The sequence below is a fragment of the Macrosteles quadrilineatus genome, unplaced genomic scaffold, assembly GCF_028750875.1.
Source record: "Macrosteles quadrilineatus isolate MER2022 unplaced genomic scaffold, UCM_ALF_1.0 Scaffold_8__2_contigs__length_117827958, whole genome shotgun sequence".
NCBI lineage: Eukaryota > Metazoa > Arthropoda > Insecta > Hemiptera > Cicadellidae > Macrosteles > Macrosteles quadrilineatus.
Window position 1 is genome coordinate 39,704,405 of NW_026542601.1, and position 238,567 is coordinate 39,942,971.

General features: G+C 35.1%; 8 protein-coding genes across 12 annotated transcripts; 4 read left to right on the plus strand and 4 right to left on the minus strand.

The window, feature by feature from the left end:
• The first annotated feature begins 3,098 nt into the window (after nt 1-3,098).
• LOC128999373 (FAD-dependent oxidoreductase domain-containing protein 1-like) lies at nt 3,099-44,589 on the plus strand. 2 transcript variants are annotated; one of them, XM_054425842.1, is made up of 9 exons: nt 3,099-3,822; nt 5,194-5,423; nt 14,641-14,754; nt 15,813-15,975; nt 20,383-20,528; nt 21,408-21,494; nt 23,016-23,169; nt 24,320-24,434; nt 43,880-44,589. In XM_054425842.1, the coding sequence occupies exons 1-9, from the start codon at nt 3,394-3,396 to the stop codon at nt 44,017-44,019; spliced, it is 1,578 nt and encodes a 525-aa protein (XP_054281817.1). In that variant the 5' UTR covers nt 3,099-3,393; the 3' UTR covers nt 44,020-44,589. The 2 variants fall into 2 exon arrangements, with proteins under 2 accessions (XP_054281817.1, XP_054281818.1); XM_054425843.1 differs by having other exon boundaries at nt 3,099-3,792.
• A 427-nt stretch (nt 44,590-45,016) lies between these two features.
• On the minus strand, nt 45,017-51,798 carry LOC129000756 (protein CWC15 homolog). Its single transcript, XM_054427741.1, has 4 exons — nt 51,493-51,798; nt 48,939-49,055; nt 47,292-47,562; nt 45,017-45,286 (listed from the first exon to the last, which is right to left on the minus strand). Exons 1-4 carry the CDS (start codon nt 51,621-51,623, stop codon nt 45,149-45,151), a joined length of 657 nt encoding a protein of 218 aa, XP_054283716.1. The 5' UTR covers nt 51,624-51,798; the 3' UTR covers nt 45,017-45,148.
• A 4,293-nt stretch (nt 51,799-56,091) lies between these two features.
• Nucleotides 56,092-62,000, plus strand: LOC129000334 (uncharacterized). The gene is made up of 7 exons (XM_054427297.1): nt 56,092-56,163; nt 57,195-57,278; nt 58,457-58,569; nt 59,239-59,377; nt 59,604-59,696; nt 60,010-60,134; nt 61,700-62,000. The coding sequence occupies exons 1-7, from the start codon at nt 56,092-56,094 to the stop codon at nt 61,881-61,883; spliced, it is 810 nt and encodes a 269-aa protein (XP_054283272.1). The 3' UTR covers nt 61,884-62,000.
• Nucleotides 62,001-62,821: 821 nt separating this feature from the next.
• Nucleotides 62,822-85,270, minus strand: LOC129000920 (importin subunit alpha-3-like). The gene is made up of 12 exons (XM_054428004.1): nt 85,010-85,270; nt 82,744-82,846; nt 81,652-81,856; nt 81,209-81,369; nt 79,627-79,853; nt 78,406-78,531; nt 69,793-69,927; nt 66,222-66,326; nt 65,590-65,730; nt 64,428-64,521; nt 63,683-63,771; nt 62,822-63,224 (listed from the first exon to the last, which is right to left on the minus strand). The coding sequence occupies exons 1-12, from the start codon at nt 85,073-85,075 to the stop codon at nt 63,129-63,131; spliced, it is 1,548 nt and encodes a 515-aa protein (XP_054283979.1). The 5' UTR covers nt 85,076-85,270; the 3' UTR covers nt 62,822-63,128.
• Nucleotides 85,271-88,778: 3,508 nt separating this feature from the next.
• Nucleotides 88,779-112,574, plus strand: LOC129001459 (2',5'-phosphodiesterase 12-like). Its single transcript, XM_054428750.1, has 8 exons — nt 88,779-90,038; nt 90,918-91,057; nt 95,739-95,898; nt 106,953-107,085; nt 109,737-109,892; nt 110,354-110,474; nt 110,971-111,122; nt 112,462-112,574. The coding sequence occupies exons 1-8, from the start codon at nt 89,170-89,172 to the stop codon at nt 112,570-112,572; spliced, it is 1,842 nt and encodes a 613-aa protein (XP_054284725.1). The 5' UTR covers nt 88,779-89,169; the 3' UTR covers nt 112,573-112,574.
• A 643-nt stretch (nt 112,575-113,217) lies between these two features.
• On the minus strand, nt 113,218-176,259 carry LOC128999518 (centrosomin-like). Of its 4 annotated transcripts, none has more exons than XM_054426083.1 (21): nt 176,104-176,259; nt 156,435-156,484; nt 149,584-149,789; nt 147,526-147,666; nt 142,450-142,572; nt 139,942-140,199; nt 135,771-135,926; nt 133,593-133,841; nt 128,104-128,181; nt 126,790-127,256; nt 126,115-126,378; nt 124,870-125,462; nt 124,128-124,276; nt 123,210-123,356; nt 122,202-122,669; nt 121,335-121,424; nt 120,705-120,848; nt 119,624-119,776; nt 117,070-117,348; nt 114,432-114,564; nt 113,218-114,232 (listed from the first exon to the last, which is right to left on the minus strand). In XM_054426083.1, exons 1-21 carry the CDS (start codon nt 176,142-176,144, stop codon nt 113,958-113,960), a joined length of 4,464 nt encoding a protein of 1,487 aa, XP_054282058.1. In that variant the 5' UTR covers nt 176,145-176,259; the 3' UTR covers nt 113,218-113,957. The 4 variants fall into 4 exon arrangements, with proteins under 4 accessions (XP_054282058.1, XP_054282057.1, XP_054282059.1 ...); XM_054426082.1 differs by lacking the exon at nt 176,104-176,259 and adding an exon at nt 171,645-171,952; XM_054426084.1 differs by lacking the exons at nt 123,210-123,356; nt 176,104-176,259 and adding an exon at nt 171,645-171,952.
• Nucleotides 176,260-177,465: 1,206 nt separating this feature from the next.
• Nucleotides 177,466-220,113, plus strand: LOC128999630 (golgin subfamily A member 1-like). The gene is made up of 12 exons (XM_054426226.1): nt 177,466-177,674; nt 184,143-184,358; nt 191,962-192,190; nt 193,140-193,228; nt 193,462-193,590; nt 200,114-200,294; nt 204,317-204,426; nt 205,634-205,825; nt 208,652-209,047; nt 209,368-209,511; nt 210,950-211,162; nt 219,787-220,113. The coding sequence occupies exons 2-12, from the start codon at nt 184,158-184,160 to the stop codon at nt 219,925-219,927; spliced, it is 2,025 nt and encodes a 674-aa protein (XP_054282201.1). The 5' UTR covers nt 177,466-177,674; nt 184,143-184,157; the 3' UTR covers nt 219,928-220,113.
• Nucleotides 220,114-220,791: 678 nt separating this feature from the next.
• Nucleotides 220,792-233,841, minus strand: LOC128999631 (long-chain fatty acid transport protein 1-like). The gene is made up of 12 exons (XM_054426227.1): nt 233,638-233,841; nt 229,942-230,092; nt 228,778-229,015; nt 227,826-228,048; nt 227,035-227,236; nt 226,424-226,616; nt 224,884-225,030; nt 223,651-223,788; nt 223,143-223,209; nt 222,494-222,584; nt 221,485-221,658; nt 220,792-221,172 (listed from the first exon to the last, which is right to left on the minus strand). Exons 1-12 carry the CDS (start codon nt 233,784-233,786, stop codon nt 221,041-221,043), a joined length of 1,905 nt encoding a protein of 634 aa, XP_054282202.1. The 5' UTR covers nt 233,787-233,841; the 3' UTR covers nt 220,792-221,040.
• Nucleotides 233,842-238,567: the final 4,726 nt, after the last annotated feature.

Consider the following 238,567-nt stretch of genomic DNA (forward strand, 5'->3'; position numbering starts at 1 on the left):
GTGGAATGGAATGGGCACACGGGAGGGACTAAGGCTAAAGGTGTAGTGACGTCATATCTCTAGTGGCTAATGTCTTCTCTTGAGGCGACACGATTACCATAAGGAAACGTTATGATTTCAGCAGCGTTTGTGGCATAGTTAGTAGCGATGCGGATTTGGTGTTCTGGAGGTCCCGGGTTCGAATCCCGCTGGCAGCATTAACTTTTTGTCAACAATTTTTTCATGTCAGCAAGTTTGGTTGGTTAGGTTAGGTTATGACAGTTTAATTTTATAATACTAAATTTTAAAATTAATTTTACAATTAATTTAAAATTATAAGTAATCATTAATTAGATTTTTATCTTATATAGTTTTTATATTATTAGCAAGTCTGGTTGGTTAGGTTATGTTATGACAGTTTAACTTTAAAAAATAAAAATTAATTTTATAATTTTAAAACAGTATTTTATGATTAAAAAGTTAATTTTATAACTAAAAATAAAAAAAAATAATTTTTTTCAACTTAGCAGTTCTAGCGGCGAACGCTGACACTACAAGATATGTTAGCCTTAGTCCCTCCCGTGTGTCCCACCGAGTGTGAGTGTGACTAGACTGACTGACTAGCGGAGCGGAAAGCCCCCTGCAGACGGGGACAGTAGTGGCGTCCAGTAGACCTAGCCATTAATGGCTGCCAGTAATTGTCCGCCTACTGTCTACGTGTGATGAGGTACTGGACGCTTCAACGGCCAGTAGCTACTGGCCGCCAGTAAAGACAAAATAGTTTGAGTTTACTGGCCGCTCAGAGGACAGTAGTGTGGTCACGTGACCTACTGACAGCCATTTTTCCTAACCTTAAATGTTCTAGTCGCAATTAGAGCACTGAGGAAACTGTTGTCGGTCCGTGATTTCCGTAACGAAATGTACAATCTAGGCCTATTATTTTAACCTATAACTTATAGACGCTGGACACATTCATTTAACTAAAGCCCCCCACACACTACCAGACCAGACCTCCAGACCAGACCGTCTGGCTGCAACCAGACCGTCTTGGACGGCTCTACACACTCCCAGACCAGACGGTCTAACATTCGTAATTGAGAGACCGTGGTGAGAACTCCAACAAATGGATGAAGACTGTCAAGATGGTCGGCCGTCTGACAGACAGCGCTACACACTCACAGACCAGACAAAAATAGTGGTGGGGGAACCTCAGACCGTCTGTGGTCTGAGGGTTCAACCACAGCCCCACACACGATAAGACAAGTGCCAGACGCCAGACCAGACGGTCTGGTCTGGAGGTCTGGTCTGGTAGTGTGTGGGGGGCTTTACTATCAGACATGAAACATGAAATTGTGTTTGCTGGTACTCGAAAAAATATTGCGAGTGATTGATAGGAATCACCATTGGCTAAAAATCGGACTATGGGAACGGGGGTTTATGGGGGGTGTTTTATGGGGTAAAAATAGGGGTTTCCCATTTTTGACCCTAAAAACAAAAATTTCACAATTTCTTTTCTCACCATTTTGTATAGCTTAAAAAACAAATAATTAAGCATATTGAAGCGTTATTGTGTGCCTAATGGTTACGGAGAAAATTCCAAAAAAATGTAAATTTAAATTTCCCATGTTATTTTTATGGAGAATAATTCAACTGTTGTAGTTTGCTTGTTTATGAACATATTTTGATTGAATTTGGAAAATACATTCATTTCTTACTAAACTATTAACATTTTACAACAAAAACACTTTTTTACCCTCCCTGTTGCAGCAAACCTAAGTACTCGTTAAACTAATTCTATTTAAATAGGGAATAAATGTGATATTTTTAAGGAGGCATTTTAGTGTAAATCAAATCAGGATAATAGAAAATTTGCTTAGTCTGCAGTTTTGCAGTGGCGGGTGTATTTACTATATCTTCCAATTCTTCACTCAAAACATTAATTACTTCATCGACAACTTCTTCAACAACTTCATCTACTGCATTTTCGTATTCCAAGTCAAATTCATCCATTTTGATACTGTGGTGTCACACTGGCCGCCACTAAAACAGTTTCTGTGGCAGCCAGTACTGTCCCCGTGTGTAGGGCTACTGTCTTGACAGTACAGTGGCCGCCACTTGTGGACGCCAGTACTGGACGCCACTACTGTCCCCGTCTGCAGGGGGCTGAAGATTGATGGAGATGGATTGGATGGAGTTGGAGTGGAGACGAAAGACAAACAAGAAAATAGAAAGTTTTACATGTAAACAAGGGCACACTCAGGTGTTTTATCTATGCAGCTTCATAGTAAATAATAAAATGTTACATTGTACCATGATTGTACATACTTCAAATTAGACCAGAAAAAGTGTGAGTCCAAATAAAATTATTGACGTGAAGAGAACAAAATTTAAAGCTTTTTGATTGATGATAATATCAATAAAATATTATCAATCAATCATTGAGATGGGGACGCCACCCATGGGGGTTTTCTTCCACCGAGGGTGACCATGGATCTAACAAGGTCGCCACCTAGGTGCGAATTTTAACCCAAATGTTAGTGAAGGAAGGACGAGTGTAGAATGGTGTTAGATGATCTGTGTAGCTTTGCTACTACTGTAACTAATATCAGCATTTGTACATAGCCTTATTGAAAATTATTATCCATGATACATTAAGAGGTTATATTGCAAACATCAAAATTAATCAGTCTTAAAGCAGCTGTTATGAGCTGTTATAATCCTTAAATATTTTAAGTGTATATTTTTTCTGTGTCATTGGCAACCTTTTTTTTAAGGCAGACGTGTCTATTTTTATAAATAAATATTGCATGGTATTTACTTATTGTTTCACATATTCTAGAACAGATTGTAAGTAAACAAACAAAATTAATAATAAAAGCCAGGGTAATTAATTTATTTATAGCTAGAACAGCTGGGTCCAGTTTTTAACCATTCACAGGACATAAACATATCTCAAGATCGGTAATATGTTCAGACATGATTAAATAATAGGTTTGCATGTATTACACAATCAATACATACATTTGCAATATATTTTGGTGTTGGTTGTGTGGCCAATCTGACTAGCAGACGATGCGTGATGCCTGCGTCTTGCCTTGCGTCGTCTGTCTTGATGTCCATTGTCCATGTTGATGTTATCTTACACTACGTGCTTTGTGGACTATCTCTCTCACAAAATTCATTCCAATTAATTATTGTACAAGTATCCTAAGATCGGCGTCAGACCATTAAGTGCTAATATTATCTTATCAAAATGTGATGACCTTCTCCCCTTAAATTTTGTAAAGCAGTGGCTATTATTTTCAGAGTCCTAACCTCACTGTTAATACATCAGTGTAATTTATTATAAATGTTTAAAAACTAATAAGTTTTGATTCCTTAAGTTGTGACTTTATATTTTAGTTTCATTTAAGAATGTCGCATCTTGCGATAGAGCTTTCCAAAATTGGTAGATGTTATAGTTTACTTCTCAGAAATAGGGCTATCTCAAAATATAAACTTAAAAATAGAACAACTATTAATTCACATCTTGAAAATAGACTTGTAGTGAATTTCTATAGTTCTAAACCACCTGATGATGAAGACAACCCAATAAAGAGGGCTTTTAGGGTGTTGAAAGGTGACTTAAAGTATACATTAGATTTGGTTGACGGTAATCTCAGAGAAGAAGATTTAGGAAGAAGAAATTTGATTCCAAATCACTGTGATGTTTTAATTGTTGGGGGAGGTGTTATAGGCTCTTCAATTGCTTATTGGCTGAAAAAGCGAGCACTTAATGGTCTGAGCGTCATCGTGTTAGAGAAAGATCCATCGGTAATAAATTTTAATGCTAGTGATAATGAGGTATGATTAAATTAATATAAGTTACATATGTAGCCTACATTTACTTTGTTTTAATGTGTCACGGGTACCTGTGACGATTTTATTTTGTAATGTTAATGTTGAATTCATAATTTACCAAGCTGAGAATTTGGTCTGTATACTTCAAATTTAGCAGAAGCTTTGACTACTGTATTGATAACACCAGACATTCCATCCTCATGTTAAAGTTGTCACCAGTTTCCTAACCAAAATCGTAGTAGTTTAATATGAGCTGCTGACAGATTGACCTGAATCAAAATTACTAGATTTAGTTTGACTAGGCCTACATGAACTATTTTACCAAGTAAAACTAATAGAATGACTTTTAGGGCCTACTAACTTATATTGTGAGCTACAGCAACTTTTATGACCTATAAACTTGTCAGAAAAAAGATAAAAAAATAAATAAGGAAGAAAACATAATTTTAGACAATAGGTAGTACATTTTGTAACTGATGTATTGCGTAAACATTGGGAGAAAGGGAGGCAAAAAGCACACAAAATTGGGTTTTTGAACGTTGGAATTTTATTTCCAAAGTAGTGAAGCCATACTTTATTAATGTCTAAAGACACTCACGCCAATCCAGTGAACACAATAAAACATTTTTAATCTTGATTGGTACTCTAGTTTTCTTGGAGTAGGTCGCATAAATTGGAACTTTGGCGTCACAGACACAATGACAAACAAACGAACAGACGGTGCAGAAATTGAGATAAGACTCGTTTTGGCTTTCTTAGGGTATAAAACGTAAAACTAACCAAAAACTTCATGATTCTACGCAACGTAGGTAAAGACAAAACTATAATTTTATTTAAATAGATTTTTAGCATTACAGCGTACAATAGCTGCAGTTGACTTCAAATTATTCTTCCTTCAGTTACCTAACAATGTACATGTTATCTCACTGATTTGAGAAAGCAAAGTGGCCAATTCATCAGTGACAATGTCAACATTGTCTCACTCTAATTACTTTGTCTCACTCCGGATTTGCAACGTGAAGGCACGAAATAGTGAGCGAGTAACATGCAGACAAGGTCGTATGCACACAAAATACGTTGGCAGTACTGGCTGTAAATCCGCTGGTCAGCTGTTGTACTGTTGTATTTATTTGTCACTTCACATTAAATGTCACATTAAAAGTTCACTTCTGTGTAAAAATATGTTACGTTTCTTTACCAATTTATTTGTTTTATGGTAACTGTAGGAAAAATATAATGTGCAACTCGAGTGCAAAGTGCAATTGCTCACTAGTTGCACAAATAACTATAAACCACCATATAACAGCTGTTTAAAATGTCTTAATCTTAGAAGTTTCATATAAAATCTTTGTTTATCTAAATAATTTTTTACAGTATGCACACTGTTCGACTGTATTGTCATGTGGGGGTGTGCGGCAGCAGTTTTCATTGCCTGAGAACATCGAAATGTCTATGTTTGGAGCAGACTTTCTTCGCAACATCAAAGAATATCTTGGAATTGAAGGCCAGGACGCACCTGATGTACAGTTTACACCGCAAGGCTATTTATTTCTTGCAACGCAAAAAGGTGCCCACATACTTGAAGAAAATTCAAAAATTCAAAAGTAAGTACCCTCAGGGCTTAATTTCTAATTTGAGAAGTACCGGAGCCATGACTTACCGGGGGGTCTGGGGGGTATGGAATCCCCCCAGGGAAAGAGGGGGGTCCGGGGGATTTTTGTAAAAATTGCTCTTGAATTGGTGCATTTTAAACACATTTGAGCATGGTTAAGAATGCACATATACAGCATTATATTATATACAAAATAGTAATATAACAGGTGTAAAAATTAAAGAAGTTTGCCAGCAACTAAGCAGAAGCACTTAAGTATGCGCAGTGTATCCACACGACCAAAACGATAATCCCGCTAACTGGGTTGAAAAATGCCATTCCATGCAGTTTTTATAATGAAAACTGTCGTTGTATTTCGCATGCAGTTTTTGTTATTTTGTTTGTTTCTTCTGAGAGTTAAATTTTACATAGGCCTATATTACACATCCACTCCACTGTTCCAATCCAATCCAATCCAATCACGCAGCACGCAGTCAGTGGACTGAGATCATCGATCTGAACAAACAGAGACTCAGTCAGTGGCAGTCGGCTCGGCACCTGGTCGGCACTCGGCGGACGGCACTGTCGGCAGACTGGCTTACAAGTAGGAACACCGTTCCCTGTTGTATAATAAACTTTGAATACATTGCCCTGCCCTGAAGTAAAGATTCGGTATTTGACACGATTTTTACAAAGAATTGAAAACATAAGTCAAAAATTGAAAAATAAAAATGCTATTTACAGCTAATTAAGACCGAGTCCAAAATAAATTATCGATCCAGATAACAGGAGCTTCGCTCCAGTGTCCTGAGAAGTTGCTCCGGCTGAAATTTAGCCCTGAGTACCCTATAACGTTCAAGTAATTTAATTATAAGATTATTTTTTTAGTTTCAACAAATAAATCGTTCAGTACAATGTTGTGTCATTGAAATTTAAAATTAATTAAGAAGGAACATTAGCCTCCAAGCCTGTCAAACATAAATGTGTACAAGCGTAGCCTCCAAGGCACCTTGCATTGGTGTTTGGTACCGTCTCAGTGGCCAGCCTATTGCCATGGTAATAACAAACATGTAAACATAAACATTGCACAGCATTATAAACTAGTGCAACAGCTGCTTTGGTTTGTCAGGACAGTGGGGTTGCGACTCATGTCTCGTCGCAGCATTGCATTAGAGTGATGTTATGGTACAGTTTATTTTTGTTTCGGCTACCCTCTTGCTTTACATGATAAATGCATGCACAAGCCAGTAATTAATGGGAATGTTGCTGGAAGTCAACAGTCCCGGAAGATCAAATAATTTATACCTGTGCCGCTAGGTCAAAAACTACAATGTTTGCAGTGTCTGTAGATCAAAAGTCCCAGTAAGTCAAATAATACAGTCCGAGCTAAAAACGTGGTCTATGTTAAAGCAATTGACTTATTGGGAATTTGACCTAATGCAACAGCAGTTTTAATATAACGAAATACGGTAAAATACAAGTTCAGTTTCGCTGAGTCAACAGTGCCGGAAGATCAAAAGCAATAAAAGTGAACGTCGATTCAGTGTAAACTAGACCTCCTGCAACGCTTACTACACCAACAAAACTCGCTTTTAGTTACTTCGTGTTTTGTCATAATTAGAATAGAGCTAAAATTATCCTATTTGGTACATAGCTTATCTATTAATGCTTCTTGCCAACTGTTTGGTCAACACTGTAAATAGGTATAGCCTTTCGTCAAAATTTGTGGCATGAAATACACGCAAGGACGATCTGAAAATTTCTGGTTATTATATACGTTTGTAAAAGGAGATCCATTTAATTTTAGAACTATTTTATGAGTTATAATGTAGTCTAAACATAAACTGTGTAAATGTATTACACCTCAAAGGGTTGAAACCTGTCCAAACTATCATATATATTATTAAAACGTAAATGGGGTTTTTTCACATTCTGAATCAACCAGTCGACGGATTTTCATTATTTTAGTGTTAAAAAAAAGATAATTTTGAGAACTGGGGAATGTCATAGTCATAATTATAATTAAGGGTCCCAGTTTTTTTAGAAATTAAGTTAGCAGCCGATGCTAACCTTCTAAGCCAGCTTTTAGTACAATATAATTTGCTTAACATAACAGCTGTAAACATTCAGCATTTGTGACACAAATTCAGCATTTGGAAACCAATTTTAAGACATAGTTGACTTATTTATACTATGTGTAATGCTGACCATTGATACATTCAATTCTTAGGTATGAGGATGGCAGATTAATTAAATATGCATAGTAAAATAGTAGGATGTTCAAATTATTTTTTAAAGGAATCTTTGTAATCATCGATTTGTTTTAGTCCCATATAATTTGTTTTAACTAACAGCTGGTTGAATGTAATATTGTTCTATATAACTACTAGCTGAACCCGGCAGTCGTTGTCTTGCCTTTGACTATTTATAATTTAAGTACCGTTACGTTTAATTTTCAAGATGATCTCGTTCGCATGGCTCAATCACGTCCTGGTTGACGTTCGTTCGCTACGCTCACTCACCTTTAGGTTGGAGCTCGTTCGCTACGCTCACTCACCTTTTGGTTGCAAATTAGCAGCTGTTGTCATAAATGTAAAAGAAATAATAGTGCTGCACCCTGTTGGTAATCCATGTAACTTTAATGCTATTGAACATCGTAGAACAGAACCAACTTGTTTAATTGAAACAGCTGTTAAGATTCATTAATTCCATTTCTCATAAGGTTAACATGGGAAACTCCAGAGCCACTGGGGCGGAGCCCTTTTGACGGATCAGCACCAAACTTCACACAAACCTTCCTTGAATAATGCTTAATAATGCCTGAAAGTTTCATTACAATCTGTCGAGCGGTGTCCGAGTTTATCCCTGCCAAACAAATGTATATACAAACATCCTCTTTTATACTTATAGAAGATTAGGTTTTTGGCGAATTTCCCATATAGGGAATAAGCTATTACCGTTGTACTTATGGTAACACCTGGACCTGGAACCGATTTAATTTTTCGTGTTGAGGTCCCTAGAGGCCAAAAACACCATCCGTTCAAATACATATATACAGGGTGATCAACTCAAGGAGGCCACCATTGGGAAATCGGAAACTGTAAGAATTAGAGAAAACATTAAATGGGGGACATTCCTTTATTTTTTGTGGAAGTTAAAAATAAGATTTTAGTTTTTATCATGTTTTCGGATAGAATATGCAATTTAAAAACTTTTTTAACCTTGACACTTTTTCGATAAACCCACTCGTTTAGGAGTACAGCCTATGGAAAAATTACTTCCGGTGTACATTTTACATCATGTAGCTCCTAAACGAGTAAGTTTAGAGCAAATTGCAAGAAGTAAATTAGTCTTAGAATTGCATCTACATTCCTTTAAAGACTATAAAATAAAAAGTTTTCCACTTTTCAAGTTTGCCGCCATTTTAAAAATATAATTCATATTTTAATGAATTTTATGGTCTTTTTGGAATGTGGATGCAATTGTAAGACTTTTTACTCTTCGCATTTTTGCTATAAACTTACTTTTTTAGGAGCTACATGATGAAATATGTACACCGGAAGTCATTTTTCCATAGGCTGTAACTCCTAAACGAGTGGGTTTATCGAAAAATTTCAAGGATAAAAAAGTTTTTAAATTGCATATTCTATCCGAAAACATGATAAAATATAGGGTGTTCGATAAGAAATTTCAAATTTGGCCGCCATTTTGGAAAATGGTGGCTGAATTTCAAAAAACTAAAATCATATTTTTAACTGCCACAAAAAATAAAGGTATGTTTCCATTCTTTAAGTTTTCTTTAATTCTTACCGTTTCTGATATCCCAATGGTGGCCTCCTCAAGTTGATCACCCTGTATAGCCTATATTTATTTATTTATATATTTTTCCCGGGGGGAACCCCAGGACCCCCTCCTTATAAGGGGGTATTCCATACCCCCCAGGCCCCCGGTGATCCCCCCAAAATATATGTCTAGGACCGCCCTTGTTTTCTTTACCTATAAAACACATGGGATACAGCCTTTCTTCACTGACTGATCACGTAATGCGTGATTTTCTATAAAGTCTTGGAAAAATAAAAGGTAAAATAGATAGAATACAGGTGTACTGTATGTGGTTTACACACAAATATTCATCAAACTGTGTGATATTTTGTTATTGCAATGAACAATTTGGGAGTATCGTATTGTTTAAGTCGATGGAAAATCTCTGTTGATCCTGTTTTACAAGCAAACCAAAAAGATACAGTAGTCACCACTCTATGCGACATATTCTAACCAGAAAATTGTAATCGTATGATTCCATAAGCATTGGTAGGATTGCAAAGTACTACACAAACATTATTTCAAGGGTAATAACAGTCACAATTTCCGCCGACTTCAATAGAGTCAACTAAAATATTATACTAATGGACACACAAGTAATGGAACAACTAATGGAACTCACGATGTACATATAACAGTTCGATATAAGCATTGAGTATACACGTCAGTGGATACGTGTATACCCAATGATATAAGCAACGGTTCTTGCAATTTATTGCTTATTGTTTTTTAGAGTTGTTTTCGGACTAACTCTGTTTTCGGACTAACTCACACTCGTATAAGGATGTCCACGTTTGTCATTGATAATGTAGCCATGTTACATGGTTACACCCGTTGTCACGAATATGTTTACAAGTTTTCCGTCTGTTTTTGAATAGCGATACATTTTTTCACATACCTTAGAACCACCTGATTTCGTGCATTACATGTTCGTCTCAATTTTATTTGCTTTAGTAGGCATTGTTTTGGTTGATGAGGACTTCAATCGGTCCTTTCAATGATTGCTCATGAAATATAGTACTTTGTCCATTAATTTTTATTGTTTGGTAAAATGGATTAAATTATCCAGCAAACCCAAATTGAAATAGTAAATATAGTATTTCAAACAAATCAGTAACATGTTAATTATGTACCATACATTATTTCCTTGAATTGCATAACAGCAATTAGTTGGGCTGATCCTAATATAAATAAATCAATATGTTCTTCATAGGCATAACATGGGTTCATAACATGAGCCGCTGGGGCTGAGCCCAAGGGATTTAAAAAGGTAAGGTTAGTTTGCAAATGTACGTGACACGCTCTTTCTAATGAGACATGAATGGTCAAAATCGCCTAAGAAATGCGGAGGAGTTCAACGGATAAAATTTCGTGTTGGCGTTATACAGTATGGTTGAAAAGTCCTGGATTGGCTATATTTTTTTAACAATATAGATAAAGTAGCAGTGAGACTTGGTATATCAATAATAGCCATAAATATCTACTGTCTTAAGCTATTATCACTTTTTTATCCCATAAGGGGGATGGACCACAAAGACTAAGACAAAATTCTTATATAATTTTAATACTATTTTACCTGTTTTTGAAATGGCAACCATACAAATGTATGCATTTTAAGCCAAGTATGAATGGAGATGAGTGTGTGATGAGTGTTGCCCTGTTAGTGACTAAGGCCGACGCAATCCTTAGATACAGCTGTTAATTAATAGTCCATACAGTCAATTAATAGCAGCAGAGGTCAAGTTTGGTAGGTATCAAATTAAAGGTTTTATTCTAAAAATACATTGCCGCAAACCCAAACTCAAACGATGATGATGATAATAATGTTAATGATGTAGCTAAAACGTATCGTTAGAAATTTAACAGCTGAAAATAAGTGAAATAGAAAAGGTTTTGGTTAAATCCATCAAATTGTAATTGGACACTAGTAAGTACTAGTGCACTTGTTGCTACCTTTCCCCTTCGGTTTCATGTATTCCTCTCAATTAGTTCAAACCTAGGAGGATTAATCATTAATGTTAATTAATGTTAAATCCTCCTAGGTTCAAACCTGAAACACCCAGATCGAAACTCGCCTGTCGTTATTTTAACATCGCCTTATTTTTTTTTACTATATTTTTCAAAAAAGAAAGATTATATTGATTTACTTTGGATTTTAAAAAGTGAACGTTTTATTTTATTAAAGATTTATGGCGATACGTAAATATTGTGGTGTAGTAAAGTATATTATATTGTAGTTAAGTGTTAAATTTTGAAATTTTAGGGTGAATCGAGATGAATCTTTTTTTATAACATGGGTCTCTCCTACCTTAACATACATACCAAGTTTCATAAACATCGGTTGGAAAAGTGCAAAGATAAATATTTTTATGTAAAAAATACAAAATGGTGGAGATCTGGTTAACGAAACGATTTCGGAAAAAATGTTAACCTTGATTTTCTGTTTATTTTGACCCAAGGAATTACTAGGTAAAATATCTCCCCGCTTATTTTTAACACCCTGTTTATGATGTATTCTTATAAGTGAAAAATGTAAGCTGGTAATACAGAAAGATGTTTTATAAATAACTAGCTGTACCCGGGGGCTTTGCCCCGTTTAACTTTATAAGTGAGCTTGTTCGCATGGCTCAATCACGTCCTGGTTGAAGTTCGTTCGCTACGCTCACTCACTTTTAGGTTGGAGCTCGTTCGCTGCGCTCACTTGCCTTCAGGTTAGCTCGTTCGCTACGCTAACTTGCCTCCAGGTTGAAGTTCGTTCGCTACGCTCACTCACCTTTTGGTTGCAAATTAGCTGTTGTCATAAATGTAAAAGAAATAATAGTGCTACATCCTGTTGGTAATCCTTGTAACTTAAATGCTATTGAACATCATAGAACAGAACCAACTTGTTTAATTGGAACATCTGTTAAGATTCATTAATTCCATTTAAATATGAGTACTCATAAGGTTAACATGGGAAACTCCACAGCCACTGGGGCGGAGCCCGAGAGTCCGATCAGAATAAAAACAGCTTAGTTTTCCTATTTAATGCCTAAAGAATCAGTGTACCAAATTTCAGCCCCCTAGGTAAATGGGAAGTAAGAGAATTAGTGATGAGTGAGTGAGTCAGTCAGTGAGTCAGTGAGGGCTTTGCCTTTTATATTTATAGATATGAATGTACTGGTGATCTGTATATTCATCTTTTTCTTGTTCTTAAAACTGTAAATTATAAGTCCACTCAGCAGTCGCATCGTACGATGTAGTTCTTTCCATGCGTTGCGAAATGCTAAATTTGCCGTCCTCTTCAACCCAAGTTATCTATTGAACCACTGATTGTAAAAAATTCCAAAAAATATATTTTACGCATCACACTTTTGGCTACAACTTTGCCACAGACAAAACCTCTCTAACCTAAAAACAAAAAAAAAATCTCTCATGCTAACTTTTTCATGTTAGAAATCACGATTTAAAACTATTTCACCATACATATCAATTTTTATTAATTAGATCGGTAAATAGTTTAAAAATCCAACAAAATAGTCATCGAGTAGGACTAACCAAGAAGCTCTGTGCCAATTTTCAAAATTTTAGCACAACTTTAAGTACACCAAAACGCGAAATTATTGAAGTCATGCGTCGAGAGGACTATCGTTGTTTTTAACAGATTATACTTTTGACCTTCCGGCACTGTTGACTCAGCGAAACTGAACTTATATTTTATCTTATTTCGTTATATTAAAACTGCTGTTGCATTAGGTCAAATTCCCAATAAGTCAATTGCTTTAACACAGACCACGTTTTTAGCTCGGACTGTACTATTTGACTTACTGGGATTTTTGATCTACAGACACTGCAAACATTGTAGTTTTTGACCTAGCGGCACAGGTATAAATTATTTGACCTTCCGGGACTGTTGACTTTCTGCAACGCGTCCGTAATTAATAGCTATTTACCTTACAAGAGTAGTAAGAGCTTTTTTACATCACGCAGGTGAATGTTGTGCAACGAGCGGAAGCGAGTTGCATAATTTACCGAAGTGATGTAAACACGCTCTTGCATAACGTGTAAGGTACAAGATTTTACCTGACCCGACAATATACAGGAAGTTACGAACAATATTTTTCATTATCCATTTCATTAATCTTCTAACAGTAACGTTCATTTACAAACAAAAGCTAGGTTAGGAAAATTCTTCAAAACATAACAATAAAATTCAAGCGCACAGCTGATTTCTAGCGTTGAACGTCGTTGGCTCCATAGAGGTATATTTTTTAAGTTAAGCACTCAATGTTATTTAAATGGGTTTCATTACATCACCGAGTGAGTTTTTTTTCAACTTTACATCACTCGAGAAGTAACAAAGTTATATACATCACGCTTGGGATAGGGAAGTTTAACATGGCGGGTTAGGTAAATTAAATAACATGTGTTGAACTCACCCTATGAGTTGAACTTTTTGACTGTTTCGTTCACCTTAGTAAAAAAAAAAATGTTTATCAAAATATATATATAGGCCTAATCTTTTAAAAGACCACGTTTTTAAAAAGATTTTTTACACACTATTTTTTTTCTACTTTTAGCGACATTACGAACATTAGGGACATTACGGTATATTTTAGGATATCCTCTGGATTTTGTACTCGTCCCGGGATTTTGCGGGATATCCTGAGGCTAGCATACATATCCCGAGACATTCTCAGGACATATGGGACTACTATGGGATGTCTCTAGGATAAAGTGTGCTGTCTGGGGTACCTCTTAACCTCTGCTATTTGAACAAACTGTCAAATTTAAGTATTTACAGCTGACTCCAATTGATATATTATTTATTCTTCCAAAATGTAAACATTTAAATTTTAGAAGCCTATAGGGCACAAGGGAAATATAAAAATTAAACGATTTAATATTGTATTGTCAGTGACGTAGCCAGGATTACAAAATAGGGGGGGTCGACCGACCAGGGGGTCAGGTAAAAGGGAGGTGGGGGAGAATTTGTTTAAAATATAGGCCCAAAAATGGTCTTTTTTTTAGCTCTCTTGGCGTTGAAAATAATCAACCCCAATGTCAATAGACCTACAATATAATTATATAATTTTACATTTAATTTAACAAAAAAATATTATATTTAAGACCGGAGGGGGGGGGGTCCCCGGCCCCCAGGACCCCCCCCCCCTGGCTACGCCACTGGTATTGTCATCCATTTGTGAGCTATGTTTCAAGTTTCTCTAGCTCATCGTGAAGTTAGTTTAAAATTTGTACAGACAAGAAAGCGAGCTAAAACGTGTTAATAAGTTTGCATGATAAATGCTATTAAAGGTAGGCCTATCTAAGGTTACTTTCCCTTCTTGAGATAAACTGTTACATGTTTCAATGCTTGCTACAGTTTGTATTACTACAGTGACAGAATTTGACACTATTTGATTGTACAGATCTTTGGGTGCCAAGGTGGAGCTTTTGAGTCAAAAAGTGCTGCAAAAAAGATTTCCTTGGATGAACACTGAAGACGTGGCTTTAGGCTGCCATGGTTTGGAAAATGAAGGATGGTAAGTACGATCAGCTTTGCTTGGTTGTGTACTTAAAGACAATTTGGTATTTGAGTTTAGATGTTGTGTAATTAATTTATTCAGACGTGCATTATTTTCTGTAACTATTTTGCATTGTCTCATTTGGTATCGATATCTTTGCTCAGTGGATAATCAGTATCTGTAACATTTCACTAACTCTCGTCACAGTAGACCTGCTGACTACGCAAATTCACTTAAATGAACTTGTACTAAATATTTTTAATATTTAACTATAGCTACTTTTAGCGAATTTCCCTATAGGCAAAGCTATTACCGTAGGTGGCACGGTGAGACCTAGGCCCGGGACCGATTTACTTTTTCATTTTGATATATGTGTGTGTCCATGAACATTTTTCACCGATTTTGATGAAATTTGGTTTAAAGGTGTCGCGAACTAGCATGATCAGACCATGGGAACAGGGGGGGGGGGGGGGGTTTATGTGGTAGAAATAGGTTTTTCTCGTTTTTGACCCTCAAAACCCAAATTTCCCAATTTCTCTCTAGACCTTTTTAAAGAGCTTAAGAAACAAATAATTTAGTGTACCTATTAATATGTTTTTTTACAGTTATTGGTAAAGGAGAAAATTCAAAAATTTGTATATTTAAAATACCCATGTTATTATTATAGAGAATATTGTAAAACGTATGCTTGTTTACGGATATATATGTTGATCAAACTCGGCAAATAAATAATTTTTTTTATATATCAATTTTTTACTAAGCTATCAGTATTTTACTAAAAAACACACTTTATTAGTTTCCTTGTAGCAGCAAACCTAGGTACTCGTTATACCTAATGTTATTAAAATACATTTATTTGAAAATCTATTCAGACAAATGGAAATTCGCTTAGTCGGCAGGTTTGGTGCGGCGGGGGTATTTATTTTATTAACTACAATCCAGTCACAATAGATTCAGAAAGCCTTCCGAATTGTTAATAAATTCCACTTCCACAATTTTTATGTCAAAACAAATTTCAGGCCCTGGGGTGTACCTACTACCACAGTCATGTGTTTAACGCCAATGTTATTTTTCAGGTTCGATCCTTGGAGTTTACTCATGGCATTTAAGAAGAAAGCCTTGTTTTTGGGAGCTGATTATTTAAACGCTGAATTGGAGAGTTTTGATTTCAAACAAGAGCCTTTTGTCTTTGTTGACACGGCCCCTGTTGGTGAATATGTTGGACTCAACAAGGCAACTGTGAGTTTTATTTGTATATTGTGTAAATATCTCTACAACACATAATTATAAGTACTTTCTTGATAATTAACCAGTTTGTAAATTACAAGGCAAAACTGTGTTTCGTATTCCACAATAAACTTTAGGTCCCTTAGTTGCCATTGGCTGTATGGGCTATTAATTAACAGTCCTATCTAAGGAACATGTCGACAAACTACAAACTACATCAGTTTTATTCTCCATAAGAATAACATGAGAAGTTTAACATTTTTTGAATTATCTCGGTAACCTTTAGGCATACAACTACGCTTCAATATACAAAATATATTTTTTTAAGCTCTAAAAAATGGTTTGGAAAGAAATTGTTAGATTTTGTGTTTTTAGGGTAAAAAATGGGAAAACCCCTTTTTTCATAGTCTGATGATGCTGGTTTACAAACTCGTTCAAATAAATGTAGGTTTAAACGTTTGTACAAAATTTAATCAAAATTGGATCATATTTGCTTGAGTTATCGCGCTAACAGATATATATATATGAACTGTAACGGAGGGTGTTTTTAGCCTCAGGGGACCTCATAACAAAAAGTAAATCGGTCCCAGGTCTAGGTCTAGGTCCCCCCATCGATGTATAATAACTCCCTGGATTGCACGCTGAGGTTGAAGTAGGGCTCGAAAAACGGTCCGCCGCTTCCTCGCTCTGTCCGCGAGGAGTGGGGATAAAAGGCATGAGTCACCCTAGTGCCGAGCGTCGCGCCCGCTCTCGCCGTGTATTGCTATGTTAGTTTTGTGGACATATTACAGTAAAATTTATTATAACGAACTTAAGGAGGTTTGTAAAGAGATATAATTAATCTAATTACTTGCTCACACTTTATACAGACTATGCATCACAAGTAAATCTCAGAAGAAATTTAGTGATGTTATGAAAGAGTTAGATTTATTTATTTGAACATTGGTCAGAACAAAATATCACAATAATTATTCTATCACATTCAAGCATGTCATCATTTGCTGTTATGAGCCCCAATTATTATTCAGAGACTTAGCAACATGTAAGAATATACATTTTGGTTATACAGTAGAGTCCCGTTAGTCCGAAATGGTTGGGACCGGGCCCATTTCGGATTACCGAATATTTCGGATTAAAAGTTTTTTTTTTTGAACATTTTGAAAAAAATTAATTTTTTTTTTTTTTGAAATTTTTTTTGTCTTAGGACGCAGGCACGAGCCCGGGATTTTTTTTCACATCACTTAAGGCTAGACCTAGTGGGTGCAGCATTATCACTTAATAAAATCCATTTGTGATTTGGCGGACGAAAATGAAAAATGTTAATAACAAAAATGGTGAAATATTTACTAAAATACTCTACAAAAAAGTCTATCTCGCCCGGCCGCTACAGAATTCTTTGACGAGGTACAGCTAACTGTGTTAAAAGTTAAATAAAATACCCCCGCCGCAGCAAACCTGCCGACTAAGCGAATTTCCATTTGTCTGAATTGATTTTCAGTTAAATATATTTTATAACATTAGGTTTAACGAGTACCTAGGTTTGCTGCTACAAGGAAACTAATAAAGTGTGTTTTTGAGTAAAATATTGATAGCTTAGTACAAAATAAATAAATTTGCCAAGTTTGATCAAAATATATCCATAAACAAGCAAACTACAACATTTGACAATATTCTCCATAAGAATAACATGGGAATTTTAAATTTACAATTTTTTTAATTTTCTCCGTTACTAATAATCGAACAAAAATACTTTTATATACTAAATTATTTGTTTTTTTAAGCTCTTTAAAAAGGTCTAAAGAGAAATCGGGAAATTTTGTGTTTTGAGGGTCAAAAGTGAGAAAAACCAATTTTTACCCCATAAAACCCCCCGTAAAGCCCCGTTCACATGGTCCGATCGTGCTGGTTCGCAAACTCATTCAAGTTTATCCCGCTTTACACCTTTAAACCAAATTTCATCAAAATCGGACAAAAATTACTCAAGTTATCGCGTTCACGGTCGTATATATATATATATATAAGTCTATATATATACATATATAAAAATTTGAACGAATGGTGTTTTTGGCCTCTGGGGACATCAAAAAAATAAATCGGTCCCGGGTCTAGGTCTTACCGTGCCACCTACGGTAATAGCTACTTCCCTATAGGGAAATTCGCTAAAAAATTCAAAATAAATTTAAAAAAAAATTCAAAATAAATTTCAAAAAAAATTCAAAATAAATTTCAAAAAAAATTCAAAATAAATTTCAAAAAAAATTCAAAATAAATTTCAAAAAAATTTCAAAAAAAATTTAAAATTAAAAAAAAATTTTTATAAAAAATATATTTTTTTGTTTCGGATTAAGCGGACTTTTGGATTACCGATGTTCGGATTATCGGGACTCCACTGTATTACAGTATGTTTCTTTTTCATACGTGTTTGTAAAATATATTATATGTAAATAAAAGGAGTGTATAATATTTTATGCTAATATCTCCAATTCATTGATTATTCTCAATAAAGTAAAATAATTACAAAATATTTTCTCACATTAATAATAAATACTACTATACTGTGAATCAAAAATGTATTCTTTGATTCAAAGATTTTTTTAAAAACTATAGACTACGGTAAGCAATAAAATTCATAAATATACGCTTGTAAATTTAGTTACCCATCCTTCATAATGTAATGACATATTTAATGAGTATAATGATAATTAAATGAATGATAATTAAATGCCAGAAACTCAGTATCTAAATCCCGTAAACTGATGCCTAGCCGGCCAAACTCCTAGCGCCAATGTCGCGCCAAGCGATTTCATGCCAACTTTTAATCGCTTAAAAATGATAGAAGCAAACTCCGTATCGAAAAAAGCTTCAAATAAAAAATAAAATGCATACTTTAATCTAAAACTTTGCCGCAGGAATTTTTTTCCTGACCAAAAAATAAAAAAGTTCCTCGCTTACTACATTTTTCGTGTTTTTAGTTGTGTTAAAAAACGATCATCAGTTTTTATTTGCCTAAATAAATTATAAAAAATATGTTTAGGTTAACACAAACTATACAGTAAAAAGCACTGTCTTTTCCAGAAAATAAAAATAAAAATTTGAAATTTTTACGTTGGCAAATAAGTGAAGCAGGGCAGGTTGAGTGAAAGTAAGTTTGTGTAAAAGACAGAGGTACATAGTACGTCCACCTCGGTATCCCACCAATTTGACTGGTGGGCACGGACCGTTTTTCCACCACACAGCGCGCTATCCAGTAGAGTTATTATACATCGATGGGTCCCCCTAGACCCCCTAGCTCCCTCTAGCTTAGGTGTAATAGCTTATTCCCTATAGGCCTATGGGAAATTCGCTAAAAACTCACATTTACACTTTTCTTTGTCTACTATTTTTATAAATACAATTTTTAGGCAGGGTGAAAAGGGGCTATGGATGGTTATGAACTGTGAGTTTGGATAGTAATCCAGTACACTCGGCTTAAAATGTTTTCCAGTGGAGTGTGGGAGATAAATTTATATGGTGAACTTTATATGGCAAATATTTTTTCCTTGGCATGGTTCCGCTATTTTCTTAGTAAGGTTAATTTTCAATACAGTACTTCAGACAGGATTTGTTTATTTACAAACGTTTTCCAATAATGTTAAGGTTTCTAAGAATGAATACCATCTAGCCAAGAGCGGTCCATTGTTAACATCCTTGAATTCGCTCTTCAATTATATTTATCCATCCCTTTTTGGATACGTAGCTTAGAGTAGCCAATCTGCACCATCTACTGGTGTTAAAAGAGAACACTGTACTTAGGTTAAAGTTAAAAACAAAGCTATGGGTTCTGAAATACAAACCCGGGTGTCCAACTAACAAAGAAACCGAAAATCGTATTGTGAAATTTTATCCTGGGAAAAAGTCTATGAACTGTCCCTCAGATTACAAAACCGGAAAATATAGAATAATCTTCAACAGCCTGTAGTTGAGCTTCCATTAATTGCGCTACGTTGATTCTCTTTTAAGGTAGGCCTAGTAAGAACACGATTCCGGGAGATAAGAGGTTTTGCCACTATCACAATAGATAAAATGATAACTACAACACAATATGCTGACTTAAAGTTTCTAACCGTCATTTTATTGATGTATTTACTTGTACTCTTGTAAACAGCAATCATTTAAGACTGTGGGTATTCAAACACTGTACTGTGGGTATTCAAATCGTAAAGAGACAGGAATAGACTTGTACGATGCTACACCTGTGTGCATATGGTAATGTAAAATAGAGTGAAGGATACGGTAATTTTCCAAAGTATTTTACCCTTTTTACAGTGTGTAACGTGTTTTATGCTAAGGACATCTATAGTATGATTGTAGATACCAAATTTATACACAAAATATAGAACTTACAACTCAACCTAAAACATTTTTACTGCATTTTTAAAGGTTAAGCTGCCCAGTGGGGAGAAGAAGCAGATTGAATTTTCCCAGCTGATTATTGCTTCGGGATATCATTCAGGACAAGTCGGCAAACTGGCTAGGATGGGGGAAGGTTCAGGGTACTTAGAACTGCCTATCCCCGTTGAACCGAGGTTTGTGTCGCTGTTAAGTTACTCAATTCTCTTATTCTTTTAACGCTATCTCTATTTTGCTGTTGACTTATTTTCTTTTAATATATGAGATGATTTAATACCTAACAAGATAACCTGTAGATTCCAGGTTCCATAGTGTTAAATAAGTTTGATCAGCTATCAGATTAGTTAAATTTTTTGAACAATGTCTCTAGGCCACAGCTTTTAATTGTAAAATAAAGAAGATTTGAACTAGCTTACCTTAGAAGTACAGGTAGGCCATACAACAAACAGAAGCATATAAAACACACAATATTCTTCCTCCAGGAGAGAAAATATTGTGTTTTATGCTTCTGTGTGTTATTGCCTACCTGTACTGTACTTCTTGTAAGGTAATTTTGAATTGTAGAATAAGGAGGGTAGCAGCTAGCTTACCTTAAAGAATTTTAGGTAGGCCATAGAGATACACTGAACAGACGCTAGTTTTACAGACATACTATATAACCATAATATTGATGAATAGAATTCAGCTTAAAATTATATGCAATTAGCACATACTACATAATCTATACACTCTCACTAAGTGATAATGTGAATTGTAATTTTAAGGTTTATCTAAGTTAAACTTTTTTATTAAGTTTTTTAGTTTTGCTAGTTTGGTTATTTGGTTTCTACTTTATTTGTACAGTTTTCTTGCTGTAATCTGCAATTTTCTTAGTGGGTAGATTAATAAGGGTTAGGAAACAAAATCTAATTTAGTATTAGTATGTATATTGATTTTATCGACAAAGTGATCAAAATCACTTCCATAATATTACATACCTACTTAACTACTATGAACTATGTATGACATAGTTAGGTTTTTGTTTTTGATGTTTTCTAACATTCAAAACTTTTCAGAAAGCGATATGTATATTGCTTCCACTGTCCCGACGGTCCTGGGCTGCAAGCTCCTTTTTTGATCGATCCAAGTGGAATGTATTTCAGGTAAAACTCGTAACATCACAAATAAATTACTTAATAAGTATTTTTAATTTCAAATTCTCAACTCTATTTCCATTTTGAACGTGAATATAATCACCATTTTTTTGTAGGTACCTAATTCTTCCATTGTGTAGTTCATTCATATTTGTTAACTACTGGTTGGTTTGTAGTTTTACTGATTGGAGAGGTTACATAACTGAGTAATGAGACGCCCATTTGGCTTTGACTCGATAGATAAAAGTTGAAGACTAGTCAACTGGCCTTGACAGCATTTGTTTGTTGTGATTAATTAATCGTTTTCATTGTAACAAATTGGATTTACTCATTTATATTTTTCAGTGGGCTAGATCTTTATTTTTTAGTGGGAACAGTGTTCCACTTTTAGCTCACAGAAAGTTACAAATAAATTTTATTTAAAAATTTTGATAATGTTATGTTAGTTGATCGTCAAAACTGTTGGGGAAGGGAGAAAAGAGGAACGGGATGATGGTTAAAACCCCCTCATTAATGGTGTAGAGTATACGAGTAAATTTTAGAAATCAATCTCTCATTGAGGAAAGAATAAATCTAATCCGCGTGACCTTTGTTTGTTTATTGTTTTTACTGAATTTGTAAAAAGCTATGAAGTTTTTTGTGCAAACAAAACTATTATAGATAGGCCATAATAGATAGTTTTTTTTAAAGAGGTTGGTGATCTCTTTTAACCTTGCATTTGCCCGTCCACATAGACCACAGATCTGTGCGTGGAACGTATCCAGCAAAGAACGGGGTGAGCCAGTACAGTACAAAGGTGAACTGTACTGATAAATTTTAGTAGCATTGACCAGGATCCGAACCCACGACATCACTGCCTTGGGCCCGAAGTCCATGACGCTACCAACTGAGCCACCGACTCACCACTTTACCATTATGTCAGATATAATATTTCCTATTATATGTTGGTTTTGGTTTTCAAACAAGTCCGTTAGCACAATAACTTGAGTAAAAATAAAAATCACTTAATTTTGATAAAATTGGTACAAAAATGTTAAGCTACATTTCTTTGAAAGAGTTTGCAAAACAGCAAGACCGGACAATGGGAACAGGGTTTTATGGGGTAATAATGTCGTTTTCCCATTCTTGACCTTCAAAACATAAAACGTTTCAATTTCTTACCAATCTATTTTGAGTTTAAGGAAACAATAATTTAGTGTACTGAAGCGTTGCTGTACGCTAAAGGGTTACAGAAAAAAATTTTAACACTTCAAATTTAAAATTCCTATCATAAGTAAACGGTTGTAGTTTGCTTGTTTGTGGATATACTTTGATAATATTTGGCAATTTTTACATTTTTTAATAAATTATTTATTACCGTACCTATAGAAGCAAACCGAAGCACTAATTAAACATAAATGTATTTAAAAAAGGAATAAATCTGACACTTTTAAGGAAATATTCGAGTGAAAATTGAATAGGGCAAATAGAAATTTGCTTAGCCATCAGGTTTTCTGGGGCGTAGGTACTTAATTTGATTCCACTTTGCAGGAGGGAAGGTTTAGGTAACAACTACATCTGTGGCCGATCCCCCGACGCTGGCAAAGAACCCAGCTGTGATAATCTTGACGTTGACTACAACTTTTTTGAAGAAGAAGTCTGGCCTTATCTCGCCCAAAGAGTTCCTGCTTTCGAAAATATTAAGGTAATTACTTTGTTAAATTCAATATTTAAATTTAAATTTTGTTCATCGGCAAGGCCGTATTTATAATCAATGAGGCCCCCAACATCACTCACCAGAGAGGCCTCTCTATATTCTGATTCTTCAAAGGTTGGAACTTGAGGGTTTGGTAATACACATGGTATGGCTTTAACTCGATCGATGATTTGACCTTGTGTTTCCAAAAATCCAATCAGCAAAACGACCTAGCTAATAAATAAGTATATCAATTTTTTTAAATAATAATTTTGGGGTCTTAGGTCAGGGCCAGACATTTTTAATTTCTTCCGGGTTGTGTCAAAAATGTTTACCTTTAGTCAAATGATCAAAATTGGGTAGTTTTGGAAATAATTATTTAAAATATATTAATTGATATACTATAATCGGTTTATAAAATATCTGTAATCGCAGGAAAACTGTAAACGTCTTCTTTGCACACAGTAAAATCGTCTGCCGCAATAGTGAAGACATCATCTTTGTCTTCTGCGATCGCATAGAAATCATTAATGTCTCCTATGGCCGTGGATAAATAGTTAATAAAGCGAGCGCAGGGACGTCATATTCGTCTCCTCTGTTCATGGTGAAATCATGAACGATTCATGGGGCCGCGGAGAATTAGTTAACATCTTGCGCAAACGTGGAGACATTGTCTTTGTCTCCTTCTATCATGACGAAATCATGAAGATCTTCCGAGTTTGCGGGGTCATGAACTTTCAACTCCCGCAGTTGCGATAAAATCCTGGACATCTTCCGCAATTGCGGATAATTAGTGACAACTTTAACGTTAACGGCGAAATAGTTCAACCCGTGATCACGGCGTAACAGATTATCGGTGAAATAAATTTATTTATAAAATGCGAGGCCCCCTCCTAGGCCGAGGGGTTGCCGGGGTGCAACCTTAATTGTTAATTTCAAGAAAGTAGTAAAAAGAAGGTGAAAGAAGGTAGGTGGCTGGGAAAAAAGTTTAACAATAGCAAGAGTGGTAAACAACAATGCCAGAATGCGTCAAGAATGAATTATGTGATGGTGTCATGGTAACTTTCAGTTTAGGTAATGTATAACCACTGTCAACTGAGTTTTCAATTTGAAATTATGAGTTAAGTTAATAAGTGTCATAAATATATTTTACTTCCAGGTGAAGTCAGCATGGGCTGGATTTTATGACTTCAACACATTTGATGAAAATGCCTTTGTTGGACCCCATCCGTCCTACAACAACGTGTTCATAGCTACAGGATTCAGTGGTCATGGTTGGTTAATAGTTTAGTCACTATTTCATGATGGGTTAGCCTTTGGATCAAGATATTGCAAGATTTAGATTACCTGTTGTGTCAATTAAACCTTTTAATAACTACAGCTGTTTCGTGCTGCTAAGAGCACATCTTCAGGTTAAGAACGTAAAAATCCGTTTTCTCATCCATGAATTACTAAGTCTTCTGGGAGACATAACAGAAAACACATACGAAAACGATGTTTATATAATACAAAAAAAACTTGGTCACGTCGTCCGAACACAAGGTGCATAACCGGTTGATGATGAGTCATGACTGATCTGTGTCTGAAGTTGCAACCCCCTCCCCTTCTCTCTCCTTATCTTGGAGAGACACAGGTAACCTAAACCTTTTTAATCTTTGTCACTATGTTAGTCAGTCAGATAAGGTGAGGTGTCGGACTAGCCAAGGACGGAGAGTGGAGTTGTACATGATGGTAATATTGTCTCCAGATAACCAATAAATACTGAAGATGGTGTATATCACCTGATTATTGTCATCCACAAATTGAAAATCCTAGTTTTGGTACCAAAAGTAGCTACTGAGTGCAATTTGTAAATTGCCACAAGCAGATTATGCCAAGTTTTAGCAGTGTTTTGACTTTTAAGTGTAATTTATGGCTTCAGTAACGATGAAAACCACTTGTACTTTACTGAAACTTTGGTTGAATTAAATAGGAAATGAAAGTCTTTAGTTTAGATTAGGTTCTCGTTCTCCATAATTAATATCCAGTTAGCTTTTGTCTGGGTTTAAACCCTTAAAAACTAATTATATGTTAGCCTACCAAAAAAATGTCCATACAACTGTTTAAAAAGTTAAGACTAAAAATATTGACTGGTTGCCAAAGTAGTTGAAAATCCTTCTATTGAAAACTATAATCAGTGGCGGTTCCAGGGGGGGGGGGGCTACAGGGGCTAAAGCCCCCCCCCTTGGACCCTGGAAAAATAAATTGATTGATTGATGAGTCGGTGGCTCAGTTGGTAGCGTCACGGACTTTGGGCCCAAGGCAGAAGTGTCGTGGGTTCGGATCCTGGTCACTGCCACAAACTTTTATCAGTACTGTAATAAATAATCTATGTCTAATCTATGCCTGCCTTATTTCATATACAGTTTAACTAACATATGTTTATTGATTATATGATTTGTAAACAGTCAAAATAAATACACATCTATGGTCAAGTCTATCATTTTTGTCTTGTCTGTCTATAATATTTTAACATTGGTGCCAAAACCCGACTTATAAATCATGTCAAAAAATATGTCAATCCGAAAGTCAGGGAGAGAGAAACACCCTCCAAATAGATATTCCCCAGAAAATGCAAATGACAAGAATGATGAACCCATAGAAGGAGATAGTCAATCTCTAAAACCACCTTCTAAGTCAAAAACCAAATCTTCAACTTCCAGCAAGCGCCGGTTAGTTCAACTGCAACTAGAAGAAATAGAAGAAATAAACAGGCTTGAGAAAATACACGAAGAAAGAGAGTTGCAACGGCTGAAAGAATTTGAAGAAAAGGAGATGGAGCGACAGAGACAAGAGATGGAGCGACAGAGACAAGAGATGGAGCGCCAAATGCAGGAACAACAAAGGCAAAGAGAGGAGAGGGCAATGGAACGACAACGTCAAGCTGAAGCAAGAGAACTAGAACGACAGAAGCGTCTGCTGAGAGTAAGGACCGAACTTGAGTCTGCTTCGGTCTTGGGAAGTAGTCAGTCCGCCTCAGTCTTGGGCAGTCGTCATTTGGAATTGGAAGATAATGAAGACCCTGACAAGGTAAGCTTCAATATTGCTACTGTTGAGGAGGACTCTAATGTCAAAGTCAATAGGTGGCTGAATGAGGAACCGTCAGTTCCTTTGACATCATCAGCCATCGTGTCCACGGCTATTGATAAACTAGCAGACTCCTTTTCAAAAGCTATCAATTTATCTAACCCCAACCAACCTGTCTCTTGCCGACAGCGTCTTCCATCCTTCAGCGGGAAACCAGACGAGTGGCCCATGTTCTATTCCTGTTACAATAAGACTAAACACCTTTTTAATGACGATGAAAACCTTGACAGAATAAGAAATTGTCTGGAGGGAGATGCCTTTAAAATGGTAAAACCTCTATTTATATCAGGTAAAAATTTGAGTACAGTAATGAAAACTTTACAAATGCGTTTTGGACGTTCAGAGTTTATAGTCGAGTCAATGTTGAAGAAGGCGTGCATGCTCCAACCAGTCAAGGAGGATGACGCTGTCAGCCTTATTGAGTTTTCAACAACTCTTTTAAACCTGACCTCTACCGCAGAGTCGTTGGATTTGGAAATGTACTTAATAAATTCTCTCTTGTTGAATGAACTTTTAAGTAAGCTCCCCTATACTCTGAAGTACAGGTGGGCTGAACATGTAAATAGCATGCATTTAGAAAAACCTACTGACCTGAAAGTATTCTGTAACTGGCTTGAAAACCAGTGTTCCATTATGAGTATTTATTTTCGTCCACCCGAGGAGACAACGCGGAAGAGAAATGACCCTAAACCAGTTTTTACTAATTCGCCCAATGAAAAGGTTTGCATGTTTTGTTCGGAGAGTCATGAAACCGATAAATGTAAGCTTTTCAGAAAAGCAGAAGTCTCGCAGCGGTGGAAGATGATAATTGAGAAAAAACTGTGTTTCTTTTGCTTCCGTCGTCACCACATCAAATTTTGTAAGTTAAAGAAACCTTGTGGAATCAATGGGTGCAAACTATACCACCATCGCCTTCTGCATACTGACAGTGCATCTAAAAATGCCCAAGAAATCAGCTGGGATCGAGTACAGAACACTTTCAGGCAGGAAGGTAAATCGAAAGAAGAAATTATAAGCAATCACTCGGTAAATAACCGTGTTTTACTAAGAACGTGTCCAGTAACGTTTTATGGTCCAAGCTGTCAGATCGACACATATGCACTTTTAGATGATGGTTCAACCATATCTCTGCTAGATTCGACTACTGCCGATAAATTAGGCATCAGTGGTAGCATTGAACCCCTTACCACTTGTTGGTCAAATGCAACTAAACATTTTGACCCAACGTCCAGACGTGTTGAACTTAAAATAAAAGGGCTCTATGAAGATGAAGTTTTCACATTAAATAATGTAAGAACTCAATCATCTCTAGATTTACCCCAACAGTCGATTGACTCAGTAAAGCTTCGTGAGAGATGGCCTCATTTAAAGTCAATCGATCAACCTTTACCAACATCTCATGCCAAACCTACCATTTTGATAGGTCAAGATAACTGTGACTTGTTATTGACCAGAAAAGTTATCGAAGGTCCACCAAATGCTCCCGTACTTTCATGGAGCTACCTAGGGTGGTCAATGCATGGCAAGTGTCCAGAATTTGCTGGACGTGTTGACGATTTCACCTTATTGTCCTTTGATCACGACAGATTACATGATTTGGTGAAAAGTTCCTTTGAAATTGACAACTACGGTGCATCTCCAGTAGAAAACAAATCAATAAAATCGGTAGAAGACGAACGTGCAATGTCAATCTTGGAAAAAACAACGAGGAAAATCGGAGAACGTTATGAATCTGGCTTGTTGTGGAAATCAGATGATTTTAAATATCCCTCGAGTTACGATAAAGCTCTGAAAAGACTAAAACACATTGAAGGGAAGATGGCAAAGGATCCTTCCTTTAAAGACGAATACACAAGGAAGATTGCCGACTACAAGGAAAAAGGGTATATTCGAAAACTAAGTGAAGATGAGGCAAGTATTTTAAATGATCATACTTATTATCTACCTCATTTCGGAGTTGTAAACCCCAATAAGCCCAACAAATTAAGATTGGTCTTTGACGCAGCTGCAAAGTCGAACGGTGTATCATTTAATGACGCTCTTCTTAGTGGACCTGACCTTTTGAATCCATTACCAGCTGTTCTTGTAAAATTTCGTCTGGGAAAATTTGCTGTCGCTGGTGATATTAAGGAAATGTTCCATCAGGTACGCATAAGGAAAGAAGATGTAGATTCACAGAGATTTTTGTGGAGGAAAAACACGAACGATCCTCCAGATTCGTATGTAATGGAGGTGATGACATTTGGGTCGACCTGTTCTCCAAGCACTGCTTTATATGTAGTGAACGAAAATGCCAAAAGTTTCTCATCCATCTATCCTGAAGCTTCTAAATCAATTCTCACTAAGGAATACATGGATGATTTATTAGACTCTGTCAATTCTGAGGAGGAAGCAAAGACTCGAGTGAAAGAAATAATGGAAATTCACAAATCAGGTGGATTTCAAATTTGCAATTGGCTATCAAATTCCAAAGATGTTTTGTCTGGAATTCCTGAAGAACTTAAATCACATTCAACTAAGCAATTGAAGCATGATAGCAATCTTCCCACTGAACGAGTTCTCGGAATGTGGTGGGATTCAGAAAGCGACAATTTTGTATTTCATCGCAATGTAGAAAAGTTTCAAAAAATGGAATCAAGTTATCCAACTAAACGTGAGGTTTTGAAGGCTGCGATGTCTATCTTTGATCCTTTGGGACTAGTCACCCCTACTACAATCAAAGGTCGAATATTAGTGCAAGAGATTTGGAGAACAAAAACAACATGGGATGAAGTACTAACAACAGGACTTACTAAGAAATGGCAAGAATGGTTGGAAGAAGTTAAACAACTACAATATTTTACCATTCCGAGATGCTATTTCAAAACCCTTATGATAAATGAGGTTGAGCTTCATGTCTTTGTCGATGCAAGTGAAGAAGCGTACTCCGCTGTTGGATATCTAAGACATAAGAATACTAACGAGAATACTGGATACAACACTATGTTGGTTATGTCGAGAGCAAAGGTGGCTCCTCTAAAACCAACGACCATACCAAGACTGGAACTACAAGCTGCTGTCCTTGGATGTAGGCTTGTTAAAACAATTATACACGACCTAGACATCAACTTCGTCCGAAAAATATTTTGGTCAGATTCTGTTACGGTGTTACATTGGATAAAATCTGATCCGAGAAGCTTTAAACAATTTGTTTCTAACCGACTTGTGGAAATACTTGAAGTTTCACAAGCTGATGAATGGAAGTGGGTACCATCAAAAAATAACCCTGCTGATGTCGCTACGAGAAGCAACCAGAAATTCACTACAAGTAATCATGAATTTTGGACTTATGGCCCCGAGTTTCTAAAATACGACTCAAGTCATTGGCCACAGCAACCAACAACCTTGCAAACAAAAAACAGCGAAGAGGTGAAACAAAAGTTCGTTGGGTTACTCAACGAAGACAAAGAATATGTTATCAATATTGAGAGATTTTCTTCCTGGAATAAGGTAACACGAGTAACTGCATGGGTTCTGAGATACATTGGTATATTGCAATCCAGGATCAAACGAAATGACAAAGCCAGACTGAAGAAGAACTCTAACCCCAGATTGATACTGGAACTTCAACCAGATGAAATTCTTAAGGCTGAACACATCTTAGTGTTGAATTCCCAAGACAAAACTTTTAAAGAAGAAAAGACCTTATTAAGAAATAGCAAGTCACTACCGAAGTCAAGTAAAATATTCACATTGGATCCTTTCGTTGACGAGAAAGACCTCATCAGGATGTCTACAAGAATACGAAATTCTCCTGAGATCAGTACTGAACGAAGATATCCAATTATTTTAGATGGAAAATGTCAAGTAGCAAGACTAATTGTGAAGAACTTCCATGAAAAATGCTTCCACCAAGGAATAGAAACCGTAATGAACATGACAAGAGAACGGTTTTGGATACTTAATCTTCGCACAACAGTGAAGAAAGTGCAAAGAAGCTGTATGCGTTGTAGGATTGACAACGCCAAACCAAGTCCACCTCAAATGGCACCCCTGCCAATGTCACGAGTAGTCAAGGCACAGTATCCTTTCTTTTACACTGGTGTTGACTATTTTGGCCCAATTGAAGTAACTGTTGGCCGAAGACATGAAAAGTGATACGGTGTAATATTTACATGCCTTTCTACACGAGCAATTCATCTCGAAGTGGCTCATTCGTTAAGTACGGAGAGTTGCGTTATGGCAATTCAAAGGTTTATAAGTCGGAAACCTTGCCCTTCTGAGATGTTTTCTGACAATGGTACGAATTTTACAAGAACAGACAATGAACTTCGAAATGCTGTTAAGTCTTTAAACAATGCCCAGATTCAACGGACAGTCGTAAAGAGTGGGATTAAATGGAATTTCATTCCTCCCCGTGCGCCACACATGGGGGGATGTTGGGAGAGACTGATAAGGTCAGTAAAAACAGCATTGAAAAGTGTCATGCGATCCCAGTACCCGAAAGATGAAGAACTGCAGACGTTTTTGACTCACGTGGAGTTTATTATTAACTCACGTCCACTCACACACTTATCAATTGACCCGTTGGACCCTGAGCCGATCACACCAAACCACTTTCTACGCGAAGCCTACAAAATAAATATTGATGAAGATAAACTATGTAAGAAACAACTAGCCCGCGTAAGAACACTTTTGGATAGTTTTTGGAAGCGTTGGGTCCACGAATACTTGCCCTGTTTATCAAGACGTTGTAAGTGGCACAAACGAATAGAACCGCCTCAAGTAGGGGACTTGGCTATAATAGTAGAAGAAGACAATCAAAGGAATTCATGGCCTCTTGGAAAAATATCAGCCATTTACCCCGGTAAAGATGGCGTTATACGAGTTGTGGACATCAAAACAACCAAAGGTACATTCCGGCGCCCTCTTACCAAGGTCGCAGTTCTTGGGGGGGGGGAGAGAATGTAATAAATAATCTATGTCTAATCTATGCCTGCCTTATTTCATATACAGTTTAACTAACATATGTTTATTGATTATATGATTTGTAAACAGTCAAAATAAATACACATCTTTGGTCAAGTCTATCATTTTTGTCTTGTCTGTCTATAATATTTTAACATTCTCCATAATGTTAAAATATTATAGACAGACAAGACAAAAATGATAGACTTGACCAAAGATGTGTATTTATTTTGACTGTTTACAAATCATATAATCAATAAACATATGTTAGTTAAACTGTATATGAAATAAGGCAGGCATAGATTAGACATAGATTATTTATTACAAGTACAGTTCACCTTTGTACTGTACCGGCTCACCCCTTGCTTTGCTGGATACGTTCCACGCACAGATCTGTAGTCTATGTGGACGGGCAAATGCAAGGTTAAAAGAGGCCGCCAACCTCTTTAAAAAAAAAATAAATAAATAAATAAATTTAAACGTACGTTTCGTCCTTAAAACACGCAATGTCATAAAACAGACATCAATGTAGTTTTTATTAAACTTAATAAGCGATGGCAGGAGTAGTATTAAGTTGCACATAGATAAACTTTGTGGACACTAGCACAAAAATAAAACAATATTACGCTATGGAAGGTTTTAGCCTACGCATCATCCAATTTTTACAGCAGCCAGCTGTTGACATGCTAGGGCAAAGGCGAGCGCCGAGCGAGGACGGTGAAACAGCTGATTTCCTGATGTTCCATAGTTAGTTGTCAAATTGTCTGCTAGCCACTAACTTTACACAGGCATCAATCAGCAATCAGCGGTAGCACCAGTAGCCTATTGCCATTGACTATATAAACATTAGTGTTAAGTTTATATAGTCAATACTATTACTGAATTCGATACTATACATATTGTGACAGATCTATGAAATGGAGAAAAACGTAAGGTTGAAAAAACGTGACCTACTTGCTTGCTTGACATATAACAGGTGAAATTGAAGGTTTTATGACAATTGGGCACAGTTCTAGACGTTAGAAATGGCTTTGTAAAGTCACCAAACGGCTTTTAGGAGATATGGCTTTGTATTCTACAGTAGGCCTATGTTTTGAAATTCATGAATGCAAGTTCAACATAGTTTGATTTTTTAAATGCCTACTTACTCATGACAAAGACAAATAACAGGTGAAATGGGAGGTTTTTGGACAGTTGGACCAGGGCCGATTTACCGAATAGGCACGGTAGGCACATGCCTAGGGCGCGAGGCAATTGGCTTTTTTGGGGGGCGCCAAAAATTTGGAAATTAAACAAAAATTCGTGGTAGTATTTGCATGATATCGCGGTAAACTTCTGATAACCACTCGCGGCCGTGTAGGCATCGTAATCGTCTCCCGCGTTTGCAGCAAGATTCTTACTATTTTCTGCAGTCAGGTCGTTTGGACATAAAATTATCGTCTTCCATGATCAAAGCAATATAAGAACGTATCCCGCAGTCGTGAGGAGATTATTATCATCTACCGCAAATGAGGCAAAATTCTGATATTTTCCCGCGGTCGTGAGGACATTATCATCGTCTTCCGTGATCGCGGCAATATTCTGATCATCCCTCGTGGCCGTGTAGAAATAGTTATTATATCTCCCGCGGTCCTGTAGATATCGTACGTATCCCGCAGTCATGAATCCATGGTAATCGTCTCCAGCGATTGCGGCAAAATTAACAATTAACATAAAGAAAATAGAAATCGGACCATTAATAACAAAATGGCAGCTAAAAATGATTGAGACAATGGTTATTCAAAGTAATTTTGCGCTGCCATTTTGTTATTAATGGTCCGATTTCTATTTTCTTTATGTTAATTGTTATGTTTCATCAAGACCTGCAAAATGATACCAAACTCGACTATACTTGCTATTTGAAAATTTTGAGCTACCCCTACCCCCGCTACCCCTAAGGGCAAAATTTTCAAAACTGACCGTGATTATTGTAGCCCTTCATTTCCAAACAAGTTGCCGCGAACCGATTTCAAATATCTCAAATAGTTAAAAAGTTAGGGAGGGTGCAAGATAATTTGTTTGCCACCCTCATGGTTATTTGGATTTGAAACGTTTTAGGGCGCCATTTTGTTATTAGTGAGCCGATTTTGGTTTTCTTTATGTTGATGTTCATGTTTCGTCAAGACCTGTAAAATGATACCAAACTTGACTATACTTGTCATTTGAAAATTTTGAGCTGCCTCTTACCCCCGCTAAAATTAAAAAAGCTAAGGGCTAAGGGCAAAATTTTCAAAATTGACCATAATTATTGTAGCCCCTCATATCTAAGAAAGTTGCCGCAAACCGATTTCAAATATCTCAAATGGTTGAAAAGTTAAGTGGGGGTGCAAGTTACTTTTCAGCCACCCTGTATATATTGCAAAGGGGCGCTACTATTAGACGTGCCTAGGGCGCTGACAGGGTCAAAAACGGGCCTGAGTTGGACACAGATATAGACATTAATAATGGCTTTAGAAAGTCAGTAAACAGCTTTTAGGAGGATATGGCCGTTGCCTACAATATGTTTTGAGATTTATGAATGCAATCGTCATAGTTGGTTTTAAAAATGTCTGATTTTTCATGACAAATAAATGGGTAAATTTGAGGTTTTGCACACAGTTCTAGACGTTAAAAATTGCTTTAGAAAGTCACCCAATGGCTTTTAGGAGGATATGGCCGTAGTCTACAGTGTGTTTTGAAATTCATAAATGCAATCGTCATAGTTTAATTTTTTAAATGTATATTTGCTCATGACAAACAACAGGTGAAATGGGAGTTTATGGACAATTGGGCACGGTTTCAGGTGTTAAAAATTGCTTTAGAAAGTCACCAACTGTACCGATTTTGTTGTAAAAGGCAACAAATCAATACAGGTTAATGCGAAGAACAGTCAGCTGGTTTCAACAATAGATCAGTATAGACCAGAATGCACCACGCACTAAAGACGGAGAGGGGATAAGGTTTAGCCGGGCGGCCATCTGTTTAAATCAGTACTCAGTCCTTACCCAAGTCTCATCGTAGCTAGTTCGGTAAAATTGTTTATCGTTCGTGGAAATTAAATTCATTTCGCGGCGTTTGGTCGGCCAATCTTAAATTTCCTTAAAGTCGTTCAGCCTATATCCCTAAGGGATATAATTGCCTCGCGATCGGAAATTAGAACCAGTGTTTTTGTCAAAAAGTGCAAAAGTTCGTTACCGGCCAAACGCAGTCCGCCATTTGAAAATTTCTCAAACGATTCACGAGTTCAATTGATCGCGTGTTGTAGTATACCGGCTAGTTACGTTTTCCCATCCTTTCCCCTTTGTGTTATATTTGTGGACGTCCAAACTGTAAGTAATTTTGTGTATTTATTTGTTAAATTGAGATTTTCAGTGAGTCGCACTTTGGTAAATTTTCCTGTCTTGTTTTGTCAATTCATGTAGAATAAGCACATGTTCATAGGTTCGATCACAATTTGTTGATTTTTAAATCCATTCATATTGTTGCAATCCGCTTTATTTATTAGACTGTGATATTTCTATAGTATTAAGAATAAATATATGAAAATGTTTTTGCTTTGTAATATTTTTATATAGTATTTGAATTTTGCACAGAGTCATTATTAAAAGTACAATTCGTTACAGAGTGTCACAATCAGCATTTTAATTTGGGGGAATCATTTAATATCAAAGGAGGGATTAGGTTGCTGGTTCGGCTGAATCGGGAAGTGTTATCGGAGGCTGTGCCAGTTTGCATATAGACGAACCGCCAAAGTGCCAAATTAGCTATAAAACAATAAGCAAAGTTCCAGTAAATATTATTACGATTAAACGCAATACTGTTTAATCAGTTGACCTTCGAGAATCGACCTTCATATTTACATCGTTGGCCAACGAACAGGACTTGTTTGGCACTGGTCGTCTCAAATTAAATTAAATACCACTCCTCCGTTGACACCTTCGAGATCGGTGTGAAACCGCGCCAAATATTCCCCTTTGAATAAATCCGTTCAACATTCTCAGACAGATCAATTCCGTCTGATTGTGTCACTCAAGGTCATATTTTTATATTGCACCACACAATCAGAAACTGTCAAACTGGAATCATTGTAAATCTTAAATAATGCTTAATAAATCAAATTGTACTCACTTTTAGTTCTCAATAACCTGGTAGTTCTTTATTATATGCTATAGTATCAAATTGGTAAACAAAAGGTAATTCAGTAAATAATAGGCCACTACAAAAGATTCACCTTTTTAAGTGCAACACTAAACACTAGTGTAGTAGTGAGCAAGTAAATTCGGTGTAGAATTAAGACTGGTAAATTGCTCTCATTAAAGGTATTACTTTTTTGGAAGAACTACAAACAGTGCCAAGGGCGTCCCCTAAGGACCTTTTGGGAATATTTATATTTTGCAGGGCCCACTCATATTTTTTCAATAACATCAAGCTTCCACTGCCAAAAAGCTCTGTCTGATATTTTTATTTTCTGGAGTTCTTCCAACCCAGGGGCAACCAACATTTGTAAAGATTCATTTGAGAGCATTGCAAGGAGCAAATATATTTAAATACAATATTTAAATATATAAAAGTAGTAGGAGGGAGTTGTTTTTATTTTTCTTTACAAATAAATGATATCATCGCGTGATCTCTTGGTACTGTTTGTGTCTGTGCGATTCACTGAAATTGTTTAGATTATAAGAGATTCTATTATTATTGTTATTGTCGTTGTGTATTGTGCTGTAATAAATTGTCAATTGGTTTTTGTCATCGTGGAAAATTCGTTTTGTTAAAGTGAGATATATTATCGTAAATTGAATTATTTTCCTAGCGGGAAAAATGCACCAACAATTTGGGCCTGGGTATAATACAACTGCGAATGACCGACGCGATCGTATGTCAAGGAGAAATTTAGAGGAATTAATCGATTTAAATGCGCCGATACACCAAAACAATGAGCATATTCCACCAAATAATAATGGAGTTAGTTTAGGTAGACAAAATCCCGATTGTCGTTTACCGATCGTAAACGATGACGAACCATCGTCAAATAGACAAAATTCCGCTTGTCGTTTACCGATCGTGAACGATGACGAACCATCGCCAATTAGACAAAATTCTAATAGTTGTTTAATGGACCTAAACAACCACGAATTGACTGAAATGCTATCAAGTACGTCGAATGCAACTCAAGATAACAGTCATGCCAACAGCTCGTCGTACGTGGATATTCAAACTTCAAACGGCGAACGTGCGAGAGAGATGGAGATAGTCACTGCACAACAACGCGCGTCATTTCCTGTAGCGACTGGTTCACTGTCCACTGTTGCCCCGGTCAGTGCCACTGTACACCACCCACACCCACACACTCGACCTCTCACATACACTCACCATGACACACACGTACACGCTCACGCATACAATGTTAGTCAATCACTTACTAAAACCGATCAAATTGTGGTAATTGAACTGATTAATAAATTGAATACAGTCGACGGCACAGATGAACTTGAATTAATTTCATTTCTCAAAAACATCAAACCAATATTTGATATTTCTCCGAATTGTCATACAGAGATCATTAAACTTATTATCCCTAAGGTCAAAGGTCAAATGTTCCAATTGTTTTTAGAAGCAGTATCGAGTAACGCACGCTGGAATGTCTTACATGACGAGATATTACACAGATTTATCCCGTCAATTAGGCGACGAGAGATTGCATCGTTTGAGTTAGATCGACCACAACAACCGAATGAAACTTTTTCAGAATACGTCGATCACATCATATCTATCGCATTCGCTTTAAAATCGTCAATGTCAGAAGGCGAGGTGATTGAGATTGCTTTGACAAAATGTAATCCAACTGTTCGAAGTCATTTTTCGTTCGGTCAAATGCCACAAAGCTTATTTGAGCTAAAATCATTCGCAAATAGAATCACTAGTTCAATGCGTGCCGAAGAGAGATATTTTGGTAATGCAAATCGACGCCCATTGATTAATTCATCGCCTAGGGTTGTGAATCAAACTCGTCACAATCCAATTACGTCGCAAAACGATCTACGTAACAGACCCAGGGAAAGAATTGTAAAATGTTATCGTTGTCAAGGTGAAGGTCATATCGCTAGGAACTGTAGGGTTTCTTTAAACTAGATTCCGACGTTGTCAAGGGCACACAACGTCGAACTGTAAAGTTATCGCCCAACAAAAGTATGCAAGCAACAGATGTATCCGCGAAACTGCCGCTAATTAAGGTATTGTTTGGCAACAATATAGACTGCCTATCGCTGATAGACACTGGCAGTAGTAGGTCATTGATGAGTAAAACGCTTTTTAATAAGTTGCGAAGTGCTAATTTGATCAAACAGTCAAGTAAAATTAATCAATCAGTAGAAGTCGCGAACCGCCAGAAGATAACTGTGCGGACAGAGGTCAAAGTTCATTTTAAGATAGATAATCTGTCATGGGACTACAACTTCTGGGTAGTCAATCAACTTCCGTTACAGTTAATATTGGGGTACGATTTTATGAAGTTTGCGCGAATGTCCGTGAATTTAGGTGATTCAACAGCGGAGTTTAAGTTTAGGGAGAGTGTTAAATCATATTGTTTGATAGGAGAAGGAGAGATCCCAACTTGTGATAAACCCGATTTAGGTGATTCACCGCTCACAGACGACGAACGAAATAAATTCGAAAACCTACTTCGACAGTTTAGCGACGTTGTCACAGACAAAATCGGCTTAGCCAAGACTGAGCCTTACAAAATTCGTTTTAGTAAGGATATTGTGCCATTCCGACAAAGACCTTACCACGTCCAGCCAGATAAGATGGTAATAATGAGAAATACTGTGCAACAATTATTAGATGAAGGGGTAATAGAAAAAAGTGTTTCAGAGTTTAGTTCTAGCGCCTTCCTAAGACCAAAAAAGGAACCCGGAAAATTTAGATTGGTAGTCAATTATAAAGAACTAAATAAGTTTATTGAAATGGACAGTTTCCCACAACCAGAAGTAGATAAAGTTTTTCCTTATTTTAAAGATGCTCGTTATTTCACTACACTTGATTTGAACAATAGCTATTACCAATGCCTATTACACCCTGATAGTAGGAAATACGCCGCTTTCAATGTAGGATATGCCTTATATCAGCCTCGTACTTGTCCCCAAGGAATAAAAATCGGTAGCCAGGTGTTAGGACGCATAGTCGACGAAATGCTAGGAGACTTAAAATTTAAATGTGTAATAAACTTTGTCGACGATCTCTGCATTTATAGCGCAAACCCACAGGATCATTACAATGACTTGAAAATGGTTTTGGAACGTCTAAGGGCCGCCGGACTTACAATCAAACCCAGCAAGGTCACCTTGGCAAAGAGGGGCATGCGTTTCCTGTCACACATAGTAAAGGATGGCAAACTGTATGTGGACGATACTAAAGCTGAAGTTATTAGTAATTTTCCTCGACCACGCAATTTAAAGGGTGTGCAACGATTTATCGGCATGGCTGCTTTTTATGCCAAGTTCATACCTAATTTCTCCGAAATCAGTAGACCATTGAACTACTTGAAAAAGAAAGGCGTAAGATTCAGGTGGGGTCCCGATCAACAATCTAGTTTCGACAAAATAAAGCAAACATTGTCCTCACCCGTCGTACTTCATCTTCCAGATTGGTCCAGGAGATTTATAATGTCGTGTGACGCAAGTGAAAACGCCGTAGGAATTGTCCTGGAACAGGAAATTAATGGCAATAATGTTCCAATCGCTTTTGCCAGCAAAACATTCTCAGGTGCTCAATTAAAATACAGCATGTATTTGAAGGAATTTGCCGCTGTATTGTACGGCCTGGAAAAGTTCAAGGATTATCTCACTGATAACCCATTCATCCTTAAAACCGATTGTATGGCTGTAACATATGTTATGGGCTCCGACAAGACTACTGGTATGTTAGCGCGTTGGAAACTACGATTTTCACAATTTCCATGCGAGAAAATCGAGCATTGTAGGGGCACACAAAACATAGTAAGCGACGCTCTAAGCCGGATGTTTGAAGTCAATGAACCACAACAGACTAAAACCCCAGCGCCACAAAGCAACGTTGGCCCCGACCGAGTCAAAGTCAACAAACAACAGCCGACTAAAACTCTCACACCACAAAATGATGTTGTCCCCGAACAAGTTTTCTTTCTACAACACTTCCCTGAAACCTTTGAGTCACTGAGTTCGAAACAACGCGAAGACCCACAGCTCCTCAATATTATAAATAACATCGAAGATGGAATCGACGTACCGAATTATTTTATAAAAAAGGGTATACTACGTTATCAAAAAAACCCCAGAAATCCGTCTAAAATCGTCGTTCCGACTCAAATGAGGAAAATGTTAATGAAATATTTTCACGACATTTCAATATCAGCTCACCTAGGAATAAAAAAGACTATCGGGCGAATCACACGCGAATTCACATGGGAGAAAATTTTCGACGAGGTTAAGCAATTTGTCAGATCTTGTAGCCTTTGTCAGCTGTCTAAACCAGCTCAAGCGCTAAATATTGGCCTGATGAATTCTAAACCTCCCGAAAGATGCTTTGAACGACTACACATCGATACCTTTGGACCATTAATACGAACCGCAAATGGAAATATGTACGCATTAGTTTGTGTCGATGCATTTTCAAAGTTTAGTTGGATTATTCCATTAAAGAAGGCAAACACCAAAACAATCATTGCAGCGCTAAGGGAAAAAATTTTCACTCAACATGGTTTCCCAGAAATAATTGTATCTGACAACGCATCCATTTTTAAGTCAGAAATGTTTAAAAGTTTTTTGTTCAGCTTAGGGATCAAACACATCAATACTTCTGTAGCTAGGCCAAACTCAAATCAGTCAGAAAGAGTCAATCGCAATCTGAAAATAGCGTTAAAGATATTCCATTCGCAAACACAAAAACGCTGGGATGAAAATATCGCATATTTAAACATGGGTTTAAATTCAGCCGTCCACGAAACAACCAAAGCGACGCCTGCGCGAATTTTCTTAGGACGAGAAATTAATCATCCATTGCAATTACAGTGGGACATCGATCACGAAAACGATACTGACGTTACAGAGGATTGTATCGCAAAAATCATGGATAATATTAAATCAGCCCATCGCAAAAGTAGCGCCAGATATAATAAAAATAGGAATCCATCGCCGTTCCAAGAAAACGATTTGGTATTATATAAAAGGTACATACCAAGTAATAAAGCCAACGAAGTATCGCACAAATTGACTCAAACATGGAAAGGTCCATACGTCGTAACCAATGTGTTAAGTTCAGTAAATGTCAGAATTGAATTAGTCGAGGATCCCAGTATAAATCGAGTAGTTCATGTATGCCAATTGAAAAAATATTATCAGCGGTAGGTGGATCGAATCGTATCGTATTGTTTTGTATGTGTTTAAATGTTTAAATGTGGTAACGTAAGAATCTTTATATTGTATTATATAAATATTGTTGTGAAAAATTGGAGTAACAGTGAGTGATTTCCCTGACAGTGAATAAAAATCAATGATGTGCAACGGTGTAAGTGTGCTGGGCGACTCGCAGGCCAGAAGGATGTGTGAAACATGGACTATAGACGACCCCAGTGTTGATCTCAATGCCAGTGGGACCCGAGGCGGTTGGACAACCACAGACTTAAAATCAGCATTAAGACCCATATTGCCTCATCTCCACAAAACCTGTTTTATTATCTGCTCCATAAATGATATATTCAAGAAAGTACCCCCGAATCAAACCAAATCAAATCTTAAAATCATTACAACCCTCATTAAAGCCAGCAATAGAGACATTATAATTTCGACCATTCCCCCCACCCTCAACAGAAACCCACAACATCAAAACCAAATCAAACAAATCAATGTGTTTATACAATCGTTACATAATCCGCCCAGAGTACGAGTGTTACAATTTCATAAACAATTCCAACCGTTAACTACAATAAAGAAGAATGAATACTTCAAACACACTTATAAAAACGGCAGAAGAGATATTGTCCATCTGTCGAGAGAGGGTTATCGCCTGCTTATCGCATCACTGACAACAATGTTATCGCCGCTCTCTGTCTAACCATTGTTGAGCGCCCGCCCCACCCTCCCCAGCTGACAGCACTACTATCGGACCATTGTTGGGTCACTGTGCTACTGATCCACTAGAGCCAATACACCTGTGCCACTACGCTGCCGACCAACAACAATGTACGAGCCCAGCTGTTCACCACCTCGGACAACACGCTCTGCTGATTACCACATGTGGTAAATCATAGTGTCTATTCTGTGCGCGGGATGCCTTTGTGTGTTTAATGAGGAAATGATCAGTTGGTGTCCTTGTCATAAAATAGATCATTGTAATAGTTTAGTATTGTTGTTACCATTATTTAAATTGTTGTTGCCTGATTGTTGTCGTTATTGTTGATTGTAAATTGTAATTGTGTTCATGTGTATCGTCGTGGTCCACCGGCTAGGCCAAAAATGCTCCGAGGTAGTACGATAGGTTTGACTGTCCTGGGCCGATCACGGATCATTTTTTTCTGCTAGGGGGCATTTTGTACCGATTTTGTTGTAAAAGGCAACAAATCAATACAGGTTAATGCGAAGAACAGTCAGCTGGTTTCAACAATAGATCAGTATAGACCAGAATGCACCACGCACTAAAGACGGAGAGGGGATAAGGTTTAGCCGGGCGGCCATCTGTTTAAATCAGTACTCAGTCCTTACCCAAGTCTCATCGTAGCTAGTTCGGTAAAATTGTTTATCGTTCGTGGAAATTAAATTCATTTCGCGGCGTTTGGTCGGCCAATCTTAAATTTCCTTAAAGTCGTTCAGCCTATATCCCTAAGGGATATAATTGCCTCGCGATCGGAAATTAGAACCAGTGTTTTTGTCAAAAAGTGCAAAAGTTCGTTACCGGCCAAACGCAGTCCGCCATTTGAAAATTTCTCAAACGATTCACGAGTTCAATTGATCGCGTGTTGTAGTATACCGGCTAGTTACGTTTTCCCATCCTTTCCCCTTTGTGTTATATTTGTGGACGTCCAAACTGTAAGTAATTTTGTGTATTTATTTGTTAAATTGAGATTTTCAGTGAGTCGCACTTTGGTAAATTTTCCTGTCTTGTTTTGTCAATTCATGTAGAATAAGCACATGTTCATAGGTTCGATCACAATTTGTTGATTTTTAAATCCATTCATATTGTTGCAATCCGCTTTATTTATTAGACTGTGATATTTCTATAGTATTAAGAATAAATATATGAAAATGTTTTTATAGGGTAATTCAGAGTTGCTTTGTAATATTTTTATATAGTATTTGAATTTTGCACAGAGTCATTATTAAAAGTACAATTCGTTACAGAGTGTCACAATCAGCATTTTAATTTGGGGGAATCATTTAATATCAAAGGAGGGATTAGGTTGCTGGTTCGGCTGAATCGGGAAGTGTTATCGGAGGCTGTGCCAGTTTGCATATAGACGAACCGCCAAAGTGCCAAATTAGCTATAAAACAATAAGCAACGTTCCAGTAAATATTATTACGATTAAACGCAATACTGTTTAATCAGTTGACCTTCGAGAATCGACCTTCATATTTACATCGTTGGCCAACGAACAGGACTTGTTTGGCACTGGTCGTCTCAAATTAAATTAAATACCACTCCTCCGTTGACACCTTCGAGATCGGTGTGAAACCGCGCCAAATATTCCCCTTTGAATAAATCCGTTCAACATTCTCAGACAGATCAATTCCGTCTGATTGTGTCACTCAAGGTCATATTTTTATATTGCACCACACAATCAGAAACTGTCAAACTGGAATCATTGTAAATCTTAAATAATGCTTAATAAATCAAATTGTACTCACTTTTAGTTCTCAATAACCTGGTAGTTCTTTATTATATGCTATAGTATCAAATTGGTAAACAAAAGGTAATTCAGTAAATAATAGGCCACTACAAAAGATTCACCTTTTTAAGTGCAACACTAAACACTAGTGTAGTAGTGAGCAAGTAAATTCGGTGTAGAATTAAGACTGGTAAATTGCTCTCATTAAAGGTATTACTTTTTTGGAAGAACTACAAACAGTGCCAAGGGCGTCCCCTAAGGACCTTTTGGGAATATTTATATTTTGCAGGGCCCACTCATATTTTTTCAATAACATCAAGCTTCCACTGCCAAAAAGCTCTGTCTGATATTTTTATTTTCTGGAGTTCTTCCAACCCAGGGGCAACCAACATTTGTAAAGATTCATTTGAGAGCATTGCAAGGAGCAAATATATTTAAATACAATATTTAAATATATAAAAGTAGTAGGAGGGAGTTGTTTTTATTTTTCTTTACACAACGGCTTAGAAAATTCAAAATTTTCCCCGCGGGAGGACCCCCGGACCCCCCTGCTTTATTGGTGGGTGCTCCACACCCCCCGAGCCCCCCCTTGACAAGGTCCTAGAACCGCCACTGACTATAATCACCTATTCTGTAAATCTGTAGACGAAATTTCAACCTTTTACATGCAAACCTCCTTTTAGGTTTATGTTAACAAATAACAGGTGATGTTCTTAACAACAGCTGACTTTCATTTTCATCACTTGTTACAACAATGCAACGGCTTGTTACAGGGCTTCAGCAGGCCCCAGCGATCGGTCGAGCCATGATGGAGCTCATTGTGGACGGACGTTTCACCACGATTGATCTTACAAGGATGCAATTTGAGAGGATCTTTCATGAAGAGTACCTCTTGGAGACAAATATTGTCTGAGAGTTTGTGTTGTAGGAAAGTATAGTTGTGGACTTGTTGCTGTACTGAACCGAAACCCTTGATAAGACTTGCTCCCCATCCCCAGTTTCATCAACAATACTGCCTTAGTGAAAAAGTGCCGCTTAACAGTTGTACAAGTTCAGTAAAATGTTATACTTAAGAGAAGGCACTACTTTATCAAGATATTGTTGCCAGATTTGACCTTAAACAAAAAATCCTCCCATTTACAATCTTCATCTCTCTACATGTTGAAAAGTCATTGGCTAGTAGTGAAGTTCTTATTGCTTGTTAATGATGAACTTAAGTTACCATTTTGCCTTATAGCCTGCCTCTAAAAGTGACCCAAAATATGCATTTCCTCTATACACATGGAAAATACAAGGTAAAAACTTGGATGACTGTTACAGTCCATACCGCAAAACAAAGAGCTTTTTAGGTATATAAGTCCAATCCTCATAATTTGTGAGGCTGACAAAATATAAGTGAAACCTAAAAAGATATAACTGTATCTTTCTTGATTTTTTATACTAGCCCTTGATTTTTGTTGCCATATTTATAAGTTTATGAAATTGTAAATAAATTTATATAGTTTATTTTGTGATTTATATTCATTTTCCTTCACATTAGAGTCCATCTCTTCACTTTAAAAAAATATAATTTAAATTCCTCATTTAAAATCAGTGTAGAAAGAGACCTTTTTTCTAAAATGTTTCCTAATGAATGATGAATTATTCTTTGTAAGAGTACAGTGTGAAGAAGTTGGACGTTATGATTTTTGGCGGGTCATAGAAACAATGCAAATTTGTTACCAAAGAACAACTTTATTTTTACGTCAATTTACGACAAATAATTGATTACTTCTGTGGTGAATGATGTCTGGTGTGTAGAATTACTTTTATGCATAAAATTATGCTTTGATGGGTTATTTCTTCTTTTAATTCTATGTAGGCCTACACAAAATGAAAACACAAAATCAAATTACTTACTCTGTTTAAAAAAAAAATAATAATTAAAACACTGCAAGTTATGTCATGTATTTACGGATTTCAACACTATCAAGTCAATTTTATTTCGTGATTCGTCCATCTCAAGACTGACCGAGACACTATTAAACACTGCACGGAAACTCTTATTTTACATATTTTTCCATGAACTTTCTGTGGAACTCTGACCGAAGTGAGTCGTTGATGAATGTATTCTTGCTCTTCTCCGGCTCGGATCGAGCACAGTTCTTGAACACAACGTCATCGTCCCACCGACGTTTCACCTGAAAATAAACGTGAACATGAATTACAAATTTTCAGCAAAAGTATAATTATAAATTTAATATTTTAAAAGGTATATTATAGATTTAGAATCGACGAAAGTCGGTTGGGCATTGACCTATCATAATAATCATAGTTGATGGCCACTGAAAAGTTGCAAGATATAGTTAAAGAAAACAAAAACTTAAAATTCTAAAAATTGTGCATCAGTTACATTTTTAAAGCAACTGATTTGAAGAGAAAATGTAAATCTTGAAACAACAACTAATTTAAGCTCTAAAGAAGCACACTTCTCGGGCAATTAACCTTTTCCAATTAAACTTAATCTCTATTGTGTTAATCTTACCTATTTGGCAAGTACAGTGGCCCCTCTGGATGAACTGTAATTCGGATTGACATATAAAAATACAGGACAGGTTTTCTGCCTAAGTTCTGTTACCGTTCTTATCACAATAGTAAAATAGAATAGTCCATGTAGTGTTTACTCCAGGTTTAAGTTTGTTATGAGCCGGACATTTTTGGACAAAATTTAGAGAGTGATTGTAGGCCTACAATCTAGTAAGTAATTTTACAAATAAAGTAATGATAATAGTGTGGTTAAATTCAACTTCCTGTTTGTTTTTTCTAACAAAGTAAAAGAGACTGGTTATCATTCAACGGTACAGTAAATTCACTGAAAAAAGTTTTGTTATAAACTCTCTGCAAACTTATAACTGCTGTAGAAATGATAATGCTGCATACTTTTACTGTCAGTTGATTCTATTAGGTTATCTGATGATAGTGGTCCTGTGAGGGTATACTGTATCTACATAGATGCTTATTAGCCTAGTGTGTTGTAATTAACCAGTTATACGATGGGAGAACAAAATAACCCGAATGGCCATACGTGGAGCTTAGCTCCACATGCTAGTATGTTTAGCTAGTATGCATTTCAGGCGCTAGGCCAGCTGGCTGGTTGTGTTATTTCTGTAGTGACAGTTTTTGCTGGCACCATTTTTCTAATGTTTCATTTTTTGCGATGGCAAGGAATGAAGGAAGAAGCTTTGAAATCTTTTTTTCTACTTGGTAAAAATGGTGCTGGAACTGAAACCTGTTCCCATGTTAAAAACATCTTACAAAGAAGACATTATTTATTGCTTGTTATCTCCCGTATGAAAACTGCCGTTAGTTTATGTATCTGCCGTGAATAAACTAATTGAATTAAATTGAATTTACACCCCCAGAAACAAAGCAACTCTCAAGCCAATGGAAGACGCCATTATCATCCCTCCAAAAAACAATGCTGCGTTGTTTTTTGATGTCATAGGAATTGTCCACTCAGAGTTTGTTCCCCTAGGTCAGACCATGTATAAGATCTTCTATTTAGAAGTTTTATGAAGATTGCGCAGCAGTGATAAAAAACCCCTGATCTGTGACAGACAGGAAACCTGTTATTCTGCCATGACAATGCACCTGCACACAGAGCCATACAATTTTTGCTCTTTTTGGCTAAAAACGAGATGATTGTGCTGACCTGGCTCCGTGTGACTTTTTTCATCCATGTATGAAGAGAGGCATGAAAGGACAATGATTTGACACCATTGAAGATACTGTTACTGTTCTGTTCAATGAAATGGCGACCATACATAGTAGATATTTTAAGCCAAGTATGAATGGAGATGAGTGTAGGATGAGTGGAGCCATCTTGTAGTCTTGTTAGTGACTAAGGCCGACATTCCTTAGACACAGCTGTTAATTAATAGCCCATATAGCTAATGGCAACTAAGGGACCTACAGTTTATAGTGGAAACAATTTTCCTTGGATATCAAGAAATAACAAGAGAGAAGCTGGTAGCCATCTCAAAATATTACATCAAAAATTGTTTCTAACAGTGAAAAACCCGTTGAGAGTATTTTGAAAAGGATAATGTTAAAGTGTAAATTGTAAATAGGCTATATTTGTATTTATTAAAAAAAAATCCAGACCTTGAAATTTTGACTGAAATCAATAAGTTTGTTCAAACTTACCTTAAGATCAGATTTAGTTGCTTGCGCAGAGTAGTTCAATAGTGGGTTCCCACTCAATATGTTCTCCATTCTGATCCTTTCCTCTTCCTGTCGCCGCTCCGTTTCCTTACGCAGAGTCTCCAAGGCTCGCTCCTTCTTGATGCGCGCCAGCTCAGCTAGCAACTGTGCGGTGTCGTCGTCACTGTCCCCGTCATCAGAGTCATCCTCGTTCAACGGATCGTCAGCGTCCAAACTTGCTGCAGGTACCTGATCTAGCTTCAGCCGCTTATTGCTATAAAAATTTACATGTGATTATTTTGATCAAATTTTGTTTATTGTCATTAATGTCAAAATTTTGAAAACTTTTTACACCCACTTTTAAAGTGTACACTCAGTGTAAAAGGTTAGAGGAACTGACTACATTGAATAAACAATGATTAACATCTTCAGACTACAAATAAATCAGCTGATTAGTTTGTAAACAAGTACGTTGACTTTCACCACAGCAAAAAGGTTTGGGTGTTTTGTGTGAATTTTTAAGACGGTAAAAAGGTGTGCAATTTTGAAGCCATCCTAATACATAATAGATAATTGATAAAAATACAGTTTTGGGGTTACGTATGTAATATTTTATTATTGTTTAAAATAATCTAAAATCGCTTAAAAATAACTTGCAAAGAGGACGGTGATTGTTGTATTGTTAGGGCAGACTTAAGCCGTATGCCTCATGTATGCCGTATGCACTTCAACTAACCTCCAGCGGTCATGTATCACTAAAGCTGCCATATCTCAGTTAATTTGTCCAATATTAATAAATAAGGAGTCAATTGATTTGTAATTAAATTGCTTAAAAAAAGTTGTTCTTGTAAAATTTTGTTGAAATCAACGGTTTTTAAGATATTTAAGAAACAAACATTTTAATGGCCGCCATTTTGTTTCATGAATTTTAATTTTTGTCCTAATTTTTCTATAACTTTGTCTAGTTGCCAAAAATGTTTGTGCAAAGTTCCAATTTCCTACATTTAACCATTATGTAGGAAAAAATTGATGAGTGGAAAAAAACAAAATGGCGGCTGTGTGAGTAACCAAGGACTTCCGGACAATTTAAATATGATATTTAGATACCTATGATTCTTACCCGGGAACAATGCCCTAAAATATTGGTAGGGAGTTCTGAAACACCCAGTATTTTGAAACATTAGGCCCACCACACCATTAGGCCCACACCATTAGGCCTACACCCCATTCTCTTTAACAAATCTTGCTGGTTCATAAACTCATTCAAGTTCATCCAGCCCAACACATTCATGCCAAATTGCATCAAAATGGGACCAAGATTAAGCACATTTAGTGTTTTTGGCCTATGGGAAAATTGAAATGAAAAATTAGGTACCTAAATCGGTCCCAGGTCTTAATCTTAGCCAACCTATGGTAGTAGCTCCTAAAGACATTCAGGGGATCTGGAATCCGAACCCATCCTCATGTGAGAAAGTAGAAGTGTAACTTTATCCAATCTTATAGGTTCTACGACCTAGGCTTGATTACAAGAAAGTGAAGGCTACTTTTGCAATATAACAATGCATGAATGCATTGAATTTCAGAATATTAAAATGAAAGTGGCCGGCTTTTTTTTTAAATCCACATTATAAAACATATTTTTCTACTTACGAATCTCTGGGTTCAGGCATGCGCCGACCTCCCCTCTCCTTTTCTTTCTCACGTTCCTCCAATTCCCTTCTGAAGTCACGACCACGCAGTTCATCAGTTGTACCTTGCCCATGTTCTCTGTAAATCATACATACTCCCTCAGATGACTTTACAAAATAATAGATTTTAGGTCATGCTGATATATATAAAACCTACATTACCGTATTATCAAAGACTACCAAAGTTTAAAAGTTAGCCCAACTGTACAACAACAAAAAGTTTACTACTGTGTGTAATTATAAATTAGAGAGGGGTAGCCAAAATTATTACTAAAAACTAGCAGAGAAGGGTTTGACGTATAAGTATAAAATTCTTATTGCAGTTATACTCATGGTTCACGTTTGCAATGGAGAGGACACGGTCTAAGAAAATTTGGTTCTTTAAATTATCAGCACGCTGTAGTATAACACACCTTCCATAGCCATTATGTACTTAAATAATAGAAAAAAGTTAACTATCAATCATTCGCGCAATACTAGGTCCCTTAGTTGCCATTAGCTGTAGCCTATGGGAATTAATTAAGAGCTGTGTCTAAGGAATAAGTCGGCCTTAGTCACTAACAAGACTACAAGATCGTGTCACTCATCCTACACTCATCCCCATTCATACTTGGCTTAAAATACCTACTTTCTATGGTCGCCATTTCGTTAAAAAGTAGGCCTATTAAAGTATTAAGTAATACCTATCACAAATTATTTATTAAGTTAAAAATATCTATATTACTTATTTAATACGCAAGCAGTTTTTTGTGACAATCATAACACTTTTTAATGTGTGATTGAACTTCAAACAAACAAACTTTCACATTTATAATATCAGTAAGATTATATAGTATATTGGTATGATTTTATGTAGACCTATCAAATTTTGGGTACCAAAGGCCTATAGCAGTGATTCCCAATCTTTTTTACATCGTGGCACACTAAATTGATCCAAATTTAGTTAAGGCACACTTGATTAGCGCATACCAGTATTTAAATATACTAGTAAATATGTTGCTCAAAATCTAGCAAATGAGTAACTTACCTATGCCTAATTAGAAAAAGATATACAAAAAAAATTTTAAACCAAAAGTAAGTTTAATAGTTTAGAAAAATTAGAGGTGGTTTTATCAGCCTAATACTGACATTCACGTGTATTGTGTTTTCCAAAGCCAAAATGGCCAACTGATAAACTGTGTAACTCTATCCAGCCGTTTGCTTAAAACTTATATTTTTTTCCCAATGCTAATATTATGGGGGGAAATCAAATTTAAGAGGCCCTCGGATGTCACTCACAAATTATTACCATTTAAACAAATTGTCTGCACAACTTCACATTTTCACTCTTTCCAATGACACCAAAAACATGACAATCAGTTTAGGAGGAGTGATTGTTGACCTGCTCGCCTGTTAAAAAATTGTTTTAAACTTAACTAGATATAGTAATATTTGCATTGTATTGTGAAACAAAAAAAAATATTGTTCGGGTCCAGTTTCTTAACTGGGCTATGCTAATATTCGATTGAAACTATTGATTCGATTAGTAAACCTTTATTCGATTTTTTCACTATCAGCAAGTTTGGTTAGTTAGGTTAGGTTATGACGGTTTAATTTTATAATTGATACAGTTTAAAATATCAATATTTTCAATTTGATAGTTTCCATTGATATTAGCATAACCCAGTTAAGAAACTGTAGGCCCTACCCCGTTGTTTACATTTTTAAGTCACACTGTGCCGTTTATCTCTCTGTCTCTGTATATAGTTGGGAAAATAAACAGTAAGTTATTGTCGGAACTCTCAAGCTGCCTAGTCCAAGAGTAAAATTGTTATCCACATATCCAAGTGATAGGTAATCATTCCAAGTGTTGCATACAGTTTACGGCACACCAACGGAACACTGCGGGTTGGGAATTGCTGGCCTATAGCCTAGGGTAATTAATTAACTTATTGGCGTTCAGAAAGTTACCTGAAAAACAAAATATACATCTAACTTAATTACACTTGTAATAATATGTTTACACTTCCATATCTGTTGGCACAAACAACCGAGAAAATATTGATCGATGTATCGATTATTCAATATATTGTTTGGTTAGTTAGGTAAGGTTAACCTAACCTAACTAACCAAACGATATATCGAATTAAACAATCGAATAATCAATATTAATCATTCGGTTGTTTGTGCCAACAGATATGGAAGTGTAACCGTTTACACTTATAATGTCGACTCACAAGACGGTAGATACATACCTAGGCTATACATGTAATGATGGTAAGTGGTGATGGAATCTTCTTTAGGGGCTAGGAGGATAGGACCAAACAATTTATCCTAGCCTAGTCTACCTCGGCGTTTAAGGTTTCCCTTTTAGTGATATTTAATGATTCACACATGAACATGATTGATGGTTAGTAAATTAAATTTATGATCAAGCAAAAGGACAAGGCTAACTTAACTGCAAATTCTCTAAGCCATTGATTTTAACTTAAGTCCTGTTCCTCTAAAATGTGAGGGATACTTATATTTTAACTTACCTGAATTTGAGTTTTGTGTGTCCAGGTAAATCTCTGCTTGAATATTGTTTTGAGATAGCACTCAAATCCTTTTCACCTCTTCCTTGCCCACCCCTGGCAGGTTCAAATGTAGGCCTCGCAGCAGTTGTCATTTTGTTATGTGTTTCCTTTCACTTATTACAAAGGAACGGAGTTGATACTATATAGTAGGATAATCAAGCTTACAAACACTCTAAGCTACACCGAGAATACAGTAGGCTATGATTGTTTTGCAATAATGATCACTTTTAACCAACGTTATTTAACCTCATTTCACCACTCAAAACGTTCAATCCGAACAGTCGATTATTTTGACATTATTATTTGACAGAAGACGAAAAGAAGAAAGCACGAAACAGAGACATAGACCTACACAGATCAGATACAGACAGACAGAACAAGATTATAGGAAGCTAAAAAAACTCATTATTTCAAAGACAACGAAAATAGCTTGTACAGCAAATGTACAGTATTGGGCAAAGCTAGTTGGTTGGTCTCTATGAGGATTTTAAGAGGAGTTTAAAATGTTCTACTCTTTAAAATTAGGGGTGTGTGCCACTAGGTTGCCCGCCACAGCTTTAACATTATTTTAAATGGGATCTTTCACACGCAGCCACTGCAGTTGCCCGTCACTACGCAGTGGCCGAACAGTGTATTTTGTATCCTCTCCTCGCGCAACTGCCAGTCGGCAACCGCAGTGGCGGCAACTCGTCTCGTCGTGGGGCATTGAATTCCTCCTAGGTTAGTCTAGTCATAGATAAAACGTGTTGGTTAGTCTATGGTCTAGTCTATGCCACCATAGCTAGCAACCATAGACAATGTTACCTAATTATATGAAAACTGAACTATGGTAAAATATTACAGATATTACACAATAAAACTTTGTACATTTTACACGCATTATATCACAACATTAATGTGTAGGTACTTATTCCATTTCTACAAAAGTCGAGAAAAATATTTAACCCTGCTTTTTGTTGTGTAGTTAGTGATAATACCATAGACTAAACATGTGAGGTTTATTCCCTATTTCAGGAGTGGCCATAGAGAGAGGGGCAATGGCGCACTTTTTACACTGGGATTTTAGAGGAAAATGTATATAAGTATATTGCCAAATTTTTTATGAGTAGCACTGAAACCCGTTTTTACTTAATAAATTCTACACTTGAAACATTAAGGCTAATTAAAAAGGTAGGTAAGGCTAATTAAAAAAGGTAGGGTATTTTCGTCGCAACGACCCAATGTCAAGATATTGACGCAGCCACGAGATGGAAGACTATATAATGTTTTTTGTGAAAGATTGCTACGGTCACAGTTCACAGCAGGAGGTGGTTTATTTACTGATCCCAACGGTTTCTCCATTACAGTTTGGTACTAAACTAAATTAACAAGATCAAGATGGCAATAATAATGGCGGTGATGATGTCTTTGCGACCGCTAAGGAATGTCATGAAGCAAGACTACCGAGATCACGGGAGGTGACATTGATTGTTTCGTGATCGTGCGGTGATTATGCGGTTGTGTCTTCGCGACTGCGGAGGGATGTCAATAAACTGCCGTTGTCACGGATTATAGTCATGACGTCACCGAGGTGTCCCATATAATTGTCCCCCCCCCCCCGTTGACTTTTGAACGGCTGCTTATATTCAACGAGCTTCGATAATCGATACATCAGTGATGTAAAGTACTTTTTGGTGGTATTCTGGAAGGGTCGCCGGAATTTTATCCCCCTGGAATTTTATCCCCTGAGCAAAGCTGACGTCACTATGACGTAGTAACCTGAGTGGCCAAATGTTTGTTCGCGGCCGGAATTTTACCCCCGCGGATTTGGAAGTCTAATAAAAATAGTCCGTGCGTGATTAATTAGATTAGCGATAAAAACCGGAATTTTACCCCCTGTCCGTATAACTAGCGTTTAGACAACTGAAGATGTACGGGCCGGATTTTTACCCCCGGATTTTTACCCCCGGAATTTTACCCCCCGGAATTTTACCCCTGGAATTTTACCCCCGGATTTTTACACCCCGGAATTTTACCCCCTGGCAGATTCTAGAAATTGAATGATTGATTTTCTTATTTCTGTTTTTAATTAATTGTAAACGTTTCATTATTTAGTAGCTTATATTTATTTATCTATTTTGTAAAGAAATGTTCGAAACAATTATCATTCAGTCGATTGTTTATACGTCATATTAACCAACTGTTAGCTTCAAAGATCGAATCCTAATACTAGAATCTCAAAATTAAAATTAAAAACCTGTTCGGTTAGTTAATGTTACAAATAAATTAATATAGGCTACTTAATAATAAAATGTTTACTATTAAATTAAAACAGAATGAAGATTATTAATCATTCTCACTAATTAATATATCTGGCCAGGGCGTAAAATTCCGGGGGTAAAAATCCGGGGGGTAAAATTCCGGGGGTAAAATTCCGGGGGTAAAAATCCGGGGGTAAAATTCCGGGGGGTAATATTCCGGGGGTAAAAATCCGGGCCGTACACTCTAGGTTTTTATAATTTGATGTGACCTGATTAAATTCACAACCGTGAAAATTTATGTTTAATTCCGCGTTTAATCCATCGAGCTGATGTCGCGAAACTCAAAAGTTCGCGGCCGGAATTTTACCCCCTGGTTTGTGACGTCACGTTTGCCCAGGGGGTAAAATTCCAGGGGGATAAAAATCCGCTACCCCTTCTGGAATTCACCCCATCTCCCAAATTGGGGTTGCTGGGGGTAACTTAAAATTTTTAAATGGCACCCCTATCAAGTAGCTCATAATTTTAAAGAGCTTTAAAAAAGAAAGTTAATGCCACAAACCTGACTTTGATACGACAAATTTTCAAAAAGTTATGACAAGAAACTTTTAAACACTAATTTAAGTGGAACTTGACATTCCATCACTTATAATTTTGTCATGGCTGTAAATTTTAAAATAACCTTCAGTACACCACACGAGAGCAGGGTGATGTCACATACCTACCTTTTAACATGAATTGAATTTCACCAACCACCCCCAAATAGGGCTTGCTGGTGGGGTTTTGATTTTGTTGATACCATCACCTTAGAGGTTGGTGAGAAAATTCAAAATCATGGTAAAAAGTTGGAGACATCACCCTGGTCACGTGCACTGAAGGTTATTTGAATTTTGCAGACAATGAAAAAAAAATTAAAGTACCAGGAATGTCAAGTTTCAGTTAAATTAACTCTAAAATTTCTTACCAAAGCTTTTTAAAAATTCATAGGACTTGCGGCATCAATTTTCTTTTTTGAAGCTCTTTAAAATAATGTGCTACTTGATAAGGGTTGCCTTTAAATTTTAAAGTTTTAGTTCAAACAAAACTCCTATGCGCGGGGACGGGTCGCTACTAGCCAAACTAAAACATACGAGTACTGGTTATGGGCAGAGCTGGGGGTAGGGGTGAGTGAGTAGAGAGACACAAATGTTTTCACAAAAGTACCCCTGCCAACCCCCTTGCCTAGACCCAACCAGATCTGGTCGTGCGTACAGAAACTTTGGCCAAACTGGACCCCCAGCAACCCTATTTGGGTGTGGGGGGTGAATTCCAAAATACCACCAAAAGTACTTTACGTTACCCTAGTAACGCGTGTATCAAAGCTCGTTTGAATATATGCAGTCATTCAAAAGTTAATTGGGGGGGGGGGGACTATAATGAATTATGGGACAGCCGGTATATATTTTCAAAGAACAATTTTTAAGGCAGTTAGAAAATAGTTTTTTTCTGAGTGGTAACAGAAAAAAAGTTTAATTTTCTCCAGTCCCAATGCGGCAACTTGGTCTTGTGTTTGTCCATTTGTGACTATTAAAGTTTTTCTGAGTTGGGTGAAGAGATCACATATCCTCCCGAATTCTCTTTTAATGAGCATGGCTATTTCAAAATACAGTATCAAAAAAAAAATTTCCATCGACCTTGCTTATTTCATTGTCCACATAAATTTTGTATAGGAAAACAAACGTTCCTTTTATCCTAATTTTTAAATAATTGTATGAAAACGCTTTAATATTCCAAAATTACAGTATTTGTTTATTTAGCTATACAAAATTGCGTTAACAAAAACTGGCTATTTTCATTTTTTAAAGGTGATAGTTTGAAAAATAAAAACATTTTTGGGTTCCCATTGCTCGATCTTGCTTGTTTGCAAAATGCAAAGCTACCAGTTTATCCAGACCTACACATTAATACAAAATTTTATGGAAATCGCACAAAAATTACTCGAGTTATTGTATTCACCGACACACACACACCATACATAAAAAAATATATACATTTTAATTATTTATTTACAGTAGGTAATTTCTCACTAAACATATATCACGAAACAAAATTTTATTTAATTGTAATTCCAAATAAAATAAATTGTTATGTTGTTTTACTTGCAGTTGAATTCCGCTATTCTTTTCAGTTCTAGTTTGATGGTTGTCAAGGCAACTTATCAAAGATTTAGACTCTTGGTTGTTTGGGTTCATTGTGTAAATGGGTGGGAATAATGAATTAAAACAACTTTTTTTAAAAAGTGTAAGTTTAAGTTTTGGCTTTGTTGTATAAAATCTTTATTAAGATGTTGACTAGAAGAGAAAATCTGTTGATTAGACCATGGCAGGAGAGGAGGTACATTCACCATAGACACAAAGTAAGTTAGTCTCTCTACATAAAAGGTGACCAATCAATAGAACTATTAAGTCAATACCACATCTTCTTTCTGAAAACAAAAAAAAATATCTTTTACCTTAAACTATGGATTGTGATTTCAATTAAATGTAAGTAAGAATAACACTCGTTAATGCACACGTATATTGGGAGTATTTGTTAAATCAATTTCTAATTAGGTATATGAAACAGGATTCCTATATTACGGCAAGTAGGTATACAGACACTCTATACAACTTATAATCATTAAACTGAAACCAAAATCAATCTGAGATTTTGATATACAATCGTAATTCAAATCTAAAACAATAAGAAGAGAAATAAAATTTAACCTACCAAACAAGAACTTCAATAAAAAGTTCTGTTTATTGGCGTCACCAAAGAGGGCTGGACAGAGAAGATAAAAAATTGCTGTTTTACTGTGTAATACTAGTTTTTGTGTGCAACATCTCTTAAATATTAGTGTAAGACTAGATTACTTACGACAATAGCTCATTGAATTTCATTTCATGTTTCAGTACATGTTTCGACACATTGCCATCTTCAGCTGAGTACTAGTGAAGTTTTTATTCACCATATGGTTTCGTCAATGTTCAATTAAATAAACACGTAACACAAATACGACACGACACGGAACATATACATTTACAACACGTAAAGCTTTAGACATGCAGATTGCAGGCCTGCTCGAACAAAACACACGGTCACGCCGCGGGTCGGGGACAGACTCCAGCTCAGGGGCTTAACAATGAATTTAAATATTAGCACTTGATTTCCAAAAAAACTATTTGAGGGGGTGCCCAAACCCCTTCTTCCCTTCACCTCCTAGTTAGTTGCATGGTCAGACTCTCTGTACAAATTCCTGGAACAAAATTTCCATTTGCCCTCCAGAAAGAATTTCCTGCAGTGCCCTTGTTCATATTACACACAAATAGATGTTTTCTTTGTATATTTACTAATGGAATTTATAACGAATGGTTCAAGACTATGACTACAACATTATGTGATTGGCAGGTAGAGACGGCCCTACCTGCAATTGATGTCCGGCCACCGGCACAGCGACATCATGTCACCTGCAAACTTAAAAAGCTTCAAAAGGTAAACTCTCTCCCCTCCCTGTACATTGTACAGTGTACAATCCCTGGGATTTGTACAGTGTACAAGGTTAAATACTACAATATATCTGTTATTTTTTGGAGGAAAGAGAGCGGGGCTTAGTATTAAGGGAATAAACGGTATCAGCAATCTGACACATACTTTCTCCCAGTAGCTTGTCAACAACATTTATCATGGGTAGGCGTTACCTATGATATTTTATAGGAAAAATCCCAAAAGTCACAATAACTTTTAAACCCTAAATTTTACACCAATGGTGGGTTGCATTATACCGTTTAGAACTATAATGACCATAACATACTAATTTTAATCAAAACCGGCACTTTTTCAAAAATTTGATTTTCTGTTAGGCTACTTTATGGGGTTTTGATGGTAAAATAACATAAGTTACAATAACTTTTGAACCGTAATTTTTACAGCAATGGGAGTTATACCATTTTGTTCAGAATCTAAACGGCTATAACATACTAAAGTTTTATCAAAATCATTCTAGCCATTTTTGAGAAAATCTTATTTTTCTGTTATTTTATGGGAAAATCACCATTAAAACCAAAATTCTTGTGAACATAATCTGTGTATTGATTTATTTTTCTTTGACAAGTTTGTTACACAATTTTTATGTTATAACTAACAGTCTATAAGCTATTCTGCACACACAAACTTGGAACCACCAAGGTATTACGGTAATTTAAATATATATTTAATGTTTATAAACAGTAGGAAATAGTTTATAGCTATGGAAGGGGGAGCTAATTTGACTCCCAGTAGCTTTTTTCCCATATACAAATTCTGGTTCACAAAAAAGTAGAATTTAGACTATAATCTCTCAAATGTTTTTCTATTCAAAATTATGTTACTTACTACAAAATTTTAATCCATTCTGAAACTTTTAAATAGTGTCTATATATTAAACAAATTAAAGACAACCTATCAAAATCACTAGGATGAATGTTTGCGGTGATGTCTCATCCAGTTATACTCTGTTCACAATATTTAGATGGTTTTGGGGAATGTTCCCCCACCACTTTTTTGTACTTAATATATGTTGCTTAATCAGCTGTTGAGCTATTAATTTAAAACGGTAAGGGTCAAGATTTCTTTCCCTAAAACCGCCTAAATTTTTTGAACAAAGTATAGTAATAATTAAAGTGTTTGTAAAGGAAGCGGAGAGATGTGAACGAATCCACCATGACAACTTTACTCTCTTGCAACACCTGAGCGGAATCATGAAGACAAACCGTCTTGACAACTACTGGGTCGAGGCTCCTCCAAAGTAAATATTTTGATTTAAGGTTTTCAAAATTACTTTACATAGAATTTTCATTCTGAAATAAAACTTCCTGCAACTGTTGGTTAGCAAATAGTTTAATTCACTTTAGGTTTGGAAAGAATGTGAGAGGTAATTTGCTGTTAAATAAGTACACAATGCAATCAAGTGAAACTTTTGTATCCTAAAAATTGAATTTAAATGAAAGGCTAGTTTAAAGAATGGTAATTGGTCCAAGTTATTGACTAAAAATCACAGAAATTTCCCTTCACTGATAAGTAATTCAATAACTCGTTTCTTGAACCATGAATAGGCGTATTTACATGTATTGGTTTACGTCAAAATGATATAAAATATCATTCAGTTTACAATAATAAGATTAACTAAAACATATTATCTTAAGTCCTGTAATTGATCATAAGATTTCCAACATTCTACATTCTTCCTATCTTTAGATAGGAAAGAATGTACAACACGTTGTTCATTTTATTGTTCAGGAATGAAAATGTCTGCAATAAGCCTTTACACGAAACAAAAATGATAGTAATGCCATTTTCTAGTTTGTATGTGTTGGATGAAATGAACAGTTTTGAACTAAAGCACATGTTCTACCAATTCCACCCCATATGTTATAGTACAGAAAAGCTATACTTAAAAATTATGGTTTTTTCCAAGTTTCCTCCATCGAGTAGGAATATATCACGTAAAAGATCATAAGGAACAGCAGAGGCAGGATTTGGAGGAGGCTATAAGAAGTCTTCAGACAAGAAAAGAAAAATGCCTGGGCTGCAACCCTAGTCATCTGCCAGCTCAGGTAATATTAATATTAAATGATTTTTTCAACTGAAAGCGATCTATTCTAATTATATCATTAACAATTAAGAATTTTGATAAATAACTGTGCAGAATGACATAAAATATAGTTCATCACACGTTTAAAAAGCCTTGCTGACTCTCGCTTTTTTCCATTGAGCTTGTGTGAAAAGAATCATTTTAGCCCCTAAAATTTAATTTTGAGTCTTAACGTGTTTCATTTTCAGATACACATCCCAGAAGATAGAGTACCATGGGAGGCACCGAAGAAAAGGCTGTCTCGAAGAAGCTCATCCTTCATGGAAGATTTAGACTCTACCGTAAGTTACTGACTAGTTAAATTAACAAGAAAACGTGGCTAGAACATTTTTATATTGTTGTTTAAAACTTGTAAATAAAGCTATTTTCATGATACTTAGAATCAAGTGTGCAGCGTTTTGGTTATAAAGTTATAATTTTCATTTCCAATAACCATAAGAATACACCTAGTAGAAATTACCGTAGTGGTTTAAAAGTTAAATTATCAACAAATTTTAAGAGGCGCTTGAGTTGACCTCCCTTCACCAAAAGTCATTATTGTGTCAGATTTTTAAAAACTGTTACATTTATACAACAGATTGGTATTTTTTACAGCATACTAAGGCAAGTACAAAGAAATCTTCAAGTGAGTCACTAGCCAAGCTTAATACAACTCCAAAGAGTTCACCAAGTACCACAGAATTATCTCGGCCGAGTACTGGACAAACGACCAGTCAGAGGTGAATCACTATTTTAAAACGTTTTTATTAGCTCGCTTTCTTGTCCGGTACAAATTTTGAAATCAATTTTATACTAACTTCCTGACGAGCTAGAGACTTGAAACATAGCTCACAAATGGAAGACAATGCAATATTATATCATTTAATTTTCATATTTCCCTTGGGCTACGCCCCATGGGCATGTTTTTATTAAATCGCTTTCTTGCAAATTTTGATACTTCCCGATGAGCTAGAGACTTGAAATTTGAAACATAGCTCATAAATGGATGACAATGCAATATTATATCATTTAATTTTCATATTTCCCTTGGACTACGCCCCATGGGCTTGTTTTTATTAGCTCGCTTTCCTACAAATTTTGATATCAATTTTAAATGAAGTTCCCGATGAGCTAGAGACTTGAAACTTGAAACATAGCTCACAAATGGATGACAATGCAATATTATATAATTTAATTTTCATATTTCCCTTGGGCTACGCCCCTTTGGCTTCCAACTTTTCCATGTTTACATTTTAAAAGAATGTAAACATAAAAATTAATTTCAGTCAGCTGTAAATACTTAAATTTGACTGTTAGAAGAGCAGAGGTTAAGAGGTACAGGTTCTGCTCCCGAGATCTAAAAATATAAAACAATCATTTCAAAGTAAAGATCAAACATCTGATTATAGATAATAAGGTTTTGGTTATGTATTTAGAGGCAATATAAAATAGATTTAACATATTTACTCATTAAAGACTAAAAACTAGAAAATAATTCATAAATAAAAATACTTTTTAAAAATGCCACGTTTTTAAACGCACTAAAAAGTATAAAATAATTTATTAAATGTTGAGAGAATAAATACTTGTAACTTGTAAGATTTAAAATGAAAAACGTGGGGCGCATGCAATAGATCATAATAGTTCAATAGGTGAAGTTAATTGTAAATCAGCATGCGCCCCACGTTTTTTGTTTTAAATCTTACAAGTATTTATTCTCTCAACATTTAATAAATTATTTTATACTTTTTAGTGCGTTTAAAAACGTGGCATTTTTAAAAAGTATTTTTATTTATGAATTATTTACTTTAGAAACACCTTTTCAATAAGGTAAAAATCAATCAATGAACATGCAAATTAGCTGATACTAATATTAGTTTTAACATTTACTTATTCCGTTGAGCTAAGAAAATGTGATTAATTATTATTATTTTTGGCAGTCATAATTTTTACTGCAATTAAGTACCACAATTAGTGGTGGACTGCTGGATAACCTTTTTAAACAAAAACTTAACATTTCATTTTTACAACACATGATTAATATACATAAAAAAATTATAGGAAGATTTATTTAACTACGTCCCTCCAATCCATTCATTGAGATAGCGCTATAGGGTGCATATATTTTACCTATGTATAGGGAGTAAAGTGGGTGTGTGTAAAATAGTTCAATGACCTGTGTAGCTTATTGACCATGATTGTCTATTTCTTTAGCCAAGACTGTTTACTAAAGCTGGGTGGAATTCTAGATAATCGTGTATAAAATGACATTTCAGTGTTGATGTTCCAACTGTCCCATTGGCAGGTTCCCAATGGTGGAGACACACAGCGTAGTGTTGAAGCACGGAGCTCTGCGGCTAGTAGTCAACTTCCCTCCGCAGACGACAGTCAAACTTCGCACAGGCCAGACAGAGCGACTACTGCAATCTGAGTTCTGTCAATGCTCTCGTCCTCAAGACAAAACCACACCTACGCCCGTCTCCGAATAACTGTGCTTAGTTTTTTTTATATTTTTGTAATACTTTGCCACTCTATGATTTAAAGAAGAGAAAGTCTGAAATGCCGAGTTATTTTGCTCTAACTGCAACAACATTATTTTCACGAGTTCCCAGGTATTACAGGTTTTCAAGATTTTTAGTCTTATTTTATTTATTTATAGTCATGTAATAATAACTTAAAATAATAACTTACAAACTTTTTTTCAGCATCTTTTTTCGCTGGTAGTGCATTAAGATGTCTATCATATGATTTCTACTTTAATCAAAACTTTTGTACCATATTAGGTTTTTAAGAGCTCTTCTTCAGTCATTTTTCATCATCTGCTCAAGCAAGAAAATACTCCCATGTGTTCATGTTTCTGAATAAACATTAGATTTAAAGTTCATTTCTTATTAAGCCTACCGCCTACCCATAGTTTTATTAGGTACCTCTCTATAAAAGGTTAATTCTTATGCTTTATTCAAAGGCTGGAAGTTGGTTAAAGACATGGAGTTCCCTTTCCTCTTTAACTTGAAACTTATCTTAATCCCTCATCTATATCCTCCTTGAAATTGAATTGCTGTCCAAAAACCCTAATTTATTAATGCTAAAGAAGTTAGCATTAATAATTAGCATTAATAATTTATTAATGCTAAAGAAGTTAGCATTAATAATTAGGGTTTTTGGACAGCAATTCAATTTCAAGGAGGATATAGATGAGGGATTAAGATAAGTTTCAAGTTAAAGAGGAAAGGGAACTCCATGTCTGTAGTACAAATTTACCATCTGCCATAAACCTTTACTCCCATAATCTGTGGCAAGGGCTTAAAGGATGAAAAATTTTAAACTCCTTATATTAAATGAAACATACCTTTATTACATTATGTTTCATAAAGGATGATAATCCCCAAAATAAAAACAGGGTCCGTGCATAAAATAAAAGTATAAATAAATTTATCAGTATCTATTTTATTGTTATACCTCGGTCGAGGTAACAGGTTATTCACATGTGTCTATGCCGATAAAATCAATATGATGATATTTATTACAAAGACAAATCACAGTACTCGAGAAATTATGTATGAGTTTTGCACCCTTGGGATTGTGACTTAAATCGTTCATGTACAACAATTTCAAATAACAAAAAATATGGCCGAGAAATATACACCGCTTTCTAATATCGAGTAGGGTCATTTACAAAAGTAGCTTAAAATTCAAAAGCGATTATGTCGATCATTACAGGACTGTTGCGTTATTTAAAACTTGAAACCTTCACTAGGTATACTTGTGTTGGGATCGAACTGGAAACCGCCTTCACCTGTCTGGGGTGCAAGGTTGACGTCTTCCTCCAACTAGAAAACATACCACCAAGGTTAATGGATACATGCTAACAATACAGGAAGTCACCATTGACACACTGACATCAAACAAGTTTAAGATTATACAATAGGATGAAAAGTCTACTTGCACCCAAGTTAATATTAGATTTGTTAAAGTAAAGGATCTAGGCCAGGATTTTGATATGTAGAATGAAGAGATTGCAGCTAGCTTACCTCAGAAGAAACACAGAGGTAAGTCATAGAACATGAAGCCACATACACACAATATTTTGACCCCTGGGAGACTTTTAATGTAGGCAAAGAGAGTTCAACACTACACTTAATCCTTCATAAAAAAAAAACTGTTTTACTGTTTCTATTGATCAAAGATTAAATCAATAAGAATCAGCACTAATTCGCCAGATAACACATTGCTGATAAAATCTTTAGCACAACTTTTAAAATGTCTTTTGACTAAATAGAATACTAACCTCAGAGAAGTACTGCTCAATTATATCATAAGCCAGCTTGTAGATGTCTACATTTTCATGATTCTGTAAAAGTTCAATCTTGTCTAATCCTGAAATAACACATTTACAATATTATAAATCTGGCCAACTGAGTAATACTGGCAGAATATGTTACTTACTTCAGTTTTAAAGTTTACATAAGTTTTAAATCTAATAATGCTGAAAGAGCTGAATAATTTTTTTAATCGTTCTTAAATAAAAACAAACGCAAACAGTGGACAGTGAGTTGTACAGTGAACCTTCGTTAGTCTGGCATCCAATGGTCCGAAATGCCCAATTATCTGGCTCCATCACAGGCATATTAAATTTTTGTGGTATATTTTATTCAGGCCAAAATAAATTTTGCTCTATTTATTTAATTTCTTGTACTGTAGTTAAGATAAAAAGGGGAAATTTAAATTTCTACATAACCATTACGTGTAAATTTTTGTTATTGTAAAAATATACAATAATGTATTAGAAATTATGAATAACTACCTGAAATCTTAATCTTAATAATCTCTTTATTAAGTATAGTATAGTATAGTATAAAATTTAATAACAACTCAGTTAAAACTGTTTTCACTTATTATTGCACCATCCTTTAGCGCCATTTTGACGTCACCACCGTCTAGATATTAGAATAGACTAAAATTTCTAGTAATTCGGAATGGGGCCAGTTCACGCCATGCACTGCATTTAGAAGCATTGTACAGCTATATCTTACCTCCACACTCCTCAATCATGTTGGCCAGAGCCTCGACCTGTGGTCCGGCCATCTTGAGCATGTTGTTGATACCATCTAACACCACTTGAATAACCTGTGAGACAAACCACAAAATTGCTGAACAAAACTTTGTATACATCTAAATAACAAAACCAGGCACATGAGGCAGGAGAGTAAAAGCTAACCTATGTGTAACGTTACCCCTACAGTTTAATTTAATAGTTTGCAGGGAGCTCGACCATAAGTAAAAGCATCAGTTTGATATTTATAGATTGTAAAATAATCCCAGATCCAAACAAGGATTTCAATAATTAGGGAAACTTTAAAGTAACAAGTTGAGCTCCCTACTACCTTTTAGGTTGGATAAGGTGGTTTTGCTAACCACCGAGTCTAGAGTCAGAGAAGCTCCAGATCTTGACCATCCAACATCGCTGGGATGTCTCTCTGACTATAACTAATGGTAGGTATGTGGTGATAGGTGCAAATTTACATCCAAGCTTTTGGTCTAATCGTTAGCCCTCTAATAATATTAATTGGCTAGTCAATGGGAATTCTTCTGTGATATTTAGTATTATAAGAGTTTGTTTTGTCGGTATGTGTGAGATTAATATCCGCTAATAAACGAACCATTATTTCACACCTGAGTAATTTATTTAGTCACCTCTACCCCATGACGGATTCAACATTCTTCTTAAGAAAAAAGCCTGCAGTCAGTAAAATAGTCTCATATCAAAAAATACCTTCGCTCTAAAAAAAATACCCCCTGCCGCAGCAAACCTGCAGACTAAGCGAATTTCAACTTGTCTGATTACATTTTTACTAAAATATTTCCATAAATAAGACATATATATTCCCTATTTAAATAACATTAGATTTAATGAGTGCTTAGGTTTGCTGCTACGGGGAAGGTAAATAGTGTTTTTTGACCATACGTCAATAGTAGCGAGTTATCGTGCTAACGGACACACACATATTGAATTTGAACGGATGGTGTTTTTGGCCTCTAGGGACCTCAAAATGAAAAATTAAATCGGTCCCTGGTCCAGGTCTTACCATGAGTACTATTTGTCTCAAATATTGAAAAAAAAAAAAAAAAAATCCGTCCTGAAAAAAATTGGTCTTTACAAATTCAACTGTTGATAAGGTTTGGTTCCGTTTTTACCTGTGGGTCCTTGCAGCTAAGCAGATTACAGAAGGGTGGGATCACTCCTTCCTGTACCAACCGAGCTACCTGGTCACGGTTGCCACTGATGGTCAAGTTGCTGATGGCCCACGCAGCTTCTTTCTGTGTCTGGAACTCACCCTGCAATCCACACGTAACACTTAAAACAAATCATTACAGTTGGATTCTTTTAACTAGAAGCGGTTGAGATATGGTGGACTATATTTATCCACTTCTTTGTAGTGTGTTCATAGTTCTTAAATTTAGAGGTTAAATCAAAACAAACGGCCCATAGATTCATAGAACACATTGATAGAACAGAAATAAGCTACATTCTACAGATTCTACATAAAATCAACTTTTTACTTGCAGTTTGAAAAAATCATGGATCGTTTGAGAAATTAAGAAGTTAAAACGATATTCCCTATTACGAATCAACTATCAAATTCTAAAGTGGTTAATTTTATAGTTTTGGTTTATACAACTTAGATTGTAGGTTAGTCAAATCTAGAATACACAGAAGGCGCTTTAGATGCTTCCTTAATACTCAGATGGCCTAAATAAAACGTATAAAGCGTGTTAAGTGAAAAAAGTGTGTTCAGTTTAGAATCGTATTACAATCACATACAAACCTTGCTCAAATTCTTGATGATTTTGGGTAAAAGGCCGGCATCAATGACTGCTTGGACTTGGGCTTGGTTTCCTGCCGTGATATTTGATAGGAACCAAACAGCTTCCTGAAATTGAAAACATACATTAGATCTTAGATCAAAGCTGAACAGTTGATCTGTTCTGAAAACTTATATCTATACTTATTTAATACGCAAGCAGGTTTTTTGTGACAATTACTCCTCCGAAACTACTGAACCGATTTACATGTTCTTGGTGTCATTGGAAAGAGCGTAACGTGAAGTTGTGCAAGAAACTTTCTTTTTAGGGAAATAATTAGAGGGTGAGGCCCTGGGGCCCTTTAAAGTTTCGTATTTCTCCAAAAGATTAACATGGGAAACAAATATTGTTATGAAACTCCAGCTGTTGTCAGAAATTAAAAGTGAGAAGAAGAACATATGTTAATTGTAAACAGCCAATAAGTTTGCTAATTTAACAGTTAGTTGCCACAAACATTTACTTAGGCCTACTCGGTTGAAATGAAATAGTTACTATTTGAATTTGGGTTGGCGTAATTATTACTATGGGAAAAACGAGAGAGCCTGGATAAACTGATATACTAAAAAGAAAACTGAATTAACACTGTGCGGCATTTCTTAGTAATCATTGAAAGAGACGATTTGCAAACTATGGAAACATAGGAAAGTCATAGAACACCACCAAGGGGAAGAAATAGAAATAATGTGTGTTATAAACACTAAAAAACAAAATCAGCTTTTGAAAAATGATAACATATTTACAAGAAATGTTGATTATATCGATCTGTTATGTACATCTTGAGTATTCCATAATCTTTGAGTCGAATCTTTTACAGTCATAAAAAAATATGACTGTTATTCGTTTTAAAATAACGCTTGTAATACTTAGCAATTGCTCGATTTCGAGCAACAGGGACACTAGTTACATACAATGTACACAAGGATTTAGATGCATTTCATTTCATGCAAAGAACTGACCTTAGTAAACTGCAGCTTAAATTTGTACTATGTGCTGGGGAATGGTTTAGCTTCTTATTCTTGAGAAAGGATCTGACATATTTAGTATGTATACATCTTAACCATAGTATTTCTTCAGTAGTGAATTTACTATAAGACTCTTCTAGTACTCAAGGAATCTCCAACTGAAGAAGGGGCTAGTAGCACAAGAAATTATATGTATTTATTCATGTATTTTTGACAGTAAGGTAAGCTTGCTGTTAAACCTATCCACAACAAAATCCTTAAAAAGTTAAAAAGTGTTTTGTCGATCCAGTCCCGTTTTTAGGAAGGTTAGCGTCACTAAATAAATAAACCTTTATTGTCACATAACGTTTACAAATACAGTAGGCCTAATAGCAATGCTATAAAACAGATGACATTGTCAATATACAAATACCTTAAGACTAAAGGGTTGTAAAATAATAAAATTAACTAAAACTATAAAAACAAATTACTGTAATGGTTTAGACAAAAATGGATTAATAAAAAAAAATATAGTTAAAAACAAATTCATTATTACACATCCTGATTGGTTTCATTTGTAGTAATAGGTTTTTCTTAAAATAAAATTAGCAAGGCTGCTTTTGAAGTGTGTGAATTCTTGAGACAGTTTATTAAACAGTTTTTTGCCCATGTATGTTGGACTTTTTCTACTAATGAAAGACGATGCCGCGGATATTGAAAATTAGTTTGAAACCTAGTATCATACCTATGTGCTGAACGTTTTCATTATATATTTTTTCAAAATTTCCCTCTACCATTTAGAGTTTTTTTTATTTTTTATTGTTAAACCAGGAACTCCTAACTCTTTAAAAATTGGTTTACAAGATGTTCTCCATGGCGCAAATGTCATTATTCTTAATATTTGTTCTGAATCTTATAAATTAAATCAATGTTTGATGCTAAGCCCCAGAATTCAATTCTATATTGAAGAATTGAATAGAAGTATGCATAGTAACATCAAACGAGTTTTTAAGTCAATTGTGTTTCTTAAACATATCATTTGATAACATGCCGAATTAAGTCTACTAATTAAATTTTCAATGCTTTGTTCCAATTTAGCTTTGAATCTACATACAAAACCGAGGAATTTTGCATCATCGTGAACTGAACATCTAAATTTTGGTCTCTAAACTCCCTTGCCTGAGGAGTACAAAACTTTACCAATTGGGTTTTATCTTGATTTTTAGACCGTTAATGCTGAACCAATGTTCCAGTTCCGATAAGGCTTGTTTAGCTTTGAGCGATAATTCTGAATCTTTTTTTAGATTTGACAACTGCAGTTGTATCACAGGCATATAAAATAAGGTTGTTAGATAAATAGGTTGTTTTTAGGCAAGTCATTTATATACAAAATAAAGAGTAAAGGTCCAAGAATCGAGCCTAGAGGAACACCAACTGTAATCTTTTCCCATTCTGATATTGATTTTTAATTACCAAGTTAAAAATTACCAGTTCTTTGAAAACGATCTGTTAAGTATTAAGTCAACCATAAAACAGATTTTTTGTTGAAAGGTTATAAATATTTAGCTTTTTCAAAAGGATACCATGGTTCACACAGTCAAATGCCTTGGAAAGGTCACAAAACACTCCCTTTGTGCTCTGTGACCCATCCAAAGCCCATGAAACCTCGCTAATACAATCTGATAACGCTGTAATTGTGCTTAAACCATTTCTAAGACTAAGCCAAAATATTATTATTAATCTCAAGAAAACTAGAGATTTGTTTGGATGCTAGTTTTTCAAACACTTTTGAAAATGATGGTAGAAGGGAAACTGGTCGATATTCGTTCGGATTTTCTCTCTTCCCGTTCTTAAAGAGAGGCTTAAGCCCTGCATATTTTAAACGATTCTTTTCCCAAAGAATTCAGAAATTTCCTTGCCACTTTTGAGATGATTGTCATTAACCCTAATATCAGGAAAGTTAAAGTCACTTTTTTTACAACCAGATTTAATGATAGACTAAGCAGACTTACTCTTGTTATCTGATTCTTTTATAGCTTAAATTGTAGAAAAAGAAAATTTTGAAATTTCCGAATTGAAAAAAAGTCTTTTATAGCTTAAGCATTATACTTTTTTTTTATTCATTGCATACCAAATCAAATAAAATTTATTTTATTTTGCATCAAATAAACATTGTTACAAGCATTTTACAAATATTACATACAAAATATATAAATATCCAAAATGAAACCAACATGGGAAACCCCGTGGGTGGGAGTGAGTCGTAACATAGCCTAACAGAAATAAATGAACGTTTTGAAAACATAGAAAAAAAAAAACACTTAATTAACCTTGTTGAAAGTTAATTTATACCTTTTTACAGGCCCTTATAGGCCTAATTAATAAAATTTCTATCAGATTTCTATTTGTTTTCTTTACAAGTCTGCTTAGTTCCCTTTTTCTAATACTAGATATTTTAATACCTCTTGTTACCCAAGACTTTTTACACTGAAACTTCATTTTTCAATACATAACTTGTAAACCTCCGTACTACACGGTGAACATGGAATGGAGTATTTAACAGTTATTGTACATGCAACACAGCATTACCAACCTTGCAGATTTTCTCTTTGGGATGGGTGAGCAGGGCGGGGAAGTGTGAGAGTGCGTCACAGTTGAGAACCACCTGGGTCTGCTCGTCTGTGCCTGTGACAATGTTGCCAACCGCTCTCAGAGCAGCTGTCTGTACCTGTACACAACAAACATCAGTTACATGTACAAGTGAATTGCATAATTTTAACATCAAATTGTTAAAATCAGTTTCTGTGTCAAACATCAACTCCTGATTCTGGGAGTCTGTAGGCCAGTTTATTTTTCTCTGAGTTGGGTCAAAATTTTATTCCTTCAGGTCAAAATCAGGTTGCTTTCAAAAGAAAGCTCCAGATTGAAAAAAAAAATTATTGTAGGCCTAATGCTACAGTTGGTTTAAACAATATTGCCCATTATATGAAGCAGAGAAATCAAGAACATCTTCTTAAGTCACAGCAAAATTGTTAACATCTTAGGTCATGGAGAAATTCTAAACCTGCTGCTGTCAAGGGGACATTGTAAAAACAAAATTGTCAATTTCAGACTGAGCATCTTGGCGGTCGTTTCCTTAGATCTAAAAAAATGTTGGCAGTCGTTTCCTTAGATCTAAAAAAATTACATAGGTACTTGGCCCGAAAATTATTATAAGGGTCATTGTCACAGAATGGGATAATTTGAATAAAAGATTTTTTTTTCTATTAATACTAAAATATTGTTCTAATTTTACCATATTATAATAACTACTTCATCAGAATAACAAACACATAGGTGGCAGAGCTTAAAACCCTTATTTAGTATTTTTTTCCTATTTTTCAAGTAACCAAGTACAATAAAAATTAACATTCCGGTCACATTCTTGTTTGTTATGAAAAAACGTGTTAATATAGTTCTATGAAATAAAAAAATCAATGATAACCTGGAAACATTACTAGTATAATAGATCGTATCGTATTTTAAGGTTAAAAGTTAGTTTTATTGGTAAAAACAAAGAAGAAAAGGTGGTATTTGGAAGAAACTGTAATCAAAGACCAACAAAAATCGTCATAGATAATTAAATACGACTTTGTATTTGAAAACCGTCATGTATAATTAAAATAACAACACTTTAAAAACCGACTGTTGTAAAAAGAGATTTTTAAAATAAATAATGTTTCTTAAATTGTACACAATAGTTGCGTGACCGGGCTGTTAAAGCCGTGACCGGACTGTCGCGGCCGTGACCGGGCTGTTGACGAGGTAATGATATGTTAAATAATAAGTAAACAGATAAGTTTATAAACTTAATTTATTGCAAAGAGTAAATTAACCCAGTATAATTGTAGATAAAAGACATAAAACTATGAAAATGAATTCATTTAACCTAAATAAGGACTGTCAAAAAGAACACTAAAATAAATCTAGGCCTGGGCCTACGTGACTTACAATAAGAACAAAGAACATAAACTTATCCGAAAAAATACATTAGTGCTTACTGAAAACAAATACAATATGGAATAAAATCATAAAATATATATATGTACAGAAAAACAAGTGTGTTTTATGAGAGTATGCAAAGTTAATAAACGTGTAAATACGTTCACACATTTTCCCTTCATTTGATAAGATTGAGTAAGATAAACATATGTCGTCAAAACATAAATTGGAAAAGACAAAAGGCACTCTTTAAATACAATTAGTTATAGCTTCGAATAGCTTTACATCATCAAACATAGGTCTATTAATTTATTTTGTTTTATGTATGTAATAAAAACGTAAATAAACATGGCCTACATTTTTTTCAACACCTTATTCCCATACAATGTATAAGATGTACCAGTAATAAGATACCTATTTAGATAATGTTTTCAAAACATTAAATTAATAAAGCAAAAGGCAATCAATAAATCAAATTATAGCCTCAAGATGGTTGACAACTTCAAACGTGATCTAGGCCTACATATCAGAACGAATTCTTTTAAAGTGGTGCCTTCTTGAATTTGTAAAATATACGGTGGTGTCCTTTCATGACCATCCTAGGTTGTGGTAGAATGTTCACAACCTGGTTAATGTGGATCACTGATGTATCAGCCTCATTTGGAATAAACATGTTTTTGTCTTTTTCACAAGGTCTCATAAACATAACTTCGAACTCGTTATTAACCACAGGTGTTTGGCATATAGCTACATAAGGCTTGTTACAAGTGTTCTTGGAGACAGTTTCAAGTTTAACCAACAAAAAGACTCCCAAAACAATTTTTGAAAAGTCTGCTGATGAATCTTCGGTCATTAATTGGTCTTTTGTGAAGGATTGATTATCTTCACTACTAGAAGGAAAAATTTCATCCATCGAAGGTAATGAAGAAAGAAGGTGAAAGTCGAGATCGTCCTCATCAGAACTGGAATAAACGTCATCAACCCTTAGCTTCTTTTTTGCAGGGCGGGGTAGTTTAGCTTCAAATACTTCGAATAAGTGGTAATGTTTGCAGGGATGATTCAGGCTGCACTCGAAGCATGACATAGAATTAACAAAAGTTCTACCTTCCTTTACAGTGGAAAAACTAATTTGGTGGGATTGCATTATTCCTTTTACGGCTGGGATTTTAAGTTCTGAAACTGTCTTCTTCATTCTTTCAATATCTTCTGAACGGATTTCTAGAAGATCCACCTTGCTCTTGGAATGAACTTCTATGAAGTCAGACGCGTTTTTAATATCACTTCCGTGTAAAACTTTAGCATCAGCTTCTCTTTTCAGACTCCCCCCAATACCATCCATTGGCCCTTTCCCGTGACCTGATTCCGTAAAATTCCATGTTACTTCGGAAACGTTTGGAAATATTTGCGGGACGTTGGTTTTAAAAAGATTTATGTTTATTCTATTTCGATATTGGCTTGATGGGGAGTCTGAAAAGAAATGGACGGCTTCTACGTTTGGAAACTCCAAAGCAGCTTTCTCCAAAACTGGTGTCAAGTGAGCCCACACTGCGTGGGCCTGGTGATCCAGGTTGTTTGATACAGTACAGAAAGAATCTGTACTGTTTTTAGAGTATCTAACACCAGTATGTAAGGACAGTTGCCGTTTGGAGGCTCCAAAATGAATCGATTGAACCTCCGATGCATATTTGCATACATAATTTTCTGCAAAGTCGATTCTGAACAAAAGTTCGTTTTCTGTCAAATTTTGTAGTTTCCTCTTCAACTGTGAGTTTTGGTGGATGGCGTAATACAAATGCTTTTTGAATGCCACGAGATCTGTTTCAAAAATGTCTTTAACTGCAGTAGCTTGTTTGATAATTTTTACTTTTACCGTCTTCTTGATGATTCTCTTTTGGTTCTTTATTATTCTTTCTTCTTTGACGTCCATCCACTTAAAATATTTCACTTTGAAATCATTTTCAATTAAAAAGTCTACTTTCCTGTCTTTGCAAATTATGCATTCGTTGAACATACATGCTTTGTTTTTTGGGGAGCAAACGACTTCATTTATTACGTCGTTGATATTTCTTTCCTTGATTAATTTTACGTTGCTCAACGAAGTTATAAGCAGCTCCATATTGGCATGTTTTGCACATGCGCAGGTGTCTCTGTCACTATTCTTGGGAAAGGTTATCCAGAATGGCCTTGATCTCGCAAATGATTTGTAGGAAATTGTACACCCTGTTTCTTCCTCAAATCGCTTGTGCAGATTCTTTAAGGTGTCTAACAATATTCTTCTCTGAACTTTTGTCTTCCCCTGCCTCACAAAATCTTTTTTTCCAGCACACATTTTACTGACACTATCGTCCTCAAAGAAATTCAGTAACTGGCTCGATAACTGATCCGTCACACAATCTTTCTTTTTTCGTGAATATTTGGAGGGACTACCATCACTGGATAGAATTTTGTTTGCTTTGTAAGGTACGATTGTCTTAAAATGTTTTTGAATCCTGTATTTTTTCAATACTTGGTTGCCTATTGCTTTTCTTATCAACTGTTTTCCCTTTTTTTTTACTCCCGGTATTTTCAACACTTTTTTCAAGTTGTTTCTGCAAGGCAAAGCCTAAAAATAACTGCTTTCTAATCTGTGGTGAGGTTCGTGGCGTAACAAGGGCAGCTACTTGCTTCCTTGGGGAAGGAGATGAAGTTTGTTTAGTTTTTTTCTTCTCCCTTTCCAATCTCTTTTTGTATTTGCGTATTTTTTTTTCAAGATCATGGATGGTCTTTTTTTGTTTTTCGACAACTCTATATACTTTTGCCCTATCTTTTTTCACCGCCTTCCTTCCAGTTTTTTTTTGTCGTGATTCTTCTCGAAGATTGATCAGGGTGTCTACCAGATTTCTCAAATGGAATTCCCGACTTTTTCCCGACTTTTCATTACCATTTTTATATAAATCCCGACCAAAAACTGGGTCCGTTCTCCATGTTACTACACCTTTTTCCGTCTCGCGATCACTCGCGACACAGCAAAATCACTGACGATCGAAACAAATCACATGCCGAGAAAATCCCGTATTAAATGTAGGGGTGTGTGAAGCAGCAAAACATTTCAATTCAAAGCAACTATTCGATTTAAAAAAAATGTTGATGTAACTCGATTCGAAGCAACATGGAATTTTTCTATTCATACTTGTCAATGGAGTACAATATCTGTTTTCAATCATACATTAGAAGAACCAGTATTTCTGGAAATATCAGTGAGCTTCTTGCCTATTTCATAATTTTTACTTGCAGCATCATGTTGTTAAGCATGTTACCTATTTTATTTTATTGATTATAAATAAAGATATGTTTGGGTGTAAACAAATAAAAACCTTTGTAAGATTTAAATACTGAATCTTTCAATTGGTTTACATTGATAAAATAAGAGGATAGAATCAGAACTACAAGGTATACATAACTTCTTGTATGGCAATAACCGGTATGGCGAAGCAATGTCTCAGTGTATGCCATGTACTTGGATGGCAATAACATGAATGGCGAAGCAATGTCTCAGTGTATGCCATGTACTTGGATGGCAATAACCTGTATGGCTAAGCAATGTCTCAGTGTATGCCATGTACTTGGATGGCAATAACCTGTATGGCTAAGCAATGTCTCAGTGTATGCCATGTACTTGGATGGCAATAACCTGTATGGCTAAGCAATGTCTCAGTGTATGCCATGTACTTGGATGGCAATAACCTGTATGGCTAAGCAATGTCTCAGTGTATGCCATGTACGTGGATGGCAATAACCTGTATGACTAAGCAATGTCTCAGTGTATGCCATGTACTTGGATGGCAATAACCTGTATGGCTAAGCAATGTCTTCTCAGTGTATGAAATGTACGTGGATGGCAATAACCTGTATGGCTAAGCAATGTCTCAGTGTATGCCATGTACGTGGATGGCAATAACCTGTATGGCTAAGCAATGTCTCAGTGTATGCCATGTACTTGGATGGCAATAACCTGTATGGCTGAGCAATGTCTCAGTGTATGCCATGTACTTGGATGGCAATAACCTGTATGGCTAAGCAATGTCTCAGTGTATGCCATGTACGTGGATGGCAATAACCTGTATGACTAAGTAATGTCTCAGTGTATGCCATGTACTTGGATGGCAATAACCTGTATGGCTAAGCAATGTCTTCTCAGTGTATGAAATGTACGTGGATGGCAATAACCTGTATGGCTAAGCAATGTCTCAGTGTATGCCATGTACGTGGATGGCAATAACCTGTATGGCTAAGCAATGTCTCAGTGTATGCCATGTACTTGGATGGTAATAACTTGTATGGCTAAGCAATGTCTCAGTGTATGCCATGTACGTGGATGGCAATAACGTATGGCTAAGCAATGTCTCAGTGTATGCCATGTACGTGGATGGCAATAACTTGTATGGCTAAGCAATGTCTCAGTGTATGCCATGTACTTGGATGGTAATAACTTGTATGGCTAAGCAATGTCTCAGTGTATGCCATGTACGTGGATGGCAATAACTTGTATGGCTAAGCAATGTCTCAGTGTATGCCATGTACTTGGATGGTAATAACTTGTATGGCTAAGCAATGTTTCAGTGTATGCCATGTACTTGGAGGGTAATAACTTGTATGGCTAAGCAATGTCTCAGTGAATAACTTATATAATTAATGTCAATCATTTGAATAATGTCAATAAGTTATATGGATACTGATAGTCAAAGTAACACTATCAATGTAACAGTCAACTACGTATATGGATACTGATTCAATAACGTATGGACACTGATTCAAAAAGGTATTTGGATAATGATTCAATAACGTATATGGATACTGATTCAAAAACGTATTTGGATACTGATTCAATAACGTATATAGATACTGACTCAAAAATGTATGGATACTGATTCAAAAACGTATTTGGATACTGATTCAATAACACATGGATACTGATTCAAAAACGTATATTTATACTGAATCAAAAACGTATATGGATACTGATTCAATAAAGTATGGATACTGATTCAAAAACTTATTTGGATACTGATTCAATAACGTATATGGATACTGAATGCCCATGATTCAAATTGTTATTTTGATCATCACTGAATCAAATTGGAATTCCGATGCATTTTCGATTCATCCCACACCCCTTCAATGTAATCCCGTCCCAATGATCAGGAATATAAGATCCAGAATTTGTTTTTAAGTTTTGGGACCCGTTCATCCCTAATTTTGAAAGGTTAGATTATTCCCGACTTTCGGCCGAAATTCATGACTTTTTCACGACTTTTCCCGACCTTTCAAAATCCCCGACTTTTTCCCGAATTTCCCGGAATTCCCGACTGGTAGACACCCTGTTGATCATTTCAGGCTCTGGAGTTCCTGGTGGGGTATTTAGTAACGCTGAAGCTAACATTTGGTTTTTTTCTTTCCGTGTACGGTTATATTTTCTCCACTGTTTTCTTTTTCTTCTCTTCTCTCTGTCCGTCATTTCATTTATGGTTTTTATATTCTTATCTTCTTTCATTTTTTTGTAACGATCTCTATCATACTGCCTCTTTTTTTCCAAGTCTTCAGCTGACAATTTCGCTCTTCTCCGCCGCTGCCGTTCCCTGTTCTGCTCTTTTTGTTTCTCATATTTTTCTCGGATCGATTCTTTTTTCTTGCGAGCCATCACCTAAAATGAAAGAACCCCGTACTGTAAGATAATCATTTTAAAAGCTAATCCGAGTAAGGCGTACTAGGCCTACCAACTAGCTTCATTAAAGACGCAACAACGCAAGTATTGACAAAACAACAATTCATTCTATTTTGGTTTTTGTAGATTAAAACTGGTCTACAGTTAGCCTAATTACTACTACGTGCCTCTAATAGCAAACTTGATTAACGACTAACTACTTAAAAAATGTACCATTATAAAAACAAGTTAAGTTAAAATGGCCAATGGTACAAGTAAAACTTTAACCAAAACTAATATTATTTATGTACGTTTGAGTAAAAATTTATAAGAAAAAAAATCCGGTTCTTAAAATAATGTATATATAATTTCTATTAAAAATACAACAACTATAAAAAAAAGTTAATTTTAATATATAACAACACATTGACAACATATAACAACATATATAACAACAGTCCGGTCACATCTTACAGTCCGGTCACGGCTAAACAGCCCCGATAACGTTACCGGACTGTTCGTGACCGGACTGTAATTTTGATACAACGGTTGGAATAGTTACTAGCCTCGTGGACGAGACTAAATCTCCTGTTGAGGTTATGTTCGGTACACATTTAGACAGCTCGTCCAACAGAGTTTTTACTGTTTTAATAAAATATATGAGAAATATGTTCGTGACCGAACTGTAACTTAATTTAGGTACGGTGTGGTTCTTACCTGATGTTTCACTTATAACTTCGTAATTTAAAGTTCTTCTGGATAACAAATAACTTGTCGGTTTGCCACACACAATTATACGTCAGACTGCAACGCTGTTTCCGCCAAAACATCGTTGTGGTCTTTGGAGACAGATGTTTTACGCCGAAAAAAAAATATTCTAACCACTTGTTGGATTAAACTGATGATGAAATTGCAGAATACACAATATGTATAACCTATACTGATACGTGTAGACTGTTTATTTTATTTTACCCAACTTTGAGATCACATCAAATGTAAAATTAGTGACCGGGAGACGCGTGACCGGTCTGTAAATATGCGTTTGTAACCTATAAAACCATCACATTATGCACGTCGGCATTAAAATTAAAGGATATATATTAGGAAATTAGGTAAGGAAATAGACATACACATTTGTTTACTTTTTTATTCAGTTTTATTCTTGTTTTTTACCTGAGACATAAGTTATCCTATTACGTGACAATGACCCATTAGCTCAAACCGTTCCCTTGGGCCAAACTGCTGACTAAACCCAAACCAGAAAATATCTGGAACCTGCAGCTCTAAATCAAATGATCCCTCTCCCATTCGGTGTTTTCCCAGAATTTTCATTGTCAAAAAAAAAAATCACATTGACAAATGTTTATAGTACACTAACACATTTTATAGAGTACCATCTCAAACCGTCAAAAATGAACAGTAAAGTAAAGTACTAAAATATGGTATTGTTTGCTTATGTAATTTTTCATCTTATGAGGTTAGTTGTAAGAAAGGACCATGTGGTAATAAATTTGCCTCCATAAACAAGTATTCGTTCATCTTTACCTTAACTTCTTTGTGAGATAGGAGAGGAATGAGGTTAGCCACCACATCACTGTCAATGACCATCTGGATCTGCTCATTGCCTCCGTCTGTTAGATAACTGAGGGCCCACACTGTGTCTACTAGTATCTGAAAATAATCATTAACTATCAGACAAATTGCATTAAACAGCATTAGACACATTTTAGAGATGACCCAATTACTTACAAAAGTATTATTTTGTTTTTAAAATGATTCAATATTCTGTTATGAAACATATTTGTAACTTGAGAGTAGTTGTGGAAACACTGTTGATAACACAAGTACAGTAGGCCTAATAATACCAAGACAATGCTGTTAGCTCCATAGACTCCTATGAGTCTTGAGCTAAGCAAAACACATGAGAAGTTGTAAGCCTTTTGAAAAAAGATGTATTTTTTCATATGAAACTTATTTTAATACAAGTGATTAAATCAATCCTTTGAGACTGTTTGTACTTGCTTGTGTATTTTTATCCAAAAATGCAAGATGAGTGTAGAATGGAGTTAAATTATCTGTGTAGCTTCTTTACTGACTGTTAAGACCAGCTGTCTCATTGGTAAAGGTCATTAGAAAAGCCCAATCAAGGACAGCTGGGTCCAGTTTCAGACCATTGATTTATATGCTGTACAACAGACGCAAAGTTTGAGAGAAAAGTATAGTTTAGTTTATTATTTTAACAAGTTTTTTTTTTAGCTTAAGTATCCAGTATGACCTATACAAAAATTAAGGAAAATTGAAAGAAAAACATTACAATGAAGCATTTATAATAGGTTTCTTCTTTCCTGAAACTAATGGCTTTTAGATAAGCTTATTGTTTCAAGTTTATTAAATAAAGCCAAGTCAACTAAACAGGGGAGTAAATTTAATACGTGATAGCTTGCGAATTGTAGTTCTACGGACTAGACAGAGTAATGATAATTTGTTAAAGAAATTAAATTTCTTATTTTAATTTTTCAGAGCTTAATGTGTTCCTTTTTGAACGATTAACGCAAGAGGACAACTATAATAGTTAGAAATACTATATCACATCTATTGGTTGATTGAATTGTACCCCGGTTGCTAACTTTTAAGCTCAATCCTAGTGTTGACCGACAAAAGGAATTCTTTTTACTGTACCTTATAATGTACCAACCCAATCTATACTACCTACCTATTACTATTGATACGCATTATCTCTCAATGTTCATGTGTTATGCATCTTACATTTATGTCGTTGTGATGGATCAAGACGTTCAGAGCGGGCAGGATCTCACTGATGGTTTGTACCGACGGAGGTGGATCTTTGTTGCGACACAAGTTCACTATGACCCATGTGACGTTGCGCAGGAACGATATCGGGATGTCTGGCTTGATGAAGTTTAACAGAGGCTGAACCACTCCCAGGTTGATGACATAATCCCTCAGAGCCGGACCGTCACCAATTATGTTTCCTGTAATGTTGTGAAAACTTCTTGAATGTTTATTGTGATGAGTCTTTTAAAAATGTAAAAACGAGTTTTCAGTTTTAACCAAAGTTGTGAAATAAGGTTTGAACATAGTTTTGGATAAGCCATTCTTATGTAGGCCTAACGTTTCCTTTCAAATAACTGTTGTGCAAATTCGGTTGGGTATAAGCATAAGGTAATGGCGGACAGAAGGACCTATGTTATCAGGATTTTTGTTACAATAGCTTGTGTTAAAGTAAGAGAGTAGATAAAAGAGAGAAATTTACTGTGGTCAGAAATACTTGACTGCAAATGTAAAATATTTGTATTTAGTATAGGCCTAGGCCTATAATATTACGTTTCTATATTTCTGGATCCAGCATAGATTCTTTGCCATTCAGATAAGCTTGCTGTTCAAAAAATTCTAAAAAACAGATCCCTGTGTGTGTTATTAATTAAGTTTTTCTGTTATTTAAATTCAAATGAGCAACATAAGCAGATGGGTCCATTACAAAACGACCAGGTTGCATAATTCATTTCCAAGACCTAAATACATATAAAGTATTCTATACTATGTCTAAAATCAGTATTTTACAAGTCTTAGGCTTGTAATGTGTAAAATAAAAAAAATACACAATTTACAAAACAAACTTTTTAGAAAAGTTCTAGGCTTTAACTCTCAGGACCATTTGAGTCTCATATATATATATAATGTCTATAGACGAGTGTCGTGTATAGTCATAAAATGTCCAAAGTAAAGTTTTGACTGTTAAACTGTTACCTTTGGATTAGAACTACGTAGACATTCAATCCTTAAGTTAATGTTGTCACCAGATTATAGGCTAAATCAAAATGGACTTGTATAAATAGACACCAACAGATTGTGCCAATGTAAATAACTGATTTCATTCAAATATGCGGGCTTTGTAACCGGAAGTCAAACTGATATGATGACTTATTTATTGTAAACTATAGCATCTATCTGAGCAACAGAAAATAGGTGAGGTAGGGAATAGTCCTTTTAATTTGTTCACATCAAACTGAAATGTCCGTTGGAATAAAATAAAATAGAGTATTACACATTAGGACTTAGGAGTAGTACAATCTGCGACTGGCTCACAGAACAGTGTCCCTGTTTAAAAAAAAACTGACAACAGCTGATCCATATAGACAGCTATGGTCTATGTAGATGGGATGTCTAATTCAATATCCAAAAGTCAATCCGGTTACATAAACAATTCTTAAAGAACAAATAAAATTCCAAAACAAGAGAACCAAAAGAAGATCTAAACAAATCCCTGATACTGAATTCTTAACTGACAGGATTATCATGAGCACAACCAAACAGCCGAAGCACCTACCTAGGGCCCAGACGGCTTGCTCACACACCGTCTGATGAGAGGAATGCAATAGTTGCAAGAACAGTGGCACAGCGCCTGCGCCCACCACGGCTTGTGTCTGTAGTGACGTGCCACTTGCGATGTTTGTCAAGGCCCAGGCCGCCTCAAACTGCAAGGAGGGGCTGCAACATTCACACACTCATTAGCCTTCATCACTGCTAAATGCTCGTAGAGAAACAAAAAATACGTTATGGTTATTATGGTTGTTATGGTTATTGAGTTATGGTTATGTGTGTTATAGGTCTTAGTAGATTTCCATTAGGCCTAATTTGATACGTGTTGACCATCACACACAGCTTTTACAAGGTAGGCCCTATTTCAATTCATATTTTTTTCCTTACATGATCTTACACTTAAACTTACTAGGCTGGAAAATTTATATAGAAAACTAAGGACCAACATACTTTTCATGATTTTCAAGGCATTTGACTAAGATAGGCAGTATTCCGCTGGCTATGAGGGAGTCAATAGGGGGGTTTCTATCGGAGGAGAGCAGTTTCCGAGCAGACTGGACGGCAACGAGTTGTTTCTCTGGGTTATCACAGGCTGCTTCCATCACCAGCTGTTCCAAATTGATGTTGGACAGGTTCCTGTCAATGTCGTCCTCATCTGTCAAAGAGGAAAAAATGAGTCATGAATTATTAGACAGGATGAAAAAATACTGTATGTTCATTGAAAAACTTAAGTGGGTCCAGAATACCAAAAAATATATACTATTGTAGGATATAATGATTACACAATTAGAAAGCCAAATTATCATAAAAGAGAAATACAACAATAACATCTTTGGAGCAAGCTGGATCAAAAGGTTGACTTGGTTGTTTACCTAGACAAGCCAATGACGAGGTGTAAGTTAAAGTCATGAAAGGTTGGCTAACTGGAACCAAATAAGTTTTAGCAGGAGGAAGTCTCGTATAGTCTAAACTAAAACCAAAGGAATATCTTCTATAGGCCTATATATATATTTTTTTACTTATTTATATATTTACTTTTTGAACACGTGCCCGTTTTCCTTGTTATTTATGGTTAGTACATAGGGCAATCTTCATTGTTATTGTTTTTGCTAGGAGTTATTGTTGTTAATTATTAATTAATTGTTATTTGTTTTTGTTGCCTATGTCTAACACAAATTTTATAGTTGTTATTTAATATTAACCATCTTGCAACCGTATACATTGCATTTAACTATTATATTGATACTAATCATGTTTAAACAAATAATACTACCTACATCAAAATGGAATGTCCATTAAAATAAAATAAAATAGAATATCGTCATACAAATCGGAGACATAATTCATGCATTTCTTCAGTGCATCATCTAATACAAACGGTCTATTAAGCATGATGATTTGATTTATTAACCGTTCATCATGTACATGAAATGGGCATTGTCATGAATGAGCATAAATGGGCATAAAAAGAATGAGAGCCTTCTAATCAACTTAAATGTCCCTAATCGTTTTTAATGTCATATGGAGGCATATAGCGTTTACCTGTGGAATCTGTGATAGGAACATTTCTCCGCTTCTGCAGTGTTTCTTCACGTTTGTTTTTACGCAGTTCAACTGTCACTTCATTCCTTCTCCTTCTCATTTCCTATGCAGGAAAAACAAATTTCTTTATGATTTCTGCAGATAACCTAAGATATTTTAAATTGGATGAAATTTTAAGTTAATTTGATATTAAATAGATACCATTGTTTTCATTTGAGGTCTATATAATTTAAATATCAAAGTTGGACTGTATCTAATGACTTAGGTAGCCTATCGCTGTAAACAGCAGAAAACTAGCTTCCTCCTGGTGTCTGTTTCTATATATCCTTACTTATGTTTGTCTGCTTTTAGATGTTTTGAGAAAAAGTCAATGTTTTGATTTTGGCTTCAGTAACCTATTGCTTGTTGCTGTTGTTTTTTAACTTACTAACTTATAGGCATATTTTCTTCATTGAAGCTTGATTTTGATCTGTTTAGACTGAACTAGATGTACGGTACAAAATTATCAATAATAAATAGTTTATTAGTTTGAAGTTAGGCCTATGTTTTGAAGGTTATCTGTAAAGCCAGTAGGCCTAAGACATTGTAATAAGCCTAGTGAGTGATTTTGGGACTATTCCTATATACGTCTTGCCATCATTGTATGTATATGAAAATTGAGTTTTCCGTCTGTAAATAAATAAATAAGTTAAATAAAGTGGGGATGACGTGTGTTTTAAAATACAGCAACTCTATGATTTAGTTAGAAAATATAAAACTGATTTAAAAATGTACGACACCTACCGGTACTTACTTTCACACCCCTACTTCCTAATAAGTTAGATCCAAAAGAATATTACAGCGTACCTTAATATAGCAATAGCATTAATTGCTTCATTTTGATGCTTCATGAATGACATGTTTTAACATAATTTTTCAATTTTAGTCAAGCTTCTTTACATGTAGCTTACTGTATAAATTACAAAATGAAAATTTGAGCAATACTTTGCAAAAAGTATACCTACAACCTTTCTTTAAAACCAAACATAACCCTCCTCAATCTACATAAAGCAGCACAAAAAACTTTTTCAAGTAAATAAACATGTTTTGTAACTTACTAACCAGCTGTTTCATTGACTTTTTAAATTAAATCATTTAAGCTTTCGAAGCATGTCAGGCGTAGCCCTTTGGAAATCAGCCTGTGGGGCAGAGCCCTTAAGAAATTCGTCCATATCAATACTTTTCAGCAAATCTACACACTCTATCTAAGCTTAATTTTGATGTGCAATATGCCCATATTAGTATTTGGTAAATGGCCTTAACCGTTTACATAAAATTGTATTGTTATCACTTTAATAATAAGATAAGATAATAAGTTAAACATTGCTGCAAATTGCCTGAAAATCGACCATAACCACACACAAAATGACTGACACCAGATGGGTTAAAATGTTGACTTAAGTTATCAAATACATATGATCGATTTTATATTGTGTGAAAACAATAAATTAGGCCTATCCAATACAAAAGCCTTAGTTGCATCAAATTAATATGCAATTTTTAATCTGATAATATCTTACTATATTGTAGTTTCCCTACCTTAACACTACCTTCATCAAAGTGACTGACAAGTAAGAGTTTTTGATCAAACAGGCAACCTTCACACAAGTTCTACTTAGTATTTTTATTACGAGGTAACTAACTTAGTAAGTTAACTCAGCTATAATGTATTATTTTGTGGTTATCGTTTGCACAACTGATAATAAGTTTTAGCATTTTCAAATCCAGACAACTCAAGGGGCTCAGTGAAAATAAACAAAGTTACCCTAGCCTAGGCCTAATTTATGAAAAAGGACGTTTTGAACGTCTGTGTTAAAGCGATGTACTTATTACTAAAATATCATTCTAAAGCCACATTTACTACCTAACAATGATCATTCAAAACTTAGGCCTATGGTAAATGGAGGGTTTGGTTTAGCCTTGACCTTAGTGTAAATCATTGGCATCTAATAAACCAATAATTATTAGGACTAATATCATACCCAATATATTAAGGGATATAGCTGTACAATATAAAATACAACCATACATTTACTCTGAATGTCATTATTTTTATTAATTAATCGACTGTCCAAGGTCTTGAGAAATAGAATGCATGGAGGTCCGTGGTGGCCTAGGCCATGGCCAACCATGTTTGATCGATGATGAAACTTACGTTACAAGCAAATATATTGCTAATTACAATTTTAAAATAAACTATTACAACAATTGTGTGTCGAAAACTCACATCTTGATCTTTTCCTTTGTTTTTGAAGACTTGCATCCTGTGTTTTGAGTGTGGATCGGACGCCATCGTTGATGTGAGTTTTGAGTTTAACAAGTTAATTTGCGTTGGAACAAAATTATTTGATTTATAATAGCAACGTTAGCGGTGTATACGTTCAATTTACGAGGGTGAAATACACACGAATGCCATATATTCAATAAATTTTAATACTTTTGCTGAAGGAAGACTGTCATTGAATCACGTTCTACTGATATTCCAAAAAACAAGACACGAAACGAAAGATGAAAGATGACGTCATTAATTTACCAGGAAGAAGTACTGCTCAAAGCCTGTAAAACAACACACTATCACAAAACATAATTATTTTCATATAATAAAAATTAAAAAACTATTGGGAGGATGAAAATTGGGAGGCGTAAATTCTGGGTTAGGCTTGCGGTTTTTTTTAATTAAGTTACATGGTTCTTATCAACCATGGATAAGAATTCGGAAAAGTTTAGTGGGACACTGACTACACTTACAATGAATCTCAATCCACATTCTCAAAATATCAATTATCAATTATTTAAAGATGGGGACGCCACTATGTGTGTATTTAAACCGAAATATGAGTACAGTAGTGTTCTTCCTGGACAGTGTAGCTTCGATGAAGAGGAAGCTTCAACGTGGTCCCTAGTTTGGAGAATTAATTATCAATATTTATTTACCTTAAAGGTAATTATGTCGACCTCCAGTCAACGCTCTAAAATTTTTTTTTTATCTGTTCGTTTTTTAGTGCTGATTCCAAAAATGATATTCATTTTTTGCGGAAACGTCCCGTTTTCCCGGAAAATGGGAAAAACGGGAAAAATATGTTTTTACCCAAAACCCATGTTGTGGGTACTCAAATTGTGCGGAATTTGGAAGCGGCCGCTTTTCCGGTGATATTTTACTTAATAGTGCCCACATTACACAATTTAAGGTTCGTTTACTTACAATACTCATGTTATTGATAAACTAACCTAATCTAACCTAACCAAACCAAACTTAACCTAACCAAACCTAACCTAACCAAACTTAACCTAAACTAACTTAACCTAACCTAACCAAACTTAACCTAACTTAACCTAACCTAACCAATCCTAACCCAAAATAAAGCCCGCATTCTACAATGGCCTAGAGTAACCCGCAATGCTAGCGCCATGAGGCAGTAATAAGTACTTAGCGGCCGCTTTTCCGGTGATATTTAATAGTGGTCCGATCGTAATAAATATTACATATTCTTGTTCAGGAGGAAATTCCGCACAATTTGAGTACCCACAACATGGGTTTTGGGTAAAAATATTTTTCCCGTTTTTCCCATTTTCCGGGAAAACAGGACGTTTCCGCAAAAAATGAATATCATTTTTGGAATCAGTACTAAAAAACGAACAGATAAAAAAAAAATTTTTTAGAGCGTTGACTGGAGTCGACATAATTACCATGATTCAAATAGGTACACTATTTATATCTAAATGCAGGGACTTTTTCTTGGTTAGGCAGTTGTTCTGTAAATAGTAGTCTATTTGTATTGTTATTTTTGTATATTTCACTATCAATTTAGAATCAGAAATATTTATTTACGTACAGTTACCTACAATGTACATGTTCTCTCAGTGAGTCTTAAAGCCAGAGCTCCTTACTGCAAAAGAGGGCAGTAAGGATTCTCTGTCATGCTCACTATAAAGAACACAGTAAGCTAAATGCTATATCATTGTTATTATATATTTTTTCCATCTTGTTTTGTTGTAAGAATGTAAAAATGGAGTTTGTCCGTTGGAATGTAAAATAAATAAATAAATAAATAGAGGATGAGTGGTGCGATCTTGTAGTCCAGTATTTCTGTTTAATCAGTGCATTCGCGAAATATAAATAATGTGTTGATGTATATTTTTTGTCTGGCAAGCCTAGAAAGCATTTTATGTGAAAAAGCGGGAAAATTAATCCAAACACACACAGATGCAGTATGTCATGTGGGACTCCTACGAGTTTGAGACCCATATACTACCTCGTAAAGGCCCTAAAACCCGCTCTTCTACTCTACTCTTCGGGCATTAGCTGGATACTACTTGTCGAAATCCATTAGGAGCTACGCCAAGTTTGCATACGCACACAAGGCTCACTTCATTTCTGGTCGTTCATTTAACATTTTAAGCACGTTCTATACAAGAATCCGGTAGCAGCACCCCAATCCCCTACGATTTTGTTTGGCCTCCAGGAGGTGGCAGCATAGGACCGTTTAATTAGAACAATTTTAGCGAATTTCCCTATAGGGGAAATAGCTACGGAAGTAGCTATTACCGTAGGTGGCACGGTAAGACCTAGACCCGGGACCGATTTACTTTTTCATTTTAATGTCCCCAGAGGACAAAAACACTATTCGTTCACATTTATATATATGTATATATATATATATATATGTATATATATATATATATATAGAATTATATATAAATATATATATATATATACGTCCGTGAACGCGATAACTAGAGTAATTTTTGTCCGATTTTGATGAAATTTGGTTCAAAGGTGTAAAGCGGGATAAACTTGAATGAGTTCGCGAACCAGCACGATCGGACCATGGGAACGGGGCTTTACGGGGGGTTTTATGGGGTAAAAATTGGTTTTTCTCACTTTTGACCCTCAAAACACAAAATTTCCCGATTTCTCTTTTGACCTTTCTAAACAGCTTAAAAAAACAAATAATTTAGTATATAAAAGTATTTTTGTTCGAATATTAGTAACGGAGAAAATTAAAAAAAATGTAAATTTAAAATTCCCATGTTATTCTTATGGAGAATATTGTCAAATGTTGTAGTTTGCTTGTTTATGAATATATTTTGATCAAACTTGGCAAATTTATTTATTTTGTACTAAGCTATCAATATTTTACTCAAAAACACACTTTATTAGTTTCCTTGTAGCAGCAAACCTAGGTACTCGTTAAACCTAATGTTATTAAAATATATTTAACTGAAAATCAATTCAGACAAATGGAAATTCGCTTAGTCGGCAGGTTTGCTGCGGCGGGGGTATTTGTAGATAAGACAGTAAAGGCGGCCGTGATAGTATACAGGAATAGGTTATAGATCTTACAAGGATATGTATAATGCAGGGACACAATCAAATGTAATATCAACTGTGCTGTTGGTATTTTTAATTGTTATTATTTTAAATGTTGATCAACACACCAATAACGTGATGACTTGATGGCTATATCAATCAATACAAACCCTGGCTATGGCTTGTCAGTCAACCAAAAGTCTTGCTTTACAGACGTCATGCTTCCATCGAAATTCCCTTACAGTGATATAAACAAAACTTGATGCGTTTGGACTACTTTCCCTTCAAAGCGTTGAATTGCTGTAAACTTCATTATGAAATGCCACTGGCATGGACACGAGAAAAAAATAAGTGTTAAAATCTATGACCAGGGGCCCATTTCATAATAAACTACAAGTTATTAGCTATTAGTTACAAGTTACAACTTGTAATTTCCATTAGATTTGCATTGGGCGATCAGCTGACTTACTAATAATATTAGTTTGTACTTTATTATGAAATGGGCCCCAGGTAATTAACAATACGTTTCATATACATAAGCCAATTCTTCAGTTCCCTGCTTCGATTACTGCTTGTCTTCTTCCCTGTCTTCATATCGACTCGACCATCTTCCGTTTGCGTCTGCTGTCTGCTCTCCGTCAGTGTCAGTCTTTTTTGTCTAGTCTACTAGCCTATTTATTTTTATTTTCGGTTATGTATGTTGTTTGTTTGTGCTGCCCCTGCGCTGTTATATTTTGTGTTTATGAAAGAAATACTTAATTTTTACTCCTGACCATTAAATGGAATCATTTTATTTCTAGCTAAGCAACATTCTGATACTTATTTCGTAGTGTTAATAAGGCAATTCAATAAATTATCCGGAAGTAATAAGTCCTACTCATCAACTAAGTTGGAGTAGGTAAATTTAGGGTTAACTTGGCCTAACAACGGTTAATATATGAACTTAACTTTCTAAAGGTTCAGTTTGATTATTGTGAACTTATAAATTACCAGTCTGCTGTTTATAAGGAAAAGGCGTAATATTTAATTGTCTACAGTTAAAACTGACTTAATGATTTATTTGTTGTTGACCTGATATGCTGTTTAAGCTTATGAAATATAATCATAACATTTTCCTCCAATCTTTTAAAAGGTTGCAAAAGGCAGCTTGCTTCAAATCGGTTTACCACCCCCAAAGGATGAACACTCCCAATCCCAAAGTGGCATATTTTCATTGTTCTGAGGGAGCAGATACGTTTAAAGTCAGCTTTTGGTTCATTAGTGAAGCACCTAATGTTAATAGACAATTTAATTTTGAAAGAAGACTGGTTGAAACAGTAGACTCTTTCTTGTCCAGAGTGTCCACAAATGTACAAAAAGTTGTTGGAAAAAAGTTATCGAAACTAAAAAAGAAAGAAGGGAATGAAGAACCTGAAAAGAAAGTGGTAGTAGAACTGATTGCAAACGATGTTGAAGTATCAAAAGACGTTAACTGTGAGGATATATTTTTTTCCAGTAAATACCCATTTGGAGTTCTAGCTTTGAGGATTATGGGGATAAATTATTCCGTTGCTATTAATTTTCCTTGGATTGACTCAATGATTCTACCCTCAAGTACGATGGCGGGATTTCCTGTTTATCCTGTTTCATTTGAGTCCAAGTTTACTGACAAGTCACTATCATCGTTTGTTTGGAAGAAGTCTGTTAAAAAAAATACAAACTCTACTGTAAATGTCAGTAAGAATAATGAAAATGATCAGTGGATCACTGTTGGAGAGGGATTCATGTATTTACCGGCCAACAGTGATATAGGACATAAATTAAAATTGGAATGCACTCCTAAAAACTCCACTACGGCTGGACCTTGTTTAGAACGAGAGACTTCATCAGCTGTCGAAGCAGGACCAGGTCACTGTCCATTTGAAAATCGTCACTTATTTACTTCTAAAAAGACACCACATGGAAGGTAAGTTAGGTAGCTTAGTAGGCCTATTTTCTCTTTTAAAGTTTTATTTTGTGTAATTAGGGAAAGTGTATTTTTTTAGGCTTATTAATTGTAAAAGGAACTGTTGAAACCATGGTTTTGTCAAAATCTAATAGGCCCACATACTTGTTGTTTAAAAGCTTAATTTTAAATACCTCAATGAATTAGAATCAGAATAGTTTAAATTGCCGTTAAATATATACATGCAATGGGCAAAGTCACATTCAAAATATCTTAGCCTACTTAAAATTAAAAAGATAAACAGGCCTAGATCTGAACACAGAATGGTAAAATTAAATCGTTGAATGTCTTTTCCACTAATGGCAATTGGGTCCAGCATTTTTCCAAGATGGGAACAGCAATTGTCAGATTTGATTGAGAGCTTGGGCTATCATGTTATTATTGGTCAAATTATTGGTCAAACCCATTGTGAGATTGAAACATAGATGTATGTAATATAAACTACGTTTTGATTTGGGCCTAACTGCATTTCAATACTTCAGCATCTTGAAATTGTGTCTAGCTGGTTTAAAACTGTTTTACATTAACTTAGGTAGGTCTACACTCTATCCAGGGACTAGGGAGCTTTCCTAGATATGTCACTATAGTCCGTTCACAAAATTAAGGCACTTTAAGGGGAAGATTTCCTGGGTTTCCCCACCACTTTTTTCAGCTTCACGTAAATAGACCAGCAGGAATTGCTTCCCCTCTAACAGCCTAAACTTTGTAAACAGAGTATAAGGGGCGTCTCCATATCAGTTGGTAATAATTAATATATTTTTTAAGATAAGAACTCAAAATTAACTGAATAGTGATATTATTTCACAGCACGGTACTTACCATCTCATTGTTTTTCTTCAGTTTCAGAGTTGTGTCTTACAACTTACTTGCCGATACCTACACATCTATGGATACTACCCAAGCTGAGTACTTCCCGTATTGCCCAGCTTATGCTCTCAATATTGATTACAGGAAACAGTTGTTTATGAAGGAATTACTTGGTAAGCTCAATGGAAGTAAAAATTCTACTTTGGAGTAGAAAACTTTGGGGGTTTCTCATTTTTTACCCTTAAAACACAAAATTTATCAATTTTTCTCCAGGCCTTTTTAAAGAGCTTAAAAAACAAATAATTTAGTATATCAAAGTGTTTTTGTATGGTTATTGGTTACGGAGAAAATGGAAAAAAATGTTCATTTCAAATTCCCATTTTATTCTTATGGAGAATATTGTAAAATGTTGTAGTTGGCTTGTTTATGGATACATTTTGATCAAACTTGGCAGATTTATTTATTTTATACTAAGGTATTAATATTTTAATAAAAAATCCACTTTATTCTTTTCCCTGTAGCAGTAAACCTAGCTACTCGTTAAAAATAAATGTTAATTTAATAGATTAATTGAAAACTAATCCAGGCAAATGGAAATTTGCTTATTTGGCAGTTTTGCTGCAGCGGGGGTATTTTTTTATTATCAAAAGTGTCGTAAAATTCAGTGTTGTGTGTTGAATCCATGCTCCCAATTCTACCTTGGATTCTAAGTATTGTCAGAAATATCATCTATAATATTAAAACGTGACAGTGTTTTTTTATTTCACAATTCTGAATCAACCACTTGACGGATTTTCACGATTTTTGTGTTGAAAGAAAGATAGTTTTGAGAACTAGGGAATGTCGAAGCCATAATTTTAGTTTAGGGTTTCAATTTTTTAGAAATTATGTTTGAATTTTCAAAAAGTCTAGCAGCCAACCCTAACATTCTAGACAAGCTTTTGGTATAATACGATTTGCTCAACGTAACAGCTGTAAACATTCAGTTTTTGTGACACAAAATCAGCATTTGGATAGAAATGAAATTGCATACGTAGGGTTGACGTATTCATACTATGTGTAATGCTATAATCATTGATACGATCATTTATTCGGTAAGAGGATGAGAGATTATTTAAATATAAATAGTAAAATACTAGATGTTCTAATTTGTTTTTTGAGCAAAAATATTTAGTTTGATTTAGTGCAATATAATTTGTTATAACTAACAGCTGGTGGAATAAAAAAATATTCTATAGAAGTATCAGGTTAGCTTATTTACTCTGTGATTTTGTCATTGATTATAGGAAATAAGTAAGATTCTATAACCATTGCTGTATACGAATCGAAGCTCACGAATCTTCAAAAGAAAGCTTATGAAAATTATTTTACTACTCGACTTTTTGAGGAAAGGTTGGGAAAACAACAATTATTACATGTTTTAATTAATTTTTGTAGCTTTTACTTTACAATAAATTTTGAGCTGCTTAAACTATGCTTAGGCCTACATGTTTTAATTCATTTTGGCAACTTTTACTTTACAATAAATTTTGAGCTGCTTAAACTCTGCTTGAATTAGTAGACACACTATATACAGTTTTGGTTTAATGGACTACTCGATTCCCGTACGTATGACGGGCCAACAGCTCGTTTTTAATTAATAGTGGTTTACATCAACTGGATTAAATTTTTAATAATTTTTATGTAAAGTCATAAATCTGGAAAGTTGCAATTTACTGCAAACTTTTCAGAGAGGTTACTTTGATGTATTCATTCAGCTTAGTGAAAACATAATATAGAGCCCTTGAATGATATTAAACCAACAAAAAGGGTTGTGCATGTTTACTAGCGCTACTCAGCAATAAAAACAATTTAATTTATCCCTAATAAATTTCTCAAAGTACACCGAGCAGCAGCCTAAAAAATACTATGTAACTTACCCAGATAGTAACAAAAAAATTCTCAACTACAAAAAAGTTCAGGCCAGAGCCATTTTAATGCACTTGGATTGTGACATTTATTAATTCAGGCTTATATTTCTCTTAAGCAACGGATTATTCATCTGCAGAAGAAGTTTATTGTGCTCTTATCGTGTCTAATAATATCCAAACACAGAAACCTTACCCAAATTAATTCCTATATCTTGACAGATGATTTGCAGTGGCCTATAACGAACCGTGGTCCTTTTAACTTGCTCTTAAGCTAGATTTTTGAAAATAACACTGCACTTAGACTGTAAAAAATGGCACAAAGGCATTACCACTTAAGACAGTTACCATTTAGGCAGGTGCTGTCACAGGAAGGTCATGTTTCCTTTAAACTAGATCTCATCATCCTTTATAAGATTCGTTGATTAACAACAATGCATGTAAACGTCGCTATTCTGAAGTCGTCACTGTGCGTGATTCAATTGATTTGATATCACAGACGATTAAACATTAGAAATGACAAAATAAATGTTAACAAAAAACCATCTTTATTTTTCTCATCAAAACAACACACTAAACTATTTACTGTTTTGAACAAAACAATTGAAAAACATATGACTGTTTATATCTATCTATATATTAATAGGCAAGCATGTTTCTTTAAAACCTTTTTTCTCAGCTCGTGTGCATCGTGGGGTAAATCTACGCATACCGTTAGAAAGCTATTTTCCTGTAGGTGTGCAGAATCCCTTTATAAATTTAAATAGGCTCAAAGATAAGCACAAAAAATTAGTTTAAAAATTTGAAAAAATTAACATGGATCTTATGCGTTGCCATGCTGGTGACGAAATAACAACGAAATATAAACAGAAAATCAAAACAAATGGAAGAAACTCCAATCACATGTTTTATTTACAGTGTGGGGTGAAAATAGAGAAGTGAGTAAGTTTACATTACATATTTTTGGTCGAGTTTCGACCACTGGATGACCTCTCGTATTAATTATTAAACAGTCTTTTGGCAAACTTATATGGAAATATATTGAGGGGTTTTCTTTATAGATGATTAATCATCGTACGTCAATCATCCCCCCCCAAAACCCTCAATATATATTTCAAATCTTCCTCTTTCTAGACCTTAAGTTATACCCAGGTGAGGCATCGTTATGTTCTTCTTGCACATCATCTTCGGCTTGAGTTGCTTCACGGAGAGTTTGTGGAAGTATTTTGAACTCCGACATGTGTACCTTAATTGGTGGTTCAGACCTCAAGAGGTACACTCCCTTCCCTAGCTTGTGTTCCACCTCAAAGTATTCACACAACGTAACATTGAACGCAGGTAGTATCTCGGTGTCCGTTGCGGTTGACGTGACCACAGGAGAATCGGTCCGATGCAGGATCCCATCCTCGTCTCCTGTGATGGCTAATGAGTCCTCGACCATCACTGTTCGTCGCAAGGTCTCTTGTCTATCTCCCGAGATGACCGTTGAGTCCTCGACCCTCTCTGTTGGTCGCAGGATCTCGTGTCTATCTCCCGAGATGGCTGATGAGTCCTCGACCATCTCTGTCCGTCGCAGGGTCTCTTCTGCACCTCCTGTGATGACTGTTGAGTCCTCGACCCTCTCTGTTGGTCGCAGGATCTCGTGTCTATCTCCCGAGATGGCTGATGAGTCCTCGACCATCTCTGTCCGTCGCAGGGTCTCTTCTGCACCTCCTGTGATGACTGTTGATTCCTCGACCCTCTCTGTTGGTCGCAGGATCTCGTGTCTATCTCCCGAGATAGCTGATGAGTCCTCGACCATCACTGTCCTATTCAGGATCTCTTTTGCATCTCCCGAGAAGGCCGACGAATCCTCAAAAGTCTCTGTATGACATAGGATCTCTTTACCTCCCAGGATGGCTGATGAGTCCTCGGCTGACTGCAAGATATTTTCCCGGTTGTTGAATTCGATATAATTGTAATTAATTTCGATGTCCGATTTGTATGTTTCATAGGTGTTGGTAATAAGTTTAGTTTCTAATTTTGATTGGTTTTCCAAAATATTTTTGATTGAGGATGAAATTGCATTTTTCATGTCTGCAAAATGAATATCCAATTGTTTTGATCGAGTTTCTAACTGCACCGAAATCTTTGCTAGTAACATACTGACCGGGTCCGCTGGTGGTCTTAGCTCTACCGACTGGGAATTTTGTTCTAGCCGTGGACGACACTCGTAGGCTCCGCCTCCCGTCCACATCTGCTCACCTTCATTCAGACGTTCCCCCAGCATTTCTATGGTAAAATCTCCAAACCCTAATTTTGTCATTTCTTCTTATTGTCCTGTCACGGTCGCCAATTGAAGTGGTCACTGTGCGTGATTCAATTGATTTGATATCACGGACGATTAAACATTAGAAATGACAAAATAAAAAACGTTTTAATAAAATAAATGTTAACAAAAAATCATCTTCTTTATTTTTCTCATCAAAACAACACACTAAACTATTTACTGTTTTTAACAAAACAATTGAAAAACATATGACTGTTTATATATTAATTATTAAACAGTCTTTTGGCAAACTTATATGGAAATATATTGAGGGGTTTTCGATTAATCATCGTACGTCAATTCACATAATCAACCATATTTTGTAACTAACGCAATAGACAGTATTGTTTTTACACTCATTAAACAACGCTAAATGCTCATTTTTAAAAATTTCACTCTATTTATCACAGTTAGATGAATTAGCGTAAGCCTTTTAAGGAACCGATGATTTTGACGGGTTTCACCTAGTTTGAAATAAAACTGAACAGGAAATTTAGAATTGTGTAATCCTTTAATTAGTAAATGAACAATATTAGTTAGGCCTAAATCCTGCACTACAGAATTCATTGAACTAAACCTGTTAGGCATAAATATTTAAGGTTCGTTACTTCTTTTTTCATTTATTTAGTGTCCTTTCAGGCTACAACGCGGATTTGATTTGCCTCCAAGAAGTAGATACAAGAGTATTTGAGTCCGATCTAACACCAGTGCTCGGACTGCAGGGACTCGCTGGTGTTTTCGCTAGAAAAGCCACAGTCAGTGAAGGTGTTTCGTGTTTCTACTCAACTTCAAAGTTTAAGCAAGTATTTAACACAAATTTGGAAAATTTACCTACCATGTATTGATTTTTCAAGGTACACTCTACTTGAGTAGAAGGCTTGTCAAGTAGAATCATATTGATAGTAAACGATTTGTGATCAACGAAGATATGATTTGTTTATTTAGGTAGCCTATATTGTTAAACCCACTTTATAAATTTAATAATTTGTAATTTTAGAATATAGGCCTACACATTCTGATAGCCTATTATTATTATACCCGTCTTTAGTATTAAGCCGCGGCGAGTGAAATCTGGCAACGTCGCATCCGAGGCATAGTCCAGCCGGCTCCAGCCATTAGTTTGTACTGCTTGAAGTCCCTTACCCGGTTATTAATCTGTTTGTTTTACACAATTAGAGTCAATATGATCATAGACAAAAATAATTAAATATAGACCGTCAGCCGTGCTGCGGTTACCGCCGTGTATTTACGTGGCGCTAAAGCCGTTTGTAATTACAAGGCGCTCACAGTGGTGTGCGCCAGAAGCTATGGTAATCGCAGCACAGCTTTTTTTTTTTTTAACAGAGGGCCAGGCTTACAAGTTACCATGGGATTGCATCGCAGCTAGAACAGCTTATTGTGCACCCTCGTTCACAGGTCCTCATTCTCCGTCAAGTCCCAGGTCCTTGGTGAACCGTGAGAGCCTTTTGACTATGGTAACCTGTTCTTCCCTTTCATCTCCCATCAATGGGCCAAGGGATCTCATACGCAGACCTTGTAGGGCTGGGCACATATACCTTCACAGCTTTCACAAGGCCTCTGGCTGGGGCAAGCCGTAGCGAGATTTCCCTGAAAGAACTCAGCTCCTGAACTTGCTTGACCAGCCAATCCTTTGTTGCTGCGTTAGCACAGCCTCCACCTTTCTTCCTGGAGGCTTCATTAGAGTCAGCTTTGGGGGTACCACCCTTGCCCTGCTTTTTCGCAGCATCCTAGTTCCTGGAGGAACTGGCTTTGCAGGGAGCAGAGTTAGGGTGCTTGGCAGGCCACACCAGCCTCCTCTCACTTCTGGATAGCACCTTTTCGCTTTTGGCTAAAGCATCCGCTATCCTCCATCTTCTAAGATCAATAATGGGGGCACTGGAGCAGGTGTGCATTGGACAAATGGAGGCACTGGCATTTGTCTTCCAATGGGGGTGTACCCAACTGTTTTTCAAGCAGAGGTCACTGCCATTCTGGTTTGTGCTCGAGAACATCTTAACAAAGATATCAGAGACAAAACAATCAATATCTATACTGATAGTCAAGCGACCTTAAAAGCATTAAACTCTTAAGAAATCAACTCCAGGCTCGTGTGGGACTGTCTTGCTTCTGTGTCTGAGTTGGGTAGGAGAAATGACCTTACGCTTTGCTGGGTGCCAGGACACTCAGGCATTAAAGGTAATGAAGCTGCAGACAGATTGGCAAATACTGCCTCTGCGACATCAATGATAGGCCCACAACCCTTCTGTGGCATCTCACGAAACAGTGCATGTTCTTCGATTGCGTCATGGGCCAAGGAAAAGCATCGCAAACGCTGGGTCGATGTTCCTCTTCTTAGGGTCAGCAAGCTTACTCTGTTTAGGCCTTCTAAAAAGGTCGCCTCTGACCTCTTGAGACTAGACAGACGAAGAATTAAATTAACTGTTGAACTGATAACTGGTCATGGAAGATTCAGGAAACATTTACAACGGATGGGCTTATATGATGGTGAACCGATCTGTAGGTACTGTGATAGGGCAGAAGAGACAGCTGATCACTTACTCTTTGATTGTAACGAGCTCTCTGACGCTAGATTGATAACTCTTGGAAATATGGCTAGAGGTAGATACCTTCCTGAGGATGAACTAATTGGGAAGCTACAGGCATTCATTGGGCGCCTTAACTTGTAGGTCAACAAGAAAGCAATTGTCTGGGGTGCGCAATAATTTGATTTTGGATGAAGTGCTTTAAGGTCTTGACCTGCCCCTGTTAGATAAGATAAGATAAGATAAGATCCTCCATCTTTGCAACTCGCCCCTGGAAAGTCGTTTTTCGTTCCTTTCCGGTTTCTGCGAGCTTGTCGTCATCGTCAGATTTCAGTAGACCTTCCTCCTCCATTTGGGTCAGTTTGTCTACATTGTTCTCACGAATACCGGGTATCTAAGTCCACCTCTCCAGTGACCCGATTAGAGAGGTAAGGGGTGCGTACGACTGGGTTACCCCTGGTTCCCAGAAGGCTCTATTAAGACACTGAATATTAGGCCCCCAGTGCCACAAGACTCTTGGCACGGATCGCATTACACCTTAGTCTAGGGCCCCCCTCACTTGGTTTTGTAGGTGGACCAACACCCAGTGGCAGAAGGTAGCTCTCCGCAGGTAACAAGTGAGAGTTGGGGTTTAGGTTGTGGCCAATCTGCCGAACCAACCCCGCATGCGAGGTTTGGCCGGAACGGCGCGAAATTTTCTCCCACTCACTAAACCCCCATACCTTCCTGCAGCACAGCTGATGGTCTATATATAAATTCAAATTTATTTTAAAAATTGAAATCTTACTACACGTTGTAGTCTGCTGTAGAACAAAGAATAATTCTTTTTGTCTATGATATGATATTTGTAGTGACAGTGTGTTATGCCTCATAAGTGTGTCGTGCCGGGGTGCAATAGTAACCACCCAAAATCATTAAAAACTGAGGTGTATATACAATTATTCCACTTCCCTCTGGAAGGTCCGCGTCGAGATGAGTGGATAAGAGCTATACATTTACACTTGATCAAGTAACGTGTTCTGATTAAGAAAATGCACGTTTCCTACCTGATTAAAACTAAACGTAAGACATTGGATTAAAAATATAAAACTAAAATAGCAAAAGTAATATAGTATGAACAAACAGTTTTTGTACATATTATGTATTATCAAAACTAAAAATCAATACACTATTGATACTCATAATTTGAAATATTTGTGTAACAACGAATTGTTACACCTGTGATAACCATTAGCCTTTTTTAAGAAAGACCCACTGTCATTCATAATTTAAGTTTGTTAAGTTTGCCTATAGCTTATATTTTGGATTTTTAATGTCTAATTTTATTAATTATTATATAAGTATTGCATCTTATATCTTTTTACAATAATAATGACGATGTCAATTACAATAATGTATTGTTTAAAGACTGAATAAATGACTATTCAATGACTATTTTAATAGTATTTTTTTTCATAAACTCATTAGGTTCCAAAATGGATCCGTTTTTATTATAAATGTATATTGCCTGTGCATAATATTGAGGGTTGTAATTAAGTGGTGAATATATGTTTATATAAACATGAATTAATTAGTATTTTGTAATACAATCTGAAACATTGTAAGCGGCATTTCATGCTAAAAATGAATCTGTTGAACTGCATGGTTCCATTTTCATAGCTTTTAACACAGTTTTGGCAAAATGTTGCACGTTTTACCACTGGCGGCAATACCTGGAGTGTGACCAGGGTGGGAACTAGTCGCGGTGTTGCCACATCAATTGCCGCGGCTTTATACTAGAGACGGCTATGCTATTATTAACAGAATTCACATCAACAATTACATAGAGTCAACATATTAAAGTTAAAATAGTTATTTCATAGGCTCCACAAGTAAATTATTAAGACAAAGAATTAATTACTATTTACTGCAGGGTAAGTTTTTAACCCTCCGAGTGTTATTTGTCGCTGCAGCGACACATAACACACTTTGTGTAGTGTTTTGTTTCGCTGCATCGACTCACAAACACTGTTTACGGCGAAGGCTCTATGACTGACAAAATCGGATTGAACTGGATCGAGTTAGGTATCGTTTTATTTGACAGATTCAGAGCTTTCTCCGGAGGTCTGTCTCTAAGCGCTTTTCATTTTAGTTCCGAAAATATTGTAGCAGACAGCTGACGTGCGTATTTGTAAACAGCTTGGTTAACCTCGGACCGATGACTGATGTGTTTTATTACGTTTATCATTGTTTTAGTGTTAAAAATCGAAAGTAGTGATATACGTGGTGCATTATAAGAAGATTTAAGTGATTTTGAAGGGCTGGTTGATGATCTTGAAGAAGTAGGTAGTGATATTGATGTAAATTATCAGCCAGATTCCTAGCTATGGTTAGGCTATGCATTCTTAGCTAAACGCTATGTACTGAAATCTGTTTTTTGCCCATAACTTATTTATTTGCAAATCTACTTCCTTATATTATTATATATTTGCAATCCTCATAAAATTTAGAACAAAGTGGCTATTTTCAAATATTTATAGACCTATAATTTATACAATTTCATTGAGCGCAAACTTATTTTTTTTTTTTAATTTTCCAAAATAATTTTCTTTTACCTAAAAATTTATTTTGAAACAAATGTTTTTTTATGTTTTATGTATCAGAAATCAGAAATCAGAAATCAGAAATCTTTATTCACCATTGATCATATTACATGAAATAGGCTTCGTCATACAATATAGGCTAAATCTATCATAATACTAAGGAAAATAAAATCTACACATATAACAATCATAAACCTATATAGGCCCAAATACTACTGACAATAACAACATTTCTTGGCCAATTCTATTTACAAGTATCAATCTAGGATCACAGGACAGTCTAAAAACTCAGTTAAACAATAAAAAGGATTTTTTAATAGCCAATCGTACATTTTCTTCTTAAAAACATTGACTGGTGCAGTTCTAGCATATGAAGGAAGTTTATTGAAAAATCTAATGCAGTTAATTTTGTGAGATGACCCAGTTTTGGCTAATCTGTGCATTGGGATATCAAGTCTCACCTTCCCTCTTGTGTTGTGGTTGTGTATGCTCTCTCTTGTGACAAATTCTTGTAAGTTCATTTTGATGTGCATTAATGAGCAGAAAATATACAAATTTACAACAGTGAGAATTTTAAGTTTAATAAATAATGGACGACAGTGTTCCACAAGGCTCGCCCTACACATATTGCGAATTACTTTCTTTTGAATCAATAAAATATCATTTGTTTGTGAGGAATGGCCCCATAAGAGGAGACCGTAGGTTATGTGTGATTCCAGAAGACCAAAATAAGCCATTCTAAGGTACTCGCCAGAAACAAAATCACTTAGTTTCCAGATAAGATAGCTAACCCTGGATATTTTTTTACATACATGTTCTATATGGGATCCCCAGTTTAATTTTGAATCAATATATATCCCCAAAAGTTTTACGGCTTTATTTTCTAAATCTCTGTTTAAACTTAAAGTAATAGTTTGAGTTTTTGTTTCATTACAAAACAGTTTATTGGCTGAGAACCAGGCAACTGCATTACTAAGGGAAGACTCAGCCAGGGTGTTTAAAATTTCAATTTTTCTATGTCTACAGAGAATTGTTGTGTCATCTGCATAGCAAATAACAGAGTTTGACACAACATTTGCTGGCAGGTCATTAATTGCAATGATAAAGAAAAATGGTCCTAGAACTGAGCCTTGCGGAACACCTATCCCTACATCTCTCAAAACTGAATTATTGTTTTTGACTGACACAAACTGCTTCCGATTGGTCAAGTAAGACTCAATTAATTTCAAAGGTTCACCACTAATTCCATAAAATTTTAGTTTCATTAATAAAATTTCAAATGGAATGCAGTCAAATGCTTTGCTTAGATCACAAAGAGAGAGCATGACAGAATTTTTCATTTCGAAGGCATCTAAGGTTTCATTTACAATTTTCAGAACTGCAGCTGTTGTATTTTTGCCTTTCCTGAATCCAAATTGGCTACTTGTAATAAGATTATGACTTTCAAAATAATGATTTAGTTGATCATAAATTAAGGATTCTAATATTTTGGAAAAAATTGGGACAATTGATATTGGACGATAATTTTGTGCCAAATGTTTTTCACCCTTTTTGAAAACTGGAATTACTTTTGAAATTTGTAGTGATTCAGGAAAATAACCAGATTCTAAGCATTTATTGTATATGAGCGCAAGAGGTTTACATATAAGGTGAATGGTTTTCTTGACAATGTAGTTGGATAACCAATAACAGTCCATGCTTTTGGAGTTTGAAAATTTGGAAACAATGGCAACTATTTGTTCAGGTGTTATTTTACTCCATTGAAAAGTAGATTGACACTTTGTTTGAGCATGCAGATATTCATCAGCTGAACGGCCCACAGGCTTAATTTTACTACCCAAATCTTTTACTGAGTCAATAAAAAAATCATTCAAGTCATTGGGATTCAGTGGAATGTCCTGTGTTTTTGTAGGAGCACTTTCAAGAGAAATGATATCCCACGCTACTTTACATTTATTAGGGGCTAATTCAATGTATTTTTCGCAAGCACTTTTCTTTGCAATAGATAATTTCCTTCTATACAGCTTTTTGCATTGAAGGTAAGCAGTGTAACCATTGTTGGCAAGCTCAGACCCACACCTAGTCAAGTTTTTGTACACCGTATTCAATGTAAGCATCCTTTCTCTGATTTCATTTAACTCACAAGTGTACCAACTTATTTTGTTTTTGCCTTTGACATTCCTAGAACATTTTTTTACAAGCGGAGAACATTCATACCATAGACTAACATATTTAGTAAAAAATGACGTAAAAATATCAAAAATATTAGAATCTTTGAGATAACTATCAGTAATAAAATTAAAGTCTAATTGCTCCAAATTATTTACAAACATCTCTACAAATTCTTCTTTATGCTGTCTAATGAATACATAATTTCCTTTATCTTTGGGCTTAGTGGCTGTAGGAACATGAAAGTACTTAAAAATTAATGGATCATGATCAGCAAAACAACCTGGTACAACTTCTGTAGAGTAACTATCACTTGAAAAATTAACAATTACATTATCAAGGCAAGCATTTAAGCGTGTAGGCAATTTATTAGAGCAGACCAAATTTAGTGACCTTAGAATATTTTTAAAAACAATAACCTCATGCAAATTCAAGCTGTTAAAATCAATATTAAAATCACCACAAATTGCAAGTTTTGACTTATATTTCTGCAGACTTATCACAACCGCTTCAAAGTTTTCAAAAAAGACATTTACATCACCATTAGGAGATCTATATAAACTAATAACTATTAAATCAATATTATCTAATCTTATGCAGCTAAATTCACAATGTAGTTCCAGACAAAATTTACTAAGATCAATTTTTAAGAAATTCAAACCATTACGTACAAAAATCCCTGCTCCTCCATTTTTTCTCTGCTTTCTACACATTAAATCAGCAGCAATATAACCTTTAGGAGTAAAAATATCAATTAAATTTTCAGTGAGCCAATGTTCAGAGACACAAATAACATCAATATCATGACTATTACTAAAATGCTCAAGCTCTAAAACCTTATTGCGAATACATTGAATATTGACCTGTAATATTTTAAAGGTGTGAACTTCATTGTCACTCTGTGTTGATTTGCTCAGACTTTTGTTAGTTACTTTACTATTGAAACAACTGTTTTTTTCCGTAAAAAATATCTAGATTCATTGGACTGCTCAGATTTACTACTACATGTCTTGATATTTTTGTTTTCAAGTTTGGATATAACTTCTAGCAAAGGATTTGTTTCACTTATTTTAGGGGTGCTAAATCCTGAAAATGGTACATTGTCACTTACAGAAGAAGAATTGAGATCACATGGGCTGTCACAATGCATTGATGAGTTTAATGGAGTTGAAGGAGTGACCGTCTCTAGACAAGGTTCAGCTGTTCCTTGGGTCCTTGGAGCATCTGTTTGGAGAGGTTCCGTTGTTCCCTGGGTCCTTGGAGCATCTGTTTGGAGAAGTTCCGTTGTTCCCTGGGTCCTTGGAGCATCTTTTTGCTTCTCACTCAGTGATGGAGATGCGGGTGTTGGCATTTTGTGTTGAATGTTGATCCGAGTATCACTGGGTGGCAACATAGGATTCGACTGTTGGGGAGTATAGTTTAGGTCTTCATGATCCCCTTGATGGTTTCTGATAATTCTGACAACTGCATTGGAGATGGTCTTTTTTCCCTTTTTATTAAAATGTAACCCGTGTCTTGTGTGGTAACGTCTTTCAAGGGTCCATAGGTCAAGAAGCTTAATGTGTTGCTGGTTGTACGTTATTTGCCTGATGGTAGAATTAGCCTCCTTGATTAGCTTATTTTCCATGCTAGATGCACTCAGATCATATCGGTAAGGTAGCGTAGATAGGATGAGGTTGGTATGTTTGAGTGAAGTTTGCATTTCCTTTAGGCTCTCTTCCAACAATTGCAAAAACGGTGCTGGATTTGCTGCAGATTGCTTTGTAACGTTATTTGTCCCTCCAATCAAGATAGCAAAGTCATTAGTAGTTAATTTTTTTACCATCGCTGATTGTCTGATGGGCTCAGTTATAAACTCTAATGGAGCTCCAGGCTGGCAATGGTTTGTAATATTGTAACTGCTGTCACTTGCTTGATCCAGGAAGTAAGCCAAATCTTTCCCGTGACTGTCACTTGTAATCATAATTCTCTTTTGGTTGTCTGGCTGCTTTTTGGGAGCATTTATTGAGCTGTTTTTTTTGGGATTCTTATTAAGCGGCTTAGTAGAACTGTTATGGGACACATGTAAAGTACTAGGTATATTCAAAGTTTCTTTGTTGCTCTCCTCTTCATTTATTTTGTCCAGGACTTCAAACCTATTTTTTGTTCTTATTGTCCAACTAGCGAGTTTATGGACATTTTTTCCTTTGTTGTGTCTAATTTTCTTCTGATGAACAAAATTTTTTCTATTACATGGGATAGTTTGTTTACTGTTGATATAAGGTGCCGGCTTAAGCTGTTTACTAGAAGCTTCCTCACTATTTTTCTTGATAGCCAGTGTTCTTGCGTACCAATCTTCAAAGGGAATGTTTGATCCGGTGCCTGCACAGTAATGATACGCTACATATTTAGCATTTGCCAACACATGTATTCCGCATTCAAATGATTGTTTCTGTTGCACACTAGGCATTTCCATGAAACTATTTTTGTCAATACCTAAATTATTGGCCACATTTTGAGCTGGGTAATTATTTACTGGGCTCAAAGAGTCAAGATGATAAGCCTTACTATTGGTCTTGTCTAAGAATAACAAGCTCCAATGGGAGCCAGAGTCATCGTTTTCACAGTCAGTGCTATTACTGACGCATAGAAATGCATATTTACATGTGTGGTAGGAGGTTAATTGAAGACTCTCCAATACTGTCTCTGGGGAACCAAATTTGATTAAAGAAGTAGCAGATGGGCCTAAAAATAAAATTTCTTTGTTTTCCATATTACTTTCCATAGCAGAGAAATAATCATTTAGGACAGAATCGTCGGTCCATTTGTCTTTACCCCAGCTTTTGCTTTGTATGCTTACTAACTCATTAGTTAATGACTGCAGCTTATATTCAAGCTTTGCTTGATTTGAGTTTTTTTCATTAATTTGTTTTTCTAATGAGTCATTAAGGGCTTTAAGCTTAGACATACTTTGAACCAAAGTTTTGTTTTCCTCCAGAATTAGGTTATGTCTATCTATGTTAGACCTAAGCTTCTCCTTTGTCTCATTAATTTGTTTCATCATAGTAATCTTTTCCTCCCTTTCCATTTCTTGATGGTGAAAAGATCTGTCTAAGTCTTGTTCTCTATGTTTTTTCTCCAAGATTAATTTTGACTCCAGAATTGCAGACTCTCGTAGAGATGAATTAAGTCTATTTTTACTTTCCTCACTGTCCAAAAGGACATTGTCAAAGTGTTTGATAAGCAATTCAAGTTTAGAGACAAGATTATCTATGTGTAGTTCCGGGATGTTAGTTTTAATCAGGTTTAATTCTAGACAGATGTCGGCTATATACTCCTGCATAAAGCCCTGTGAGCCACAAGACTCAAACACAATTTCCTCTAGTTTTCTCATTAAGCAGATTTATATTCTTCTGTTCCCAATACAAATATTTTGTTTTTATTCCCTTTTATTTGTATAAAGGAGGGCCAATAATATATTTATTCTTGGCTCAATGTAAGTAACAAAAGGTCATGTACAGAATAGGCCAGGACTAATTGAAATTATGTATTCAGTTGATTTAGTGGTAAAAATAACCACAGAATATTTAGCACACAACTAGGATTCTGATAAATAGCAAATAAACAGCAATAATTGAGTTAGTAAACAAACAGACTGATAAGAGATAAGTAAGGTACCAGTTTGTCCTTGGCCAAGGCCAAGTTTAGTCACCTTGCCGGGTCCTGATTCCAGTAGATATATATTCTTCATATATTATATTCAGTTATGTTTAGATTATGTGCAGTATTTACATTCTTCATATATACAACATCATTTGTGTAAAATGCAGGTAATATTATTGTGGAAATTTTCTTGCAGGTTATGAATAAAATATTGATAATCTTTTAATAAAATGATTCAATAAAAATGAATACTTATTTGATAGTTTTGTAAAGAAACATTGCTTCTTTCATTCACAAAACACTATTTTGCTTAAATTATCTTAATTTCATATAAGATTAACTGTAAATGAGGACTGGTAAAACTCAGTGTTGAATCAAGTTAACCTCAAAAAACCTCATATGAATAAAAAAAAAACCTCATATGAAAAAACCTCATGTATCATATTGAAGCCCATGATTTTCCAAACAAAATGGTATATAGAATAGTATAATGACCATTGTTTTCAAGCTTCTCAGATCCGTTTTAATAAAACCTTGCAAATGAGCAAAAAATAGGCTGACATTAAGGCCAAAACAAGGGACACTCGGAGGGTTAAACTAATGTATCTTTATACTTTTTGATTTTGAATTTGTGATGTTCAAATTTTTTCTCGGTTTCCAACTTTAAAGAATTTACAGTTTGGATTATTATCTTTTTTCTTCTATGAAGCCTACACCTACATACCAGGAGTTGTTTATTGCAAGATGAATGAAAAATGAGTTTAGAATGAACGTTTTATAATCAAGGCTAGCTGATTGTTTATATGCAACGATGCAACACTGAATTCATCATCTTTATTCTTTACATTTATTTTTTCAACACTGATAAATTATTTTTAGAATTATTATTGTGTTTTAATATTAAATTTCATTTGTAGAATGTTGGAGTCTCAAGAAGTCATACTTAGTGAAGAGCTGTTGAATAAAAACTACTGTTCAAAGATCCTTTCTTACGTAAACAAAAATGCTCAACTCAAAGAAAGGATTGCTGGGTTAGGATCAACAGCACAGGTAATTTTTCACAAGCAATTGAATATTATTTAAGATATCAATTAATGACACTAACTAGATTTCATGATGTTAGCCTCCGAATCACTTTAGTTAATTAATAAATTGTTTAAATACCTTAACTGTCATGTGATCCTTGAAGTAGTATTACACTACTGCAGTTTCAGCCCTCAGAGGGCTTTCTTCAGGTGTCAACGGAAGTCAAGAGTTGTCATTCATACGAATGAATGACGAATAAATGTGACAAATTCGTATGAATGACAACTTTTTACATCCTTTGACACCTGAAGAAAGCCCTCTGAGAGCTGAAACTGCAGTAGTGTAATACTACTCCAAGGTTCACCTGACAGTTAAGGTATTTAAACCATTTATTATAGGCTTATCCAACTCGACCTACTAACCTAATCTAACCTAATCTAGTTACGAAACTAACTAGATGTTAAATAGTAACAAGGGTTTGGATTATTCCATTATGAAAAATGCCAATGACACAGAAATATTTTTTTCCATCCCTGATTCAAGAACTTGAAATCACATATTAGATAACCTTTGTTGTTGTTGCCTGTGTTCTTAAATGATTCAAATACCATCATCCACAAAAAAACCTCCTACCGTGACTCCGCCATGTGTTCACCGTCTCGTTGTTTGATCAACCCGACCTCGATACTAGTGTCCGTGCTTGTGTCTATCTTTCTATCTTTTAATGGTAAGAAAATAACTTAAGGAGAGCCTCTGAAGATACCACACTAGGTGGCGAAATGCAGAGGGTGACACTAACATCTTACCTTGTATCGGGTCTATTTGGTTAGGGGGTAATTTCTTAAGGTATTGTAACCTGGCTAAACTATTAAGAAGGCCTCAGTTTACCTGGTGTTGGAAGAGGGAATCAGTATTTTTATTGGTTGATAAAAACAGAAGATTACCGCAGAACGACCTTTTAAAGTTAAATAGCTAGACTTTGGGCTGTTGAAACCCTAGTCGCGACACTAACGTAGCCTTCGTAACCATAACCTCAAAACCGTAACATAACCTCGAAACGTAACCGAGGTGACAGATGCATCGACAGACGATCCAGGTAGAGAGGAAATAAAACTGCCTTCTTTCCTGCCGGTTTTACTTCTCCCTTTTTTTTCGCTAAAGCTCCGCCTGCTTCGGTTTTACTTCTTAGTCGCTTCCGTTGTTCTTCTTACGACTTCCCTCAAGCATCAAACCTCTTTTTTTTGCCTTTTTTGGTAACCTCTGGCCAATCAGAGGTGGGTATGATGTCGACCGCGCGATCGTGACCCAGGAAGAAGGAGGTCGGCCATTCTGACTGTGACCCTGTTCGAGTTCAGAGCTTTTCGTTAACTTCAAGTTCGTGTTCGCGAGTGTCTCTGCTCTGGGAGTTCATTTCGTCGTAGTTATTCGCTCACAGTTTTGGTTACCCAAGATTCAAATATTTATCTGCCAGCTTAAGTTAGCAAACATTTGCCGAAACTTTGCCTGACTATCAGACCTAGTCCTACGTTATTTAACCAAATAAATTAAGTGGGGAAATTGAAGTTGGTGACTCTTGTTTTAATCTAAGGTTTTAAATCTCTATTGGGACTTTCTTTTTAATTCTTAAATCTTTTTAAAGTTAGTGAGACGTCCCTAAGTTTGTCCCAGCAGACAGGTTTCTGGGTGCCTAGTTTGGCAAAAGTTTGCTTAAGTTGCCCACGTGAGGAAGTGCAAGTTTTAGTTTTGTTTTTAAGTCCAAGCAGCAGTTTTATTTTTTGTTTCTCACAGGCAACTTAAGCCAACTTACTTTTAGTTAACTCAGACTCTGTGGGAATTAGGCTAGGCCTATTCTAAGCTAACCCTTGTTTGTTGCAGGTTCTGTCGTTTAACCCTGTAAGTAAGCAGGGTGAACTACTTAGTTTATTGCTTGTTTAATTAAGTAGTTAGTAGCATTTCAAGTAGTTATTACCCACAGATTCACGTCCAAATTTATCGGTTCTCCACAGACTCCCCTGACTAGAGCGGTGATTTTAAGGGTGGTGTCTGGTGACACTTAATTGTTGTTCTGAGCTCTAAATAACCGAGGCTATCCTAATCACTATCAACTCCTGGGAAAATCCCCGCAACCCGGCTCGTTCGATTCCTGGGACTTCGTCGATCGTTTAAGGTGGTGGAATTTCCTGCGTTGCTATACGAGTTTTTGCCAGCAGGAAATTTAAGTTACAACCTACTCAAGAAAACAGGCACCAAAAAGAAAGATATTCTCATATAACACTAAAATAACAAATATTTAATGTTGATCTCTATTGTATAAACTTGTAATAATCCAGTCTTGTCCTGTACTTGAAATGAACACAGATATGCAAATTGTGTTTTGTTGAATTTTCTACTTCATTAGCACACCCTAGAATTGATTTATTGACTGAAAGGGAGGAATGACTTTGGGTCCATGCACGTCAACTATATCACCCTAGAACTTCCTAAAGATTCCTTTCAGATATCTTCAGATGAAAGATAAATGTTTTTTTATCTGACATAGTTACCACAAAAAATCTATAGATTATGACATTGACCGCCAAAGCCTAGGCTAAAACTTTTTCCCTTTTCTAGTCTTCGAATCATTGATAAATCTTAGCTCTCATTTGATGATTCAACATCTACCTTGTTCTGTCCAGGTAGTTATCCTGGAGAGTATAGAACGTCCTGGAGAGCTCATGGTTGTGGGAAACACGCACCTTTACTTCCATCCTGACTCCGACCACATCAGACTACTACAGGGAGGCATCTTGCTAGCCTTCCTAGAGGATAAAGTCACCTACGCCAGGACCAAGGTGGCTTAATACTTTCACCAAACAGTGACATATCCTGGGTTTTGAAGAGTTACTAAATAAACTTTTAGAAGAAGGATATAGTTCAAAAGTTCAGCTAGCTTACCTGAAACATTACAGTCCGGGGCTAGTAGATACACAATAATCACAAAACAACACTATGCGCTTGTAAAAAAAGGACTGTTAAATTGATTAGTAAATATATATACCAATCAATTAGTATTCTCAGTAAATTTCTATGTACAATATAATTTACAGATAGAGTAAGGTAAATATGGAGCAAAGTAAAGATTTTATAATTTTATATATTCTGGTTATTCAACATTTGAAAGTGATTTTTTTCTGAATCTGTTTCTGTTATCTTGGTAGTGGCATTGATTGGAAATAATTTTAAGCAAGTAAAGATGTAAGGAATATGTTGTTAAGCATAAGAAACAAATGTTTAACCTAAGAAATATTTTTAGCTCCATGGAAAACAAGTTTCACTTGTTTGTTGCGGCGACTTCAACAGTGTTCCATCTTGTGGCATTTACAAACTCATGACAACAAAATCAGTCCCTCCAGACTTCATTGATTGGAAAAGCAGTGAGTGTAGAATAAGCCTTAGAATTAGAGTTAGGAACCATAAAAATATGTTTATAAAGAAATCACATAAAATTATGATATTCTTCAGCCTTTATATACACCCATTTAGGATTACATTGAAGCAGTTATTTACACAAATTCTGTATATGCGTTAGGGGTCTATTTCGTCAAAAAATAATTTTTTGGCCTAGCTCAGGCTGGGTAATTTTACATTCGAGTACTAGGTACGTTCACAATATCACTGGGACCGCAGGAGACGCCTTGATATCACTGTGACTAGGGGACGTTCTTGTTTTAGCCGCAAATCAATTAAAGTACTATAACAGTTAATATTTAAAAAATATAAATTTTCCAAAGCAATCCTGACTGATCCGATTTTGGCCTGATACTTGAAATTCAAAATTTTTAACCCAATTTAAAGAAATAATGTTCTGACACGCAGACCCTAGTTCCACATCAAACTATGGTATAATGCTGTTGAACTTCTGTTTGCCAGAGCCTGAAGAGGAGGTGCAAGGTCTAAGTTTGTCACAGCCGTTCAACATGCAGAGTGCCTGTGGAACACCCAAGTATACAAACTTCACTGCAGCCTTCGCCGACTGTCTAGACTACATATACTACCAAACAGACAGACTGTCCGTGGAATCTGTAAGTTACTGTTATATTGAGCTGAATTAATATCAAGTAGAAAAGGTATTGTATGTTTAATCCAATAGCAGAAACTATAAAATGTTTCCAGATAATATCTACTAGTATAACACTTTCTTTTATAAAGATTATGTGTTCTTCACTCACTTTTATTTTGACACTTTCACCATACTAAGGTGTTTTGAGCTATTGCGGAATGTTATTTGGTGACAAAGATATCATCATGACATGATGCTCTCTTGACCCTCAACTTATTCAATAGGCTAGGCTCCAACTTACAACCATACATGTTACTTGTGCATTGTTAAAATTCACTAGTAACTTCCTACAAGTTTTGCTGACTATCATTGCCATAACTACTACTATTTGCTTACTGATGGGGCTGGTCTAGTGGTAGAGCATGGGACTTTGGTTCCGGATTTAAATCCCGCCAATCTAAGTTATAATGCAACCCCTAGGCCTAGCTTAAAGTAATTTGAAAAATGGGCTAGAGCCTTGACTCCTAGGACAGTAAAATAGTATATTTCATTACTAGTAAAAAGTAACGTAAAAAGTAAGTTAGTAGTAAAGTGACTCTTTTTGACCCGAGGTTAAGGCTCAAGGAAAATGAGCGAGGGTTAAAAATCGCTTTTTGCCCGTGTGGTGAGCTCAATTTTTTGTCATATTGCATAATTCATTAACAAACAAAGCTAGAAAACGAAATAATTTATATGTAAAGATAACATCTCAAAGCGACTTCCAGCTTGTTTTCAGTTCTGCTAATGCAGCTGTTTAGTAAGTGATACAATCATTTTGTCTATTACCATTGTGTTACAGTACATTATACCATCGATATGTCGAGCAATCACCAACAATAGGTTAAGACCTTACCTAATAAATCAATCGATAAATAATTTTGATCGATACGATTGCCACAACCGAAATTTACAACTGTTTACAACAGCTGATTTTTACTCCCAAGAGACTAAAAATGATTTTTACTCCCTAGAGAGTAAAAATGCTACTTTAGACCTGCAACACATGAATAAAAAATGGCTGTTTTTGCTGCAGTATGACAAAAAAATATTTGCTAACTTTGAAATATTGAACTATTAGTATGTTGTTTTTGATTGTTGACAAACAGATTTTTGCAATTAATTGGTCATATTTTCACTAACTATACAAATTAAATTTATTACTGTATTTAGTGTTTTCTTACCTTGGGCAAAATGTTTTTACAAGCTCAACTATATTTCAAACCTAAAACTCAATCCCGAGTCAACAGAACGTAATGCCCAACAACTTTACTTAGACATTATCAGTTGACATGTTTTCTGATATTGCCCCATGATGTTTGCAGGTGATCCCGCTACCATCTGATGAGGAGTTGACACAACACACGGCCATTCCCAGTGTCGTGTTTCCTTCTGATCATGTAGCACTGGTAGCAGATCTGAGGTGGAAAGTTTAACATCAATAAATCAACTTTATTCTTTTGGTTTTTCTCAATTTTGTTGTCATCCTCGTTTCCTTCATTAGCTATGTTTAGATGTCTAGCTTTTTGAAAAAATAAATTTTTACCCCCTTCATAAATCATGTCATTTGAATTTTTTTTATTAGTACAAAACTAATAGTTATTTTTAGAGAGGTAGGTTTCCCAGTTACAATTTTGGAGATAATAAAATCTATCGATAAATTGATAATAAAAGCCAGTTTCCCAGTAATCTATCGATAAATTGATAATAAAAGCCAGGTCCTTACCTGCTGCTGCGAGCTTTTAATGATTATAGCCCTTTACATCCATACAGTTGTGATGTACACACTTAACATGGACCCCAGAAGCTTTTCACTTCTATAACACCGGAAGAGCTACTGACTTCAGTCTAACAGTCCACCATACAACGCAACTCGCCCAATCCCCCCCCCCCCCAAAAAACCCTCCTACATTGGGTTCTTCCTTGCTCGTTACAAGTAGATTTCTGGCACAACATACTAGAGTAGAAAATATACGGTCGTCCCATAAGCAAGTTTCCTCCGTACCTTGCGTCTCTGTGTTATAAAGTACTATTTAAAGATTGGGAGCAGATTAGGTAGTTCATAATTTTAAAACTCTTAATAAACTCAATACAACTATTTATTTTTTACCAAAATTTATAAAAATACTACACAACAGTAAGTAAAACATATTTACATTTTAACATTATGTCCATATTTTTTAACTATATACAATATGTAAATAAATATAGGCTAATACTAAATTATTCATATAGGATGCTTGAAAATGTCATTTTCAATTTAAAATTACATATGCACTTACATCTAAGGTTATTTGTTTTAAATTACCACATGAGGCACTAAAATGAGCAATATGTTCTCGAGGGAATTATTGTCATGGCAAAAACAAAATAGGCCTACATTTAAACCAAAATACTAAAATAGTCAATTATAGGATACTTGAAAATATCATTTTCAATTTAAAATTACATATGTGCACTAAATACATCTAGGGTTATTTGTTTTAAATTACTACATCAGGCACAAAAATTAGCAATTTGTTCTTGAAGTAATTATTGTCATGGCAAAACAATATAGGCCTACATGTAAAACATTTCAATCAAAATTGTAATTGTATAAATTACCTAACTTTGAATAAATCAGCCAAGCATTAAAATAAGGTAGTAACTTGATAGAATTAGTCAAACTAGTAACGCAAACATAAACAAGTTTTAAACATGAGCCTAAAATTGGCACAAATAGATTAAAATACCACTCAATCAAATTGGAACTTAACTGATTCGATGTTAAAATATTTTCAAAAGTGTTGACGGGATAAGTACCAGTACGCGCAACGTTTCATCAGCAACGATCACTCTTCCCATCTTCTTCAAGATTCACCCTCGCCTTTTTCAGAATGCTGTGTGTCTTATGCAGTTGTCGACAAATCGCTCTCTCTACCTTCACCTTGTGTTGGTTGGCAGCACTGAGCTGTGCCTCGTACTGCCGTTTGTGTTGGTTGGCAGCAGTGAGTTGAGCCAAGGTCTCCTCTAGAGCGTGTCGTGTTTTCTGCAGGTTTAGACGAAGTTGCGTGTTCTCTTCCTCCAACTTCATCAGATCCTTTACAGGGGTACCACCTGGGAAAATACCGAGATGAGAAATTGGCAAGAGCGAAATGAATAACGAAGATTATCAAAAGTTTAGGACAAGATATATCACAAACTGTTTAGTATTGACCATAATTTGTTATATTGATCAAATCCAATAAAACTTAATAGGGTAAATATTTACCCCGTGAAAGCGTTAAGCGCTGGAATTCTAGGGTTAACGACTTACGTATTGACACAGTGGTAGTCTTGTGGGTCTCCAGACTAGAGAAACGTCCGTGGTCACTCTCTATTCCGAGGTCCGGGGAGGTACTGGGGTGTGAGTGGGGGGAGACTGGGTACCACAGGCCTCGAACTTGACTCTGTAAACATTACATTGTTTAAACACAAGGTAGACTAGTACATCTGAGATTAGTCTCATGAGAAAAGAGCACTTGGATAAGGAATAAGGAACAGGCACACGGCCAAACGAATCTAAGAGGAAGTCCAGGAAGTTTATGGTCATAAAAATTATCATGACACATTTAACTTGTAACATGTAACATCAATATCAATAAAAATTATTGCACTTGCGATTATGATTAATTAAATCCGTTATGTAAGGAAAAATGTTTTTAATCTTACTTGGTTTGGATTAGCTTTCAAAACGTGATCGGAAATGGTTGCGGTGTTTGTAACAATATTCAATGTAAACATATCAGTGACAGCTAGAAGAAATAATCTTGATTCGAACAGCTGTTTGTTATTTCATAGATGAATATGTGATAAACATTGGGAAAACTTTACAAAAAATCGCACAAAATTGGGTTTTTAAACGTACGTTATTTTATTTACAAAGTAGTGACGCCATATTTTAATGGCTAAAGACAATCTCGCCAATCCAGTGAATACATTAAAATGATTTGGAACTTGATAGGTAAAATGGCTCTTGGGCCTTGACAGACAGGAAGACTGACAGACAGACAGAAATTTAGATGAGACTTGTTTCGGTTTCTTTAATGTATAAAACGTAAAAATATCCTAAAAGTTTATGATTCTGAGCAATGTACAGACAAAACTCTAATTTTATTTGCATAGATATTACATGCATGGCCTCGCCAAGTTTACAAAACTTGTCGGCAAGGACCAATAGATTAAAAAAATTTAAGGTTTACAGTATTTATTGTTTTCTTTAGTTTTTTTTCTAAGTACAAAAAAATTATGGTAGGCCTACTAGTTCTAAGGAGGTTTGTGGCAGGCACTTATTTATTAGTCATGGGCAATAACTACATTGTAGGCATTGGTTTCCGTGTAAGCGTGCCTTTAATATTTTACCCTATGTATATGACTGTGCATGTAAATGTATGAGATTTTAAAAGCAGGTGGCTTTTGTCTAGCAGAAAGAATCCACAAACTAATACTCAAGGTCTGGAGAGAAGAAACAATACCCAAGGAATGGAAGGAAGCCCTAGTTGTACCAATTCACAAAAAAGGAGACAAAAAAGACTGCAATAACTACAGAGGCATATCTCTCCTAAATGTCACCTACAAAATACTTTCCAAAATAGTTCAGAGAAGACTAGAGGAATACACAACAGATATTGTTGGAGAGCATCAAGCAGGATTCAGCAGAGGCAGATCAACGACGGATCAAATCTACATTCTTAAAGAGTCAATAGCAAAGTATTATGAATTCAACAAATCATTCTGTTGCCTCTTCATTGATTTTTCAAAGGCTTATGACTCCATAAATAGGAAGAAGTTGTGGATAAACATGGAGCATCTAGGTATACCAAGAAAACTTATAGAACTAGCAAAATTGAGTGTTTTAGGTTCTAAGTGCAAAGTTAGAGTAAATGGAGACGTATCGGAAGACTTTGAGGTGAACACGGGTGTGAGGCAGGGAGACGGGGTATCTCCATTGCTGTTCAATTTAGCCATAGAAACAGCTCTTCAGGAGATAAGAAAAACAGAAGTAGGGATTAAGATAGGAACAAACATAAACTTGCTAGCTTTTGCAGATGACATAGTATTAATTACACATAATATAGAAGAAATGAAAGATGTAACAAAAATGCTTATTGAACATACAAGAAAAATGGGGCTATACATAAATGAAGAGAAAACCAAGTTTATGACATGTGGAAGAAAACAAGATGATGACCAACCAAGATACCAAAATAACAACTACATTGAAATTGAAAAGTATAAATTTAAAAAAGTAACAAATTTCAAGTATTTGGGAGTCATCCTCACCAGTGATAATGATGAAGAGCTAGAAATTCAAAATAGATTAAACCTAGCACAAAAAGGTTTTTCGGCCTGTCACAAGTTACTGACTTCAAAAATAATATCCCACACCACCAAAATCAGGATTTATAGGACAATCATCAGACCAGTTCTCCTGTATGGTTCAGAAAATTGGATCTTAAGCAAGAAATCAGAAAGGAAAGCTATTGTATTTGAGAACAAGATTTTGAGGAAAGTGTACGGACCGATTTTTGAGGATGGACAATGGAGATCGAGACATAATTGGGAACTTAGAGAATTATTTAAGGATCCGGATATTGTCGCTGAGGTACGGAGCAGAAGACTGAGATGGGCAGGGCATATTCTAAGAAAAGATGACAACTCCCTATCAAAGAACATCTTGAGGAATAACCCAGAAGGTAGAAGACCCCTTGGAAGACCGAAACTTAGATGGTTCGACCAAGTGGAGAAAGACCTGAGGAAGCTAGGGAGAAGGAAGGAAGATGCAAGAAGCAGAGACCTATGGAGGCAGTGTGTTGGGGAGGCCAAGTACCATCTAGGGTACCAGTGGCCACAGCAGTAAGTAAGTAAGTATATGACTGTGCAGTAAACAAACATATAGTGAAAGGTTGGCTCACCTGAGGTGACGACAGTGCTGGCTCCTGGTCAGACAGGTAGTCTGAGGTAAGGTCGTGACTGCGGGCAGGGGAGGTGCCAGGCGCTGGGCGAGGGGGAGAGGGAATAGTACGCCGAGGGCTGCCGACCACACTAGAGCCTGCGTCCGTCTCGTAGTCAGACATCGGATGTCGCACGATGTTCAAGCTTCCCAGCTTCCCCTCCAGCTCGATGTTTACTGCTTCCAATTCTGCCACTCTTCGCTCCAGCTCCGCCTTCATCCTTTCCACCTGCACCATTTGCTGGTAACACAATATATGGTTGGTAACACTGACTGACAATGACTTTTGGGTATAGAAGTAGACATCCCGTGTATGGATCAGCTGTAGCAATTTTTAAATTCAAACAGAACATCGTCAAAGGAACCACACTCAGAGTGTTATGTTGAATCCTATTTCGTCTCTTTATTTTTGTATACATTGATGTATTGGATGACATAAAAAGATGCTGTAGTTCACAGTAAACTGTCAGCGGTTCAATTGAACTACGTCCATTTTCATTCTGAAACTGGCTTCAACTAGAACAAACGTCTAGTTCTATCAATCAAAATTCAAAAATATAAAATTTCTAAGGATTTTTTTGCAGAAATCTTCAAAGTCTTTGCATTTTAATATTTAGCTAATTAATAAATCTGGGAAATATTTGTCTCACTCCATTGTTTTCTTGGATTTGTGATTTTAAATATTAAAAAATTGGCTACGACATTTTTATAAAATTTTTTAAATGGACCACTATTGTTAAACTGCAATTTGATATTGATGTAAGCCTGAAGCTAAATTAAAGTGCATTTAAAGGTGGTTTTTATGCTTCCCTGAAATTTAACAGTAGGCTACCTAAAATAATCAAGATTCTGAACATGATCTTTCCTAAAATGAAGTTAAAACCCCAAAACCCTCAAAAATTGGGGAGTATTTTAACCATAAAGTTGTAGGTGTTTTTCCTTTCTTGTCACAGCAATAGTTTGAAATTGTTTCCTTTCATAACTTTAACACATCAATGTTGATATCAAGTTAATTCTCTGTTCATAAACTTAAAACGTATTATAACTGATATAGCTGGTTTTAGTTTTAGTTGGTGGACATTTCCTACGCTAAGTGTAATAATGGTTAAACTACTTAGGGTAGGAAAAGTCCACAAACTAAATTTAAAATAGTTATCCTTCGCAATTATGAATTTTAAAACACAGTGCAGTGATATAGCTGATGATCTGGTTACATGCCATTGTAGTTTCCGCACATACATTCCACAATGTCAAGACATTTTTACAGATTATCAACCAATGCAGTGCTGTTGCTGTTTGAAGAGTTTAATATAATGTCTTGTTTCATTTTATTGAGTTTGATATAATGTACCGCCAGCTTAAACCTTAGCTCTTAAAACGTATATGTAAATTCTTTGTCAAATAATATTGCAAAAGATATGCCAAAGAGTACAGATTTTTTGTTTTGTCAGCTACACTTGCACCAATAAAGGCAATTTGTTTTGACATTTTGTTTTAAAATACTTTAACATTGAGCTAAGACATCAGACTGCCTTTTATAATACATAATCTCAAAGAAGACATTGCAAGAATATAAATTCATATTAAATCAATTTAATGGGTTATTTTTAAAATATCCATTCAACTTACTAAGCATTCCCAGCAAAATGTATGCTATGTTATTAACACCCCAATATTTACTTTTTTAGTTAAGATGCAGTAGTTAATTGTTAGACAAACTGGTGAAATGTATAAAAAAGGACCATGAGGAGAAGACTTATGTTAAAACAATAATAACAAACAGTGTGTTCTTCAGGGTTGAAACTATAGTTATCTTTTTCAAATGTTGTTTAATATCCTGATAAAATGCAGTCTTAAAATTGTGAAACTAGCATGTGAAGAATTTTATTTTTTACAAACTATCCATGCTCTTTCAAGTACCTCAATATATTCTATGTGTATATTAGACATAACTATTCCATCAACTAAAGGGGTACAACTTGCGTTAAAAGGCAAAATTATCTTTTTGACTATTTAGAGCTTATTTATTAAGACTATGTCAGCTTAAAAAAATTGGTATCGATCCTCAAAACATGTTTACATTTTTCATATAATTTTATCAATTTTCTTTGGGTTCCAAAATTGAAGTATACAATGTTCTGCATAAACCATCTGACACAAAACAAAAGTGTGTTTGCTCAAAAATTCCAAGTTTACAGCTATCCTGAGTGAAATTGACCCTGAGTTGGACCAAAACGGAGATTGTAAACAGATAAAGACTAATTTAAAAGTTTAACCCAAAGTTTCCAGCTTCAGATTCAAAGGCAAACCCTTTTTTATTTACTTTTCGTTTTCGGTTTCCACATTTAAGTCCAAACTTTTCAAATCAAATTCGCTAGACACACAATTACACACTCTAAACCCAACACACTACATTCTACAGTGAAAACACAAATGACAGTTTCTGATTTATTTAACCACTAGAATCTGTAAGACATGCAATAGTCGTGCAGGAAGTTGTGATTTGTCTGTCGTACGTTGTCGGCCGTGCTGTATTGTTTGTTCCGCAGCTCCTGTTGTAGACGGATGTTGTCGTTGGCCACTCGAGTGTATTGCAGTACGGCCTCCGAGTGAGCAAACCTGGCTGCGTCCAGTCGTCTTTGCAGGTCGGCCACCACCGCCTCGCGTTTCTAACAACACGACAACACCCATCGTGCATCAGGGTGTCCACTACAAAACTAGTGTCTACCAAACTAAAAAATCTCTAACCTTACAATGTTACAGTTTTAGAAGGAATGGATACACAACTAAGTAACCCAAGAAAAAAGTTCCAGAAAGTTGACAGTACGTCAAACAGTTCACAATTGATTTGATATTTTGCAAATACTTCTTCAGAATGAAGCAACAGAACGGCATATACAAAACTGGCATTGTTTCAACTGTCTAAATCATGTATTGTCATGTGATTTAGACAGTTCAATCCATTCTACTACATCAAGCTGAAAAAGTCTTCTAGAAGGTCAAAATATCTAATTAATTAGCGTAGAATTTGAATTTAGGACATTTGACATGAGATTTTACTTTAATTCCAAAATATTTTGGAGAAAGTTTGTATTTTAAATTTTTTGAGGTTTTGGTAATCTAACTTGACATTGAATGACATCTAACTTTGAAAATGAAAAAAGTCAAAGACAGTAATCAAATTTAAAAATAACAAGATTACAAGTTTTTAAATAATAAAGTTTTAGTTATTAAACAAGCAAATAAAGTACAAACTCATTGACTTTTTATAAGCCTTGTAGAAGAAATCAACTTGAAATAAAGTTTTAACAACTTCCCCTTTTTCTTAAGCTTTTTACACCAATTTACTGTTTCATCCTTTGACTTTGATGATACCAGGTACCACAGACCCTATTGAATCCAATCTCAAATTCAAAATAGTAAAAACAATGGAGTGAGCCAATAAGAAAATCCACACCCACCACCAATTGTCATTCATACCAAACATCCACAAATTCTTTCCTCCCAATCCTACATTAGAAAACATACATCGCATTTTGAAACATATCCACCACCAATGTTTATTACGCAAGCAGTTACACAACTCGTTTTGCTCACCTTGTTGGTTCCGTCCAAGTCGCGCACTCTGTTCTCAAACTGAACGCACTGTTGAGTGGCGAGTTCTAGTTGTGAGCGCAGAGCTGCTTCCAACTCGCTGCTGGTCAACTCTACGTTGCTCATTCGCTTGCTTAGCTCACTCACCTACAAATGCACAAGTAACTAGTTACACCTTTGACATTTGATGGATACATGTTAAAGCTTCACCCAGTTATTAATAAACATTTGCGTAGTTGAATTGGTTGATGTTAATTACTGGATTTCTGTAGAATTCTTATATTGTTTTACAATCCTGAATTGGAAAGACAGTTTATTGTAAACTGTATCTTTTGGGTCACATAAAACTAAAGGGTAAAATAAATCTTTGACAGCAGCAAACTTTGTTAGTGGTTCATTCACTAAGTTAGTTGAATTGGTTGAATACAAAATTGGCTACAGCTCAACAGCTGTCCTATATAGATAAGGTAAGGAGAAGCTAAGGACAAGCAGATTAATACCAATGCATTTTTCAATTCCACTATATTTTCCATGAGAGTTGGCCATGTTTTATACCACGTTTTCCAAAAGATCAGTAGGGTAACTATAGTATTTATGAATCCACTGAATTGTATATGCAACGATGCAACCTACCTCTCTATCCCTAGCAATCAGCTGTGTTGCCAGCTCCTGTCTTTCTCTCTCAGCATCTGCCAACAGCTGTTCTTGTTCTGCAGTTAGTCTCTGTGACAACAAAAACAGCTGATTACAAATAGAAAATGAGGAAAAAACTGCTAAGATTTACTAACCTCATGGTTGTGTAAAAAAAAATTTGATTGACTTTTTTCATAATCACTACTGGAGTATAAAAACTTGTTTCTATGACTGATCAATAGAATTTCTCACTAAGCATTCCTAGCCTATAGCAAGCACCGATTAAGCAACTAGTTCAAGCAAAAGCTATATTGGATAACGGTTTTTCCGGTTAAACCGACGTCCCCAAAAACTCGTTAAAACGGACCGTTTTAATAAATGCATACTGTATACAGTATTTGACTTAAATTTAGGAGAGCATTGTATTTAGACATATTATCACTGGTCTCAAATACTTCCCACGAGAACAGTCGTTTCAGTACCGCCCACTTCCTGCCGATCTAGTCCGGTTAAACCTATGTGCTGATAAAAATGTCTAGTTAAAGAGATGTCATTTCCGCTGAGTGTAGTCCGGTTAAACCGATGTCAGGTTAAAAGGTGTCCGGATAAGAGGGAGTCTACTGTATATTCATACAGTTTTTGGTGTTTTGTACTTGTTTTATCTCCCTCTAAGATTTTAAAATATTTTTAATTATATCTAAAATTTTAGTTTTAGGATACTACTTTAGTTATATCGTTAACACTATTTGTTGTATCACATGTACAAACCAATGAATAAATATTGTTGACTAAGACTAAGACACAAGGCCTACGTAATATAGCAAATAATACTAAGTGAATCGCTAATATAAACTGTACAAGGCTCACCTGAAGCTCATCCCTTTGTCTATTTAATTGCTGAAGTTTCACGTTGAGTTCATCAACAAGTTCTTTGTTCTTCTTCCCTTCAACAACATGGTCTTCAATTTCTCTAGTCAAAGCTACTATCTGTCCATTCAACTGTTCAATAGCCCGTGTCAGTTCTACATTCTGCTTCTCCAGTTCCACACTTTTGTTCTCCAGCTCCAAACACTTTTGCTCACTGTCGGATAATTTCTTTGAATACTTTTCTGTTATCTCATTCAGTTCCCGGGTGGTTTCTGATTCAAACCTTTCAAAATCTTTTTGCTTCAACCTCAATTCATCGGAGGTTTTCTGCAGAGACGAGTGCAAAAATTCAACTTTTGTGTTTAAGTTTTGTCTTTCCTTTTTCAATTCAGAAGCTTCATTCTCAGCAGTTTCGAGTTGAAGTGTGACTTCTTTCAGCTTCCCAAGCAACGAACTGTCTTGTTCTCCCTAAAAATGTAATTCAATCATTACTTACGCTGTTCTATAATTTCAAATTATTTTGAAATTTAAAGATGTAAACAATTCTATTACCGGATATGCAGTATTTTATCAGGCAAATCATAATTAGTAAATTAGCTGCGTTAATAGAAGCAAAGCTTTTAGAGTAAAATCATTTATAAAGAATTAAAACCCTACAAAATTAATAAAATAGAGACTTGAATAATCTGCACATAAGTCCTGATTTCTCAGAATTGACTCAGAGCAATTTCCTGCTTTTCTCAAGTAAATAAAATATAGATACGGGCATTTCAATCATGAAATGATGAAGAACTCATTAATTTTCTGGCAACAAGGAAAATACGTTATGAGATGAATGGACAAAAAATATTATGCGAACAACTAAAAAGACATGCAGATTCGTCTCTCAGTTTTCTATTTGGATACAAAATTTAAATAATAAATATAAAAGTGGTTAGTAGAAGAAGCAAAGGTCGCAGTGGACAGGACAGTCTGAAGGCTAAGCAACACATTCGCCATTCCGTCTACCTGACTCCTCTGCAGGGAAGATACAGTGGTTTCCAACTGACGGCGAATGTAATCGTTATGAAACAGTGAAGCCTCTAGCTTCTCTCTCTGATTGCGGATCTCGTCCAAGAGGTGAGCGGGGACAGAAAAGGAACTTCGTCGCGACAACTAAAATCCACATTTGCTGCTGTCAGCCATAAACGGTTAACAATGATTTTTTTAAGATTTAAATTTAAATTTGATGCGGGAAACAGTTTCCATTTGGATAACTATTTAAAAGGACTAAAAAAAGTTTAGTAGCTGATAAAAATGTGTATTTTGTTATTACCTATTTACTATTTAGTCTGTCGAATGTGTTTTATTGAATTGGATCGACTAGATATTTGTTATTACTGTACTTGCGCTCATCACTGCGATGGATAAGGTTTACAAATATATACCCCCATATAGATAAAAGAGAGTGGGAGCAAGTTGAATAATTTGCAGATAGTTTGTAGTTTTCATTTTGGTAATTTGTCAAAATGTCTAACTGTAGATAAATTGATCATAAAACTGTTTGTTATCATCGTAGAAACTATTAGGATATCAATAATTATTGCTTTCCAGAATCATTGACACAATAATTTAAAATAAAACAATTGTGAGAACTGAGAACATACATTTTCAAAATCAAACCTAATAAAAATATTCTAATTTCCTAATTTAGAGATGGATTTACCCAAGGCTTCCATTTCTGTATTTATCTGTACTAATCATTTTCTTTCAAAATGTTTGTTTCTTGATTTGACTACAATAAAGTTCTTTGATTGAGATTGTATACTAATATTGTTATGTTTTAGTCACTTTCTCACCTGAGGACTGGATCAAGAAATGAAAATTTTATTTCACTAATCGTTATGGTAAATGTTCGTAATAATTGCTCAAACCATAGTTTTGTACCTCAATGCTAGTAGCCTTGTCCTGGCGGGTGAGTGCAGGAGGAGTCAGCTGATGGAGGATTACCAACTCACTGCGCAGAGCTGCGTTCACCTGCTCTAGGTTACGAATCTTCCTCTGCAACCTCTGTATCTCACTGCCTCTTCTGGATACTACAAAACAAAAGTGAAGTCTTTTAATATCCATCGATTCCAAATCTGTTTAACATGGATTGTTTCCGAGTTTCAATCAGTCTCAAACTGGCGTGGGTTTATTTTACCAATGAGCAGCACCTGTATTTTGGCTGGTTTGTGTGAATAAACTGGAACGAACGGAGACAGTTCCCAAACTGATAGAAACATACACTTTATGTTAACTAAAGTGCTGTTTTTATTTCAAGCAAAATTTAGACAAACAAACGGCTGATTTTAGATGGTAACAAGACCAAGGTTTCCTTTGGTTCCCTATCTAAGTTCCCTTAGAAAAAAACATAAAAAGCCAATAGTGTTAAAAAACGTAAATGACGGAAATAAAAAAATAAGACTACGATATTTCATTTTATCTGATTAATTAAAGAACTTGGATATCAATTTAGTAAACATCTTTTGCTGAACGATATTTATTTACCCAAATGACAAACAATATCAAACAAAAAACGAATCGTTGTTGTTATTTTATTAATGATACAAATTTTTATTATTTCTTAATAAGAAATAGCCCTGCTCCAAACTCAAAAAAGTAAAGATTTTACTCAAATAACACTTACATGGTGATTTAGGTATGGACTCTGCAGTTTCCGAAGTGTCATCACAAGCGAGAGTGGTTTTATTCACCAGATCCTCCTTCAGTCCCATCCTAGCGTAGGAAACGTCTCGGTCGGGCTCCGACCAAGTCTCACACTCAGATCCGTCTTCCTTCACTGATCGTTCTTTTGTGTCACCGACAGATTTCTTCCTGCTGGTCAAAGTTATCTTCCCAATATTGGAACTTTTCACTTCCGGATTGATTCTTGTGCAGGTGTTGTCCAACGCTTCACTACACGTGTCCACTAACGATCCTTCCGTAATGTCCGCCAGATCGTAAAACGCATCATCTTCTTTGGACCCAATGGAAAATTTCTTCCCGTCAAAGTTGAAGATGGAGTTGAGGAAAGGGTTGTCACAGTTTTTCTCAGTGTTGAGTGTTTCTGCTGCTGCTTTACCTGCCTCGTCGCCAGAGAATGGTTCTTCAGCCTCGTCTCCGCTCCAGAAGTCCACTGTGGAAATGTCTGGCAATAAAGGCACCACCAGACTTGGCTGTAGATCTGTCCATGTGCTGCACTGTAGCAAACTGGACTCTTCCGCAGCCAACGACAAAGATCTGGAACATGTCATGACACTTCATAAACTAACAACAAGATTAATCAGTACTGTTAATATGGGGCATAGCAATGAAAAAAATCAGTCACAGGTTGTACATTTTCAGAAAAAAAAATATATAATTGTAATGGTTTGACTAAGCTCAATATTCATCTTAACTACTTAATATAAAACGGGACAATAAAACGCACAATCTTTAGTACCGATAAGACAAAACTTTTCAGTGATTTGGACATGAGATTGGCGGGCAAACAATATTTTGTGCTATAATGATTTTGACCTGGTTACATGCTCCAAAAATGTATTCCCATTCCCAATATGATTAAGCATTATGAACTTAATCATGCCTGCAGCAAGGTGCAAAATAAAAGATAGGATTAGGAAACTTTTTTTTAGTTAGGCCTGCTTTTTTCAGTGATTTTTTGGGGTCTTAAAACCATTACTGGTCAGTGACTTCCGTGATCCCCTAGTAAAATTAGTGACTTCAGTGACCAATAGACATCCTGTTCTATTAATAGTTAAAAGGTTTAACCCAAATGACTGAATGAACGGGCAAATTCAACGTGTAAAGAGCATCTTAAAACAATTCATATCCTTACAACTAATCAAAAACACATTTTATCAATCACGTTATCATAAAACACTCTACTAACCTAGACAGTTCCCTGCTGCGTTCGACAGCTTGCTGAACGTATTTGCGTTTCTTGCCGCACAAAAGTGGTAATAAGGACTCCAGGAAGTCTGCCAGTTCCTGTAGTCGCGTAGTGAGCAGAACACAAGCGTTGACGGCCTCCTTGCGTTGCTTCTCCGCAGCGTCCTTCTCTTCGCGCAGGGCTTGGATCTGAGCACTCTCCTTGTCACGTTCTGGAGTGTTCAACAGCCGGGCTTGCAACTCTTCCACCGTACGCTGCAGCTGCCTGTGAATAAAAACATAATGAATGAACATGTTCATAGAACTCTTGGCTTGGTTGGTTATAAAGTAAATGAGTGAAAATAGTAGGATCAAATAAGTAAATAAGATCATGCCACGTTTAGCCCAAATAAGCACATGTCAAATCTTTGTTTTTTAACATAAATGTAAAGAATAAAATCCTAGATAATTTTTTTCAGAATTTTACATAATTTTTCATAAAAATAATGTAAACTGTTTTCATGTTAAAAAATGTTTGTTGATATTAACTGACGTTTTGAGGTTAGGTTTGATTTTTTCCGTGACTTTGATGACCCCCTAGTAAAATCAGTGACTTTTCATGACTTCAGTGATTTCCGTGACTGGTAAACACCCTGTTACACTCTAACCTATGTATTGTTAGTCACAGGTATTTTACCTTTTGTCCTCCACCAAACGCTGTATCTGCATTCGAGTGTCAGTCATGGGTTGTTGGTTCTCCTTGTCATTGAAGATGCTCCTTTGGAATGTCACAGGAGATGTGAAGCCACTCACTTTCTCCATCATCGTCAGCTGATATTCCCTGATTTGCTTCTCCAAAGACATCATTTCAACATGTTGCCGTTCACAGAGTTTATTCAACTTTTCAATCTCCCTGTTCTTGTCCCACAACTCTTTGTTCACCAACCCTTGCAAATTAAAAGTCTTCTTCTTCAATTCCTTCTTCAGGTTTTCAATTTCCTTGTTTTTGTCCTCCAGTTCTTTTAGATGGATTTCATTATCTTTGCAATTTTCTTCTGATTGCTGATTTGAGTCAGTTGACTGAGATTTATTCGGTAGGGAGTCTAGCTTAGCTTTGAGCTCTTTGAGTTCAGAATCTTTCTCAGTGATTACTTTGGCCAGTTCCTGCAAAAATAAGGATAGTGATACTTAGTACAAATTTACACTATATGTACAGGAGTTTTGTCATGCTTTTAAAATTTTAAAATGTAGCAAAGAAATTTTGCTAAGTCAGTCGCTCGGCCGGTAGTAGGGCCACGGACTTTGGGTCCAAGGCAGTGATGTCAAGGGTTCGGATCCTGTTATCTGTCGCTACTATTTCATCAGTATAGTTCACCCTTGTACTGTACCAGCTCACTCCTTGCTTTGCTGTGGCCCATGTGAAGGTGCAAATGCAAGGTAGGAGTAAAGAAGATGATTGAGGTGATAAATTGTGAGAAGATTGAGAGACTTATCAATGATTAGACACAGGAATGACCAGGGGAAAAGAGAGGTGTTATGTATGTATGAAACAAGAAAGTGTAAGAATGTAAAATTGCCAGTCAAAACATTGAACACAACATTAAAACATTCTTTTTTGTGACTAACTAACTAAAATTTGTTGCAATTGGTATTATTGTACCGATTATATAATAGTAAATTATATATACTGTATGCTAATTGAATACCACGTAAAGAATTAAAAGAAAAAGAGGACCACATATCTTAAAATATCTTAATAATCATCTTTAACGATAAATTAATGCCTGTTTCTGAACAATTTTTCCGAAGATGCTAGGCTCTAGCCCAGGCTTGTTTTTCACATTACTTTAGGCTAGACTTGAGGGTTGCGGCATTATCACTTCGATTGGTGATCTCACGGGATTTGAACCTGGAACCTCAAGGACTGAAGTCACACGCTTTATTACTAGACCAGCTCGCTCCCCGAACCACAAGGTACAGTTAAGAATGAAAATATAAATGCAGTGCTCACCTCTACTTTTGATTGAAGTTCTGTAACTAATTCCTTCTCCGTTGACTTTTCTTTAACTTCTTCTACAGATCTGTTAGCCTGTGGATATAAATTTAATGTACTTTGCATTGAAACTGACTTGTGATTGCTCCTAATAATTTCAAATAAATGGACTCAATATTAAGCAAAAACACATCTGTTCAAATTCATTTACTGCCACATTATAGGCCAAACATCGTCAGAGTCAAAGTTTCATTTTGAATAAGACATAACATTTTCTCAAGCTATAAATTATTTTGTACAACAAAGCGAGAAATCATGCAGTTTACACATGCCACAAAACTGTAAGTATTATTTTGCCAAAATACAATATCAAAACATGCCAGAAGAAAAACCTTTAAATTTACTTTAATGCATTATTATGATTCCTAAATTCTGAGAGAATCAAAAGTGAAAAGGTTTTGAAAAAACATGTTAGAAAATAAATCAGTTGGATAAATTTAATATATACTTTAGTGGAATAAATATTTTTTTTAGTATTTTAAGAGTTTATGATAACTTAAGTTTTGTTAGATATATATTTTATTTACTGTCTGTACTTTCTGCTACACATATAACCTATGAAATATCTTGAAGATCTATCAATATGGTAAATAACAATTTAGTTAAATGGCTGATAGTGATGCTAATTATAACGAATTATTTACCTTACAGCTATCTAAATGTATAAATCATCTTTTTTTGTTAAACAAAAAGAAAAGAAATTTTAGGACCATCAACTTTTTATTCAAGCCGTAAACTTTATCTAACACGAGATTGAAATAAAATACACAGATATACATTTAATTATTCAAGTTGGTACAACTTTTGCGTATGTTCAATACTATTTTAACAGGCGCTGTTAAGATCTTAAATGGAGTTTTTCTCTGTAGAATTCACGTTCAAAACTGGCCCTCATTATTATCCACATTGTTCTCCGGATTTTGTTTTCTACAAACAACAGGAATTACTAGGCATTTCTTGAGGTGAAGTGAGAGATTTTGATTGTAGACGTAGTTGACAAATGGAGTCCAAAACCTCTGCAAATGTATCGCTATAACTACTTTTTGAAATTCATTGAAGTAGTGTTTTACTTCAAGCAGTAAGGAATTGACAGGAAATATTAAGACACTAATATCAATATTTTTACTATGTAACACTATATTGAGAACAGACAATGCTCTTTTTTCTTTATCATAGGCTATATAGTTTTTTTTTTATCAGTACAGTTTTCAGAAAGAACGTAGTACTCAAAATTAATATAAGAATCTGTAATTATTCAATTTCAGAACTGCAGTACAAAAATTTTGTTAGTTGTTAATATTTAAAACGTCTGTAAAAACCTTTAATTCAGTACTGTGATGTAGCAAAGGATAATAAGAACAGGAAGTATTTAAATGTTTTAGACAATAATGTAACATAAAAAACATTATGAATAAAGAAAAATATTATAAACTTAAATTATAATGTTTTAATTATTTTGGATGCAAAACACAGCCTATTATATGTAGTTCATTTAGTTTATTCTTTAAACTTAAACATTATTGTAAAATTTCAAAATCAAAAGTTAAAACGCTTACTTTCCTATCAAGTTTACGGTACTCGTGTAATCCATTTAAAGATAATCATATTAAAAACAAAGGTTTTCAAAACAGAAAGCCATTAGATATTGGCAAACCTAAGGAGGCAGGCAAAAGGATAAGTCTCATTTTATTATGAAAATATTGAATTTTTTTATCTGAAAAGTACTTACAAATTGTTAGAACAAATTTTTATCATTCAGAAACAACACATTGTAAAAAACTGTCCGAGCAAATTAAACAGTTGAACAAATGCAAATGCTCTCCAACTTTAAATATGCCATTGTTTTTACAGAATAAAATGTTACTCATATAATGGAAAATGCAACACAATTTTTTTTTTATATCAATTGATTTATTCTGTATAATAGTATAATAACATAATGCTATAACTAATTAATTATCGATTATGTAGCTTGCTAATAAATAATTAAAAACTTTTGCCTTAAAGCCTATGTGTGAGCTCAATTAAACAACTATGCTGTAGCTAAGCCCTCAGCTACATAACAATATTAAATTGTAATAGGCCTATTGAAATTAATTGTTAACATTACCTCGTAATTTTAGTTATTAAATGTTTGAATTTTTTCAATTTTACATAAGATTTGTAAAAGTCAAGCACGAATTTAAGTCCCTTAAACATCTGTGATGCAATTTTATAAGAGAATTGAATACAATACATTTAAAAGAAAATGAAAATACTTATAAAGGGTAATTTATAACGATTAACTAGTTTTAGTATTTTTAATTCTTGGTTTCTCAAAATCAATAAGATTTATCAAATAAAAAGCTCGTACACAGCCGGAAAATATTGATTGGCTTTGTTAAGCTCCTGATTTTTTTAGTGATTTGTGTACAGAAAATCTAAAAAAAATGCAATTTTGTAATAGGTCTTATAGGTAATTTTTTTGAGTTTTTTAATAATCGTTATTTATTTAAAAAATAATCATATCAGGACTACATTATTTTCTAAGAAATTAGCTGTCTGGGATTGAACGTAGCCAACAAGTAACAAATATCAGTTTTACGTTCTGTTGTAATTCAAATACTCTTTTGATAACTCTTTAATGATTGTGTAATCACCAAATACATTCAAACCATAAAGGTTTGTCATGTTGGGTTCTTCTTTTAATTTTCACCTCTTTTAAAAATTATACTGGGACCAACCTTCGCACTTTAATACAATAGATCCAACTATCCGAATTGTCGACTGTCCGAATCGCTTACAGAGAGAATGTAAAAAACCTTAAACTACAGTAATATGAATCGTTGCTATAGAAGGAAGAAGCAAACTGCCGAATCCTAAACATCCCCCATGGTCTTGTAGACTTCATCATTGCCTCCATCATAGTGCCTCCCCCCCTCCCCCTCACAATTGCCGGAAAAGTGTGAATTTTTCAATGGTGAAATCTTTGCAAACGCTTTCCGCAATCACAATATAGTTAAAACTCCTATTTTATATAAAATACCCTGGATACAGATCCAACAATCAAAATCTGAAGGTGGTGTGGTCCCAGTTGATTTGGATGGTTGGAGAACTAACTGTCTGTACAGCTTTTACATGCCTAAGCTTAATTTCATTCATCACATGCAAAAACATGCTGTTAAATCAGTCGCTGAAGCATGCAATACATTAGGGCAAATGAGGAAATATTGTATAAAATATGTAAGAATGATAACAATTGATTTTTGGAACTGCTTGTCAACAGACAGTATACCAAATTGCAGAACATATTTTAACATTTTAATGAAAATATATAGACAGCATTAGTAACTTTTCCTAAGAAGGCACGGCTAAAATCATGTTTAGACAATGGAATCTCTACTGGGTACAAGAAAAAAATATTTATTTTCTGGCTAGGACCTTGCATTCAGCCATAAATTATGTTAGGCCTACTCATTTAATAACAGCAACATTTAAACATTATTTTGACATTATCATTAAACAAATTTAAGAATAATCTTTAACAATGTTGCTTTAAAAGAAGTTGTGTGTTAAATTATTTACTTCAAATGAAACTAAAAGCTTGTACAATTTAGGGAAGACTACAGTTTTTTTAAACAAATGATATGCAATTGTCTAAATAACATAGAGAAAATGAATGTTTTTTATTATACATTTATTAAAGCCTATGGCTTTAGGGAAATGTCCCTAAATTATTCAACTTTATAAATTCAATTAATCTTATTAAGAGAAAAGTTATCTGAAACCTATTTAAATACAACTATTAATATATTATGGCCTAAATCTAAAGAAATCAATAAATATCTTCAATAGCAAAAAATACTTAAACATGTCAAGCCCCATAAGATACATGGACAAACATGTTGGCGAGCATGTTTGTTATGGTGTTGGCGGCGAACATGCTCGCCCGTGTGTGGGGGCTTTATATCACTAGAAATATATATTATAATATAAAATGAATTAATAAATATAAATTTTCTAGTAACCTACTATAAACAACCTTTTTTCTTTTTTTCAAAAAGGAACACGCCCATACTAAGAGTTGTTTTAGTTGTTACTTTAGGATCTACTGTGGTATTATCTAAAGCTGTATAACTCCACTATTGATTACTACAAGTTTTATTTTGTCTATTTATTATAATTATTTTTGTAATTTTATTTTCCTGAGGGTTTTTTCTTAGTGCTTTTTTGGAGACAACGAATTAGACAAAGCACTCTGTCTATGTTCAAAAGTATTTGAAACCCAAAAATCAAAATTATACTTTGGGAGAGCCAATAAAAAAAATTTGAAACAAGATCTAGCCTATCAACAAGTTAAAACTACATAGTAAATAAAATTAATATTGAGGACAAAACAAGAAATAATTAAAACAAGATCTTGTTTAAACCAGGCATCTATATCACAAAAATCATTCAGCAACACTAAATCAATAACATGGATCGACTGTTTTTTTTAGATGAGTGTGGGTTCCCTCTAATTTAAGACTTAACAAAATATAAATGTACATATAATAAAGCAAATACAGAAAGTTCAAAAAATTTCAAAAAATTTTAGAGGCAGTCATTACTGAATAAAAAAAGATAAAACCAAAAGTATAAAACTATAAAGTCCAATCATAAAATAGTTGTGACATCTATTAGACTAGAGTTTGTTTATCGTAACTAACCTTAAAGTATTGTTAAACTATAAAAAACAAATATTTACATTTAAAAATCACAACTAGTCAAATTCGTTCTTGCTTTCATACAACAACCCTTTACAGACATAACATATTTCCTCTTTCCTAACATCGTTATACATGTTATCGTTATACATTATATAAGAATCAAACTCATAACATCTAAAATGTATAAAGAGCAAGAACAAGTTAAAGCATAAAAATTAAAATAACTGTATACATTTTTTACATTTGTTACGTCAGTATCACCAATTTAATTACAGTAACCCTTGGTTTTTTCAGGTTCCTGTGAAAAATTGCATCATTGCTTTTTAATACATGCACACTGAATTTATAAAGAATAAGACAATAAGGAAGACGTAATGGGTGAACTCATATTTGCCTCTTCAACAGAAGTACTTAAAGCGCTAAAGTAGAAAAATTGAATTTTAAATAATAAACTATTTGTGTACCATCAACTGTTTGAACTTAGAGCCAGTTGTGCACTCATTCCATCTTCCATAATGTACTCCTAAGCCAAGTAAAGATTAACACAACAATTTCTAACCAAAAGTGTTCTGAATCGCAACACTGCTAAATCGACTACTAATTGAATAAAGAGAACCCCGTTTCCTTACAACATTCAACGCTTACATTTCATACTGATCCTCAACAAGCAAAGGCTACTGTAATCACTAAAGCGACAGATCACAGAACGGCAAACCTTTGGTCAAACATGCAAAGCTACGGCTCAAAGTCCTACAGTACCTCTTCCTTGGACGAGGTAGAGGTGTGTCCACGCACGTCCGCTTTCATCTTCTCCACTTGGGCCTTGAGCTGTTTTTTCTCCCGATACATTGTCTGTATGAAGCTCTTGCTTTGTAACAGCTGGGCCTTTAACTTCTCCAGTTCTTGCAGCAGTTCAGCCTCTCGCAATTGTGGTTCCTTGGGTTCGTCGGTGGCAGAATTATGGCTTGTTGACGTCCTTTTCTCTGCCAAGTGCTGGAGATATTTTACCTGTGAACGATACACTTGTAACTTTTTTACTTTGTCAATAACACACTTACATATTTTTAACTTTGACTATGGTTAGAGCTGGACATTCCATTACAAATTAAAGTTGTCAGTATTAGAATGTTGTTGAATTGACCGTTTACCAGAGATCCGATACCCTATCCCTAATTTTTATTACATCATCTTATTAACCGAGCCAAACTGAAAGCTCTTATTGTATAAGGAAGCCCTATGATACAAATTCATAATTAACTTACACCTTAAGATTATTCCGAGATTTCCTTACCAAATACAATTACAAAATTAGATACAGCCTACTCAATGAGGTTACTACAAATGAACAAATAATGGTGAGTTAAAAAATAATTGTGGTTTCACATTTTATCTTATCTTAGACCTCCAACATCCTGTGAATAACCTACTAAAACTACAATTGAAAACAAGCGTTTATAAAATGGAAACCATAATCAAATGAAGCTTAAAAAAAACAAATAGGCCTACCTTTCTAAAGAGCAACTGGATACTAAAATTTTTAAAAAATAGTCTTTTGTTATTTTGTATATAAAGCAGCAACTAAAAATAGTTTGAATTTAAATGACTCATAAACAAGATCTCAAAGGAAAATCTTAAGTACCGTAAGTTAAGTTAAGTTATTAAATAAGTTTTAAGTCCTAAGTTTTTTAATTATTTTTAAAATTTAATTCCTCAAAACAAAAAAAATAATCAAGGTTATTCACCAATAATCACCAGGTTATTCATAGCACCCAATAGAATAGAACGATGCACAACTATTTCATAATAACACAAAACTATTACACTAGCAAACAAATTCACATTAAAATGTTGAAAGCTTCTCTGTTCTTTCAAACTCAAACATAAAGGCCTCAAAAGACAAGAACTGAGAGTGAACGGTTGGCGTTAAATGCCCTGAAATAACTATTGCAACAGCGACAGGCCTGCATGGATATTTTGAGCTTTCCCCCACCGAGCTATAGGCCCAGCTAGGAAGCAAAACACATTCCACCAATAAGTTGCTGTCCATCCCAAACTGAATACATGATGGAAAATGTTAACAGTCTTATACTTTGATAACTACAAATACCATTGTACAGCCTTCAATAAAGATTGTTGTATACTGTATATTAATTGTTTGTTAACATTTTTTTATAATTGAACAATCTTCAAAGAAGTACGACAACAACACACCAGTCTTGATCGAACTATTCGATTCATACAATTAGAGTGCGCTAACTACAATTTCATGCTCCAAGTATGAAGATTTTTGAGAAACCAAACTAATTTAATGATTCATTTTACTAACGTGTTTGTGTCTTTAAACCCATATCATTACTGTATATTATCCTAGTTTGTGTATAAGCTTTGTTTAACTATGTATATTTTAATATTTTAATTGTGTATCATTCTAAATGATTACAGTAAGAAAATGTATGATGTCTTCACAGTGGCGTACCCAGGATTTTGCTCTGGGGGAGGGTGTCAGGCTAGGGCCTGGGGGAAAGTTTTGGAATACATGTTCAATATTGCTGATTAAAAAAATATTGCTATTCAATATTGCTATCTAAAAGGCCACTAAAAATGGAAAATGAACTAAGTTTAATAAAACTGTGAACGAGTGACATGTGTAAATATTTTTTTTTGTAAATAGACAATATTTGTAGTGTTAGTTTTATATAAGATATGAAGATAGAAGACCCCTATAGATGTAGGTTAAACAAATTATCCCTCATTTTAATCTTTAAACTAATTTATTAGTATGTATTCCTTGGAAGGTTGACAAGTTGGTGAAATGTACATAAACACCTTATGTACACAAACATTTACTTAAAAAACAAAGGCAACAAAATAAGGTAATAAAAAAATTCTACTTAGTTTTAAGTTACTTACTGTAGTCATAAATTTGCCTTGCCTTACCTCTTGTTTTAATTTTTCATTTTCAAAATAAACTAGTTTTAGCCGTTTGTCTGTGCGAGATTCAGTTTCTTCTTTTTCTTGTAGCTTGTTTTCCACCCTGGTGAGTTGTTTCCTTAATTCCTCGGCAAGGGATTTCCATTTTTCTCCTTCAGTAATCTAAGACAAGGAAAACTAGCTTGAACAGATGTAGTTAATTGAATGATATAACAACTAATAATGGCCCAAGTAAGCAGCCTGGCAAAGATAAATATTGCCCATCTAATAATGGGAAATAAATGTATAAAGCGTGAAGAGTGCCCTGTGAGTATAAACAATTTAGGGAAAGGTTTAACGGATGAAAATAAAACCAAATTCAAGGCTGATATAAAAAAAAAACCTTGTTTGCTCGATATCTGCCAATTTGTTTTTGTATTTAAAAATGTTTATCTTTAAAACAATTAAAGATATCTTATGAAATGAGGTATACCATTTGAAATAGCTATTACCATCTTTACTATTATAAAATTGAGGTGGTGTCTGTCTGTCTGTCTGTCTGTCTGGACAGCTGTCACGACTAAAATACTAAACCTATAAAGCCAAAATTAAGCACAAAGATGGTCCATATATCTAGAAATGTCAGAGGCATATTCACTTCCCTGAGTTCCTCTCGGGCTACGCCCCTTGGAAGTCCCAGGTTTTAGGGTGAGGATTCCATAAGTAAATATTAATTGGTCTCCATGGAAGCATGAGAAAATTCATTCACAATGTTTGCATTTGCATTGACATTTCAATGTAAACAAGCAGAACTACAAAATTGCTTTTTTCACAATTTATTTCAGACAGCTGATCCAAAAAAATAAACAGAATATTTTACACAACTATGTGGTAAGTTTATCCTATACTCTAATACAAGCTAAGTCTGTTTGTCTGTAATATATACAGTAGAACCTTGATAACAAGACTCTCATAAGGATTATTAATCAAGACTTGTTATCAAGGGACTCCCTTATTGAAGTTTGCAATAATATGTGATTTGGGGTAAAATAAATTCAAGGGGATTTGAAAATGACACTTGTTATCAAGGGTCTTATTATCAAGGTTCCACTGTATCTCGAAATTAACTGGAAGGATTTTTATATTTTTAATAGATTTTGGAAATAGTGACTTATAACCCTAAAAACGTGTATGGTGACAGCTACTACCTCAGGAAAATTTGTATTTTGCTACACAAGTTATTTGAAAATTAAAAAATGTAACATTGGCCTTATGAGTTGCTAAGTAATTATGTTGGTTGAACAAAATAACAAGGAAAAAGTAAACTAAAGACTTGTAACCTGTAGCATGTGTTTACAACAAGCCATCCACAGTATGCTAGCAGAGTAGCAGACTACAACGTACAAAACAGAAAAGGGAAACACAATAGTTGTAACTACAGTAGAACCCCTTATATCCGAACTCGGACTAACCGACTCCTCGGGATATCCGACCTAGTGTCCGACCGCCTACTTGTTTCCTGTCTGGGGCGATAATGCCAAGCGCAATCGGTTGGCCGAAAGGCTGATCGCGGGTGTTGCCGCGGTTGTGAGAGTCGATTACAGAAGTCACGGAGACAGCAAGTTATGCTCACGCACGGGTGTTGCCACAGTCGCAGGAGACGATACCCGAAGTCGCGGAGAATGCAGGTTATGCTCCTCTCGATATCTGATCTTTTGGCTGTTCCAACCATGGCCCGGTCACGACATAGTCGGATATGAGGAGTTCTACTGTATTCAGCAAAGAATACACTGAAAATAACTCGACATAGTGGAAAATAGAGCAAGAGTTGATGAGTGTTTCATAATGGATGTTTGAGTGTGCACTGGCGTTAACTCAATGTTTCGCTCTTATTTAAGGGTAGATTTTACAATTTGTATACACTCTTTTAGTGTTTCCATAATTTGGTAACACAGTAAGCAAGCATATACGCTAGAATCAGACTTATCTGTCTTCAGCTAATCCATCATTTTATGATAGTATTTTAGAGAGTATGCTCATGCTGAAGTTTATTTATACTTTAAGAAAGATTTTTAGTTTAGTACCAAGAAATAAATCACCCCCCCCCCCTTACATATACGCTGTACTATGCTGTATTAATGCTATTGTAGCTGAATTCTACTGTGTTAAAATGTGATTTTATATTAATTCCTACGATAGGAACTAATACCCCCGCCGCAGCAAACCTGCCGACTAAGCGAATTTCCATTTGTCTGAATTGATTTTCAGTTAAATATATTTTAATAACATTAGGTTTAACGAGTACCTAGGTTTGCTGCTACAAGGAAACTAATAAAGTGTGTTTTTGAGTAAAATATTGATAGCTTAGTACAAAATAAATAAGTTTGCCAAGTTTGATCAAAATGTATCCATAAACAAGCAAACTAAAACATTTGACAATATTCCCCATAAGAATAACATGGGAATTTTAAATTTACAATTTTTTAAATTTTCTCCGTTACTAATAATAGAACAAAAATACTTTTATATACTAAATTATTTGTTTTTTTAAGCTTTTTAAAAAGGTCTAAAGAGAAATCGGGATATTTTGAGTTTTGAGGGTCAAAAGTGAGAAAAACCAATTTTTACCCCATAAAACCCCCCGTAAAGCCCCGTTCCCAAGGTCCGATTGTGCTGGTTCGCGAACTCATTCAAGTTTATCCCGCTTTACACCTTTAAACCAAATTTTATCAAAATCGGACAAAAATTACTCAAGTTATCGCGTTCACGGACGTATATATATATATATATATATATATATATAAGTCTATATATATATATATATATATATATATACATATATAAAAATTTGAACGAATGGTGTTTTTGGCCTCTGGGGACATCAAAATGAAAAAGTAAATCGGTCCCGGGTCTAGGTCTTACCGTGCCACCTACGGTAATAGCTACTTCCCTATAGGGAAATTCGCTAAAATTTAAAAAATACTTCTTTTATATTTTATATATATTATATATATTTTTTTAACAACATAAGAAATATGTACAATTAAAATGAATTAATGTGTTGGATTGCCAACTTAAAATTTCCATCATAATAAAATTTAAATTCTACTAGAACTTAAATAATAAAAGACAAAATTATTTATAAAGAACATGTTAGTTTCCTTTATATTGCTTTCACAATTGAAATAAACTATACTGAGCCATGGCTTAGTCACCCGGTACTTTATTCTAAAACTATATCATATATAAAAAAATATTCTATAACCGTTGCTGTATCAACCCAGGCTTTGCTTTTGATTTATCAAAGTGTTAACGTAATGAAAATAATGTTATTGATATATTTTCATGTAAACAGTAGGACAATTACAATGTAGGTTATACTTTTTTGTATAAATTTAGTGGCTTGTTTGTTTATAAATTCAAACTACTTAATTAGTGTTTAGATTTTTTTTTTTTAAGAGGTTGGCGGCCTCTTTTAACCTTGCCCGTCCACATAGACTACAGATCTGTGCGTGGAACGTATCCAGCAAAGCAAGGAGTGAGCCGGTACAGTACAAAGGTGAACTGTACTGATAAAAGTTAGTGGCAGTGACCAGGATCCGAACCCACGACACTTCTGCCTTGGGCCCGAAGTCTGCGACGCTACCGACTGAGCCACCGACTCACCTATTTGGCGGTATAGTACAACTTCCCGTTGCAAAGAACAGGTACAGCTGATAGTAAAAAATATCTTCTGGTTTCAAAACTAATGTTTTGTTTTTTTAACTTGAAAGTTGTGATTTTTCTTTAGAACATTTTTTACATTTTAAATTCTCAACCAAAGGACATCAAGTTAAGAAAGATTGAATGATAAATAGCTCAAATATCTTGTAAGTGGAGATTCCCATGTAAATGGACGTGGTGACATACAAATCTAAAAAAATCTAAAAAAGTCCAATTCTTGCGCCTTAACACAAAATCTGTTTACTGATTTTAAATATTTTTCACAATTTTTTAGGCTACGTATTTTTTTTTTTTTGTCTCCTGCGAACAGTGAGCATATCTTCCGGTCTCTCTGTGATGATTCTTTTTTCGGGTAACCAACGTTTCAGATGACCAGGCTTAAGATAATTGACGCTCTACTGTATTACCAACAAACCTAGAGCTTACTACTGTAACTATGATAACAGCATCCATTTTATACTTATTTTAATGTTACCTTTTCCTTTGACTCCATCTTCCTCAAGCTCTTTTCCAGCTTCCTTGTCACAGTTGATGCATCTTTGTACAGTTCCTCAAAACGATTCCTCTCCTCCAGAATCTTCTGCAGATTCTGTTCCATATCGTGCAGTTGTGACATGAGTTTCTGTACGTTTTCCCCGTCATCAGTAGTCTTCTCATTTAAAAGCGTGAGTTCTTGTTCCAGACGGAGAGCTCGTTCCTTTTCTTTTGACAAATCTTCCTGCAGTTCCCTTATCTGGAAAATTACACAACACGTAAGTATTATTTGTGGAAATATTATAAAAGTAACTATCAAGATAATCTGTTAAAAAAGTTAAAACCTTAACATAATAATATATCTGACTATTACAGAAAAAAAGATTAATGGTAGTTAGTTGTTTATGTTACCATGTTCCATTCGGATCTATGGATATGGTACCCTTTTGTTGGTGCACCAATAAGAATACTAGTTTTTTGAAGGAGCGAGGTTTAGTTTACCTAAAAAATAAAGTCCAATAGCATAGAATAAAAAAAGGTTCCTCAACACAATATTAATATTTTATAACTCATTAGAGTAATTTTCTCATTATTTTGAATTAGTTTATTTTTGTATGCATTAATTAATTGTTCTGCGTTGGTATGGTGGAATAAATGTCCAACACTTTATCTTCACACAGGTTTTAAAGACACAACAAGCACTGTTGTTAGACAAGAAGGTCCATTACTTGGTTCTTGGCAAAGGTTTCATTATTCAAATTTCATCTGAAATCGTTTGGTACGGCTCCAAGGAATTTGAATGCTGGTTAGTATTTAATAAGAATTAATGATTTGGCACCAATGGTCTTATGGAAAACAAAAATAAGTTTAAAAGACAAAGCTAGCTACATCTACTTGTTCGAGTTTGGTTTGTACACTGGTTAACATAAACACCCTTTTTAGTCCTGAGATTAATTACATGAACTTGGCTCGTCAAAATGAAGAGTACTGCTAATAAATACAGCTGACTTCTTTTATTAGTTTTAACTTACGCAATTGCAAGGATATACGCTTTACTGATTAAATTGATTGAAATCATCAAGCAGTTCAACAAAATAATCCTCTATCAAAAAGTTAAGACATTGAGCTCCCTAGAGAAAAAGGTAAACATTTTCAAAGTCTCTGTTAACTAGTGGCTGATTCTTTTATTGGAAACCCCTTCTTTTTTGTTCATCATTAAAGATTTAAATTGTCAAGGATTGCACATTTAACTGACGAGATAAGTTAAAACTTTAAGGATTAAAACTCTTTTACAACATCAAATCTTGAGAAAAAGAAAGAACTGACAAAGGCAGGTTTGAACACTTTTATAAGTGTTTCAACTTTTTAAACATTGTTTGGACAATTCTAAAGTTCAATGTTTCTAAAATTAAATAAACTAAATTCCAAAGCAATATGTACATGTTTTATCTTCATACAAATTTAAAGACATTGTTCATGAGGAAAAGATTCTGATGTCTTTAACCGAAGAAAAAATATTTACAAAGTTAAGACAGAGAGATACAGCAATCACATAGTATCTAACTTCACAGATAGCATTTCCTCCACAAACTAGATTATTTTTTTTTTACTTTGGACAAATGGTTTAAAAAGAATTTCTTGTTATAAGTTGTGGTTGTGGACTAATGTGGGCCAAATTGTTGGTTCCTTGTCCTCAGGAAGGTAATGTTTTCACCTGTGAGGCAGCCGGTCCTTAATTACTTCTCAACTGAGTTCACACTAAAGGAGACTAGTGAATAACAAATATTTTTTTAACTATTAAAAATACAAATAAAATAACCCAAAATTCTAGTTCTTCTAAAGATTTATCTTATGTGATACAGAATTTGACACAAATCAGTCAACGTTCAGCATTTTGATACGATACTTGTAGCAGAAAAAATTATATTGACCGATCTAAATTAAATTTGTTACGAAATTAGGTAACATAAATGTTTGAAGAGACCACAAGAATTTTATAAATTCTTTATTTTTTTATATAGGGCTCCCAAATGTGAGTTCCGTTGAGCAGAAGTAAAATAATAAGCCATAGCACCTGTGAACAATACCTTAGAGCACAGGCCCAACAGAAAGTTCCACATTAGCTGGTCCATGACTATAGTAGCATAGACAAATAGAATAAATATAGACCGACAGCAGTGCTGCGGTTAGCATATGTTCCGGCGTCCACCGCTAGGAGTGCCGTGTAGTTACAGCGCACACCGCTGCAACGTCTGCTGGTGGCTCCTGCGCTCCTCGCCTGCAGCGGTGTGCGCCGTAACTACATCGCACTCCTAGCAGCACATCACGGAACCTTCCTTTGACAGTCCATATTTATTCTATTTGTCTATGATGGTAGGATCCTACTATCCCATTATATTTTTTAAGTAGACAATCAAAGTTTATTGTTAAAAAAAAAACAGTTCACACTTTTCAACAATTAGCACTACAGTACAAAACTAATTTATTCCAACAAAAACAAAACACTTGCCTTTTCCTCGAAGGTGGAACCGGGTTTGGAGTTCAGTCCGAATGTGACAGTGTACAGAGCGTTTGTATCGTCAAGATGTGGTACAGACGTCTCCATGAACCTCTGGTGATAGTCTCTTAGCTCCTAAAACATCACAACATTCACAACACAAGATCATAACTCAAAACATAGTCTGATAACTCTCCATGGGGTGCAAGTTTATAAAAAAAGACCTAAATGCACTATTTTTGTAATTACTGGAAGGAGAAAGCAGGCTGTGGTAGGCCCTCGCAGATACTCCTCAGGGAGAGGTTGAGCCATGGTATGGCCGTGGTGTCGCGGAGTTTGTTTCAAGCTGCTCATTAGAGTAAAGGAAACTGTTCCAAGATCGGTCATTTTTACCGAAGGGCCAAACACTTTTAGACTCACCCTTATTCCTAAACTCTCTAACAATATGAATCTATAAACTTTAATCGGTAAAGGTGATTTCTTGCAAACACTACTCATTCATTAATAATGGATGGATTTTTACGAATGATGCGTTCAGATCTATTATTCAGACTATGTAATTGAACTAGACAGAAAAATATGAGTAAAACACAAAAAAATAAAAACAAATTTTCGTTACCTGTTCAAAAAGGTTTTAATAATATTTGTATTTACATACAAGACAAATTAATTTGGTAATATATGGACCAGTACTAAATTCAGTAAACATTATTTTTTGTAGTTCCTCTCAAAAAATCTAGTGTCCCTGAAGACGCAAATAGAAATGACATTCCCCAAATAACTTGTTTGGGTGAACAACCTCGGCTTGCCATTGGCTGCTGTAAACTAAAATAAGAAAACTAGTGTAGAATGTTCTGGGACATCAGAACTTCTTAGTACTGTAAAAGACTTAAGTTTGGGAAGTGAGAGTAATTTTTTGTTGCTTTAATGCACCAATATTTTTAAGAACTACCAAATAGGCCTACTACAAAATAAATAAAAAAGTTGTATAACTATTTCCTATCTTTAATTGTTGTAAATCTCCAATCAAACAACATATTTCTAGGTTTATTAATAATTTCTAAATAGAAGTGGATCGAAAGTTAAGCTATGTTGCGGTTAAGTATGATGAAATATTTATAAATTACTACAAGACACAGTCAGCAGACAGAAAGCATGGATTTGTTGGCTCTGCACATCACAGTTCACAGCAAAATTAAATTATTATCATTGTCATTATCATCTGTTAATTTAGATGTGGACACTACTACTTTTGGTGCACATTTTAACCCAAATATGAGTCAAGGATAAGTGTAGAATGGAGTGAGATGATATTTCTAGATTTGTTACTGCCCAAGTTTAGCTGTTTCATCATTATTTTAAGCCCTATGATCAGTAAGGGCTAGGTCCAGTTTCAAACCATAAAAAAACACACTTTTCTCAGGATCAATCTGGCAACCTTTTGATTGCCAAGCGAGCACTATGACCACTCAGCTAGCCAGCCAGGGTATATTCTCCTGAAATATTAAGGACCTTTCTGAAAGATCAGGGATATTCAGGAGTTTTTAACACCTGACAACAACAAAATGGCAACTTAGTACTTAATAAATAAATATTTTTCAGGATCAAATAAGTTTTTAGGTTTAAGGCGAGCTATACAGGGTGGAAAAAAAGTCCTGAGATGGTTAAATATTTCAAAAAGTACTAAATATAGAGCTTTTAAACTTTGTACACAGTTACTCAGCATTAAGATCATTTTAAAACATTATTCAAAGATGCCCGCCTCCTCAGGAGGCCCGCTAGGAGTCAGAAGAAAATCTTAAATGAAAGCAAAGGTTGACATGCACACCAAATTAAAGGTCTTTGTTACAGTAGGACCTCAATATCTCGAATCTGAAGGGGTTATGATAAAAATTCGAGTTATCAAGTTTTTCAAGTTAGTGAGGTTCGAGTTATGAAGGTTCCATATGAAAAAGTTCGAGATACTGAGGTGTTGGGGTCTGACAGTGATGTTACGTCATGGCCTTTATAACTCGACTTATACATGTTAAACCTTAATAATCGAACTCAAACTGTATTTATACGTAACTTACTGAAGAGTAACTTTGGAAGCAAAATACCCCCGCCGCAGCAAACCTGCCGACCAAGCGAATTTCCATTTGTCTGAATTGATTTTCAGTTAAATATATTTTAATAACATTAGGTTTAACGAGTACCTAGGTTTGCTGCTACAAGGAAACTAATAAAGTGTGTTTTTGAGTAAAATATTGATAGCTTAGTACAAAATAAATAAATTTGCCAAGTTTGATCAAAATATATCCATAAACAAGCAAACTACAACATTTGACAATATTCTCCATAAGATTAACATGGGAATTTTAAATTTACAATTTTTTTTATTTTCTCCGTTACTAATAATCAAACAAAAATACTTTTACATACTAAATTATTTGTTTTTTTAAGCTCTTTAAAAAGGTCTAAAGAGAAATCGGGAAATTTTGTGTTTTGAGGGTCAAAAGTGAGAAAAACCAATTTTTACCCCATAAAACCCCCCATAAAGCCCCGTTCCCATGGTCCGATCGTGCTGGTTCGCGAACTCATTCAAGTTTATCCCGCTTTACACCTTTAAACCAAATTTCATCAAAATCGGACAAAAATTACTCAAGTTATCGCGTTCACGGACGTATATATATATATATATATATATATAAGTCTATATATATATATATATATATATACATATATAAAAATTTGAACGAATAGTGTTTTTGGCCTCTGGGGACATCAAAATGAAAAAGTAAATCGGTCCCGGGTCTAGGTCTTACCGTGCCACCTACGGTAATAGCTACTTCCCTATAGGGAAATTCGCTAATAAAACAATTTGAATGCACATAAAGTACTGTATTTATTATTTGGCAATAAGTTTGATAAAGTACATAAAAAACATGTTAAATGACAAAAAAAATAGTTTAAATACTGTACAAAACAATAATACAGTATATATCATCCATACACGGAACTACATTTACTGTGTATAATGTTTGATTAAAGCAAACGTTAGTCAACCTCTTTATATGTACTGTAAAAACAAGCTAGGTACTGTAACAACAAAAATACTGAATAGGTACAATACTGTACATACAAAAAGTATGTAGACTGTAGAGAGTAATATTTAAAGGGAAAATTCTAGTGTGATTAAAATAATAAACAAAATGCATCGTAATGTAGTTAAGTACTGAATCTACTTTGGCAAAACGGGTAAACTACACTGACTACAGTGCCTAGCCAAACAGACACGGGAAGCAAACACAGGAAGTTTGATTTTCACGTCTCGACAGGAATCACAACTGACTTGCACTGTTATGGCAAAACTTCGAATTATTGAGGCACATTCATGCGAACTTCGACTTATAAAGGTAAACTTCGAGTTACTGAGGCTCGATGACGGGAAAATTCGAGTTATAGAGGTAGAATGTTACTGTTCAAAAGTTGTTAAAATTCGACTTATTGAGGTTAAATATTTAGAAACTTCGACTTATAAAGGTACTTTTAACATTATGATTAATGTGGATTTCAAGGGGATTTAAAAAAAATCGAGATGAGGAATTCGAGATATTGAGGTTCGAGTAATTGAGGTTCTACTGTAGTAAAATATAATTCCACAAGCCCGAACTCAAACGACAACTGTGTAAAAAATGACAGCTTTTCAGATGCATTGCTATTATACAGTACTTTCCACTAGAAGTTTGAAGAAAATCATAAACTTAAGAATAGTTTGATATGCACATCAAATTAAAGGTCTTTAACCCTCAGAGTGTCCCTTGTTTTGGCCTTAATGTCTGCCTATTTTTAGCTCATTTGCAAGGTTTTATTAAAACGGATCTGAGAAGCTTAAAAACAATGCTAATTATACTGTTCTATATACCATTTTGTTTGGAAAATCATGGGCTTCAATGTTATATATCAAACATAATAAACATTTGTTTCAAAAAAATTTTTTAGGTAAAAAAAAATATTTTGGAAAATTTTCAAAAAAAAAATAAGTTTGCGCTCAATGAAATTGTATAAATTATAGGCCTATAAATATTTGAAAATAGCCACTTTGTTCTAAATTTTATGAGGATTACAAATATATAATAATATAAGGAAGTAGATTTGCAAATAAATAAGTTATGGGCAAAAAACAGATTTCAGTACATAGCGTTTACAGTAGCTAAGAATGCATAGCCTAACCATAGCTAGGAATCTGGCTGATAATTTACATCAATATCACTACCTACTTCTTCAGGATCATCAACCAGCCCTTCAAAATCACTTTAATCTTCTTATAATGCACCACGTATATCACTACTTTTGATTTTTAACACTAAAACAATGATAAATATAATAAAACCCATCAGTCATTGGTCCGAGGGTAACCTAGCTGTTTACAAATACGCACGTCAGCTGTCTGCTACAATTACGATCGGCTCGGAGAACATACAGCGCTGAGACAGACCTCTGGAGAAAGCTTAGAATCTAACGAAAAGAACAATACCTAACTCGATCCAGTTCAATCCGATTCAGTCAGTCATAGAGCCTTCGCCGTAAATAGTGTTTGTGTGTCGCTGTAGCGACACTAAACACTACACAAAGTGTGTTATGTGTCGCTGCAGCGACAAATAACACTCGGAGGGTTAATAGAAGAATACGATGCCAAAAGATTGAGCTCAAAAGAACAATTGAGTAAAAATGGCAGCCGTTCAAAGATTCAAAATGGTAGATTCAAGAAATCTTGGAATGGCCATTTTTGACTCCGTGGTCCGTTTGAATTCAAATTTGTGGCATTGTATTCTACTAACGAAGATAACTTAATTAATTTGATGTGCATATCAACCTATGAAGCTACATTTTAAATTTTCTTCTAACTCCTAGTGGATCGTCCCCCTGAAGAGGTAGTGTATCACCGAATCATGTGTTAAAATGATTTTAATGCCCAGTAACTGTGTACCAAATTTTGAAGCTCTATCTTTAATACTTTTAGTAATATTTAACCGTCCTGGGACTTTTTTTCACCCTGTATAACCACTCGGCTACTCTGGATTTTTCTTTCATAAGAAACAAACCTACCTTTTCAAGGTTTTCTAGTTTGGCCTGAAGCTCTTGTTTTTCCTCAGTAACTGAGTCAAGTTGTTGCTTCTGGACCTCAAGTGCATTGTAAGAATCAGTCAAAAGACTTCCCAGCTCTTTCTTCTGGAGGTCATGTTCAACCTGAAACATTTGTTATGTTTTATAATCATTGCCATGATGCAATTTTAATATTTAAAACTCTCTATTTGTAAACCTTGGAATTGATAACAGTCTGTGATCAATTCAAATTTAATCTTTAATTTGTTAAATGTAGAGTTGAAAAAGTTGACTGTCCTAATTAAATTCCTTTTGAGTTGTCACATAGCTTTAAACTATTTATAATGGATATCTAGATATGAAAATACTCAACCTTAACCCTGCATCTGACAGTTACAAATGTCTGTCCTGAAGGCCATTTTTTTCTGTATGTACATAGGTTACTTTAGATCCGTATAAATTGTGTTCTACTAAAAATATATTCTTTTATATATTTTATCTTTCAGGACATTACAAGGAACATGTTTAAACCATTTACGGATCCCAAAAAATTGCGTAGAACTGTTTACTTGTAAGAACAAGAAAAAAGAAAATGGGCCTATAAAACATTACTCCAAAGTAGAGGCTTGGGAAAAATACAAAAGATTTTTTACTACAAAATCCAAGGTAAAATGGTTCTTTACATGAAAAAAGTAAAAAAAGTCATATTTATTATTATTTGTATGTAAAAAATATAAGAAAGAATGTTATGTCACATCACGCTAAACATGCAGTTGAGCCATTCTACGTTTTTATTTTCTACTTTCAATATATTGTTACATTACAGTAACTAAACAAACTATGTATCAAAATAAACTGTAGAATCTCCTGTGTAAAATTATATACATCAATATCTAATACAGGTGATGTTTTCTGTTGAAACTGAGCAGTTAATCAAATTGATGCTCAAACGACTAATCGTTGCCAGTGGAGGAACTAGTTTTGGCGTCTAGTCAATAGTCATTTGCCAGATGCAGGGTTAAGGACAGGGGTTTTCTAGATGATATCAGTATGTACAAAAATTATATGATAAAATAATATCTAGCTAGGTACTATAGTTTTCAATTATATCACTACAAAATAAATGTTATATCTAGAAGATCTAAAGAAATATCGAAAATCTGTCATTCAATAGGCCAGAGGCAGAGGTTTCACAACTGAACTTGTGACAGTTTTATATAAGAGAAATTTACACAAAATATATATTTATAGGTTAATTTGCAGATTTTTTTGGGATGTTTGACTACTCAAAGAACTAGTATTATCTTTGTATTTCACTAAAATGTTTCTATATTTTATTTTTAAGGTATCTTTGCATCTGACAAATGTTTATTTTTGAGTATCTGTTTGATGGATAGCAATATCCAGGAAGTGAAACAATCCCCTTAGGAGATAGGATAGCTAAAAGATTTCTTTTAATTCCTGGTAGATAATGACTAAGTATTTTATGATGCATTTTTGTTAAAAAAACTATTTTAGTTAGCCTACAGGGTTTGCTTTGAAACATAGGATGTCATAGCATAGGTATCAGTAAAACAAGACAGATTTGGTTTTTTGTTTATTTGTAATGCAGGCTCAGTTTTATTTTATATCAAAAAACAACCTAAAGTAAAAATATCTGGTTTTTTCTATCAAAGCCCCAGTGAAACAAACATAAAACTTAATATTTACAAGAGCATTAAATTTCAGTTAGTGATCAAACTTAAATTTTTAATTTTTGTAATTGGAATAAAATGGAAAAAAATAATAAAATCTACTAGATACAAAAATTTTAATAGGCTAATTGGTTTGTATAACTATGCCTAGTACCAATTTGTCAAATAAAGTTTAAAATGTCAACATTTTTAAAACAACATAGGTACCGGTATGTACAATGACTTCATTTTGGTGGCTGCTCCATATCTTTAACTCAAAAATGTAATCACTAACAAGATTACTACAGTGTTTTAATACTAAAAAATGTCATACCTTATCAAACACTTTATAAACTGACTTTTGTATAGAATTGACAAAACTACTCACTTTCAGGTTAGTATACAGTCGCCGTAACTCGTCCAAATCTTTAGGTAGGGTTGGGTCAATGCGCTCCTGTTCCAAAAAGTAAATTCTCACTTTCAAATTGAAATTTTCTTTCTTCAGACTGGCAAAATCTTCCTCGTACTCCTTCATAGTTCTTGGCAGTCCGGGAGACTTCATGACTGGGGATGTGGGGCTGAAGGGGAGTTGACCTGGAAAAATACAAAGTGGTGAAAAATTTGTGGCAAAATATGTGTGACTTTTAGCTAAGGTCTAATAACACTTCTTAAACAAAGTATAACACATCAAATGCAACTGAGATCAACTTTGAAAGACATCCAAACTTAGTATCAAATGATCATCTGTCAAACAGATATCACCTGGGATTTAACGCAGCTTAGGTTAAAATTGTAACGAAAAATTGTAACGAAACAATTGTACAACGTACAAACAATTTTATGTGTAGCCTATGTATATAAAATTAAAACAAACTAGATGAAAGAAGCCATGAAATGCTTAAGAAAAGTTTCACAGGAAGACTTATAGAAAAATAATAAAGTAGGCCTATTGGGGGAAATCAGAAAATATTTCACCAACCTTAATGTAAAGATCAATAAGAAGTGAATGTCTTTAAAATAGGCCTACCAGGAAGAACGAACAAAGTGGCCAAAACATTTTTGAGAAGCGGTTGGACAGATTTATGAGTGAGAATATAGATCCATTTTTCTATGGTATGCATAAAATGTTAAAAATGTTAAAATGTTAAGCACATCTGTTATGTCTATAGCATATTTACTAGATCAAATTGATTTTAAAATTCCCATATCAATATTATAGAAGAGAATAGTTAAACTGTTGTTGTTTGCTTGCTTATGGATATATTTTGATCAATTTACAAGGTAGGTAGATATATTTATTTCATACCAAGCTATAAACCTTTCACTAAAAAACACAATGTTTAATCTTCCTTGTAGCAGCAAACCTAAGTACTCAGTTAACCTAATACTACTTAAATGGGAAATATATTTGTCATGTCAAGGAAAATATTTGGGAAAATATTCAGGGAAGTTGAAATTTGATGAGTATGCAGGTTTGCTTTGCAATCATTAAACATCTTTAAGTCCATGTAATGTATAATTTAACAATGAATAAACTTAGTTTATCAAAATTAGAGGACCCACGCTGCTCCCCAGCGTTAAAATAAATATAGGCATAATATCGGAGAAATAATCAAATTTATGATTTTTGATTGAGTAATACAGGTACAGTATCTTGAGCTTAACTGATTCAAACGATAGCTCAAATATGGTTGGATTCACTTTTTCATAAGACAGACTCGAATGAATGCTTTCAGTTCAAGGCCAAGGCCAACGAATTTTATGCCCACCGAGTTCAAAGATGACATGATTAACAAGATAACGTGAATAAGTCTTAAGGTTCCAAAGAAGAAATGTGTAAAATACAAATATTATAATCAGTTTAATTATTAGTATAGGTACGATAAATTATCGTCTTATTACATCAAGTTTCTAAAATAAATATTCACAGAGTTTGGCGTGTTCGAAACGCAAAACCTAGATGTACCCCTAAAAATACTACCTACAGTTTGTTTCAAATGAACTCAAGATAAGTGATTCGATGTTTTGACCTCTCGTCTAAAATCGCCAAATCATTATACAATTAGGTAGGCCTATTGTTAATGAAATTATTATTTTTTAGAAGCTTGAAAGGAAAAGTTGCTTAACATTCCTTCTCATTTTATTCATTGAAAATTTCAAATAAAACAGTCCAAACCTTTTTAATAGGCTATCGTAAAATCTGTACTGTTTAGTCATCCTACAACATTCAACCGAAAAGCGTTTATCTATCTCCATTATCACAATTTCAACCCCAAAGTAGGAACTGCGTATTAGTGCATATTATTCTGCCGGTCCGTAACTATGTACCTATACCCTCATTAAACGCTCATAGCTCCATAAAAACGACAAAAAGCAAAAGCAACGATGCCCTCGTTAAAAATCCTCATAATCTGAAATCTGTTTCAATAGTGAACAGATTATTTTTGCATTGAAGTTCCACTTTCAAATGAGTACCCAAACTAAAAATGCTTTCGTAAAAGATACAAAATTAAAATTGGAAAAAAATCACTATGAGAGTAAAATTTGAGGCAACTTAAAATTTTAAAAACCCTCCAAACATACCTCGCAGTCGCAGTCTGTGGCAAGACGCAGTCTCGTACCCAGAAGACCCCGACTCGGACATGATGTGTTGGGAGTATACGACGACGCCCTAGGAAGTTAACTCTACAATGTAGGACCTCTGTCACGGACCACTGGCCAAATACAATCTGAAGAAATACTGTCTAAACACCGATATAACTCGCCGAATAAACTACAAATTTGAATATCAGTAGGTAAGAAACGTACACAACAACTAAATTGTTTAGCCATGTGTTGTTTGTATTTGCCATGTGTTTTGTTATTTTTTACTAGACAATAAAATGCAAATGGTCAAATGAAATAGGCAATGGATTGATTGAGTATAGGTTTAAGCACGAATATTAGCACGGAAACGGTATGGATCATAAACATGAAAAAACCTCATTGGCCATATGCCTATTAAATAGCTGTATCATCTAGTTTAACAGTTCCATTTAAATCATTAAAAAAAACTGTTTTAGCAATCTGACACATCCTTTCTCCCGTTACGTTAGCTTGTAAACAATCTTTAATATGAGTAAGCGGTGGGAGTAACTATGATAAGTTATCGGGAAAATCACAAAAGTTGCAATAACTTTTAAGCCGTAATTTTCACAGCAATGGGTGGTTGCACTATTTTGTTGAGAATTCCTAGTCTATGAGAAAAGGTCCAACCTTTACACTCGGGAGATGTATTTGGTAGGTACCAATTTGAAAACCATTGAATTTAGATAAGACTTCAATCAGTCGTATGTCGTATCATCCTTCTGTAAGTCTGAAGCCTCTTTCAAGTATGTTGAATATGCGATACATTTTGAAGAGCAATTTTTTATGACTTTTTTTTAATATTCCAGTAACAGCTGATGTTATCTAATTTACAATAGATCAATGGTAAAACTTTGAACACAATTAGTCTAATACCGCGCAAAACTGGGTTTTTGAGTGTTCGTTTTTTTTTCAATTGACGTAGGCACGTTTTAAATAATTAAAAACCTTCTCATACATGTAGAGAACACATAAAAATAGTTTCTTCATTATCTATTTTGTCTTTTTTCAGGAGAAGGCCGTGTAAAATGTCTTTTGACAATCAGACAGGCAAAAATTGAGATAAGACTTGTTTCGGTTCTTTAATAATGTACAAAACGTAAAAATAACAAAAAATATAAAACGTAAAAATAACAAAAAATATATAATTCTGAACAATGTACAGACAAAACTCTAATTTAATTTATACAAGATTAAAAAATATATGTTTACTCTGTTCTAATATTACGGGCGAACGTAGACCAGTAGACCTCAGCCCTCAGTATTTGCGTGTTGTAAGTAGCGGTCAGTTACGCTCCAATACGGACTGCCAAAAATATTTTAGGATTCAAAATTAATATTCATAATCTGCATCATACCGTAAACAGCAGTAATGCACATAGAAGTCATCTTCTCTGTGAGAAAAGTTCAACCGTTTACTCGTGTGGAATATTTGCTACCAATTTGAAAACCACTGACTTTGATTCCCCGATCAGTCTCATTAAGTCTTTTTCAAGCGTGTTTAATATAATATACTATACGTTTAAGAGAGTAAATTCTCTCTGATATCAACTAAATATTTTTCTCTTATTGCAGGTTAAATCTTACAAGTCCTTTACGGGCTACAAAACTACAGGAAAACAAATAATCTAATCGATAAAGATAAACAAATCTAAAAGGAGTATGTTTGTCTAGTTTTTCCTGCAACCGCTTGTGAATTTGGTGGCAAATTTAATCATTATTCAATACTACGCTGTGTTTCCATACTTCAACAAACGTGAAACGTGCTATGGCATGGATACGTGGAGTTTTGTACATAGACATTGTCTAAAGCCGGAATATATTCACTTCGAAGACCCAACGCAAACAATTTCGAGCATAAATTGTCATTGGGAAGAGATTTAGCGTCAATATAAATAGGATACTGCTAACCTTATCAATTATCAATTATCAATCATTGAGATGGGGACGCCACCTGGGTGCGTATTTTAACCCAAAATATGAGTGAAGGATGAGTGTAGAATAGTGTGTGATGACCCGTGTAGCTTTGTTACCGACTAAGATCAGCGTAAAAAATAACTTTATGGCGGTAAAAAATAATTTATGCCATATTAAAGTTCGTTTTCAAGCTGTCCCCATCCCCATCATTGAAACAATAGCCTTGTCAACAATGAACAAAACTATATTTAGGCCTATTCACGTTATGTTTTCTAACCTACCAATACCAGTTATCAGTGTTATTTAACAGTTTTTGCGAGGGAACGGTCCAAGCCCAGGTCTTGTTATTATTCTAACATCGATCTTTTGCTAAATATCATCATTAATCGACAGACCAGTGACATACAGCGACTGGGTCTGGAATCGAACCAGCGATCTTCAGATTTGAAGGCGAGCAGTATAACCACTCGACAACCCATACAATGTTGCGTGGTCTCTTTTCGTGTAACGACACATGTATAATATTATAATAATAATTATAATTAGTAATTATAATAAATCTATATAATTAATACGCTACATGAAACTTTGTCGGTTGAACTCCTCCGTCATTTCTTAACCGATTTTATCCATTGACGTCTCATTGGAAAGAGCGTGTCGCGTAGATTTGCAAACTGGCCTTACATTTTTGAAAAAGTCCCTTGGGCTCTGCCCCAGTGGCTTGGAAAGTTCCCATGTTATCCTTATGAAGAACATAATTGTTTACATTTTGATCAGCTGTATAATTTAATTGCTGTTATTTATTTTTCAATTCAATGAAACGTTTTTGGCACACTTACTTATTTTGTTGAAATTAAATATTTACTATTTTAATTTACATTCGTAAATATTACAATGTAAAAAATCGAGAAAACCTGGACCATTTGATATATTTTACGAAATAAGAAAAATGAGTTGACATAGTACTGTATTTCTTTAAAAATCATTGGAAGAACCGATTTGTTAACCATGAAAATATAGCAAAGTCATAGAACGCAACCAAGTAGAAGAAATAGAGATTTAAAAAAATGTACTATCGTTATCATCCTTTATAATGAAGAACACCTATAATATGAAGATTCACACAAACAATGAACAAAAATTTTAGCCTAAGTGCTACTATTTTGTAGGAAACACGAAATACAGGCCTAACTTTATGATGATTGGCAAAGGAAACCCCTCTAAGGCTGAATTAAACTGGTACGGCAAGGACATTAAATCTATGTTTTCTTAAAAATAATATGACTACATAAGAAACCTTAATAAAACTTTCATTGAAGGATTCGCATTATTCACATTTAAGGGAAAACAAAAAACATCTGAACATTAGGCCTTTCAATTCTGCATTTTTTCAGGTAAATATAACTTACGTTAACAGTAACTAGCCAAATTAATGCCAATTGAAGCAAATAAAATTGTAACAAGAGGTTATGCAGAAAATCAGGCAGTTCTTAAGTAATGTAAACAAAATGTTATCGCAATAAAAAATTACTAAAATTTTTAAACGTAGGTACTGGCGACAATGGGTAGTACCATGCAGACTTCATTATCATTGACGAAGATGAACATGGACAACCTAATGCGGATATAAGTGGGCAGCATTTGTAGAATACACTTAAAAACCAGATCAGCTTTTGAAAAATGATAAAATATTTAAAAGAAATGTTGATTATATGGAACTAGGTACGTAATCTATGAGTTGAGTCTTTTAAACTCATCGGAAATTATGACTTTTATTCATTTTTAAATTAGTTATTAGTTTTTTTAAATAACTACTTTACTTCTTTGCAATTGCTCGATTTCGAGCAACATGTTCACTAGTTAATAATATAATAATACATTGTGTACATCGATGGTCAGCCTAGCTACTGTAGGTGTCCAGCTTGAGAGTGTGTGGACTAGTCAGTAGTCAGTGTATATTTTTAACCCTCTCTTCCCAGACGACTGGCCTACTCCAGCCAAACACTAAATGTCAATACAGTAGAAATAGATGGGGAAGCCCCAAGTGTTAATTTACGCTACACTTGATTTCCGTACTGAAGAACAAAAAATTAAGAGATCCATTGTTCACTTTACAGTAATAATTTTATGAATTGAAAAAGTGAGAAATTTATTATTAAGGGTAATACGTAATACTTAAGTTATGTTTATAGATTAATTGTTAGTTAGAGACAGCATAATATTGTTATTGCATACGTTTTGGAATGGTAAATGATATTGTTTACCGAAGTTAATGATTATACATTGCATATCTCAAAAATCTGTACTCTTATGTTGTACTGTAATGACCACACCGGGTTAGGTTAGGTAACCAAATGGAAGTAAATAAAAATGTATTATTTAATGTGCAAATAACCTAACCCAATTTGACCTAACCTGGTGTGGTGAATATAACAGGTAGATATAATTTGGTGTGGTATATGAGAAGAGTGCCCAAAATTCCAATTAAGGGGTTGTTTCATAATTGGAGTTAAGTAATAATTAATTGTTATTAAAGAACAGTTTAGTTATATATATTACATTTAAAATATAAAAAAATGGTTTTACTACGGATTGCACTTAACAACAACAAAAACACTAATGTTTATTTATTGTTCATCATAAAACCAAACTAAATCTTAAATAAAATAATGAAGCAGAAATTATTTAAATACTTACGTGTGTCAAACACAGGCAAGGGAAGGTCAGCGAGATTATTAGGGAATGTCCTGAAACAAACAGCATTATTTTAACATCTACTAATCACACTAACGTAGCTGCCATACATATTTTTATAATCTCCCTCAGGCGTACCTGTATATGCTCACATGGAAGAAAATTGATATGGTCTTCGTAAATATAACGAGAAAATCTCGCATTACAAGTGGACTTTGTTTTGCACTTGTGTGGGAAGGAAGAACTCATGGAAATGTTATAGGGGAAGGTCTCAGATCAGTCTGTGGGTCTGAACCTCGTTCAGTGTGTTGTTATTATATGTCTATGCGTTCAGTAAATGACTGCCCTTTTCGAACACTACCGGGGCTCGACTCAGCCAAAATAAATGAACCAGCGTCTACTACCACAAAAGTGGCAACGCCGCAGTACCGGCCTAACAGCTGTTGCACTACTTCATTAGCTTCTGCGCAATGTTTATATGTACACGTCAAAGAACGAACCAGAACCATTTAAACTGTAAGTTGAAGTATACAGAAAAATGTCTGTTCGTTTAGTATTCAACTGGATTTTCTGCAAACAGATGATTTGAGAGGCCCGCGAGTGGGGAGGGGGTTACTAGATGAGATACGCTCGCCCCCGCACATCGCACAGCTGATGTGTCACACATCCTCTAATGAGGAAATGGTTGCACTTAGCCACTCGCTGGCCACTGCAAGGACTGAATCATTACCGCCATGTCTGGTATTAAGAGCAGACTTCATCTGTACGCGCCATTTTCTACAACTCGCAAATCAAGTCCAAAAGATCGGCTCTGATGCATTTTGCCATAATGTCAGCGAAAGTCGCGTGTAAGGTTGTAATTCGGCATAAAACAAAATATAATTCGCGTTACAGTGATTCATTGATTCATTTTATTAGTTAAGTTTTTCATTAATTAAAAATAATTGAACGAACTTTGTTTCCTTCGATATAACAGTTAATCCAGTTCTTTGTACTTTTTACATCACATGCATGTTTTCTATACATGTTTAAACATTTATATGAACGTTATCGGCATAAAACCAATATTTTACATTGTAGCAATTCATTCATTCAGTTAATACGTTCAGATTTTCGATTCATTAAAAATAATTGAATGAACTTTGTTTCTTCCGATTTAAGAGTTAAGACAGTTTATGTTTGTACTTACCAATCACAAGAATTGAGCTTTATCCATATTAAGAAATTCACTTAAACATTATCAACTATGCTCAGTTTATTAGATCACTTCTTCATTCATTAAAAAATAATATTGAACCGTACTATTTATTCCTTTATTCCACAGTTAAGACAGTTTTTTAAAACGTTTTTATTAGGTCGCTTTCTTGTCCGCTACAAATTTTGCAACCGATTTTATACTAACTTCCCGATGAGCTAGGGACTTTAAACTTGAAACATATCTCACAAATGGAAGACAATGCAATATTATACAATTTAATTTTCATATTTCCCTTGGGCTACGCCCCATGGGCTTGTTTTTATTAAATCGATTTCTTGCAAATTTTGATACTTCCCGATGAGCTAGAGACTTGAAATTTGAAACATAGCTCACAAATGGATGACATTGCAATATTATATCATTTAATTTTCATATTTCCTTTCGGGCTACGCCCCATGGGCTTGTTTTTATTAGCTCGCTTTCCTACAAATTTTGATATCAATGTTAAACGATGTAACCGATAAGCTAGAGACTTGAAATTTGAAACATAGCTCACAAATGCATGACAATGCGATATTATATCATTTAATTTTCATATTTCCCTTGGGCTACGCCCCATGGGCTTCCAAATTTTTCATGTTTACATTTTGAAAGGATGTAAATATATCAACTAATTTAAGTCAGCTGTAAATACTTAAATTTGACAGTTCAAAAAGCAGAGGTTATGAGGTACAGGTTCTGCTCCCAAGAGATTCTTTATACAAACAAACATTTCAAAATAAAGATAAACAATCTGATTGCAGATATAAAGGAGTTTGTTAATAATGACATTTGTTATTTATTTAGTATTCTATAAAGTAAACAATAAATCAAATAGATTGATATATTTATAGTTACTAGGTAGGCCATACATGCAATCTAATACATAATTATATGCAAAGAAACTCAAATAAACCTTAGATTTCCCACATGCCTCTGTCTTAATCTGATATAGACGCTTGAAATAGATTTAACATGCACACACATTAAAACTAAAAAGTATGAAATAATTTATAAATAAAAACTTTTTTAAACAAAACGTTTTTAAACGCCCTAAAAAGTAGAAAATAATTTACAAATAATTTATAAATATGTTGAGAGAGTATAAATACTTGTACGATTTAAAACGAAAAACGTGGGGTGCATGCAATAGATAGTTTACAATTACCTTCACCTACTGAACTAATGTATTATTATCAATTAATTGCATGCACCCAACGTTTTTCGTTTTAAATCGTACAAGTATTTATACTCTCTCAACATATTTATAAATTATTTGTAAATTATTTTCTACTTTTTAGGGCCTTTAAAAACGTTTTGTTTAAAAAAGTTTTTATTTATAAATTATTGTACTTATCAATCACAAGAACTGGGCTCTATCCATGTTAAAACATTTACCTAAACATTATCAAATATCTACATTTATTTAGTCCGGCGTTTACATCTTCGGCTCAGATAACCTGCTGGAAACTTCCCAAACTAATTGAAACGTTCGAAACAGACGCAGCCCTTTGACACATCTTGACGTCACTTCCTCCTCATAAACAAAAACCATGACGAGGAAACATATCTCAATCAGTCCAAGATTAGATGACAATAATGAACCTTGTATGATGCCGAGTGCGGCGGAGCGAAGGGTTCTGGTTATTATTAAGCGGAGCTAAAATAGTCCCAAATTCGAGGGCTGTGTGGGGTCTGGGGTGTAGGGAGGATGCAGACGTGTGCCTCTAAACTTTACTTCCGCCCACATCTGCTTGTTCCGCACTCTCAGCTGGTACAAGGCGATGGTCCACCTTTTGGGGTTCGAGATGGAGATTGAATTTCGCTTCCGTTTTGATCCACTTAAGTCTTCATCACCTGTCCTCGAAAAAAAACAGCTGGTGGTATCAATAACAATGAGATGGCCGAAACTCGGTTGTAAAAGCTACAGAGTGTTTAGTTATGTCTGGGTAGCCGAGTGGTTTTAGCGTTCGCCTTCAAATCTGAAAGTCGCTGGTTCGATTCCAAGTAACCAAACCCAAATGTCATTTGTCATTGGGCTATGAATTAATAATCCTGCCTAACAAAAAGGTCGACGTTCGATAGTAACAACACCGTGGTTTGGAATGTTCCTCTCTGAAATTTAATCAAAGTAAATAATTCCAAAATGTTGATTGTGTAGGTAAATCTGTATTACAAAGTATTAAATTACATGGAATTTTAAAGATCTAAACTTTTTTTGCCTTACATAATAATGATGGTTAATCAATTAAATGGAATTTTGATTTTTGCTTCTCCTGGGGTAAGGACTGACACGCTTTTATAGACAAAAATACCCCCGCCGCAGCAAACCTGCCGACTAAGCAAATTTCCATTTGTCTGAATTGATTTTCAATTAAATCTACTTAAATAACATTAGGTTTAACGAGTACCTAGGTTTGCTGCTACAAGGAAACCACTGAGGTTTTTTAGTAAAATATTAATAGCTTAGTGCAAAATAAATAATTTGCCAAGTTTTATCAAAACATATCCATAAACAAGCAAACTACAAAATTTTACAATATTTTCCATAAGAATAACATTGGAACTTTAAATTTATAATTTTTTGAATTTTCTCCGTTACTAATAACCGTACAAAAACACTTGATATATACTAAATTATTTGTTTTTTAAGCTCTTTCAAAAGGTCTAGAGAGAAATTCGGAAATTTTGTGTTTTGAGGGTCAAAAATGAGAAAAACCAATTTTTACCCCATAAAACCCCGTTTCCATAGTCCGATCATACTGGTTCGCGAACTCATTCAAGTTTATCCTGCCTTACACCTTTGAACCAAATTTCATCAAACTCGGACAAAAAATATTCAAGTTATCGCGTTTACGGACGTATATATATATATATTTTTAATATTTTATAATATTTAATATTTTATATAATTTACAATATAAAAATTTGAACGAATGGTGTTTTTGGCCTCTGGGGACATCAAAATGAAAAAGTAAATCGGTCCCGGGCCTAGGTCATACCGTGCCACCTACGGTAATAGCTACTTCCCTATAGGGAAATTCGCTAAAACTACGTACGAGGTCTGGACCGAAGAAAATGCCATTGGCGTAGAAAACACAGAAAATAAAATAAGGTTAAAATGTATCTTCACTGAAATGAGTTTCAGATAAGCATTAACACAACAAAATATTGTTAGTAAAAATTCCTACATTTAATTTTAAATTAGCAATATACATTTAGTAAATACCAATAATTATAAGTTCGAGGTTGAATTGTTACGTAAATGTCAAAGACAATATTGCAAATTATAGTCACTTTTAAGGAAATTAATAAACCAAAAAAATATTTTTATCAGGAACAATGCCTAAGCGATCGGTAATGTTGGTGCAAACACTTCAATTGCAGTAAAAACATAGATGTCACTTAGGTCACATACAATATCAATATCAATTAGTTAAGATGGGGACGCCACTATGTGCGTATTTTAACCCAAATATGAGTGAAGGATGAGTGTAGGATGAGTGGCGCGATCTTGTAGTCTTGTTAGTGACTAAGGCCGACATGTTCCTTAGACACAGCTGTTAATTAATAGCCCATACAGCTAATGGCAACTAAGGGACCTACTGTTTATAGTGGAATCCGAACCACATTTTTCCTTGTAATTTACGAATTGGTCTAATTATCAGGATAGTACAGCGGATAGTCGTAGTACTCACTAGTGCGGACGTTAATCTACACCAGGGAGCATCGCATCCACAGTGCATCCCTATAAATATCCACAATTCGTGACCTCCTAGTAGCTGGATTACAGGACGACGCCACCCGTCCCAGTCGTGTATATGTTCGACGTCGCACTAATCAAATCACATAGGTTTGCCCACATTATGCTAGGTTCACTGTTCTATATTCATCCAGAGATCAAAGTTTAGTGTAGAGATAAGAAAGATGGCCCTGACATGACATGGTGCTATTTCTATCTCACCGTCCAAGCAGGTTCCCTATGTTTACTGTTTGTTTTGGCTCCGCAAACTTCCACTTAGACTGGAGAAACGCCTTTGATATTTCTTTTCGACGCGAAACAAAACTGACAAAGACACTTTAAATGGCAGATTTTTATTGATTAAGTAAAACCTCCGTACTAAACCCAAACCACGCTGAAGCGTGGCTATTTCGTCATACTACAACGAAAACGTCTATTTTCATCCTCGGCAATTAAGCTTACGGTGCATGATTAATATGCTTCAACCTGAACGCACATTTTTTTCTGACTGGAACCAGGATAACCACTGTTTCCTGTAGCCTGGCTTCGGACGGCCAACAACAATGCAAAATTATTGACTCCTGCAGACTCTGGTCACTAGACCCTATGATGGAATTACGATAGAAATCCATCTCGGTCACGATACTAATACTAACACGGTCAACACTCGGATAGTGCCCAAATATTAGAACACAAACAAATTATGTCACTGGTCCGCAATTAAACATATTCGTATTATTATTTGAATGGAACTGTCCAAACCACGTCAATGTTTTATATGACTCGGGCCAGTGATGTAATTTGTTTATGATCAATTTTCTTCTAATATTCTTGTGGATAATGCCTGAAGTTGGCACTTCTCAAAATGGTCATTATCCAGCAAGGTTTGGAACGCATATTGCGCCAACTATCTGAATATTGCGCCAACTACGTCGATACGGATCACTCACTATGCACGACGTAGGTAAAAATATATTAAACATACACGCAAAACCTCTCGGGCTACCGACAAGAGGTTTTCGGTGTAAACAGTTTGTTTGACAGTCCAACGGTCGCGTAGGAGATGTGAGTAACCGGAGTATTTATATTGAGCCAGCCTTGGAGTTGCGAGTTGGCGCTCAGTGGCAGTTATGCGAGGCTGTTATATTGGTCAGGGGCCAGCGGGGACAGTCAAATTGGCCGACAGCACTACTACGTGCAAAGACATGAGATTAAACTTAAGGGGGAAATGTTCAAATCGTGTATGGTTTAGACAGTGTAGTGCATCCAACACAAATCAATGTGCATTTTTGTATAAATCGTCGTTGAAGTGATCAACTTAAATTCCATCAATAGGTACCATACAAAATGTTACATAAAACTTTTACCATACTATACATTTTTTTTCGTTGCTTGGATCAGGTTGTACAGACACGTCTAGGTATATGCCAAGCCATACTAAAAAGGAATTTTTGCTTTTAGATAGCAGAAAAGTATGTTTTAAACAAGAATATTTCATATTTAACGTGTGTATAGGGAGGGCCTTTTCTCCGATCCCATAACAATAAACCAGACTACCCTCCTGATAATATTCGTTTTATCTTGCAATATATGGAGCGCCGCTATAAGTCATTTCATTTGACAAAGCACAGACTCAACAAATTAAAAATATCCACCAAACTTGACCACAACAAACTTGAGTCACAAGAGATCTAACAGATAGCCTCATTCTGCAAACACCATAGAAAGTTCAATCAAAAGATCGGTTGGCGGCATTTCTCATTCGTCATTATTAAACCACTTTCTTTGACAAGTTCAACGGTCAAAACTATACTAACATTGGATGGAGACATAACATTGGGTATTGTCACGTTCGGTAAGAAACGTATCGCTGCCGTAGAAGTGTAACTCGATCCATAAAATCTTTGTGTTAGCAGTTTAAGGTTCGGCTCTAAACTGCTAACACAAAGATTTTAGCAAACTCTAATGTAAAATAATTCTGTACAAACTACATTTCCGAAATACATGTTGTTTATAAAAACTGATCGATTTTAAAGCCATATCTCCTTTATTTTTCATAGCAATATCATCAAATTACTGTTAAATTAAAGACAATTTTCTTAATTTTGTGATCATACATACGTACTATCTTTTTTCTTTATGTTTTCAATTTATTGTTAGCTCTTAAAAATAATCAAGTCTGTGTTCTAGATCTGCCCAAACTCGCCGCAACATTGGAACATCAATTTTATCAAACAAGTAAAAAAGAATCACGTTATTGGTTAAAAAAAAATATGTTTGTGTAAAAACATTATTCACATGAAGTAGATGATTTGTTTGATTTCTCGATCAGCTGTTTCAAAGATTTGTGATTTTAAATACATCAATTATTATAGTAAAGTTTTCTAAATATGGTAACTTATTCTCAACTAAATTTTACTATTCCCAGCATGAAAATAAAGTAGTGAGATCCGTTATGAGTAAAGTTTAAGGCACACAATCATTGATTGAAATGTAGTATACATTAACAGTCATAATACATAGCAATTATTATTTAGTAGACTTTGACTATTTTCAAATAACAAACATATGTTTCTGTAAATAAAAATTATCTCCCTTGTTATCCTTATGGAGAAATACGAAACTTTAAAGGGCCCCAGGGCCTCACTCTCTAATTATTTCCTTAAAAAGAAGGTTTCCTGCACAACTTCACGTTACGCTCTTTCCAATGACACCAAAAACATGTCAATCGGTTCAGTAGTTTCGGAGGAGTAATTGTCACAAAAATCGTGCTTGCGTATTAAATAAGTATATAGATATAGATGCTTCTCTGATCTTCGCTTTATTTCCCAAGCTGTTGACTTAGCATTAACCCGATCTTTAACAAACCCCCAAACAAATAATATCGCATGGTGTAATGTCTGGCGACCCTGGTGGCCAAGATCAGGGCCAAGATATGGGCCCGTCACGGAATGGGCACACGGAAGGGACTAAGGCTAAAGGTGTAGTGACGTCATATCTCTAGTGGTTAATGTCTTCTCTTGAGGCGACACGATTACCGTAACGAAACGATGTGATTTCAGCGGCGTTCGTGACATAGTTGGTAGCGTTTCGGATTGGTGTTTAGGAGGTCCGGGGTTCGAAACCCGCTGGCAGCACTAACTTTTTATCAACAAATTTTTCATATCAGCAAGTTTGGTTGGTTAGGTTAGGTTATGACAGTTTAATTTTATAATACTAAATTTTTAAAATTAATTTTATAATTAATTAAAAATTATTAGTAATCATTAATTAGATTTTTATCTTATATAGTTTTTATATTATCAGCAAGTCTGGTTGGTTAGGTTATGTTATGACAGTTTAATTTTAAAAATTAAAAATTTATTTTATAATTTTAAAACAATATTTTATAATTAAAAAGTTAATTTTATAACAAAAAATAAAAAATTAAAAATTAATTTAAATTTTTTCAACTTAGCAGTCCTAGCGGCGAACGGTGACACTACAAGATATGTTAGCCTTAGTCCCTCCCGTGTGCCCCACCGGGCCCGTCACGGCCAATTCAACGATTTGTAAACAAAATGTTACTGTTTTGTTTTTGTTCGTCCCACAAAAATGTAAGAAGGTACTGCTAATGAAAACAGCTGATTGTAAAAGATGTTGAGTTTACCTAACAAATAATTAAACTTTCAACACAGAATGAGTGAGACAAAGCTAAAATCAATCAGTTTTTTATAAATAACCTGTATTATACGTTTTTATGGGGGTTTGTTACAAAGTAACGATCTCATTACTTAGGTGTATAGGCCTGCCGTGCCCAATCGTAAATTACAAAGTATTTACACTTTACAATGTTGAAATTGTATTAATTTTTACTATCTCCTCATATGCATAGTATATGGAGAGAGTATTGTTTCTACAACAGTTTTCGAGTTTGAGTTTTGGGTGGAAATATTCGTTTTGGGCCTACTTTAACCCAAAAAGGTTGTTTTAGAAGTGATGTGTGTGAAAGAGAGAGTGTGTGAATGTATAAAGAGCCACAGACTAAATCTGTGGTCCAAATTTAACATGTGAGTAGTAATCCATGTTATCTCCATGTACTTCCCCATTTTTTTGAAATTTGTATTTTTAGTGATGATACCCCCCTTAAACAAATGGGGAGTTCCGTGTGTTATGGTCCTTTTAACTCTGAACAAAATGGCAAACCCCCAATGCCGTAAAATGTGGGGTTTAAAACTACAGTAATTTCAACTTCTGCGATTTTACCCATAAGAAACTAGTTACTCCCACCGCTTACTCATTATAAGGGGTTGTTGAAAAGTTAATGGGAGAAACTAGGTGCAGTTTGCTGATACTGTGCCGTTTATTCTCACCAAGTAAAGCAAAAATACTTGACCGAATAATCACCAAAGATTACTGCGATATTACCGAAGGATATAGGCTAAAACTGTTAATACACCGACGGAACTACCCATCGCCTACATCTACACAGTTCAGAGCCGGAACCAGCTCTCAACGTCTCTGTACTGTATGTAAATGCATGGACCGGTCACCAGGATTACACTTTTCTCTTCTACAGCCCGCGGGGACAGTTAAGTCATTTCCCACTTGATGCATACGTAGGTTACAGTGTAATTAGTGACTGGCGTGACTCAAAATGTTCAAACCCCAGCGGAGGACAATACAACAAAGAAGGTACAGAGGATGCATTAACTTCTGGTGTCTAGCACTAGTCACTGGTGTCTAGAGCAAAGTCCAAAACCACCCTCCTCGCCCTCAGTCAGGCCTACTACAAAAAATATCTTTACCACTCCTCTTTCAACCTCCTACAACTCCCTAAAAAATATACAATATGCCTAACTAAACTGTAAATGTATAATTCGGGGGGATATCGTACAACGCTTTGTAAAAATAAGTAGTTTTTACTAGAGCTCGTCCCGTGGTCGAAAACTTGACCAAAAGTATGTATGGTGCAAACTTCTCTATTTTAACCCCACTCTGTACAATAAAACATGTGATTGGAATTTCTTCCATTTGTTTTGATTTTGTTATTTCGTCACCAACATGGCAACTCGTGAGGCCCATATTATTATTTTTTATATAGATTTAGCCCCATTTTAAATCTCCATAAGAAAAGTTTAATTTCAATTTTGACCCAATTAACATAAATATTTTCAAAAAACAAAAGAAACCTGCAAATATAGGACCGATAACCTTTCTTTTGGTACAACCCGCAGGTAATTCGGTCCAGTAGCTGGTTGGTCAGGCTAGCTGTCATAGGTGTTTCAAAAGTGTTTTTAATAATAAGATGCTGTGCAAAACTGTTAAAAAAGAAATTATATGTTTTGAGGGTCAAAATGGCAAAACTGCCTCTACCTTAAACCCCGTTCAAATAGTTCCATTACGCTGATTCACGAACTCTATCGAATAATCGTGAGTTGAAACGTTTGTACCAAAATCTATCAAAATCGGATTATTTTACTCGAGTTGTAGTTTTAACGGACACACATACGTACATATCTGAGAGACGTACGGTAATAGCTTATCATGACCAGGGCTGCGTGAAAGCACCCGGACCTGTGTGGTGTGATTGTTTAGCGTTGTGGAGTAGTTGAGGTGGCCAAGTGGAATGTAGGGGCGAGTAAACCTTGACCAGCAGTTCAGAGAAGTGAGCATCGCATGTGAGATACAATAACGGCTCTGTTATACACAACTAGAGCAGTGGACAACTAACTACGAGGCCAGGGTAACACAGGCGAGGGAGAAAGAAAAGGTGGATTATGTTTACTTGAACATCTTACACATGTTTGTAAACCCGTCTACATGGTTAGTAGGAGCCCCTTGGTTGTAGTAGTTTACGTAAGGATCACGTGAGGACAGTCTTTACGACAAAAGTAGAAATTTATTCTGCTAGTGTTTTAAAAAATCGTCATAATCGTCAGATTTTGATTGAATTTGGGTCAAATATGTAAGGTAACGTATTATGGAAATACGATGCTTTATGATGTAAAAATTTTGGGTTTCAATTTATGACCCCCACAACATTTAGCAATTTATTTCTAAACCGGAACTACTTTCTAGTGCTTAAAAACAGACAATTCAGTATATTGAAACATTATTGTATGCCTAATGGTTACAGAGGAAATTACAAAAAAACTTGAAATGTAAAATTCCCATGTTAATTTTCTGATATACGGTACTATTTTACTCGGTTTACGAGGAAATTAGACCTCCAATTTTTGGATGATAGATTCAACCTTAAAATCGGTTTAGTGCAAACCGTGCGAAGCACGAAGTGGACATTTACTACATTGTCAGTGTGAATTTAATAAATGTGTGTTTCATAATCCTTTACTCTTTAACTCAGTCATCGTTAAAAGTGTCGTCAAACATTTGTAACTTGCAACGTCCCTGGCTAGATTTAGCTCTCGCCTTCCTTCCGCAATGTGACTAATGCAACTGACTATGACGGATTAACAAAAACTTGCTTTTAAAATTTCCTCAAGTCAAGCCAAACAATAATAGTTTGGTTGTGTGGTTCGGCACAGCTGTTAATTGATTTATCATAGCAGGTTTTCCAATGTACAGAAAGGTTCCCCGTCAAAGAGGTATACCATCCTTTGATTCTAGTAATGCGAACCAACAGCAAAAATATTACAAAAAAGGAGTTCTACAATATTATCACCTTAAAAGCTTGTGATTGGGGGATTGACCGAAGGACCAAAGTCCTGAGCTCCAACAGCGCCCCTACAACCAACTGCATCATACTGCATTACATATTTACTTTTTCTTTTCAATTTTTTTAGACTTTCGTACATTATCCAACACGAAATCACGAAGATCGCAGTTTTAAACATAAATTTATACGTCGATTTCTACCAACTGATCGAGTCAACATTTTGATAATCGAACATAATGTTTTGAAAAGAACATTTATTTGTCTGATGCAAGAAGTTCTCACGCAAATTTGAAAAAATGGACGGAATACAATTTGCACACGCTTTAAGTATGTGAAAAGAAATTCTATGTTACCATGAATGGCTTTTGAGGATTCATTTTAAAGTTTAAGGTCCAAGGACGGTTGGAAGAATAGTTCAACACAGAACAGTAGTAGGTAGAACAGTAGTAAGACGTGTCTACATCCTGCTCTGCTCCACAGGCCATCAAAGATCCAATAATTTTCTAGTGGAGATACTGTTACAGTGCTTCAGTGCTAAAGCTGTTTTAAATATACCAGCTGTTGTAAACATTGCGTATTTGGTTGATTATTGATTTTAGTGTTCTATTATTAGGTTAGAATAGTAGTGCAGTGTTGTATGTTTGGGGAATACCGCGACTAAATGTAAAATTGTGTGTATTTCTGTCAATGACGAAATAATTAAACATATCACCTCCTGTAAAATTAGCCTTTTGTGCTCTTATCTGTAATTTACATAGAACATTGATAATTTTTAATGTAATTAATTGTGCTGACGGTCAAGGGTACAATAATCCCCTATTTTTATCGTAATCAAAATAATCAATTCAACAACACGTCCAGCAAAACGTTCTTGGCGCAATTCGCTTTGCTTATTGGTTTGTTCGAGGAAACATTTTGGTCACTTTAACCTTATCTTGTTCTCGGAAACCGTTGGCAAATATTCAAAATCCTTTATTTAATCCCTTGTAAATAAACGACGATGACAAGGGAAGCTAGCTGACTTACTGAATTTGACAACGCAGTTGGTACTTTGGTTGGTCACAGTTATACAGGATTTTCAATATATCTCTTATTAAGTAAGATTCTATGTTTAACATAACATAACGATAACATAACATATTTATATATATCTAAGTAACGACAATGTATGATGAAGTATGATTCTAATTGTTTATCAAATGTGAATCATATTCAACGATTTCAATATATCAGAAGTAATGTTATCGTTGCGTGTTTCTTTAAAGTTAGTAAGAGGAGACTATTCGGCTTTATGGCTTCATTGTTTCTAAAATTACAATGAAAAATCGAACCAATAGCAAGCAATCACAATCAAGCATTTACTTTTGATATAAAGTTGAGAAAGATCTCAAATGAAACACGTTCCCTACTTTTAAATCTGCAATACTTGCTTATAGCTTAAGATTTATATTTAAAAACAAGTGAACACCTAATAACACATTTCTATGCTGATCCTGATTTAAAAACGGGGGTTTACGGGGGGTTTTATGGGGTAAAAATAGGGTTTTCCCATTTTTGACCCAAAAAACATAAAATTTAGCAATTTCTTTACAAACCATTTTGTAGAGCTTAAAAAACAAATAATTTAGTATATTGAAGCGTTATTATGCGCCTTATGGTTACGGAGAAAATTTAAAAAAAATTGTAAATTTAAAATTTCCATGTTATTCTTATGGAGAATAAGTAAACTGTTGTAGTTTGCTTGTTTATGAACATATTTTGATCAAATTTGGAAAATGTTTTTATTTCTTACTAACTACTAACATTTTACAAAATAAAACGGGTTTACCCTACCTGATGCAGCAAACCTAAGTACTTGTTAAACTAATTATATTTAAATCGGGAATAAATGTTATATTTTTAAGTAGACATTTCAGTGTAAATCCAATCAGTCAAATGGAAATTCGCTTAGTCTGCAGGTTTGCTGCGGCGGGGGGTATTTTTAACTTGCTTCTTTATTAAAGTAAAATACTGTAAAAGATAGAAATATGCAGTTTGCAGGAATCGTCTATTGACTTAGGAGCCACAATTGTTGTGAATTTAATGTGAAGTTCCCATTCACCCCTTTCCCCCCCCCAACCCTTAACTTAAAATTTTTAAATTGCAAGGTACCCCTTTTGACATATCAAATGTGAGGGCATGAAAAAAAGAAATAGAATGCAGTTCAAAATTTAAATTGTTTTCCCCCTTTAAAAAATACACGTTTTTTTAAAACGGCTGTAGCTCGAAAACGGTAAGAGCAAGCAAAGATTTGTAAGAATTTTCACGGTCAGGAATTAAATTTTCTACAAAACACTCATACGCGTTTTCTGAAAATCGCACTCCTTTACCTTAAAAATCACTCTACTTCTAAAATTTATAAAAATTCTCGGATTTTTGAACAAGCACTTTTCAAAGATGTAGGCCTACCTAGCTGGCATAATTGTTGCAGGCAAAAAATTAAAATTTTGATCTACATTCTTTTTCTTTTTTCATGCCCTCACATTTAATGTCAAAAGGGGGTGAATGGGAACTCCACATGAAAATAAATTCACAGCAATTGTGGCCCCTACGTCAATAGACAATTCCAGCAAACTGAATATTTCTATCTAATGCAGTTTTTACATAAATCAAGAAGCAAGTTAAAAAAAACACTCTGTATATATAGATTATGTTATTTAGATAGGTAGTATTTTTTCTGTACTTAAGTAAAAAAAAAAAACAATGCACCTGCTGTATAAATTAATGGTAATTAAAATATTTCATTTAATCTCTGAATCATGTTAAACCTTAAATGCTCGTACGGCGAACCTCGCTGGTCACGTAATTTTACCTCACAATAATTCTCATCCTGTGTAACTCAGTAAGTTTTGTTCGCTTGTCAATTCGCTTTCTATTGGTTCACGTTTTCGTGCACTTTTAAAGTTCGACATGCCACACGTTTTGGCAACATGTAGTTTTACTTTCTTCCTCTATACTTATATGGAGGAAGTATTGTTTTCGTCAACATTTTCGAGTTTGACTTGTGGATGGGTAGATCAGTTTTATGTCTCTCTGAACAAAAAAGTGGTTTTCGAAGTGATGTCTGTGGATGTGCACAGAGCTAAGAACCACATCTGTTGCCCGAATTTGATGAAATTTAGTATTTAGGTACCGGTAGGTAGTTTTTTTTTTATTTCAAATCTTTATTTTAATGGTGATTTTCCCATAAAAATGGCAGAAATTCTTATTTTCACAAAAACGGCTCGACCGATTTTAACTAAAATTTAGTTTGTTACAGAATTGTTATAAAATTACGGATAATAAATTATTGCAACTTTTGAGATTTTCCCCCATAAAATATATTATGGACTCCAACCACTTACCTTACCACTTAATGTACTTTTAAGGGTTGTTGATAAGCTAATAGGAAAGCGTACATCAGATTGCTCATTCAACCTTATAATTTACCCGTAGATGGTTTGTTTAGTAAACGACAACAGTAAAATAGTTTTTTTGAAGAAAAAAAATACATAGGTCTAAAATAAAAAAAAACAAGAAAATACCGCACGAACTCACCTAAAAAAAGACGAAGGTCTGGACTTCCGTCCATCGGACGTACCAGGCTTCTCTTCCATCGCGAGAGTAGGCCTATCTACAACACAACACTAGAGGGTGGACGCCGGACGGGGTGTAGCCAACCTAACTACCCTAGGCCTCACGCATGTAACTGGCACCTCTAGACGCAACAGCAGGGTGGTTACAGGCGAGACACGGTGACGTTCCCAACCGATCACCCCAGCGCGACAACGAACACCGGAGGTCATCCTATATCCTATAGCACTGCACACACTGTGAACTGTGACACTGATCACTGATAGATACGACCTCAGCAGCTAGATTGAGACGTGAGACGTGACGAGAGCGAGAGCGCTGCTACACTAGCGATTACGGCGGACGAGGGGAGAACTACGGATGTAAATAGACCTGTGACTGATGCTGATAACTGGTAAGGGAGAGTGATGTACTTGATCGGAGATTAGAAGTTAGGACGAAACTTGGAAGAAGTTAAGACTCACTTTAAACATCTAGGGTCCAAATCCATGACGCGCTTAAAAATTTATTTGGATTCTTTGGAATGTTATAAAAACTTGTGATTTGGTACAAGGGGGTAGCGGAATTTTACCCTCGGAAATTGACCCCCATGAAAAAAGGCCCACATAATTTTGGCGGAGCCTGTACACGGCCGAGAAACGGGGTAGCGGATTTTCATCCCCCTGGAATTTTACCCCCTGGGCAAACGTGACGTCACAAACCAGGAGGTAAAATTCCGGCCGCGAACTTTTGAGTTTCGCGACAACAGCTCGATGGATTAAACGCGGAATTAAACATATATTTTCACGGTTGTGAATTTAATCAGAACACATTAAATTATAAAAACCTAGAGTGTACTGCCCGGATTTTTACCCCCGGAATTTTACCCCCTGGCCAGATATATAAATTAGTGAGAATGATTAATTATCTTAATTCTGTTTTAATTCAATAGTAAACATTTTGTTATTAAGTAGCCTATATTAATTTATTTGTAACATTAACTAACCGAACAGGTTTTTAATTTTAATTTTGAGATTCTAGTATTAGGATTCGATCTTTGAAGCTAACAGTAGTTGGTTAATATGACGTATAAACAATCAACTGAATGATAATTTTTCGAACATTTCTTTACAAAATAAATAAATAAATAAAGATAGGCTACCGGTACTAAATAATGAAATGTTTACAATTAATAAAAAACAGAAATAAGAAAATCAAACATTCAATTTCTAAAATGGACCAGGGGGTAAATATCCGGGGGTAAAATTCCGGGGGGTAAAAATCCGGGGGTAAAATTCCGGGGGTAAAAATACGGCCCGTACATCTTCAGTTGTCTAAACGCTAATTATATGGACAGGGGGTAAAATTCCGGTTTTTATTGCTAATCTAATTAATCACGCTCTGTCTATTTTCGTTAGACTTCCAAATCCGCGGGGGTAAGCGAACAAACTTTTGGTCACTCAGGTTACTACGTCATAGTGACGTCAGCTTTGCCCAGGGGGTAAAATTCCAGGGGGATAAAATTCCGGCGACCCCGAAAAACAGCCCGCGACCGGAAATATACCCCCAATCCAAATAATAATTAAATAATAATAATGATTAAATAATCAACATGTATGTAATTAATTGTTTCAGAAAGTGATTTGCCATACCACGGGATTTTACCACTGGAAATCTACGCTCCGCGGTCAAATGAGACAAGTCCATTGGTGTGAACCTGGCAATAACTCAGCAATAAGCAGTGCCCGAGCCTGATAAAATCTATTGCTGGGCGTTTTGCGGAAAAATACGGCCGAGTACCTATATACCAATAATGTCAACAGATAGAGGACACTTTAACAGACACGAGAATATCAAGGTTATATACCTGGCAAAAATTCTATTACTTTTTTGCCAGGTATATAACCTTGATTAATCTTTTACAGATTTCCGGAGGTAGGATTCTGGGGTCGGTCAGTTCTGATTTGACCACTTGGGGTAGATTTCAGAGGTTAAACTCTATTGTCAGGTTATTGGGATTTTGATTGAAATAAATATAATAATTTATCCATCCTAAAAGTTTGCGGTCGGAAATTTACCCCCAGACTTGTGATGTCAAAATGACGTAGGTGTTTTTTCATGGGGGTAAATTTCCGGTGATCCAGTTCAAATGCTTAATTGTTGTTATAATTTTGAATTTTAATTTGAATGTCCTCGCTTGTCACATATTGTTTTCCAAAATTAAGATATTTTATTATCAAACTCAGACCAAAAAGGATTTTCCCAACAATCTACATATAGGCCTAAGTTAAACTGTCAACATTTTAGCACAATTACCGGTACATGGTAAAATTATTTAGGGGCTCAAGTAGGTACACAGATTGACACCTTCCTTGAAAATAATTCTCATAGGGCTACATACTTTCAGTGATGGAAAAATAATATTCCTATAGTACCAACAGCTAAAGAAGTTATTTCCACAAAACCAAAACCAGTCAGAATCGATCAGTGAAAATTTGTTCATATTTATCATGTCTATATTTTTTAAATCTTTCTCTATTGAACTGACTGATGAGATTTAGGCTATGACATAATTTCTTTCACGCTCCTCTTTGTGGCCCCTTCTTCTCCACCCATACGCAAGTAAATTGATCTATATTTGTTTTTAGTTTAACTTACTTCCCGGACATAACACCATGAACCTTTAAAAAATTAGCTACCAACTAATAGGCTACCGGTACTCATCCCTCAGTTACAGAGGAGTGTGATGGTTGGTAGGGAACATGTCGACACATTAGCTACCGAATACTCATTCCTCAGTTACAGAGGAGTGTGACAGTTGGTAGGGAACGTGTTAAAAAATATTTTTCCTACAGTTACCTAACAATGTACATGTTCCCTCACTGATTTGAGCAAGCAAAGTGGCCAATTCGCTCATCAGTGAGACAATGTTAACATTGTCTCACTCTAATTACTTTGTCTCACTCCAGATTTGCAACGTGAAGGCACGAAATAGTTAGCGCGTAACATGCAGGCAACGTCGTATGTTCGCGAAATACGTTGGCAGCACTGGCTGTAAATCAGCTGGTCAGCTGTTGTACTGTTGTATTTGTCACTTCACATTAAATGTTATATTAAAAGTTCACTTCTGTGTAAAAATAGGTTATGTTTCTTCACAAATTTATTTGTTTTATGGAAACTGTAGGAAAAGTATAATGTGCAACTTGAGTTCAAAGTACAATTGCCTCACTCGAGAAACCATTCTTCACTCGCCTACGGCTCGTGAGTAAGGATTTTTCTCGAGTGAGTCAATTGCTCACTTTTCTCACTAGTTGCACAAATAACTATTATCTAACAAATAAATAATTAGAATGCGTATTGAAAATTTAGAACTCAATAACTTAGGCTTCTTTAAATTTGATGAACAATTGCAAGTAAGTGTTGTTAAACTTAAAAGTAATTGCATAAAAATGTAAAATATTGTTCCTTTAGGGCCTATATATAGAACTGTTAGGAATTTGAACCTGTGCGCTTTAACATCTTCTTTATTTAAGCTAAAGTTATAGAAAGTTATAGAAAGTTATAGAAACATAGACAAAAAGAATTAAATATAGACTGTCAGCCGTACAGTGGTTACCATAGGTTCGGGCGCACACTGCTGGGAGCGCCATGTAGTTACGGCTTACGCGCCAGAACCTATGGTAACCGCAGCACGGGCTGACGGTCTATATTTAATTCTTTTTGTTTATAATAGAAATAAGTTAAACTGTTTGATTCAGTTAGCCTATTAGTATGAATCCGACAGAACAGCATGCAAAGATGAGTGTCAAGTTAATTAAATTCAATGGCTTCCATTCTGTATCAGCTGATTCTATAGCCTAGATTGTTAATTTAGAGTTCAATGATCAAGAACAGCTAGGCCTAGATACAGTTTTGCACCATCAAGCTTAGGCCTAAACTGCCTTTCCTTCGGATCAAATTGGCATCCTTCAGGTTACTAAGCAAGCTTTAAGTTATGCCCACTGAGGTATATAATCCTGTTAGGATGCAGTTCCACAGAGAACCAACGATAAATTCACATTATTGTCAACTAAGTTCAGTTTAGGCCCTACCCTATAACTTAGTTTAGCCTTAAATTCGACACAAACGGTAAGCTTAATTACTCATAGTTAGGGTTTTAGTAGTGATATCTGAAGAAAAATTCAAATTGATCACTTGTAGAAACATTGAATTGATTCATAAGTAGAAACATATTGTAAACAGCCAATTAGCCTAAATTCACTACATGTAGATTGTTAGTTAAGGTTAGAGTTAGCTTTTACTCGAGACTTTGCGAGTTGTGACGTGGATGACTCTGTTGTATGACTCTGCTCCTCATTTCCCTATTACCATCCCTAATTTCCCAAAACTGAATGAGCAATTAGTGCAGCCTACAAATTATAAGACAATAACAAAGGAAACTTACAAATTTTCGATGTCAATATCAGTGTCCTCCAATTGTGCCATTTTGGAGTCCCTGTTCTAACGAAGAATTCAAAGTTAATCGCAGCACCAACAGTAAATAATATGGTCCATAACCTCTATTAGGCTCACAATTACAACTTATTTAAGTAAGTATAAAACAATTCTAGAATAATCACCAAGACCAAGACACAACAGGAACAGGTTAAAGTAGTAAAACTGACATTTAAACTTCAAGCTTGACAGTTTTTTTCGTAACGGCAATGGCAAAATCCCACCTTTGTTTACTTTTCTTCACCAGCCAGAGACCAAAGAAAAACTTTTTAGGATAATAACTACTTAGAAAGAATTTGGTCATTGATTTTTGTTTCAAAGTGTTCAAAGTTTATATAATCCCATGAATATACACATCCATGATGATATCCGACAAATCCATTTCAAGACTCCTTCCAACACAAGGTCGACTGATCTGTTTATTAAGCAACAGCACCGCACTAGCTAGCTACTCAGTCAACAGCACGATGGTTCGTGTCCCAGGGAGCTGGCAACAAAGTGACAAGGCATGTCGACTTTTTTCAAGACAGCGTGACTACACTGAAAAAGAAGATTATCACTTTAACACTTAATGTTTAGTTTTTTCCCCCTTTCAAAGTCTCTGACCTGTCTAATTAAAAATTGTTTTTCGTTTGTTACCATCCAATCGTTGCTCTCTAGTCAATTTGATTTTATATAGTCATATTTATCTTTCTCAGTTTTTATTGGTTGTTCGCTTGTGGGTTTGTTGTTATTGTTTGCATATTATTTATTTATTGTTGTTGTTTAAATTATTTATTTATTAGTAGGCCTATACCTTTTGTTATATTGTCAGTTTTTGTCTTGTTTGGCTAGGTTTGTCATTGTTATTGTTGTTTGTATTAGATCATTATGAGGGAGTATCGCGTCCATTAGTAGCCTATGGCTACATATTATTTATTTACCTTGAAATACGAATACATGGTGAACACAGTTTTACCCAAATGTTTTTTTTTCAGTAAAGTGGAACGCGAAATGAATATTAATTTTTGTTTGTTTGTGACAAACCTTTAATTTGTTATTTTTGACATTTCAACAACATAATTGCTTTTAAAATTAGAGGTGCCTTTTCAAGAATATAATTTTTTATTGGAACTATAGACCAACCAATGTTTAATCCATGATTGGAAATCCTCTTGGAATGATATTGTTACACATAGTATGAGCTTTAATGTTACTAATTTTAATGCTTGAAAAGTTCGATTGGCAACACTGCCAAGTCTTACGTTGAAGTTCATTTTGTCATTGTCACTATGTCACTTGTCAGTTCAGTTGTCTCTGTCTGTGTCTGTCACTTCACTTCACTTTAATCAGTTGCTGTCTAATGTAACTTTTACTTAATACATGACCAGAAATAATTAATAGTGCGTTCAAAATACTAGTTAAATAATGATTAAAATGTTAATTAATGCTGAACTCTTTATTATAGCCTATCTTGAATTGATTTTAATTTTTAGTAGGCTGTAGGCTATAGTTTGTAATCATAATCTAAATCAAAGGAAGGTATGTTTTTGGTTCCTATCTTAATTCTTAGCCTAAGTCTCTAGTGTCTACCAGGCTATCGTTATGTATTTAATGTGTGATTAAATACATAAATACATATATAAATCTATTTACCGAATTTCACTCTTAAGCTTCTTCGAATTAAGAATATAGTTGACTTGCTTGGTAATATGTTTTGAAATTCTGTTTTGTAAATATGTTTTGAAGTAAAATAGATTTTTATTTATTTTTTATTTGACTTTATACTGATCACGTCATTTGTCAAGTTTTTAGGATTTAGATAAGTTTAACCCCTTCTCGTCCATCCAAATGACAATTATATTACATAGCCTACCTATAGAAATGGGGTAATAACTTAAATCCCTTGGGGTAATTAATCCCTTGAATAGTTAACTTAACAGTCAAAGCATTATGGTTTACCATTGGTGTGAACCTGGCAATAACTCCAGCCATAAGTAGTGCGCGCGCCCGAAAAAATCTATTGCTGGCCGATTTGCGGCAAAATACGACCGCGTAACATGAAACCGATAGTGTCACCAGATAGAGGACACTTTAACGGAAACGACCGTATCAATATCATATACCTGGTGGATAAGAAAGAGGGGGTAAAGTCAGCCAAAAGTAGTGCGCGCGCCCGAAAAAATCTATTGATGGCCGATTTGCGGCAAAATACGGCCGCGTAACATATTACCGATGATGTCACCAGATAGAGGAGACTTTAAAGGACACGACAGTATCAATAACATGTACCTGGGGGATAAGAAAGGGGGGTAAAAGTCAGCCATAAGTAGTGCGCGCGCCCGAAAAAATCTATTGCCGGCCGTTATTTAGCAAAATACGACCGCGTAACATGAAACTGATAATGTCATCAGATAGAGGAGACTTTAACGGACACGACAGTATCAATATCATGTACCTGGGGGATAAGAAAGGGGGGGTAAAGTCAGCCAGAAGTAGTGCGCGCGCCCGAAAAAATCTATTGCTGGCCGAATTGCGGCAAAATACGGCCGCGTAACATAATAACGATGATGTCACCAGATAGAGGACACTTTAACGGACACGACAGTATCAATATCATGTACCTGGGGGATAAGGAAGGGGGGGTAAAGTCAGCAATAAGTAGAGGGCGCGCCCGAAAAATCTACTGCTGGCCGATTTGCGGCAAAATACGGCCGCGTAACATAATACCGATGATGTCACCAGATAGAGGACACTTTAACGGACACGACAGTATCAATAACATGTACCTGGGGGATAAGAAAGGGGGGTAAAAGTCAGCCATAAGTAGTGCACGCGCCCTCAAAAAATCTATTGCTGGACATTTTACGAAAATATACGGCCGCGTATCATAATACCGATTATGTCACCAGATAGAGGACACTTTAACGGACACGACAGTATCAATATCATGTACCTGGGGGATAAGAAAGGGGGGGTAAATTCAGCCATAAGTAGTGCGCGCGCCCGAAAAAATCTATTGCTGGCCAATTTGCAGCAAAATACGGCCGCGTATCATAATACCGATTATGTCATCAGATAGAGGATTCAAAGCCGTGACAACTGACAACTTACGACTAGACTGGTTGACGATCCTTTTGTATGACCAACTTTTACCATAAAGTATTAGGCCTATAATCCTATGCGCAGCCACTCAAGTCGCGCAGATTTTTTCGGGCGCGTGCACTACTTATTGCTGACTTTACCCCCCCTTTCTTATCCGCCAGGTACATGATATTGATACTGTCGTGTCCGTTAAAGTGTCCTCTATCTGGTGACATTATCGGTTTCATGTTACGCGGTCGTATTTTGCTGCAAAACGGCCGGCAATAGGTTTTTTCGGGCAAGCCCACTACTTATTGCTGACTTTACTCCCCCTTTCTTATCCCCCAGGTACATGATATTTATACTGTCGTGTCCGTTAAAGTGTCCTCTATCTGGTGACATTATCGGTTTCATGTTACGCGGTCGTATTTTGCCGCAAAACGGCCGGCAATAGTTTTTTTCGGGCAAGCCCACTACTTATTGCTGACTTTACCCCCCTTTCTTATCCCCCAGGTACATGATATTCATACTGACGTGTCCTTTAAAGTGTCCTCTATCTGGTGACATCATCGGTATTATGTTACGCGGTCGTATTTTGCCGCAAAACGGCCGGCAATAGGTTTTTTTCGGGCAAGCCCACTACTTGTTGCTGACTTTACTCCCCCTTTCTTATCCCCCAGGTACATGATATTTATACTGTCGTGTCCGTTAAAGTGTCCTCTATCTGGTGACATTATCGGTTTCATGTTACGCGGTCGTATTTTGCCGCAAAACGGCCGGCAATAGGTTTTTTCGGGCAAGCCCACTACTTATTGCTGATTTTACCCCCTCTTTCTTATCCGTTAGGTACATGATATTGATACTGTCGTGTCCGTTAAAGTGTCCTCTATCTGGTGACATCATCGGTATTATGTTACGCGGCCGTATTTTGCCGCAATTCGGCCAGCAATAGATTTTTTAGGGCGCGCGCACTACTTATTGCTGATTTTACCCCCTCTTTCTTATCCGCCAGGTACATGATATTGATACTATCGTGTCCGTTGAAGTGTCCTCTATCTGGTGATATCATCGGTATTATGATACGCGGCCGTATTTGGCTGCAAATCGTTCATAAATAGATTTTTGAGGGCGCGCGCACTACTTATTGCTGATTTTACCCCCTCTTTCTTATCCGCCAGGTACATGATATTGATACTGTCGTGTCCGTTAAATTGTCCTCTATCTGGTGACATCATCGGTATTATGTTACGCGGCCGTATTTTGCCGCAATTCGGCCAGCAATAGATTTTTTAGGGCACGCGCACTACTTATTGCTGATTTTACCCCCTCTTTCTTATCCGCCAGGTACATGATATTGATACTGTCGTGTCCGTTAAATTGTCCTCTATCTGGTGACATTATCGGTTTCATGTTACGCGGTCGTATTTCGCCGCAAAACGGCCGGCAATAGATTTTTTCGGGCAAGCCCACTACTTATTGCTGACTTTACCCCCTCTTTCTTATCCGCCAGGTACATGATATTGATACTGTCGTGTCCGTTAAAGTGTCCTCTATCTGGTGACATTATCGGTTTCATGTTACGCGGTCATATTTTGCCGCAAAACGGCCGGCAATAGATTTTTTCGGGCAAGCCCACTATTTATTGCTGACTTTACCCCCTCTTTCTTATCCGCCAGGTACATGATATTGATACTGTCGTGTCCGTTAAAGTGTCCTCTATCTGGTGACATCATCGGTATTATGTTACGCGGCCGTATTTTGCCGCAAATCGGCCAGCAATAGATTTTTCGGGCGCGCGCACTACTTATGGCTGGAGTTATTGCCAGGTTCACACAAGTTGGTTTACCTTTAGTTGAGAAAGTTAAATTACTTAAGTATTAGTTTTAATTCACCATGTTTTTTAGCCTAGTTGCGGTGTACATGTAGGTAGGCCGGTAGGCCTAAGTAGGAGGGTAAAATTTTGAAACTTGGCTGCACTTTACTTGACGTCCTACACTCATTCGATTGTTTTTTCGATTCGATATTTCATTCGATTGTTTCATTCGATATATCGTTTGGTTAGAGAGAGAGAGAGAGAGAACAACTTTATTACAAAATCATCAAGATTTGAAATGGCGTCAACAATTAAACAATAGATTTCAGTACAATAACAAGGCAATTATTGTAACAGTTAAAAGTCATTCAAATCAAAGTCTTTCCAATTTAAAAATTCTTCAATGGTGTAAAAAGGCCGAGAAGACAACCAAGTTTTCAAATGGGGCTTCATTTTTTCAGCTTTGGAGTAATTCTTGAGCTCCTCCGGCAGTGCGTTATAAAGCTTCGCTCCTAGGTATGAGGGTTTTCTTTCAAAAAGTTTTTTGCGGTGATAGGGTAGGTTATAGTTCTTAGCAAACCTTGTGTTGTATCTATGAACATCGGAATTTTTAGGTGGACCTTTCCTCATTGACAGCAGTACGGTTTCATAAACAAACATCGACACCACTGTCAAGATTTTGCTCTCCGAAAAAACTCTTCTGCACCTATCTCTTATTTGTAGTCCATTCATGGTTCGAAGAGCTTCCTTTTGTAGAATTAATACCCTTTCGAGATTGCTGACTGAAGAGCCACCCCAAAGAACAATACCATATGTCATACTGCTCTCGAATAGCGCATGGTATGCAACCGTCACAGCCTCTGGGGTACCTATTGCTACAATCCTCCTGATAGCAAAGATGGCGCTGTTTAGTCTTTGACAGAGTGAGTCCACATATTCTCGCCAAGTAAGACCTTCGTCGATCACTACACCAAGATGTGATGTAGAATTGTGCTTTTGAATATTGGGCAACCCCACAATGTCCTCTCTTTGACTTCCAAACATTAGCTGTTTAGTTTTGGCTTCGTTGAAAACAAGGTCATTATTATGACAGTATTCAAGGGCACAGTTTAGGGCTATAAAAGAATTCACTTCCAAACTATCAAGCGATTTATCAGCAGAAAGAATTACGGTGTCATCTGCGTACATAAAAGATAGTCCGTAAGGTGTGATTTGCATTGGTAGGTCGTTTGTAAAAAGGATAAAAATCACAGGACCAAGCACCGAGCCTTGGGGAACACCTCTTGGAACAGGTTGCTGGCTAGATCTTGTGCGAGAAATTTCCTTATTGGTAATGTGCTGGATTTCTACAATTTGGAATCTATCTTTTAAATAGCTGGAAAACCATTGAAGAGCAACATCCTGTATTCCGAGTGATGAGAGTTTAGACAAAACAAGATCATGATCTAAGCAATCAAATGCTTTGCTTAGATCCAGAAAGATAGCTGTTACATTGCTGCCTTCTTCAATTCGATCCGTTAATGTTTCCACAAAATCAACTAAAGCTGTTGATTAGGTTAGGTTAACCTTACTTAACTAACCAAACGATATATCGAATGAAGCAATCGATTAATCGATATATCGATCGATATTTTCATTCGAATGAGTGTAGGACGTCAAGTAAAGTGCAGCCTGAAACTTTGTCAACTCAATCCCACTTTTGACTCCATTGTAATATATATCTACAATTCAACCGAAAACTAGTGTTGGGGAATCAAACCACACAAAAACATCGATATTTTTGATATATCGACTATGGATACCTAACACTACTGAAAACTTTTATTCATTAAGTAACCTTACCTGAGAAGCAAACGTTCAACACCAGTTTTTAATCACATTTTAGTGAATCATTAAATATTGATTGATATGTAATATGATGGATTTTAGAAAGCCGTCAAAGTTTATGGGGAATCATAACAAGGTTCTGCCTCTATCTAAAAAAGTGCTGTAGGCCTATAGTCTAAAATAGGTACGAAAATATAAATTAATAATGTCAACAACATTTCTAGCAATAAAAAAGCCCTACAGAAACACTCTAAAAAGGTGGTGACATAAACTCTGAATATAGCAAATTGTGAAACAGTTCATCAGACAATGTTGTCTGCATCAACGTGGTTCCATTCAAATGGATTAGGCTATTTCTAGATGAAGAAAAAACTCAAAAACATTGTATTTAAATTAAATCAAGACTTCTTCGTAAACATTTTTGGGTGTACTCACTGACTATCAGTTATTCTGGAACTCCCACATTGAGCTGTCTTCAAAATTATCCCGAATAGTTTTTCTTTTCAGACGCCTAAGACACTAAATTCCAAAAAATATATATTAAAAACTGCATACTTTGCTTACTTTTAATCCATTATAAGATAGCTATGGGTTGATATTCTGGGGTGTATGCAGCAAGATTAAAAGTATTTTGAAATTACAAAAAAAGGCTTTAAGAGCAATGAATAGAACATCGGAATGAGCATTGTAAACAACTATTCATAGAATAGGAACAGACTGCTGATAATTTGTATAGCCTACACAGCAAAACATAACAATCTGAAATGTATCAACCACTGTACAATACACAAAACAAAAATACTTAATGCTGCTTTAGAATCACATAATTTAAATAAACCTCAAGTAGCCACATAATTTTATCTATAGAAGTCTACAATGTTTTTTCAAAAGCTAATTGCAAACGGGCCATTAAAAGATTTAAAAAATAAGCTTTAACTGTGGTTGTTGAGACACCCGTTTTATAAACTGGACGATTTTTCAGTTGTGAAAATGTCCAGTTTTAGGTATTGTATTCTTTGTCCTTTTTTCCGTTTAGCAGTTGTAGTTTTTTTTAGTTTGTGATTGTATCTTTTTAACTTGTCATGTACATTTTTCAATATATTTTTTTCAATAATAGGCTATTACCAAAAGTTTTAAAAGAAGGAAAAATACTTGTATGACCTGGCAGCTTCACTGCATCTTATGACTTTGTCTCTGTATTTTTACGACAAATCAAGATTCATTATTATTACTATAAACATATTATTGTCGAAATGGTATTACCATGTTTTTCCATTTTGTTCCAGTACCAACAAGACATCATGTTTAGTAATATGAAAAATAAAATTAGAGAGAAAACTGGCTCAGATCTTCCAAAACTATCGCTGACCCAAAAAACTGGTATCGGGAGACATTCAAGACAGGGTTCTGAGACTAGTTTAAGCAGCCTGGACCCTCAGCCCAAAGAAGAACCTTCACCACTTCCATCCTCAAATAGTGAGATTGTTCTTGCTGATGGAAAGGTACTCAAATCAAAAAGAACAGTATGCCTTAATTTGCTCGGCAACTTAAAATATCTTTGATAGAGTAGGGAGCTCGTTCTACTAGTAGGCTTTTCACTGCTCTCCCTACTACTATTATTGACTATTGAATACTGATGTAGACATCCCATCCATATGGACCAGCTGTCGCCAATTTTTTTATTAGATAGGAACATTTAACTTAGTTCTGTGAGCCAGTCACAGATTGTGCTAGTGTCAACAATTTTATTTTCTACCTAATTTTTTGTTGCCTAATGCATAGCGGACGGTAGGCGGATATATCGGAAATATTTGCCGATAATTACGACATCTATTGTTATAGTTGATTGTCTATAAAAACATCATCGTCTTTTTTATCTTTGTACAAGGATTTTTTTTAATTTAAGAAATTTAATTTAAAAAAATAATAGGCTAAAATAAATTAAAAATGAAAAAAGGGAAAAAAAATATTTGGAACAAAAGTGTTGCATATAGGTAAACTATTTAATTCAACATTCTATAAATTATGGATAGGTAGTTTTTAGTTTCTATCAAAATAAAAATTGCTGTCTTTTTTTTACATTCTATAGACGGTCCGGCAAGGGTTAATTAGTTTGACTTAGTAAACAAGTCATTGTGTTCGACAGAAATTAGTAATTTAGATCAGCACAATCTGTCGGTGGCTCACATCAACTACGACGATTTTAAAAAAAAAAAACTGTTGACCAACTTTAAAATGGGGATGGAATTTCTAGCTTTATTAATAGTTAAAGGGACTGTTTAAACTATACACTGACTACAGTAGACTCCCTCTTATCTGGACTCTTTGGGACCGAGGCCAGTCCAGATAACGGGGTTTCCGGTTAAACCGACGTCCCCAAAAACTCGTTAAAACGGACCGTTTAAATGCATACTGTTATTTGACTTAAATTTAGGAGAGCATTGTATTTAGACACGTGATCACTGGTCTCAAATCTTTCCCACGAGAACAGTCGTTTCAGTACCGCCCACTTCCTGCCGATCTAGTCCGGTTAAACCGATGTGATGATAAAAATTGTCCGAATAAAGAGATGTCATTTCCGCCGAGTGTAGTCTGGTTAAATCGATGTCCAGTTAAAAGGTGTCCGGATAAGAGGGAGTCTACTGTATCTTGAAAAGTTTATGTGGGTTTCTTGGAAAGTTCTATCTTCAGTTGTTGAAACTTATGCCGTTTATTAAGGTAACAAAGATGTTTCTTGCTGCTGCTCCTCATTTTGGAAGAACTTGTGAACTTCACCTTTATAGTTTCTTGAAAGATAGATAAGTTGTTTGTAATATCAAGTTGTTTGTAATACACATAGATAGGAAATTTATTCTGCCTATCTATATAAATAAATTTGGAGTTTTTAAACTAAATATAAATAAAGGATGAGTCTAGAATGAAATGAGGTGATGTGTAGCTTAGTTACCGTACTGAATAGAACAATCAGTTTTGCCAAGTGACCATGAATTAAAAGAAATGATCAAGGACCGCTTGCAACCATCTAAAAGCCTACCACTTCCTAGGATCTTACCGGCGACCTTCTAATTAACTTACTAGACAAGCTCTATTTAATCACTCAGCTTTGTAGCTATATAACTACAAGTTTGTCTTTAAACAAGATTAAATGTTAAATACCCCCGCCACAGCAAACCTGCAGGATAAGAGAAATTCCATTTGCCTTATTTGATTTTCAATTAAATCTATTCAAATAACATTAGGTTTAATGAGTACCTAGGTTTGCTGCCTAAAGGGTGTAACGCTTATCTGGTCGACAACGTTCTTGTCACCTGGTAAAGCCGTTTACACTTAAAATTTGTCCAAAAAGCTCAGCAAGCCAAGGTCCGGTTTTACAAAAATGGCACTTTTTCGGATTGAGCACTAGACCAGCTTCTCGTAGTCGACTAAATACTTTCCGTAACAACTCCAAATGTTCCTCGAATGTCTTTGACACGACAACAATATCGTCCAAGTATGCAAATGCATTTGGTTCAAATTCTGGACCTATCACCATGTCGAGAAGTCTTTGAAAAGTCGCAGGTGCCGAGTGTAGGCCAAAAGGCATCACGCGGAACTGAAATAGTCCTCGCCCAGCAACTGTGAACGCAGTAATTGGTCTACTATCTTCCTCTAATCCCACTTGCCAGTAGCCATTCTTGAGATCTAAAGTGCTAATAAAGTGTGCCTCACGGAGTTTCTCCAATATAGCGTTAACCTGTGGTAGGGGGTAAGCATCCCGAATTGAGGATTCATTTACCTTTCTCAGATCAATACAACACCTATAAGCACCTGTTGGTTTCTTTACTAAAACTACCGGGGACGACCAAGGGCTATTGGACCTTTCGATCACTCTATCCTCCAGCATTTTGTCAATTTCGTCGTCGAGCACCTTTTGCATTGCCGGATTTCTTGGGTAATATCGTTGTCGGATAGGTGTTATGTCAGGTTTCAATCGTATACGATGTGTGACGAGACTAGTTATACCTTTAACATTGTCGAACTGGGGAAGTTCTTCATCGAGGAAAGTTCCCAGTCTACATTGGTCATTGTCATTTAGGTCGGAAATAATATTTGAAGAAAACTCCTTAGTGTCTACTTCCTGGAAGATTAGAATTTGTTGTGTGAGGGCAGGTGAAAAATGTATTAACTCAAGGGTTGGTATTATATCCATACCCAGTACCATGTCGGTGGTCAGGTCATCCAAATTAATGGCCTTAATTTCGCTCACCTCGCCATTGATGACGCATTGGAACTCATAAGCCTCTTTAATGGCTGAACTAACACCATTAGCCATTTTTACGTTAACGTTGACCGCAGTTGGCGATACCCCGTTCGCTTGCAAATAATTCTTTATGTTTTTGCCAATTATAGTGATCATTGACCCAGTGTCAATAAGTGCTTTGAACAGATCCCCATTAATTCCTATATTTACAAATGGTCTCATGTCACGTTGAATCGTTTGTAGAGAAAAGTTGTTGTTAAAATTCTTTAATTTGTCGAGCCAAACTTGCCATTCGTTGGAGGTTGTTCTGTGGATTTGGCTTCGAGACTCAGAGCACCTCCTTTCCTCTGGTCTCTGCTTCCATTTCCCTGTCGACAAGGACAATGGACTGTTCGTATTCCTTCCTTTTTGCAATTATAGCACCTGATGATCTTAGGTAGCTTGCATTCGAAAAATCTATGACCCACTTTCTCACAATTCCAACAAATCGGTGTCTGTTGCGACCTATCGGGAGCCCTAAAAACTGTTTTCGAAGTCCCTGGGTATGAAAATTTGTTCAATGAAGTATCTTGATTTAGAGGAGCGGATCTGTCGATGTTCCTATTAACGGGTGTTTCACGTGGTTTCGGAGTTTCAATCATGTCAACCTCGACAGACTTGCTAATACGAGGTTTTGGAGTAAAAGCTGCTTCGGGAAATAGGCTCTGAGCAGGTGCAGGAGGAGGTCGGTAATTCTTTTTTTCCCTTATTTAGCTCTCGTAGCCCTCGGCTAGTTTAAGTAGTTCACTAACTGTTTGGAACTGCTCCCTTCTAATCGTTAGTTTATACTCTGGTCTCATGTTCCTAAATATCCTATTAAGAAGGTCATTTTTCGAATATGAACCATGACGTCGCATGAGCATTTGTAATGCAACAACAAAATTGCGAAGTGGTTCGTGTTCTCCTTGGGTTCTTTTCAGTATCTCTTCTTCCAAATTTCTCCTATAATCTGGTGGGAGAAAGTATTCCTCAAAATCAAGAAGAAAGTCCTCATAAGATTTCCAATTATTTTTGTTATTTCTATACCAATAGAGAGCCTGACCTTTGAATAATTCTGGCAGAGCCCTAATCAAGATATCGTGATTTATGTCGTAGGCTTCGATCAGTTCAGTGAGTCGTTCTAAAAAGGATATCGGGTCTTTGCTGCCGTCAAATCTAAGATTCCACTTACGCACTTGGTTACATATTTGACCAATTGCCATAGATACCTTTTGCGATCGATTTACTACAGTAGGACTGAAAGCTGTCATTTGTTGCATTGTACTCATCGTTGGCCTCTCAGAAGTTTGAACCGTAAGGGTTTGAGAGTCCAGTGTGGCTGCCAAGGGTTGGTTGTAACCAGACGCTGTGCCTACTAACAATGAGAGAGTTCGTTGAACTTCTTTAAAGTCGGTGTCAGGGGGTAAACCTAACATTTCTCTCACGCTCTCACTTTCTTGTGTCCGATCATTCTGACCGTACTTTCGCCCCTCAGGGTTGAAATCTCCGGTGAACCCAGCGTCATCCAAGGGGTTTGTATGGATGTGCGTCGAGGGGTTCAGATAAGTGCGTTTGCCAATGTCAGTCGAAGCAGGTGGTGTAGTCATTTCTACTACTCCTTGTCGCAAAAAATCTCGAAACACTTTACGTAGGTCATCGACCGTTCCTCTCCATCTTGGGAAAACGGTGATGGTGCTGCTGATGTAGCAGGGGGGAGAGCGGGGAACCCTGACGACATAGCGGTCGTGGTGATTACTATAGTTGTCGGTACACCCGATGTAGTTGTTGGTGTTGATTCTGTCGTGGCTGGGTTTGTAGCCTTCCAAGGATTCTGGTCTTTGTTTTTCCTTATAGTACCCCCCTCGTCTTCGTTCACAGACAGGGTGAAGAGAATCCTAAATATTTTTATCCAATGCCTTAATGAATACATTTTGATCGATCAATCCTACGAAGTATGTTCTTTGCTTAAAGTTGGTCGTTTTTTCCAGTTTCGTCAAAAACAAGTCGTCAAGCTTGTCGTCAGGTTGTCGTATCGTATCTGTTGTTTGAATCGTCCCTGTTCGGGCGCCAAAATGTAACGCTTATCTGGTCGACAACGTTCTTGTCACCTGGTAAAGCCGTTTACACTTAAAATTTGTCCAAAAAGCTCAGCAAGCCAAGGTCCGGTTTTATTTGTTGGTTAAGGCTCAGACCCGTGACGTTTAGGACGATGTCTAACAATTTACGTTTTCGGTCTCATCATAGCCCACATAACCAACAATAAGATTTGCAAGGTGGTAAGATAGCTTTTAACCGGATCGTGGAATCGGTTGGGGTTTTAAAGTCCGGTTAATCCTGATTAATAGGTCGGAGAAAATGACGTTATTTCCCAACGGTCGTTGGATCGGAAGTACGGTTATCCCGAGTGTAATCGGTAGGGATAAAAGGTTACTTCCCAACGGTCGTTGGATGGATAAGTCGAGTGGGTCGTTAACTGTAGGATCGTTCCCAACGGTCGTTGGATCGGAAGTAAGGTATCCCGAGTGTAGTCGGTAGGGATAAAAGGTTACTTCCCAACGGTCGTTGGATGGATAATTTGAGTGGGTCGTTAACTGTAGGATCGTTCCCAACGGTCGTTGGATGGATAATTCGAGTGGGTCGTTAACTGTAGGATCGTTCCCAACGGTCGTTGGATCGGAAGTAAGGTATCCCGAGTATAGTCGGTAGGGATAAAAGGTTACTTCCCAACGGTCGTTGGATGGATAATTCGAGTGGGTCGTTAACTGTAGGATCGTTCCCAACGGTCGTTGGATCGGAAGTAAGGTATCCCGAGTATAGTCGGTAGGGATAAAAGGTTACTTCCCAACGGTCGTTGGATGGATGATTCGAGTGGGTCGTTAACTGTAGGATCGTTCCCAACGGTCGTTGGATCGGAAGTAAGGTATCCCGAGTATAGTCGGTAGGGATAAAAGGTTACTTCCCAACGGTCGTTGGATGGATAATTCGAGTTGGTCGTTAAAGGTAGGATCGGTCCCAACGATCGTTGGATCGGAAGTTAGGTTATCCCGAATGTATTCGGCAGGGATAAAGGTTACTTCCCAACGGTCGTTGGATCGGAAGTAAGTTATCCCGTTTGTAATCGGTAGGGATAAATGGTACTTCCCAACGGTCGTTGGAGGGATAAGTCGAGTGGGTCGTTAAAGGTAAGATCGTTCCCAACGGTCGTTGGATCGGAAGTAAGTTATCCCGATTGTAATCGGTAGGGATAAAGGGTACTTCCCAACGGTCGTTGGATGGATAAGTCGAGTGGGTCTGTAAAGGTAAGATCGTTCCCAACGGTCGTCGGATCGGAAGTAAGGATTATCCCGAGTGTCGTCGGCAAGGATAAAATTACTTCCCAACGGTCGTTGGATGGATAAACGGTAATAGTGGGTTTGAAATGGTAAGGTATGGGGTAATCACGAGTCGCGTGTCTGTTCCCCTGCTTACAAAACCAGATTACAGCTTGAAATAATCGAAGTATTAATTTTCTTTAGCCTAAAACAAGTTTGGATGATTCGATGCCAATTAGCCGCCTTTGCTGACTATTTAGGTTTACTATGGAATCCAGACGGACGTCTGCGGGAGAAAATCGGTAATAATATCGGACGGTCGTCTGCAGGATGGAGGTTTGTGTAAGGGTAGGGTAAACAATTAGGAGAATGTGTACATACACTTGGCCCAAATCAAATCTACACAACAATGCACACCAAATCAAGCAAGACAATAATGCAAAGCAATTTATATAGTTTGAGGATAGGCTATTAGTAATGCAAGCTATTATTAGGCTACTACGTTATGAAATTATTTCAAGCTCCAGGCAATTGTTTAGGTGGTATTTTACTGAAATGAATGATTACTGAGTCGAAATAAAATAAATGAAAGGAGATAATCTGCTGTAGGATACTATGGTTCAAAAACTGATTACCAGATAGGAATGTAGATAAACTGCGCTAGTAAGCGTTCTACTGTAGGGTTTAATTGACAGTGAAATTCAAATTATATGATTGAATAGGAAAACTATTGTGATTTTTGAATTTGTATAGGAATAGTAAGAATAATTTGCAAATTTAGTATGGATTTATAATACAGTAGAAAACAAGCTACTATAGGCTACTAAATGGCTAAAAGCCGAAAAATGGTAGATAGAGCGTACCTTAGTCGTAATTGATGTTTGATGCACCCTACTATCCGTTATAATACTTATATTTGTATTACTCACTCTACTAACTCGTACTACTACTTCTAACAACTCGTCAGCTCGTGTGTCGGTGTCGGAGGGTCGGAGGTGGTAGACTGACGGTCGTGGTTACTCTTGTTCGGCGCTCGCCACTCGAGCCTCGGGCGCATGCGCGAGTGCCTCATGCGCATGCGCGGGTTCTCCCGCTACCGCAATTGCCAACTCGTTGACTCTTCTGCGCATGCCCGACTCTGGAGCCAGCTGTAACTTGTTAATATTTTCCAAATACTGTAGATTGAAATTGAATATTTTTTTCCCAAATAATTATTTTATTTCATTTTTTTCTATTATTTTTCGCTGACTGTTTTTCTCTCTTCATAACAAATAAACCATTATTCCTTGTAATGTGATAAAATTCAACTCCTTAATTTTAGCACGTTACAAGGGAGGGTAATAAAGTGTGTTTTTTAGTACAATAATAGGTAATAGCTTAATATAAAATAAATAGATTTGCCTAGTTTGATATAAATATTTCCATAAACAAGCAAACTACAACAGTTTACTTATTCTCCATAAGAATAACATGGGAATTTTTAATTTACAATTTTCTCTGTAACCACTTCAAACTAATTGACTGTATCAATTTCAGAGTCTAACTCCTAAAGAACTAAACAAGCTATCAAAACGGGAAGATGAATGGCGAAATCGTCTTGAGAAGCGAGATGCAGAGTGGACAAAAAAACTGGAGAAGAAAGAGGCCGATATGACAAAACTGTTGGAAGAAAAGGAAATAGAGTGGAGAAAACAGGAACAAAAAATGACTGAAGACTTGCTTAAACTAACAAGAGAGCTGAAGGAAGCACTTAAAATTGCCGAAGGTTAGAATGTATAGAAAATATTCTTTCTGATGGAAATTGTTTTGTAGGGTAGTTTGCAGCATAGTTATGTGTTGGTAATCTAATTAGCTTTAAAATATAATTTTAATATTGTTAATGAAGATTAATCAGTGTGGCAGATTGCGTGTAATAAATATAAAGGTTACTTACAGTCTTCGCAATCCTGTTAATTACGCACGTTAACTACGCACCCGACGATGGAGTTATCTCCGAAACGGCCGTAGTGCTCAATTAACAGGATTGCGAAGACTGTAAGTAACCTTTATATTGTTAATGATTTGTTAAACACACTAAATATCTGAAAAACTCATTTCGTAGACTATATTTCATAAAATTATAAGTTAGTTTTTATTAGGCTTCTTGTAGGCTTGTCCATGCAAGTTGTTTACGTTAACTACTTTTGACTACTAAAGACAGTACAAGTTACTTGAATGCAAGTTAAATGTTTACACAGATGGTTGACATCTTTTAGTCAACACACGAGTGCACCAATAAGGATGTGTGTTGTCATAATTAATTTGTAACAGACACACCTTGCATGCTTTGTTGTTGATATGTTGATAAAACACATATAGGTACAATTTTTATATAAGTTAGGCCTAGGACCACTTTCATGAGATAAGCTTTCAACTCATATATTAAAGATAAACAATGGTAGTGTATACAATGTACCATATTGTTATCATTGTTGTGATGTATTTATTTGTGTTATAAAAGAATTGGCAATGTGTTTTGCATTTGTGGCCTGACTGCGATCAGGCAACTTCCCCAAATGGTGTTTTTATTTCAATTGGTGCACCCTAAACGTTCCAACAACCACTAATCAAGTCATATAAAATTACAGTGAAATAATACCTATAGGCCTACACTTGAAAAAATGTATGTCTTGCATCTTGCCTATATAACAAGAGTGACTTATTATTGTTTTTAGAAAGCAAACGGAAAATATATCAATATCAGGAAGACAAAGATCAGTTAGAAGGATTTCAGACTCAAGAGATAGCCAAGTTAAAACACCTGGTAAGTCTAACATATTTGGGTTTGATTTACACAGTGTTACATTACTATCTTAAGCATAATAACTGCACAACTATCTCCTGTAGTTGCAAAGGTTATCTGTTATTGATTAACTTAAAATTGGTTTGTTTGTACTAAGAGAAAAATCTTTTAATCACTTCTTACTAAATATTTAACTACTGAGTAATATATTTTTTATGGTGAAATTATACATTATTGTACCGTAATCTTTTCAGTTACTAGCCAAAGAACAAGAAAATTCAGAAAACGCAACAGCTTTGAAAGAAGCAAACAGCCAACTAAGCACGCTTCGAGCTGAAGTTAAAAGATTAAGACCTTTCGAAGAACAAGTCAGCAACTTCCAAGTAAGTTAATCTGCCATCTAAATGTTTCCTTCGCTACAAAAGCTTGTTTCCAAGCAATAAGGCTGCTTGCATATCGATCCCCCCTTTGATTTTAATTTGCTTAGAAATCCCAAACCTGTGCTTCACCAAAAATTTTGTAGCGATTGATTTTGCTGTTTATATTGCTAATACATGTGTATCCTTGGGTTTATTTTTTGTTTTTAAGCAGTGGGAATTTGATATATTAACTTATAAAGCAGACTTTTAATTAATTTATGGGTTATTAGCACAGTGCTCACAATTGCTCATCTAAGGTTACATTTTTGAGATTCACCTAACTCCGGTTTGTGTGAGAGTACTAATCCTTTTGATACCAAATTTTGATTTAATATGAATCAATTGAAGCCAGAATAATCATGTTTTTTTATTTCCCCATTAATTATTTTTCTAGCTTATGTCCGTTTATGTCTTTTATCATATTAATTTGACACAATATTTCCCATATCTTACTAAAACAAGAGTCAAAAAATAAAAATATGTGTCGTCCTTCTAACTAATGAAAAAAGAGCAAAACAGATGTTGTGTGCAATCCCTTTTAATCTCACTAAATGCCGTCAACCTCCACCCAAGCCGAACATTGTTTATTTGAGGCTGGCCCTCCACTCCAGCTAAGCCACATATAAGCAAGGTTTATATGGAATGCACATGTAAGGGATTCAAACCTGCCCATAGACCACAACAATCAACAATATAAACAACTCATGGATCACTGGCTCAGTGTTGGCCGCGCGGTTTAGCTCCCCCCATTCCATACTGGCAGAAGCCGACGCAGCCCATACACTCATAATAAAACGCACCTTTTTAGTTGCTGGTATCTTGAAATATACCCAGATAATATCTTACTCTTCTTGTTAAACTCTTTTTACTTTTCAAAGCTTCATGTCTGTTTTGTTTCTTGTTGAAAACAACCTTTTTGAATTCTTTAAAACTGCACATTCACTAAACTTGATTTTAGATGTTTTTAAATGATATTGCTAGTTCCAAATTGTACATGGTAAAATAATAAGTAACTCCAAATAAATGAGACAAAGTACAATATTTTTAATTGCATACCTATTTTATTAAATGAAAATATATTACATATTAAACATTTGTGAATAAGCCTAGAATAATTTTATTAAGTTTTTGCCGCAAACCAGCAGACCTGTTTGACATAAACGCGATATTTTTTTTCATTCACTGTGTGATGAGAATATACCTATCTCACAAAATAGGTAACAAAACAGCGAAAGATAAAAGTATCACATTTTCGTCAAACATAGATTTACATAATAAAAACTCAACAAATTTATCTATTTAGAAATTTTTAATGTGTAATATGTTTTTGTTTAATGATGGGTTTGAAATTACAAATGTTATATCTTCTAGCCTTTATTTTCTATTACTGACTATTTTACCATGTATAATTTGGAACTATAGCACCATCAGTTGTCTAAAAATCTCAAAAATCAAATACAGTATAGTGAATGTGTAGTTTTATAGAGTTTTCACAAGTGTTATTTTCTGTAAGAAACAACACAGACATAAAGCTAGACCGAAAACAGTGCCCGCTATGCCACTGAAAGCGCAATCCAGTTGTTCTTTACATCATTGACAACAATACATTTGTCAATGCAACACCTTAGCCAACTGAGTTGCCACCGCCGAACGGGACAAGTGTCGCTATAAGCACACTATAGCTCGTAGGTTAGATTCAACAAACAACAAACTAATGTCCTATAGCTATCTATACTCAGGAGGGTTTAAATTGTTAACAAAAATAACATTGACATGACTAAAAAGGGCTTTCCTGAAAAGAACCAACCAATGAAAACGACTTAAATGAGAGTTCCTAAAGTGAAAACTGCATTATGAGAGCTGCAACGGAGGTCACAAACCAGAACTATTTCACTTAACCGTTTGTTCCTTTAATTTTCATTGTAGTTGTCAATTAGTCAATTAATGGCAAGTGGTTTAAAGCTATGTTTGAAACACATAAACAAAACCTGCATGTAATCTTTTCAGGAACATTCCCCCATAACCTGTTCTTGAGATTTGTTGAATTAAAATATTAATTTTTAATGACTCTCAAAAGTGTTTATTTAATTTACCAAATGGGTATGGACAGTATTATTTCTTACTACTCTAGCAATTAATTGTAGGTTCGTTTATTAATTGTAGCACACCCTATGTAGTTTCATTATGATCCCATCAATGTACTTATCTTGTTGCAATATTATTTTACCTATTTTTCAATCCCAAAAGTCTTGGTTGTCGATTTTGTTAGTTATATTCTTAGTTGTTATTAGATGAATCTTTTTGTGTTTGATCCTTGTTGTTTCTATGTATGAATTAAGTTTTTGTGTTAGTTAAATGTTTAAGCACAGAGTGATCCTTTCCCAAATCAGCTGTTCACATTTTTTTTTTTGCTGTTTGCTTCCACTTTATTGCGTTGTTTTTTGCACCTCTGAACAGATACTTTTCAACATGCAGCTCAGTTTTTATGATTGAAGATATATTGAAGAAAGAAGACAGTGTTATGAAGTGATTGAAGGTAGGATGGCTTTTTTTGCTACCGAATGATTTACTCAATTTGCTTCTTAACTGCATGATTGCGGGTGCATGGTTGGTGGTGGATTTTGTGTTGGCTGTTTGTAAAGTTTTTGTAATATATCATGTTCCATAATAAAAAATTAATATTTTTTCAAAAAAATCTTACTGTATTATTAATTTTTCTTAGTTACTAAAAATATATTTTTTTTCTTTATCTGCTAAAACTCCTAAGATAGTCCAATAAAACTGAGCAAAGTAGGGCTGCTGGCGTTTTAGTGTTCATTGCTTATAAAACGTATACACAAAATAACATATTTCAATCCTCTTTGCAGTGTTTTCTTTTGTAACTTCCATTAATTGTTGTTAACTTGTTAGTATGATTTTGTATAGGCCTATACAATATCAGTTTTTAGTTTTACGGATAAAGAATTAAATAATCATCATCACTCACTAAACTAATATTTGGTGTAGTCATTTGAATTTTTAAAATATGGTTAGTAATAAGTTCTCATCATCAAGCTAAATACTTTGGCTAAATCTTTTGTAAAATTAATATCTCTGTTCACTTCTTGGTGACGAATAACTCTCAATAATGAGCACTGCTATAAACATAAGTGATTACACTTTTGGAAACAAGTAAGACAGTTTAAGCTGTCGGGAAAACATTAAATATTTGTTTTTTAGAATATTAGCCTAGTTTTAGTAAGTTGCCGCTACCTAATTTTACTTACCATCCACAAAACTATCAGTTGACCTTCACTAACCTCAAGGAAGAGGATGTATTTTTTGTAATTATTTTTATAACATGATTTTATATTTAGGTACTAGACGCGATAATTTAGTGGTAAGATTGAATTTGAGCACGAACAATCCTAATTTGTTTGGACTTACCTTTTGTGTGGCTGGGGACATCTTCATCTCTTTATTAGGTTAGAATTTTTACATTAATCCCATAGAGTACACTCCCGATTAACCGAGGTTGTTGGGACCCAGACTACCTCGGTTACCGAGAATCTCAGATAACACGGAGGTGTCTTAGAATTAGAGGTTAGGGTTACAGTACCTTATTGTAAAATGTGTTTTCAAAATAACGTAGAATTGTTCAATGTTTAAAAAAAAAAATAATATAACATATATGTTCAACACTTCTTTAATCGTCTGGAAACACTTTAAACACAGTATTATTAGAATAATGATAAACCAATACCCTACATTATTCAAAACAAAACACTAAGGTGTATCTGTCTAGTTTAAAGTGTATAAAATTAAATTTTGTTTGAAGTTTGACCTCATCTATAACTTGACACAATCACGTCTACATCAATACACTGAATGAAAAAGACTGACTGACACTGCTATTGTTTATGTTATGCAGACAACACAAACAAAATAAATACAAAATAAATAAAATAGAAACATACTATAAGTAATTAATGTTTTCCTACTGAAAATAAAAATATATATTCAGGCCAGAAACGACCTCGGATAACCCTAGTGCTCGGATAACCGGGGCTCGGATAATAGAGAGTGTACTGTAGTTATTTTCTATTATTACGAAAATCATACTGAAAAAGAACAAGGAATCCCATAAAAGTATTTTGTTTAATTATCCTTGTCAATCTCAATTTGTAAACATGTTTTCATGTACTGTAGGTTTAGTATGAGTAATTTGTTGTAGTAGTAAGCAAGAGGTTTTTGTGGCTCTTTACTGAACACATTTGACTTCATAACGTGGTTTCATAATTGAATGATGATGCATTTCTGAATAGTTTTCTTAGTTTGTTAGAAATTGGATGGATTAATGTGAATCAGCCAATAATATTGTACAATGTACTGAAGAGCAATTTTTTTGGAAGAGTGTAAATTTTAATTGGTTTGAAAGATTAGATCAGTAGAATAATTTTAATGATTAGATTCAAATAAACACTGTAGTTTTCTTCTTGGAAATTGTATGTTAATTTATTCCATTTTTCATCTGCCAGGTACAGTAGGCTCCAATGAGTTCCATTCTGTTTGATTCTGACTTTGGACGGACTTTTTGTGTATGACTCACATAATCGCACCATATTTTCCGAAATAAGTCCTCACCTGTTTATCATGTGCTGTTCAGTTCTTACAGATGTATTGCTTTTATTGTTTAGTATACTTTCATAGTTTACTCATTTCCCATAGATAATGACGTACTCTATCTTTCTAACCATCAAGCACCTGATAGGTTAAACATTAAACCTGGGACGGGTGGCGTCGTCCTGTAATCCAGCTACTGGGAGGTCACGAATTGTGGATATTTATAGGGATGCACTGTGGATGCGATGCTCCCTGGTGTGGATTAACGTCCGCACTAGTGAGTACTACGACTATCCGCAGTATTATCCTGATAATTAGACCAATTCGTAAATTACAAGGAAAAATGTGGTTCGGATTCCACTATAAACTGTAGGTCCCTTAGTTGCCATTAGCTGTATGGGCTATTAATTAACAGCTGTGTCTAAGGAACATGTCGGCCTTAGTCACTAACAAGACTACAAGATCGCGCCACTCATCCTACACTCATCCTTCACTCATATTTGGGTTAAAATACGCACATAGTGGCGTCCCCATCTTAAATAATTGAATTGAATTGAATTGAATTTGACTACATAAAGAAATAGTCCCCATGAAGAAATTCCTATGTTAAATTTGTTGCCAGTTTTTTTATGAGTCACATTTAGCGACAGTGTGCATTATGTCTAATAAACAAAATTTTTAACCAAGCAAAATCAAAGGGACAACTTAAAGTAAACTAATGCCATAGTATCAAACAATCAAATCAAATCAAAATATCATTTGTTTAGCCAAAAATATTTACAAATTACATAATGTTAACTATGTACAAAAATGTTTACAATATTGTTTAATTTTTATAATAATACTATACTATCAGTTAACCGGCGTGCGTTGCTGCGCTAACAACTATTATTTTAAATGGTAATTTGCTATTTACGATAAATAATAAAAATGTATACCAAAAACAAAAATAGAATATTTATTTTACTTAATTGCCAGTGGATAGACAATGTTTTTTGTTTTTTCATTAGGTGTATAAATATATAAGTTTTTAAGAGTACCTACCACTACGTGAGCACGCAACATACAGCTGTCCTTGTGAAAAGCATGCATTTTCTAAATTTACACCGGCGATAGTCAGGGATTGCCCTTGTGACTTATAATGGTGATTGTGAAAGCAAGAAGCAAAGGAAATTGTAGTCGCTTAAATTCAAATGGTAATTCGGATTAAATCATCGGTATTCTTGGGATTAAGACTATTTCTCCTTTAAACTTACCCCTGATGATTGTTGCTTCAATCAAGTTTGGTGTAATTTTTTAAATCGTCAGTCTGGTTGCGTTGCACAGCTTGGGTTGGATTTAAGTTTCGCATTAGTATTCCTGACATGATATTCTTGACAACTAGTAAACAACGGCAATACTTATATAATGGAGCACTCTTTGTGGCTCTTCAAATACATTTTGTTTGGATAAAACCATTGATTGGATACTGGGTACTGACTATTGGATCTGTATGGACAAGCTGTTGCCAATTATTTATTAAATAAAGAACTTAGTTGTGTGAGCACAACCACCACATAGAATGCGCTAGTGTCTAAAATTTGATTTTCTACCTTTTTTGTTGCTAGCTTAGTTTATGGGTCATAACAGTTTTTATAGCTCACAATAAGTCAGTTTGACTTATTGGCTCATATAAACTACGGCAATTTTGATAAAAAAACTACTGATGACAACTTTAACATAAGGATAGAATGTCTAGTCAAAGATAAAACATTTGGCTACAGCTGATCCGTTTAGATGGAACGTCTACAGTACTTCCGTACCCTCAAGTCAATAGTTGTACTAATTTACTGCCTAACCCAACCTAACCTAAGACAGAGATAATAAATGTTCCGCTTGGTTGTAGGATGACATAGAATGTTTGCGACATACGTCAGAGAAGGAGCAGTGGGCGTTGTCCAGCAAATTAGCTCAAAGCGAGGAGCAGGTGCGGCATCTAGAGAAAAGAGTTGAAGTGTTGAACAAACGTAGTCAGGCGGAGTGTATTGCGCTGGGCTTCAAACTGACAGTCGACGAACGTGTACAAGGTGAGAATGAAAGTATAGTTATATTACTATTGATTTTGGTTGAGAGGGAGCTGGTCTTATGGTACGGTAAGGAGCTTCAGTCCACATGGTCCTGGGTTCAAATCCCACCAAACACCAATTGGTTTTTAGCAATGTGATACTGCCACGATCCTTCAGGCCTAGCCTGAAGTAATGTGTAGATCGGTCCCAGGCTAGAGCATATAGGGGAGCGAGCTGATCTAGTGGTTAGAGGGCAGGACTATGGTTCCTAAGATCCCAGGTTCAAATCCCACCAAATTACCAATGGATTTTATCTAAGTGTTATTGCCGCAACGCCTAAGTCTAGCCTGAAGTAATGTGAAAAACCATTTTGGGCTCGTGCCTAGCATCCTAGGACAAAAAAAGGCTAAAGAGCCTATTGCCTTAGGATGTGAAGATAGGACGAGGAAGAAGGGAAATAGTGTTTTTGGAAACTGAAATAGATATCTATGTGGAAAACATCATAATTGACTTTGACGATCTTGAACGTGCTGCTCCTCACATAATTCGACCTTTTCATTGTTCCGACCACGGTCCTGGTGTAGTAGGCGACGCTTTAGCCGGAATTATGCTGGAGGTACTTTTAAGGTAGGTTAATATACAGTACACATAGTAAACCATCCTTATCATCCATTATGCATAATGTTATCATCTTATCAACCAAAAAGTGTTAATGTTTTATGAGTGACTTGTAAAATGAATTCAGCATAGATACTGCTGTTGTTGAGATAAGAATGCAAGTATAATTTTATGTATACATACTGATATATTAATAATTTACACTCAATAAGCTTATAACAATTTGAACATTCTTTGTGTTTACAAGCAGATAACAGCTGAATACCTACTTAACTTGAAAACGATTTATTAAATTAAACACACAAAACTTAGACACTTTGCCCTAATAACCCACAATGATAAAAGCCTCCCCAAAACGTTTAATGTCCTATCAAAGGAAAAAAAAGTAATGTAATCTTTAAAATGTTAGTTAAGTCAAACCTCGTTTGTACAAACCACGGTAAAACAAATTCTTTAATCAGACAAATTTTTTAAAATCCCCTTAAAACTTTCATAAAGGTCAATGCTAAAAACACCTCTATACAACGTAGTAATTAGGTTAAAAAACCCCTCCATAACACGAATTTGTTTGTGACATGGGCTAGGACTGATTAACCTCTATACAACGAATATTATTAGCAAAAAACCTTTACAAGACGAATGTGACCTCTAAAGATGAATTTATCATGATCTTAACCTCCATAGTACGTAGTTTTCAAAATAAACAGAAGCTTGTCTCAACATGAAACCCCCACTCATCCCTCTTTCTTTCTACGTCATTGTTTGGCACGTGCCTGTGCAGAAGAGAAACCTCTATAAGACAAATATCGGCATTATTAAACCTCGATAAAACGAACCTCTTCATTAGGAATACCTCGATAATACAAATTTTTCCCCCACCCCTTGAAATTCGTCTTATAGAGGTTCAACTGCAACTTGTCACTGAGTGCTCTTTGGGTATACGAGCATGCTAAGATTTTTAACTATGTTTTGTAAAATCTATATAAATAAAATTAGAATTTTGTCTGTACATTGCTCAGAATTATATATTTTTAGGTTATTTTTACGTCTTATACATTAAATAAGCAGAAACGAGTCTTATCTCAATTTCTGTCTGTCTGTCTGTCTGTCTGTCTTTCCCTCTGTCTGTAACACTCAAGATGGCATTTTACGCTATCTTCTCCTGGAAAACGAGAGTACCTATCAAGATCCAAGTAATTTTAATGTATTCACTGGATTGGCGAGATTGTTTTTAGCCATTAAAATATGGCCTTACTACTTTGTAAATAATATTACGAACGTTCAAAAATGTAGTTTTGTGCGATTTATGTCAAGTTTTCGTCCAATTTTTATTGCATAATCATCTATGAAATAACGAACAGCTGTTCTGATCAAGATTATTTTTCCTAGCTGTCACTGATATGTTTACAAATGTTGTTTACAAATACCGCAACCTTTCTCAATCACGTTTTGAATGCAAATCCCAACCAAGTGAGATTAAAAACGTTTTTCTTACATAACGGATTTAATTAATCGAAAGTGTAATAATATAGCTAGTGTAATTTTTTTTTTTTTTTGTCCTAAGGACGCTAGGCACGAGCCTGGGATTGTTTTTCACATTACTTCAGGCTAGACCTAGGGGTTGCGGCATTATCACTTAGATACAATCCATTGGTGACTTGGCGGGGATCGAACCCGGGACCTCAGGGACTGAAGTCCCGCGCTCTAACCACTACGCCAGCTCGCTCCCCAAACCACAAAAAAACCATTAACCATTAGTTTATGTATGTTGAATTATTGTGTTAATATAGTGTAATAAACTAGGCAAATTAAATAAACTAGGCATCATCCAGTTCAGGAACCAGAGATTCTTTGTGTATAAATTGTTGTTGAGTTTTGATAACCAGAAAGAAGACCTTGAATCAGTGTTGTATACGGCTGGGAAACTTAAATTTAATAATGATCGTCGCCAATAGCTTAGAAACATGGTTTCCACTCATTGACGGCACTTCCATGGCGGTTGTGTAAAGTGTAAAGTAAAAAATCACAACTGCAGTGGGTAATTGTAACAGAGGTTTACGGATGATGCTAAACTCGCTTTTCTATTAATTAATGGGAAATAACTTTGATTGTTGTTTTAAAATGTTTTACGAGAAAATCCAAAACCAAGAGATCCATAACCTCGGGACTTGATTAACTCATATAATTGGTCAGCTGTGCTATAGTTCTCAACTGTGAACGTTGGTTTTTGGTACCGGTTCTATTCCTTAGAACCGTTGGTACTGTTGGTAGCAGCAAGAATCATTTTTAAGTACCAACACATCACTGTACTTTACAAATTAGTTATCGTTGGTGTTGCACCTTATTTATTATTACAGGCGTATTCAATTTAATTTATGTCTTAACTGTACAATTTTTGCTTTTTCTTTCTTGATTCCAAAATGTTTGTTTATTCTAAGAAAACGATAACGCATTTTAGTAAAACATTTATTCAGCAAACCATCATGAATTGTTTAAACGCTTTAGGTTGTTTATGTATCAATAGTTCGTGGCCTATTTTGGTAATTTTTATTATAAATTACCAATCTAAATCGTCTATAGTACTTCATTTCATATAGTAAGCCGTCATTTCGGGTCATCATCGGTCTAAGCAAATATAAATTGTTATGATGAAATTTGATGACATTAACAAAGATTTCAGATACTAATTTTATAAGTACTTAGTTATGCTTAAAGCGTAGCGAATTCCCTAATTAATTTCTGTATTTTTGTGTGTATGTCTGTTGGTAACGCATTAATGTCCTTATTTCTCAGTGTTTCACGGAAAGGACAAAAGCACCTTTATGATGAAAATGTCAACCCGAATAAAGTGTTAAATTGTGAGGTTGAGGTAGTTACTTTAAATACTTTTAACCATTGTGGAAGGTAACTTTCAATTATAGGCCTACATTAGGGCTATGCCTCATAGATCTATAAAGCATTTTTTAGTTTAATCATTGGATTTAACATATGGACCAACACGACCCAGGTTACATTTAATTTCGAAGCATTTGTTTTGGCTTGAAACTGTCAGATACTGTATTTGCGAAGGTTTATATATAATAGTTTTACCAGCATATCTGAAAATATCTAAACCAACTTCTGTTCTTAATAAGAAGGTTTCAACTGACTACAATAAGATCCCCGCGCGTAGAACGGGCACACAGCTAGTAACATATAAATAATTATCCAACATTAGAACTAGAACGTTTTTATGAATTGTGTATGATGCTAAAATGTCAAAGTTAGCAGATATAGGCCCTAGTTAGAAGTTAAGTCGATGTTTTTTTCATCCATTTGATAGGAACTTAAATCAAATTAGTAAAATATGTTATTATAAGTTTAAAACAGTAGTAACAATCCAGATTGTTTATGTTTAGGAAACTAATTCCATTTTTTTGTTTCAGCATTACTTGGCGAACGAACAAAACTTGAACGACAATTGGAGGAAGCTCATATAGAATTAGCTGATATAAAAGCTACATGGAGCAATCAAATTAAATCATTGGAAACACAGGTAAATTTTGAACAAGTTTTATTATTATTGGCAGCTTATTACACTAGGCCTACTTCATGTGTATGTTTAAGATATAAATCAAATTAATATACACAAAATATTTCAAATTAGTCCTAAAAACACCTAAATAAATAAAATAATATAAAAAATAATAAAAAAATAAAAAAATACTGAATCTTAACAAAAACGAGAATTGACATTGTTCGGTGATAAGTTTATAGAGTTTAGTGATTCATTTTTCTAACAAGGTCACAATCCAGCTCTTATCTTTTCAATAGAACCACCAGCAATATGCCTTGCTTGATTAGACTCTGTTGTAAGATAAGTGAGTTAGACAGTTTTAGGCTGTGGTTAGGGGTCTCGGTTGGTATTTGATACCTAGAAATCCCGGGATCAGTGTATTTTAAACCCAGGATTAATAATTACAAATCCTATATTTTTATTTATTTTTTGTTAATTTGAGCATTTTTACGTACGGAAAGTAAATAAAAATATGTCTAGTAACACTTGCAAATTGAAACATATATTTATGGGTAATGGGTAATAGAAGTTTGATTTGACTACACCAAATTGTATTTTCTTATCATATTTTATCTCCAGTAAAAAAAAATGTAAAGAGTTTAGACCCAGAATACTCAAGCTTAAGCTTTTAAATTTTAATTCAAAGCTTAGCCTGACACTTAAGAAATTTAAAATTAATTAATTAAAATTTCCATTGTCCAGATGTCTTTTTTTAATCATAGCCACAATAAAACATTAGTGTCATTCATCAGTAAAAGATCATCATAGACAATGTCAAGAAGTCAGAACCTCTTTTTGCAAATCTTCTAAGGGGGTTTAAGTTATACTGAAAAGCAGAGACGGAATCACGTTATTTATTCTGAGACAAAATTCAAGGGAAGAAGTTCACTTGAAGAAGTACTTGAAGGTTTGTAGGATTTTTCTCAAACTAGCAGGCCTCGTGACAAATTTATCTTTAATTAATACCTTCTTTAGTTAAAAATGCTGCCAATGAAATGAAATATTCTAAAGTTTATAGAGTTTCTTGTGCCATGTTTAACTCTTCCCCATTCACCCTAGCCTGCTTTTCCCGCAAAAAAATTCTAGTAACCATTTGAATAGTTTTTGAATGAGTTAAAGTGTTATACATTTCAGAGTAAAATGCCGTTTCTTAACTGACCTAGGATTACATTCCATTTGTTTACAGGTTGAGCGACTCAGTAGGCAAGCGGGGGAAGAGGGGGGAGAGAGAAGAAAAGCAGAAGTGAAGATAAGAGAACTAGAAGGAATATTGGAATATGAAATCAAAGAGAAGGAAAAAGTGATAGCAAGAATAGAGAGGATAACAGCAGAACGCGACACTTTGGCCCAGGAACTAAAAACTATTGCTCAGGACGTTGTGAGTCAAAATTACAGTTACCCTTGTCCTGACACTGTAGATAGCTTGTTTAGCATTGACTAGTTTATTTAGTTGTAATTCACATTTTGTTTTTGATTCAGATTGTTTTTATATTTTGTTTAACATGTTTGCTGTGTGCTGAAAACCGACATGGGTTTGGGAGTTTACAAAATTTGATTAGTCCTTAATCACCCTATATAGATTATGTTTCAACAAGAATTATTAATATTTATGACAACTCAGGGCTCAAAGTAAAAGAAAATCACAAAGTTTCGGTGAACTATTCAAAATATTGACCAAATTTTTCTGTAAATGTATTTAATCCACACAAACTTAAAGTGATAACGCCTCAGCTAAAATTAAGTTATCGACATTTTTTGTCGATTCGCCACTCGTAGGGTTAAAGCTAAGAAGCTCATCATCAGATTTGTTCATCACTTGCTATGTGATATTTTAATTTGAATGATTTAGTCTAGTTTTGTTTAAGGTTTTTCAGATTGTTTATTTTATATTTTACTTTGAAATGTTAACAAAGTATATGTTTCTAGTTTATAATGTTGTGTGTTTCAGTTTTGTTTGGTTGCTCTGATTTTTGTTATATTTTGTTCCTTGGAGTTTTTCTCATTCTACGTTGACCTGCTTATGTTTTATAAACTACACTATGTTTATATTGTTTCTATTTTACTCAGGTGTATTCATATTAAAAATATGTTATTCTATTTGTCAGTGCCTGTAATTTCCAGACAATAAAGTTAGTTTTTTATTTGGTTGATATTTATTTTTTCCAGCATGTTTTTTAATTAGGATGATCTATAATATCTATACTTTTGCTTTTCATCAGTATGTCGTAAAATATTTCATATGATAATAATTTTTTTAATCAACATGAGTTAAATTTATTTAGAGGTCGTATAAAGGTGTAATGATTTTATTGATAAGTATTTGTAGATGAACTATTTTTTTCAGTTTGTCAATGTTTTGTCAAAATATTTAGCTAAGTAACAAACTTGTAAAAACTAAACTAATTCTCAGAATTGCACCCAGTACCCCAAACTACCTGAGGAACTGAAAAAAAAAACTTTTTTTTACTTTCTATATATTTTTCAAGTTCACTTGACTAAGATTGGCCATGAACTTCCAAGAAATGATGGAAGACTTGAGTTATTAAATATAGTTGGACATGGTATCGATGGTCGGATATATCCAACTGTACATAACAATACTATAGATACATTAACTTTTGGCTACAGCAAATCACAAACCCTGACAAATTATGGTGAGGTTAGCCTTTTTTTATGTTTCCGTTCCCAATTCACTATACACACTATACATGTAACCTCTAATATACCCTTTGTACTCAAGAATGTTTAAGTATGGAGTTTTTGAAGTGCTTTTTTGTCTGTAAACTGTAATTAATATCTTGTTATAAATTGTGATAACTAGGGGAGTAAGTAAAGAGAACTAGTGTGTGTATAACCTTTTTAAGGGAGTTTCCCACATTACATTATTTGTATTGCTTTGACATCCAATAAAAAAAGCATCAATAATATACATCCTAATAAAAATAACGTAGTTCTAATTAGTAAAATCATGGTTTTTCCTGTGTCGTGTCTCTAACAAAATTCCCAAGTGTCTACAAAATGTGTTTGGAAATAATGTTTTGTTATGCATTCATTGGTTAGGTATTTTATTTTGTAGAATTGACACAATAATGCATTGATTTTGAGCCAAGGCTGTTTCATTTACTTGTGTCGCTGGTTTTATACCTATGTTATACATAGGAACAATATGCGTGTGCAGTGATTGAAAACAAAATATGTCTAAGTGTATACAAAAATGTTGCAATTATTTATCCACAAATCCTTGTTACATGATAATTTGATTATATTCTAATCTGAAGAACTACCACTAGAGATTTAGCATATTTCTAACAGAATTATGTAACTATTTCCATACCAACCTACTTAACGCTCCTTTCACACTACATGGTAATGACGACGACAGAAAACTGTGTAGTCTTACAGCCGCCCACAGACACTGAACCTGACAGTTGTCACACGGTGGCCGTGCGTAATTGGCGCATGTAGTTAAATGCAAGCTTAAACACTGCACGATTTTTCTGTCGAATGAGAAACCCCCGGCCAGTACAAATGGATCAGCTGTTTCACTGCTTATTGTTTACAATGTGGCTTGTCAATTGGACACTAATAATGTTAATTATTGTTCCATTTTAAACATATTCATCTCGCCGTACTATCAGGAATTGCGTATGGTTTGTAATTAGACGACAAAAGCCATGTAGTGTGAAAGGAGCGTTATCGTTACTTATTGATCTAACCTCTCCTTGTGTTTACTTCATCTTAACTTGTGGTTCTCGTTCTCAATAATTATGATCATGGGTGAGTTAAAATGTTACAATGTTTCATTTGTATAAGATAGAATACAAATTTAAATAAATTTATCAAAGAGTGATAAGCGTAGTTCATTTAATGGCGAACAGTCCAAATTCAAGGGAAATTCTATTTTTTCTTTCCTGTATCCTATTTTGTGGCAATCTGGTTACCTGATCCCGTAATGAGCCAGATTAATGATAGAACACATACTTTTTGTTTTGCTATTGAAACCATTGTGCAACGGTAGAATATACAACAGTGGATTCAAGGAACCATGTTGTGGAGGTTTAACTCAACAGAATGTTTAGTGTTTAAATAATTGATCCTACTTAAATAATTGATCCTACTAGGTGTCTCCTGTACTTAATGTTCCAAAAAAAGTGTTAATTTATCTCTCTATACTTCCGGAAGTAATGTTTCCTTTTTGTTTCAGGCTGTTGCCAAGAGCGACGGAATTGACATGGCAACCAGGGTCGTTGATGCAGAACAGAAATGCTCCGAGCTAACGGAGAAATACGAGGCCCTGCAAAGAGAAATTGAAATAGAACGAACCACCGTATCTGAAAAAGTAGAGGAACGTATTGCTGAGTTAACTGTCAGGGCTAACAAACATCTTTACGAACTGGAAGAGGCGAAACAAAAACAACAGGAGTTACTAAATCTGTATGAAAAAGAAAAGCGAGAAAAAGATGAAGCTCTGCTGCGCAACGCTCAGGTTTCTCAGGAAATCGAAATGACCAAACAAGAGTTGAGAAACCAAGAGTTGGAAATCAACGAAATATTCAGCAAGAATTCCTCCCTAGATAAGAAACTGAATGATAAAACCCAGGTAGAGTAGACATAAATAGTTTCTTGACTCAACTCTTATATATCATTTTTTGAAGTGTATATTAATTACCTTTTTCAGCATACGGAGAAAGTGTTGTTGCTGAAAAAGGATGTTGAACTCAAAAGTAGACTTAAGGTGTCAAGTTCCTTCTGCATGATGACAATATTATACTCCAAATCTTCCTAATTTCAATGTTAATGATTAATATTATTTTCAAAATTAAGTATTTAAATTTAATTTAAAAAGTGTAATTGTTAAAATGTGTTTATAATTCAACTTAGCACAGTTTGTTTATCTGATTTGAGATTGCTTTTTTGCAGGAATGTGATAGAATGCAGACAGAATTTTCTGCATTTCGCACAAAAATTGCAGATCTTGAAAATCGGGTTATCGAAAAGGGTGATGAAAAAGAACTACGGTTAAAAATCAGTGATTTAGAATCACAACTCACTGACAGAAATAAAGTAAGTGTTGAGTGTCAATTTACGTCTTACATGACAAATCATATATTAAGTTTGTCGGTTACCGTTTTTCACGTTGTAAAATAATATTTTAATGTGTATTTATAGGATTTCCCTTCAGATTAGTTGTTTTGTCTTTCGAAATATAAGCTATTTTAATTCGATATTTTATTATCATCATGTACTTTCTTATTCTACGTTTTCAAAGTTAGCTGTTGTCTGATACTGACATTTGACATTATTCGTGTATGTATATGCAATATGAATAAAGAATGTTGATTCTGAAAGTATTTAAACACATAAATGTTGGATATTTTATTTTGATTTTTAAATTTATTTTGGTTTAATAGCTATTTACATTACAAGTGTAGTAAGAGCGTTTTTACATCACGCAGGTGAATGTTGTGCAACGAGCGAAGGCGAGTTGCATAATTCACCGAAGTGATGTAAACACGCTCTTGCGTAACGTGTAACGTACAAGATTTTACCTGACCCGACAATATTCAGGAGGTCACGAGCAATATGCTTCATTATCAATTTCACTCATCTTCTAACAGTAACGTTCATTTACAAACAAAAGCTAGGTTAGGAAAATTCTTCAAAGCATAACAATAAAATTCAAACACAGCTGATTTCTAGCGTAGAACGTCGTTGGCTCCATAGAGGTATATTTTTTAAGTTATCCACTCAATGTTATTTAAATGGGTTTCATTACATCACCGAGTGAGTTTTTTTCAACTTTACATCACTCGAGAAGTAAGGAAGTTGTATACATCACGCTTGGGATAGGGAAGTTTAACATGGCGGGTTAGGTAAAACTATTTGCATTTATATTGTTCTCTCTTTATTATTATGTTTTATTTACCTTATTACATTATTTTGTCAAAAGATGTGGGTCAATCTAGTAATTTGTTGTTAGTTTCTCCTCAATTTCCTCGGATTGTGAAGGACCACATAGATTGTTGAATTTATTTCCATGTACAATAAACATTCCTTGTATAACCCTAATCCTTTCACTATACCGGTACTTGTCAGAGGTAGAAATAACAAAGTGATACATTCACAAGTGACTATTTCTGATTGTTTAGTTGATTTTCAATTTCAAACCAGCCATTAAGAGTTCCTTCATTGACTTAATGATGTTAAATGGTATTGGAGCGATGAGAGATTTTACTCCACAAAACAAATTGAACTCATTATGTACTATAGTCTGTTCACAAAATTTAGGCGGTTTAAGTGGAAGGTTTCCTTTGTCCCTCCCCACTTTTTCAGCTTAATCTATTTCTGATCAGCTGTCAGCTATTGTTTCAAAGTTAGGCTGAGGTGGACAGGATGGAATCGCTTCCCCTCAAATTGCCTAAATTTCTTGAACGGAGTATACCATAAATTGACATTATTTACATAACATTTTCCAATATTTTAAAAGTTCCTATGTTTACAGAACATCAGGGTTCTACAGCAGCGACTGGCAGACATGAAGAAAACATTGCAGAGAGAACTGAAGGGAGCGGATCCCGGCGGGGGTGACAAGGGGAGTGGAGGGGAGGTTACGAACAATCACACCCCTAACTCCCTACCTTGCTCTGACGATGATGTAAACTTCAAGTACCTTAAACATGTTCTCATCAAGTTCCTCACATGTAGGGACTATGAGGTAATTGCTCGAGTGCTGTCTTCCAATTGCACTTTAATCTAGAATATTGTTGTTAGTGAATTTCCGTGTAGAGAATAAGCTATTACCATAGGTCTTGTGGTATAGTCCTGTCATTTTAGGAAAAAATACCCGTCTACCTGGAAATAGTTCCCTAAATGGTGAATATCAAATCGGTCCCCCCCACCTTTAACACGTTTGCTACGGTAAGGGCGATGGCCGGCTGCTGCCGGCCGTGGGAGCAGCTTATGCCCTGGGTTGGAGATCTTCCGCAGTTAGAACCCCACGTGGCGCTGAACTTCATTAAGGAATAAAGATTGGAGGGGGTTCTCTAGGCAAAGACTGGAGACTAGTTTGGGGGACACAATAAATCTTGCAGGTTGCAGAGTAATCTTCCCTCCAGGTATTATCAGTTTCAGTATCAGTAATGCGCTGTGTGGTAATGCGAAAAAGTTTAAATTTAGTTTCATCCAAATTAGAGGCGTATATAGCATGTACAGCCTCCCAGGCCTTATGGAAATAGTTTTGCCAAATGGAGGGATGTAATATTACATGTCATTCATTCATCATTAACATTAATTTCTGTATTATTTTGTATATTTTCTCTCATAATGTCTGTTAATGCCCCTGATAATGTGTTATCAGTTATTTAATATGTTCCTCCTTGTTAATGTGTTATTTTATCCAATTTTGTTCAATGTTATATAATATCCCATCACCCCACAGAAACATCATCTCTTTTTATGTTACAATATAATATTTATGCCAATTCTCTCCATACCTATCCTGTATTCATCAAAAACCAACAATAATCATTTACTTAGAATAATATATAATTGTAAGAAAATTGCAATATAGTAATAACATCTTAAATATAGTATCATTTTTCAAAATTATCCAAAGAAAATCAAAATTACTGTGGCAAGTGTCATTCATGTAAATTAACCAGCTGTACATCACTTCAACAATGGACATGGACTTCCTGAGCTTCTACCATTGCCTCTCCCCAGATCCTGCCAACTCTTCACAGTGTGAACATCATTTTATTGGACATTGTGTTTCATTTAAATTAAATTCATAATCCCAAAGTAAAACCTATATTTTAAATTTCTTATCATCCAAAAGTATTGGACAAGTGCATTGAAGAGTACCAATTTATAAGAAGACAGACACTCCAAATTTGGTAACCATCATCCATCTTATTTAACTAAGGACAAATTAATCTTCACTGGACATTTAATCAGCATAGCCTAATAGGCCCAATTAACTTAAGTCATCAAGATATACATATTTCAAATTGAACTTTTATTCAAAATTTAATCTTCAAATTCTATTTTATTTCATTAAATTCAGTGAAACCATTTGGAATCTTTCTTTGGACATTAACATTATTATGTTAATAGCATCATAAACCTAACTTAACTTATTTCAGAACAATAACTAAATTAAATTATTTGCATTTTAAAGAAGCCTAATATATCATTCGAACCGGCACGACCACCCCTCCCTGAGATTAAGAGCTCATAGCCTATTTAAATATTAATTAGTACTTCAGAAGAAACCAACCCAATATAAGCCTAGAATAATATCATCCACTTTGGAACCCCCACCATTTTGAAAATTTACCATTGTTAACTTACCCTGTAGCTAATTCAACCAATAACTTATCTTATATTTGTATTTCATTAATAAATTTTATATTGTAACTTATCAAATCTATTTATTCTTAAAATGATTCATATTATAAGATTAAGATAAAAACTTACCTTATTAGACAGAAATAAAACACAAATTAGGAATTATCTTTATTAAGAAAGAAATGACTTCAAGTTCAATGTGGACTAACTTAATAGCCATAGGAATTTTGTAGGCCTAAGTTAATGAAAAGTCTATAGAAAGCTTTATGGTGTGTAGCAGGGAAAAAGCAGGTGCGATGTACCCGGATTCATCATAAAAAATACTGCAAAAAAAGGGTCAAGCACAATTTTGATGTTAAGTTCCTTCCACAATACTACACTACAGTCATTGTTATTCTATTCCATGTCTCTAAATCCAAGCCTAAACCCCACACTACAATACATCTTAAACAGTCCCCATGACCGATAAAATAGTCAGATCTGAAAATGAACTTTACCGGATTGAACTATAAAACTGGCACAACAAGTGGCAAGCAAAACTGGAACAATAGTTTTTAATGGCGCTTTGACATGTATACTTGTTGCGCGCCACTAGAAAGTGCTAACGGTGATGAGATTATTCATCATGTGCGGCCAACGTGTTGGAAAAAGATTTTTTTAAACAAAAGAATATTTTGTTAAGGAACCTGTCTCCAAATAGAGGTTCCTCCCAACACACACCTTGTTTTGTTAAAAATTCTATCAGCCTTGCTTAAATATTTAAATGACTGTAGTAATACAGCAAACCTTTCTGTTACTTGTGCCAGGATCATGCTTTGTCTTTATCATGCATTGAAATCTCCCTCTGCATTTATTTAAGTTTCCTTTGTTATATTATTAACCATACATGGAATATTCTAACTGTGTATTCCATTGCAGGCACAACACACAACACAAATTAGGAATTATCTTTATTAAGAAAGAAATGACTTCAAGTTCAATGTGGGCTAACTTAATAGCCATAGGAATTTTGTAGGCCTAAGTTAATGAAAAGTCTATAGAAAGCTTTATGGTGTGTAGCAAATTTGGCGACCCAACGTGTCGGCTTTCGAATGATATATTACGGTAGTCATAAAATATTGCAATTTTCGATCTAAGCTAAGTTAACCTTAAGTTGTACTAGATTGTAAGAACCCATAGCCTATTGTACGTCCCGTAATTAATATTCCCAACCCCAATAACAACACAAAGCCGTTATACAAAACACTAATTAATCACGCACAATTCGCATAATTAGTACAATAATTAATCATGGCCGAGAAAGGTTATAATTTAAGACCCAACCGTAAAAATTCTAACCTAAACCCAAATTACGACTACAACAACACTGACAGCGAGAGCGAGATTGAAGAAGAAGGTCGCCATCTTGATGACATCACATGCACGGACACAGAACAAAAAACACATCCACAGCAGACATCAGAACACACAGAGGAAGAGAGCAACGAGTCCATGGACCAATCAGACATTAGTATTCCCATTCCTACAAGTCTGTTTGCAAATGTTGCCACTGAACTGTCCAGTAAACAAAGTCGGAATGTTTCCAAAATGCCAGGTGATAGCCAAGGTCACATTAGCGGATCAATAACTCAGACACCCGCACCCGAACACAGCCGATCGTTACCGAATATAGCCGACGACGACGAACGTCACCTAGCCCTAACAATACGGCAACGGAACAACCCTAGTGCAACTGTCTGTGCAACAGCAACTGTCACATCAACACTAATTGCACCATCAGATATTAATACTTTAATTGCCCTCATGACTAAACTAGACACTAAATTGAGCAACAAAATTGACGAATCTCATGCTAAAATTAACAATAAAATTAACGAATCCCATGCCGAAATTAACAGTAAAATCAACAGCAAACTTAATGAATTAAAAGTTGAACTCACTCAAAGCTTCAATGATAAAATTGATGCTAATAGCCTAGAAATTCAAGCTTGCCGAAATGCACTAGAAACTCATATTTTAGAAAATCGTGATAGTCAAAATAAATTCCAGATCAAATCAACTCAATTAAGATCACTCAGACAACACAAGCTGAGGAAATGGGTAAACTCAATGAGAAAATCACACAAAAAATTGATGAATCATAAGATCAAATGCGTCAATTCGTGATTGATAATCTTACACAACAACAATCAATATCTGATAATAAAAATCAACAGAGACAAAATGACATCCTATCTGCTGTCAAAACACAATTGGTAATGCATGAACAGAATTTTGACCAAAAAATTGAAGAACTTTCTCAACGAACCAGGCAAGAATCCGAACAGAATTCTAAAGCTAATTTGGACATCATACAAAACGAAATTCTCCCAAAACTCACCATCCAAAACAAAACTTTAGAATCTCAGCAAGCTGAAATCCAAAGTTTAAATCAAAATCTGACTAAATGTGAACAAGAAGTGGAAACCCTCAAACAGAGCAAAACATTTGAAAACTTCCAAGGCCCAATCAAAATTATATGCAATGGAAATGAAGAGAAAGACCGACAACTACCAAAATTCAACGGCCGAAGTGGCAACCCAAAAGAATATCTTAATAAATTGAAAAGATATTACGACAGAGGACTTGAGCGAAACAGCAGTTATGACCCAATTGAATATCTCAAAGACCTGCTAGAAACTTCATTCAAAGGTCCCGCCTCAAGATGGCTACAACTCGTTAAGACCGACTTAAGTTCCTGGGAACAATTTTCCAACGAATTCGAAGCTAAATACTGGTCAAGAGAAGTACAACGCAGCTTAAGAGCCAAAATCAAATCAGAAAAATATCAGGGGGTCAAATGGTACCCTCAGCCGCAGTGAATACCTTACAGAACGTGTAATTTCACTCCAATCTATGAGCCCTTGCCTGACCGAAGAAGAAATCGTGACACTGATGGCAGAGAGATTTGACTCCATCGTACAAGACTGCATCAATGTACAGAACATCACCACCGTACGTGCATTAGAAAGACTTCTACAACGTGAAGATCTCAAAGACGGACCGAAGAAGACACGCACCAACAACCAGAATCACAACAGCTCATCCAACAACCGACTGACAACTCCAAATCAACAACCACACACCTATCATCAAAACGGCCACAACGAGAATCAGAGAGTGTACCAACCCAAGATACCTTCATATCACAACAATTCATACAACAACAATCACCAACACAGAAATTATCCAAATCATCAAAATTACCGTCCTAACTACAATCATCCTAATTACGACCGAAACTATGAAAACAAACCATATCAACGAGACAGATATCCTCCACGTAACAGTGACAACAACCAACGGACCTACAGAAACCACCCAACCCAAGAACAAGCTCAGCTTTGCGCAGTAATGAGACAAAATAACTACGTGCCAAGTGCTCCTCCAAACAACCAATCATCACACAGTTACGAGCCACAGACTCATCCTGCACCAAATATACAGGAAAACGGTTCGGCGCTGTAAGCGACAACCGAGAGGGTCAATTATCATTAGTTAACTCTAAAATTACAGCGCCTATTTATGAAAGTCTCGGTAATGAAATAAATCTTCTTCAATCCCAAAGTATAATGTGCGATAAGAACTTCTTATTAGTAAATGATTCAGAAAATAATCAATCTCTAAATTTCACTCAAATAAGTTGCCCAGAAATTAGTATCAAACTTAATAATATTAGAGTAAACGCATTAGTCGACACTGGTTCATCAATAACTTGTATATCAGAATCCTGGTTCAATGAAAACAAATCCAAAATTTCACCATTTGAAGAATTTCCAGTTAATAACACAGTAATCAAAACTGCTACAAATGAGCGATCTAAAAGAGTCTCTCAAATTATTTACGTTCCCACCACAATTGCAGAACACACCTTGCCATTGGAATATCTTATTGTACCAAATCTAATAAAACCTATAATACTAGGAGTAGATGTTTTGTCTAATCTTAAAATGGATCTGAATTTCAACACAAATGAAATAGATATGCAGATAAATGATCACAATGTTACTTTGAAGTTTTGTATGTGCAACCAAGAGGGACAAATATGTCACTTAATAATTAATGATAGCCATAGGCCAAATAATGAATATTTTAATGATGAAACGTTTGATGTATATCACGATGATCCAATATATAATAAATTTAATAGCACAATAAATAACTTCAAAAATAGAAAAACAGATCCAATCGAAGATGAAACATTAACCCAAGAAGAAATAGACAATTCCCTATCAACAAATAGGCACATAACCGCAGAAGAACGTGAAACATTAAGCAGTTTATTAAATAAATATCAGCGAAAGAAGATGAAGATGTTTTATACTACCCCTACTATATATCAGCCCTCAAGAAGTATTTGGAACCAACCCGAGCAATAGAAGCTGTGATCGACGAGATAGATAATGATGCCCCTACCTTCAAAGACATTGTATATTAATAAATTTCATAATGTATTTCATCCATCAATAGACTTTTGTGCATCATCATCCCTAATCCAATTGTGCCATGGACCTTAATCGCGAGTGCGTGACCCCATAAATTGTGTTGTCCATAAACTAATACCCAGGTGATAAAGTGTATAGACAATACTCACTTACTAATAAACTGTGATCTCCTTAATAACAAAGAAACAATAAAGTTATTTGATATTGAACAGTATGGAACAACAGCCATAATATCCCGTTCTTCCCATGCCAGGCCATGAACACTCTATTCTATTTTCCCCATTTTAATGTTATTGTCCCACACATTTGTTAACTTAGATTATAATTTTGTTGTATTATCACCCAATGTTCTATCATCCAGAAAATCAATCATTTAATGTTATTCATACCTATCTTTAAGTATCATTCATATTAATGATTCATGATTCCATTTCATATTTTGTCAAAATCTGTATTTCATTTCATAGCATACAGATTTCTGTGGGGATAACTTGTAATATTACATGTCATTCATTCATCATTAACATTAATTTCTGTATTATTTTGTATATTTTCTCTCATAATGTCTGTTAATGCCCCTGATAATGTGTTATCAGTTATTTAATATGTTCCTCCTTGTTAATGTGTTATTTTATCCAATTTTGTTCAATGTTATATAATATCCCATCACCCCACAGAAACATCATCTCTTTTTATGTTACAATATAATATTTATGCCAATTCTCAACATACATATCCTGTATTCATCAAAAACCAACAATAATCATTTACTTAGAATAATATATAATTGTAAGAAAATTGCAATATAGTAATAACATCTTTAATATAGTATCATTTTTCAAAATTATCCAAAGAAAATCAAAATTACTGTGGCAAGTGTCATTCATGTAAATTAACCAGCTGTACATCACTTCAACAATGGACATGGACTTCCTGAGCTTCTACCATTGCCTCTCCCCAGATCCTGCCAACTCTTCACAGTGTGAACATCATTTTATTGGACATTGTGTTTCATTTAAATTAAATTCATAATCCCAAAGTAAAACCTATATTTTAAATTTCTTATCATCCAAAAGTATTGGACAAGTGCATTGAAGAGTACCAATTTATAAGAAGACAGACACTCCAAATTTGGTAACCATCATCCATCTTATTTAACTAAGGACAAATTAATCTTCACTGGACATTTAATCAGCATAGCCTAATAGGCCCAATTAACTTAAGTCATCAAGATATACATATTTCAAATTGAACTTTTATTCAAAATTTAATCTTCAAATTCTATTTTATTTCATTAAATTCAGTGAAACCATTTGGAATCTTTCTTTGGACATTAACATTATTATGTTAATAGCATCATAAACCTAACTTAACTTATTTCAGAACAATAACTAAATTAAATTATTTGCATTTTAAAGAAGCCTAATATATCATTCGAACCGGCACGACCACCCCTCCCTGAGATTAAGAGCTCATAGCCTATTTAAATATTAATTAGTACTTCAGAAGAAACCAACCCAATATAAGCCTAGAATAATATCATCCACTTTGGAACCCCCACCATTTTGAAAATTTACCATTGTTAACTTACCCTGTAGCTAATTCAACCAATAACTTATCTTATATTTGTATTTCATTAATAAATTTTATATTGTAACTTATCAAATCTATTTATTCTTAAAATGATTCATATTATAAGATTAAGATAAAAACTTACCTTATTAGACAGAAATAAAACACAAATTAGGAATTATCTTTATTAAGAAAGAAATGACTTCAAGTTCAATGTGGACTAACTTAATAGCCATAGGAATTTTGTAGGCCTAAGTTAATGAAAAGTCTATAGAAAGCTTTATGGTGTGTAGCAGGGAAAAAGCAGGTGCGATGTACCCGGATTCATCATAAAAAATACTGCAAAAAAAGGGTCAAGCACAATTTTGATGTTAAGTTCCTTCCACAATACTACACTACAGTCATTGTTATTCTATTCCATGTCTCTAAATCCAAGCCTAAACCCCACACTACAATACATCTTAAACAGTCCCCATGACCGATAAAATAGTCAGATCTGAAAATGAACTTTACCGGATTGAACTATAAAACTGGCACAACAAGTGGCAAGCAAAACTGGAACAATAGTTTTTAATGGCGCTTTGACATGTATACTTGTTGCGCGCCACTAGAAAGTGCTAACGGTGATGAGATTATTCATCATGTGCGGCCAACGTGTTGGAAAAAGATTTTTTTAAACAAAAGAATATTTTGTTAAGGAACCTGTCTCCAAATAGAGGTTCCTCCCAACACACACCTTGTTTTGTTAAAAATTCTATCAGCCTTGCTTAAATATTTAAATGACTGTAGTAATACAGCAAACCTTTCTGTTACTTGTGCCAGGATCATGCTTTGTCTTTATCATGCATTGAAATCTCCCTCTGCATTTATTTAAGTTTCCTTTGTTATATTATTAACCATACATGGAATATTCTAACTGTGTATTCCATTGCAGGCACAACACTTGACGCGTGCGGTGGCCACATTGTTGAGGTTTTCAGCGGAGGAAGAGCGTCTTCTGCGCGAGACGCTAGAGTGGCGCAAGTCCTGGTTCGGCTCACGGCCTCGACTCTCAAGGCTGCATCCAGCCAGCTGATAATGTTCTAACTTTAGTCATGTAAAATTCCAGTCTCCAAGAGGCAATAGATAACTTGTATATACAACTTTAATTGTTTTTGTATTGCTTTAATGTTTATCATAGTGTTATTTGCTAATTTATCACAGCTGTAAAGATGCCAAATATTATTTGAAGCTAGGTAAAATTAAATTCAATTCTTCTTTGTTTTGTGTTGATTTAATTACCTTAATAATGTTTCAATCTCAACTGTATCAGTTAAGAGGGGAGGTTGTAATATTTCCCCAGTTTATTATACACTAATTATTATTTCACTAATGCAATTACAACAGGCCAAATAGTTGAATATCTAAAAAAAACTGTTATTGGAGCAATAAGGTATCGAAGCCAAACCAAAGGTATCGAAGCCTAAGGTCCAAAAACGTACAAAATTGCAACAGACAAAATTGCAAATTTAAATTTTTATAAAAAAATATTGTTTTCCTACAGTCTTGATAAAGTGGGCTTCCTTGCACTGATTATATTACTGATTATATTATGATTATATTACAGAAAGCTGCTAATTGCTGCATTTACTTACTTTACCGCACAGTTTTTACGTTGTTGCACACCAGTATTCCAACCAAACAACACAAAACAGTGTGCTTTTATTATGCAAGTAATCCGTGTACGCTTGGAAATAGGTTGGCAACACTGAAAGATACAACTACAATCAGCTGTTGCAGTGTTTCCCATTTTGACCAATGCTTGGATTTAACCTAGTGTAACCTAAAACGTGTTGTTTGGTATTTTCACTAAACCGACAGCATCACTCTAGATGTAAACAAAACAGCAAACAATCAAAGTAACAAAACAACATGGTTTGTTCCAAGTAAAAGTAAAACATTTAACAATTTACATTTAATGTACACATTACACAACTATCTAGAAGATAATTTACACAAGTTTTCAGATAAAAATCAAGAGTTGAGTTAGAGCATATTGTACAGTACAATTTCTTTGACACTTTCATCATTTATGGTTTTACTTCTGTATTTGTTCATTTCCTTAAATTCTGTATTTTGAATCCACTGTTGATTGACACGTCTGTTTCTTGGTTGTATGACAGACGATGCAGGTACAGTAGTAGTGCTCCTAAATTTTGATTTTTCCGGTGATTACGTCCTCATAAAGCTCAGGAGTAAGGCGAGTGAAGCTCAGATACTGACGGAGATAGAGTTTATCCGAGATTGTGGAAGGATTGAAACCTTCCTTCTGTAGATCAATCTGTGAACAAAACAGGTTATTTATCTTCAGTTTTTTTATGTTATGAGACCTTATTTTTTAAATTAATCAACTGTTGTTTTCTGAACTCTATAAATACAAACATGTTGGTATGAGATCCATGTTGTTGTCTGCTCTATTACATTCTGTAGGCAAAGCCAGGGGGTGCTTGGACAACTCCCATTATCTAGCATAATCCTCACAACCCATAATGTCTCATACAATACCATGATAAAAACACCCATTTTCAACCCCGCTCCCAGTCACATAACTGATTACTCTTTAAAGTCACAAAGTATTATTTTCATATCTCACCTTCTTTAGTTTGAATGTACCAGTGTGAGGCAGGACTTGGGCTAGTCGCAGGAACACAGGGCGGGCGTAAGTAGGCAACGCTCGGTCCAACCCTTCGGCAAGTCCTGGCAGGTCGAGTGGTTCATCACCTTCCTCCACAGCCATCATGCCCGCTCTACCCTCTAGATCACCCACCTGGCACAAGCAAAGAGACCGGTCTTCACAATATTGCTACTAAACTACAATGTAGCCTACTTTTGAAAAAGCAGTGTGTCAATTACCAAGTCATAAGTACAACCATCTCTTTGAACTCGGTGAAAAGAACTTCCTTGTGTCCTTAGGGGTCTAAATATTCAGTCACACATGGGGTTTAGTATTTTCATTAGTACATGACACGGGAAATAATTTTTTTTCCTTGGACAGTTTCACTACGATGTGTGGACAAGAAGGCAATACATGTTTTTATCTTGAGGAACCGCCTTGTCACAGCAAGAACCTGATCCCAGCAATCACACCCAGGCTTAAAACTAGGTTGTGATAGAACATCAGAATTATGGATAGGTGAAAGTTAAGAGAAGATTTTCTTCAGCTGCTTCTAGTATACACACAGTAACCTGGACCCAGGGGCGCAAGAGGTTTTAGGTTTGTTGGTAGTGCAAGGAAGAGAAAAATTCCTTGATGAGAAAGGATGGAGGGCGCAATTATCTCTTGGGCCATTTAGCGTGGCATATAAAAACTCAAAGTGCTAGAGAGTGATAACTTTCTCCTCCGCCTTTACAACTACTGGCACTTGGCCACTTCCTAATTTATTTTTTTTTCAATACCTTGGGCTAGTATGTTTTAAAACACAGGAGATATGGCATCTACCAACAGTTAAGGTTCTTGTGAAAAGGCTAGCCTCTAACTCTAATTTTTACCTGGGATTTTAAAATTGCATCTTTTTATTGAACTGCCAAATAAAAGCAATTATGCTGTAAGCAAGGCTCTTTGTGGTTTCCCTTTTTGAAAAATTAAAATAGTTTTCACTCACCTGTACTCCGTAAACTGTGCATTCTTTCAACCCAACAATGGAACTGACAACAGACTCTACTTCAGAAGTGGACACGTTCTCTCCTTTCCATCTGTAATGAAAAGACATTTTATTTTACTTTTTACATTTTAACCTCTGGATATTTTGAATTTATCCATCAACTATCAGTGTGAAGGCTACCTGGCTCATTTATACAAAATAATGAGCTGAACAGTAAATAGTTTATTTCATTACACTAGTATCATTGCCTTTATATCTACACATCTGTGTAGATATAAAGTCATAGTACGGAAAGTAACATTTTTTGGTGCATGCTCAAGTTTCTTGAGTTAAAGCAAAAAACAGGGGCGTCATATTTTGCGTACTACAAGCTAAAATACAGCAAAACTAGCATTATTTCTGTTCACATTTGTTGTTAAACAGTAAAATACTGCTGATTTCAATAAGATGAACAAATTGTAAACAAACATTTGCATGCATAGTGGGCAAATGGAGAACTGATTGAGTGTAAGATGAAGTAAATTCAGAGCAAGTGAAAATCAGCTGATCTGATATTTACCTTGCTCTATATTAGATCCTCGGAAACAATTACTTTATTTGATGTCTACTTTCTGCAAGGAGTGATGGAAAATGTTTCCATTTACATTACCTAAAAGTATCTCCAGTACGGTCCTTGAAATAAATGTAACCTTCTTCATCCATCATCACCAAATCTCCTGCAAATAACAAAACATTACCAACAGAGTTTGGTTTATCTCTAGCTTCTGAAAAAAAGCTATTTATCGTCCCAAAAATGTTACTCCCATGTTATGTTATGTTATCATCAAAATTAATTTTCATGTTGCAATCTATTATGTTAGACAACTTCAAATGGACAAATATGTTGCTCCGATCACATGCTAATAGAGCATTATTGCACAAATTCTCATTGGACCATTTAATTTGCATGTGGTATACTTTAGTAGTATTTTCTCAGGTCATTCTTACCTATAATACATTCTAAATCACAGTATTGCCAACAGTTTTAAACTTTATATTGTCAGCTGAAAAAATTTGTATCAGGACTACAAACTTCCAAAAAAAACATTTTGTGTTAAACATTTTCTAAACTGATTCATTTTGATTGGAAACAAAGATATATGAGATGGTTGCCTCACCTGACAGGAAAGCCTGGTCACCCTTCTTCAAAACATCGTAAATGACTTTTCTCTTGGATTCATCTTGATTCACATATCCGTGGTATTGTCTGGTAGGATCGTTCTGTCTAATCGTTCCAACAAACATTCCCGTTTCACCTGTAAGGTAAAATTCACACTTTAACCAGCTGTATTCTATTCTTTGCACGGATGTTTAATTTATAAATACAACCAAGTAATGACACAAGGACTGCAATACAAATATTTTCTTAGCAAGCACCTATAAAGCCAAAATAGTACATTTCACTAATAGTTCCGAAAGTAGTCTATTTTGGGGGAAGATAGGGATTTATGAGCAAGGCAAAGCCGAGCATGGAAACATCTATTTAGCCCCGGGATGGATCTTTCGTGATGAATAGTGAACGATACTTTTGTCCACGTGCAAAAATCACACAAAGCTTCTTTGTTTAAAACAATAAAATATATTATTCCAGTCAAGTAATTATGTTTAAATCGTCATAGTATAGGTTTGCTATTTATTTAAAAGTCAACTGTTGGAAAAATATTTATAAAAATAAAATAATCCATAGATTACATTAGTGCTTTTGTTGCGCTAAGCGAGAACTGTGTTTGTTTGAGTGAGGAAAAGTAATGTTTAGGAGACAGGCAAAATCAATGGCAAATATAGGGCTAGGTTTTGATAGGCTGGAAATCACCGATTTTTGGATGGCTCAGCTTTACGGAAATGAGCTACTTTATTTTTTTGTACTGAGTGATGAAAAAATTAATAAACCTGCCAAGACCTAGATTCAGCTTTGCTCTTGAGGACATTGCAGTTAAGGAGGTATCGTGTTACAGTACTATACTGCTTGAAAATATGTAACAGTTGACTATAAAGAGCAAAATCCCTCTGTAGTGCATGACTTGTTTTTGTAAGAGTCTCTTGCACTTCATATAATCATTCAACAAATTAAGATATCAAAATCTTGCTTATCTCCAGAAGTTATTAACTTCCCCCATAGGAATGTACTTACAAACATTTGCGTTTATACAACAATCAGATTCAAGGGACCCAAAAAACATACAGAAGTTTTTAATCTAGTATCAGATTTTAAAATCTTAAAGGCTAGCGGATGTTTTATTTTTCGATTAAGTAAGGGTTGAAGCTTGAAAATATTTTAATTTCACATACTGTTAGCAAAGATATTTTTTTATCTTGTCACATTTATAAAACTATTTTCCAAAATAAATTACCTGGTTTGCACCAAATGCAAAGTCCATTCTTGTCCCTGATTGGCTGGCTGCTTTCCTCGTCCACTCTAATGATGGCCATCGGAATCATGAATTTGGGAAGACATTGTGGAATAGCTCCAATAGCACCAATCTTACCATTGAGGTTACCTGCAATGGGAACCTGACTTTAACTCTCATTGTAAAACACCCACGATTACTAGAAAAATACCCGGGATGGATCATAAACATAAACAAAATGACGTTGTTGGCCCGAATCCTATACTAATATAGCATTGAACATATGTTTTAGCAGTTCCATTTAACCAATGTTAAATAATGTTTATTTTCGGGCCAAAAACGTCATTTGTTGATGTTTTTGATCCATACCGGGTATTTTTCTAGTAATCGTGAAAACACCCATTGACTTAACAATATAGCCACATGACCAAAAAAATCCTGTTTTCCCTGCTTTAACATGACAAAATCCTTGTCATCCTGCATGAATAAAAAATTCCTGTTCTATCCTGAGCTATCTTTTTCACGTGTCATGTTAAAATAGCTCTTTTAATCTTACTACAATGCAATTGAAATATAAGTAGGGTAATTTTGGTTTGTTCTTAAACGCAGTAAGAAAAAGAAATTAGGCATCAGAGCCTTAAATCTCTTTTAATCCAGTGCGTGGTCTAAATCTATAGATACACTATAGACTTACTTACTCCCAGGACCATTTATATCGGAGGTGGTATTTAGCCGCACCAACAAATCTTCGCCATACAATGATGAAGATTATTTCTGGGCTTCACTCACCTTTATTTGTCCAGGACTCATCAAACACACAAACCCACATATATACAAACACGTTATTTTCCAGGGCATCAAGTCCGATGTTTCGCGGAACTCGTAAAACATCCCACTTCCGAGGTTGGTTGAAACTAATTTTTTCCCGCACGTTGGTTGAACGCCTAACCACGACTGCTGGATCAGCTGAACTTGGTCAGGCGTTTAACCACCGTGCGGGGAAAAATAGATTTGACCAACCCTGAGGAAGCGGGACGTTTTTGTGAGCTCTGCAAAATCTTGGAATTGGATGCCCTGGACGATAACATGTTTGTATATCTAGACAAAAAATAAAGGTGAGTGGAGCCCACGAATAATCTTTACAAATGAATAACACCTCGCCTAAAAGCATGTAATTTAGAAACATACAATGATGGTTAGCATAATGACTTACATTTTATAAATAGACTAAAGTAAAAAGTGTATTTATAACTCTGTATTGGCTAATCTGGTGTTTAGAACACAGGACTTCTGCACGAATCCTGCCAATCACCAATCAATTTCAGTTATGAAACATAGTGCCTTGATCAAAGAATTTACTAAATAGGTTTCCACAAAGATATTAATTTAATCTATCTTCATCACAACCTATTTTAAAGTTACAAAATTCATATATTCAAGCAGGTTTCATTGTATTTACTTTGATTAAGATTTTTGGCTAATGCCTCTCCTACCTAAAACTGTTTTAATTAAAATTAAAACAAAAATCGTATCCATCACTTACCCAGATTTACGTTTCCTTCAGTGGCACCGTACAACTCTACGATATTCTGTACCCCAAATCGCTCCACAAACCGCTTCCAAATCGATGCTTGCATTCCATTGCCCATCATAAGTCGTACCTTGTGTTGACGATCTTCAGGACGAACCTTAGATGCCAGGAGATACCGACACATTTCTCCAATGTACTGTCCAACCTACAAGTAAACAGACAAGGTTATAAATTACTGATTATTTATTATTTAAAAAAAGATTTGGGGTACAATAGCACAATAAACACAAAAGTATACCAAATTTCAGCCATCAAGATAGTCAGGAATTTGGAGAATTAGTGATGAATGAGTCAGTCAGTGAGCGAGGGCTTTAAAGTTTTATATGTTGAGATTATTAAACTTTTAGTCTACAGTGTTAGTAGAATATTGTTGTGTTTGTAGCAGTGAAGCAGTTAATTAATGAAACTAGACTGTAGGAGTCCTGTCAGTTACCTCAAACTGTACAAACTTCTCTCATTGGGGACCTATCCACAAAATTTCAGGGGTGAATCGTTATAGCACCACCACTGCACATACAATACAGAAACAAAACGAAGTAAATAAAATGTTTCCCCCAACTTACGGTGCATTTATATTTGATGCAGTCCTCAAAGTAGCCAGATGCAGAGAACTTGGCCCTAAGTACAGCAGGGGCTCCGTAGATCAACGCAGGACCGACGCCTAACGCTCCTCCTGCGACGTGGTAGAGTGGGAGGGGGTCGTATATGACATCATCTTCCTTCACTCCAACTAGGGTGCGGGCCGCGTTACTGATCAGAATAAACCTAGGGAAAAATTTTACAATTAATTAATACAAGTTTTGAATTGAGTTTTTTTTAATGGTCCAAGAAAATTATATATGTAGTTTAATTGTTGCTCAAAACCTAGTATAGCTCTGGTAAATTACGTATTTTACCTTTAACTGAGGATATTGAAGTAGGAAGTACTCGTAAAATCTTATGTTATTTAAATATGGAATAAATCTTACTTGTACATGGAAAATATTTTAGTAAAAATAATATTAGGAGAATGGAAATTTACTTAGTCTGCAGGTTGGCTGCGGTGGTGGTATTTATTAAATAACTAGGCTAAAATTTTGACATGAAAATTGTAATGTATAATTATTCTTGTAAGGTCTAGCAGGTAACCTCTCTTTAATTCAAGAAATTTAAATTACTTCTAAACTACCAATTGTATGATTTTTTTAGTTTGGAACACAAATTACCTCAACAAAACCTCTTCCAATTAACTTCTAATTGTTTCATAGGCCTATATTGTTAAATTCCACAGAGAATTTAGAAAATAATTGTAGAATCAAGAATTAATGCACTTCTCACCAAAGAGACATGCTTGTAATGATTTAAGAAATCACACCTGGAATTAGGGAATCGTGCTGCCTTTGGTTTTCCCGTGGTCCCTGATGTGAATATGTAGAGCAGCTGATCGTCGTAGCCGGGTTTGTAAGTGGTGTTCGGAGGTTTACGAGAAGACAACGTCATCATCTTACTGAGGTCAAGAATGTTCTCGCCAGGCACTGTGTCTCCTACTTGGTAAAACTTTACTTCTCCTTCCAACAGGTCTTTGGCCTCCGTTATCACTACAACAGAATAGTGAAAATTTTAACTATTCACATCTTGAAAATGTTAAAAAGCCTGAACCAACTTAGGTTCACCCTGTTATCATCAATATTTAAAACCCTCTAAGGATTTTGACTGTACGATTTCAAGCTTGAAATATCTTTTAGTTTTTATAGATTGATAAAGTTTAAGCACCAGTAGTGATGGTTCAATGGTACAAAGATAATGTTCATGGAAGTTTGTTGTGCATCTTCTGATTGAATTTCAAAATTGGTTTGAAAACTATTAGACAATTTTGAGTAACACCATCTTGAATGGAAAAAATGTAATGTTTTTTTTTTATATTTACTACCAGGCCCACTCCTTATACGCATGACTATTGCACTTTTTGATTCAATAGATCACGTTAATTTTACTGAGCCAATTTGCAATACTACTAGGAAAACATACCAGCAAAAATGTAGCTATACTACCATAGTTATTGGGAAAATTGTGTGGTGTCATAGAATTAACCACGTTTGATTGTGAACACTTGCAGTAATTCAGAGTCGTAGCCTATTGTAATATTCTGACTCATTCTTGTAAAAAATGTGTCCAAACATATAAAACCACAACTAAACAAAGTGTCAAATTATTTTATCAACTACCAAACAACACCATTCTTTGGAGAATACAATGTCACCTATTTCACCAGCTCCGTTCGAACTGTGAGATGTATCTAATAATAAATTACAATCGGATTTCATTACCTGATGTAAACTTGTTGCTGAAGATGATGGCTTTGGCATTGCTATTGTTTATGCAGTGAGCTAAAACACCGAGTTTCAAATTAGTGTTGATGAGAGCCGAGATGACTCCCAGTTTGGCCAACCCGAGCCAAGTACAGACGTACTCTGGACAGTTGTGCATCATGACGGCCACAACATCTCCTTTGGCAAAGCCTGCCTCGTTGAAAACGTTCGCCACTTCATTGCTGTAGTCTTCAACCTGACAAGAGGAAGTGAGATGAGTGTTAAAATGGTCTTTAATTTAAACAGCCATTTCCATATAACTCAAGCACTCAGACATACACACTAATTTTTCTTAAGCTATGTTAAATACCAAATCACATCTTGTTTGTGTAGTAGGTGAAGGCCCCACTAGAAAAACAGGTTATGCTGTGGGGTTCATGACGTCACACTTTTGGACAGATTCACTGCCATATCCCATATGTTTTAGGTAAATAAGCAGGTTGTTTGTCAGATTTATGGATTAACAGATTTAACAGTAAACTTTTAGTACAACTATCCACCCCACTGTGACATAGTGTTGTGCTGCCAGCTTGGCTTGTTTTTCTAGTGGGGCCTTCAGTATAGCTACAGATGAATATGTATTAATTTATTGTTTAGTAAGATTTGTATTTTACAAATTTTAAAAACATGTGGTACGGTACTGAAACATCACTATTAACCATTTTTGATAATCATTTTTACTTCCTCTCCCTAGTACATATAACAGTAAAAAAGTTCCCGGAATGAATTTATTTAAACATTTAGCGCGATCAACAGCGGCAAATTTGACTTGCAGTAGTTAGTACGACTCCTGGGGATGGCATATCAGTATTGGGGGTATAGCTGACGAGCCGTAGTGCAGCATTAGGGTATAGTTCCGGAGGTGTACAAAAAAGATGGACGACACTGTACCGACGATTAAATCTGAAAGGTGTAGTTATATTAAAAGAAACGTATAGATTTAGGATGCTACAACTAAAATTTATCATTATAGCTTATTCTCGTACTATACAGGGTCACCCTGTGATTTGCTTAATAAGTCTCATGAACACTCCAAAGGTAAAAACAAAGAGTACCAAACATTAAAAGAACTGTCCAGCCTCTTCAGAAAAAATCATAGGATACATAGTTATTAATACTCACATCCTCATAAGTCCATATTTGATCCTCAAAATAGTAGCAAGGTTTGCTTGGTTTAGTTCTAAGCTGTTTATAAAATGCGTCTACCACGGAAATGTTTCTCTTCTTACAAGAAACTGTTCTTCTCACCATCAAGTGGACTCTGTATAACAACCTGGAATGAAAAATTACAAATCGTAAATTATTGATAAATGGTTGTTATTGTTATACTGCTACCTTGTGAAAAGAGAATTTCTCACTGACATTTTTGTCATTATATCTAGAACATCTCCCTTGATTTGAGTTTTGCTTCTGAAATATTTTTAATTAAGTTTCAAGTCTCTATAACGTTTCTAAATGGTTAAGAAACTAACACTGAAGTAAGTCACTTTCAAGATTCCCCATAAGAATAACATGGGAAACTGTTATAGCCTCGTAACGGTGTTAGAATCTTTCAAATTTTGACATTAATCTTACATTTTAGGGGTGAAAGAGCAACAAAAAAATATGTAATGATTTAAAATTTAATGTTAACTAAGGAGAGTACAAAGCATTAATAATTTTAAAAAAATTAAATGAATTAGTTAGGAAAAATTAGTAAAAAACCATTAAAAAATTGAACAAAATTTACCAATTTTTTGAAAGTAGGGCGTTTTTTTTTTTTTTGGGTGAAGGGGTGTGATTTTCGGAAATCATTTAGCAAGGTTTTGTAGAAAACTTTATTCCTGATCATAAAATTCTTTCAAATATTTTCTAGCTCTTACCCTTTTTAAGTCATAGGCGTTTAAAAAAAAACTTGTTTTTTTTTGTTTTTAGACGTCCACCATTTTGGATTTTTGGTCGGGTTAAAATTTTAAAAAGGGGGTTTTTTGGGAACTTTAACGTTAATTTAGGATCCCATACTACAATACTACAAAATTTCAAGTCTCTAGCACGTTTCTAAACGAATCAAATGAGCATACCAAAGTCTTAAGAATAACATGGGGCTCGTAAAAGTGGTAAAAACCTTTCAAATTTTGACATTAAACCTAATTTTTGGGGGTCAAGGAGTAAAGTTACGAAAAAACATTAAATGAATAGAATTTAAAGTAAACTAAGTTTAATACAAAGAATTAATTTAAGATTTTGGGGGGGTTAAAATTTGAAAATGTAATTTTTCAGAATTTTCCCAAGGGTTTGGGCCCAAGACCAAGAAGTTTGCCAAATTTCAACTCCCTAGCACCTCTAGAAGTGCTAAAACATTTGTATACCTGAGTCAGTTACATATGCGGCAGTATGGTATATGCACATGCACCCCCACCCCTAAGTTGTCGACCACCCCTGGAGGCAACAACACGGGTTTTACACTCACCTAGGCCCCCATTACTTATAAAAAGTCAATTTAAAAGAATCTTTTACTTACATTCAATAACAAGGGAGTTAAAAGCGGTTTTCTGATTAACGTTTTTTGCAATTTTGCGCCCCCACCCCTATGTTGTCGACCACCCCTGGAGGCGACGACATGGGTTTTTACACTCACCTAGGCCCCCATTAATAAAATAAAAAGTCAATTTAAATGAATCTTTTACTTGCGTTCAATAACAAGGGAGTTAAAAGCGGTTTTCTGATTAACGTTTTTCACAATTTTGCGCCCCCACCCCTATGTTGTCGACCACCCCTGGAGGCGACAACATGGGTTTTTACACTCACCTAGGCCCCTATTACCAAAATCAAAAGTCAAAATCTCTGACTCTTTTCTTGCATACTCATCTGCACCTAGCGCCTGTACTATACTAGGAAGTCACGAATTATTGTGGATATATAGGCATGCACTGTGGATGCGATGCTCCCTAGTGTGGATTAACGTCCGCAGAAGTGAGTACTATGGCTATTCGCATAATTAGAATAATTGGTTAATTTAAAAGGAAAAAATGTGATTTGGATTCCACTATAAACTACTGTACCTTAGTTGTCAATGGCTGAATGGGCTATTAATTAACAGCTGTGTCTAAGGAACATGTCAGACTTAGTCACTGACAAGACAAGACTACAAGATCGTGCCACTCATCCCGCACTCATATTTGGGTTAAAATACGCAAAAAAATTTTAGTCTTGAGCCATATTTTAAAGAAAGTCTAATAGAGGGATTTTATAGAGTAATTAAACTTCTTTGTAAGTTATTTAAGATTTTTGGACCAATGTATTGTGGTGATAACTGAAATATTTGTAAACTAGCTGTGTACCCGTTCTACGCACGGGGATCTTATAATATTCAGTTGAAACCTTCTTATATAACGAACAGCAGTTGGTTTGCATATTTTAAGATATGCTGGCCAAACTATTATACATAGCTTCATTTTATGTTGTTTTTTGTTGTTCCGGATCGGTATGACAATCAATAAAAGGTTAAATTACCTCTGTGTCTGCCGGTCGATCCTATAACGGTAGGCTTACTTTTATTTTTACTATCTGATCTCGTTTGCATGGCTCAATCACGTCCTGGTTGAAGTTCGTTCGCTACGCTCACTCACCTGTATGTTGGAGCTCGTTCGCTGCGCTCACTTTCCTTCAGGTTAGCTCGTTCGCTACGCTCACTTGCCTTCAGGTTAGCTCGTTCGCTACGCTCACTCGCCTCCAGGTTGCAAATTAGCTGTTGTCATAAATGTAAAAGAAATAATAGTGCTAGTGCTGCACCCTGTTGGTAATCCTTGTAACTTTAATGCTATTGAACATCACAGAACAGAACCAACTTGTTTAATTGAAACAGCTGTTAAGATTCAATAATTTCATTTCTCATAAGGTTAACATGGGCTTCCAGAAATTCCACGTCAAAAATCGACAAAAACTTGATTTTCAAGGGTTTACTGTTAAATATCTAACTGTCTCATATTCGATGAAATACGTCTAAAACCATCTCATATATGTATAGTATTTGGAAAATAAGTTTCAGGCGGGACAGTGCTATAGTTATTGAGGAGTAGTTGTAATAAAGTGCGTATTTTAGCGTTACCAAGAGAATGACAGATAGACAGACAGACAGACAGACAGACAGACAGACAGAAATTGAGATAAGGTTTGATTCGGTTTCTCTGACCTATGAAATGTAAAAATAACCAAAAAGTTCATTATTCTAAGCAATGTACAGACAAAACTCTAATTTTATTTATATAGATTATGAGCTACAGGTTTGATAATATTCTTTTTTCTGGTATTGTAATTATGTTGAGTTTGAGTCTCCCAAAAAGTGGAGAGGTTTCTATGGACCCAGCATGCTATTTCCAAAATATAGTGATCGTAAAAAGTTAGAACTTGAAAGTTTTGAAACAGTTTTTTACTAGGGGTTCTGGGGGGAAAATGCTTTCTACACTCTATTTTTACAAGTTAAAGTAATTTTTAATTGAACTCCTGCAAGGTTAACTTAAAAAATTAAACTTGTAAAACGTAATAATTAACGTGATGTTTAAGAACAAACATTCTCTTATCAAGTAATTTTTTGCAGCTTGCGAAAACAAACCTTTAATCAAATCTATTTTCGTCTTGAGATTAATCTGTAAAAAAAGTTAAGGTTAAGTTTGATTTCCTCAAATGTTTGCAATTTGTTTTCAATGCATCACTTTGTGTATTTACTTCCTTGCAAAAACACTTTGTCTATTGAAAATTTAATAATATTTCTTGTAACAAAAATATATTTTACCTTAAATCTATTATTGCTTGTAACAAAAATATATTTTTATATTTTACCTTAAATCTCTTGGTAGCGTTTTCAAAACGATGTATATTTTCCTCCAGTAAAACACAGCCAGGGATGCAACACAAACACATAGGGAAGCCTGCCATTGGAAAACACTAAAGAATAATCCTAACAAAATAATAACCACATAAGACTCCATTGTGTGGGGGTCACTAGCAATGCCCTAAGCATACTGCTGGTTTTAGCCTGGCTTGGATGAACTATGAACTTTGCTTTGACTCTCTTATCATCCTGTTCCAATAAACATTTCATTTTGAATCCACTTTCCTTATCATTTCAAGCCCAGATAAACATTGTACCCTTAAATACTTTTCAGGAAAATTTCCTTTTAATTATTGATGTATGCGATTTACTTTGTTCAGATTTTAAAATTTGTTTGATAAAATATGCATAATAATGACTTGCTTGCAGAGATCATTTAAAAAATAAATTCAAAATTGTTTAATCAAAACTTTTAGCAATATAGTAAAATTCATATATAAATCAATTTGTTGCCAAGTTGTTTGTTGTTAATGTTTTTTTTTTTTTTTTTTACTTAATTCATTTTTTTGTAGAACAAATTTTAAAATGGCAATTAACGTTTTACAGGAATGGGAAACACACTTTTAATTTATGAATAATTAATTGTGTCCTTAGCAATCCACCTATAATCCAAAAAGGACCAATTGGTTTTTGTGGATGTGCACAAATTATTATCACTTTTAAAACTTATTTTTATCTAATCTTTTACAAAATAAAAGCTCTTATTACCTAGAGATGTCACCTCAGTATGTGGGAAGCTTTTTATTTTGCTTGTATTTTATGAAGACAAGAATTATTTTAATAAAACCATGGCTAATGTTAACAATTCAAAACAATTTTAGGAAAATGCTTGGTCACGAAAACTGTAAAAATAAAATTAATTAAGTAAATTGATGACTATTTGTCTGTTTAATGCTGAGGTTGTATTTGCTCATTGTAATTACAGACAAAACTGAAACTAATTCAATGAAAGAGAAATTATTGCAAGTTTGTATTTTGTCAACAAATTTGGTAAACTGAAGCATTTAAGTAACTATTTACACTGATTTGAAACAAATATTTAACTTTCTTTGATTGTGTTCAAACGACTCCTTATGTTAGCAGCGAGGAGTACCAATTTTAATGTTAATTTAATGTTACATTGACTATAGGTACCAATTGGATTACAAGCTAAATTGGTTGGGTTTTTCCCTTGAGTTAGTTCCACATAACTTTCAGGTTTTAGCCTGGTTACTTCAGTCGTGCTGAGTTGAATCATGGCGTACAAACTGTTGTTAGTTTATTTCCCATTTTGGGAATAAGCTATTACCATTACAGTAGGTCTCATGGAAAGACCTGGACCCGGGATCTACTTACTTTTTCATTTCGATGTCCATAGAGACCAAAAACACCATCTATTAAATGTATAAATATATTTATATGTCTGTGAGCACAATAATAAATCAAAATTCCTATCCTCATTCTTATGGGGAATAAGTTAACTGTTGTAGACATGCATTTGATTTTATATATATATTTAAGTAAACTCTTGTAGTGTTGTTTCTGGATATAGTCTTGATAACATATTTGGAAATTTTTTTTATTTCATAAGCTCACAAAAAAACTAACTTTTAACTTTTCATAAAAAAAATATCTCTCCTGTAGGGTCAAACCAAAGTACTCGTTAAGCCCTTATTTATTTCGATGCCTTGTATTTAAAAAGACATGTTTATAAAAATCCATTTGTGAAAACCCTATCAGGCAGGTTTGCTGCGGCAGGGGTACCTATTTTTACTTTTGTATGAAGGCAATAAATTCAGATCTTTGACAGTCAAAGAATTAATCATTGAAAATTTGCTTAGCAGCCAACATTTACTCAGTTTTTCCACATTGGGACAGATTGGTGCTAAATACTCACTCATAAGAAGGATATGTACATTCAATACCAGAGCAACCTTCTTTAATGATAACGCTTTGAAAACAATAGAACACTATAAGGTACCTCATTGATCTTCTGATTCATCTGATTTTTTTCAAAAAAGTATTGTGCAAATGCATTTTTTTTAAAGAAATGCTTCATTTGGGTACAATTTGTGTTTAATTCCACAGTTTCAGGTTGTGATTAGAGGAGTTTGTAAAATAAAGAGCACACAAGTAGGAGAAAGGGTTTATATTTATTAAATCTTAAAAATCAGTACAGTGTTTACAATGATAATTTACACCAAATCCACATACTACTATACCCTACTTTAGATACTTCTTAGCAGATCTATTGCTTATCCCTTTTCAAGTATTATAAATATTATAATACAAAATAGAAAATAAATTTGTATCAATAATTCTATACAGATAATTAGTAATTACAAAACGTATTTTAATGTAACCAGTTTAAAATGTAAAAAACCTGATTAACTGGGACCCCAAATGGTTAAGTATTTTAAGTAAAAATTATACTTTCAATTTAAATGTGTATGTGTCTGAATAATAATTTTTTAGTTTGTTAAATGAAGATATAAATTTAGTGGTTTCTACAATAGGAACTGTATTATGTTCCCCCATTAGTTTTTTACCATTAAAAATAACTATTATTGGTTTGACTTTTGCAATTTTTTATAAATAATTACAATTACAACAATGCAAAACTGAAGACGTCCGAAACTAGGTGACAAAACTATGAAACCATACAATACCAACTAGTTGTTTCAACATACCAGTTAGTTACATTGGAACCATCGTCTGTGAATTACTTTTCTGAAACATATGTTAAGATATAAAATGTATTATGCTACTTAATAATGATCAGAACACAAATGAATGTAATGTATGCAGATAGCGTATTTAAGTTAAATTCTGATTTATTTGTACCCGTTAAATACTTGGGTAAAAAAGGAAAGAATCAGGCATACGGTGATATTTAGTTGATTTCATCAATTATAAATATTAAAAACATAAAGGAAAAGATTTGTATTACATTTCTTAACTCCGTGAAATAACTATGATGGAATTAAAGAATAAGTTTTAAGTCTCTTTGCAAATTTAATAGCTTTTTTAGGTTTGAGATAGTGATTAAAGTTAATTTTTGAAAAAAAAAATATTATTAATTCCAATTAAAATATGTGGCTTATAAAAAAGAGATTTATTAGTTCTGATAGTAAAACTGCAAAAAAAGAGAAACCATCACAAAAATAGGTAAACTATTATTTTTAGTACCGAATTAATCACGCTGTTAAGTTTTGTGAGATTAGCAAGACCATATTGTAGTTATAATGTGAATGAATAATTGAGAAAAAAGTTCCATTGAACTTTTAAACCATAACCACATGAGAATTTTTACATTTATTTTTAAGGTTTCCAATCAATTAATAATTTAATATTTATTTTAATAATAAAACATTTTTTACACTGGTAATCTCTAAACGTCATCAGACCAGTAACAGAAATTACAAAATACAACCGGTTGAAAATACAATAATATTTGCTCCTCAGTACCAGAATATGCCCACCAAGTCTTCAATAACTATTCCTAATAAGTTAAGTTCGTATAAAAATGTATTTTCTTCATTTAATCTGTTGGGGTTCATGGTTATTTTCTTGTTGGGGTTATTTTTGGTCTGTATTTTCTATTAAATCACAATATCTGTAGTTAGTCATCATTATCTAGCTTCACAGTCTTTGTACAGTTCAATACACATGTAGGTTAACTATTACGAAGCTTGACATTGAAAACTTATGGTTAGGTACATTACAAGCGATTTAACAAGGGTAATTTACTAACATCAGGTTGACTTATACTGATAGTAACAAGACCAGGGTTTGAACTGTAACTTTACAAATTTAAAATGCATGCACCTGACAAAAAACATTAAAGTACCCCAACAGATTAAACGTACTAAACAATTACACGTCGATTCATTCTTCATACTTGTACCAAAGTCTGAAGACTTAATACTAACGGAAGACAACTGAAAAAGTGACAAGAGATTAAACTCACAGAGCTCAAAGGTGCAATGGAATTCTCCAGCAGATAAATCTCTGCCTACTTCACTCAATGCTTTTGATACTACCTTCACCTAACAAACAAATCTAACGTTCACAACACGTACATTCGCCTGAGTAAAGGTACTCGCGGAAGTCATTCGTCAAATGTTCATTCAAACAACACTCAGCCTTCAACTCTCAATTCAAAAGCTAAAAAAACCAATGTCCAACAAAACCTGGAGCGGAAATAGTTCAAATTACAGAGAATTAAGGTACAAAGGAAACTTGCTTATGGAACGACCGTGCGTTTTCAGCTCTAGTATGTTGTGCCAACAACAAAATATACTTGTGACGAGCAAGGAAGCGGCGAGCGCTGTTTGGAAATTCCTATCGCACAGGGTCTTCCTCCACTGTAACGTTGCAGTATATAATGGTAAGGGGGGGGTTGTTAAATTTGCTGTAGACACCAGCAACTAGTGATAGACAGACACCACTTAAGTGTACCATTAAGTGTTTTCTCTGTACCTTACTTCTATGTGTTTAAACTCAATCATGATCAATTGATCATACATGCTAATCCTTAGTTCAGCATCAACCAAGCCATGCTTATAACAAATAAGTTACACATAACACTAACAAATATAGTAATTAAATATGACGGAAAGTAAATAGAAGAAACATTCGCCTATTAGGTCTGATGACGATTGGAGTGTCCAATCGAAATCGATCACCACTTACCATCTCTTTTGTATATTTACTGTCTTGTGAGTAACAGTATAAGCGTAAATATATGTTTTAAGTGTTATAAGACGTTTCTTTTATTTACTTTCCGTAAATTTAATAACACGTACAATGCTGATCAAGAAATTATTTATTAAATATGTCACAGCTTTACATAAATAGTGGTTAAAATTACGAACCGATTTGAGAAGATTTCTCTAT

Coding starts and splice junctions, on each gene's coding strand:
- LOC128999373 (XM_054425842.1), top strand. CDS start 3,394: ATGTCGCATCTTGCGATAGAGCTTTCCAAAATTGGTAGATGTTATAGT. Junction 14,755..15,812: donor GGTTTGGAAAATGAAGGATG/GTAAGTACGATC, acceptor GTTATTTTTCAG/GTTCGATCCTTGGAGTTTAC. Junction 24,435..43,879: donor TACAGGATTCAGTGGTCATG/GTTGGTTAATAG, acceptor GGCTTGTTACAG/GGCTTCAGCAGGCCCCAGCG.
- LOC129000756 (XM_054427741.1), bottom strand. CDS start 51,623: ATGACAACTGCTGCGAGGCCTACATTTGAACCTGCCAGGGGTGGGCAA. Junction 49,056..51,492: donor CACACAAAACTCAAATTCAG/GTAAGTTAAAAT, acceptor TATGATTTACAG/AGAACATGGGCAAGGTACAA. Junction 45,287..47,291: donor CAACTAAATCTGATCTTAAG/GTAAGTTTGAAC, acceptor GTTTATTTTCAG/GTGAAACGTCGGTGGGACGA.
- LOC129000334 (XM_054427297.1), top strand. CDS start 56,092: ATGTTGACTAGAAGAGAAAATCTGTTGATTAGACCATGGCAGGAGAGG. Junction 56,164..57,194: donor ACATTCACCATAGACACAAA/GTAAGTTAGTCT, acceptor TGTGATTGGCAG/GTAGAGACGGCCCTACCTGC. Junction 60,135..61,699: donor GGACAAACGACCAGTCAGAG/GTGAATCACTAT, acceptor TCCCATTGGCAG/GTTCCCAATGGTGGAGACAC.
- LOC129000920 (XM_054428004.1), bottom strand. CDS start 85,075: ATGGCGTCCGATCCACACTCAAAACACAGGATGCAAGTCTTCAAAAAC. Junction 82,847..85,009: donor ACAAAGGAAAAGATCAAGAT/GTGAGTTTTCGA, acceptor TTTCCTGCATAG/GAAATGAGAAGGAGAAGGAA. Junction 81,857..82,743: donor TCCTATCACAGATTCCACAG/GTAAACGCTATA, acceptor CCTCTTTGACAG/ATGAGGACGACATTGACAGG.
- LOC129001459 (XM_054428750.1), top strand. CDS start 89,170: ATGCTGTTTAAGCTTATGAAATATAATCATAACATTTTCCTCCAATCT. Junction 91,058..95,738: donor GTTTATGAAGGAATTACTTG/GTAAGCTCAATG, acceptor GTGTCCTTTCAG/GCTACAACGCGGATTTGATT. Junction 109,893..110,353: donor TCACCTACGCCAGGACCAAG/GTGGCTTAATAC, acceptor AAATATTTTTAG/CTCCATGGAAAACAAGTTTC.
- LOC128999518 (XM_054426082.1), bottom strand. CDS start 171,703: ATGGAAGAGAAGCCTGGTACGTCCGATGGACGGAAGTCCAGACCTTCG. Junction 135,927..139,941: donor AGATGGAGTCAAAGGAAAAG/GTAACATTAAAA, acceptor TCCTTGTCTTAG/ATTACTGAAGGAGAAAAATG. Junction 122,670..123,209: donor CTTCCCTGCAGAGGAGTCAG/GTAGACGGAATG, acceptor TTACATTTTTAG/GGAGAACAAGACAGTTCGTT.
- LOC128999630 (XM_054426226.1), top strand. CDS start 184,158: ATGTTTAGTAATATGAAAAATAAAATTAGAGAGAAAACTGGCTCAGAT. Junction 184,359..191,961: donor TTGTTCTTGCTGATGGAAAG/GTACTCAAATCA, acceptor TATCAATTTCAG/AGTCTAACTCCTAAAGAACT. Junction 200,295..204,316: donor AGTCGACGAACGTGTACAAG/GTGAGAATGAAA, acceptor TTTTTGTTTCAG/CATTACTTGGCGAACGAACA.
- LOC128999631 (XM_054426227.1), bottom strand. CDS start 233,786: ATGGAGTCTTATGTGGTTATTATTTTGTTAGGATTATTCTTTAGTGTT. Junction 223,210..223,650: donor TGACCAGGCTTTCCTGTCAG/GTGAGGCAACCA, acceptor TGTTATTTGCAG/GAGATTTGGTGATGATGGAT. Junction 221,173..221,484: donor GTACATTCAAACTAAAGAAG/GTGAGATATGAA, acceptor TTTTGTTCACAG/ATTGATCTACAGAAGGAAGG.